The 288,358-nt window shown below is 43.0% G+C and overlaps 1 protein-coding gene and 6 non-coding genes across 8 annotated transcripts; 6 read left to right on the top strand and 1 right to left on the bottom strand.

The window, feature by feature from the left end:
* The first annotated feature begins 75,635 nt into the window (after window positions 1-75,635).
* LOC126215243 (F-box/LRR-repeat protein 7-like) lies at window positions 75,636-213,259 on the top strand. Of its 2 annotated transcripts, XM_049941909.1 has the most exons (8): window positions 75,636-75,707; window positions 126,958-127,406; window positions 139,042-139,243; window positions 149,759-150,060; window positions 164,345-164,530; window positions 189,881-190,060; window positions 201,090-201,314; window positions 207,555-213,257. In XM_049941909.1, the coding sequence occupies exons 2-8, from the start codon at window positions 126,991-126,993 to the stop codon at window positions 207,778-207,780; spliced, it is 1,737 nt and encodes a 578-aa protein (XP_049797866.1). In that variant the 5' UTR covers window positions 75,636-75,707; window positions 126,958-126,990; the 3' UTR covers window positions 207,781-213,257. The 2 variants fall into 2 exon arrangements, with proteins under 2 accessions (XP_049797866.1, XP_049797867.1); XM_049941910.1 differs by lacking the exon at window positions 201,090-201,314 and having other exon boundaries at window positions 207,555-213,259.
* Window positions 213,260-266,037: 52,778 nt separating this feature from the next.
* On the bottom strand, window positions 266,038-266,112 carry Trnat-ugu (transfer RNA threonine (anticodon UGU)). The gene has a single exon. It is a non-coding gene; the product is annotated as a tRNA-Thr (tRNA).
* Window positions 266,113-266,770: 658 nt separating this feature from the next.
* On the top strand, window positions 266,771-266,845 carry Trnat-ugu (transfer RNA threonine (anticodon UGU)). Its single transcript has one exon. It is a non-coding gene; the product is annotated as a tRNA-Thr (tRNA).
* Window positions 266,846-267,651: 806 nt separating this feature from the next.
* Window positions 267,652-267,726, top strand: Trnat-ugu (transfer RNA threonine (anticodon UGU)). Its single transcript has one exon. It is a non-coding gene; the product is annotated as a tRNA-Thr (tRNA).
* Window positions 267,727-268,092: 366 nt separating this feature from the next.
* On the top strand, window positions 268,093-268,167 carry Trnat-ugu (transfer RNA threonine (anticodon UGU)). The gene has a single exon. It is a non-coding gene; the product is annotated as a tRNA-Thr (tRNA).
* A 366-nt stretch (window positions 268,168-268,533) lies between these two features.
* On the top strand, window positions 268,534-268,608 carry Trnat-ugu (transfer RNA threonine (anticodon UGU)). Its single transcript has one exon. It is a non-coding gene; the product is annotated as a tRNA-Thr (tRNA).
* Window positions 268,609-268,974: 366 nt separating this feature from the next.
* Window positions 268,975-269,049, top strand: Trnat-ugu (transfer RNA threonine (anticodon UGU)). The gene has a single exon. It is a non-coding gene; the product is annotated as a tRNA-Thr (tRNA).
* The last annotated feature ends 19,309 nt before the right edge of the window (window positions 269,050-288,358 follow it).

Genomic DNA, 288,358 nt, shown 5'->3' with positions numbered 1-288,358 from the left:
GTACCGTTCAGTCTGAATCGCGCCTCGTCAGACCAGATGACCAACCCCGTTAACCGATCACCACTTGCAGTACTCCACCCTTCGATCTGGATCGTCCACGTTCATAGCGTGCAGCCTTCAGAATTCGTCGCTCGCTTGATCGGCTTTCCCCGCTTTCCCGTTCACCCTGCTCCTCAGATTTTTGAGGTGACTTAGTAACATGTTGCAACACGGCAGTGCTGGAAGCTGGACTTTTTGCTGATTTTGGTCAGCCAGACCTTCCCTTATGCAGATTCTGAACAGTACCGTCGACTTCGAATTTAACTAGAATACGATAAATTGTTGTGTCTGTTGGTGGCTGAGTTTCGTACACATTACGCCATTGCCGTTGTATCTCCATCATGTTTTCGTATTTCCACTACCGTTTCAATATGGCCTTGCATTGCTCAAACGACATTTCTGCACTGTCATCTGCTGGAAAAAGCGAGCCAAAATTTGTGAAGTAACAGTGGACTACGCCACTGCGCAAAACTGCAACGGTATATCATTTTGCTTCCAAAATATGAACGATGAAAGAGAGTTATACTGGACCCCTCTGTAGATAAATCGAGTGCCTCTACGTATAGGGTTCATCTTAGGAACTGAAGCGATACAATATTATTCCAGCGTTCAGATCACGTGACCTGGCCCTGCAGTGTTGTCGGCGTGAGGAAGACGAAGCAACACTGAGAGAGGGAAGCATTTACAGATAAGGACAGAGGTACATATTAGGACTTTTAATATTTTTAAAAATATCGGCAATCCAATTTATCGGTGATTAAAAAGTACCACTATCGACTCTTGATGTACCGAAAGGAAGAATCGATACATCGACGGAGAAAATATCAACTTACCAACCTGGAATAATATCGGCTGTACATTGCAAATCTACCGGCGGTTTTGGAGGTGTATATTTAAGTATTGATTTATTATTAGATATTCTGTACATCAACAAGTTAGCAGCCTGTTTATCCCCCTTAGAGTAAGAACTGAAAGCAAACCAGGCACTTTCACGCTTGGCGCTAACGATTTTGCTAACAATGGCAACGCCATGTAAGTGGCAAAATAAAAGGTGTCCCTTGGTACGCTGTTCGGTTTCGTCACACGTCGGATTTGTCCGGAGCACTTCATCTCGACTTCCCTGTTTTTTCATTTCGGCAAACGCCAGCGACCTGTCAACTGAAGCGTGGAATTTGCGTGGTGCAGTCAAATGTTACAGCCTCTGCTGGTAGCTCCTAGCGCCGATAGCGTCAGCATTTCCCCTCACACGTCTCCAACCATCGCAGCGACCAATACTGTCATTTAAATTTTTGTTCATCATTTTCAAAAACGGTTTTTGAAGAATGCCGATGTTGTTGTTGTAGTCTTCAGTCGAGAGACTAGTTTGATGCAGCTTTCCTTGCTACTCTATCCTGTGAAAGCTTCTTCATCTCCGAGTAACTACTGAAATCTCTCTGAATCTGTTTAGTGTATTTTTGCCTTGGTCTCACTCTACAATTTTTACCCTCCACGCTTCGCCCCAATGCTAAATTGATGATCCCTTGATGACTCAGGATGTGTCCTACCAACCGATCTATTCTTCTATTCGAGTTGTGATCTAGCCATTTAATATTCAGCATTCTTCTGTAGCACCACATTTCGAAAGCTTCTGTTCTCTTCTTGTCTAAGCTCTTTGTCGTCCATGTTTCACTTCCATACATGGCTACACTCCATACAAATTCTTTCAGAAAAGACTTCCTGACACTTAAATCGATATTCGATGGTACCAAACTTCAGAAACGTGTTCCTTGCCATTGACACTCTACATTTTATATCCTCTCTACTTCGACCACATCAGTTATTTTGCTCCCCAAATAGCAAATCTCATTTACTACTTTAAGCGTCTCATTTCCTAATCTAATACTCTCAGCATCACCCGATGTAATTCAACTACATTCCATTATCCTCGTTTTGCATTTGTTGTTGTTCATCTTATATCCTCCTTTTAAGACGCTGTCCATTCCGTTCAGCTGCTCTTCCAAGTCCTTTGCTCTCTCTGACAGAATTACAATGTCATCGGCTAACGTCAAAGTTTTTATTTCTTCTCCATGGACTTTAATTCCTACTTCGAATTTTTCTTTTGTTTCCTTTACTGCTTGCTCAATATACAGAGTGAATAACATTCGAGACAGGCTACAACCGTGTCTCACTCCTTTTCCAACCACTGCTTCCCTTTCGTGCTCCTCTTATAGCTGCCATCTGGTTTCTGTACAAATTGTAAATAGCCTTTCGCTCCCTGTATTTTATCCTTGCCACCTTCTGAATTTGAGAGTATTCCAGTCAACATTGTCATAAGCTTTATCTACGTTTACAAATGCTAGAAACGTAAATTTGTCTTTCCTTAATCTAGCTTCTAAGATAGGTTGTAGGGTCGGTATTACGTGTTCCAACATTTCTATGGAAATCGAACTGATCTTTCCCGAGGTCGGCTTCTACCAGTTTTTCCATTCGATTGTAAAGAATTCGTGTTAGTATTTTGCAGCCGTGATTTATTAAACTGATAGTTCGGTAATTTTCACACCTGTCAACACCTGCTTTCTTTAGGATTGGAAGTAATATATTCTTCTTGAAGTCTGAGGGTATTTCTCATGTCTCGTACTTCATGCTCACCAGATGGTAGAGTTTTGTCAGGACTGGCTCTCCCAAGGCTGTCAGTAGTTCTAATGGTGTGTTGTCTACTCCCGCGGCCTTATTTCGGCTTAGGTCATCCGGTGCTCTGTCAAAGTCTTCACGCCTTATCGTATCTCCCATCTCATCTTCATCTACGTCCTCTTCCATTTCAATAATATTGCCCTCAAGGTCATCGGCCTTGTATAGACTCTCTATATACACTCCTTCCACCTTTCTGCCTTCCATTCTTTGCTTAGAACTGGGTTTCCATCTGAGCTCTTGATATTCATACAAGTGGTTCTCTTTTCTCCAAAGGTCTCTATAACTTTCCTGTAGGCAGTATCTATCTTACCCCTAGTGAGATAAGCCTCTACATCCTTACATTTGTCCTCTAGCCATCCCTGCTTAGCCATTCTGCACTTCCTGTCGATCTCATTTTTGAGACGTTTGTATTCCTTTTTGCATGCTTCATTTACTGCATTTTTATATTTTGTCCTTTCATCAATTAAATTCAATATCACTTCTGTTACCCAAGGATTTCTATTAGACTTCGTCTTTTTTTCTACTTGATCCCCTGCTGTCTTCACTATTTCATCTCTCAAAGCTACCCATTCTTCTTCTACTGTATTTCTTTCCCTCATTCTTGTCAATCTTTCCCTAATGCTCTCCCTGAAGCTCTCTACAACCTCTGGTTCTTTCATTTTATCCAGGTCCCATCTCCTTAAATTCCCACCTTTTCGCAGTTTCTCAGTTTTAATCTACAGTTCATAACCAATAGATTGTAGTCAGAGTCCACATCTGCCCCTTGAAATGTCTTACAATTGAAAACATGGTTCCTAAATCTCTGTCTTACCATTACATAATCTATCTGAAATATTCCAGTGTCTCCAAGCCTCTCCCACGTATCCAATCTTCTTTCATAATTCTTAACCCAAGTGTTAGCTATGATTGTTATGCTCTATGCAAAATTCTACTAGGCGGCTTCCTCTTTCATTCCTTAGCCCCATTCCATACTCACCTACTTTTCCTTCTCTTCCCTTTGCTACTATCGAATTCCAGTCCCCCATGACTATAAAATTTTCATCTCTCTTCACTATCTGAATAATGTCTTTTATCTCATCATATATTTCTTCAATCTCTTCGTCATCTGCGGAGCTAGCTAGCATATTAACTTGTACTACTGTGGTAGACGTGGACTTCGTGTCTATCTTGACTACAATAATACGTTCACTATGCTGTTTGTTGTAGCATACCCTCGCTCTTATTTTTTTAGTCATTATGAAACCTAATCCTGCATTACCGCGATTTGATTTTGTATTTATAGCCCTGTATTCACGTGACCAGAAGTCTTATTCCTCCCGCCACCGAACTTCACTAATTCCCACTATATCTAGCTTTAAGCTATCCATTTCTCTCTTTAAATTTTCTACCCTACCTGACCGATTGAGGGATTTGACATTCCACGCTCCGATCCGTAGAACGCCAGTTTTGTTTCTCCTGATAACGATGTCCTCCTGAGCAGTTTTCCGCCCGGAGATTCGAATGGGTGACTATTTTACCTCCGGATGATTTTACCCAAGTGGACGCCATCATCATATAACCATACAGTAAAGCTGCATGCCTTTGGGAAAAATTACGGCTATAGTTTCCCCTTGCCTTCAGTCGTTTGCAGTCCCAGCACAGCAAGGCCGTTTTGGTTAGTGTTACAAGGTCAGATCAGTCGATCATCCAGACTGTTGCCCCTGCATCTACTGAAAAGGCTGCTGCCGATATGAAAAAATAGCACACTAGTTGCGTTAAAAATTATTTTTTATCGCAAGTGGTGTGCTACTTCTTCACACCGGAAATCTTGTTATTTCATTCACACCGCCTCTCCACCCCCCCCCCCCCTTCCCAGTTCAGTGGGACTTCTTTTGTGCCACCTATACTTGCTTCACACAGAGAGGAAGACTGGACGGGATGAAAGCTCAAAAAGTATTAAGACTCCATCTCACACCGGAAGTAAAATTATGTTCTACTACAATTAGAAAAAAAACTATTTCAAATATTTACCGAAAATTGCGAAGAAAATGAGACGTAAAATAGAAATATTGGCACCCGATATTGCCATTTTGATATCTATATGTTGGTGCGAATAATATCGCCGATATGTATCGGTATTTTTTTGGGAAATGTGTCCATATATGGATATTTTATCAACAGACCTAGTACATATTACCCGGCAATACGTAACATACTGCTCCGTTGGTGGACAACACCGGCCACACGTGAACAATACGTCGGCAGCTGCCTGAAATTGGCTGATCCATCATCAATATCGCCTGCCCATCCCAAAGAACTACCGTGTATTGCAGTTCGTGGGAGAGATGTTGATGGCAAGACTATAGCGGTCACACATTGCCGTAAAATACATTTTGGGTACACGCACCCTTAACGGTTTTGTACCACATCTTCAGTAGGTACAACTTCAGCCAGTGTTGTGTCTCTAATGATATCGCCGCCGACGCTTCGTTAAACAAGTCTTCCACGTTTCCAAATTACTCCACAGCAAACAGCGCGGAACCGTGGATTAATTGCATCGAAACTGTAAGCTAGTGTTGCCGCAAGCTCCGAACGCTTCTAGCTGCTCGCTTCCGCCCCACGACAATTCCTGCAAGTAAACACGGTAGCGCCTCTGTTACGCGATTTCCAGTCGCGGCGCTAACTAATCAAGGGACCCGGTGTTACGTCACAGCAGAAGCAGCGGGAGGAGATGAGTAATAATGGCGGTACGCTTTCTCCCACACCGCGGGCATCATTCCTCAACGTCCACAGCTGACTGACACAGAACGCTTCCATCTACAACTTCCTCCACGCTCATACGTTTGTGTTCCACATCTGTTTCCACGCCGCAAGCCACATTACGGTGTGTGGCGGAGGGTATTTCTGGTACCCCATTACGCGTGTTCCCCCTACGGGATTCCATTCACGAATGGCGCATAGGGATGGCGTTTACCGCTGAAACAACCGGTTTTCGGTTATACCGATTTTTTTCAACGCCAGTTTAACCTGACTGTTGAAACTGCTCAAAATAGCAGGTTACTGAAATAAGCCGTTTTAGGTTTTTATGTTTTTATGAAGTAGTGAACGCAGCAGAGGATCAAGTATGTAAAAAGACGAGGGTTAGTAGAAATCCTTGAGTAACAGAAGAAATATTGAATTTAATTGATGAAAGGAGAAAATACAAAAATGAAGTAATTGAAGCAGGCAAAAAGGAATACAAACGTCTCAAAAATGAGATCGACAGGAAGTGCAAAATGGCTAAGCAGGGATGGCTAGAGGACAAATGTAAGAATGTAGAGGCTTATCTCACTAGGGGTAAGATAGATACGGCCTACAGGAAAATTAAGGAGACCTTTAGAGAAAAGAGAACCACTTGTATGAATATCAAGAGCTCAGATGGAAACCCAGTTCTAAGCAAAGAAGGGAAAGCATAAAGGTGGCAGGAGTATATAGAGGGTCTATACAAGGGCGATGTACTTGAGGACAATATTATGGAAGTGGAAGAGGATGTACATGAAGATGAAATGGGAGATATGATACTGCGTGAAGAGTTTGACAGAGCGCTGAAAGACCTGAGTCGAAACAAGGCCCCGGGAGTAGACAACATTCCATTAGAACTAATGATAGCCTTGGGAGAGCCAGAACTGACAAAACTCTACCATCTGGTGAGCAAGATGTATGAGACAGGCGAAATACCCACAGACTTCAAGAAGAATATAATAATTCCAATCCCAAAGAAAGTTGGTGTTGACAGATGTCAAAATTAATGAACTGTCAGTTTAATAAGTCACGGCTGCAAAATACTAACGCGAATTCTTTATAGACGAATGGAAAAACTAGTAGAAGCCGACCTCGGGCAAGATCAGTTTGGATCCCGTAGAAATATTGGAACACATAAGGCAATACTGACCCTACGACTTATCTTAGAAGCTAGATTAAGGAAAGGCAAACCTACATTTCTAGCATTTGTAGACTTAGAGAAATCTTTTGACAATGTTGACTGGAATACTCTCTTTCAAATTCTGAAGGTGGCAGGGGTAAAATACAGGGAGCGAAAGGCTATTTACAATTTGTACAGAAACCAGATGGCAGTTATAAGAGTCGAGGGGCATGAAAGGGAAGCAGTGGTTGGGAAAGGAGCGAGACAGGGTTGTAGCCTCTCCCCGATGTTATTCAATCTGTATATTGAGCAAGCAGTGAAGGAAACAAAAGAAAAATTCGGAGTAGGTATTAAAATCCATGGAGAAGAAATAAAAACATTGAGGTTCGCCGATGACATTGTAATTCTGTCAGAGACAGCAAAGGACTTGGAAGAGCAGTTGAAGGGAATGGATAGTGTCTTGAAGGGAGGATATAAGATGAACATCAACAAAAGCAAAACGAGGATAATGGAATGTAGTCGAATTAAATCGGGTGATGCTGAGGGGATTAGATTAGGAAATGAGACACTTAAAGTAGTAAAGGAGTTTTGCTATTTGGGGAGCAAAATAACTGATGATGGTCGAAGTAGAGAGGATATAAAATGTAGACTGGCAATGGTATGGAAAGCGTTTCTGAAGAAGAGAAATTTGTTAACATCGAGTATAGATTTAAGTGTCAGGAAGTCGTTTCTGAAAGTATTAGCATGGAGTGTAGCCATGTATGGAAGTGAAACATGGACGATAACTAGTCTGGACAAGAAGAGAATAGAAGCTTTCGAAGTGTGGTGCTACAGAAGAATGCTGAAGATTAGATGGGTAGATTATATAACTAATGAGGATGTATTGAATAGGATTGGGTAGAAGAGAAGTTTGTGGCACAACTAAACTAGAAGAAGGGATCGGTTGGTAGGACATGTTCTGAGGCATCAAGGGATCACCAATATAGTATTGGAGGGCAGCGTGGAGGGTAAAAATTGTAGAGGGAGACCAAGAGATGAATACACCAAGCTGATTCAGAAGGATGTAGGCTGCAGTAGGTACTGGGAGATGAAGAAGCTTGCACAGGATAGAGTAGCATGGAGAACTGCATCAAACCATTCTCAGGACTGAAGACCACAATAACAACAACAGGTTTTTATTCCCATTATTTTCTGTAATAAACGTAGAAATTGAACTAAGATTGAAGAAATTTTGGCTCCATCAGTTTCAAGATACATAGAATCAAAATATTAAATGAAGCATGGAAATAAAAGAAAGCGTAGTCAGTTTACCGTTCACTGCTCTTCTCAATAAGCGAGACGTGGTCGAAAAAAATACTGCAAAACATCACCAGTGTTCTCCTATTGATTCTAATATTTTGCAACTGTGCTCAAGAATCGTGTTGTAATCGAGGATCATAACGCTATTTCCGCAGTGCTAAACGGTGAAAACTGAGGTCGAAGAGCTCCGTTTTTCGTGTTAATCTGATCCTTTTCAAGGATACAAACAGATAAAGGCATATTGTATACACACAGGCAGCAGGTCAGCACTGTCTATTTCTGTCGTAAACTATACTGAATTGTAACGTTTTAAGTATTCTCCTTACGTGATGACGCAAGTTCATGGCGGCGCCTCCAGTTTTCAATCTTTTAAAGCAAATAAAGCATTGTGCTTCATTGATACCGCACTTTGTAAAATACCTCCAGAGTAGGAATGGCCAATTATGTAATACAACAGATGTCCAATGACAATGACCAGAAATTACTTTATAGACCACGTGGAACAAGTCTTGCACACTGCATACACACGTGTACCATCTAATAGGCCACGCCGCATAGAAACAGGTACATTATTGTCTCAGCAACGCTGTACCAATTCTTATGTCATGTGTTTGTTGATCTGTCTGCATCGTTATTAAATTGCTCTGGTTGCTTTTTCGATTTTTCTATAATAAAGCAATATTTCAAAACAATCGAAACTTTATGAATAAAAATAGTTGTTTCGATTAAAAACCAAAAATCTTAGCATTGCTGCTGTGGCTAATTCATATTTCGTTGTTTTAATCCGGTTACTAGTACAAAATAAAACGAAACCTGTTATAGCTTAGAGCACACAACTAAACTACCGATATCGGATTTAGTCGGTCTGTTTTTCCCATCCTCGACTGTGCGCGGGAAGAATGACTGTCGGTAAAACTTTGTATCTTTTCTATTCCCTCTGATCTTCGCGTTAGTTTGCGATAGTTACGGGGAAATTGAATCTATTGTTATTTCTGCGGAGCCCAAGACACTTAGGCAATTTTTCGGTTTCACATTAACCAACTCACAAGACTTCTTAGTATGGGTGTCTGCTAACTGTGAAAAGTCGCTTCTCCCAGAACGAGCCGCAAGTTCCGCAGAAACGTCCCTCCACAGAAGCGGTCCTCTGCGCAAGTGTTCCAAACCCATTTCACGAGACGTATGAACACAATCTCTGACGTGAATAGTTCAGTTGGGACTGTGTGCATATACAAATGTTTTTGATGTTTTACACTAATGGATATTAAAATTGCTACACCAGAAGAAATGCATATGATAACGGGTATTCATTGGACAAATATATTATACTAGAACTGATATGTGATTACAGTTTCACGCAATTTGGGTGCGTAGATCCTGAGAAATCAGTACCCAGAACAACCATCTCTGGCCGTAATAACGGCCTTGATACGCCTGAGCAATGAGTCAAACAGAGCTTGGATGGCGTGTACAGGTACAGCTGCCCATGCAGCTTCAACACGATACCACAGTTCACCAAGAGTAGTGACTGGTGTATTGTGACGAGCCAGTTGCTCGGCCACCATTGACCAGTCGTTTTCAATTGGTGAGAGATCTGGAGAATGTGCTGGACAGGGCAGCAGTCGAACATTTTCTATATCCAGAAAGGCCCGTACAGGACCTGCAACATGCGGTCGTGCATTATCCTGCTGAAATGTAGGGTTTCGCAGGGATCGAATGAAGGGTAGAGCCACGGGTTATAACACATCTAAAATGTAACGTCTACTGTTCAAAGTGCCGTCAATGCGAACAAGAGGTGCCCGATACGTGGGGACTGATGACCATAGCTGTTAAGTCCCATAGTGCTCAGAGCCATTTGCCCGATACGTGTAACCAATGGCACCCCATACCGTCACGCGTGGTGATACGCCAGTATGGCAATGACGAATACACGCTTCCAATGTGCGTTCACCGCGATGTCGCCAAACACGGATGCGACCATCATGATGCTGTAAACAGAATCTGGATTCATCCGAAAAAATGACGTTTTGTCATTCGTGCACCCAGATTCGTCGTCGAGTACACCATCGCAGGCGCCCCTGTCTGTGATGCAGTGTCAAGGGTAACCGCAGCCACGGTCTGCGAGCTGATAGCCCATGCTGCTGCCAACGTCGTCCAACTGTTCGTGCAGATGGTTGTAGTATTGCAAACGTCCCCATCTGTTGACTCAGGGATCGAGACGTGGCTGCACGATCCGTTATAGCCATGTGGATAAGATGCCTGTCATCTCGACTGCTAGTGATACGAGGCCGTTGGGATCCAGCACGGCGTTCCGTATTACCCTCCTGAACCCACCGATTCCATATTCTGCTAACAGTCATTGGATCTCGACCAATGCGAGCAGCAATGTCGCGATACGATAAACCGCAATCGCGATAGGCTACAATCCGACCTTTATCAAAGTCGGAAACGTGATGGTACGCAATTCTCCTCCTTACACGAGGCACCACAACAACGCTTCGCCAAGCAACGCCGGTCAACTGCTGTTTGTGTATGAGAAATCGGTTGGAACTTTTCCTCATGTCAGCACGTTGTAGGTGTCGCCACCGGCGCCAACCTTGTGTGAATGCTGTGAAAAGCTAATCATTTGCATATCACAGCATCTTCTTCCTGTCGGTTAATTTTCGCGTCTGTAGCTCGTCATCTTCGTGGTGTAGCAATTTTAATGGCCAGTAGTGTAAGTTACGTTTACTGTACTGAAGACAGCCACGCAGTGTCTGAAACCTACAGTAGGTATACGATGAATACCGTTGTCGACTGATTGCTGTACCCTTTACCACTCGAAGGGCATACCGTCGCTGAGCGCGACTGTTTCCCTATGGCATCGGACCACATAAAAATTCTCTTGTCATCTGACACGATCTGCTTACTACTGATTAGTGAGACATAGCAACGCAACGTTGTCACAAAACAAAACTACGAGACGAAGAAACAGCTGCTGGCTTCGAGCTCTCGATGCGAACTAATCTTCCGTAACTTGAAATATTGTTGCTCAACTACAGGAATTCTTTTCTGAGCCTTACAGATCATTCGACGTGAATAAGGATTTTCCTCGAAGTAATTAGTGGACTGAAAGCATAAAATCGTTACGCTAGTTAATCTTACACTGGCAGAGTTACTAAACACAGCCTTCCGGAATTACGTCACCAAGTAAGACGAAGTAAATATTCCAGAATTCGCTTCAAGAGCGGCTCCCAACATGAGTAACTCAGAAGTAGATATCCTCGGAATAGAGAAACAACTTAAATCACTTAATAAAAGCAAGTCTTCCGGTCCAGACTGTACACCAATTAGGTTCCTTTCCGAGTATGCTGATGCAATAGATCCAGTCATATACTACCACTCGCTCGACGAAAGATCCGTGCTCAAAATTGCACAGTGCGCACCAATATTCAAAAAATGGTAGTGGGAGTAATCCACTAAATTACAGGCTTGTATCATTAACGTCGATATGCAGTAGGATTTTGGAACAAATATTGTGTTCTAAAATTATGAATTACCTCGAAGGGAACAGTCTATTGACACACGGTCAACACGGATTTAGAAAAACATCGTTCATTTGAAACACAACCAGCTCTTTACTCACACGAAATGTCGAATGCTATTGACAAGGGATTTGAAATTGATTCCGTATTTCTACATTTCCAGAAAGCTTTTGACAATGTACCACACAATCGGCTCGTAGTGAAATTCCGTGCTTATGGAATATTGTCTCATTTATGTGACTGGGTTAGTAATTTTCTGTCAGAGAGGTCAAAGTTCGTAGCAATTGACGGAAAGTCATCGAGTAAAACAGAAATGATTTCTGGCGATCCGCAAGGTAGTGTTATAGGCCCTCTGCCTAATTATATAAACGATTTAGGAGACAATATGAGCAGTCGTTTTAGCTTGTTTGCAGATGATACCGTAGTTTATTGTCTAGTACAGTAATCAGAAGATCAAAACAAATTGCAAAACGATTTAGAAGAGATATCTGTATGGTGTGAAAATTGGCAATTGACCCAAAATAATGAAAAGTCTGAGGTCATCCCCATGAGTGCTGAAAGGAAACCGTTAAACTTCGGTTACACGATAAAGCAATCAAATATAAAGGACGTAAATTCAACTAAATACCTAGGAATTACAATTTCGAACAACTTAAATTGGAAAGAACACATAGAAAATGTTGTGGGTAAGACGAACCAAAAACAGCGGTTTATTCGCAGAACAAATGGAAAATGTAACATATCTACTAAAGAGACTGCCTATATTACGCTTGTCCGTCCTCTTTTAGAGTACTGCTGCGTGGTGTGGGATTCTTACCAGATACATCGAGGAACCCCCCATGAACCATGGACCTTGCCGTTGGTGGGGAGGCTTGCGTGCCTCAGCGATACAGATGGCCGTACCGTAGGTGCAACCACAACGGAGGGGTATCCGTTGAGAGGCCAGACAAACATGTGGTTCCTGAAGAGGGGCAGCAGCCTTTTCAGTAGTTGCATGGGCAACAGTCTGGATGATCGACTGATCTGGCCTTGTAACATTAACCAAAACGGCCTTGCTGTGCTGGTACTGCGAACGGCTGAAAGCAAGGGGAAACTACAGCCGTAATTTTTCCCGAGGACATGCAGCTTTACTGTGTGATTAAATGATGATGGCGTCCTCTTGGGTAAAATATTCCGGAGGTAAAATAGTCCCCCATTCGGATCTCCGGGCGGGGACTACTCAAGAGGACGTCGTTATCAGGAGAAAGAAAACTGGCGTTCTACGGATCGGAGCGTGGAATGTCAGATCACTTAATCGGGCAGGTAGGTTAGAAAATTTAAAAAGGGAAATGGATAGGTTAAAGTTAGATATAGTGGGAATTAGTGAAGTTCGGTGGCAGGAGGAACAAGACTTTTGGTCAGGTGATTACAGGGTTATAAATACAAAATCAAATAGGGGTAATGCAGGAGTAGGTTTAATAATGAATAAAAAAATAGGAGTGCGGGTTAGCTACTACAAACAGCATAGTGAACGCATTATTGTGGCCAAGATAGACACAAAGCCCATGCCTACTACAGTAGTACAAGTTTATATGCCAACTAGCTCTGCAGATGATGAAGAAATAGATGAAATGTATGACGAGATAAAAGAAATTATTCAGGTAGTGAAGGGAGACGAAAATTTAATAGTCATGGGTGACTGGAATTCGTCAGTAGGAAAAGGGAGAGAAGGAAACATAGTAGGTGAATATGGATTGGGGGGAAGGAATGAAAGAGGAAGCCGCCTTGTAGAATTTTGCACAGAGCATAACTTAATCATAGCTAACACTTGGTTCAAGAATCATGAAAGGAGGCTGTATACATGGAAGAAGCCAGGAGATACTGACAGGTTTCAGATAGATTATATAATGGTAAGACAGAGATTTAGGAACCAGGTTTTAAATTGTAAGACATTTCCAGGGGCAGATGTGGATTCTGACCACAATCTATTGGTTATGAACTGCAGATTGAAACTGAAGAAACTGCAAAAAGGTGGGAATTTAAGGAGATGGGACCTGGATAAACTGAAAGAACCAGAGGTTGTAGAGAGTTTCAGGGAGAGCATAAGGGAACAATTGACAGGAATGGGGGAAAGAAATACAGTAGAAGAAGAATGGGTAGCTCTGAGGGATGAAGTGGTGAAGGCAGCAGACGATCAAGTAGGTAAAAAGACGAGGGCTAATAGAAATCCTTGGGTAACATAAGAAATATTGAATTTAATTGATGAAAGGAGAAAATATAAAAATGCAGTAAATGAAGCAGGCAAAAAGGAATACAAACGTCTCAAAAATGAGATCGACAGGAAGTGCAAAATGGCTAAGCAGGGATGGCTAGAGGACAAATGTAAGGATTTAGAGGCTTGTCTCACTAGGGGTAAGATAGATACTGCCTACAGGAAAATTAAAGAGACCTTTGGAGAGAAGAGAACCACTTGTATGAATATCAAGAGCTCAGATGGAAACCCAGTTCTAAGCAAAGAAGGGAAGGTAGAAAGGTGGAAGGAGTATATAGAGGGTTTATACAAAGGTGATGTACTTGAGGACAATATTATGGAAATGGAAGAGGATGTAGATGAAGACGAAATGGGAGATAAGATACTGCGTGAAGAGTTTGACAGAGCACTGAAAGACCTGAGTCGAAACAAGGCCCCGGGAGTAGACAACATTCCACTAGAACTACTGATGGCTTCGGGAGAGCCAGTCATGACAAAACTCTACCATCTGGTGAGCACGATGTATGAGACAGGCGAAATACCCTCAGACTTCAAGAAGAATATAATAATTCCAATCCCAAAGAAAGCAGGTGTTGACAGATGTGAAAATTACCGAACTATCAGTTTAATAAGTCACAGCTGCAAAATACTAACGCGAATTCTTTACAGACGAATGGAAAAACTGGTAGAAGCTGACCTCGGGGAAGAACAGTTTGGATTCCGTAGGAATGTTGGAACACGTGAGGCAATACTGACCTTACGACTTATCTTGGAAGAAAGATTAAGAAAAGGCAAACCTACATTTCTAGCATTTGTAGACTTAGAGAAAGCTTTTGACAATGTTGACTGGAATACTCTCTTTCAAATTCTGAAGGTGGCAGGGGTAAAATACAGGGAGCGAAAGGCTATTTACAATTTGTACAGAAACCAGATGGCAGTTATAAGAGTCGAGGGGCATGAAAGGGAAGCAGTGGTTGGGAAAGGAGTGAGACAGGGTTGTAGCCTCTCCCCGATGTTATTCAATCTGTATATTGAGCAAGCAGTAAAGGAAACAAAAGAAAAATTCGGAGTAGGTATTAAAATTCATGGAGAAGAAGTAAAAACTTTGAGGTTCGCCGATGACATTGTAATTCTGTCAGAGACAGCAAAGGACTTGGAAGAGCAGTTGAACGGAATGGACAGTGTCTTGAAAGGAGGATATAAGATGAACATGAACAAAAGCAAAACGAGGATAATGGAATGTAGTCAAATTAAGTCCGGTGATGCTGAGGGAATTAGACTAGGAAATGAGACACTTAAAGTAGTAAAAGCGTTTTGCTATTTAGGGAGTAAAATAACCGATGATGGTCGAAGTAGAGAGGATATAAAATGTAGACTGGCAATGGCAAGGAAAGCGTTTCTCAAGAAGAGAAATTTGTTAACATCGAGTATAGATTTAGGTGTCAGGAAGTCGTTTCTGAAAGTACTTGTATGGAGTGTAGCCATGTATGGAAGTGAGACATGGACGATAACTAGTTTGGACAAGAAGAGAATAGAAGCTTTCGAAATGTGGTGCTACAGAAGAATGCTGAAGATAAGGTGGGTAGATCACGTAACTAATGAGGAGGTATTGAATAGGATTGGAGAGAAGAGAAGTTTGTGGCACAACTTGACTAGAAGAAGGGATCGGTTGGTAGGACATGTTTTGAGGCATCAAGGGATCACAAATTTAGCATTGGAGGGCAGCGTGGAGGGTAAAAATCGTAGAGGGAGACCAAGAGATGAATACACTAAGCAGATTCAGAAGGATGTAGGTTGCAGTAGGTACTGGGAGATGAAGAAGCTTGCACAGGATAGAGTAGCATGGAGAGCTGCATCAAACCAGTCTCAGGACTGAAGACCACAACAACAACAACATCGAGGAAGTTCAAAGAAAAGCAATACGTTTCGTATTAACGCGAAACAGTGGAGAGAGTGTCACGGACATGATACAACAGTCATGATAAATCATTAAAACAATTGAGTTTTTCGTTGCGGCGGAATCTTCTCACGAAAATTTCAGTCACCAACTTTTTCCTCCAAGCGCGAAAATATTTTTTTGACTCCGACCTAGATAGGGAGAAACGATCATCATAATAAAATAAGGGAAATCAGAGCTCGCACGGAAAGATATAGATGTGTTTACTACAAATGAACCACGTAAACATGAAAGCACTAGAATGTCATTTCACGTAATGTTATTTTCGTGTGCCATTTCTACCATAGTATCTGATCGGTGTGCAGGGCAGAGGTTAGTAGCTCTTAAATTTTCGATGTTCAGGTATAGGAGATTTTAATGCGTGGTAGAGAATGTACACATCAGTGTTATGAACGTGAAAGCTTCTACTTCCTTTTCCCACTCTTAACACCTACGTACACACATTATTTTTTTCTTTGCTGACATCGATTGCAAAGTACTTTCGAATTATGTAAGGATCATTGGCATCCTTGTACAATTGATATTAAAAATCGATACTTGAACTCTTGTGTTCACGTATTGATATTATGATTAGCGATATAATAATATGTCACATAATGATTAACCCTAGCACCATTAAGCTCGGATCTGTCACATGAATGTCTAAGGGGGAGGGGGACAAAAATTGCCCTCACACTCTTTTCACTTTTTAAAATTTTGTTTGTTTCTTTTGTTTTGATTATTTAATGAACTAGGAATTTCTTTACTAGGTTGCAACACACTTTCCATAGTTATCAGGAACATTGTAACAAACACAAATACAATAAATAAGGTAATGAATATGAGAAATATTATTATATTTTTATCTTGAAGCTAACTCTTTCATATACATCAGACGTATATTACGAAATCGTAAATGAAAGTACAATAGAAAACAGCAAATAAGAAAACAGAAAATTAGAGTCAGAAATTACAATTGAGTTTTTCCTTCCTACTCACTTTCACTTTCAATTTCACAACATTTGCTTATGATTGTTTTTGCAGAATGAGTGGAACACACATACTTGGAACACCTGCAACAAACTATAGACACTTTTGTCATCTTGTGTTTTTTTATTTTTAGAGTTTTTACTCTTCAAACAGATGTGACATCTTCCTCTTGAATAAAATTCGACAGATTGAACAGTTTTAGTAATGCTGGGGAGCGTTTTACCTAGAACACTTTCCATTGCAGAGATGATAGGCTTTTGTAAACCCATTATATTCTTTGCTCTCTCTTCTACAGCTGGCCTAACGAGCTGTTGACATAATTCTAGCAGACACAGCCTTCTTACATTATGCTTCTTCTTATTCCAGTTTGGGTTGTTTATCATGAAAATTGTTCCAGCATTAAGACAGGCAATGTCTATCAAGATGAAAAAGAGAGATATGGCCACTTTCCCGTCCCTCGTTTTACTGAATGATGTCGCGTCACATGATCAATGCTATCTACGCCCTCTTTGGTTTCATTATAGTAGAGATTGATGTTTGTCTTTTTTTCTCTGTCGACTCACCCACCTCGTTATCAATGTGTTGTGTGGAAAGAAGTAAGAGATTCTTAGTAGGCTTAAGTTTGGAGATGTATGAAAACAAGGTAACTGGTGCGTTGCCTGTTTTCGGATCTGTGAATAAGAACTTAAAGGAATACAGATCTCGATCCTGCGTCTTCTTTAGCTGTTCTGGTAGTCTTCTTAACTGTTCTGGTATGTGCTTTCTGTTACTCTTCAATGTTCCCACCAAAGTTAACTTGTCATCATTGTAAAGCTCCTCAGCTAGGTCTATGTATGTATAATAACAATCTGTTTTTATATTTCTTCCAGCGGATTCACTAGGCGTCTAACAACTGCCGTTGCACTCCCTTCCTCGGCAGGTCGTTCATCCATCCCTACATAGACCTCCATTTTTAGAATACACCAGGAGTGTGCATCTGATAACATCCTAATCAATATGACGTAATTCTCAGGCTTGTCTTTCATAAAGACCTTAAAGGGACATCTTCCTCGAAATAGGGAGAGCATTTCATCGATCGTTAGATCTGCTCTTGGTATGTAGTGTTTCACAAACATTTCGTCAATTTTGTTTAAAACTTCACGAAGGGGGCAAAACTTAACCTGCTTTCATCTTTCGGTTCTTGTTTCTTTATCATCAAATCTAATCAGCGACGGAAGTTCTCCACATCGAATACGACTCGTTGTAGTTATGTAGATATTCTTTCCCAGTACTTCCCCCCATAAGACCTCAAGAGGCAATCTAGTGTCATTATTTGGGACCATGAGTATCAAAATCTCAATGAAGGCGTACAGTTTTTCTATGGTTGTAAGTTTTAAGTTCTTATTACGAGCTTCTTGGTTTGTACAGTCCACGATAATCTTCATTATTCGGGAGTTATAAACTTTTTGAAAGATTCTGACACACTAGAGGTCAAGCCTTCATAAGTCAAACCTTCATGAAAATTCACTATATTTTGTACTGACCTGCGAACTTGACTTGGAGGCGCAGTAAAATATTCCCTACAGCTTTTTGCTGTAACAATGATGCTGGAAGCAGCTGCATGCTGTTCATCAGGGGATGAACTCCGTGAACTTGACTCATTTTCAATTGCTGTGTCATTTTCGTATGTCACAACTGTATCATCTTCTTCTGGATCACTTTCATCACCTTCACTTGCTTAATTTATTATAGCTGCCACCTTTTCACCTGTGAGAAACCTCTGATACTGACGGGCAATTTTATTAGAACTGCGAGCAATGTAGAACTGCACGAACAACAAAGGAGATTTATTTCAAAACAACAATGGTAACACAATACAGCTGTACCAACAGTCAAAAACTGCATTTCTTTCTGCCATATTGAGAAAAATTTTAAAGAGAAAAGTTGTCTCACCGATGTCTATTGGGGGGGGAGGGGGGGGCGGGGCGGGGGCGGGAGTCAAAACAGCCCGCACTTAAATTAAACAATTCACGAAAATTAAATAGATAAATAAATTTAAATAATTAACAACAATTATAAAACCATGACAGCACCTACTCTAGATATTTTTCTACAATTACCTAAATTCTTGCTTCTTCACTCCAACAAATAGATATACTACACAAATAAAACAAATATTGCTGGCAATTTTTGCCCCCCTTAGTGGTGCTAGGGTTACGACGGTTAATGCCTTCATGTAAGAGTTCCCTCTCAGGTCCGAGTTATTGTCGTCAATAATTTACGAATTTAGCATGAAAAACTCTTCTTTTATAATTTAAACTATGTAGTTTCAAGGTAACAGAGCCTTGAAAATTTGTTACAAACACGTCATTATTATCATTAAATGTCACTTAATGACCCATCAACGACATAAACCTTCAAGAGAGAATATGACACCCAAGACAGGAGACAAAACATTCTATGATGAAGTTCTGGAGTAATATAACCTCGCGGTTCGTGGAGTCGAAAGTATTAGTTTTATTTTAGTGTTGTTGACACACTCTAGGACTTTCTTATGAATGTAATACAAGTATGGTCTGCAAGAAACGACGTCATTTGCTTTCCGTCTGAACTGAAGGATTTCCGAGAGCAACCTAAGAGGACAGCTTAAACTGTCGCAACTGAAACAGGCACACAATTAAATTCATATTCTCCTTTTTCATAGATATTTGGCTCTTTATTTCTGAACATGTGACGCCTTTCGAGTGTGTGGTTAGGCAGGAACTTAAGAGGACAGTTTAAATTGCTGCGACTAAAACGAGGAGCACTGACATTCGTATTCTTTCTTCTCACAAATATTTCGCTGTTTATTTACGAATGTGTGGTGATTTCCGAGTGTGTGGTTAGGCGGGAACCTGAGAATACAGCCACTAGATTACGGTGCAGCTTTAAATGCTGCTACTAAAACGAGTTGCAATAAAATTGGTATTCTTTCTTATCACAAATATTTGGCTCTTTATTTCCAATATGTGGCGACTTCCGAGTGTGAGGTTAGACAGGAACCTAAGAGAACTGCTTAATTACTGCGAGTGAATCGAGAAGCAATGAACTTCATATTCTTCCTTGTCTCAAAGTCGATATTATGTGTTATCCACTTGTATGTTTTTGTCAAGGAGATGAACTCTATCTCTTTGGTTGTTGTTACCTGCGTCTCGCAGCGTGTTTTCTTTATTTTCTTCAGTGAATAAATCAGTTAAAACTTGTTGTTTCTTGCTTCCAACATGCTCTTCTAACAGTTGGCTGCATAATTTAATGAAGCCTCGTTCAAAATCACACCATATCATACACAATCAAAACACAGCCTTAGTCCACAACTGCCCAAACACAACGTTTTGCTTTTTTTTAAAGCCGTTTAGACGTATGCGGACACCGAAACCTCGTTTCTCACTGTCCGAAGCCACTGTCGTCTCAAAGACGTCATGTAGAGAAACAAGTAGAGACAACGCAGCCGTGAATATGCGGTAGTTGATCAATGCGCACAAAAAAAATATAAAATGTATAAGCTAAAGAGACGTAATAAATAGAATATATGGTATATGGCAAATTATTATAGAAGCCTGTCTACATATACATCTACATCCATACTCCGCAAGCCAAATGACGGTGTGTGGCGAAGGTTTTTCAAAGAAATAGGAAGTAAAATACAAGATTTTTTTTGTGTGTAAAACAATGTGCACCAGTGTAAAGTCTTTGTAGGTAAATATTTTGTTTGTATGTCTTCTTTAACTATGTGAATCCTGTATGTAAATTCATGAAATGTATTTGCAGTTGCGAATATGGACAACCATCAGCTGTATAATGCAATGACGACAGTGAATATTGTGCCGGAACAGGACTCGAACCCTGATTTCATATTATTAGACTATCCGAGCACGTGTCACAGCCACACCCAAACTTCCATATGTTGTCAGTCATGTGTCTACTACCTGTATTCATACATTCATTACGTATATTTCAGTGCAGGGGAGCCATTTTAATTGAAAGTCCCTTGCCTGGTATCGGCGGCTAAGTGGGTTACTGCAGTGTGATATTGCTGGCGACTTTAAAATAAAATGTTTCCCCCCGTACGGCAGTATACATAACAGATGTACAGGTGTAGGTTCTGAACAGGTACGGAAGTATGGGTGCGGGTGTGAAATGTGCTCGAATAGCGCAATGGCAGGGGATAAGCTGCCCTCTTAGTAAAAAAAAAAAACTGAGTATATGAGTCAATGACGAACTTCAACGGGTGTCATGGGCAACCGTCCCGAAAAAACGCAACGAACAATGTTGTTGTTGTTGTTGTGGTCTTCAGTCCTGAGACTGCTTTAATGCAGCTCTCCATGCTACACTATCCTGTGCACGCTTCTTCATCTCCCACTACTTACTGCAAACTACATCCTTCTGAATCTGCTTAGTGTATCCATCTCTTGGCCTCCCTCTACGATATTTACCCTCCACGCTGCCCTCCAATGCTAAATTTGTGATCCCTTGATGCCTCAGAACATGTCCTGCGAACCGGTCCCTTCTTCGTGTCAAGTTGTGCCACAAACTCCTCTTCTCCCCAATTCTATTCAATACCTCCTCATTAGTTATGTAATCTACCCATCTAATCTTCAGCATTCTTCTGTAGCACCACATTTCGAAAGCTTCTATTCTCTTCTTCTCCAAACTATTTATCCTCCATGTTTCACTTCCATACATGGCTACACTCCATACAAATACTTTTAGAAAAGACTTCCTGACACTTAAATCTATACTCGATGTTAACCAATTTCTCTTCTTCAGAAACGCTTTCCTTGCCATTGCCAGTCTACATTTTATGTCCTCTCTACTTCGACCATCATCAGTTGTTTTGCTCCCCAAATAGCAAAACTCCTTTACTACTTTAAGTGTCTCATATCCTAATCTAATTTCCTCAGCATCACCCGATTTAATTCGACTACATTCCATTAACCTCGTTTTGCCTTTGTCTTATATCCTCCTTTCAAGACACTGTCCATTCCGTTCATCTGCTCTTCCAAGTCCTTTGCTGTCTCTGACAGAATTACAATGTCATCGGCGAACCTCAAAGTTTTTATTTCTTCTCCATGGATTTTAATACCTACTCCGAATTTTTCTTTTGTTTCCTTCACTGCTTGCTCAATATACAGATTGAATAACATCGGGGAGAGGCTACAACCCTGTCTCACTCCCTTCCGAACCACTGCTTCCCTTTCGTACCCCTCGACTCTTATAACTGCCGTCTGTTTTCTGTACAAAATAGCCTTTCGCTCCCTGTATTTTACCCCTGCCACCTTTAGAATTTGAAAGACAGTATTCCAGTCAACATTGTCAAATGCTTTGTTTAAGTCTACAAATGCTAGAAACGTCGGTTTGCCTTTCCTTAATCTTTCTTCTAAGATAAGTCGTAAGGTCAGTACTGCCTCACGTGTTCCAACATTTCTACAGAATCCAAACTGATCTTCCCCGAGGTCGGCTTCTACCAGTTTTTCCATTCGTCTGTAAAGAATTCGCGTTAGTATTTTGCAGCTGTTACTTATTAAACTGATAGTTCGGTAATTTTCACATCTGTCAACACCTGCTTTCTTTGGGATTGGAATTATTATATTCTTCTTGAAGTCTGAGGGTATTTCGCCTGTCTCATACATCTTCCTCACCAGATGGTAGAGTTTTGTCAGGACTGCCTCTCCCAAGGTCGAAAAAAAGAAGATTAAAAAAATTGTATGGTGACCGTCCCGATATGCAGGAACTCCGTGTTCGAGCCCCGGTCCGTCATAAATTTTTATTAACGTCATTCCACTCTACAGCTGATGGTTGTCCATATTCGAAAATGCGAATACATATCGTGTATTTCATAACGGCTGTAGTCGCCGCAGTGCCTGTTTCTTCGAACATGTCGGAAGGAACGTTGGATCGTAATTCTGAATAATACAGGTATCGTAACATCGTACGTACGTAAATTGTTTTGTGGTGTGTCGAATGCGAAGATTAATAACACTAATAAATCAAGGCAACTAGAAACAGTCAGGTAGACCATTCGGGGGGTCACGCTGATATTGGCTAATGCATATAACATCTTCGGAAATACTTCTACCCCGAGAGCTTAACACCAGTCTCATGAGGTGCGTGTAGTTAAGTGCTGATACACATTATTAAGCACCGCTTCCATCTAAAACTATAAGACATTAACATTTGTAGGTTATCACGATAGCCATATTCAAGGAATTTAATACACTACTGGCCATTGGAAGCGTGTATTCGTCATCGCCATACTGGCGTTTCACCCGGCGTGACGGTATAGGGTGCCATTGGTTACAAGCCTCGGTCACCTCTTGTTCGCATTGACGGCATTTTGAACAGTGGACGTTACATTTCAGATGTGTTACGACCACTGGCTCTACCCTTCATTCGATCCCTATATTTCAGCAGGATAATGCACGACCGCATGTTGCAGGTCCTGTACGGGCCTTTCTGGATACATCTACATCTACATCTACATCTATACTCCGCGAGCCACCTTACGGTGTGTGGCGGAGGGTACTTATTGTACCACTATCTGATCCCCCCTTCCCTGTTCCATTCACGAATTGTGCGTGGGAAGAACGACTGCTTGTAAGTCTCCGTATTTGCTCTAATTTCTCGGATCTTTTCGTTGTGATCATTACGCGAGATATATGTGGGCGGTAGTAATATGTTGCCCATCTCTTCCCGGAATGTGCTCTCTCGTAATTTCGATAATAAACCTCTCCGTATTGCGTAACGCCTTTCTTGAAGTGTCCGCCACTGGAGCTTGTTCAGCATCTCCGTAACGCTCTCGCGCTGACTAAATGTCCCCATGACGAATCGCGCTGCTTTTCGCTGGATCATGTCTATCTCTTCTATTAATCCAACCTGGTAAGGGTCCCATACTGATGAGCAATACTCAAGAATCGGACGAACAAGCGTTTTGTAAGCTACTTCTTTCGTCGATGAGTCACATTTTCTTAGAATTCTTCCTATGAATCTCAACCTGGCGCCTGCTTTTCCCACTATTTGTTTTATGTGATCATTCCACTTCAGATCGCTCCGGATAGTAACTCCTAAGTATTTTACGGTCGTTACCGCTTCCAATGATTTACCACCTATGGCATAATCGTACTGGAATGGATTTCTGCCCCTATGTATGCGCATTATATTACATTTATCTACGTTTAGGGAAAGCTGCCAGCTGTCGCACCATTCATTAATCCTCTGCAGGTCTTCCTGGAGTACGTACGAGTCTTCTGATGTTGCTACTTTCTTGTAGACAACCGTGTCATCTGCAAATAGCCTCACGGAGCTACCGATGTTGTCAACTAAGTCATTTATGTATATTGTAAACAATAAAGGTCCTATCACGCTTCCTTGCGGTACTCCCGAAATTACCTCTACATCTGCAGATTTTGAACCGTTAAGAATGACATGTTGTGTTCTTTCTTCTAGGAAATCCTGAATCCAATCACAAACCTGGTCCGATATTCCGTAAGCACGTATTTTTTTCACTAAACGTAAGTGCGGAACCGTATCAAATGCCTTCCTGAAGTCCAGGAATACGGCATCAATCTGCTCGCCAGTGTCTACGGCACTGTGAATTTCTTGGGCAAATAGGGCGAGCTGGGTTTCACATGATCTCTGTTTGCGGAATCCATGTTGGTTATGATGAAGGAGATTTGTATTATCTAAGAACGTCATAATACGAGAACACAAAACATGTTCCATTATTCTACAACAGATTGACGTAAGTGAAATAGGCCTATAATTATTCGCATCTGATTTATGACCCTTCTTGAAAATGGGAACGACCTGTGCTTTCTTCCAGTCGCTAGGTACTTTACGTTCTTCCAGAGATCTACGATAAATTGCTGATAGAAAGGGGGCAAGTTCTTTAGCATAATCACTGTAGAATCTTAAGGGTATCTCGTCTGGTCCGGATGCTTTTCCGCTACTAAGTGATAGCAGTTGTTTTTCAATTCCGATATCGTTTATTTCAATATTTTCCATTTTGGCGTCCGTGCGACGGCTGAAGTCAGGGACCGTGTTACGATTTTCCGCAGTGAAACAGTTTCGGAACACTGAATTCAGTATTTCTGCCTTTCTTCGGTCGTCCTCTGTTTCGGTGCCATCGTGGTCAACGAGTGACTGAATAGGGGATTTAGATCCGCTTACCGATTTTACATATGACCAAAACTTTTTAGGGTTCTTGTTTAGATTGTTTGCCAATGTTTTATGTTCGAATTCGTTGAATGCTTCTCTCATTGCTCTCTTTACGCTCTTTTTCGCTTCGTTCAGCTTTTCCTTATCAGCTATGATTCGACTACTCTTAAACCTATGGTGAAGCTTTCTTTGTTTCCGTAGTACCTTTCGTACATGATTGTTATACCACGGTGGATCTTTCCCCTCGCTTTGGACCTTAGTCGGTACGAACTTATCTAAGGCGTACTGGACGATGTTTCTGAATTTTTTCCATTTTTGTTCCACATCCTCTTCCTCAGAAATGAACGTTTGATGGTGGTCACTCAGATATTCTGCGATTTGTGCCCTATCACTCTTGTTAAGCAAATAGATTTTCCTTCCTTTCTTGGCATTTCTTATTACACTTTTAGTCATTGATGCAACCACTGACTTATGATCACTGATACCCTCTTCTACATTCACGGAGTCGAAAAGTTCCGGTCTATTTGTTGCTATGAGGTCTAAAACGTTAGCTTCACGAGTTGGTTCTCTAACTATCTGCTCGAAGTAATTCTCGGACAAGGCAGTCAGGATAATGTCACAAGAGTCTCTGTCCCTGGCTCCAGTTCTGATTGTGTGACTATCCCATTCTATACCTGGTAGATTGAAGTCTCCCCCTATTACAATAGTATGATCACGAAACTTCTTCACGACGTTCTGCAGGTTCTCTCTGAGGCGCTCAACTACTACGGTTGCTGATGCAGGTGGCCTATAGAAGCATCCGACTATCATATCTGACCCACCTTTGATACTTAACTTAACCCAGATTATTTCACATTCGCATTCGCTAATAACTTCACTGGATATTATTGAATTCTTTACTGCTATAAATACTCCTCCACCATTGGCGTTTATCCTATCCTTGCGGTATATATTCCATTCTGTGTCCAGGATTTCGTTACTGTTCACTTCCGGTTTTAACCAACTTTCCGTTCCTAATACTATATGCGCACTATTTCCTTCAATAAGAGATACTAATTCAGGAACCTTGCCCTGGATACTCCTGCAGTTTACCAATATTACGTTAACTTTTCCTGTTTTTGGTCTCTGAGGACGGACGTTCTTTATCAACGATGATAATGTTCTCTCTGGTAAGCCGTCAGGTATTTTATCGTTTCGCCCAAGGGGGGGTCCCTCTAACCTAAAAAAACCCCCGTGTGCACGCCACACGTACTCTGCTACCCTAGTAGCTGCTTCCGGTGTGTAGTGTGTACAGAAAATGTTCGACTGCTGCCCTGTCCAGCACATTCTCCAGATCTCTCACCAATTGAAAACGTCTGGTCAATGGTGGCCGAGCAACTGGCTCGTGACAATACGCCAGTCACTACTCTTGATGAAGTGTGGTATCGTGTTGAAGCTGCATGGTCAGCTGTACCTGTACACGCCATCCAAGCTCTGTTTGACTCAATGCCCAGGCGTACCAAGGCCGTTATTACGGCCAGAGGTGGTTGTTCTGGGTACTGATTTCTCAGGATCTATGCACCCATATTGGGTGAAAATGTAATCACATGTCAGTTGTAGTATAATATATTTGTCCCATGAATACCCGTTTATCATCTGCATTTCTTCTTGGTGTAGTAATTTTAATGGCCAGTAGTATAGATGTGGATGTAGATTAGGTATGTAACAAGAGGACTGATTAGGGAAGGAAATCTGTTGCGTCCTTTTCAAAGGAACTATTCCGGCAATCACATTATGTTATTTACGGAGACTGCGGAACGCTTTAATCTGGATGGCCGGATGGGGGTTTGAAGCGGCGGACCAGCTCTGCCCCACCTAGCTCGGTTGGTGGCGGGGGGGGGGGGGGGGGGGGGATGAGGAGCAGGAAGTGTAAGCTGGGAGGCTTGCCTCGGCCTTGTGGTAAGCAGACCTAGTGATTACTTTTCATTGGATCTCGTTTCGTCGCGACACGACGAACGCTGGAGGAGAAGAGGCGACGTCAAAAAGCCGGCGAAAGCGAGTCCGACTCAACGGCAGACCGCGCCCGCCTGCGCTTGCGTCATCCTCCGGCTGGATCCCCCGATAATTCTCTGGATAACTCGGCGGGCGCGTCGCCTTTCCTCTCGCGGTGAGCGACCTAGAAGCCGCAGTCGTCACAGAACACTCCGCGCATAACACGGGCCACTCCGAGTCTCGTTTTGTAGACGAGCACAACACGTCCCCCTTCGTATTCGCCACTTTCAGGATGTTGAGAATATTTTCGCTATTTTTTATACGAGACAGTCTTTAAACTGCATTCTCGTTACTTCCACATCTACACCTGTAGCCCGCAAGTGACCTTGGGGAGTGTGGTGGAGGGTAATTTGTGTTGCTTTGTTGTGGTCTTCAACCCTGAGACTGGTTTGATGCAGTTCTCCATGCTACTCTATCCTGTGCAAGCTTCTTCATCTCCCAGTACCTACTGCAACCTACATCCTTCTGAATCTGCTTAGTCTATTCATCTCTTGGTCTACCTCTACGATTTTTACCCTCCACACTGCCCTCCAATACTAAATTTGTGATCCCTTGACGCCTCAGAACTTGTCCCACCAACCGATCCCTTCTGATGGTCAAGTTGTGCCACAAATTTCTCTTCTCCCCAATCCTATTCAATACCTCCTCATTAGTTATGTGATCTACCCATCTAATCTTCAGCATTATTCTGTAGCACCACATTTCGAAAGCTTCTATTCTCTTCTTCTCCAAACTATTTATCGTCCATGTTTCACTTCCATATACGGCTACATTCCATACAAATGCTTTCAGAAACGACTTCCTGACATTTAAATCTATACTCGATGTTAACAAATTTTTCTTTTTCAGAAACGCTTTTCTTGCCATTGCCAGTCTACATTTTATATTATCTCTACTTCGACCATCATCAGTTATTTTGCTCCCCAAATAACAAAACTCCTTTACTACTTTAAATGTCTCATTTCCTAATCTAATTCCCTCAGCATCACCCGACTTAATTCGACTACCTTCCATTATCCTCCTTTTGCTTTTGATGATGTTCATCTTATACCCTCCTTTCAAGACACTGTCCATCCCGTTCAACTGCTCTTCCAAGTCCTTTGCTGTCTCTGACAGAATTACAATGTCATCGGCGAACCTCAAAGTTTTTATTTCTTCTCCATGGATTTTAATACCCTCTCCGAATTTTTCTTTAGTTTCCTTTACTGCTTGCTCAATAAACAGATTGAATAACATCGAGGATAGGCTACAACCCTGTCTCACTTCCTCCCCAACCACTGCTTCCCTTTCATACCCCTCGACTCTTATAACTGTAATTTGTGTACCAGTATCATTTCCCCCTTTTCCTGTTCCAGTCGCGATTGGTCAGCGGGAAGAACTACTGCTCGACGAATCTCTCTAACTTTATCTTCATGGTCTTTTCGCGAGATAAGAGAAGATGGGGTGAAGTGCTCGGGGCAGCAGAAGTGGCCACAGTATATTTTTTGCCCTGTATAGCGCTGCCGCCTACCGAGAAGATGTCGGACTAGTACTAACATGCACCATCACTGTTGTCAGTGAATTTGACAGGAAGTTTCTTCCGTTTCATTTTAGTAAAACGTTTTTTTGATTTTTCAGTCGTCTGATGTCATGTAAGTAAGTTATACTAATTACCTCACCTGTATTTAGAGAAATACTTTTTTTACTATGTAAGAGTTTCAACAAAGTCTTTTGGACTACGCATGTACTTCCTTGTTTGACAGTTTCATCTGTGAACTACTAATGCCGGCTTGGTGTACGGTCGTGAAAAGCGGCCATGTTGTTTACCTTGGTAAGGGTTAGTTATTTCCATATATAACGCGTAATACTTCAGGTCAGATTTACTTCCAATCCTGTTTTATGTAAAAAGCTATCGCCTGAATTAATTTATATTATTTTAAACCGCCTCGTTCTATTATATGTATTATATGTATATTCAAAAAGTGTAGGCTGTAATTTTCCATCGATAACCATAGTTTGGTGAAAATTCAATTTCTCTTCGAGTGGCCGGCCGAAGTGGCCGTGCGGTTAAAGGCGCTGCAGTCTGGAACCGCAAGACCGCTACGGTCGCAGGTTCGAATCCTGCCTCGGGCATGGATGTTTGTGATGTCCTTAGGTTAGTTAGGTTTAACTAGTTCTAAGTTCTAGGGGAGTAATGACCTCAGCAGTTGAGTCCCATAGTGCTCAGAGCCATTTGAACCATTTCTCTTCGAGTGGTCACTTCACCCCACCTTCCCCTATGCGTGCGAGGAAGCAATAAACAGGGTGGTTCCATGATGATGTTAGAAACTTTCAGGACTGACAGAGAAGTTAAATGTATTGATTTTTGGTAAGGGTCTCTGGTCCAGAAACGACCTAGTCGAAAGTCGTAAGCGAAAATCGTTGTGATACCTTTCACACCGGACCTCCCCTGCTGCAAGGACTTTGCTTTCCACGTATTGGGAGGAGGTGGTATGGACCAAAATAAGAAAGAAATGTCCAATAAACAAGGGTTGCAAAGTGCATACCATAAGATCTATGATCACTTGTTTATCTGTGGTACTGTGAAACACAACTTTCCTACTTAACTGGTGTTCATAGCGCTCAATGTATGTACAGTGTGTCTCATAAGTCTACTCCCTGTTTTTAAACAATTATAATTTCTTTATTTATGAACCAAATATCGTAGAACTATTTTTGTTTTAAATAGCACTCAATGAGTTGTGTTTAACATCATTTTCTTCTTTTGTTTCAGTTGGAAAATGCCGGCTATGTTTACTGTGGAGGGGACCTGTGGCGCGTGTACAAAGATAGTGGAGGTCTGAACGAGGGATCCATGAAATACTGGATGCAGAAACAGTTAGAAATTGCCATTCCAAATTACGAACAGTAGAGAGTGTCCCCGGTGCAAGAAGATAAGGAAGATCATCAACTTCGAGGACACCAGAGAATATTCGTGAAATATTGACGAGGAGCCCTAAGAAGTCACAGTGCCGAGGATCTTTCGCCTTTCTTAACGAAGATCTCAAATTTACGCCGTGGAAGCCACATTATGCGCAGCGATTGTTTCCTGATGACTGTGACAGAGGAATGGAGTTTGGAGAAATTTTCTTGGTTTGGAATTATGATTGGCCTGAATTTGTTGAGTACATTCTGCGGACTGATGAGGCAGTTTTGCACCATCGGAGAATTTGTAAATAGCCATAACTGCTATTACTGGGCAGCCGAAAACACACACGAATGTGCTGAAAAAGCACAGGGACGTCCGAATGTGACAGTATGGTGTGGTATCAGTTGTCCGAAGTTGTTGGACCGTTCTTTCTGCGGAACACTATGAAAGCGAAAGATAGTGGGAAATGCTGCAAAATCGTGTAAGGCCAGTGATTTCAAAATGGGACAACCCGCAGCTTCACTTCGTGCAGGACGGAGCACCTGCCCATTTTGCCGATGATGTCCGCTATATGATCATTTGCCAGGTCGTTGCCCGCAGCCCTAATTTAACGCCTTGAGATTTTTTTCTCTGGGTGTGGGCTAAGGAGGAGCTTTACAAGAGAAAACAACGGAACTTGGGTGAACTGGAAGCAGTAATATCTCATGTGTCAGCCAATGTTCCACCGAACACGTTACAGGCAGCAGTATCGCACGTACCAGTTCGTTTAAAAAATGCGTAGGGAATGCTGGAGCTTACGTAGAGGTTTAAAACGATGTTAAACACAACCTCAAGGAGTGCTGCTTCCAAGAAAAGTAGTTCTAGGAAAACAAATTATAGCTGTTTTAAAATAGGGAGTCACTTATCGGATACCTTGTATTTTAGAGCCCGTGTTTACTGGATATTTTCTACTTATTTTGTTCCATATTACCTCCCCCGAAAATAAGGAACGCAATGAGCTTGCAGTAGATGGGGTCCAATATCGATGATTCGAAGCTATCAGCTTGTTTTCGATTACAACACAGATCCCATGCAAGGGCAGGAGGATGTCTCTCTTATCATAATACTACTCCCAGCAGCCTACGTCCGTGGCGCGCTGCACGTTTCGAGCCGCCGTTCACCTCGACGACGGTGTTTGTGGAGACGACCACCGACCTAGTGCAGCAAAAATGTGATTCACTCGAAGAGCCGAGACGTTTCCAGTGATCGACGATCGAATCCCGATTGTCCCGTTCTCACTGAAATCGTGTGTGTGGTTTGCTGCGGAGCTCCACATCTTTCGACAGTGTACGATGAGCGGTGCGCTATGAAACACTCGTGCGTGCACCAGCATTGTGCTCCTGCTTCAGAGAGCAGGCAAGCCTCCCAATCCCTTGTTCTGTAAAGAGTCGTGGACGTTCAACCATTTAGCGCCTAGAGGTAGTTGCACTGTTCTTCTACATCTTTCCATAGATGCTCACGACAGTAGCACGTGAACATTCGACCAGCTTCGCCGTTTTCGAGGTACTCGTTACAGGCTCTGCGTAATAATAATCAGCCCTTTGTCAAAGTCGATTATCTCAATGGATTTCTTCATTTAAGCCCATGTTTTAGCTAGGGTGATCCCCCGTCCGTGTCTGCCCCGCGAAACGAATAGGAACCAGAAGAGGGAGAACATGGAAACAGAGCGTTCCCAGACCCATGTACAAATAACATAATTTCTTCGCCTACGTGTGAGGAATGTATCCTCCAGTTTCTGCTGCACATTTTCGTTACAGCCTGTATAGAAAGTGTGCACTTGGCAAGTGGGGGTTGGATTTATATCACTTACCCCAGTCTCTCAGGCACTAAATAAAAGAACAGCCACAACTGTTTATTACCCATGTTTACTTTCGTAGGAGGCTACACTCGAGACAAATACTTTCAGAAACACTTACATTTATATTCGACGTCAAGAAATCCCTATTTTTCAGAAGTGCTCTTCTTGGTGCTGCAAGTCTGTACTTCACATCCCATCTACTTCTGCCAGATTAGCTCCAAACAGCATAACTACAACTTAACACTGCTCTCTCTTTTTCTGTAAATGCTCTCTATCGTTTTTAACTGCCTGGATTTTATCTCTGCTACCTTCAGAATTTCTAAACATGTATTGCGGACGACACTGTCAAAAGCTTCCTCTAAATCTACAAATGCTACAAATGTACGTTCTCTTCCTTCTTCAGTCTATCTTCTAAGATCAGTCGTAGGATCAGTATTTACCAAAAAAATGAAAAAAAACGCTCTTGTGAGCAAAGGATGCCTGCAGTGAAGAAATAAAAACAGAGTAAGAGCTGAAACTGTGACTTGATTTTGTTTCCGTTGCAACATGGAGAGGGAACATTACTGAACGTAAACTATGTAAAACTTCACACAGCATCAAAGTCTCCCCCCCTCCCCTCCCCCTCCGTAAAAGCAAGAAACAAATTTTCCTTAGCCATCTAAGGGGCCTTCTTCATTTCCACAAGAGTGATGAAAGCTTTTTGGTGGGTCACGTATCTTGTTTGAACAGAGGCCGTCATCTAGCATAGGCTATCTGCCTGTCCCGTTCTCACAAAGCTTATGTCCACGGCTTCGTTGGTCGATCTATGCATCCCATTCTTTTTCGGTAGTGGCTCAGGATTTTCTTGGGTAAAAAGAGAAGAGGAAATAGAGGAATATGAGACAGCAGATCGAATACTGCGAGAAGAACCTGACAGACAACTGAAACACTTACGTTGGCCAGTGGAGTAGAAGACATTCCTCCGGAATTATTAGATCCTTTGGAGAACCAGTCGTGACAAAACTATTCCATATTGTGTGCAACATATACACACTGAAGCGCCAAAGAAACTGGTGCATCTGCCTAATATCGTGTAGGGCCACCGCGAGCACGCAGAAGTGCCGCAACACGACGTGGCATGGACTCGACTAATGTCTGAAGTAGTGCTGGAGGGAACTGACACCATGACTCTGCTGGGCTGTAGTGTGCGAGGGGTTGGAGATCTCTTCTGACCAGCACATTGCCCGGCATCCCAGATATGCTCAACAATGTTCCTGTTTGGGGAGTTTGGTGGCCAGCAGAAGAAGAGTGTTCCTGGAGCCACTCTGCAGCAGTTATGGACGTGTGGGATGTCGCATTGTCCTGCTAGAATTGACCAAGTCCCTCGGAATGCACAATGGACATGAATTGATGCAGGTGTTACCTGTCAGAGTCGTATCGAGACGTATCACGGGTCCCATATCTCTCCAACTGCACACGCCCACACCATTACAGAGCCTCCACCACCTTAAAGAGTCCCCTGCTGACAAGCAGGGTCCATTAATTCATAAGGTTGCCTCCATACCCTTACACGTCCATTCGCTAGATACAATTTGAAACGAGACTCGTTCGACCAGGCAACATGTTTCCAGTCATCAACGGTCCAGCGTGGGTATTGTCGGGCCCAGGCGGGGTGTAAAGCTTTGGTTCATACAGTCATCAAGGGTACACGAGTGGGCCTTCGGCTCCGAGCCGGCCGAAGTGGCCGAGCGGTTCTAGGCGCTACAGTCTGGAACCGCACGACCGCTACGTCGCAGGTTCGAATCCTGCCTCGGGCATGGATGTGTGTGATGTCCTTAGGTTAGTTAGGTTTAAGTAGTTCTAAGTTCTAGGGGACTGATGACTGCTGCAATTTGCGGAAGGGTTGCACTTCTGTCACGTTGATCGATTCTGTTCAATCGTCGTTGGTCCCATTCTTGCAGGATCTTTTTTCTGTTGCAGCGATGTCGGATATTTGTTGTTTTACCTGATTCCTGATATCCACGGTACACTCGTGAAATGGTCGTACGGAAAAGTCCACACTTCATCACTACCTCGGAGATGCTGTGTCCCATGGCTCGTGCGCCCACTATAACACCACGTTCGAACTCAATTAAATCTTGATAACCTGCCATTGTAGCAGTAGTAACCGATCTGACAGCTGCGCCAGACACTTGTTGCCTTATATAGGCATTGCCGACTGCAGCGCCGTATTCTGCCCGTTTACATATCTCTGTATTTGAATAGGCTTCAGTGTAATACACGTGATATACACTCAGACTTCAAGAAGAATATAATAATTCCAATTCTGAAGAAAGCAGGTGCTGACAGGTGTGAAGAGTAAGTCTTGATTGCAAAATACTGACGCATATTCTTTAGAGATGAATGGAAAAATCGACACAGGCCGATCTCAGGGAAGATCAGTTTGAATTCGGGAGAAATGTAGGATCACGCGAGGCAGTACTGACCCTAAGACTTCGCTTACAAGTTAGGTCTGGAACCAATGTACCATAGGGGACCTTAGCTATAGACCTGTACTCTCCACTATACCCCACGTCTTCCAAGCCAAAATGTTTGCAGAAGGGAAAGCCTCAAGGCCACCATAGTCTGCATGGCTCCCCCATACAACAGCCAAGGTCAGCCATGTACTGCCTCCAAAAACAGCACTAACATCACAGGTGAATTGCATTCTCAGTCCACGAAAGACATTTGAACCTCCAATAAAGGGCTGCTTATTGAATTGGCTAGCATGGTCAACCTCTATAGCTTTCAAAGACTTGTACACAGGAACAATGCGCCCCAACGGCGACGATAACCACGTCTCACAGGCATTGCAGAGGCACGTTAACGCAAGTGAACGTAGCTAGTAGCACACAGTGAACACCAGGAGCACTGCTTCCGCACTCCTCATGGCATCAGACACTTGTTGTCTTATATAGACGTTGCCGACTGCAGCCCCGTATTCTGTCTTTTAACAAATCTCTGTATTTGAATGCGCATGCGTATACCAGTTTCTTTGGCGCTTCAGAGTATATACTTGTAACTTGGAACATGTGTGGATAAAAATGCTACGACAATGTCGCAACTTTTCTTGGTCCGTAACCGAGCAACCTTCGGATCATTCTAAAATGTTGTTCAGTGTGTAACAATCATTACACGACGCCGAATTTTTTAGATCTAAGTCGCCCTAGTTACATAAAAAATAATGAAACGAAAATAGTAGTTGGTTGTGCAAACTGACAATGCTAAGCACTAATCAGATACTGTTACAGTCCCGATTTTTCCACCCCTATGCACTAACGATCGAATGCAATGATAGTTGCATCGCTTATGAGTGGGTATAAACAAGACATCATTTCTTATATTCGTAACAGGATCAAGGATGTATCTGTGTGTCAGCTGTACATATGTGTGAAAAATGGACACTGTAACAATATCTGATTAGTGATTAAAGCTGTCAATTTACATAACCAATTACGATTTTCGTTTTAGGGTTTTTTATTCAACTAGGGCGACTTAGCTCTAAAAAATACGACGATGTATAATGTGTGTGACACACTGAAAAACATTTTAGATTCGTCTGCAGATGGCTCAGTAACGAGGCCAAACCGGTAAACAGTGAAGAAAATTTGCGATCTTGGCGTAGAATTTTTATCCCCATATAGTTTAAATCAGCTGATGGTGCGTCTCCCTATTGACAATGTCAAAGAGTAGCACTTTTAGCTGTTGACACTGCACAACAAAAGTGGCGTGTAGTGAAATTGCGTGCTTGTGTAATATCGTGTCAGTTATGTGACTCGATTCGTTATTTCCTGTCAGAGAGGTCACAGTTCGTAGCAATTGACGGAAAGTGATCGAGTAAACCAGAAGTGGTTTCTGGCGTTCGCCAACGTAGTGGTACAGGCCCTTTCTGTCCCTTATCTATATAAACGATTTGGGAGACAGCCGTCTTAGGTTGTTTGCAAATGATGCTGTCGTTTATTGTCTAGTACAGTCATCAGAAATCAAAACAAACTGCAAAACGAGTTAGATAAGATATCTGAATGGTGCAAAAATTGTCAGTTGACTCTAAATAACGAAAAGTGTGAAGTCATCCACATGAGTGCTAAAAGGAATCCGTTAAACTTCGGTTACACGATAAATCAGTGAAATCTAAAGGCCGTAAATTCACCTGAATACCTAGGAATTACAATTACGAACAACTTAATTTGGAAGGAACACATAGAAAATGTTGTGGGGAAGACTAACCAAAGACTGCGTTTTATTGGGAGTACACTTAGAAAATGTAACAGATCTACTAAAGAGACTGGCTAGTCCGTCCTCTTTTAGGATACTGCTGCCTGGTGTGGGATCCTTACCAGATAGGATTAACAGAGTGCATCGAGAAAGTTCAAAGAAATACATTTTGTGTTATCGCGAAATAGGGGAGAGAGTCTGACGGGCATGATACAGGAGTTGTGGTAGATATCACTAAAACACAAGCGTTTTCCGTTGCTGCGGAATCTACTTACGAAATTTCAATCACCAACTTCCTCCTCCAAATGCGAAAATATCTTTTTGACGCCGTCCTACGTAGGGAGAAACGATCACCATAATAAAATAAGGGAAATCAGGCCTCGTACGGAAAGATATAGGTCTTCGTTTTTTCCGCACGAGAATTATAGACAATTGTGAAGGTTGTTCGATGAACCCCTCTGCCAGACACTTACGTGTGATTTGCAGAGTATCCATGGAGATGTGAGCCACACCGGCTTTGCGGCTATCGATATTTGTTCAGAGATGCTTTCGGCGCTGGTGAGTCGGTCGCAAGGTGGAGCGGCGGTGAGTTTTAGTTGGGAGGGGCAGAGAAGACGTGGAGATCGCTCAAGGAGGGGAGGGAACCCGGTCGGTGAGGAGGTGTTTTGAAAAGGCATTGTACAGGCGACAGTTGTAACGGCTGGTGGCTGTTAACCGATGACATTTTATTGGGAGATTGTAGTGGCGACCTGCTTCTCTAATGCTGTTGGACAATTATTCTGCTGGACTGATAAGGAGACGTCCTTCTATTCATGTTTTTCAATGTCCATGCACCTTCTGCCTCCCGTATTGCAAGTGTACCTCACCTGAGACAAACTATTAGCGAGCGCTGAGTTATGACAATGCTAGTAATCCGTGTGTGGTCGAACCCTACGCAATTTCTTGCACCATTTTGATGGAACTTCTGTTACTTGGGGTCTAGTAGCGTCGGCATTCTGCCTTACCATCCCAACCGTGGAGCTTATGGTGTATAATGTTTTAAAACTGAGTGTTTACTTTGTTCCAGAGAATCTGGTGGATCTTGAACTGTATGATGTACCAAGGTGGTGGGTCTGGGCTGCGCCTTAGGGTTCTCGCCTGTCTCTGAATTAACCGTTTGAGAGGGAGGAGCACCCGGGAAGTGAAGTCGGGTGCACCTACTGTACTCCGCGCTCTCGGTCGGGCCGATAAATTGGGTCCGAACGGCACAACCAGGTGTGGCCCGAGTTGGCCGCTCCGTAGGACGTTCATGTCCGCACTTGGCAGATGCCGTGAGCTGGGAACTATTTGTGTCTGATGTAGATTATTGCCTGTCTAGTTGAGAGTCCGTGTGTAAGGTTACTCTTTCTTTTAAATGAATATATTTAGGCAAGATTTTAAAACTCTTTAAGTGAACTTACGATAGCCCTTCGGGTGTGCAGTGTTTTCTATTTTCTATAAAAGGTGTTACCTTTCTCATTTGAAAAGTTGTTATACGTTTGTTAGTAACTAAAGCAAACTGATGGGCCTTATGTATAAATGTTCTCTGACTGGGAGTTTATTATTATAAATGTTCTTTCTTCACTATTTTTAATACAGAATACAGTTATTCACAGTTCATGTGTAAAGTTACCCTTTTTTAAGGTATTAGCTTTCTCATTTGAAGAGTTGTTATATTTGCTTGGGTATTGAAAGCCAACTGACGGGTTTCATGTACATATGTTCTCACTTGAAGTTTATGACAGTTGTTATTTCTGTTCACTGACTTTAGCCGGCCAGAGTTGCCGAGCGGTTCTAGGCGCTACAGTCTGGAACCACGCGACCGCTACGGTCGCAGGTTCGAATCCTGCCTCTGGCATGGATGTGTGTGACGTCCTTAGGTTAGTTAGGTTTGAGTAGTTCTAAGTTCTAGGGGACTGATGACCTCAGACGTTAAGTCCCATAGTGTTCAGAGCCATTTGAACCATTTCACTGACTTTAATAAATATTGTGAACAATAAAAGGTGAATGCTCCCCTACCCTAAGGTCCAGTCCTTCCGCTTAGTCCTTTGGGCGTTTTTTGACATGCCGAGGTAATACCGGTTTCAGATGTAGATGCGGATGAACTTACTACGGACGTTTTCATTGCTGGTTCAAACATTTTTCGTGCAGTCCGTTGATCCCACCGGAGCCTCTGCTTTCAGCTCTTGAAGTAAAATGGGATGCCATTCCTCCATAGACATTGATGCACTTCAATGAGAGGGTCCCCAGCACAATTCAAGCCGAAATAAAAGGGGAGAGGTGGACTCACCCCGTGTTATTATCCACTAATAGGTGTCCGGACACTTATGATCAAATAGTGTAGATGTACACAGTGAATCGCCGTCGTTCCAGTCGATACGTGTCTAATACTGGCGTCAAAGATTAACAAGTGGCGTGCCCGCTCTGTAGTTATTTACAGTCAAAGTTCAAAATATCTAGCAAGAAGCAACGTCACGGCAGCCGTCACCATTACGTCAGTGATCAAATCCAACGTCTTGTGTCGCAAATATTCACTGGTGCGAGAAATCAGCGCTCATGAGTTGTCTGCATCAGATATGTCTTATCTGTGTAGTCAGCAGAAGTAGCGTTGGTTATGCAGTGAGGTCACGCCGTCTGCCGGTCAGTTAATGTGTGCGCCTGCCTTGCCAGCTCATCAGGCAAACTGTTCAGAGCAGGGGTGTCCAAGCAGTGGCCACTGGGCCGCATGCGGCCCACAGCATGTCAATGCGGCCCAAGAACTGCGCATCTATCACACGACCGGAAAAATATCCATAGAAATCTGTTTATCTGAACTTAGGACACTGGATCATAACCCTAATGATGGGATGAAATACGCAGCCACACTTTTCTATCTGATGCAAGAATCTGAAAATCGATTTCAGGATTTCCGAAAAAATAATCAGTATTTTTGTATTTACGCGACATCGCTGAAAAGCAATACAGAAACGTTTCACAAGCTGCGACATGGTCGCCAATTGATCAGTGACCCGAATATAGAATAGATTTCCTTTACTTCACATCTATGGCCACAAATTTTTTGTCATCAGGCAAATGATCATCTTCAATTGCTGCTGACAAGATGACCCTTTTATGTGCTATTATTTATATAAATTTGGCGACGCTAGCGCTGATTTTGCGTTTAGCATTTGACGATGCCACTATGGCTCCAGTATATTAGGACATGTTTTTATAAAAAAGCTCTGAAGATAATCAAAATATCCACGGGTGTGCTGCCGGTCTATAGTGTCCAACGGGCACAATATTTCGGCGATCATACATGTCGCCATCATCAGGTGAACTGACGGACTGAGCTCCTGTGAACGTGCCCGCACGGAGATCCGTACGCTATGGCTGCTCAGAGGGAACTGGGTTCGGTCGCGGCGGCGGCCGATTTAAATACCCTCCGCCCGCGGCGCGCTCCCTCCGCCGTCCGCGCCCCGCGCCACGGTCGCGCGGTGGAACAGATTGCGACGGCGTCTGAGATGACGTCGGTGTGATGGCTCTGTCCGCCGTGGTCGTCACAACTATACGTTTGCTCGATTTACTCTTGAGCGATCGGGTTAATCAAGAGTAAATCGAGCAAACGTATAGTTGTGATGACCACGGCGGACAGAGCCATCACACCGACGTCATCTCAGACGCCGTCGCAATCTGTTCCACCGCGCGACCGTGGCGCGGGGCGCGGACGGCGGAGGGAGCGCGCCGCGGGCGGAGGGTATTTAAATCGGCCGCCGCCGCGACCGAACCCAGTTCCCTCTGAGCAGCCATAGCGTACGGATCTCCGTGCGGGCACGTTCACAGGAGCTCAGTCCGTCAGTTCACCTGATGATGGCGACATGTATGATCGCCGAAATATTGTGCCCGTTGGACACTATAGACCGGCAGCACACCCGTGGATATTTTGATTATCAAATACGCCGGGAGAAACTCAAGAATCACAGCTCTGAAGATGGTCATTATAGATCGAAACCGTTATTCTGATGACAGAAAATTGTGACCATTGACATGAACTAAAGGAAGTTTATAATATAAGAACGTTGCCAGAAGATTTTCAGATGGAATGCATAGACTTGCAGTCTGACATCCTACTAAAAGAAAAATTTGGTCATGTATCATACCTCACCAGAGACAAATATCCCTTGCTACACATCATGCGTTATATATGTCATCTTAGTTCGCAAGTTTGTGAATAGTTATTTTTGTGGTGTCACCGCCAGACACCACGCTTGCTAGGTGGTAGCTTAAATCGTCCGCGGTCCATTAGTACATGTCGGACCCGCGTGTCGCAGACCGAGCGCCACCACAAGGCAGGTCTCGAGAGACTGACTAGCACTCGCCCCAGTTGTACGACGACGACGTTGCTAGCGACTACACTGACGAAGCCTTTCTCTCATTTGCCGAGAGACGGTTAGAATAGCCTTCAGCTAAGTCCATGGCTACGACCAAGCAAGGCACCATTAGTTACTTCATGAATCTAAAGAGTCTCACTTGTATCATCAAGAATGCTGTATACCAAAGGACGATATAAAAGTTAAGTGTTCTAGTAGCTACGTTCTTTTCTTTATCACATTCATTACGAATCCTGTTCCAGACTTAACGCCAGACGGCGTGAGTTGACGCGTGCCCTTTCGGCTACTTCACTGTGGACTGGCTGCCTTAACAGTCCACTACAATTTTCAATAGTAAAGCACACCAAGAGTAAAAATAGAACCAACATCTCATAAGAACACCTCGAGAACTGCAGCCACTTCAATGGAGCCTGATACTGGTACATTAGTTTCCAAAATTCAAAGCCAAACGTCATATTAATTCTATAATTTGTCAATACTTATTTATAAAGTTATTAATGAGATCTCATTTACAAAATGTCAAATTAATGCCATCTTGCTTTTTTTAGAATAAAGATTCATAATTTAATAAATTCGAAGTTACATCTATACCTCGAGTCGTTTCCCTTTTCCCCCACTTTTTTTGTTTTTGTTTTTGATCAGCCATTGTTGTCAGTGTAAAGCATATTACGTGCGGCACAGAGATACGGTCTCCCAAATGTGGCCGAGGTTTAGAGCGCTGTGATTTTATTCACAACCGTTATGTTCTCAGCAATTTTAAATGTGTGGCCAAGTTCTTATGATTTATATTATCCCAAATTTTGTAGGCTTCTGGAGATGAACTATTGACCTATCGAATCTGACAATGCAAAATAAAAATAGCTGAGGATGGAGAAACCTCTCCGAAACATCTGTGGGTAGTGAAACAAGAAAAGTTGTGTTTGTTCAAGGCAGAGCCACATTTCCTTATTGCTTGCAGCGCAGGGTAGCCGCGCGGTCTTGATGGCCTTGACAAGGTTCACGCGCCTTCCCCCGTCGGAGGTTCGAGTCCTCCCTCGGGCATGGGTGTGTGTGTTGTTCTTAGCATAAGTTAGTTTAAGTTACATGAAACTGTGTGTAGGCCTAGGGTGTGATGACATCAGCAGTTTGGTCCCATAGGATCCTACTACAAATTTCCAAATTTCCTTATTGCATATTAGGAAACAAATGCGACCAAGGGAAGAGTTTCGACCACAAAATGATTATTAGTTACTCTGTAAATTACTTGTTTGGATTCCTGAAAAATAACATAGCCACCGCTTACAGGCCGATGAGAGTGTCAGGCAGTGGGTGTTGCTGCACCTGCCGGTTTTCAACAACCGAACTGATAGTGAAAATCATCAACTTAATTTCCACCTTAAGTAATTGTAGCAATACTGATTCGGACTTCGTAGTAAAAAGAGATGCTGGTTCTATTCGGAATAAAATGCTTAAACAGCAAAACGTGATACGTGATCGGTCTGAGAATCTTTGAACGATTTACGTTACCTTTCCTGAAACATCCTTTCTAGAACAGAAAATATACAACATAAAAATACACTGAAGCGTCAAAGAAAGTGGTATAGGCATGAGTATTGAAATGCAGGGATACACTATGTGATCAAAAGTATCCGGACACCCCCAAAACCATACGTCTTTCATATTAGGTGCATTGTGCTCCCACCTACTGTCAGGTACTTCATATCAGTGACCTCAGTAGTCATTACACATCGTGAGAGAGCAGAATGGGACGGGCGGCGGAACTCATGGACTTCGAACATGGTCACGTGATTGGGTGTCACTTGTGTCATACGTCTGTACGCAAGATTTCCACACTCCTAAATATCCCTAGGTCCACTGTTTCCGGTGTGATAGTGAAGTGGAAACGTGAAGGGACACGTACAGCACAAAAGTGTACAGGCCGACCTCGTCTGTTGACTGACAGAGACTGCCGACAGTTGAAGAGGGTCGTAATGTGTAATAGGCAGACCATCACACAGGAATTCCAAACTGCATCACGATCCACTGCAACTGCTATGACAGTTAGGAGGGAGGTCAGAAAACTTGGATTTCATGGCTGAGCGGTTCCTCCTAAGCCACACATTACGCCGGTAAATGCCAAACGGCCCATCGCTTGGTGTAAGGAGCGTAAACATTGGACGATTGAACAGTGGAAAAATGTTGAGTGAAGTGACGAATCACGGTACACAATATGGCGATCCGATGGCAGGGAGGGTATGGCGAATGCCCGGTGAACGTCATCTGCCAGCGTGTGTAGTGCCAACAGTAAAATTCGGAGGCGGTGGTGTTATGGTGTGGTAATGTGTTTTTCATGGAGGGGGCTTGCACCCCTTGATGTCTGGCGTGGCATTATCACGGCACAGGCCTACATTGATGTTTTAAGCACCTTCTTGCTTTCCACTGTTGAAGAGCAATTAGGGGATGGCGATTGCATCTTTCAACACGATCGAGCACCTGTTCATAATGCACGGCCTGTGGGGGAGTGGTTACACTACAATAACAACCCTGTAATGGAGAAGCCTGCACAGAGTCCTGACCTGAATCCTATGGAACATGTTTGGGATGTTTTGGAACGCCGATTTCGTGTCAGGGCCTCACCGACCGACATCAATACCTCTCCTCAGTGCAGGACTCCGTGAAGAATGGGCTGCCATTCCCCAAGAAACCTTCCAGCGCCTGATTGAACGTATGGCTGTGGGAGTGCAGGGTGTGTCATTGAGGCTATGGGTGGGCCAATACCATATTGAATTCCAGTATTACCGATGGTGGGCGCGAGGAACTTGTAAGTCATTTTCAGTAGTGTGTCCGGATACTTTTGATCACATAGTGTAGATAAACAGGCAGAATACGGCTCTGCGGGCGGCAACATCTATGCAACAGAACAAGTGTCTTCAGCAGTTGTTAGATCCGTTACTGCTGCTACAATGACAGGTTATCAAGATTTAAGTGACTTTGAACGTGGTGGTATAGTCGGCGCACGAGCGGTGGGACACAGCATCTCCGAGGTAGCGATGAAGTGACGATTTTCCCGTACGACCATTTCACTACGGTATCATGAATGTCAGGAATCCGGCAAAACATCGTCTCCGACATCGCTGGGGCCGGAAAAAGATCCCGCAAGAACGGGAAAATCGTTCAACGTGACAGAAGTGCAATCCTTCCGCGAATTGCTGCAGATTTCAAAACATCATCGATATGGGCTTTCCGAGCCGAAGGCCCACTCGTTTACCCTTGATGACTGCACGACACATAAGCTTTACGCCACGCCTGGGCCTGTCAACACCGACTTTGGGCTGTTGATGACTGAAAAATCTTGCCTGGTCGGACGAGTCTCGTTTCCAATTGTATCGAGGGGATGGACGTGCACGAGAACGTAGACAACCTCATGAATCCATGGAGCCTGCATGTCAGCAGCGGACTGTTCAAGCTGGTAATGGTGTGTGGCGCGTGCAGGTACAGTGTTATGAGACCCATTGTAAATCTAGATACGACTCCGAGAAGTGACACGTACATAAGCATGCTGTCTGATCACCTGTATCCATTCATGTCCGTTGTGCATTTAGACGGACTTGGGCAATTCCAGCAGGACAATGCGACACCGCACGTGTCCAGAATTTCTACAGAGTGGCTCCAGGAACACTCTTCTGAGTTTAAAGACTTCCACTGGCCACAGAACTCCACAGACATGAACATTATTGGGCATACCTGGAATGTCTTGCAACGTGCTGTGGTCCACCACCTCGTACTCTTACTCTTTTATGGACAGCGCTGCAGGATTCATGGTGTCAGTTCCCTCCAGCACTATTTCAAAGCTTAGTCAAGCCCATGCCACGTCGTGTTGCGGCAGTTCTGTGTGGTCGCGGGGGCCCTACACGATATTAGACAGGTGTACTAGTTGCTGTCGCTGTTCAGTGTATAAGGCTATAAATGACAGAAGAATCCAATTTTTCATCGAGAAGTTTCTGTAGTATCGTTTGAGAAACATTTTATAGTAGCCGATGTGTGCGCGCCATCGTTCTGTCAGAGTGGCGCGCCGACCACAGAGCATATGCTCTGTGGCGCCGACGCGGGAAAACAATCTAGGTGCGAGTGGGATCACACGGGCGCACAAGCAGACTACTTTCGTATGGGCCAAGCACAGTCGCACGGCGACAAGCCACAAGACGCGCAGGTGTAAAAGCTCCTTTAGAGGAGAGACGCGCCTGCATTAAATTTTGCGTGAAACTCGAGGAAACCTTTACAGACACACACCAAATGTTGCAGGAAGCCTACGGTGCTGAGTGCTTAAGCCGTACTCGCTGTTACGAATGGTTCACACTGTTTAAAAACAGCCGGCCGGAAGTTAAAGACGACCTTCGCTCAGGACGCCCCTCGACGTCTACCAGCGACGCTCGTGTCAGGAACGTCAACGAAATTGTGCGTGACAATCGAAGACCGACTGTGCGAGAGATTGCAGAAGAATGTAATATTGCAGTTGGATCGTGTAATGAAATGCTGACACAGCGTCTCGGAATGCATCGTGTTGCCGCCAAGTTCGTCTCAAGGCTTGTGAGTCAAGACCAGAAAGAGCTTCGCCTCAGAATCTGTGAAGAGCTTTTGAATCGTGCAAATGAGAAGTAGATGTTACTTAAGAGGATCATGACTGGTGATGAGACGTGGGTCTACGGTTATGATATTGAGACCGAGGTTCAGTCTCCACAATGGGCCGCAGAAGGTACTTCGAAAAAAAAAAAAAAGAAATCGGTAGGTCAGGTCAAATGTTAAACCTAACTAACCTAAGGACATCACAAACATCCGAGGCAGGATTCGAACCTGCGACCGTAGCGGTCTTGCGGTTCCAGACTGCAGCGCCTTTAACCGCACGGCCACTTCGGCCGGCTTTTGACGGCTTCCTTTGAGGGATTAGTTCATCATGAATTCGTGCCGAAGTGACAAACTGTTAGTAGATGGTACTATCGTGAAGTGTTGCGACGCCTTAGAGAAAGTGTGAACAGGAAACGGCCCGAAACGTAACGAGACAATTCGTCGCTCTTGCATCACGATTACGCACAAGCATGTTCAGCCCTGTTGGTGTGTGACTGTTGCACAAAGAACGAAATCGCTGTGCTGCCTCATCCTCCGTACTCTCCAGACCTGAGCCCTCCTGACTTTTTCTTATTTCCAAAGTTGAAAACCCCGTTAAAAGGAAGAAGATTTGCAACAATAGACGAGATTAAAGAAAATTATCAGACAGCGCTTCGCACGCTCTAGCAAAATAGTTCAAATGGCTCTGAGCACTATGGGCGTTGGGAGCGGTGTATCAATTGTGGAGAAGATTATTTCGAAGGAGACCATGCACAATAAGTAAAAAATAAGCGTAGAAAAATTTTGTGGTTAAAGTTCCGGAATATTATCAACATACCTCTTACGGACTGATATGGCAGAAGTAATGAAATACAGATATGTACATATAGAGGTGACGCTAGAACCGCGTGCACAAGATGAAAAAGGCAGTGCACTGGAGGAGCTGTCCTTTCTACTCAGGTGATTCGTGTGATTATGGACTCACGATGGCAATTAACGGATCTTGAATGCGGAATTGTAGCTGGACCTAGATGCATGGGACAAAAAAAATGGTTCAAATGGCTCTGAGCACTATGGGACTTAACATCTGTGGTCATCAGTCCCCTAGAACTTAGAACTACTTAAACCTAACCAACCTAAGGACATCAGACACATCCGTGCCCGAGGCAGGATTCGAACCTGCGACCGTAGCGGTCACGCGGTTCCAGACTGAAGCGCCTAGAACCGCACGGCCAAACCGGCCGGCAGATGCATGGGACATTCCGTTTCGGATATCGTTGAGGATTTCAGTATTCCGAGATCGACAGTGTCAAGAGTGTTGTGAGAACACCAAATTTCAGGTATTACCTCTCACCACAGACATCGCAGTGGCTGGTGGCCTTCACTTAACGACCGAAAGCAGTCGCGTTTGCGTAGAGTTGTCATTGCAAACGGACAAGTAACACCGCGAGTAAATAACCGCAGAAATCAATGTAGGACGTACGACCGACTTATGCGTTAGGACAGTGCGGCGAATTTTGGCCTTAATGTACTCTGGCAGCAGAAAACGGACGCGAGTGTCTTTGCTCAAAGCACGACAGCACCTGCAGCAACTTTCCTGGGCTCGTGACCATACCGGTTGGACCCTAGACAACTGGAAAACCGTCACCTGGTCAGATGAATCCGGATATCAGTTGGTAAGAGCTCACGGTATGGTTCAAGTGTGGCGAAGACCATTCGAAGCCGTGGACACAAGTTGTCAGTAAGGCACTGCGCGAGCTCATGATGGCTCCATAATGATGTGGGCTGTGTTCACAGGCGATGAACTGGATCCTCTGGTCGAACTGAACCGATCATTGACTGGAGATGGTAATGTTGGGCTACTTGGAGACTGTTTGCAACCATTCATGGATTTCATGTTCCCAAACAACAGTGGAAATTTTATGAGTGGCAATGTGTAATGTCACCGGGACATTTTGGATAGTTCGAGCGAAAGTTTTGGCTACCCTGGTGGTCCGACATGAATGTAATGGAACATTTGTGGGACATAATCGAGTGGTCAGTTCGCGCACAAAATCCTGCACGGACAACGTTTTCGCAATTATGGACGGCTGTAGTGGCAGCATGGCTCAGTATTTTTACGCGTCCCTCGAACGATTTGTTGACACCATGCTACATCGAGTCGCTGCATTATGTCGGGCATCTCATCACTTTTGTCGCCTCATTGTAGTTGTCCTAAGGCGTTTCTGTATTCGGAAAATACAGGGCGATCCATAAAACCCGAGCTACTTCATTGGGCCATAATTTCCCTTTGAAAGCAGGTAGAAACGTGAAGTTTTATCTCAGTAACTGTGGGAGAATCAGAAGTACCGCCCGCTGTTGGCAAGTTGACTGTTGTTTCTTTGCATGAGGTCCTTTGCCCGGTCCAATGCCGCAGATGCTCGGCTCGTGTTAGTTCCTTCGTAAGTTCAACGGTCGGCGTTTGTGACGTCTGTGAGTTTGTATTTCGGGCCACGTGACAATAAAGATCAAACTAGTGATTCGTTCGCAGACTTTAGCTAGCAGGAAGATTCTATACACACCTCTAGAGTTGATTTTTATTGTGAAAATACGGGGGACAGGCAAAATAATGTGAACACCTATACTTACTTGGGAATGGGTTATTAATACGGGGTTGGATCCCCATTTGCCCATAATACGGCTGCCATTTTTCTTGGAATATTGGGATATAATGATTGTATAGTCTCCAGTGGAATGTTATGCCACTTTTCTATCAGAACCTCTTCTAACTCCTGTAGTGACGAGGCGGAAATCTGCTCCGGAGTCTCCGCTTCAATACCGCCCACAAGGGTTCGATAATGTCCAAGTCCGGGGACTGTGCTGGCCAGGGAAGACGCTGCAGTTCAGCTGCATGCTCCTCATAACACGACTGTACTGTCCTGCCTGTGTGAGTCGATGCATTATCGTCCTGAAATATGGCATCGTTTGAATCAAGGGGTGCACCTGATCACCTAAAATGTTCACATAATCGTCAGCTGTAACACGGCCTTTGAGAGTAATGAGGGGACCACCAGAATACCATGATATGGCTGCCCACACCATCACACTTCCACCTCCATGCTTAGCCGTTGGAGCCAAGCAATCAGGATTGTAGGCTTCTTTTGGCGTTCTTCAGACGTAAACCGGCCCGATGTTGGAAATAACGAAAACATTGACTCGACGGACCGTATGAAGTGTTTCCACTGATCAGCCGTCCAGGACACCATGTTCTACGCTTCTTTTTGTTAGTTGTCGTCACTAATGGTTTAGATACAGCAGCTCTTCCACGTATATTCGTTTTATGAAGTTCTCGGCGGACAGTGTCGATAGATACGGGACCTCGAAGATGGCTGGCTATTGATAAGTCACTTTAGACACTGTTGTTTTGTGTTGTCTGGATACAATTCGTGTTAGTGTACGACGATCTCTGGCATTTAGTTTTGATTTGCGCCCACTATTACGTTTACACGATGATGTCTTTCCATGTTTTGTGTAGGCTGTCATGACTGTTGAAACAGTTGCTCTTGGACCATTCAATATGTTGGCTGTCTTGGTTACTGATGCTCCAGCTAATCGGGCCCCCACAATCTGCCCTCTTTGGAACTCTGTTAGGTCTTTCATTGCACGTCGACCTCGGCCTCTGAACACAAATACGAAATGTGCACTACTCGCAAACAACCTGCACTGACGCCTAGTCCGTACTGAACACGCACAGACCAGCGCGACACGTGCCTTACCTGCGTTGTTGACCGTCAAACACAACCATCCCGTTACTATCACTGTTCACGTAATTTCGCCTATCCCTGTATACGGGAAGAAAGAGTTAATGGTTACAGCACAACCGACATTCCGGAGAGAATTGATTGTGAGCGATGTTCCGACAGAGGCAACAGTTTTATCGATTGTAAGGAATGATTTAGATAAGATATCTGTAAGGTGCGGAAATTGGAAATTGACCCTCAAATAATGAAAAGTGTGAATCATCCACATCAGTGGCTAAAAGGATCCGTTAAACTTCGGTTTTTTGGAGTACTGTTGCGCTGTGAGGGATCCTTACCAGATAGGATCAGCGGAGTACGTCGAGAAAGTTGGAAGAAGGGCAGCACGTTTTGTACTATCGACCAATAGGGGAGAGAGTGTCACGAACAAGACACAGAATTTTGTGGTTTGGTTTGGTTGTTTGGGGAAGGAGACCAGACAGCGAGGTCATCGTTCTCATCGGATTAGGGAAGGACGGGGAAGGAAGTCGGCCGTGCCCTTTGAGAGGAACCATCCCGGCATTTCCCTGGAGCGATTTAGCGAAATCACGGAAAACCTAAATCAGGATGGCCGGACGCGGGATTGAACCGTCGTCCTCCCGAATGCGAGTCCAGTGTCTAACCACTGCGCCGCCTCGCTCGGTCTACAGAATTTTGTGGGGAAATCATAAAAAAAAGGTGTTTCCCAATGTGGCGGAATCTTCTCACTAAATTTGCATCATCAAGTTTCTCCTCCGAATGCGAAAATATTTTGTAGACGCCGACCTACGTAGCGAGAAACGATCATCATAATGAAATGAGGGCAATCAGAGCTCCCACGGAAAGATATATGTGTTCGATTTCTCCCGTTCGCTGTGCGAGAGTGGAATAATAGAGGATTAGAGGGAAAGTGGTTCGATGAACCCTGTGCCAGGCACTTAAGTGTGATTTGCAGTGTAGCCATGTAGATCCAAATGTAGAAGCTAAACAGTGACAGCACTAAACATAGGCTATCAGTGAGTGCAGAGGTTACTGGCAAGGTTCGAAGATGCTCGAAGAAGTCTCCAATCAGATCGTTGTGTTGACTGAGCCAGGAAACAGGCATCTTATATGGCACGAGTCAGAGAGCTGCAAGAAGTTGGCATTGCGGCCATACAGAATGCACGGGATACAAGCATTAAAAAAAAAAAAAAGGGACCACGAGAAGAGAATGCGTTACCGTCGATGTTTTCAGGGGTTTCTTACTCAATGCCTAGAAATTCTCTCCGTAACTTGGTTTACGGATGAGGTATGGTTCCACCTGTCAGCTTATATCGACACACTAAACAGCAGATACTGGGCTGGTGTAAACTCCCACATCATCCACGAAACTCCACCGCAAGATGAAAGGCTTGGAGTGCGGTGCACAGAGACAGCTTACAGGATTCATGGCCCCATTTTATTTGATACGACCGTAGACACTACAGTTTATACGGACATCTTTACATTATTTTGTGGAGCAGGTGGATGACGTCGACTTACATAAGGCTATCTCCAACAAGATGGAGCAACGTGCCACACCTCTGACGCCCCCACGCAACTTGTGACCGGTTTCTTTGATGACCGAATAATCTCAAAAAAATTGTGCCCCCACCCCCGATCAGCCGACCTAACCCCATCGATTTTTCCTCTTGGGTGGCTTAAAACCCCAGCGTACAAGAACAGACCGCTGACAACAGCATAGCTCCGTGACGCCATTACACACGAAACAAGCAACCTGGCGAGGATACACTTTGGTGCTGTTAACGAAATATCGATACATCGATATTTTTTCAAAGAATAACGATGTACATAGCCGATGCTACTACATCGACATCCAAAGGGCAATATCGAGTGTGATACGTTTATTGTGTACTATATTTGTTTCGCAATTTTCGTTAAACAGTCTAAACTGTTCTTCTGAAATTGTGGTAGAACATAATTTCATCTTGAACATAACTTTATTTTCCCAGTGTGAAGGAGTGTTACTATTTTCTGAGGTTTCATCACCTCCAGTCTTCCTCTTTGACAGTGCGAAGTAAGTATAGGTGGCACAAAGAACGAATCCATTGGGGGAGGGGGGAGGGGGGGAAGTGTTTGGATTCAATTCTTAACACAACTAGTGCGCTATTTCTTCACATCGGCATCATTCAAAAACAATTGCTGAAAATGCTGAACAAAAAATTAAACGACAACACTGGTCATTGCGGCGAGTGGAGACGTGTGAGGGGAAATGTTGACGTAATCAGCGCTCGACCCTACTGACAGAAGCTGCAACGTTTAATTTCGCCACGCGAATTTGACACTATAACAGCTAGGTCACTGTCCCTTGCAGAAATTTAAAAAAACAAAACGGGATGTCGACATGAAGTGTTCCGTACAAATCCGACATGTGACAAAACCGAACTACGAACCCACTGAATACCTTTTATTCTGCCACTTACACTGAAGAGACAGAGAAACTGATACACGTCCTTAATATGGTGAAGGGTCCCCGCGAGCACGCAGAAGTGCCGCAACACGACGTGGCATGAACTCGACTAATGTCCGAAGTAGTGCTGGAGGGAACTGACACCATGAGTTCTGCAGGGCTGTAGAGTACGAGGGGGTGGAGATTTTTTCTGAACAGCACGTTACAAGGCATCCCAGATATGCTCAATAATGTTCATTTCTGGGGTAGTTTGGTGTCCAGCGGAAGTGTTTAAACTCAGAAGAGTGTTCCTGAAACCATTCTGTAGCAATTCTGGACGTGTGGGGTGTCGCAACGTCCTGCTAAAATTGCTGAAGTCCGTTGGAATGCATAATGGACATGAATGGATGCAGGTGATCAGAGAGGATGCTTACGTACGTGTCACCTGTCAGAGTCGTATCTAACGTACCAGGGATCCAATATCACTCCAACTGCACACACCCCACACCATTACAGAGCCTCCAGCAGCTTGAACAGTCCCCCTGCTGATATGCAGGGTCCACGGATTCATGAGGTTGTCTCCATACCTTTACACATCCATCCACTCATCAACAGTCCGGTATTGGTGTTGACGGGCTCAGACAAGAAGTTAAGCTTTGTGTCGTGCACTCATCAGAGGTACACGAGTGCGCATTCGGCGCCGAAAGCCCATATCGGTGATCTTTCGTTGAACAGGTCGCACGCTGCCACTTGTTGATGGCCCAGCATTGAAATCTGCAGTAATTTGCGGAAAGGTTGCACTTCTGTCACGTTGAACGATTCTCTTCAGTCGTTGTTGGTCCCGTTCTTGCAGGATGTTTTTCTGGCCGCAGCGATCTCGGAGACTTGATGTTTTACCAAATTCCTGATCTTCACGGCACACTCGTGAAATGGTCGTACGGGAAAATCACCACTTCATCGCTGCCTCGGAGATGCTTTGTCCCATCAGTCGTGGGCCTACTATAACACCACGTTCAAACTTACTTAAATCCTGATAACCTGCCATTGTAGCAGCAATAACCGATATAACAAGTGCGCCAAACACTTGTCTTATACAGGCGTTTCCGACTGCAGCGCCGAATTCTGCCTATCTCTGTTATTGAATACGCATGCCTATACCAGTTTCTTTGGTGCTTCAGTGTACATGCAGTTCGACTGTTAGCGTAGTGGTTATCTCCAAGCGTGAACGTGCAACGTTTTCCTTTCAGTTCTTGCTCTGTGGGGGACTAGCACGCTACTAGCTTGTTGATGTACAGTATATCTAATAATAAATTAATACTTAAATTTACAGCTCTAAAACAGGCAGTATATTTATAATATGCAGTCGACATTTGTATGGGCATGTGTGTCGATATATATTTTTGCCGATCGATATATCGATGTACGCTATAGATGTTTTCTTAAATATCGATGTTTCGGATTCCCGACATTTTTTGAAATACCAACAGTCGTATTACACCGCAGTGAATGTCGCGGAATATGGCGAAACGAGTACAGTCGCGCGGCGATGCTGGTGGAGGGCAGTTCCAGCATTTGCTGTGAGGACTTTGTACGTACGTACATAATCTCCCTATTGCGTATTATCATCCCCCCAAATTGCAAAAGTTTCCCATAATTAGTTGATAAAGCAGTTCAGGTTTTATGGACCGCACTGTACTAGCCTTCTGAGTTGATTTTCCCCAGAAAAATGATAGCGTAACTAATTAGTGAGTGTAAGTATACAGAATAAACTAGTTAATCCACTTGTAAGGTATTCATATACAATTTCACCAGACAGATTATTAGTCACCCCAGCGGAAATCGCGTTAATATTGCGCAACACCGCCTTCTGGCTTTGATATGTTCTCGAATCGACGAGGAGGATATTGCACAAGTTTCTTCATGCCTGGCATATCAAGCTGAAACCACTCATTCATGATAACGTCCCTTAGAGTTACATAGTGTGGGGGTTAATCGCTATATTTCACTTCCTGCTCATAATAGTCTTAGATATTTTCTGTCTGATGAAATTTTATGACTGCAGAGACCTTTTCAGATCTCACACATCTATCATCTTTATTTATATAAAGGCTGAAAAAATGTACGAAAATTTGTACCAAGGCCAGGATTCGAACCCAGGTCTCCTGCTCACTAGACAGATGTGCTAACCACTACCCCACCCTGGCACGGTGCCTTTGCTCAACTGCACAGACTTCTCTAGCGTACCTCCCTCCTAAATCAAAATTTCCACTCACGCCTCAGCCCAATGGTATTCCCTGTAAACCCAAACAGCATTGCAGAGGCTCTCCAACTGTACTGAAATAGCATCCCAACATGGAATGAATCGGGGGATCCTGCCTGAAATCCATGGGTAGAGCCGGCCGATGTGGCCGAGCTTTTCTAGGCGCTTCAGTCTGGAACCGCGCGACCGCTACGGTCGCAGGTTCGAATCCTGCCTCGGGCATGGATGTGTGTGATGTACTTAGGATAGGTTTAAGTAGTTCTAAGTTCTAGGAGACTGATGACCTCAGATGTTAAATCCCATAGTGCTCAGAGCCATTTGAACCACCTGAACCAGGGGTAGATGCTTTAATGAAATGAAATCTTTTCGAGGCCTCTGGAATCATATAGTTTCATTTGAATAAAGAGCATATGCTGGGGTTTTAGGCAGGATCACCCAATTCAATCGATGCTGATGTGGTATTCCAACACAGTTGAAGAGCGTCTACAATGCTATTCGAATTTACGGGGAATACGGGAAGCTGAGACGCGAACGGGAATTTGGACTGAAGAGGGTGGTGTGCTGTGGTACTCTGTGCAGTTGCGCACAGCCTCTGTGCCAGGGTGGCGCAGTGGTCAGCTTATCTGCCTAGTGAGCAGGACACCTGGGTTCGAATTCCGGCCCTGATACAAATTTTCATTCGTCGCTTCATTCTGCCTCTATACATTATTTTCTGCCTGATTAAGATCACGTGATTTAGTGGGACAATGAAGATGTGACAGCGTGCACGAGTGTTTGCCAAACGAGGAATGTATGCGCGCAGCCCTGTGAGCACTGCTGTTGTTATCTTGGGGGAAGACAATGTCCACAGCATACTTATCACTGAGATGCAGAACACAGAGAATCACTTGGTCACAGAGAACGTTAAAACAAATGCGCTGGTTCATGTTCACGGCAACCCGACTGAGTGGGCGCAAGTCATGCTGGGAAAACCCCTCCAAAACACCACGGTATCACGTCGAGCCTGAACTACAGCCTCCAAGCACTGCTGCTTAAACGCCTGATTGGGGTGTCATTAAATTTGATGGCTTGCTTCATTTGAGAAGAGGAAAAATCAGGGTTCGTGGGACGACGCTACAAACCTCCAGTCAGCTACTGTTCAGCCTCTGTGTTGTTTGGCACACTGAAGATGTCCAGCTTGATGTGACGTTTCACAGGATACCAGACTTAGTATGGCCATTCCATACAGGTCTGTTCACTGTGACCACTCGGATACCGATAGAGATGGACCTTTAAAGACGTGCACTTCATTCACCATTCAGTACTCGCATTCGATAACGTGTTTGATGCCGTTTTTCACTGAGAAGACGTGACATTTGTCTCTTGCTATTGTCGGTTAGGATCTTTTTATGACCACCGTGTTACGTGGCTACAAGTTGTGCACAATGCCTCGTAGACACGTTCGCAAGTATGTCGCGCCCCAGATGTGTTGTCGGGGAGTGAGCGGTAGGGGCTCACTAGGAGTGAATTAGCCAGTTGGCCTATATGAGACGGAGTCTTGACCTAGCTACTCCTTCTTGCAAAATATGACAAGGACTGGAAGGTAGCTTGAAAGAAGCTCCACAAGAAACTCATTGCAATTTCTAGTACGTTTCCTAAAATGGCTTCTCTTCTGCCACTCTTTATGATTAGGCTTCATTCCCACAAAGAGATCAGATCTTTATGCAGAGACGGTGATTTAACGGCGTGGGATAGTCGATAGGTGCAGCGCTGACGGCTGCTATCGACACCACAGAGACGCTCCTCGCTATGACAGCATCGCTGGCCACACCAGTGAGACGGAAGTACCAAGACACGTCCTCGGAAGTTCTCCGCATCACCTTCGGCGGCCTATGCCGAAATAGACCGACACACAGACACGAGGTCAGCTCTACATCTGGCTACGTTCCAGTCAACGCGTAGTCCACAGCAAGCAGCGAGGAGAGTACCATAATTTCGAAGCTGTTGAAAGTGCAGGGTTTTGTGCACAAACTTACCTCTCGATTCATCCCGCAAATGTTCGATAGGATTCACGTAGGGCGACCTTGATGGCCAAATCATTCGCCCGAAATTGCAGCAGGTTGCCGGCCGGTGTGGCCGTGCGGTTCTGGGCGCTTCAGTCTGGAACCGCGTGACCGCTACGGTCGCAGGTTCGAATCCTGCCTCGGGCATGGATGTGTGTGATGTCCTTAGGTTAGTTAGGTTTAAGTAGTTGTAAGTTCTAGGGGACTGATGACCACGGAGCCATTTGAACCATTTTGCAGCAGGTTCTTCAAACCAATTGTGAACAATTGTGGCCTAGTGACAAGGGGCATCGACATCCATAAAAATTCCATCGTTGTTTCAGAACACGAAGTCCACGAATGGCAGAAAACATTCTGCAAGCAGGAACCAGTCCATTCCATGTCAACACTGCCCACATCATTATCGAGCCACCACCAGCATGCACAACACCTTGTTGACAACTTGGGTCCATAGCCTCGAGAGGTCTGCGTCACACTCAAACCCGATCATCAGCTCTCACTAACTAAAATCGGGACTCATCTGACCAGGCCGCGGTTTCCTAGTCGTCTTGGGTCCAACCCATATGGTCATGAGCCCAGGAGAGGCGCTACAATTGATGCTGTGCTGTTAGCAAAGGCACTCGCGTCAGTCGCCGGCTGCCGCAGCCAATTAACACCAAATTACACCCCACTGTCATAACGAATACATTCGTCATACGTCCCATGTCAGTATCTGCGGTTATTTCACGCAGTATTGTTTGTCTGTTATGCTGTGGCGTCTTCTGCCACCGAATGTATAAGGATGACCAAATGTAGCGGGAAGCCACCAAATGTAGTGGGTGTGTGCCAGGAGGTGCCGTATTAAAATTTGGCAAAAACTTACCAAATGATTAACTTTTTTGCACTACAGCGCTCAGTTCACTTCGATCTGTTCACAGGGGCCCCGCAATGCTGAGGAAGCACCCCAGCAGTCTTTGCAACGCAACGCTGTTGTGCCGGCCTTGTTCGCCAGCTGCAAAGTTCTGATTACGTCAGGATCACCTCGCCAGCAGCCGACTCGGAGGCCACCGTGTGCATTGACTCCTCGATGCTCCGCTAGGAGCCGTAGGCCAGCCCCCTGCTGATTCTTCCCCACTGGCATAGCTGACAAGGGAACCTCCCCATCGCACCCCCCTCAGATTTACACTCCTGGAAATTGAAATAAGAACACCGTGAATTCATTGTCCCAGGAAGGGGAAACTTTATTGACACATTCCTGGGGTCAGATACATCACATGATCACACTGACAGAACCACAGGCACATAGACACAGGCAACAGAGCATGCACAATGTCGGCACTAGTACAGTGTATATCCACCTTTCGCAGCAATGCAGGCTGCTATTCTCCCATGGAGACGATCGTAGAGATGCTGGATGTAGTCCTGTGGAACGGCTTGCCATGCCATTTCCACCTGGCGCCTCAGTTGGACCAGCGTTCGTGCTCGACGTGCAGACCGCGTGAGACGACGCTTCATCCAGTCCCAAACATGCTCAATGGGGGACAGATCCGGAGATCTTGCTGGCCAGGGTAGTTGACTTCCACCTTCTAGAGCACGTTTGGTGGCACGGGATACATGCGGACGTGCATTGTCCTGTTGGAACAGCAAGTTCCCTTGCCGATCTAGGAATGGTAGAACGATGGGTTCGATGACGGTTTTGATGTACCGTGCACTATTCAGTGTCCCCTCGACGATCACCAGTGGTGTACGGCCAGTGTAGGAGATCGCTCACCACACCATGATGCCGGGTGTTGGCCCTGTGTGCCTCGGTCGTATGCAGTCCTGATTGTGGCGCTCACCTGCACGGCGCCAAACACGCATACGACCATCATTGGCACCAAGGCAGAAGCGACTCTCATCGCTGAAGACGACACGTCTCCATTCGTCCCTCCATTCACGCCTGTCGCGACACCACTGGAGGCGGGCTGCACGATGTTGGGTCGTGAGCGGAAGACGGCCTAACGGTGTGCGGGACCGTAGCCCAGCTTCATGGAGACGGTTGCGAATGGTTCTCGCCGATACCCCAGGAGCAACACTGCCCCTAATTTGCTGGGAAGTGGCGGAGCGGTCCCCTACGGCACTGCGTAGGATCCTACGGTCTTGGCGTGCATCCGTGCGTCGCTGCGGTCCGGTCCCAGGTCGACGGGCACGTGCACCTTCCGCCGACCACTGGCGACAACATCGATGCAGTGTGGAGACCTCACGCCCCACGTGTTGAGCAATTCGGCGGTACGTCCACCCGGCCTCCCGCATGCCCACTATACGCCCTCGCTCAAAGTCCGTCAACTGCACATACGGTTCACGTCCACGCTGTCGCGGCATGCTACCAGTGTTAAAGACTGCGATGGAGCTCCGTATGCCACGGCAAACTGGCTGACACTGACGGCGGCGGTGCACAAATGCTGCGCAGCTAGCGCCATTCGACGGCCAACACCGCGGTTCCTGGTGTGTCCGCTGTGCCGTGCGTGTGATCATTGCTTGTACAGCCCTCTCGCAGTGTCCGGAGCAAGTATGGTGGGTCTGACACACTGGTGTCAATGTGTTCTTTTTTCCATTTCCAGGAGTGTAGTTATAAGTTGGCACAGTGGATAGGTCTTGAAAGACTGAACACAGATCAATCGAGAAAACAGGAAGGAGTTGTGTGGAACTATGAAAAAAATAAGCAAAATATACGAACTGAGTAGTCCATGAGCAAGATAGGCAGCATCAAGGATAATGTAAGCTCAGGAGCGCCGTGGTCCCGTGGTTAGCGTGAACACCTGCGGAACGAGAGGTGATTGGTTCAATTCTTCCCTTGAGCGAAAATTTTAATTTCTTTATTTTCGCAAAGTTATGATCTGTCCGTTTCGTTCATTGACGTCTCTGTTCTCTGTAATAAGTTTAGTGTCTGTGTATTGCGACCCCACCGCAAAACCGTGCGCTTAGTAGGCGAAAGGACGTGACTCTCCAATGGGAACCGAAAACATATAATCGCAAGGTCATAGGTCAACCGATTCCTCCACAGGAAAACACGTCTGATATATTCTATACGACACTGGTGACGGCATGTGCTTCACATGACAGGAATATGTTGTCGACCCACCGAACTTGTACACTTGGCGAATGGGTAAAAAGATTCTTCTACCTTGCCCGATTTAGATTTTCTTGTGGATGTGATAATCACTCCCAAAAAAGTGATGAAAACATAAGAGTTTGTCACAAACTGGAACAAATGAATGCAACAGTTTCACAGTCGCACAGTTTTCCCTGTGCTCTGTCAAAACATTTGTTTTTAACGTTTTCAAACTTTTCCGTGTGTAGACCGTCAAATCCTGCATATGTCCAAGCAAATCTGAACATGTCCTGGAATTTTGGAGAGCGAAGTTGATTATGTGTGAGTGCCTGAACTTTGATAATTGTCTGAAAACAAAAAATTAAACTTTTCACTTGAAGGTAGACTTGAACCAGGGACCTCTCGTTCCGCAGGTGCTCACGCTAACCACGGGACCACGGCGCTCCGGAGCTTACATTATCCTTTATATTGCTTATCCTGCGCATGGACTACTCAGTTTGTATATTTTGCTTATTTTTTTCAAAGTTCCATACAACTCCTTCCTGTTTTCTCGACTGATCTGTGTTCAGTTTTTCAAGGCCTATCCACTGTGCCAACTTATAACTAAATCTGAGGGGGGTGCGATGGGGAGGTTCTCTTGTGAGAACGTGACGGCTACGACCGTCGGCGATCCGACATCCGAACATGCGGCCCTCGCCTCGGAAGTCTCCAGCATGTGTCGGGAGCCGAGTCGACTGCCCGCGATAGTGAGCCGAATAGTGGCCCGCCACTAGCTGGCTGCAAACCCCGCGTCGGCCTCAGAGGGTCGAACCAACGACCCGTTGTGGACTGGGACGCTGGCGCCCCATCTGTTGCTACGTGTTGCCTGGTGGCATGATATGCCCCACTGTCCAGGAGAGCTGCCACACTTGAATGACTCTCATTAGAAAACAACACCTATTTCTACTCGGCTTCGCGTCACATAGGCATAACACTTAGGTTGGCCAGTGGCCTTCTTCTGCCTGTGACTTGCACCGTGGAAACTGCTGTGTGCGCCCTCTCCGGCAGTTCTATGCCCCTGTGGCCTCGCAACTGCTGGTATGCGTAACTCACTGCAATCCGGCCTGCACCTGCCTGTAACTCGTGCTCCGAATATTGCACAAAACTAACTTTCCCTATCCTAAGGGGTGGTGCCGCTACAGTTAACACTGACAACTCTAAGCAAATACCGATACTCTCAGTCGTTAAATGAAGACCGTCGGCCACTGCATTGTCTGTGATGAGAGGTAATGCCTGAAATGTGGTATTCTCGCCACACTCTTGACACTGTGGATCTCGGAATATTGAATTCCCTAACGATTTACGAAATGGAGTGTCCCATGGATCTAGCTCCAACTACCATTCCACGTTCGAAGTCTGTTAATTCACGACGGAAACCTTTTCACATGAATCCTCTGAGTACAAATGATACCTCCATCAATGCACTGTCTACGTCTGCATCACTGTCCAATGACTATCGTCACCTCGATGTATGTTTGTGAACTTTGTCATTGAACAGTGCTGCGAGAAAGATACAGTGATTCGAATTGTATTGCCAGCGACAGTCTGTTTCATCACAAGTGTTACACTGGTTCTCTCTCTCTCTCTCTCTCTCTCTATATATATATATATATATATATATATATATATATATATATATATATATAACTACGTTCTGACCCACAGTCGCAGCAAAGAAGAAGATGTATAACAAAATATAAGTGTTTATTTGTCAGTATATTGTAATTCTCATATTTTACACGTGCAATAATCACGAAATTTATCACCTGTGTAGAGCCCGTTTGATCGCTAACAACCTGTCACAACAGCTGCCACCATTCCATCTGCACTGAATATCACTGTTCACTCGTACTATATCCACTCTACGACAAACGGAGTTTCTGACTGTTATAATTAGGAATAACACAACAAATATATCACCTTTCTACAGTTTATTGACCCAACACTGATACAAATAATTCTGTTACCAAGCGCCAAATGCACATGAAAACCTTGTGGAAAATTATACACTGAAGGGCATAAGAAAGTGCTTCACCTACCTAATATCGTCTACAGCCCCCGCAAGCACGCAGAAGTGCCGCAACACGACATCGCATGGACTCCACTAATGCCTGGAGGGAACTGACACCATGAATCCTGCAGGGCTGTCCATAAATCCGCAAGAGGGGGAGGGGATGGAGATCTCTTCTGAACAGCACGTAGCAAGGCATCCCAGATATGCTCAATACTCTTCATGTCTGCGGAGTTCTGTGGCCAGCGGATGTCTTTAAACGCAGAAGAGTGTTCCTGGAGCGAATCTGTAGCAATTCTGGACGTGTGCGGTGGCGCATTGTCCTGATGGAATTGCCCACGTTCGTCGTAATGCACAGTGGACATGAATGGATGCAGGTGATCAGACAGGATGCTTACGTACGCGTCACCTATCGGAGTCGTATATAGACGTATCAGGAGTCCCATATCACTCCAACTGCACACGCCCCAAATCTTTACACACCTTCCACCAACTTGAACAGTCCCCTGTTGACGTGGTGGATCCATGGATTCATGAGGCTGTCTCCATACTCGTAAACGTCCATCCGCTCGATTCAAATTGAAACGAGACTCGTTCGACCAGACAACACGTTTCCAGTCATCGACAGTCCAATGTCGGTGTTGACGGGCCCAGGCTTGGCACAAAGCTTTCTATCGTGCTTTCATGAAGGTTACACGAGTGGGCCTTCGGCTCCGAAAGCTGATATCGATGATGTTTCGTTGAATGGTTCGCACGCTGACATTTATTGATGGTCCAGAAGTGAAATCTGTTGCAATTTGCGTTGGACGATCCTCTTCAATCGTCGTTGTATGATCTTTTTCCCGCCGCAGAGATGTCGGAGATTTGATGTTTTAGTTGATTCCTCATATTCACGGTACACTCGTGAAATGGTCCTGCGGGAAAATCCCTATTTCATCGCTATCTCGGAGATGCAGCGTCCCATCGCTCGTGCGCCAACTATAACACCACGTTCAAACTCACTTAAATCTTGATAACCTGCCATTGTAGCAGCAGTAAGTATTATATAAACGTTGCCGACCGCAGAGCCGTATTCTGTCTGTTGACATATCTCTGTATTTGAATATGCATGCCTATACCAGTTTCTTTGGCGCTTCAGCGAATAAATTGATGGCGGTTATAGCAATATCCAGGAAGTGCAAGAGAAATGCAAAATTCAGGCGTAAATCGCATTTCCGTTGCCATTCTAAGCCTAGAAGAAGAAGAATGGGTAGCTTTGAGGGATGAAGTAGTGAAGGTAGCAGAGGATCAAGTAGGTACAAAGACGAGGGGTGGTAGAAACCCTTGGGTAACAGAAGAAATAGTGAATTTAATTGATGAAAGGAGAAAATATAAAAATGCAGTAAATGAAGCAGGCAAAAAGGAATACAAACGTCTCAAAAATGAGATCGACAAGAAGTGCAAAATGGCTAAGCAGGCATGGCTAGAGGACAAATGTAAGGATGTAGAGGCTTATCTCACTAGCGGTAAAATAGATACTGCCTACAGGAAAATTAAAGAGACCTTTGGAGAAAAGAGAACCACTTGTATGAATATTAAGAGCTCAGATGGAAACCCAGTTCTAAGCAAAGAATGGAAGGCAGAAAGGTGGAAGGAGTATATAGAGGGTTTATACAAGGGCGAAGTACTTGAGGACAATATTATGGATATGGAAGAGGATGTAGATGAAGATGAAATGGGAGATACAATACTGCGTGAAGAGTTTGACAGAGTACTGAAAGACCTGAGTCGAAACAAGGCTCCGGGAGTAGAGAACATTCCATTAGAACTACTGATGGCCTAGGGAGAGCCAGTCATGACAAAACTCTACCATCTGGTGAGCAAGATGTATGAGACATGCGAGATACCCTCAGACTTCAAGAAGAATATAATAATTCCAATCCCAAAGAAAGCAGGTGTTGACAGATGTGAAAATTACCGAACTATCAGTTTAATAAGTCACAGCTGCAAAATACTAACGCGAATTCTTTATAGACGAATGGAAAAACTGGTAGAAGCCGACCTCGGGGAAGATCAGTTTGGATTCCGTAGAAATGTTGCAACACGTGAGGCAATACTAACATTACGACTTAGAAGAATAAGAAAAGGCAAACCTACATTTCTAGCATTTGTAGACTTAGAGAAAGCTTTTGACAACGTTAACTGGAATACTCTCTTTCAAATCCTGAAGGTGGCAGGGGTAAAATACAGGGAGCGAAAGGCCATTTACAATTTGTACAGAAACTAGATGGCAGTTATAAGAGTCGAGGGGCACGAAAGGGAAGCAGTGGTTCGGAAGGGAGTGAGACAGGGTTGTAGCCTCTCCCCGATGTTATTCAATCTTTATATTGAGCAAGCAGTAAAGGAAACAAAAGAAAAATTCGGAGTAGGCATTAAAATTCATGGAGAAGAAGTAAAAACTTTGAGGTTCGCCGATGACATTGTAATTCTGTCAGAGACAGCAAAGGACTTGGAAGAGCAGTTGAACGGAATGGACAGTGTCTTGAAGGGTGGATATAAGATGAACATCAACAAAAGCAAAACGAGGATAATGGAATGTAGTCGAATTAAGTCGGGTGATGCTGAGGGAATTGGATTAGGAAATGAGACACTTAAAGTAGTAAAGGAATTTTTGCTATTTGGGAGCAAAATAACTGATGATGGTGGAAGTAGAGAGGATATAAAATGTAGACTGGCAATGGCAAGGAAAGCGTTTCTGAAGAAGAGAAATTTGTTAACATCGAGTAATCATTTAAGTGTCAGGAAGTCGTTTCTGAAAGTATTTGTATGGAGTGTAGCCATGTATGGAAGCGAAACTTGGACGATAAGTAGTTTGGACAAGAAGAGAATAGAAGCTTTCGAAATGTAGTGCTACAGAAGAATGCTGAAGATTAGATGGGTAGATCACATAACTAATGAGGAGGTATTGAATAGGATTGGGGAGGAGTTTGTGACACAACTTGACTAGAGGAAGGGATCGGTTGGTAGGACATGTTCTGAGGCATCAAGGGATCACCAATTTAGTATTGGAGGGTAGCTTGGAGGGTAAAAATCGTAGAGGGAGACCAAGTGATGAATACACTAAGCAGATTCAGAAAGATGTAGGCTGCAGTACGTACTGTGAGATGAAGAAGCTTGCACAGGGTAGAGTAGCATGGAGAGCTGCATCAAACCAGTCTCAGGACTGAAGACCACAACAACAACAACTAATCTTAGTGCATGTTGAAGTCCAAGTTCCAGTATAGCATTCGGATTCTAAGTCCAGAGCGCAGCCCAATCAACATCGAACAGCAGGTCCATCGCAGCGTAGCACTTCCTTTCGAGCTGTGGAGTAGAAACAGCACGATAACTGGCTTCTAGACGTCAGTAGTGGCGTTAAATAAGGGTCCGTATATAATTTTTAGGCTGGGGTCGCTGTATATTCTGTGCTGCCGATCGCTGTTCTGGGTGGCCAGTCGCTGCGATTTGAAGCGCGCGCGCGCGTGAAGGCGCCCTGCGATGTTAGCAGCGGCCAGCGCACGGAGAAATGCGTCCAACGATGCGTTTCTCGGCCGTGCGCCATCGAACGCGCCGCTGCTCTGTGCGGAGATTTAACAGTGGTGGATACCACGCTCAGACTCTCTGATTCTCTACCTCTCTACTACCCTCAGACCCAGGTACTACCTCGAGGTGTGCCGTGGTCCCCCGTTTGATTCAGGATTCCCCTTCGTCCCTGTTGGTCTCTGACATGATTTGATGCTTTCTCATTGGCTCTAATTTGTACTCCTCCTTAGTAAACCTCCATATGTTCCGGAGAGTGAGAGAGTAGTCTGTCAATGTGTGCGTTTTTCGCCTGTAATTGTCATCGCATGACGTATACGTGGCCTTCCCACAACACCTCTCTTTACTCCTCTAGGCCAGTGATCTGCTCTGCAAGAACAGGACCAACGACGACTGAAGAGAATCGTTCAGCGTGACAGAAGTGCGACCGTTCCTCAAATTAGAGCAGATTTCAATGCTGGGCCACCAACAAGTGTCAGAATGCGAACCATTCAACGAAACATTATCGATGTGGGCCTTCGGAGCCGAAGGCCCACACGTGTACCCTTGAAGACTGCACGACACAAAGCTTTACGTCTCGCCTGGGTCTGTTAACACCGACATTGGACTGTCAATGACTAGAAACATGTGTCCTGGTCGAACGAGTCTCGTTTCAAATTGCATCTAGCGGATGGACGTGTATGGGTATGGAGACAACCTCATGAATCCATGGATCCAGCATGTCAACAGGGGACTGATCAAGTTGGTGGAGGGTGTGTAATGGTGTTGGGCGTCAGTTGGAGTGATATGACACTCCTGATACGTATAGATACGACTCTGACAGGTGACACGTACGTAAGCATCCTGTCTGATCAGTCACATCCATTCACGTCCATTGTGCATTCCGACGGAGTTGTGTAATTCCAGCAGGACAATGCGACACCGCACACGTCCGGAATAACTACAGAGTGTCTTCAGGGACACTCTTCTGAGTTTAGACACTTCCACTGGCCACGGAACTCCGCAGACATGAAGAGTATTGAGCATATCTGGGATGCTTTGCAACGTGCTGTTCAGAAGAGATCTCCACCGCCTCGCACTCTTGCGGATTTGTGGACAGCCCTGCAGGATTGATGATGTCAGTTGTCGCCAGCAGTATGTACTTCAGACATTATTCGAGTCCATGTGACGTCGTGTTGCGGCACTTCTGCGGGGGCCCTACACGATATTAGGTAGCTGTACCAGTTTCTTTGGCTCTTCAGTGTAGATTGTAGTCAGACTTGTCCGATTTTTGGCCTCGTTCTTAAGAGCTGCAGTCGATAGATCTTTTCAAGGACTAAAATTTTCCCATTTAACATTTTTCGATCGGCGCTATAGTTTTTAATCTGTTTAGGAAAAGCCGTGTTTTGCAACTCTGTGTACTTTGTTGGCCCTGTTCCGCATCCTGGATCGATTTCCACAAAAAAGATGCTTTATTTAAAATTTAATTTCCTGAACGCTCATATTTTTGTTTTGAGACAGCAATTTTGGCAATCACTTCTCCGTACTGCTTGGACTGTTAAGGAAATCCCTGACCCCTGGCAGCGCTTTTCACAGCTTTAGCTGTCTATGAAACTATGAAGAGGCGTTAGCATAGATACGGTTACTAAATTGTGTCGTAGAGAGGTGAAGGAGATGTGCCGGCCCGTCTGGCCGAGCGGGTCAGTCTGGAACCGCTCGACCCATACGGTCAAAAGTTCGAATCCTGCCTCGGGCATGGATGTGTGTGATGTCCTTAGGTTAGTTGGGTTTAAGTAGTTCTAAGTTCTAGGGTACCGATGACCTCAGATGTTAAGTCACATAGTGCTCAGAGCCATTTGAAGCATTTTTTGAAGCAGCTACATACAGAAACTCTCTGGGACACTGTACCCATACCTCTGCACATTCTGCATATTTCTTTGTACGACTGTTTCAGTCTCTTCCAAGGTGTTTTCACAAATAGAAGAAATGAAATTTTTTCGGCATTACATTACAAACACAGATATTTTTTCTTTGTTCTAATAGAAAATTGTTACAATGAATACCTGGGCAATGTTGGGTTTGTCGGCTGGTAGTAAATAATGGCTGAGGCAGGTAAAGGTAGACCATGTAAGTATAAAGGAAATGCAGTGAAATTACAGGAACGAAGAGCTGAAATGGAGTTACCATTTATTTACGGTGGAAAAATACAATGAAAGATACATTTATGAAAGATGTTGAAACTAACCCCCTGAAACATAGGTACACAGCTGTGCACTTCTAAGTATATTCAGATACACCGTGATAAATTTCGGATATCGATGGCAAAGTTCACGGCTGATGTTGTCTTTTAGTCCGTGCAATGTGTCCGGAATTGTTTCATAGACCTTGCTCTTCAAGTGTCCCCACAGGAAAAAAATCTCAAGTTGTGAGATCTGCCGTACGTGGTGGCCATAAATGTTTGCTGTCAATTCGTTCCTCAGTGAAGACATCGTGGACTTCTTCCAGGTATATCTTAGACGTGTGGAATGTTGGCCATCCTGCTGGAAGAAGCAGTATTGTCTTTCAGATTCAGTGAGTTGAGTACAAAATGTATCAGAAATTTCCATACACGTCACTGTGTTGAGGATAGTGTCAAAAAATATCGATCCAATGATGCTCGTTCCCGTAACATCGCACCAAACGCCAATTTTTTCATCATAGTAGTGATTGCTGACATACAGTGTTAGAGTTCTCCGTTGCCAAGTACCTCCTGTTCTGTGAATTCACAACAGGGACGATAAATCCATGCTTTATCACTCACGGTGTAATGGAAAGGGTCTAACAAACCGTCAGTGATGTTATTCAAAACGTTTCTGACTGTCATCCTCCCGTAATCGCTGCACAACCGGTTCACGATATGGCTTCAAATGAAGACTTTTCAATATCCACTGCCAGGCTGGCTTTGTCAGGGATTCCAGTACACCATTGTATTCGGAACTCTTTTGGCTACAAGACCTTATTTTTCAGCACAATCTCCATTGAAGTGGACCCCACGCCACCCTACTGGCAGGACCTGTGTGCCCCCACGGTATCGCTCTACTGGTGGACGTCGGAGCCAACATCCTGCTGCATCAGTAACCTCACCATCATCCACCCACCAGAGACGTCCAGTTGTGCAGTGGGGTGTTTGATTGTGATCCATCGATCGTCTCGAATGAGAGTGTCCACACGTTCCAACACTGCAGGATTCCCAGCTGTGTGTGGCCGGCCGGCAGGCGGGAGATCGGGCAGGTTCGCGCGACCTTGTTGGGATGATGAAAGACCCCTCGCCCAACGACTCGCCGTGCTTCTGTTCACCACCAGGCATGCTGCAAGCTCCTATGAATATCCGCTATGCTCTTGTTTCTCGCCAGAAGAAGCGCAATGACAGCTTTCAGCTTGGGTCGCACCTCCGTTACAGACGCCATTTTGAAGGCTACGTATAGCACCGCCACCTATCGGAACTTCATGAAAGTAGGGCTGAAGAGGGAATATTCCACGATGTTCCACAATAAATTCCCCATTTTTCAACCGAAACTGGTCGAGAAAAAATATGTTGCATTGAACGGTCCTCTCACAAAACGAGAAACAAGGATCCCAACACACTTCTTTGAGGTACGCCAGAAATTTCTTCTACACCTTTAGATGACACAGCATGCTGTCCCTTCCCTTCAGAAAACAATCAGTCCAGTCACAAATTTCACTTGATACCTACACGACAGCGCCTTCGATAATGAGCGTAAGTGTGGTACCGAGTCGTATGCTCTTCGGCAATTCAGAAATACTACGTCTACTTGGATACTTTGACCCATTGTCTTCCAGTATGTAATGTCAGAAAATCCCGAGTTGGGTATCATGTTTTCGGAATCCATACTGGCTGGCGTGGGGGAGATCATTCTGTTCGAGATACCTTATCATTTTTAATCTCAGTTAGCTGTGCGCGGTTCGTGTTCATTCCGTTTATTGTTTGTCATCTTCTCTTACCGTACTGCCGCCTCGTTTTCTTATTCCATTTACTCTCAACATGGTAAATAGTGGAGATTGACGGAGTCTGATCGTTACCAGGAGAAAATCACTTTGTTACAAAGAAAACGCAGCCCCTATTGGAGATAGATAAGCAGGAAAGTAACTCCCTACACGAAAGGAAGAACAGTAAAAGAGGATCCCTTCCTCATGTTAGGTAAATCACTGGACTACTCATCACACGGTCTGCAACTAACTACAGTCCACATGATGGGTCCCTCAGCCTCTTATAATTATTGCTCCACACTGAGGTGACAAAAGACATGGGATACCGATGTGCACATATACAGATTGTGGTAGTATCGTGTACACAAGGTACAAAAGGGCAATCCTTGGGCGGGGCAGTCATTTGTACTCAGCTGATACACGTAAAGTGTCCGTCGTGGTATAATATAATAAAAATACATAATAAATGTTTAGATATATGGATATAATGAGATTAATTTTTAGGCGCTCGAACTAGCACAATAAGTTGGGCTATGCCTGTAAATGGGTTAATATTAGCTCATATTAGTTCTGCATGGGCGAAATAGTCTTTCTCTTGCTGTAGGTTTATCCTTACCAATTAATAATACTACGTCCGATCGCCGTATCCACCTACAAAATCTTGACCGTGTCCATCATTCCTTTTGTAATCGGATCTTCGTATTAGCTCCGAAGTACACAGGTGGGTTTCTTGAAGTCTTTTATATCACAGTGCTGCTTGGAATAATAACTATATTTTTCGCTAACAACATACGAATGTATTATTTCTTGTACACACATCAAAAATACAGACTTTTTTACTTATTCTCTCAACCCAAAATGACTACCACAGATCACGCTCTAAAATAACGTGCATGTACCTTCGTTCATTAGCAGAGAGCGAGTCTTTCCTCTTACCGAGGAACAGGAAAAACATCTTATGTTTTTTCAACATTCTAAAATCAAAAATACATAACGGTAGGCGCAGGCTCTACGCTGGACTACCGCTTCACCTTTCCTCTTTGCCTTTAAACAAAACGAAAACATAAAAGCAAGAAATGCAAAAGGTACATCACAATGGCTATAGCCGCACGACGGTAATTAACAGACTTTCAACGCGAAATGGTAGTTGGAGCTAGACGCATATGAGTTCCATTTCGGAAATAGTTATGACATTCAATATTTCGAGATCCGGAGCGTCAAAAGTCTGCCGAGAATACCAAGTTTCAGGCATTACATCTCACCACGCAGAACGCAGCGGCCGACTGCCTTCATTTAACGACCGAGTCTAATATATTGATTATTCCTTGCTACTGTAGTGTTATCTTGATGCTGTGTGAAAGGAGGACAGGCGTTCCAAGGCGCGGAAGCAGAGACGATGCTGAGGGCAGACGAAACTAGGAGAGATATTGTTACATGAAGTAAACAGTAAGGGGGCAGCCTTGCGAATATCCAGACGCCCCCAGACGCGGTCCCAGGGCGCTAGTTACTCTTCAAGGAATTAACATGTAACTTCATATGTCGTCTAGACGCTGTGGTAGGTTGCCACAGTAGAACTTAGTAACCAACAGGCACGTATTAGCGTATAAAGCCAGCTTGAGACCAGCCCTGAGAACAGCAACGTCAGTAGGCTCACAGGAGTTAGAAAGAGAGCGGAAACGCCAAAAAACTGTTGACCCAGCAGTCCCTACTCCGGGGAGCCTGAGGGGCGGGGCTAAATGACGTATAACAATAATGTTGCAAGCCTTATTTGGCAGAGCAGCTACGTTTAGCTTTCAGATGAACAATGTTGGTACCAAATGCGGACTTAGTTACTGCAGCTGCATTAACATCACCGCCTTAAGAGCAGTAGAGGGGACCTAACTAAACCGTGATTGGCAGGCGCCTGCAAGAGACCTGCAGGATTGGCTGGGTGGCTTTAAGTGGGTAAAACAGTGCCCCCACGCGACTCTTTAAAACTCCTAGATTCCTCATTTTGGCGGAGTTCTCAGTCAGGCAATAGTCAGGCAATCTGGGCGCCGAATCCGCGTCCGTCGACTCCAGCCTCGGTCCAGCCCCGCGTAAGTCTGCTCTCTCACTTGTAGTGCCTCAGTGAACAGTGTCACATTCAGTACGTTTTGTTTTGCAACTAATTTGTTGCCTTAAGATGGTGCTAGTGTTTTCTATTGTGGTGAGCATCCACTCCTGAGACTTCTGCACTGGCTTCTGTTGTAACAGTGTTATTCATGCTTTTTCTAACCCTAGAACTAGCCTCCAGTATATTAGCTAGTCCTGTCTCGAATAAACAATTATTTCAAAACGCTGCTTGTCCAAGAGTCTCCACAACGAGTTCCCTACCAAACCTCACCACCTGCATTTCTAGTAAATGCCTCTACCAGTGTTGGCTCAGAAGAAAACAATCAAATACCTTCACTGCGAATTATCCTGCCTTCTGCTCTGTTGAGTGGTACTTAAGATAGGTAAACAAATTAGTGAAATCAATGTGAAGTGAAGTAGAAATTGGAAAATAAATGAAAAACGTAGTTTAGTTTAGAAGAATTACACACTGGCAAACAGCGGGCAGACAGCAGTGACAGAAGAGCCAATGACCATGAAGTCAGCACGTCAGGAGAAGCCATCGCCCTCCCCACATAAGCGGAAGCTGTCGATTCAGCCGTCAGGGCACTGCCCGACCGGCTCACGTGTTTCTCAATTGTCACATGTGATCGAAGGCCCTCGCCAACATTCCAAGAGCCAATGACCGACGTTATGAAGATTCAAGTTTTTCAACGTGCAGAAGACGTAATGACCGTGAAGTCGTTCACCTCAAGTGAAAAGTGAATAAATACGCGAGACGCAGTGGGCCTGACAGTAGTAGTTTTCAGTTCAGTTTTGGAGCTGAAGACCGTCATGCAGGAAGAGACTACATCGTACACAGAAGCACCAAGTCCGCCGCTGTGATGGAAAAGCAAGCCGCAGCCTCGCCGCCAGAAGACAGAAGTAAAAGGTATTTGAAGACTGATTTTTACGTACCCGGGTGACTCGTGAGGATGGGAAGGAGACGGCCTCACATCAGCAGTCACCTGTGAGCTGGTGATGAAGATCTAACAGCCGAAGACTGGCAAGCTGGAGTCCGTTGTTCGAGTCCGGGACACTGGCCTTCCCCCGCCGCGCCGCTCCGCTGGCAGACGCACAACACTGACACACGCGGCCGCTTAGAAAAGAGAAACATTGCGACGCCACATCCAAGGTATCATCATCCGATTCACGACTTCGTTCTCAGTAATTAAACGGGCCACCTAACGATGTGAGTCTCCAGTCAACTGGGCGAGACGGCGACACGAAATACACACCGCCACGCGTAATCAGACGCTGCCGCTCACGCAAGTAGAAGGCTTCGCAAACGACACAGCTGCTGCTCTCCCAGCCAGAACAATCCAGTAAGGAAACCATGTACAAATCTTTCAATAAAAGTTATGTAAAAATACTGTTTCATTCTACCTCATACCCTAGCCAGGGAAGAACCCACCCTGCCCACATGTGGTTAAGAGAGAAAAAGTAATTTATTTAGGGTTTTCACCCTGACGTAATGCTTTAGAATCAAATGCCCTTTGCAGTAATGCTCATCCTGACAATTGACTAGCATCAAAAGAGAAAACCCAGTTACAGCTCTGTACCGTTCGGGAGTGCAGACTGACCGGTAACCCCTTTTCTTCCTCTCCCATCTATGTCAGGACACGACACGAGAACAGCGGCGTTTGTGTAGAGTTGTCAGTGCTAACAGACAAGCAACACTGCATAACCGCGAAAGTCTACATCGCACGTACGACGAACATATCCATAAGGACAGTGCACCCAACTTTGGAGTTAATGAATGGGCTATGGCAGCAGACGACCGACGCTAGTGCCATCTCTCCTGGGCTCGTGACCATTTCGGTTGGACGCTAGACGACTGGAAAACCGAGGTCTGGTCAGGTGAGTCCCGATTTCAGTTGGTATGGGCTGATGGTAGGCTTCGAGGTTGGCACAGACACCACGAAGGCATGGACCCAAGCTGTCAGCAAGACACTTTGGAAGCTGGTGGAGGCTCCATAACAGTGTGGGCTGTGTTTACGTGGTATGGACTCGATCCTCTGTTTCAACTGAACCAATCATTGATCTGAAATGCTTATGTCCGGCTACTTGGAGACCATTTGCAGCCCTTTATCGAGTTCATGTTCCCAGACAACGATGGAATTTTTGTGGATGACAATGCGCCATGTCACTGGGCAACTGTTGTCTGCAGTTGGTTGTGAAAAATGTTCTGGAAAATTGGAGCGAATGATTTGACCACATCTACATCTACATCTACATCTACATACATACTCCGCAATCCACCATACGGTGCGTGGCGGAGGGTACCTTGTACTACAACTAGCATCTTCCTCCAAAACAGAACGATGGAAAAATGCAGCTCAATCAGAAGATATGGTGGTGATAACAAAAATCCCACAGCAGCTCAATTCAAAGCAGCCTACAAACGATTGCTTATCCATCAGCAGGTAACAGAGTCAGAATTTGGATCTACTTTGGATACTGCAGATTGTTCCATTCTCAGTGTATCTTCTGGACTGGATGTGACCCAATCTAACCCATTTACATCAGTTGTTGTTGTTGTTGTGGTCTTCAGTCCTGAGTCTGGTTTGATGCAGCTCTCCATGCTACTCTATCCTGTGCAAGCTTCTTCATCTCCCAGTACCTACTGCAACCTACATCCTTCTGAATCTGCTTAGTGTATTCATCTCTTGGTCTCCCCCTACGATTTTTACCCTCCACGCTGCCCTCCAATACTAAATTGGTGATCCCTTGATGCCTCAGAACATGTCCTACCAACCGATCCCTTCTTCTAGTCAAGTTGTGCCACAAACTCCTCTTCTCGCCAATCCTATTCAGTACCTCCTCATTAGTTATGTGATCTACCCATCTAATCTTCAGCATTCTTCTGTAGCACCACATTTCGAAAGCTTCTATTCTCTTCTTGTGCAAACTATTTACCGTCCATGTTTCACTTTCATACATGGCTGCGCTCCATACAAATACTTTCAGAAATGACTTCCTGACACTTAAACCTATACCCGATGTTAACAAATTTCTCTTCTTCAGAAACGCTTTCCTTGCCATTGCCAGTCTACATTTTATATCCTCTCTACTTCGACCATCATCAGTTATTTTGCTCCCCAAATAGCAAAAATTCCTTTACTACTTTGTCTCATTTCCTAATCTAATACCCTCAACATCACCCGACTTAATTCGACTACATTCCATTATCCTCGTTTTGCTTTTGTTGATGTTCATCTTATATCCTCCCTGCAAGACACCATCCATTCCGTTCAACTGCTCTTCCAAGTCCTTTGCTGTCTCTGACAGAGTTACAATGTCATCGGTGAACCTCAAAGTTTTTATTTCTTCTCCATGGATTTTAATACCTACTCCGAATTTTTCTTTTGTTTCCTTTACTGCTTGCTCAATATACAGATTGAATAACATCGGGGAGAGGCTACAACCCTGTTACATCAGTTATCAATTGTAATTCAGAAAAGTTAGGCCTAGATGTTGCATCGGTCTCTCATGATCACTCATACAGCATTCCTGCTGTCTCATTTGAACAGCTGTCAAATTATGTACGGAATGTTGTTGAGTACATAGCAGGATTCATTGTGAGTAAATTGACTAAGTCAGTACATTGTGCAGAATGTGCCAATTCCTTGTGTGGGGCAGTGGACAGTGACATTGGACTGATCAGAAGAAAGAATGTGGGAGGTTTAGTTACGCCTTCTGCTGACGTTATTAAAATTTGCAAAGCAGCAGAGCAAGCTTGCCCAGATTGCCCGACATGAATCCCATTGAACACTTATAGGACATAATCGAGAGGTCAGATCGTGCACAAAATACTGCTCCGACAACGCTTTCGTAATTATGGACGGCTATAAAGGCAGCATCGTTCAATCCTTCTAGATGAGACTCCCAACTTGTTGAGTCCGTGACACGTCGAGCTGCTGTACTATGCCGGCCGAAAGGGTGTCCTTCAGGGTATTGCGAGGTATGCCACGACTTTTGTCACCACGGTGAACGTACTAGAAAGATCGGCAAAATAGGTATATTACGATCCGGAAGTACACTAGTGCCCATTAAAATTGCTACACCACGAAGATGACGTGCTACAGACACGAAATTTAACCGACAGGAAGAAGAGCCTGTGATATGCAAATGATTAGCTTTCCAAAGCATTCACACAAGGTTGGCGCCAGTGGCGACACCTACATCGTGCTGACATGAGGAAAGTTTCCAACCGATTTCTCATACACAAACAGCAGTTGACCGACGTTGCCTGGTGAAACGTTGTTGTGATGCGTCGTTTAAGGAGGAGAAACGCGTACCATCACGTTTCCGACTTTGATAAAGGTCGGATTGTAGCCTATCGCGATTGCGGTTTATCGTATAGCGACATTGCTGCTCGCGTTGGTCGAGATCCAATCACTGTTAGCAGAATATGGAATGGGTGGCTTTCGGAGGGTAAGACGGAACGCCGTGCTGGATCCCAACGGCCTCGTATCACTAGCAGTCGAGATGACATGCATCTTATCCGCATGTCTGTAACGAATCGTGCAGCCACGTCTCGATCCCTGAGTCAACAGATGGGGACGTTTGCAAGACAACAACCATCTGCACGAACAGTTAGACGACGTTTGCAGCAGCACGGACTATCAGCTCGGAGACCATGGCTGCGGTTACCCTTGACTTTCATCACAGACAGGCGCCTGCGACGGTGTACTCAATAACGAACTTGGATGCACGAATGGCAAAACGTCATTTTTTTCGGATGAATCCAGGTTCCGTTTACAGCATCATGATGTTCGCATCCTTGTTTGGCGACATCGCGGTGAACGCACATTGGAAGCGTATATTCGTCATCGCCATACTGGAGTATCACCCGGCGTGATGGTATGGGGTGCCATTGGTTACACGTCTCGGTCACCTCTTATTGGCGCTGACGGCACTTTCAACAGTGGACGTTACATTTCAGATGCGTTACGACCCGTGGTTCTACCCTTCATTCGATCCCTGCGAAACCCTACATTTCAGCAGGATAATGCACGACCACATGTTGCAGGTCCAGTACGGGCGTATCTGGATACAGAAAATGTTCGACTGCTGCCCTGGCCAGCACATTCTCCAGATCTCTCACCAAATGAAAACGTCTGGTCAATGGTGGCCGAGCAACTGGCTCGTCACAATACGCCAGTCACTACTCTTGATGAACTGTGGTATCGTGTTGAAGCTGCATGGTCAGCTGTACCTGTACACGCCATCCAAGCTCTGTTAGACTCAATGCCCAGGCGTATCAAGGCCGTTATTACGGCCAGAGGTGGTTGTTCTGTGTACTGATTTCTCAGGATCTATGCACCCAAATTGCATGAAAATGTAATCACATGTCAGTTCTAGTATAACATATTTGTCCAATGAATACCCGTCTATCATCTGCATTTCTTCTCGGTGTAGCAATCTTAATGGCCAGTAGTGTAAACTAACGGTTTCTTTTGCCATTCACACATTAATTTTGAACGATACGGCTCGAGGATGAAAAGAAATGTGAACTGGCTTCTCTTGCGTCAGGTCCCCAGCAGTTTATCTGTATTCGGCACAAAACGAACTTCCGTCACTCATGGAAGATAGTGTGATAGTGCCCGAAAACGTCGGAGGGAGTCATGTGATCGACACTGGATACGGGGTATAGATGTGCGATAGAGTGTGTAGCGGGAGGGCAGGAGAATATAAAGGAACGCGATTTTTCTAGCATGTTCATACCGGCGTTGTATTGCACTACCAGCGAGTCAGACGCGGCACTATGTAAGTTATCATTATTTCACAGTTTCCGTACTGAGAGTGTAATTTTTTCACTGGTCAACGTAAGTTAACCTACAGTAGGTGACCGTATTATTAGGAGCAGTAGTCAGACTTTTGCAATTTCTAGTTTAATGGTATTTTTCTGATAAATTGTTGGTTGTAGGTCTCTTATCTATTATTTATTTGTGTCAGTATTCTGTTGGGATCAGAAAAACAACAAAATATGCAGGTAAAATTATTTTTTTACATTCTGCAGAAGTAATATTTGCACTGACAAAAATTTAATACAGTAAATTTCAAAATTTACTGATGTCACTCTTTGCTGCAATAAGAGCTTCTATGCGTCGGGGCATGCTCTCTACACATTTATTTTTTTATTTTCTTGGATTTCGGAGTTACGATGCCATTCTCTGATGAGAGTTTGAAGCAGCCGGCGGCTAATGTTTGATGAATGTGTCTCCATTTTGCTCTCATAGACTCATGAAGCAAAATCCAAAGTATGAGTGTAATGGTTGGACTATGTGAGGAAGACGAGTGATAATAGTAATGATACTTGAAAAATGATTTAGTTTTTTGACCAAAACGCAGTCGAATCCTTTTGTTTTTACCCCTCAGAAAATCACGTTTGACCCCTTAGGATATAACTACCCCAGCTTGGGAACCACTGTTCTAGCAAAGCGGGAAGTATCCTATAGGTTCTGTTGGACACGTTGAGTCTGCGTGTTTCAAAACGTGTGACATAAATTGCCGAATAATTTCATTACATTGACTTAGGAGCTTAAATTTTTTACACCGCCAAAGAACCATAGACTTTAAGTATATGACACATACTTGAAATTCATTCACCAAACTGTTCTAGAGGAAAAAGTTCTTAACAGACGAAAGGGACAGACAGAGGGATATGAAAATGAAAAAACATATCGTGTGATACAATAATAAAGCAACGATTTTTCTGATTTTTACTTTACTTGTACTGTAAAACCTTGCTTCTTGCCAAATTTCATGTTTCTAGGTCACCTGGAAGTGCACTATAGGTTTTCATGAGTGAGTTTGCCAATACCAAAATATGTGACAGAAATGGTCGTATCTCTTTATTGTATTTACTTATAAGTTAAAAATTTTTACACCGACAGACGACCATAGACCTCAGTATGTGATATAAATTTCAATTTGATATTCCAACCTGTTCCAGAAAAGAAGGATCTTAACAGACGAATAGACACACAGACGGATGAAAATGACAAAAAAAATTTTCTCGTGTTATACAATTACAAGTTAACACTTTTCGGAACTTTCCCTTTACTTCTAGTATGAAACCTTGCTTCTTGCCAAATTCGACTATTCTCAAACCACGGGAAGCAATCTATAGGTTTTGATGAGTGACTTTTTGATTTACAAAATATGTGACATAAATGGCCGTATCTTTTGACTGAAATGACTTACGAACTTAAAAGTGTTTCACCGCCAAGAGACCATAGACGTTAATGTGTGACATAAATTTGACTTTGATACGTTTACCCGATCTTGAGAAAAAGGATTCTTAACAAACGGACAGACAGACAGCCAGACGGACAATATGGCGGTCCTATAAGCGTTCCGATTTTTCGGACTGAGCCAAGGAACCCTAAAAAGTGTCGGAGGTGTACAATTACCACATTTAAGTAATTTAGAATTTATTAATTTATGATTATGTGTCCTAAAAAAAGCAAGACAGATTAATCTGACATTTTATATATGAGATTTCATTAATAATTTTATACGTAAGTAACTACAAATCATAGAATTAATGTGACATTTGACTTTAAATTTGGGAAACTAATGTATCCATCATATAAGGTTCGATCGAAGTCGTTGCAGTTCTCACGGTGTGCTCAAGGTGTTTGTCTGAGATTTAGGTTCTACTTTTACTCCTTATGTGCTTTGCTCTTGAAAACAACTTTTCACATACGTACGGGCCTCCAAACAAAGATGACATTATGTAACACATGAGTGTGCAACGAGGGATATTTGTCTCTGGGCGGGAATTATTTGTAATAGTCGATGAGAGACACTAGATCAAATTTTTCCTTTCGTTGGTTGTCAGACTGCATCTCTACGCATTCCACCTGAAAATCTTCTGACAGTGTTTCTACGTTCTCGTGTGTTGTTTGTAAAATGTCCCGCAAAAACACAAAAATATTGATTTTTTTTTCGATATCCTGAAATCAGTTTTCAACTTCTTGCATCAAATCGAAAAGTTTGGCTGCGTATTTCATCCCGTCCTCAGGATTATGTTTGGCCAACGCGTCGAAATGAAAGAAACTCTTTGTACTTGTGCTTGCCATAATTTCAGTTTTATTTAGAATGCGTTTATTGTTTGAAACTTTGAACCGATAAGGAGGTTTCTACATTGAAAAAGCCTGTTTAAGTCACCTAAATGAACTGTCGAATCTACCAAAAATACTAAATCTACCTCCCTGCTGGCATCGTCAACTTCTGGTACAGATTTTGCTTCTGATATCATGAACGATTTGATTTCATAAGTTGTGCTATAAAATCTTTTTAACACCTGGCCTCGACTGAGCCACCTTCCTCCTGCGCAATATACGATATCCCCACAGTCAGCATCCAGACTTCTGATGGGAATTGACGATTGATTCAGTCCCGCAGGAAGTTAGCCCATGGGTTGTGAATGAAAAAATTGAATTGAATTTAAGCTTACCTTTTTGTACCGATCAACTTCACACGGAAGTAAAAAGATTTCGTGAAAGTACGTTGTAGAGACGTTCATGTTAAAATATGATTCTTATTTGTAGCAAAGGATATTATATCAAATCAAATCCGTTATAAGAAAACTACGATACCGTCAGATAGCAAACATTGGCAGTAACTGCACTCCACATGAACATTTCTAACTTTACCGACTTGTAGTGATCAGAACCATGGTGAAAAACGTTCTTCATCATAACCGTACAGACATAACATGGAAAATCCTTGTATTTTCATAAATTAGTTTCATTATACGTCTCTAAATCTCTAGTTTCTCAATTGTAACCGAAGTAGCCGTAAGATAACAGACAAACGCGTCTGTCAGATCGGCCGGTTATGAGAACGAGGCTGTAGGGTTTCAAGTACCGCACGGGCGGACGCAATTTGAGAATAGTATCGTGTGGCTGGAATATCAAATTGAAAATATCCAATTTGTCTTAACTTTTTTTATACAAACGAATTTTTTTCCGATCGTATTTTAGATGCTCAGTTCTTCGGACCTCTTGCGGCTGAGACCTACCTTCTCTTGTGGGGGAACCACATTTACTGAGGAGTCTTCCCGTAAATCGCAGTCTGGCATTTGCCTTACCCGTATTTAGATTTATGTGGTCGTTCCACCTTGAATCTCTCTATGCAAATTCTCGCCATTTCCCCTATGTCGGCAATGCAGATTTTCAAGGCATTCAAGTACTATTTCTGAACAAACTATTAAAGGTAGAACACTGAAACTTGGAAATGGAATTTCCAGTAACCGTTGGTTTAATATAGTGCAGATTCAGGCACATTGAATTTGTAGAGTTCTGTTGACATTTGTTTAAAAAATTGGCTTACAATTAAAGAACAGAAACTTCTTTTTGAGCCTGGACCAAAAGCAAAACACTTGCAAAGCGAAATGTGCATCTGTTTGTTAGTTTGTTGTCTTGGAACAACTGCAGAATACTTCAAGCTTCTATGACATATAGTTCTAAATAATGGTACGTATAGGGGAAAAATATACTTTTTAGAAAACTTGGTTTAAATTCTTATAGTTTTGTTTGTGTATTATTTACAAATTCTTGCAACACTATTTATGATTAATATTTTCCTGGTCCTTATTTAACGTCATGCGAATCGTAGGCATCTTCTCATTTATATTCGTAATTCTTGTTTGCTTCTTCACCTCTTTTGTGCAATTGAGTGCAGTTATGTCCGCTTTATGAATTCATGAAAAATCGATATTTCGTAACGCCAGTCTTGTGTTTGCACATGAATAGACTCCTAGTCTCTCCAGTACTGCAATTTTTCTTGATATGCCGTCATTAAAACGTAAAACAGTATCCAATACACCAAATTTTAAAGTTTGATGGTGTACAAACACCGTCTTTGGTAGTCGACCGCAAATTCCAGAATTCGAACTTTCATTGAGCATATCATCATTGGCACGGTTACTAAATACAGGTTTTATTGCGCACGTCACTGCTAGCGGAAAAGAGTGTTTATGCTCATAATTTTCGACAGAATATAATGATCATTTATACAGGGTGTTACAAAAAGGTACGGCCAAACTTTCAGGAAACATTCCTCACACACAAAGAAAGAAAATATGTTGTGTGGACATGTGCCCGGAAACGCTTACTTCCCATGTTAGAGCTCATTTTATCACTTTTCTTCAAATCACATTAATCATGGAATGGAAACACACAGCAACAGAACGTACCAGCGTGACTTCAAACACTTTGTTGCAGGAAATGTTCAAAATGTCCTCCGTTAGCGAGGATACATGCATCCACCCTCCGTCGCATGGAATCCCTGATGCGCTGATGCAGCCCTGGAGAATGGCGTATTGTATCACAGCCGTCCACAATACGAGTACGAAGAGTCTCTACATTTGGTACCGGGGTTGCGCAGACAAGAGCTTTCAAATGCCCCCATAAATGAAAGTCAAGAGGGTTGAGGTCAGGAGAGCGTGGAGGCCATGGAATTGGTCCGCCTCTACCAATCCATCGGTCACCGAATCTGTCGTTGAGAAGCGTACGAACACTTCGACTGAAATGTGCAGGAGCTCCATCGTGCATGAACCACATGTTGTGTCGTACTTGTAAAGGCACATGTTCTAGCAGTACAGGTGGAGTATCCCGTATGAAATCATGATAACGTGCTCCATTGAGCGTAGGTGGAAGAACATGGTGCTCAATCAAGACATCACCAACAATGCCTGCCCAAACGTTCACAGAAAATCTGTGTTGATGACGTGATTGCACAATTGCGTGCGGATTCTCGTCAGCCCATACATGTTGATTGTGAAAATTTACAATTTGATCACGTTGGAATGAAGCCTCATCCGTAAAGAGAACATTTGCACTGAAATGAGGATTGACACATTGTTGGATGAACCATTCGCAGAAGTGTACCTGTGGAGGCCAATCAGCTGCTGATAGTGCCTGCACACGCTGTACATGGTACGGAAACAACTGGTTCTCCCGTAGCACTCTCCATACAGTGACGTGGTCAACGTTACCTTGTACAGCAGCAACTTCTCTGACGCTGACATTAGGGTTATCGTCAACTGCACGAAGAATTGCCTCGTCCATTGCAGGTGTCCTTGTCGTTCTAGGTCTTCCCCAGTCGCGAGTCATAGGCTGGAATGTTCCGTGCTCCCTAAGAAGCCGATCAATTGCTTCGAACGTCTTCCTGCCGGGACACCTTCGTTCTGGAAATCTGTCTCGATACAAACTACCGCACCATGGCTATTGCACCGTGCTAATCCATACATCAAATGGGCATCTGCCAACTCCACATTTTTAAACATTGCACTGACTACAAATCCACGTTCGTGATGAACACTAACCTGTTGATGCTACGTACTGATGTGCTTGATGCTAGTACTGTAGAGCAATGAGTCGCATGTCAACACAAGCACCGAAGTCAACATTACCTTCCTTCAATTGGGCCAACTGGCGGTGAATCGAGGAAGTACAGTACATACTGACGAAACTAAAATGAGCTCTAACATGGAAATTAAGAGTTTCCGGACACATAACATCTTTTCTTTATTTGTGTGTGAGGAATGTTTCCTGAAAGTTGCAGCAACGTTAACGGATGTGTTGTGGGTCTTAATCGTTCCACCTTTAATCTCTCTGTGTGTACTTACGGAAAAAAATGGCCCCTGCGGCTCTTCTCATACTTTCTAAATAATTAAAGTTCCTTCTTATGGCTAACCGATAATAAGTTTGCAGCTTGTGTATTTCAGAATTAGTGAGATGTTCCTTTCCAAGATTTTTTTCCCAAGTTTTTTTATCGACAAACGACGTTCAAATATCACCTAGGTTAGAGGCTGGGAAACTACTGAAATATAAATCAGAGATGGTTACATCACGTGGAGACAGCACGAAGCCGTATGCCTGAAAACTAACAGGAACGAGGAAATCGCCGTGGACGTGCAACGTATTGTAAATCTGTCAATATCTCGAAAATAATTATCAGATTTTCCTGAAAGAGAGTACATTTTACACAAAAAATCTGCGGAACGTCTGAAATGACAAAAAAAGCAACAAATTTCGAGTTTTTGGTTCCATGAAGAGCATGTTCCTCTTAAGAGCTGTCACTTCTTCCAGTGTTTGCTCTGCAATAGTGTATTCATGCAATAATTATTGTTTGTGTCTATTTAAGATCAATTCGGTACATTTGTTTATGTTGACGGTCACCTGACAATCCCTGTACCAAGTGTTGGCCCTCTGAGCGTATTCCTGTATTCCACTACAAGCGTCGCGGCTTTCCTGTATACAACAGCATCCTCTGTGATGAGCCTCGTAGATCTTCCGACGTTATCTGCTACGCCATTTACGAATATTGAGAAAAGTGATCGTCATATAACACTCCCTTAGGGTAAGCCCAAAGATGTTAGGTTGCTGCATAAGTTCGCAGCGTTTTGATTTTACATGTTGGTATTCCAGTTGCAACGGATTTGTTAACCGATTGTCATTTTTTATTTGTAGTTCACTGTTACTGTTTGAGTTTATACATCGTCACTTTGTCATTTGAAGATATACACTACTGCCCATTAAAATTGCTACACCAAGAAGAAATGCAGATGATAAATGGGTATTCATTGGACAAATATGTTATACTATAACTGACATATGATTACATTTTCACGCAGTTTCGGTGCATAGATACTGAGAAATCAGTACACAGAACAACCACCTCTGGCCGTAATAACGGCCTTGATACGCCTGGGCATTGAGTCTAACAGAGCTTGGATGGCGTGTACAGGTACAGCTGCCCATGCAGCTTCAACACGATACCACACTTGATAAAGAGTAGTCACTGGCGTATTGTGACGAGCCAGTTGCTCGGCCACCATTGACCAGACGTTTTCAATTGGTGAGAGATCTGGAGAATGTGCTGGCCAGAGCAGCAGTCGAACATTTTCTGTATCCAGAAAGACCCGTACAGGACCTGCAACATGCGGTCGTGCATTATCCTACTGAAATGTAGGGTTTCGCAGGGATCGAATGAAAGGTTGAGCCACGGGTCGTATCTGAAATGTAACGTCCACTGTTCAAAGTGCCGTCAATGCGAACTAGAGGTGACCGAGACGTGTAACCAATGGCACCCCATGCTATCACGCCGGGTGATACGCCAGTATGGCGATGACGAATACACGCTTCCAGTGTGCGTTCACCGCGATGTCTTCAAACATGGATGCGACCATCGTGATGCTGTAAACAGAACCTGGATTCATCCGATAAAATGACGTTTCGCCATTCGTGCACCTAGGTTCGTCGTTGAGTACACCATCGCAGGCGCTCCTGTCTGTGATGCAGCGTCATGGGTAACCGCAGCCATGGTCTCCGAGCTGATAGTCCATGCTGCTGCAAACGTCGTCGAACTGTTCATGCAGATGGTTGTTGTCTTGCAAACGTCCCCATCTGTTGACTCAGGGATCGAGACGTGGCTGCACGATCCGTTACAACCATGCGGATAAGATGCCTGTCATCTCGACTGCTAGTGATACGAGGCCGTTGGGATCCAGCACGGCGTTCCGCATTACCCTCATGAACCCACCGATTCCATATTCTGCTAACAGTGATTGGATCTCGACCAACGCGAGCAGCAATGTCGCTATACGATAAACCGCAATCGCGATAGGCTACAATCCGACCTTTATCAAAGTCGGAAACGTGATGGTACGCGTTTCTCCTCCTTACACGACGCATCACAACAACGTTTCACCAGGCAACGCCGGTCAACTGCTGTTTGTATATAAGAAATCGGTTGGAGACTTTCCTCATGTCAGCACGATGTAGGTGTCGCCACTGGCGCCAACCTTGTGTGAATGCTCTGAAAAGCTAATCATTTGCATATCACAGGCTCTTCTTCCTGTCGGTTAAATTTCGTGTCTGTAGCACGTCATCTCCGTGGTGTAGCAATTGTAATGGGCAGTAGTGTACTTCCGGATCGTAATAAAGTTATTTTGCCGATCTAGTACGTTGTAGGTGTTGCCACCGGCGCCAACCTTGTGTGAACGCTCTGAAAAGCATATCACAGCATCTTCTTGCTGTCGGTTAATTTTCGCGTCTGTAGCACGTCATCTTCGTGGTGTAGCAATTTTAATGGCCAGTAGTGTAGTAGCAAGTGGAGCTGTGAACGTGAGAAAATGGAGAGTCAATTGGAGAAATCGGAACATTCCTGACATGTTCTTCCGTTTGAGGTCAATAGAGAGGTGGCAGCAGCAGAGGCAGCCAGAAGCATTTGTGCCCTTTATGGGGAAAACGCCGATGGACAAAGCAAAGCAAAAAAAATGGTTTTCTCGTTTTAAGGGAGATCGTTCTCATATTACTGACTCTCCTTGCTCAGAAAGACGTTTGAGGTTTGACGAAGATCGTTTAAACGCATTAATCCACAATGATCCACTCATTCTACTCGCGAACTGGCAAATGTGGTGAACTGGGGTCATACCACCATCGTGCGACACTTTCACGCAATGAGAATTCAAAACTCTGGTGTACGGGTACCGCAAGTTCTATGCCAAAATCACAAACATCAGCGGCTTGCCATATGTGCATTTCTGGTTGCTCGTCATCAACTGACTCGTGAACAACGCCGACCATTCCTATCCAGTATCGTTACTGGCGACGAGAAATGGTGTTTTTATGTTAACATATCTACATCTACATCCATACTCCGCAAGCCACCTGACGGTGCGTGGCGGAGGGTACCCTGAGTACCTCTATCGGTTCTCCCTTCTATTCCAGTCTCGTATTGTTCGTGGAAAGAAGGATTGTCGCTATGCATCTGTGTGGGCTCTAATCTCTCTGATTTTATCCTCATGGTCTCTTCGCGAGATATACGTAGGAGGGAGCAACATACTGCTTGACTCTTCAGTGAAGGTATGTTCTCGAAACTTCAACAAAAGCCAGTACCGAGGTACTGAGCGTCTCTCCTGCAGAGTCTTCCACTGGAGTTTATCTATCATCTCCGTAACGCTTTCGCGATTACTAAATGATCCTGTAACGAAGCGCGCTGATCTCCGTTGGATCTTCTCTATCTGTTCTATCAACCCTATCTGGTACGGATCCCACACTGCTGAGCAGTATTCAAGCAGTGGGCGAACAAGCGTACTGTAACCTACTTCCTTTGTTTTCTGATTACACTTCCTTAGGATTCTTCCAATGAATCTCAGTCTGGCATCTGCTTTACCGACGATCAACTTTATATGATCATTCCATTTTAAATCTCTCCTAATGCGTACTCCCAGATAATTTATGGAATTAACTGCTTCCAGTTGCTGACCTGCTATTTTGTAGCCAAATGATAAGGGATCTATCTTTCTATGTATTCGCAGCACATTACACTTGTCTACATTGAGATTCAATTGCCATTCCCTGCACCCTGCGTCAATTCGCTGCAGATCCTCCTGCATTTCAGTACAATTTTCCATTGTTACAACCTCTCGATACACCACAGCATCATCTGCAAAAAGCCTCAGTGAACTTCCAATGTCATCCACCAAGTCATTTATGTATTTTGTGAATAGCAACGGTCCTACGACACTCCCCTGCGGCACACTTGAAATCACTCTTACTTCGGAAGACTTCTCTCCATTGAGAATGAGAGGAGAATATGGGGAAAAAGGTATAGTTGAGTCCAAACAGAACAGCAACTTCCCGTGCAAAGACCTGAGTACATCCACAAAAGATAACATTTTGTACATGGTGGAACACCAACTCTTTGGCGTACTATGGATTGCTTCCCGTATCACTGCTGAAACTTATTGTCAACAACTGCGACGTCTTGCTGGTGCTATTCAAGAGCAACGACCAGAGGGACTGCGTGAAGTGATGTTACTCCACAATAACGCCACCCCGCATTCTCCTACCCTGATAAAAAAACTCCATACAGAATTAGGTTGGGAAATTATTCCGCTCCCACCTTATTCATGTGGTCTTGTGCCCTCAGATTTTCACCTTTTCCACTCTCTGTCGAACAACCTTCAAGTAACTACCTCTCCAGAGGAAAATAGGCTCCGAACATGGCTAGACGAGTTCTTCTCCACAAATTCACGTGATTTCTACAGTCCCGGAATCGACAAGTTACACCCAGTATTGGCAGACTGTTGAACAGTGAAGGTGAATATACACTGAAGAGCCAAAGAAACTGTAGACCTGCCTAATATCATGCAGGGCCCCCGCAAGCACGCAGGAAATGACACAACACGACGTGGCATGGACTCGACTAACGTCTGAAGTAGAGCTGGAGGGAACTGACACCTTGAATTCTACAGGATTATCCATAAATCGGTAAGGGGGCGTGGAGATCTCTTTTGAACGGCACTTTGGAAGGCATCCCAGGTAGGCTGATTAAGGTTCATGTCTTCACTCTGTAGCAATTCTGGATGTGTGGAGTGTCGTATTGTCCCGCCGGAATTGCCCAAGTCCGTCGAAACGCACGATGGACATGAATGGATGCAGATGATCAGAGAAATGCTTACGTACGCGTCACCTGTCATAGTCGTATCTAGACGTATCAGGTTTCCCCTATCACTCCATCTGTAGACACTCGACACCATTACAGAGCCTCCACCAGCTTGAACAGTCCCCTGCTGATATGCAGAGTACACGGATTCTTGAGGTTGTCTCCATACCTGTACACGTCCATCCGCTCGATACAATTTGAAACGAGGGTCGTTCGACCAGGCAACATGTTTCTAGTCATCAACAGTCCAATGTCGGTGTTGACAGACCCAGACAAGGCGTAAAGCTTCGTGTCGTGCAGTCATCAAGGGTACACGAGTGGGCCTCCGGCTCTGTAAGCCCATATCGATGATCCTTCGTTGAGTGGTTCGCACGCTGACACTTGTTGATGGCCCAGCACTGAAATCTGCAGCAATTTGCGGAAGTGTTGCACTTCTGTCTCGTTGAACGATTCTCTTCGGTCGTCGTTGGTCCTGTTCTTGCAGGATCATTTTCCGGGCGCAGTGATGTCGGAGATTTGATGTTTTACCGGATTGTTGATATTCACGGTACACCCATGAAATGGTGGTCTGGGAAAATCCTCACTTCATCGTTATCTCGGAGATGCTGTGTCCCATCGCTCGTGCGCCGACTGTATCACCACGTTCACTTAAATCTTGATAAGCTGCCATTGTAGCAAAATAACCGACATAACACCTTCGCCAGATACTTACTGTCTTATATAGGCGTTGCCTGTTTACATATCTCTGTATTTGAATACGCACGTGTATACCAGTTTCTTTGGCGCTTCAGTGTATTATTGATGAAGAAAGTCTCCGTTACGTGTATCTGTTGCCTTTATTAAACTTGTGGAAAAATCTACGAACCGATTCACAAACCCAATACTTTTACAACTGAAGCTCTCTTTCTCTCTCTCTCTTCCTCTCCCTCTGGCTCTCTCCCTCTCCCCGATAAATCTGATAAGGACGATATTTTGCTCTCTATTTGCTACCAGCTCTTCAGTTCAGTCTCAAAGCTGCTGATATACCGTACGCTCTTATTTTGTTCATTAGGTAACAGTGTGGAAATGTATCGGATTGTTTCCAGAAGTGAAAGAACATGGCATCTACCTGGATGCCTGTATTTACCGCTTGTTGGGTCACGTGGACGAACAGTGCGAGCTGGGTTTTCGCCATGCTGATTCCTACAGAGGAGGTTTCCAGGCTCCAGAAACCTTATAATACGCGATCAGAAAACAAATCCTAAAATTCCTCAACATAATATCAGTGTCGTAGACGTTTAATTGTACTTGGCAGTTTGACGACCCTTTTTGAAAACGGGAATGGCGTGCGCGTTTTTCCGGTAGACAGATGAGCAAGCTGTTTCGCATATTCTATGTAGATCGTATAGTTGTTCCGTCAAGTCCAACGACCTTCCCTCCACTGACAGATTTATATTGCTTTTCGCTCCCGTGATCACTTAATTCGGTGTCTGTCATTCTGACGTTCGTGTTACGACTGAAAGGAGGAACGGCTGTACAATCTTCACCACTGAAACAATTTTGGAGAAAGGAATTTAGTATTTAGGTATTCTTTCTGTCATTCTCTGTTTCGATACACTGAAAAGTCAAAGAAACTGGTACACGTGCCTAATATATCCAAACGGCTAATCCAGTTCATGGTTTATTGTCCGCTATCCAAGTTGCAGGTTGCATGGCTTCCAGGGGTAACAAAAATTTCATTTTAACATTTCGTGTAATTATTGACCGAATTCAAAAACATAAAATTCTTCATAATGTTGTCATTAACGTGTTAAATCTTATGTTAAAAGTTTAACGAAGTACGACAAGCATTACAGTTAGAAAGTACGTATACGTCTAGGGCAGCCTATCTCACGATGCGCAGATACCCACAATATATTCATTCAGTATTTCAAAATGAGAGTACTTAGTGACATCCAACTGAACGTAAAAAGTTTTCCGTTTAGCCCTGACCACTGCCCATTTGAATAGCTATTCGATCATATGCCGTATTGTAACTATGTGTCACTATGTTAAGCAAGGTTTGAACCACTATCAGGACATGCTGCCCAGGCACATTGTCCGAAACGATAAAGTCCTTTTGCAAAAGATGTTAATTGGGCTGAAAATTAATGTTCAGCTACTCGCACTATTTGTATGTGCACCGTTCAGATTTTACGCGCGAATACGTGCAAAAACCACGTTTTTCTGGAAGGATTTAGAAGCGTGCCACTTATGTAATTTAAACCTGTGCGAATCGGTTCAAACTTTGCACCAAGGTAGGTAAATGAATAAACTAAAAAGTAACAAGAATCCGTTGTCGAGATACAATGGTTTAAAGTTGGGCTAAATGTAGCAAGTGAACTGAATGGGCTGAAACTGTTTAAAGAGATTCAAACATACAAAAATGCGTTCGTACATCAAATTGAAAACCCGCTTTAAAAAATCTAGCTTCATTCGGATTCTATGTGTAAAAGAACGTTTTGTGAGGTTTTTATTACTCACACCACTTCTATTTTTCAAATTAAGTGCAAAAAGCACGTTTCTCTGGGAGGTTTTTGAAAAGCAACACTTATGTACTTTAAACTTTTACGAATCGTCTCAAACATGCACTGGGGTACATAAATGCTTTAAGTCAAAATGTAATTCTGTAATCCAGTAATCTTTATCCGTTGTCGAGATGAAACGGTTTAAAGTCGAAGTAAATGTAGTGGGTCCCTCCCGTCGGAGGTTCGAGTCCTGCCTCGGGCATGGGTGTGTGTGTTGTTCTTAGCATTAAGTTAGTTTAAGTAGTGTGTAAGTCTAGGGACCGATGACCTAAGCAGTTTGGTCCATTAGGAATTCACACACATTTGAACATTTAAGTGAAGTGCGTAAACTCCACTCCTACTTGAACTACCGAGCGAGGTGGCGCAGTGGTTAGACACTGGACTCGCATTCGGGAGGACGACGGTTCAATCCCGCGTCCGGCCATCCTGATTTAGGTTTTCCGTGATTTCCCTAAATCATTCCAGGCAAATGCCGGGATGGTTCCTCTGAAAGGGCACGGCCGACTTCCTTCCCTAATCCGATGAGACCGATGACCACGCTGTCTGGTCTCCTTCCCCAAAAAACCAACCAACCTACTTGAACTGAATGTGCAGAAACGGTTTAAAATGATTCAAAGCAATAACAAATGCATTCTTACAATAAAATCGAAACCTTGTTTTCAAAAATTTAGCTTCATTTGGATTTACATGCAAGAAACACATTTTTGTAATTTTTTTTTGCGCATGCCACTTATACGATGGTTGCCCAGAAAGTAATGCACCACACTTTTTTTCTTCAACAATTATTTATTGAACATAACGAGAATAACACAAATGAAAGAATAGTGTTTTATCTACACACCCTATTTTTCCATGTAATCTCCATCCCGTACTATGGTCTTCCTCCAGCGCGAAACAAGGGCGTGTATGCCCTGTCGGTACCAATCCTTGTCCTGGTGGTGGAGCCAGTGCTTCACTGTGTGAATCACCACCTCGTCTTCCTCAGAGTGTCTTCCACGAATGGCTTCTTTTAATGGCCCAAACAAGTGGAAGTCCGAGGGGGCTAGGTCAGGGCTTTTGGGTGGATGGAGTAACGCTGTCCGGCCCTGTTTCGCGATGTGTTCAGCAGTCCTCAGACTTGTGTGGGGCCGAGTGTTATCGTGTTGCAGCAAAACATCTCCTGTGTCGCTGTGGTGCCGAAGCCGCCTGAAGCGTGTCTTGAGTTGTGTCGATGTGTTGACATATGCTTCTGAATTAATGGTACAGCCTCTTGGCATCACATCAATGAGAATCACACCTTCACAGTCCCAGAACACGGTGATAATGACCTTACCAGCGGAAGTAGTTGCTTTGAATTTTTTCATCTGTGGGGAGTGAGAATGGCGCCATTCCATCGACTATCGTTATATATCGGGCTCAAAATACTGAATATGGGTTTTGTTGTGACTTGGCACGACAGCCAAGCCACTAGGAGGAAGCCGAAAGGCACGCGTTTAAGCTCACGCAGGCTGGCGTGAGGTCTGGAACAGGTAAAGTAATTATACTAGCAAAAAAAGGTACGTAGCTTCTGGAATACTTAACTTTAATCCATAATTGGTGAACATCGGTCTGACGGTACATGCATCACAAGATAAATAGCAAATGATAATGGCGCCTTGCTAGGTCGTAGCAAATGACGTAGCTGAAGGCTATGCTAACTATCGTATCGGCAAATCAGAGCGTATTTTGTCAGTGAACCATCGCTAGCAAAGTCGGCTGTACAACTGGGGCGAGTGCTAGGAAGTGTCTCTAGACCTGCCGTGTGGCGGCGCTCGGTCTGCAATCACTGACAGTGGCGACACGCGGGTCCGACGTATACTAACGGACCGCGGCCGATTTAAAGGCTACCACCTAGCAAGTGTGGTGTCTGACGGTGACACCACAGGTTTCGTCACCTGTCACGATCTGGGACAAGAAGGGCTCCCTCTCAGGTTGAAAAAGTTGCAACAAATCAAGACAAATGCGATTTGTGATCCACCGCGGAACCGATCTTGCACACACTTAGGAATACCCAAGAGTGCGGATAATTGCGTCCACAGTTCCTTTGCCGACTGACGGATACAGCGCCGACTGGCGAGTCGTAATGCGTCTGTCCTCGTGGACGACATCAGCTCGCTGCAACATGTCAGGTGTGACAGCCGTGGATGGTCTCCCCAACCGCTGAAAATCGTGGAGCTCCGCCGAACCGCCTTCTGGTGACCTCACCCTCCGTGCCCAGCGACTAACTGAACTTCTGTCGACAGCAGATGCTCCATAGACTGTGCACAAGCGTTCGTGAATATTCCCCACAGCGTCTTTCTCGGCAGTGAGAAATTCAATGACAGCAAGGCACATGATCTACAGACGCCATTTTGAAACTGTCCTACAGCTACGCTATCTGTCGGAAGTGACGGAAACTTGGCGCGCTCACTCAGGAGACTTCAAATCATATAACATACTTAACTAAACTGTGAATTTTAACTTTCAAAATCTTTTCTTAAAGAATTTACTTTATTTACTGGCGATTCATCAAGAACATTGACACATTTAATCACACTAGGTGAGCGTGGAAGTAGTTGCCAGGAAGTAAATGATGGAAAATTACTTTTAACAAATATGAATTTATTCCTAAAAGCCTTTTCAAAACAGATTCAAAATTATAAGCAGAAAAGCACCCTCGAAATATCAAGTTACAGTTTTCTTTAGAGGCAAAGAACAATATTAACAGTAGGAGCCTTCGGGCTGAGAAGCTTGCCTCCTCCCTCTCAACATGGCCGTGGTCATGACCGCTCACAACAACCTCTGAAAGACTACGCTGGTGCAAATCTGCAGCACACCAGATTACTTTAAACAAAAATTTTTAACAACTCACACAAAAATGTAAACTATACACCCTGTAAGAGGAATGGAAATGGTACAACCCTCAAATTATTTGCCACCGAAAGTGCAATTTTTTTAAAGGACTCTTACGGTGGAAGTGTGGCAAGCTTATAACCTAAAATAATTATTTAAATAAAACTCATAAACTGCAGACCTACATAAAATGTACAACATGCTCTACATGACACATATACCACCTCGTACGATGATAAGCAAGATAGAAACACATTTCAAGAATTCGACCTTCAAGCAATAAATGCGTTAACACCGAATCCGACAAACATGACAGAGGCAGCTATTAACGTACGGCAGCCCGACAGACAGACAGACAGACAGACACTAACTGCCAAACAAATGCGGACGAGAGACAGACGAGCAAGCTGGAGACGAGAGACTGACCACGAACACAAGAAGAATTTAACAAGTAAATGAAACAACATATCACCAATCACTTAACATTTAATAAACTGCGATTTCTCAAGAAGACCTGGCGCAGCACCCCCAAATCGCTCTCCCGAACCGTCCGCTGCCAGCCGCTTCAACGGACGCAGGAAGGCGCGCCGATCTCCCGTCTCACGGCGTCGCAGCTCGCCCCGGCCAGACCGATGTCGTGGGTTGACTCCTGTTGCTCTCGTGTCGGCCGCGAAGCCACTACCCCTCGCTATACGGCGCGGCCCACTGGACTCACGTGGCGACCTCACATGCGCCGACGCTCAAGACGGACAAATCATCTTGTGTCCCAGCGCGCGACCGATCAACCGATCGGTGCAACCGCCAATGACCATTTCCTGAGCAAGCTCGCGCAGACTGGCGGCCTAACACATACTAGCTCTCTGGACGACTGCGCCACACTGGGCCGGCTGACCAACTGACTAGACTCGCCTCGACTGACCGACTCACCCCTTGGCTGACCAACTGCCTCCGACTGATTTCACGCGACTAACCGACTGCCGAGCTCATAGCGCCCCTTAAATGCACGTGAACAGGCAACCTTCCCCCTTTCCCACCAGAGGGAGACACCACAGCTGCGACTGCCACAGCGGCGCCACCGCCAGAAACGGAGGGCGACTGCTTCACGCTACGCGCTGCGGCGCGCTTTTCAAAACAGCAAATTTTACTATGGCTCAGTAACGTTTCGCATTCGTAGCATTGTTTTCGGCTGAGAAAAAAGAAAAATGCAGTGCATTACTTTCTGGGCAACCCTCGTATGTTTCAAACTTGTGCGAATCGGTTCCAGTTTTGTAAGAAGGGAAACAAATACATACACTCCTGGAAATTGAAATAAGAACACCGTGAATTCATTGTCCCAGGAAGGGGAAACTTTATTGACACATTCCTGGGGTCAGATACATCACATGATCACACTGACAGAACCACAGGCACATAGACACAGGCAACAGAGCATGCACAATGTCGGCACTAGTACAGTGTATATCCACCTTTCGCAGCAATGCAGGCTGCTATTCTCCCATGGAGACGATCGGAGAGATGCTGGATGTAGTCCTGTGGAACGGCTTGCCATGCCATTTCCACCTGGCGCCTCAGTTGAACCAGCGTTCGTGCTGGACGTGCAGACCGCGTGAGACGACGCTTCATCCAGTCCCAAACATGCTCAATGGGGGACAGATCCGAAGATCTTGCTGGCCAGGGTAGTTGACTTACACCTTCTAGAGCACGTTGGGTGGCACGAGATACATGCGGACGTGCATTGTCCTGTTGGAACAGCAAGGTCCCTTGCCGGTCTAGGAATGGTAGAACGATGGGTTCGATGACGGTTTGGATGTACCGTGCACTATTCAGTGTCCCCTCGACGATCACCAGTGGTGTACGGCCAGTGTAGGAGATCGCTCCCCACACCATGATGCCGGGTGTTGGCCCTGTGTGCCTCGGTCGTATGCAGTCCTCATTGTGGCGCTCACCTGCACGGCACCAAACACGCATACGACCATCATTGGCACCAAGGCAGAAGCGACTCTCATCGCTGAAGACGACACGTCTCCATTCGTCCCTCCATTCACGCCTGTCGCGACACCACTGGAGGCGGGCTGCACGATGTTGGGGCGTGAGCGGAAGACGGCCTAACGGTGTGCGGGACCGTAGCCCAGCTTCATGGAGACGGTTGCGAATGGTCCTCGCCGATACCCCAGGAGCAACAGTGTCCCTAATTTGCTGGGAAGTGGCGGTGCGGTCCCCTACGGCACTGCGTAGGATCCTACGGTCTTGGCGTGCATCCGTGCGTCGCTGCGGTCCGGTCCCAGATCGACGGGCGCGTGCACCTTCCGCCGACCACTGGCGACAACATCGATGTACTGTGGAGACCTCACGCCCCACGTGTTGAGCAATTCGGCGGTACGTCCACCCGGCCTCCCGCATGCCCACTATACGCCCTCGCTCAAAGTCCGTCAACTGCACATACGGTTCACGTCCACGCTGTCGCGGCATGCTACCAGTGTTAAAGACTGCGATGGAGCTCCGTATGCCACGGCAAACTGGCTGACACTGACGGCGGCGGTGCACAAATGCTGCGCAGCTAGCGCCATTCGACGGCCAACACCGCGGTTCCTGGTGTGTCCGCTGTGCCGTGCGTGTGATCATTGCTTGTACAGCCCTCTCGCAGTGTCCGGAGCAAGTATGGTGGGTCTGACACACCGGTGTCAATGAGTTCTTTTTTCCATTTCGAGTGTATATTACAGTGAAGGATCGTCCTGTTGTTTTGTGAAGGCTTTATCCGATACCAGGATGTGAGAACATGGTTCGGAAGAATATTGTTGTTGTTGTTGTGGTCTTCAGTCCTGAGACTGGTTTGATGCAGCTCTCCATGCTACTCTATCCTGTGCAAGCTTCTTCATCTCCCAGTACCTACTGCAACCTACATCCTTCTGAATCTGCTTAGTGTATTGATCTCTTGGTCTCCCTCTACGATTTTTACCCTCCACGCTGCCCTCCAATGCTAAATTTGTGATCCCTTGATGCCTCAAAACATGTCCTACCAACCGATCCCTTCTTCTAGTCAAGTTGTGCCACAAACTTCTCTTCTCTCCAATCCTATTCAATACCTCCTCATTAGTTACGTGATCTACCCACCTTATCTTCAGCATTCTTCTGTAGCACCACATTTCGAAAGGTTCTATTCTCTTCTTGTCCAAACTAGTTATCGTCCATGTCTCACTTCCATACATGGCTACACTCCATACAAATACTTTCAGAAACGACTTCCTGACACCTAAATCTATACTCGATGTTAACAAATTTCTCTTCTTGAGAAACGCTTTCCTTGCCATTGCCAGTCTACATTTTATATCCTCTCTACTTCGACCATCATCGGTTATTTTACTCCCTAAATAGCAAAACTCCTTTACTACTTTAAGTGTCTCATTTCCTAATCTAATTCCCTCAGCATCACCCGACTTAATTTGACTACATTCCATTATCCTCGTTTTGCTTTTGTTGATGTTCATCTTATATCCTCCTTTCAAGACACTGTCCATTCCGTTCAACTGCTCTTCCAAGTCCTTTGCTGTCTCTGACAGAATTACAATGTCATCGGCGAACCTCAAAGTTTTTACTTCTTCTCCATGAATTTTAATACCTACTCCGAATTTTTCTTTTGTTTCCTTTACTGCTTGCTCAATATACAGATTGAATAACATCGGGGAGAGGCTACAACCCTGTCTCACTCCTTTCCCAACCACTGCTTCCCTTTCATGCCCCTCGACTCTTATAACTGCCATCTGGTTTCTGTACAAATTGTAAATAGCCTTTCGCTCCCTGTATTTTACCCCTGCCACCTTCAGAATTTGAAAGAGAGTATTCCAGTCAACATTGTCAAAAGCTTTCTCTAAGTCTACAAATGCTAGAAACGTAGGTTTGCCTTTTCTTAATCTTTCTTCTAAGATAAGTCGTAAGGTCAGTATTGCCTCACGTGTTCCAACATTCCTACGGAATCCAAACTGATCTTCCCCGAGGTCAGCTTCTACCAGTTTTTCCATTCGTCTGTAAAGAATTCGCGTTAGTATTTTGCAGCTGTGACTTATTAAACTGATAGTTCGGTAATTTTCACATCTGCCAACACCTGCTTTCTTTGGGATTGGAATTATTATATTCTTCTTGAAATCTGAGGGTATTTCGCCTGTCTCATACATCGTGCTCACCAGATGGTAGAGTTTTGTCATGACTGGCTCTCCCGAGGCCATCAGTAGTTCTAGTGGAATGTTGTCTACTCCCGGGGCCTTGTTTCGACTCAGGTCTTTCAATGCTCTGTCAAACTCTTCACGCAGTATCTTATCTCCCATTTCGTCTTCATCTACATCCTCTTCCATTTCCATAATATTGTCCTCAAGTACATCTCCCTTGTATAAACCCTCTATATACTCCTTCCACCTTTCTACCTTCCCTTCTTTGCTTAGAACTGGGTTTCCATCTGAGCTCTTGATATTCATACAAGTGGTTCTCTTCTCTCCAAAGGTCTCTTTAATTTTCCTGTAGGCAGTATCTATCTTACCCCTAGTGAGACAAGCCTCTACATCCTTACATTTGTCCTCTAGCCATCCCTGCTTAGCCATTTTGCACTTCCTGTCGATCTCATTTTTGAGACGTTTGTATTCCTTTTTGCCTGCTTCATTTACTGCATTTTTATATTTTCTCCTTTCATCAATTAAATTCAATATTTCTTCTGTTACACAAGGATTTCTATTAGCCCTTGTCTTTTTACCTACTTGATCCTCTGCTGCCTTCACCACTTCATCCCTCAGAGCTACCCATTCTTCTTCTACTGTATTTCTTTCCCCCATTCCTGTCAATTGTTCCCTTATGCTCTCCCTGAAACTCTCTACAACCTCTGGTTCTTTCAGATTATCCAGGTCCCATCTCCTTAAATTCCCACCTTTTTGCAGTTTCTTCAGTTTCAATCTGCAGTTCATAACCAATAGATTGTGGTCAGAATCCACATCTGCCCCAGGAAATGTCTTACAATTTAAAACCTGGTTCCTAAATCTCTGTCTTACCATTATATAATCTATCTGAAACCTGTCAGTATCTCCTGGCTTCTTCCATGTATACAGCCTCCTTTCATGATTCTTGAACCAAGTGTTAGCTATGATTAAGTTATGCTCTGTGCAAAATTCTACAAGGCGGCTTCCTCTTTCATTCCTTCCCCCCAATCCATATTCACCTACTATGTTTCCTTCTCTCCCTTTTCCTACTGACGAATTCCAGTCACCCATGACTATTAAATTTTCGTCTCCCTTCACTACCTGAATAATTTCTTTTATCTCGTCATACATTTCATCTATTTCTTCATCATCTGCAGAGCTAGTTGGCATATAAACTTGTACTACTGTAGTAGGCATGGGCTTTGTGTCTATCTTGGCCACAATAACGCGTTCACTATGCTGTTTGTAGTAGCTAACCCGCACTCCTATTTTTTTATTCATTATTAAACCTACTCCTGCATTACCCCTATTTGATTTTGTATTTATAACGCTGTAATCACCTGACCAAAAGTCTTGTTCCTCCTGCCACCGAACTTCACTAATTCCCACTATATCTAACTTTAACCTATCCATTTCCCTTTTTAAATTTTCTAACCTACCTGCCCGATTAAGTGATCTGACATTCCACGCTCCGATCCGTAGAACGCCAGTTTTCTTTCTCCTGATAACGACGTCCTCTTGAGTAGTCCCCGCCCGGAGATCCGAATGGGGGACTATTTTACCTCCGGAATATTTTACCCAAGAGGACGCCATCATCATTTAATCATACAGTAGAGCTGCATGTCCTCGGGAAAAATTACGGCTGTAGTTTCCCCTTGCTTTCAGCCGTTCGCAGTACCAGCACAGCAAGGCCGTTTTGGTTAATGTTACAAGGCCAGATCAGTCAATCATCCAGACTGTTGCCCCTGCAACTACTGAAAAGGCTGCTGCCCCTCTTCAGGAACCACATGTTTGTCTGGCCTCTCAACAGATACCCCTCCGTTGTGGTTGCACCTACGGTACGGCCATCTGTATCGCTGAGGCACGCAAGCCTCCCCACCAACGGCAAGGTCCATGGTTCATGGGGGGGAGATGGACAGCTACAGATCAGGTATAGGTTCTTTTAATATTTTTGGAAGAATATTAAAAGAACCTATACCTGATCTGTAGCTGTCCATCTCAAGAAAAGTCTATACCAGTCGCCTAGCTATAACAGTCTAATGTCAAACTCATGACAGGGGAACCAGAATTAAAAATGCTTCTATCATAGTACAATAAAAGGCGAATTTGTTCTGGCCAAAGCTAGGGACGACTTACGTGGCAGCTGCAAACATCTTGATATATTCGTGCTTTTTTACGAGTTAACCCTACTTCCCCAGGGTAGTGAACTCTCTTAGTGTTAGCGCAAAGCGTTGTCACACCTGTATTTTGCAATTTATAGGCTTAAGTCCCTGATCCTGTGCCCAAAATCCAGAAGACTCTCCAGTCATAATAAACAGTATACAACATCACGTGGATGAAGATCGTACATGTAATAGCTAAAAAAGTTTTCTAGGATGATAAAATTTCTGGAGTGAATTTGTAGCTGGAAACGGATTACTTTACTTGATACGATGCAATTTATCACATGACATGGGTACCAATACCAACAAGAAACAAGCGCAAATTTGTTAAGATGTTTTGATTTAAATATCTTTGAAACTGCCAGATAAGTCGAAGACCTAGTTCCCTTCTTTCGCGTCCCTAACCCTGGTTCGAATGGTTCAAATGGCTCTAAGCACTAAGGGACTTAACATCTGAGGTCATCAGTCCCCTATACTTAGAACTACTTAAACCTAACTAACCTAAGGACATCACACACATCCATGCCCGAGGGAGGATTCGAACCTGCGACCGTAGCAGCAGCGCGGTTCCGGACTGAAGCGCCTAGGACCGCTCGGCCACAGCGGCCGGCCCCCAACCCTGTCCGGGACATATTCGCTTTTTTTGTGCTGTGGTAGGAGTCTTTTTCACCCTGGTTATTATATCACTTTACAAAACATGGTTCAGGAGATACCAACATAATAAACAATGAGGTAGTTGAAAACCTCGCGTTTGCTTAAAAGAGAATGCAAATTACACAAACTACATTCCTCGGGTGTTTGTTGGTTCGTCCGCTTGGCGACGTCCAACAAACTTTAAACATAATTTCAAACTTTGTTTTTCTCTTTTATGAATAACGTCAACTAATTCACGCAGTAGTTCATTTATAAAGTAATCACAAGTTTGAAGCAAGAATCATTGGGTTATGTGGCTCCAACTAACAATTTAGCTTTCAGTTAGTTCAACATTCACAGGGCGAGGCAGCTAACGTTGTAACAATATACTCTGAATAACTTAGATGCTATACAAATTAGACGACTAACTGCGCATATATTTTCAGTTCAAAAAAACAAACTAAGAAGCAAACCATGTCATTTTTAGTTAGTTCAATACACACAGGCGAGGCAGTTAAGACAGGCCACTTCAAATGTATGCAGAATTAATAAATATATAGAGATGTGGTTTTCGTCAAGTTGTAGCGAACTAAATACCGAATTTCTTGACGCTCGCGAGTATTTTTTTTTATCATTTATAGCAGACGAAGTACGGCACTAATCTTTTTCGTAATCGAACTACATACATTTTTCTGCGGCGTTTGAAAGAAACTTTAAAGCGAACTTCTACTACATAACACGAATCGGACTCGGTGAGGAGAAGAATTTCCATAAACGCCTGCGCTGTTATAGGAATGGTAAGCAAACATGGAACTCAGGTACGGTTCTTGTCTTTACCTGTGCGCTTGAGGCCCATCAGTCCGTGTGGTGTTTTCTTAGAAGTTTCTTTCAAATGCCACAGGAAAATTAACTAGTTCCATCACAAAAAAAGTCATTGCTGTAATTCGTCGGCTATAAACGATAAAAATTGCCCAGGTGCTAGCAGGACTCCCGTACTAAGGGTTCCACACAAACTTAACTGTATACGAGAGGAAGTCAAAAGGTAAAGGGTCTTTTCAGAAAAGGAATATTTATTCTAATGATAGAAAAATGAACGGTTGTTGACGTCGATGGCATGCCCGGTCTTTCCTCGTCGTATAGACCAGTTCTTCCCTGTTTGAAGCGCTCTTAGTAGAGCTTGCTTCGCGATAAACAGCTGTCACCATACTGCGCTTGCATTCCACGAATGATCTGCGCAGGTTTAACAGTTTTCGTCACGCGGGGTAGCCGCGTGGTCTAGACCGCCTTGCCACGGTTCGCGCGGCTCCCTCCTTCGGAGGTTCGAGTCCTCCCTCGGGTATGGATGTGTGTGTGTTGTCCTTGGCGTAAGTTCACAGTTTCCGCAAACAAAAAGCGAATCACTGCCTTCATTTCGTCCTCGGTGCAGATCGACAATGGAGCTGCCGTACTGCACGGTCTGCTACACAACGACGACCAACGCGGGAATAAGAGTGACGCGTTGTATAAAATTGTTGAAGACGACAATATTTCAGCCCTGGAAACCAGCAGTGTTACCAAGCGCTACGGCGAAAAACTGCAAAACTCCCTTTACATCTACATCTACATCTACATCCATACTCCGCAAGCCACCTGACGGTGAGTGGCGGAGGGTACCTTGAGTACCTCTATCGGTTCTCCCTTCTATTCCAGTCTCGTATAGTTCGTAGAAAGAAGGATTGTCGGTATGCCTCTGTGTGGGCTCTAATCTCTCTGATTTTATCCTCATGGTCTCTTCGCGAGATATACATAGGAGGGACCAATATACTGCTTGACTCCTCGGTGAAGGTATGTTCTCGAAACTTTAACAAAATCCTGTACCGAGCTACTAAGCGTCTCTCTTGCAGAGTCTTCCACTGGAGTATATATATCATCTCCGTAACGCTTCCGCGATTACTAAATGATCCTGTAATGAAGCGCGCTGCTCTCCGTTAGATCTTCTGTATCTCTTCTATCAACCCTATCTGGTACGGATCCCACACTGCTGAGCAGTATTCAAGCAGTGGGCGAACAAGTGTACTGTAACCTACTTCTTTTGTTTTCGGATTGCATTTCCTTAGGATTCTTCCAATGAATCTCAGTCTGACATCTGCTTTATCGACGTTCGACTTTATATGATCATTCCATTTTAAATCACTCCTAATGCGTACTCCCAGATAATTTATGGAATTAAATGCTTCCAGTTGCTGACCTGCTATTTTGTAGCTAAATGATAAGGGATCTATCTTTCTATGTATTCGCAGCACATTACACTTGTCTACATTGAGATTCAATTGCCATTCCCTGCACCATGCATCAATTCGTTGCAGATCCTCCTGCATTTCAGTACAATTTTCCATTGTTACAACCTCTCGATATACTACAGTATCATTCGCCAAAAGCCTCAGTGAACTTCCGATGTTATCCACAAGGTCATTTATACAGGGTGTCCCAGCTATCTTGTCCACCCAAAATATCTCTGGAACAATAACAGCTATTGGAAAACGACTTTCACCGGTATCAATGTAGGGCTGGGGCCCATGAATGTACATATTTGGAAACATTCTAAAACGAAAGCATATGTGTTTTTTAACATAAACTTATGTTTTTTTAAATGGACCTCCTATATTTTTTCTTCAGCAATCCATAGTATGACAAAGCACATACACAATGGCGTTGATTGCATCGCAATATTCCCATTACGTCCCGAGATATTAAGACGCGAAGTCGACGCTTGAAACACCCGACATGCGCTGCTAGCGCACGTGCTGAGGCTCAGGCGTGAACCCCATGCTGCCCGTAACCGCGATGTGATTGACATGTGTAATCACACCTCCATACTTATCAAGAGGTCCGAAACGAATAATACGGTCTGCTGCCATCAACCCTCATAAGCACATAATGGTTTCCCTCTTGCACGTTTTACGTATCTACGTATACAATATGAACCAGTACCGATCGGTGTGCACCCGTCAGGTTGTCTTATTTATCCTGCACACCCAAAATAAGGTTTATCTAATGCGTTATACGACCCATTGTGCCTGTCGCGCAGGGCCTGGCTCTACCTAGTCAAGTGTCCAACGTAGTTCCCACTACTGCCACAATTACCACTTCGCCTTGTTTATGATTTGCGACCCATGCAAACTCCTGTACTCCACCACCCTCCGAGCATCCCATTTCTTGTTGCTTTGGCGTGCAGTACACCGCTTGCCAGTGTAGTCGTGCATCAGAGTAATCTAGTGACGACACGGAGGTAGTACACATTGCGAATAAACGTTGTGTTGTGGAACTTATACTGTACAGTATAATGTACAAACATGAAGATATGATAGAAATGCTGCTGGTCTATGGAGAATGTACGTTGACGGGAAATACGTTATGAGATTGCTTGTTTGTTGATAGTACTGTTAGCGAATATTATGATTATTAAGTTAATATGTCTGTTTTCTATCCTACTCTACCCTACTGTACCCTGTTGTAGGTGGACGAAATGCTTTTCAGGCAGAACGACTGTACAGAAGACGATTCCCTGACAAGCCATCGCCTTCGCGCCGGATGTTTGGTCGTCTCACATCTCGTCTACGTGAAACGGGAAGCTTAAATCCAAGACCTCGACATCGTCCTAGAACACGCACAGATGAACGTGCTGAAGTTGCTGTGCTCGCTACCATAGCTCTTAATCCTCAAATCAGCACACGTCAAATTGAACGTGAAGTTGGTATGTCGAAATCAAGTGTACAGCGTATTCTTAAACGTCATAAATTTCATCCTTACCATGTTCATTTACACCAGGATCTTCATGAAAATGACTTCCGCAATAGGGTAACATTTTGTCGGTGAGCTCAGGAAAAACTTCTGACTAATCCAAATTTTTTTGGCAGATGTTCTCTTTGCCGACGAGGCATCATTCTCCAACAAAGGAATTGTCAATATGAGGAATATGCATTATTGGTCCGCAGACAATCCAAAATGGCTCCGTCAGGTAGAGCATCAACGTCCGTGGAAAGTTAATGTTTGGTGTGGAATTATTGGAGATACTATTATCGGACCTTTCTTTATAAATGGCATCCAAAATGGCAGACAATACTCCAGATTTATACGACACAATCTTCCTGTTCTCTTGGACACCGTACCTCTGAACCGGAGAATGGTCATGTGGTATCAGCATGACGGATGCCCTTCACATAACGCCTTACGAGCAGGACGACTTCTGAACCGTAAGTTCCCTGGTAGGTGGATTGGACGAGGTGGCCCAGTTAGGTGGCCTGCCCGGTCTCCGGACCTTACACACCGCTGGATTATTTTCTTTGGGGAGCAGTGAAGGATGATGTTTACCAATATGAACCAACAACACCAGAGGACATGAAGCAACGCATTATTGATGCTTGTACAACCATCAAAGAGGAAACAGTAGCACGAAGTAGGGCATCCTTCATTCGCAGAGTGACCCTATGTGCCCGCATCTCGTGGTCGTGCGGTAGCGTTCTCGCTTCCCACGCCCGGGTTCCCGGATTCGATTCCCGGCGGGGTCAGGGATTTTCTCTGCCTCGTGATGGCTGGGTGTTGTGTGCTGTCCTTAGGTTAGTTAGGTTTAAGTAGTTCTAAGTTCTAGGGGACTGATGACCATAGATGTTAAGTCCCATAGTGCTCAGAGCCATTTGAACCATTTTTTTGACCCTATGTATGCAAGCCAATGGGCATCACTTTGAGCATGAGATGTGAACGCTATGTTTAGTATGTAGTGCTGGTATCACAGTGGAAGTTTCTACAAAGGGCCATTTTACCCAGTGATGTTAAGAAACATTTGTTTGCAACAATTAGTCATTTAACGCATTAGATAAACATAACATTGATGATTACGTGATAATAAAACTAATTGGTTAAACATGTTTACATTCATCTTCTATGTCCTACCTGAACTTCCCAAATCAAAACATTTTTACCTAAACAACGGTAAAACTTTTAGTCCCCTTGCTCGTTTCACTAAAACCATCAACATGAATTTTACTATTACGAGTGAATGATTAACTGTCACTTGCGCTATATCTACAGTACAGTAAAGTTTTAACGTTGAACGGCATTATCTTTTTAGTAACGGATTACCGATAAGCGAAGTCAACTTTGTGATTAACGTTGCGGTACACAGATATGTTACATAACCGCATCACCCCTAGCCTATGGGATAAATACCTGCTGGAATGTACGACGTTAATGCAGGATGGCAGCAGACCGTATTATTCGTTTCGGACCTCTTGATAAGTATGGAAGTGTGATTACGCATGTCAATCACATCGCGAGTACGGGCAGCATGGGGTTCATGCCTGAGCCTCAGGACGTGCGCTAGCAGCGCATGTCGGGTGTTTCAAGCGTCAACTTCGCGTCTTAATATCTCGGGACGTAATGGGAATATTGCGATGCAATCAACGCCTTTGTGTAAGTGCTTTGTCATGCTATGGATTACTGAAGAAAAAATATAGGAGGTCCATTTAAAAAAACATAAGTTTATGTTAAAAAACACGTATGCTTTCGTTTTAGAATGTTTCCAAATATGTACATTCATGGGCCCCAGCCCTACATTGATACCGGTGAAAGTCGTTTTCCAATAGCTGTTATTGTTCCAGAGATATTTTGGGTGGACAAGATAGCTGGGACACCCTGTATATATATTATGAACCTACGACACTCCCCTGCGGCACCCCTGGAATCACTCTTACTTCGGAAGACTTCTCTCCATTGAGAATGACATGCTGCGTTCTGTTATCTAGGAACTCTTCAATCCAATCACACAATTGGTCTGATAGTCCATATGCTCTTACTTTGTTCATTAAACGACTGTGGGGAACTGTATCGTACGCCATGCGGAAGTCAAGATACACGGCATCTACCTGGGAAATCGTGTCTATGGCCCTCTGAGTCTCGTGGGCGAATAGCGTGAGTTGGGTTACACATGAGCGTCTTTTTCGAAACCCATGCTGATTCCTACAGAGTAGTCCCCAGAAAAGTCATTATACTCGAACATAATAGGTGTTCCAAAATTCTACAATTACATAGCGTTCCCCTCGTATACAGACCATTCATTCCGGAAATCGAGCTTCTCGACCATTTTTGTGGGTTATCGACCATCATACCGGCAAGATATCGGTCCCAGAGATTCCAAGATTTTCGAGAACGTTTTAATTTCATTAATATCAATGTGAAATAAAGTCATGCAAGAGGCAGGCGACCCTTATGAAAATAATCAGTATTTCTCCATTCAGACTGCCTGGGTTGCAAATGTAAAAGTGAAACATCAGGCAAGGAATGACTTTATTGCTCATATGACGCGTTTTGGAATTTGCCCATCGTTACATATCCAGGAGAGCGATTACTGCACGTAGCCGGCCGCAGTGGCCGAGCGGCTCTAGGCGTTTCAGTCCGAAACCGCGCGACTGCTACGGTCGCAGGTTCGAATCCTGCCTCGGGCATGGATGTGTGTGATGTCCTTAGGTTAGTCAGGTTTCAGTAGTTCTAAGTTCTAAGGGACTGATGACCTTAGATATTAAGTCCCATAGTGCTCAGAGCCGTATGACCGTTTTACTGCAGATAGAAGTGGCGTTTCAAGTTATGTGTGAAACAAACATACGAATAGAGTGTGGATAAATTCCAATACGCGCCCTATGAGCAGTAAAGCCATTCCTTGCCTGATGATTTACTTTTACCATTGCAACGCAGTGAGCAGGAATGCAGAGTTGCTGTGTCATAATTTCAAGTTTGACATCGGATAACAAATGACCAAGAAGTATTTCATGTGTGTAGTATAATTGCAAATTAACGATTTTCGGATTTTTTTTCCTTTGGTTGTACAGTTTTAAACGCTGCTTCTTGCCGAATTTAATGACTCTAGGCCCAAGGAAAAGACCCTGTAGATTTTGGTGGGTGAGTAGCATTATCTACGACCTAAATGGCCGAATCTTTTGGTTTAATAAACTTAGAAGCTTAAATTTATAACACCGCTAAGGGCCTATAGACCTCAGTGTATGACTTAACGTTCAAATTGATGCATCTACCCGTTCCTCAGGAAACCAGGCCTCCACAGACCGACTACAGATACACAGTCAGACAAGAAACGCCAAAAAAAATTTTTTTTCGTGTGACGTAATTACAAATTTACATTAAAACTGCATGCCCTCGGGAAATATCACGGCTGTAGTTTCCCCTTGTTTTCAGCCGTGCGCAGTACCAGCACAGCAAGGCTGTTTTGGTTGATGTTACCAGATCAGTCAATCATCCAGACTGTTGCCCCTGAAACTATTGAAAAGTCTGCTGCCCCTCTTCAGGAACCACACGTTTGTGTGGCCTCTCAACAGATACCCCTCCATTGTGGTTGCACTTGCGGCACGGCTATCTGTATCGCTCAGGCACGCAAGCCTCCCCACCAATGGCAAGGTCCATGGTTCTTGGGGGGAAGAGCAGTTGAACGGAATGGACAGTGTCTTGAAATGAGGATATAAGATGAACGTCAACAAGAGTAAAACGAGGTTAATGGAATGTAGTCGAATTAAATCAGGTGATGCTGAGGGAATTAGATTAGGAAAAAAAAAATGGCTCTGAGCACTATGGGACTCAACTGCTGAGGTCATTAGTCCCCTAGAACTTAGAACTAGTTAAACCTAACTAACCTAAGGACATCACAAACATCCATGCCCGAGGCAGGATTCGAACCTGCGACCGTAGCGGTCTTGCGGTTCCAGACTGCAGCGCCTTTAACCGCACGGCCACTTCGGCCGGCTTAGATTAGGAAATGAGACACTTAAAGTAGTAGATGAGTTTTGCTGTTTGGGGAGCAAAATAACTGATGATGGTCGGAGCAGAGAGGATATAAAATGTAGACTGGCAATGGCAAGGAAAGCGTTTCTGGAGAAGAGAAATTTGTTAACATCGAGTATTGATTTAAGTGTCAGGAAGTCGTTTCTGAAAGTATTTGTATGGAGTGTAGCCATGTATGGAAGGGAAACATGGACGATAAATGATGTAGACAAGAAGAGAATAGAAGCTTTCGAAATGTGGTGCTACAGAAGAATACTGAAGGTTAGATGGGTAGATCACGTACTTAATGAGGAAGTTTTGAACAGAATTGCGGAGAAATTTGTGGTACAACTTGACTAGAAGAAGAGATCGGTTGATAGGACACGTTCTGAGCCATCAATGGATCACCGGTATAGTACTGGAGGAAAACGTGGAGGGTACAAATCGTAGAGGGAGACCAAGAGATGACTTGGCTGTAGCAGATTCAGAAGGATGTAGGTTGCAGTAGTTACTCAGAGATGAAGAAGCTTGCATAGGATAGAGTAGCACGGAGAGCTGCATCAAACCAGTCTCTGGACTGATGACCACAGCAAGAACAACAACAACAACAACAATTACAAATTTACAGTTTTCGGATTTTTTCCTTTGGTTGTACTGTACAACCTTCCTTTTTGCCAAATTTCACGATTTTAAGCCAACGGGAAGTACTGCAGAGGTTTCGACGAGTGAGTTTGTCGAGTATTAAAATGTGCGACATAAATAGCCGAATCCTTTGATTGCATTGTCTTAGAAGCTTCAATGTTTTATTTACAACGCCAAGGGATCATAGACCTCAGTATGTGACTTAAGGTTCAACTTGATACGACTACCCGTTTCTGAGAAAAAGAGTTTTTAACAGTCGGACAGACAGACAGACAGACATACGAAAACAAAGTTATCCTTCAAGGGTTCCCTTTTTAGCGACCGACGTACGGAAGGCCAAAAGTTACTTGGCGAACGTCCGGAAATTCGCCATATTTTTCGCTATAACTTCGCGAAAATCGCACCTCGTTATATTCCATCATTTTAGATACGTTTTGGGTGGCCTGTCTCAGTTTCGTCACTATATATATTTCTGAGATTGCTCACTCGGAAAGTGATGACCATAATGAAGCAGTTATCGACATCGTCATGGACATTTAAAGGAACTAAAGCAGTTTGCCTGAGAATGAGTTGGCAGGGCAGGCAAGAGCATGCACTGACATGCTGACCGCGTCACTTCACTGTAGAGCCAACGCTACTGCTGCTGAATCCTACTCACTCAGATAATACTATTCATGTGCGCTGATTTCCCCTACTGACGGGTATTTCCGATACAAGACATTGGCTTTTATCACTGACGTAACTGTAACGGCTGCTCTGACGTCACTTCCTGTTGGTTAGTTTGAACTTGTGTCTCATGTTTTCCGTTTTAAATCTTACGAGCATTTTCATATATATTAAAAATTTTCAATCACTGATTTATAGAACTACATCTGTGGGGTTATAAATCTGTATAGGGCTAGGAGAAAGTATTGTGTGCTTTTTAGTCCATTTTAGAACTGTGTTACATTAAACAATTACTTAAGTAAATATTTTCTGTCCTTTAGTCTTCTGTGTGTGAAATTTTTCCATGGATTATAAACATTTTCATGACTTTATATCGGATACCTGTGTTACATTCAAGGTTTTATTTCATTGCCTTTTCACCTGATATTATCTGAAAGAGTTCAATGCAACACTATCCACTACTAATACATCAATATGTTTAGTTGTTATTTTCCTATAGAATATAATAAAGAAGCAAAAAGTAAAAACAGAGTAGGCCCTACTATCTGGTACATACCACACACGAAAGTGAGTTAATATTGTATTGCCATCCAGTCCTGAGCAATGTAGCAAGTTTCAGTTCTCTAACTCATCGGGAAGTTAGTTCGAAATCAACTGCAAAATATGTGCTGAACAAACAGACAGAAAAACAAAGTACCCACCGCAAAACACCAGAAAAAATGAGTTAATACGGCACTGTCATCCAGTTCTGAAATATGTAGTCTCCAGCACATCACGATGTTAGTTTAAAATCAATTGCAAAATTTGTACGAACAAACAGACAGGAAAACAAAGTACTGTCCGCCACACACTAAACATGAAAGCGAGGTAATATTGCGCTGTCATCTAATTCTGAGTTATGTACAATGTTTCAAGTCTCTAGCTCTCAACTGCAAAATTTTTGCTGATCAGATAAACAGACAAGAAAGGACCTAGTGTTAAAACAGAGAGAGAGCTAGATGATGAAACCACTGGAAATCCCATAAAAATCTATGAAGAGTTCAATAGAAACTTCATTCATTCCAACCGAGTAGAAAATGCTCCCCTCTATAAATTTAACCTGATCATACAGAACAGTTTTATTGAATTCAGACTTAAACATGTGTCATGACAAAATGGTGTTAATATACACTCCTGGAAATTGAAATAAGAACACCGTGAATTCATTGTCCCAGGAAGGGGAAACTTTATTGACACATTCCTGGGGTCAGATACATCACATGATCACACTGACAGAACCACAGGCACATAGACACAGGCAACAGAGCATGCACAATGTCGGCACTAGTACAGTGTATATCCACCTTTCGCAGCAATGCAGGCTGCTATTCTCCCATGGAGACGATCGTAGAGATGCTGGATGTAGTCCTGTGGAACGGCTTGCCATGCCATTTCCACCTGGCGCCTCAGTTGGACCAGCGTTCGTGCTGGACGTGCAGACCGCGTGAGACGACGCTTCATCCAGTCCCAAACATGCTCAATGGGGGACAGATCCGGAGATCTTGCTGGCCAGGGTAGTTGACTTACACCTTCTAGAGCACGTTGGGTAGCACGGGATACATGCGGACGTGCATTGTCCTGTTGGAACAGCAAGTTCCCTTGCCGGTCTAGGAATGGTAGAACGATGGGTTCGATGACGGTTTGGATGTACCGTGCACTATTCAGTGTCCCCTCGACGATCACCAGTGGTGTACGGCCAGTGTAGGAGATCGCTCCCCACACCATGATGCCGGGTGTTGGCCCTGTGTGCCTCGGTCGTATGCAGTCCTGATTGTGGCGCTCACCTGCACGGCGCCAAACACGCATACGACCATCATTGGCACCAAGGCAGAAGCGACTCTCATCGCTGAAGACGACACGTCGCCATTCGTCCCTCCATTCACGCCTGTCGCGACACCACTGGAGGCGGGCTGCACGATGTTGGGGCGTGAGCGGAAGACGGCCTAACGGTGTACGGGACCGTAGCCCAGCTTCATGGAGACGGTTGCGAATGGTCCTCGCCGATACCCCAGGAGCAACAGTGTCCCTAATTTGCTGGGAAGTGGCGGTGCGGTCCCCTACGGCACTGCGTAGGATCCTACGGTCTTGGCGTGCATCCGTGCGTCGCTGCGGTCCGGTCCCAGGTCGACGGGCACGTGCACCTTCCGCCGACCACTGGCGACAACATCGATGTACTGTGGAGACCTCACGCCCCACGTGTTGAGTAATTCGGCGGTACGTCCACCCGGCCTCCCGCATGCCCACTATACGCCCTCGCTCAAAGTCCGTCAACTGCACATACGGTTCACGTCCACGCTGTCGCGGCATGCTACCAGTGTTAAAGACTGCGATGGAGCTCCGTATGCCACGGCAAACTGGCTGACACTGACGGCGGCGGTGCACAAATGCTGCGCAGCTAGGGCCATTCGACGGCCAACACCGCGGTTCCTGGTGTGTCCGCTGTGCCGTGCGTGTGATCATTGCTTGTACAGCCCTCTCGCAGTGTCCGGAGCAAGTGTGGTGGGTCTGACACACCGGTGTCAATGTGTTCTTTTTTCCATTTCCAGGAGTGTAATAAATACCTCAAGCAACCTAAACTGTACCCACTCTCTCTTACCATCAGTCGGTCAATTAAAGAAGAAACCTTCCCGAATAAACTGATACGGGAGTACAACCAGTCCATAAGAGAGCAAACATGACGATGCAGGAAATTATTGACCGATTTCTCTACAGCAAACATTTTTCAAAATATTCGAAAGGACAGAATATACCAAATAGAAAACTATAATAAAACACACAAAATTATTTTGGATAACCAACATGGTTTCAGAAAAGGCCACTTTAGAATACAAGCCATTAATAAACTTATCACCAAAGTAAGTAGACGCCTGGAAAACAAGATCTACAAGTATATAAAAGGTACTTTTTGTGACCTCTGGTAAACCATGACTTTTTCCTTTGCAAAATGGCCACCTAAACCATCCACTCAAAAGGTTTCGAGGCTAATTTCATTCCTGATGGATAAGCAACATTAGTACAATAACTACGGTGGCAGCTTGAACTAACAACTGTAAACAACAGGCGTGCATTTGACCAGTGAGTTGTGAGTAAGCGGTGTTAAGCAGTGGACGCTTGGCTGTAGTGTGTCAGCGTTGTTATGTTACAAATCACAACCGAGCAATGAACTCATCATCTGGAAATCAAATATTCATGACAATCTTCAGCATTGTAGGAGTAATCAACATCAACAAAAATGAGAGTTAAAGGTAGATGGTGAAATCATTGCAAATCCATGCAAATCTCTGAAGTATTCAATAGAAACTTCATTCTTTCAAACCGCGTTGAAGAAAAGAAAAGAGAGTGCAAAGTTTGTCCCACACACCTTGAGACCCAAACAAAAACTTCACGTGGTTCCCTGCAGCGACTTGACTGAAATGAAAAACATTGACAGTTCTTTTCCGGAAAAAACCATTGCGGGTAATCATGAACGTACCACAAAACGACAAAGAACATAAAGGGTCTCTGACGGTTCCTCGAGGCCGAAGAAGGTGTGGATGTTATGTGTGAGTTGACCAACATCCCAAAGGAGGACTTTTCTGACGTTTTCATATGGTTTTACAAATGTTCTTTGCTTTGTACTCGGGTGGGGGAAGACTATGTAGAACTCCTGGAGCATCAAGACCATCATCTTAAATTTTCTCTACTTTTTTATTAATGAAGTGTCGAAACTTTTGGCGTGATGAGATATTTCTTCTGGGGAAAGTCTCTCTTGCTTAAAGTGTATAAAGTGGAGAGTAGTTCCTCAGGAAAGTGATCATCATCATTTGAGACTGATTATGCCTTTCAGCGTTCAGTCTGGAGCATAGTCCCCCTCATAAAATTCCTCCATGATCCCCTATTCAGTGCTAACATTGGTGCCTCTTCTGATGTTAAGCCTATTACTTCAAAATCATTCTTAACCGAATCCAGGTACCTTCTTGGGTCTACCCCGACTCCTCCGCCGGCCGAAGTGGCCGTGCGGTTCTAGGCGCTGCAGTCTGGAAACGCGAGACCGCTACGGTCGCAGGTTCGAATCCTGCCTCGGGCATGGATGTGTGTGATGTCCTTAGGTTAGTTAGCTTTAACTAGTTCTAAGTTCTAGGGGACTAATGACCTCAGAAGTTGAGTCCCATAGTGCTCAGAACCATTTGAACCACTTGAACCGACTCCTCCTACCCTCTACTGCTGAACCCATGAGTCTCTTGGGTAACCTTGCTTCTCCCATGCGTGTAACATGACCCCACCATCTAAGCCTGTTCGCCTGACTGCTACATCTATAGAGTTCATTCCCAGTTTTTCTTTGATTTCCTCATTGTGGACACTCTCCTGCCATTGTTCCCATCTACTAGTACCTGCAATCATCCTAGCTACTTTCATATCGGTAACCTCAACGTTACTGATAAGGTAACCTGAATCCACCCAGCTTTCGCTCCCATATAACAAACTTGGTCGAAAGATTGAACGGTACACAGATAGCTTAGTCTTAGTATTGACTTTCTTCTTGCAGAAGAGAGTAGATCGTAGCTGAGCGATCACTGCATTAGCTTTGCTACACCTCGCTTCCAGTTCTTTCAACATGTTGCCATCCTGTGAGAATATGCATCCTAAGTACTTGAAGTTCCTCCTATTTGACATTCAATCCGTTTATGTCTCTTTCCCACTGCCATTACTTTCGTTTTGGAGATGCTAATCTTCATACCATAGTCCTTACATATCTGATCTAGCTCTGAAATATTACTTTGCAAACTTTCAATCGAATCTGCCATCACAACTAAGTCATCCGCATATGCGAGACTGCTTTTTTTGTTTTCGGCGTGCCTCAGCGATACAGATAGCCGTACCGTAGGTACAACCACAACGGAGGGGTATCTGTTGAGAGGCCAGACAAACGTGTGGTTCCTGAAGAGGGGCAGCAGCCTTTTCAGTAGTTGCAAGGGCAACAGTCTGGATGATTGACTGATCTGGCCTTGTAACAATAACCAAAACGGCCTTGCTGTGCTGGTACTGCGAACGGCTGAAAGCAAGGGGAAACTACGGCCGTAATTTTTCCCGAGGGCATGCAGCTTTACTGTATGATTAAATGATGATGGCATCCTCTTGGGTAAAATATTCCGGAGGTAAAATAGTCCCCCATTCGGATCTCCGGGCGGGGACTACTCAAGAGGATGTCGTTATCAGGAGAAAGAAAACTGGCGTTCTACGGATCGGAGCGTGGAATGTCAGGTCCCTTAATCGGGCAGGTAGGTTAGAAAATTTGAAAAGGGAAATGGATAGGTTAAAGTTAGATATAGTGGGAATTAGTGAAGTTCGGTGGCAGGAGGAACAAGACTTCTGGTCAGGTGATTACAGGGTTATAAACACAAAGTCAAATAGGGGTAATGCAGGAGTAGGTTTAATAATGAATAGGAAAATAGGAACGCGGGTAAGCTACTACAAACAGCTTAGTGAACGCATTATTGTGGCCAAGATAGATACGAAGCCCACACCTACTACAGTAGTACAAGTTTATATGCCAACTAGCTCTGCAGATGACGAAGAAATTGAAGAAATGTATGATGAAATAAAAGAAATTATTCAGACAGTGAAGGGAGACGAAAATTTAATAGTCATGGGTGACTGGAATTCGAGTGTAGGGAAAGGGAGAGAAGGAAACGTAGTAGGTGAATATGGATTGGGGCTAAGAAATGAAAGAGGAAGCCGCCTGGTAGAATTTTGCACAGAGCACAACTTAATCATAGCTAATACTTGGTTTAAGAATCATGATAGAAGGTTGTATACATGGAAGAACCCTGGAGATACTAAAAGGTATCAGATAGATTATATAATGGTAAGACAGAGATTTAGGAACCAGGTTTTAAATTGTAAGACATTTCCAGGGGCAGATGTGGACTCTGACCACAATCTATTGGTTATGACCTGTAGATTAAAACTGAAGAAACTGCAAAAAGGTGGGAATTTAAGGAGATGGGACCTGGATAAACTGAAAGAACCAGAGGTTGTACAGAGTTTCAGGGAGAGCATAAGGGAACAATTGACGGGAATGGGGGAAAGAAATACAGTAGAAGAAGAATGGGTAGCTTTGAGGGATGAAGTAGTGAAGGCAGCAGAGAATCAAGTAGGTAAAAAGACGAGGGCTAGTAGAAATCCTTGGGTAACAGAAGAAATATTGAATCTAATTGATGAAAGGAGAAAATATAAAAATGCAGTAAATGAAGCAGGCAAAAAGGAATACAAACGTCTCAAAAATGAGATCGACAGGAAGTGCAAAATGGCTAAGCAGGGATGGCTAGAGGACAAATGTAAGGATGTAGAGGCTTATCTCACTAGGGGTAAGATAGATACTGCCTACAGGAAAATTAAAGAGACCTTTGGAGATAAGAGAACCACTTGTATGAACATCAAGAGCTCAGATGGAAACCCAGTTCTAAGCAAAGAAGGGAAAGCAGAAAGGTGGAAGGAGTATATAGAGGGTCTATACAAGGGCCATGTACTTGAGGACAATATTATGGAAATGGAAGAGGATGTAGATGAAGATGAAATGGGAGATACGATACTGCGTGAAGAATTTGACAGAGCACTGAAAGACCTGAGTCGAAACAAGGCCCCCGGAGTAGACAACATTCCATTGGAACTACTGACGGCTTTGGGAGAGCCAGCCCTGACGAAACTCTACCATCTGGTAAGCAAGATGTATGAAACAGGCGAAATACCCTCAGACTTCAAGAAGAATATAATAATTCCAATTCCAAAGAAAGCAGGTGTTGACAGATGTGAGAATTACCGGACAATCAGTTTAATAAGCCACAGCTGCAAAATACTAACACGAATTCTTTACAGACGAATGGAAAAACTAGTAGAAGCCGACCTCGGGGAAGATCAGTTTGGATTCCGTAGAAATACTGGAACACGTGAGACAATACTGACCTTACGACTTATCTTAGAAGAAAGATTAAGGAAAGGCAAACCTACGTTTCTAGCATTTGTAGACTTAGAGAAAGCTTTTGACAATGTTGACTGGAATACTCTCTTTCAAATTCTAAAGGTGGCAGGGGTAAAATACAGGGAGCGAAAGGCTATTTACAATTTGTACAGAAACCAGATGGCGGTTATAAGAGTCGAGGGGCATGAAAGGGAAGCAGTGGTTGGGAAGGGAGTAAGACAGGGTTGTAGCCTCTCCCCGATGTTATTCAATCTGTATATTGAGCAAGCATTAAAGGAAACAAAAGAAAAATTCGGAGTAGGTATTAAAATCCATGGAGAAGAAATAAAAACTTTGAGGTTCGCCGATGACATTGTAATTCTGTCAGAGACAGCAAAGGACTTGGAAGAGCAGTTGAACGGAATGGACAGTGTCTTGAAAGGAGGGTATAAGATGAACATCAACAAAAGCAAAACGAGGATAATGGAATGTAGTCGAATTAAGTCGGGTGATGTTGAAGGTATTAGATTAGGAAATGAGACACTTAAAGTAGTAAAGGAGTTTTGCTATTTGGGGAGCAAAATAACTGATGATGGACGAAGTAGAGAGGATATAAAATGTAGACTGGCAATGGCAAGGAAAGCGTTTCTGAAGAAGAGAAATTTGTTAACATCGAGTATAGATTTAAGTGTCAGGAAGTCTTTTCTGAAAGTATTTGTATGGAGTGTAGCCATGTATGGAAGTGAAACATGGACGATAAATAGTTTGGACAAGAAGAGAATAGAAGCTTTCGAAATGTGGTGCTACAGAAGAATGCTAAAGATTAGATGGGTAGATCACATAACTAATGAGGAGGTACTGAATAGGATTGGGGAGAAGAGGAGTTTGTGGCACAACTTGACCAGAAGAAGGGATCGGTTGGTAGGACATGTTCTGAGGCATCAAGGGATCACCAATTTAGTATTGGAGGGCAGCGTGGAGGGTAAAAATCGTAGGGGGAGACCAAGAGATGCATACACTAAGCAGATTCAGAAGGATGTAGGTTGCAGTAGGTACTGGGAGATGAAGAAGCTTGCACAGGATAGAGTAGCATGGAGAGCTGCATCAAACCAGTCTCAGGACTGAAGACCACAACAACAACATATCTTAATCTCACCCAGCCAGTCTATTGTTTTCAACATATGATCCATAAATAATATGAACAACAATGGAGACAGGTTGCAGCCTTGTCTTACCCCTGAAACTACTCTGAACCATGAACTCAATTTACCGTCAACTCTAAATGCTGCCTGAATATGTATGTAAAGACCTTTAATTTCTTGCAAAAGTTTGCCTCCTATTCCATAATCTCGTAGAACAGTCAATAACTTCCTCCTAGGAACCCAGTCATATGCCTTTTTTAGATCTATAAAGCATAGATACAATTCCCCGTTCCACTCGTAACACTTCTCTATTGTTTGCCGTAAGCTAAAGATCTGGTCCTGACAACCTCTAAGAGGCCTAAACCCACACTGATTTTCATCCAATTTGTCCTAAACTAATACTCGCACTTTCCTTTCAACAATACCTGAGAAAATTTTACCCACAACGCTGATTAAAGAGATACCTCTGTAGTTGTTACAATCTTTTCTGTTTCCATGTTTAAAGATTGGTGTGATTACTGCTTTCGTCCAGTCTGATGGAACCTGTCACGACTCTCACGCCATTTCAATTATCCTGTGTAGCCATTTAAGACCTGACATTCCACTGTATTTGATGAGTTCCGACTTAATTTCATCCACCCCAGCCGCTTTATTGCACTGCAATCTATTGACCATTTTCTCCACTTCCTCAAATGTGATCCTATTTCCATCATCATTCCTATCCAATTGTACATCGAACTCTGAAACATTACTGATCGTAGTTTCACCTACATTGAGCAACTCTTCAAAATAGTCCCTCCATCTGCCCAAGGAATCCACAGGATTCACCAGCAGTTTTCCTGACCTGTCCAAAACACTTGTCATTTCCTTCTTACCTCCCTTTCGAAGACTGCTAATTACAGTCCAGAATGGTTTTTCCACCAGCTTGACTCAAAGTCTCCAACCTGTTTCCAAAGTCTTCCCAAGATTTCTTCTTGGATGCTGCAATTATCTGTTTGGTTTTGTTTCTTTCTTCAACATAACTTTCTCTGTCTACCTGAGTTCTAGTATGTAGCCATTTTTGATACCTTGTCCATTGACTACATTCAACTAACTGGTACCTTTCTGAGATCACTGTTATGTACTTGTGCCTGATTTTCTTATCCTGAAGTTTCTCCACTCTTACCCTCCTACATATGGACCTGACCTCCTGCACTTTCGGCCTCACAATACCAATTTCACTGCAGATTAAATAGTGATCAGTGTCATCAAAGAATCCCTTGAATACTCGTGTGTCCCTCACAGCCTTCCTGAATTCCTGATCTGTTATTATATAGTCAATGACAGATCTGGTTCACCTGCCTTCCCAAGTATACCGGTGAATGTTCTTATGTTTAAAAAAGGAGTTTGAGATTACTAAGCTCATGCTGGCACACAAATCCAAGAGTTGTTTCCCGTTCCTGTTGGCCTCCATATCCCCTCCAAATTTACCCATAACCTTTTCATACCCTTCTGTTCGATTTCCAATCCTGACATTAAAGTCCCCCATGAGCAGAACACTGTCCTTGTCCTTTACTCTAACAACCACATCACTGAGTGCGTCATAAAAACTATCCATCTTATCTTGATCTGTCCCTTCACAATGCGGATATACTGACACAATCCTAATTTTCTTGCTAGACATTGTCAAATGTATCCACATCAGTCGTTCGTTTACATACCTTACTGCAACTACGCTGGGTTCCATTTCTTTCCTGATGTAAAGCCCTACACCCCATTGTGCTATTCCTGCTTTGACTCCTGACCGGTAGACCTTGTATTCTCCCACTTCTTCTTCTTTCTCACCCATTACCCGAGTGTCACTAACAGCTAAGGCGTCCAGCCCCATCTTACTTGCAGCCTCTGCCAGCTCTACCTTCTTCCCAGAGTAGCCCCCATTGATATTAATAGCTCCCCATCTCATTACCATTTGTTTGCCAAGTCGTATCTTAGGAGTCCCTGGTTTGTCAATTGGAGGTGGGGCTCCGTCCCCTCCAAAGGTCCGAGGCATTTTGCTCTGATTGTTGCCAGCATCATATTTAAAGTACCAGGGAAGCAGGTTGCTAGCCTTACTTGCCCCAGGTCCCATTGAGTTTTACTCCTAACGGTTGAGGGACTAACCGGTGGATTTGGTAGGCTTTGCCGTCTGAGCACAAAGGTGACCACGACTCAGAAAATGTCCGAGATGCCTAGCCTTACTCCAAAGTAACTGGTATCCCGACTGTCAGGACCACTTACTTGGCCACTCATACGTTGCCCGTGGTTCATGAACTAGGACATGACAACAGGAACCCAGACCATGAACCACCAGGAAAGTGATGACAGGACTTATTCAATCTGGGAAGACAAATTCAGTGGCGTTCCTCAACGGACAGCACTTGGCCTTATTACTCTTCCTATTCTACATAAATGACATGCGACGAAAGTATAGATACCATACTTTATGCAGGTGATTCGACAGCAAGTTAAAAACTATTTAATATGAATGTAAAATTTTTCATATCTGAGTCCAGATACTCATATTCTGGAAAACTGTGGAAGGAGTGTTTCATATAAGGCTCTCTTTCACTGTAGTAACGAAGATATGGAGATTTCCAGTTTCACCCCATTTGTTCCAGAATAAGAAACTTCTTTCTGAACCCAGGACAGGGACCTACAGCAAATTGGACAGTTATTTCTACTTCTAGTGTTACGGTTGATCCTAAAACACTCTCACTATTAACCACAATTACCATTAAACAGTATCTGTAAGGAATCATTACATCTTTGAAAAGAATTCTACAAGATGGTTCAAATGGCTCTGCGCACTATGGGACTTAACATCTATGGTCATCAGTCCCCTAGAACTTAGAACTACTTAAACCTAACTAACCTAAGGACATCACACAACACCCAGCCATCACGAGGCAGAGAAAATCCCTGACCCCGCCGGGAATCGAACCCGGGAACCCGGGCGTGGGAAGCGAGAACGCTACCGCACGACCACAAGATGCGGGCTCTACAAGATGTTTAGTTATAAATTTTGCACAACAGTTTTGCTGCATGCTTCTTCTTTTAACCTTGGGTATTACTCTGTAAAATTGCTCTATAAGACAGCAGTGAGAGGAAGTGCACAAAGCAGCACTCAGCTACGTTAGAGATCCAGTCTGTAGGTCAGCAGAATGGGAGATTCCTCAGTGCAAAACGGAGCTGAGCTTTCTGCTTAACGTAGCCACAGACTGGTGCTAACTCATACATCTGGATGTCCAGGTTCGGCAGATCACTGGTGTACCGACTGAGACAACACGCCAACTCAGAGCATGGCGAGTGGATACCTGGCAGAGCGAGTGGGCCAACAGCGATAAGGGCCGCCGTGTATACAACTTCTTCCCTGACATCCGGGAAAGACTAAAACTAAAACATACTGATCCCAGCCGCGGTATGGTACATTTCATCACAGGACTTGGCCCTTATCCCACGCACCTGTACTGCGTGAGTCTGCAGCAGACTAATAGATGCACATGCGGGGAAGAAGGTTCCCCTGAACATACTGTCTTCTTCTGCGGACAACGCACGAACATAAGACACACAGTACACATAAATCGCCTGAACACACAGAACGAACTATATGCCATAATACGCGACCCGGAAAGGTGGACTGCACTCAACAAACTAACGGACGAAATCTCGAAGATCCAACAAATAGAATACTTGCGCAACAGACCCTACCGAAGGCAAGTCGGTCCAAACAGACGTCACGATGCCCAGGGGGACACAGATATGATTAGCACCACGGGTGATGAAGAAGAAACAGATACAGACCAGGGCACAAACACAGATATTGAAGCGTCCAGCGCGGATGATCCATAGTGTCAACCAAGTCAAACTCAAAGAACAGAGTGGAACAACCGACAAGAGGTGCACAAGTCACACACAATCCTAAAAACAGATTGCACCGTATATGTAGTTAACAGCATCTCCATGTCTAATAAGAGCTTAAAGCTGGGTACCTATTCAAGGGACCTACGCCTTCCGTTAAGAGGCAGCGCACAGTCCGGATGGAAGGATCTTAATTGTGGTCCCTCTCTTTTGAGCCCAACCCGACGGATACCTATGGTAGATCGGCGAAAACCACCGTTCAGGCTGTGTTGCTGGCGGGGCCGGAAGGTGCTAACTGCCACACCACGTATCATTGTAAGTCTCATTGGCTCAGCGCGAACTGTTTGTACAACCAACCTACACAGCCTATACCTCAACCTCCACTACACTAATAACTTCTGATCTGAAGCTTAAAGTCAGGCACCTCTTCAAGGGACCTACACCCCCTGGTAAGAGGCGGCGCACGTCCTGGATGGATCTTAATTGTGGTTCCTCTCTTTTGAGCCCAGCCCGACGGATACCTATGGTAGATCGGGGAAAACCACCGTTCAGGTCGTGTTGTCGGCGGGGCCGGGAGGTGCTTGCGCCTGATGTACTATACCAGGAGCCTTGTAGGCTCAACACAAACCGTTAGCGTCATTACCTTATTACTTTTACCACAAGTACCCTTTCATTAGCAACTTTGAGCCAAGCACAAAATCAGTTACCTCTCTATTGTATATCGTAAACAGTTTAGCAGGCTGGACATGGAGGTCTTAGTCTTAGTTTCTAGCTTTAACGTACTCTAATCTCTTCTAGTTAATGTAGTTTTTAGGATGGTAGATGTTAAAGGCATGGTGAGCGACGGCCAGCGTCTTGAGGGTCATTCCAAGACCCGGGCCGCCGCCCACAACCAGGTGACGGGCAATATTATACCTATCGCTTCTCTATTCAGTTCTCTCCCTTCCTTCTTTCTAAATATTTAATTTCGTTTTGTATATTAATATCTTACTTGATTATGTATTAGTTATAAGTTTTTCTAATGCTGCACAAAAAAATAAGATATCAAATGGATCTAAACAAATAGAGCCCGCCTCCACGTGGCGGGACACGGGCAACGGTGCGAGTGGGGACGGGAGCCGGTGTGGTGTTACTTTCAGTCACTCCGGACCCCGGACCCAGTCACAGCGGCTAAGTGCCAACATACGACCCACCATAAGAAATTAGACGGTGGGTCATAAAATATAAGCAGCTAGTGAAAGAAAAAAAAAAAGTGAGTGTCCAGGAACCTGACGCATGGAGCCCCATTCAGTGATCGTTCTCTACTTCTGGTGTCTGTAAATCATTTTGAACTGTTTTGAATTGCATGCTACGATCCTTTGCAAGATTAATGGTTAAACTGATAGCTGTGAAACAGTTATAAGCTTCTTCCGTTATTTCCAGAGCTGTGTTTAATATGCATACGTCCGAGCCCATTATTAATATACTTGTGTCACCGGCAAACATAGGTTTTGGAGAACTCTCCAGTGGCTTACGTTAATCATTTGTGTAGTTCGAGAACAGGAGTGGATGAAATATCAAACTTTGTGGGACTCCATATTTAAAGTTTCTTCGCTCTGAATTTAGTCTTATTTCTGTGGCGTCATTTACTAATGTGCTCCTCTCTTTTATGTTGTAGAGAAAGGGCTACATCCACGCATGTGTGATTCTGTTAATTTCATAGCACTTGCATTTCCCCAGTAGAATTTTGTGAACTACTCATCTGAATTGAGTCTTATTTCTGTGGTATGATTTACTAACGTAATCCTCTGCTTCTGTTGTTGAGGTAGGACTCCACCCACGCAAGGGTGATTCCTGCTAATTTCATAACATCTCCATTTCCTCTGTAGAACTTTATGAACTAAACTGAAGGTTCTGACAAGAATACTGAAAACTGCCAACAGAGTAATAATTCCAGAAAGACAGCATTTTGTTAGGAGAGATAATATTGATCCTGTTTTATAATCTATAGGGCCCCTCAGCCCAAACCACAAAGGAGAGAAACCTCACGTTTGGAGAGGATGTTGGTCTTATACTGTTTAAGAAGAAATTTTTCGAAATTCCACCCCTAAGGTTTTTTAAAATGAAATATGACGTTATTAAGGCGTACGAAAATTGTTATTTGGTTTCTCAGTCAGAAATAAAGAAATACGTGTTTCAGCATTTCTGGAAATTTAACCTCTTTGGGATGAAATAGTAGGTGAAAGTTTTTTTAAATGAATCTTTATTAAAGAACTACTAAAGTATTTTTAAAGCTACATCTATGGAAATTGATATTTCACTCAATTTAAAAAAAACGTGTTTCAGTGTTTTTGGAAATTGAACACATAAGGGGATGAAATATGGGATAAAAGTTTTTGTAGAACCATTTCAATAGGCAAGCATTTTTGAAGCTTAATGTATGAAAATTTATTTTTTACTACCTGTTACAAATAAAAAAATACGCATTTCACTGTTTTTGAAAATTCAACTCTTAAGGGGATGAAGTAGAGGATGAAATGTTTTATGGAAATATTTCATTGTGAAAGCATTTTTAAACCTAAATGTTTGAAAATTGGTGTTTAGCTCCTCAATTAGAAAAAAAAACATGCATGTATCACTGTTTTTGGAAATTCAACAGGGAATGAAACTTTTTAAGAATATACACTCCTGGAAATTGAAATAAGAACACCGTGAATTCATTGTCCCAGGAAGGGGAAACTTTATTGACACATTCCTGGGGTCAGATACAGCACATGATCACACTGACAGAACCACAGGCACATAGACACAGGCAACAGAGCATGCACAATGTCGGCACTGGTACAGTGTATATCCACCTTTCGCAGCAATGCAGGCTGCTATTCTCCCATGGAGACGATCGTAGAGATGCTGGATGTAGTCCTGTGGAACGGCTTGCCATGCCATTTCCACCTGGCGCCTCAGTTGGACCAGCGTTCGTGCTGGACGTGCAGACCGCGTGAGACGACGCTTCATCCAGTCCCAAACATGCTCAATGGGGGACAGATCCGGAGATCTTGCTGGCCAGGGTAGTTGACTTACACCTTCTAGAGCACGTTGGGTAGCACGGGATACATGCGGACGTGCATTGTCCTGTTGGAACAGCAAGTTCCCTTGCCGGTCTAGGAATGGTAGAACGATGGGTTCGATGACGGTTTGGATGTACCGTGCACTATTCAGTGTCCCCTCGACGATCACCAGTGGTGTACGGCCAGTGTAGGAGATCGCTCCCCACACCATGATGCCGGGTGTTGGCCCTGTGTGCCTCGGTCGTATGCAGTCCTGATTGTGGCGCTCACCTGCACGGCGCCAAACACGCATACGACCATCATTGGCACCAAGGCAGAAGCGACTCTCATCGCTGAAGACGACACGTCGCCATTCGTCCCTCCATTCACGCCTGTCGCGACACCACTGGAGGCGGGCTGCACGATGTTGGGGCGTGAGCGGAAGACGGCCTAACGGTGTACGGGACCGTAGCCCAGCTTCATGGAGACGGTTGCGAATGGTCCTCGCCGATACCCCAGGAGCAACAGTGTCCCTAATTTGCTGGGAAGTGGCGGTGCGGTCCCCTACGGCACTGCGTAGGATCCTACGGTCTTGGCGTGCATCCGTGCGTCGCTGCGGTCCGGTCCCAGGTCGACGGGCACGTGCACCTTCCGCCGACCACTGGCGACAACATCGATGTACTGTGGAGACCTCACGCCCCACGTGTTGAGCAATTCGGCGGTACGTCCACCCGGCCTCCCGCATGCCCACTATACGCCCTCGCTCAAAGTCCGTCAACTGCACATACGGTTCACGTCCACGCTGTCGCGGCATGCTACCAGTGTTAAAGACTGCGATGGAGCTCCGTATGCCACGGCAAACTGGCTGACACTGACGGCGGCGGTGCACAAATGCTGCGCAGCTAGGGCCATTCGACGGCCAACACCGCGGTTCCTGGTGTGTCCGCTGTGCCGTGCGTGTGATCATTGCTTGTACAGCCCTCTCGCAGTGTCCGGAGCAAGTATGGTGGGTCTGACACACCGGTGTCAATGTGTTCTTTTTTTCCATTTCCAGGAGTGTATTTGTTATATTAAAGAAATTTTAAAGATAAGACTGTGAGAATTGGTATTTCACTTCTCGATTAGATATAAAGAAATGTGAGTCAGGTGACGAAGTTTCTATCGAAATACCACCATGAGAACGCAAAAGGCATGATTAACAAAAACATTGCACTCCAGCTACCAGAATCGATTTTTGGTCAGAAGTACACTTTTTTGTTTAATTTGATGAGAATTGAGTCTGTGAGAGTATAAATTCCCTTCACTATATAGACGCTTTAATGAAAGCCAAATGAGTTGTTCTTAAAAGTTCATTATCAAAAAAAAAAGGTTGAATGCTCTTCTTCTTATTTTGCTTGTGCCTTTGTTGCGTGGTTTCACAGGGTCGGCATGGTTAGGGCTGGATTTGGCAAGGTTATTTTAAGGGGTGGCCGGATGCTCTTCCTGTCACCACCCTGTACCCTCCCCCCCCCCCCCCCCAGGATGGATGTGGTGTACCCCAGCTGTCTGCATAAAGTGTAATCCATGGAATAGTGCGAACGTGTTCTGATGTCTGCAAGTCGTGTAACTGAGGTGGGACGTGGGGACCAGCCCGGTATTTACCTACTGGGATGTGGAAAACCGCCTAAAAACCACATCCAGGCTGGCTGGCACACTGGCCTTCGTCGGTAATCCGCCGGGCGAATTCGATCCAGGGCTGGCGCACCTACCCGAGTCCAGGAAGCAGAGCATTAGTGCTCTCGGCTAACCTGGCGGGTCACAAAAGAGGTTCAATATTGTTTATAAATTAACTTCTCAAAATTGTTTGAGAATACCGGTAGGAAGGAGATGGCTCTGTAATTAGGTGTTAGGTAGTTACACTTTTATAAAATTGGTGATATACTACAATGACGTGAAGAAAGTCATGGGATAGCAATATGCACGTATACAGGCGGCGGTAGTGTCGCTTGCACAAGATATAAAAGGGCAGTGCATTGGCGAAACTGTCATTTGTTCTGGTGATTCATGTGAAGGGCTCTCCGACGTGATTGTGGCCGCACGACAGGAGTTAACAGACTCTGTACGCGGAATGGTACTTGGAGCTAGACACATGGGACATTCCATTTCGGAAATCGTTAGGTAATTCAATATTCCGCTATCCACAGTGTCAAGAGTGCGCCGAGAATACCACATTTCAGTCATTACCTCTGACCACGGGCAACTCAGTGGCTGACCGCATTCACTTAACGTCCGAGAGCAGCGGCGTTTGCGTAGAGTTGTCAGTGCTAACAGACAAGCAACACTGCGTGGAATAACCGAAAAAATCTAAGTGGGAGGTACGACGAACGTATGTGTGAGGACAGAGCGGTGAAATTTGGCGTTGATGGGCTGTGGCAGTAACGCGAGTGCCTTGGTTAACAGCACGACATCGCCTGCAGCGCCCCACCTGCGCTCGTGATCATATCGGTTGGATACTAGAGGACTGGAAAACCGTAGCCTGGTCACATGTTTCCCGCTTTCCTTTGGTAAGAGCTTATGGGGGGTTTCCAGTATGACGCAGACTGCACAAGGAACCATAATGGTGTTGGCTTTGCTTACGTGGAGTGGAGTGGGTTCTCTGGCAATCCGACCATTGACTGGAAATGGTTATTTTTGATTATTTGAAGAGTATTTGTAACAATTCATAGAGCTCATGTTCCCAGACATGTCACCAGGCCGCAATTGTTGGTGACTGGTTTGAAGAACATTATGGACAATTAAAACTTTGAGGTTCGCCGATGACGTAATTCTGTCAGAGATGGCAAAGGACTAGGAAGAGCAGTTGAACGGAATGGACAGTGTCTTGAAAGGAGGGTATAAGATGAACATCAACAAAAGCAAAACGAGGATATGGAATGTAGTCGAGTTAACTCGGGTGATGCTGAGGGAATTAGATTAGGAAATGAGACACTTAAAGCAGTAAAGGAGTTTTGTTATTTGGGGAGCAAAATAACTGATGATGGTCGAAGTAGAGAGGATATAAAATGTAGACTGACAATGGCAAGGAAAGCGTTTCTGAAGAAGAGAAATTTGTTAACATCGAGTATAGATTTAAGTGTCAGGAAGTCGTTTCTGAAAGTATTTGTATGGAGTGTAGCCATGTATGGAAGTGAAATATGGACGATAAATAGTTTAGACAAGAAGAGAATAGAAGCTTTCGAAATGTGGTGCTACAGAAGAATGCTGAAGATTAGATGGGTAGATCACATAACTAATGATGAGGTATTGAATATAATTGGGGAGAAGAGGAGTTTGTGGCACAACTTGACAAGAAGAAGGGATCGGTTGGTAGGACATGTTCTGAGGCGTCAAGGGATCACCAATTTAGTACTGGAGGGCAGCGTGGAGGGTAAAAATCGTAGAGGGAGACCAAGAGATGAATACACTAAGCAGATTCAGAAGGATGTAGGCTGCAGTAGGTACTGGGAGATGAAGAAGCTTGCACAGGATAGAGTAGCATGGAGAGCTGCATCAAACCAGTCTCAAGACTGAAGACCACAACAACAACATGGACAATTCGAACAAATGAATTGGCTTTCCATATTGGCCGACGTGAATCGTATCGAACATTTATGGAACATAATGGAGTGATCAGTTCGTGCACAAAATCCGGCACTGGCCATACTTTCGCAGCTATGGACGGCTATAGAGGCAGTATGGCTCAGTATTTCTGCAGGGGACTTCCAACGACTTGTTCAGTCCATGCCACGTAGTCTTCCTGGACTATGCTGGGGAAAAGGAGGTTCCACAGGGTATCAGGAGGTATACCATTACCTTTGGCATCTCAGTGTATATCATCCTACAAAATCACCAAAGGAAGGAGATTGTGTAATCTACTATCCTACAACCTGTACACTGGTGATGACAGTCTGTATAGCTAGCACTGCTGTTTTTCTATGGTGCTTTGACACTGTGTTTAGAGCGACAGTATTTATGTAAGTTCTCCATTTTTTATTTCTAATATGTTTTTGTAACGTTTTCTCTCCTATTTACAGTGCCAACAAGTATCTCTAACGGAGGTCCATGTCATGGGCTCCTACCCAACACGTTGCAGCTCCCTGAGCGACGAAAGTGAGTTCAGCAGTGATACAGCTTCAGAACCTGAACAAAGTGAAGGGTGTTACGCGGCAGATGATGAAGCGTGTTCGAGTAGTACATCGAGCCAAGCATCTCTGTCAGCTGTCTGTTCCGGTCTCAGCGGTGCAGTCAAACTGCAGTCCCAACAGGAGTTGGAAGCTAGTGTTTCCGATGTGCCTGACAGCACAGCATGCAGCTTGGACGCCTGGCGTGTTAGCATTGATGACCTGCCGGACGAGATACTGATAAAAATCTTTTCTCACATGTCTTTCAGTGAGCTGGTGGACGTGATACAGAAAGTGTGCACCCGGTGGAAGAGGCTCTCACAAGATGCATATTTGTGGTCTGACAAGACGTATTTGATAACGTAAGAAATCTGTCGCTTTATAAAATGAAATTTCTTATAGCTGTATGCCAGGAGAGAATATTCAGAAATAACATTTTCTTGTAATCTGGTACAGATATGAAATGTGTAAATCCTCTCTTTTCGGGGTGGCTGTTGCGAGTATTTTTGTATTATATTCAAATGAGCTTCAGTTCTATAATTGTACGAAAAGCATTTAAACCAACCTTCTGTAGTCTTGTGAATTATATGAATGGTTTTTGTTTTATGTCTGACTGGTGTAGCGCCCGTTGCTTCGCTTGCGTAGGCTGTTGTGGTCTGTACAGAGCTTTTTTTTATCTTCAAGGGAATTTTTTCGCTGTTCACAAACTGAAACACCTTCTAAACTATTCACGATAATTAAAGGCATACAACGATGGTCCTTTGCCACTGTACTTATGATCAAAGATCGACTCTGGTAGCTGGAGACCAAGGTTTTTGTTGTGCCTTTTGCAATTTGTGGTGATATTTCCATAGAAACTATCATCCCCTTACACACACTTCTTTATATCTAACCGAGAAGTAAAAATACCACTTGAAAAGTTTTAGCTTAAAAATATTTTGCGCTACTGGCCATTAAAATTGCTGCACCGAGAAGAAATGCAGATGGCAAACGGGTATTCATTTGACTAGTATATTATACTAGATCCGATATGTGATTACATTTTCACGCAGTTTCGGTGCATAGATCCTGAGAAATAAGTACCCAGAACAACCACCTCTGGCCGTAATAACGGCCTGGATACGCCTGGGCATTGAGTCAAACAGAGCTTGGATGGCGTGTACAGGTACAGCTGGCCATGCAGCTTCAACACGATACCACAGGTCATCAAGAGTAGTGACTGGCGTATTGTAATGAGCCAGTTGCTCGGCAACCATTGAGCAGACGTTTTCAGTTGGTGAGAGATCTGAAGAATGTGCTGGACAGGGCAGCAGTCGAACATTTTCTGTATCCAGAAAGGCCCGTACAGGACCTGCAACATGCGGTCGCCCATTATCCTGCTGAAATGTAGGGTTTCGCAGAGATCGAATTAAGGGTAGAGCCACGGGTTGTAACACATCTGAATTGTAACGTCCACTCTTGAAAGTGCCGTCAATGCAAACTAGAGGTGACCGAGACGTGTAACCAATGGCACGCCATACCATCACGCCGGGTGATACGCCAGTATGGCGATGACGAATACATGCTTCAAATGTGCGTTCACCGTAATGTCGCCAAACACGTATGCGACCATCATGTTTCTGTAAACAGAACCTGGATTCATCCGAAAAAAATGACGTTTTGCCATTCGCGCACCCAGGTTCGTCGTTGAGTACACCATCGCAGGCGCTCCTGTCTGTGATGCAGCGTGAAGGGTAACCGCAGCCATGGTCTCCGAGCTGATGGTCCATCCTGCTGCAAACGTCGTCGAACTGTTCGTGCAGTTACTTGTTGTCTTGCAAACGTCCCCATCTGTTGACTCAGGGATCGAGACATGGCTGCATGATCCGTTACAGCTATGCGGATAAGATGCCTGTCATCTCGACTGCTAGTGATACGAGGCCGTTGGGATCCAGCACGGCGTTCCGTATTACTCTCCTGAACCCACCGATCCCATATTCTGCTAACAGTCATTGGATCTCGACCAACGCGAATAGCATTGTTTCGATACGATAAACCGCAATCGCGATAGGCTACAATCCGACCTTTATCAAAGTCGGAAACGTGATGGTACGCATTTCTCCTCCTTACAGGAGGCATCACTGCTACGTTTCGCCAGGCAACGCCGGTCAACTGCTGTTTGTGTATGAGGAATCGGTTGGAAACTTTCCTCATGCCAGCACGTTGTAGGTGTCGCCACCGGCGCCAACCTTGTGTGAATGCTGTGAAAAGCTAATCATTTACATATCACAGCATCTTCTTCCTGTCGGTTAATTTTCGCGTCTGTAGCACGTCATTTTCGTGGTGTAGCAATTTTAATGGGTAGTAGTGTAATATAACCAAATACTTTCTTAAAAATTTTCAACCCCTATTCCACCCTCTTAGCGGTTGGATTTCCAAAACTAGTACAACACGTACTTTTTTTGTAACTAAGAAGTCAAATACCAATTTTTATAGATGTGCCTTAAAAATACTGTAGTAGTTCTTTAATAACGACTTATTTAAAGAAACTTTCAGGCACTATTTCACGGCCATAGAGGTTAAATTTCCAAAATCAGGTGAAACATATATTTTATTATTTCCGGTAGAGAAAACAGATACACATTTTCGTGGATCTAGCTTCAAAATTACCTTAATGGCGACATATTTTCAAAAATCTTTCCTCTTGTATTTCACCCCCTTAGGAGTGAAATTTCGAATACTTTCTTCTTAAGCGACGTCTGCACTAGAAGATCAACACTCTGACCAAATTTCAAGTTTCAATTCTTAGCGTTTTTGGGATGGGCGGTGATGAGCCAGTCAAGACAGGACGCTGTCCTTCATACGCGTACGGATTATCGTAATTTACCACTGATCTCCCCTTACAATCGCATATCTGTTTAATACATGTTTCCTAACTATTTTTTTAAACCGAAAGTTTCCTGAGCACATAATTTTAGACTTGAGCATTTACTGATTTAGCTGCAATTTTGTAGTTGGCACTGAAATCCCTTTTTTTACTCCCAATAACATATGTGGAAGAATCGGGTTCTCACTTTGGTTAAAAATCAAAGTGCAAATTGTATTCTTTTCTTTTATTACATTTCACACTTCGTTGTCCGCTATCTCTACAAAATTCATTAAAGGTCTTCTAATTGTAGGATTTCATATTTTCATTTCAAATGAATTCTACAGTAACCTCTGTGCGAGCATATACAACTTCTTGCAATGAGCTCCACCTCAGAACGTATGTGCCATGAAATGTTGGCACCAAAACAACGAAAATGAATACAAATGGGTGACTTATGATAAAATTAATTATTGTAATCTGTATTATCATACTTTTGATACAATTAGTCCCAATTTATAATTTTACATCAAATATTTTTGGCTGAATTTTCTTGGACTGTAATTCATCTAACCTCAGAATTGTAATGGTCTACTTATTATTCTGAATTTCAGTAGACAAAGTCCAAAAGTTAGTTCAACGGTCTTTTGAATGCAGTTGTCAACAGCTGTTGAGAATACGTCCTTTGGTATCACTACCTGTTTTGATTAATAACCATCACCACAGTATGAAAGTGAAAGGAACCTTTCTATTACACTATCAGATCAAGCCTACGTCAACATCGCTGTTTAATGTGGAATTAACCTCTACACGTCACAAGCCACTGAGCCAGCAGTATTGAAGGAGACCTGGAGCATTGTGTTGTCAGTACAGAAGCAGTAACAAGAGCATGGGTTTGTCAGGAGAGCTTAGTGACTTTGAGCGTAGACAGGTCATTGGATGTCACCCAAGTAAAAAATTCATTCACCAGGGGCCCTGCAAATGCTGTCTAAGTCGACTGTTGGTGACAAGATAATGAACTGGAAATACAAAGGAACAATTACAGCTGAACCAAGACCAGGTAGACCTCAAATACCGATGGACAGGGATCGCTGAGAATTGTGAAGGGTGGCTGTAAAAAAATCACAGGATAACGGTGGAAGGAAACACTCGTGTGTTCCAAAGTGCTACTGGCAGTCCATCTAGCACAATAGCCGTATGTTGGGAGTTTTGGTCGAGCAGCACAAGCCTCACATTTCTGTAATTAATGGTAAGTGACCCCTGAGTTGGTTAAAGAGTGGATACTGGATGGGTGGAGCAAGTGATTTGGAGTTACGTGTCATGCTAGATACGGCAATGAGGAATAGCTCAGTAGGCAGTACAGTTGAGGAGGAATGGACATCTCTAAAAAGGACAGTCGCAGAAGTAGGAAAGAAAAGCGTAAGTACAAAGAAGGTAACTGCAAGAAATCATGGTTAGCAGAAGAAATACTTCAGTTGATCGCTGAAAGAAGGAAGTACAAAAATGTACAATGAAACTCAGGAATACAGAAATACAAGTCGCTGGGGAACAAAAAAATTGGAAGTGCAGGGAAGCTAAGACGAAATGGCTACATGAAAAATACACTATGTGATCGAAAGTATCCCGACATCTGGCTGAAAATGACTTACAAGTTCGTGGCGCCCTCCATCGCTAATGCTGGAATTCAGTGTGGCGTTAGCCCACTCTCAGCCTTGATGACAACTTCCACTCTCAAAATGTTCAAATATGTGTGAATTCTTAAGGGGCTAAACCGCTGAGGTCATCGGTCCCTAGACTTACACACTACTTATACTAAGAACAACACATACACCCATGCCCGAGGGAGGACTCGAACCTCCGGCGGGAGGGGCCTCGCAGTCTGTGGCATGGCGCCTCAAACCGCACGGTCACTCCGCGCGGCCCACTCTCACAGGCATACGTTCAATGAGGTGCTGGAAGGTTTCTTGGTGAATGGCAGCCCATTCTTCACGGAGTGCTGCACTGAGGAGAGGTATCGGTATCGGTCGGTGAGGGTTGGCCCGAAGTCGGCGTTATAAAACATCCCAAAGGTGTTCTATAGGATTCAGGTCAGGACTCTGTGCAGACCAGTCCATTACAGGGATGTTATTATCGCGTAACCACTCCGCCACAGGCCGTGCATTATGAAAAGGTGCAATCGCCATCCCCTAATTGCTCTTCAACAGTGGGAAGCAAGAAGGTGCTTAAAACATCAATGTAGGCCTGTGCTGTGATAGTGCGACGCACAACAACAAGGGGTGCAAGCCCCCTCCATGAAAAACACGACTACACCATAACACCACCGACACCGAATTTTACTGTTGCCACGACCCACGGTGGCAGATGAGGTTCACCGGGGCTTCGTCATACCCACGCCCTGCCATCGGATGGCCACATTGTGTACCGTGATTCGTCACTTCACACAACGTTTTCCCACCGTCCAATCGTCCAACGTTTACGCTCCTTACACCAAGCGAGGCGTCGTTTGGCATTTACCGGCGTGATGTGTGGCTTATGAGCAGCCGCTCGACCATGAAATCCACGTTTTCTCACCCCCCGCCCAACTGCCATAGTACTTGCAGTGGATCCTGAGGCAGTTTGGAATTTCTGTGTGATGATCTGGGTAGATGTCTGCCTATTACACATTACGACGCTCTTCGACTGTCGGCGGTTTCTGTCAGTCAACAGACGAGGTCGGCCTGTACGGTTTTGTGCTGTATGTGTCCCTTCACGTTTCCACCTCACTATCGCATAGGAAACAGTGGACCTATGGATGTTTAGGGATGTGGAAATCCCGCGTACAGACGTATGACACAAGTGGGACCCAGTCACCTGCCCACGTTCGAAGTCTGTGAGTTCCGCGGAGCGCCTCGTTCTGCTCTCTCACGATGTCTAATGACTACTGAGGTCGCTGAAATGGAGTACCTCACAGTAGGTGGCAGCACAACGCACCTAATATGAAAAACATGTACTTTTGGGGGTGTCCGGATACTTTTGATCACATAGTGTATGAATAAATCGAAAAAGAAATGATTGTCGGATGAACTGACTCAGCATACAGGAAAGTCATAATAAACTTCGGTGAAATTAAAACCTAGGTGGTAACATTAAAAGTGCAATGGAAATTCCGCTGTTAAATGCAGAGGAGAGAGCTGATAGGTGGAAAGAGTACGTTGAAGGCCTCTACGAAGGGGAATATTTGTCTGATGTGATAGAAAAAAAAACATGAGTCGATTTAGAAGGGAATCCAGTATTTTAATCAGAATTTAAGAGAGCTTTGGTTGACTTGTGATCAAATAAGGCAGAACGAATAAATAACATTCCACCAGAATTTCTAAAATCACGGTGGGAACTGGCGACAATACGACTTTTCACATTGATGTGTAGAATGTACGGGTCTGGCGACATACCATCTGACTTTCGGAAAAATATCATCCATACAATTCCGAAGACTGCAACAGCTGGCAAGTGCTAGAATTATTGCACAATCAGTTTAACGGCTCATGCATCCACGTTTCTGACAAGAATAATATATAGAAGCATGTAAAAGAAAATTGAGGACGTGTTATATGACAATCAATTTGGCTTTAGAAAAGGTAACGGCACCAGGGTGGCAATTCTGAGGTTGCGACTGATAATGGAAGCAAGACTAAAGAAAAATCTGGACACGTTCATAGGATTTGTCGATCTGGAGAGAGCGTCAACAATGTAAAATGATGCAAGCTATTCGAAATTCTGAGAAAAATAGGGGTAAGCTATAGGGAGAGACGGGTAATATACAATATGTACAAGAATCGGGAGGAAATAATAAGAATGGACGCGCGTTTTATAGGAAGCACAGCCGTAAGACATTCAGTAGGACTGGGGCCACCAAACCTTTGCAGTGTTCAAGCCAACCTATGGGTTTATGCCAGCTTACCCTCCTATTACAGAATTGTGCTAATGTCATTGAAATAAGGCTTTTAACATTTATTCCAACAAAGAGCTGTGTGCTATTTTATGCATGGCAGAAGTAAATAGACTCCTTGAATGTATGGGGAACCATGTTGTACTAAATTTGGAAGATGAAAGATATGAATTGGAAAATGAAAGTTGTTGAAATCATCCTGACTTCTATTCATTATTCTGGTGATAAATTTTTCTGGAACGAATATGAAATGGAAAGTTATGGAACTAAGGCCAAGTGCCATCAGTAATTACGCCAGTTAGATGCACGTTGTTTTTGCTTTCTACATGGGGCTTTGTGAAATGCAAAGCTGAAATAAAAGCTGGAAACATTTCATATCTTGCAACAAGGAGCCTCCTACACTGCAGCGCCAAAGAAACTGGTAGAGGCATGTGTATTCAAATACAGAGATACGTTAACAGGCATAATGGTATGGCACAGTTGTTAGATCGGTTACTGCTGCTAAAATGGCAGGTTATCCAGATTTAAGTGAGTTTGAAGGTGGTGTTTTAGTCGGCGCACGAGAGATAGGACACAGAATCTCCGAGGTAAAGTGAAAATTTTCCCCTACGACCATTTCACGGGTGTACCATGAATATCAGGAATTCGGTAAAATATTAAATCTCAGACATAGCTGCGGGCGGAAAAAGATCCTGCAAGAACGGGACCTACGACGACTGAAGAGAATCGTTCAACATGACACAAGTGCAACCCTTCCACAAATTGCTGCAGATTTCAGTGCTGGGCCATCAACAAGTATCAGCGTGCGAACCATTCAACGAAACGTCATCGATATGGGCTTTCCGATCCGAAGGCCCACTCGTGTACCCTTGATGATGTATGTGGGTATGGAGTCAACCTCCTGAATCCACGGACCCTGCAATTCAGCAGGGGACTGTTCAGGCTGGTGGAGGGTCTGTAATGGTGTGGGGAGTGTGTATATGGAATGATATTGGACCCTTGATACGTCTCGATACGACTCTGATAAGTGACTCGTATGTAAGCATCCTGTCTGATCAGCTGCATCCATTCATGTCCATTGTGCATTCCGACGGAGTTCGGCAATTCAAGGAGGAGATTGCGACACCCCACACTTCCAGAACTGCTATAGAGTGGCTCCAGGAACACTCTTCTGAGTTTAAACACTTCCGCTGGCCACCAAACTCCCAAGACATGAACATTATTGAGCATATCTGGGATGCCTGGCAACGTGCTGTTCAGAAGAGATCTCCACCCCCTCGTACTCCTACGTATTTATGGACAGTCCTGCAGGGTTCATGGTGTCAGTTCCCTCCAGCTCTACTTCAGACATTAGTCGAGTCCATGCCACGTCGTTCTGCGGCTCTTCTGCATGCTCGCGAGATGATACACCATACATTACCGGCCGGAGTGGCCGAGCGAATCTAGGCGCTACAGTCTGGAACCGCGCGATCGCTACGGTTGCAGGTTCGAATCCTGCCTCGGGCATGGATGTGTGTGATGGCCTTAGGTTAGTTAGGTTTAAGTAGTTCTAAGTTCTAGGGGACTGATGACCTCAGAAGTTAAGTCCCATAGTGCTCAGCGCCATTTGAAACATCTTTGAACCATACACCATATTAGGCAGGTGTACCAGTTTCTTTGACTCTGCAGTGTAATTTAAATATACTACAGTTGGATAAAAAGTAGTGGAAACATTACTGTAACGTGAAAGATGTGCATAGAGTGGCATGCGCGCTGTCTTTAGCTGATAACAAAAGGCCATCTGCAGTGAGCGGCGACTGCTGTGTTTGAGTTAGTTCAAATGGTTCAAATGGCTCTGAGCACTATGGGACTTAACATCAATGGTCATCAGTCCCCTAGAACTTAGAACTACTTAAACCTAATTAACCTAAGGACATCACACAACACCCAGCCATCACGAGGCAGAGAAAATCCCTGACCCCGCCGGGAATCGAACCCGGGAACCCGGGCGTGGGAAGCGAGAACGCTACCGCACGACCACGAGACGCGGGCTTGAGTTAGTTTCTGTGTGTACTGTCTGAAAGGGTGGCACTTCAGTTCGAGCTGCCTAAAAGTATGTTTAGGAAACATCAACAACATGCATGGATCTAGATTGAAGAGGCACATGGCGAGAGCACACAACAATGTTTTCTGGGAATGCGTGGTGTGTGTGGTGATGCAGCATTGTGGTGAGTGAAAGTGTTTCGGGATACGAGGGATGTCATCCGAGATGGGACGGGATGAACGTCCCATGGACATCACAACTGAACTCGCTGCCTCCCTGTTGTGTATGGGTCGCTGATGGACTGCATCCCATCATCCTTCATGACAGTGCACGATGCCGCATGGCGAATCCTGTCCAGAAGCTCCTGCATATAAGGCTGGGAGATATTGGAACAATCACCATATTGAGCCGGCTGGGGTGGCCGAGCGGTTCTAGGCGCTACAGTCCGGAACCACGGGACCGCTACGGTCACAGGTTCGAATCCTGCCTCGGGCATGGATGTGTGTGATGTCCTTAGGTTAGTTAGGTTTAAGTAGTTCTCTAAGTTCTAGGGGACTGATGACCTCAGCAGTTAAATCCCATAGTGCTCAGAGCCATTTTTGAATCACCATATTCACCTGAGTCCGTTTGGTTAGACCTATTCGCCAAAATGGAGAAAACTCTTCGTGGCGTACACTACAATACAGGAGACAACAACATCCATTCCACAGAGCGGTCCTTGCGACCTGACAGTGGAGGTGGACACGCTGGCGCTGTACAGCGCCTTCCAGCGATTATATTCTGGACAAATACATTGATCAGCCAAAACATTGTGACCTCTGTCCGTCGCGACGTTGGATACTGCCTGGTGGCATTGTGGGAACATGGCACGGTAACAAAAGTTTGTAAGCGGGGCAGACACAGGTGGGGGATGACCCTTGCGAAGATATGGGCTGCAAATAGGGAAATCCCTTTGAGGTACGCGCCTCTGTCAAAGGGCAGATTATTATTACGCAGCGCGTGTGAACGAGAAACTCGAAAACGGCGAAGCTGGCCGAATGTTCACGTGCTGCAGTCGTGAGCATCTACCGGAAGAGGTAAAAGGAAATTGGAACCACCACTAGGTGCTAAATGGCTGGACGTCCACGACTCTACACAGAACGCGGGGTTCGTAGGCTTGTCTGATCTGTAAAGTAGGATCGATAGTGATCTGTGGCACAAGTGTTTTGTAACACGCCGTTCATAGTATATTGTTGAAGATGTAGTTCCGCTACAAACCATCCTTATGTGTGCACATGTTGACCCAATGACATCGTAAGTTACGATTGCAGTGGGCACGGGACCATCGCGATTCGATGTCGATCACTGGAAAGGTGTCGGCTTTTCGGGTGAATCACATTTCTGCTACACTAGGTCGGTGGTCGTCTCCACAAACGCCGTCATGGAGATGAACGGAGGCTCGAAACGTGCAGCGCGCTACGGACGCAGGCTGGTGGGAGCAGCATTATGCTGTGGGAGACATCCTCCTGCGCTTGCGTGCGACTTGTGATAGCAATCGAAGACAGGCTGTCAGCTTCGAACCATCTGCATGCCTTCACGCTTGATGTCTCCCCCAACGGCGATGTCATCTTTCAGCAGTATAATTGTCTGTGCCTCGGAGCCAGAACCGTGCTACAGTAGTTTCAGGAACATTATAATGAACCCACATTGATGTCACGGCGACCGTATTGGCCCGACGTAAATCCTATGGAGCCCATCTGAGTCGCTATTGGGCACCATCACCGCGTACTCAAATCAGAGGCCCGTTATTTATGCGAATTCAAAATGGTTCAAATGGCTCTAAGCACTATGGGACTTAACATCTGAGGTCATCAGTCCCCTAGACATAGAACTACTTAAACCTAACTCACCTAAGGACATCACACACATCCATGCCCTAGGCAGGATTCGAACCTGTGACCGTAGCAGCAGCGCGGTTCGGACTGAAGCGCCTAGAACCGCTCGGCCACAAGGCCGGCTATGCGAATTACATGACATGTGCGTAGACATCTAATACCACTTACTAATCGTCGAATTGCCAAAAAGTTGAACTGTTCAAGTACAGTGATTGATAATGTCGCTAAACTGGGCTCAGAAAATTACCTGAGGCATCGAAAGGGCTACTTTTTCGCAAAAGGGCCACAAATCGTTGTTCCTCTCATCTTGTTACTGACGCACAGTTGCCTGTAACTACCAGACGTATGCAGCCAATTTTGTCACGTGACAAACCTCTTGCATTCAAGAACATCCAAACATAAACAGGCTACATTGGAGTTTGCTGAAAAACATATGTTATGGACTTCAGCATGCGATAAAGTGGTCTTCAGTGATGAGAAGATGTTCAATTTAGATGGAAGGGATGGATTTCAATATTATTGGCATGATCTGAGAACAGAACAGCAGTTAAGAATGAGCAGAAGTTTTGATGATGGAACTGTTATGATTCGGGCAGCCCTCTGCGCTAAGGGTAAGTCACGTATTGCTTGACTGAACACTGGTATGAACTCTAACATGAGCACTGAGATCCTAGAGACAGAACCGATTAGAATGCATGAAGACTTAGGGAACAAAACTCTAATCTTTCAACAATATATTGCGCCTGTATATATTTCTGCTACAACCAAAATGTGCTTTGAAGATAAAGATTTCGATGTCTTGCTCTGTCCTGCAAGTAGCCTCGATTTGAATCGCCTGAAGAACCTTTAAGGAATACTTGCAACGCGTGTTTATTGCAATGGAAGGCAATTTGAGGTCGTATGTGAGCTGAAAAGTGCGATACGAGAGTTTCACTTCAGGAACGACAAATCCTAACTGAATCAACGCCGAAGTGAATTTTTGAGGTAATTAAGAAGAACGGGGGTTGGACAAAGTACCAGCAGTGCAGTAACACAACAGGACAGTTGGTGCCTTTATGCCAGTTTCCATCCATGAACTGAAAACACCATATTTTGTTATTCCTGTTATGAATGATGTAATTCCATCGTGACTGTTTACGTCTAGTATGTATCTACTACTTCCACAGTAAATGCAATAAATGTATGGTTCAGACATCGTACTATTACTTTCGTGGAACCCTGCACTACTGTGTATTGTAACTAATTGCATTTTTCTTCCTCACTGACATTTCCAAAAAGAGAGGCGTTGTTCTGAAGTCATCTCATGTAAAACTGTATTATTTTGTAACAGAATGGGGTGCACTGTCATTTCTGACTGTTGGAAGGCCGACAAGACTGATCAGCAGGCAGTCCAGACTATCTGCGATTTCCCGAACCTCCGTAGTGTTTGCATGTGGCGTGGTGCCAAATCCCGTGTCTTCCGTGCACTCTACAACAGCTGCCACAGACTCTCTGAGCTGTACCTCCATCCCACACAGAAGCTCAGCTATGAGGTAAGTTTAAAATAAGTTTAGAAGTCCTTGCTGGTGCCTACTTTGGAGAATATCTCCTTTGTAACAAGTCTCTTTTGTTCTCTCTCTCTCTCTCTCTCTCTCTCTCTCTCTCTCTCTCTCTCTATAAGCTGTTGGCACTGATACGTAATCCTATGTTAAATTATCCTATCAACGGTTACACAGAGCAAGCACCTGTGTTTGCTTCCTAGCTGAAAAACAATATTTGGTAACTGCCCTTAGTCGTAAGTGCAATTGTTTGCTTAAAATTTGGTCTTCTGCTGAAGGGAATAGTGGGGAACGGCATTGAAATTCTCCAGCGTTTACTGATTTTCTGATGAAGAAAAGGTATTCAGCACGCTCCCATCTAACACAAAGCAAAAAACTGAGAATCATTGCCAGCTCAAAACCTGATTTAAAATTTACCTCATTAATAATGAAGGTAGCAGAAGATCGAGTAGGTAAAAAGACGAGGGCTAATAGAAATCCTTGGGTAACATAAGAGATATTGAATTTAATTGATGAAAGGAGAAAATATAAAAATGCCCTAAATGAAGCGGGCAAAAAGGAAAACAAACTTCTCAAAAATGAGATCGACAGAAAGTGAAAAATGGCTAAGCAGGGATGGCTAGAGGACAAAGGTAAGGATGTAGAGGCACATATCACTAGGGGTAAGATAGATACTGCTTACAGGAAAATTAAAGAGACCTTTGGAGAAAAAAGAACCACTTGCATGAATATCAAGAGCTCAGATGGAAACCCAGTTTTAAGCAAAGAAGGGAAAACAGAAAGGTGGAAAGAGTATATAGAGGGTATATACAAGGGCGATATTCTTCAGGACAATATTATAGAAATGGAAGAGAATGTAGATGAAGATGAAATAGGAGATATGATACTGCGTGAAGAGTTTGACAGAGCACTGAAAGACCTGAGTCAAAACAAGGCCCCAGGAGTAGACAACATTCCATTAGAACTACTGATAGCCTTGCGAGAGCCAGGCCTAACAAAACTCTACCATCTGGTGAGCAAGATGTATGGGACAGTCGAAATACCCTCAGACTTGAAGAAGAATATAATAATTCAAATCCCAAAGAAAGCAGGTGTTGACAGATGTGAAAATTACCGAACTATCAGTTTAATAAGCCACGGCTGCAAAATACTAGTACGAATTCTTTACAGACGAATGGAAAAACTGGTAGAAGCCGACCTCGGCGAAGATCAGTTTGGATTCCGTAGAAATGTCGGAACACGTGAGGCAGTACTGACCCTACGACTAATCTTAGAAAATAGATTACGGAAAGGCAAACCTACGTTTCTAGCATTTGTAGACTTAGAGAAAGCTTTTGACAATGTTGACTGGAATACTCTCTTTCAAATTCTGAAGGTGGCAGGGGTAAAATACAGGGAGTGACGGCTATTTACAATTTGTACAGACACCAGATGGCAGTTATAAGAGTCGAGGAGCATGAAAGGGAAACAGTGATTGGGAATGGAGTGAGACAGGGTTGTAGCCTCTCCCCGATGTTATTCAATCTGTATATTGAGCAAGCAGTAAAGGAAACAAAAGAAAAATTCGGAGTAGGAATTAAAATCCACGGAGAAGAAATAAAAACTTTGAGGTTCGCCGATGACATTGTAATTCTGTCAGAGACAGCAAAGGACTTGGAAGAGCAGCTGAACGGAATGGACAGCGTCTTGAAAGGAGGATATAAGATGAACATCAACAAAAGCAAAACGAGGATAATGGACTGTAGTCGAATTAAATCAGGTGATGCTGCGGGAATTAGATTAGGAAATGAGACACTTAAAGTAGTAAAGGAGTTTTGCTATTTGGGGAGCAAAATAACTGATGATGGTCGAAGTAGAGAGGATATAAAATATAGACGCAATGGTAAGGAAAGCGTTTCAGAAGAAGAGAATTTTGTTAACTTCGAGTATTGATTTAAGTGTCAGGAAGTCGTTTCTGAAAGTATTTGTATGGAGTATAGCCATGTATGGAAGTGAAACGTGGACGATAAATAGTTTAGACAAGAAGAGAATAGAAGCTTTCGAAATGTGGTGCTACAGAAGAATGCTGAAGATTAGATGGGTAGATCACATAACTAATGAGGAGGTATTGAACAGAATTGTGGAGAAGAGGAGTTTGTGGCACAACTTGACTAGAAGAAGGGGTCGGTTGGTAGGACATGTTCTGAGGCATCAGGGGATTACCAATTTGGTAGTGGAGGGCGGCTTGGAGGGTAAAAATCGTAAAGGGAGATCAAGAGAAGAATACACTAAGCAGATTCAGAAGGATGTAGGCTGCAGTACGCACTGGGAGATGAAGAAGCTTGCACAGGATAGAGTAGCATGGAGAGCTGCATCAAACCAGTCTCTGTACTGAGGACCACAACAACAACAACAACAACCATTCCTACAAATTATCCTATTGTGTAGATTCAAGGGTTGAAAAACTTACGAAAAATATTTATTTTAAATAATTAAGTTTATAATTTGAAATGTTCCGAAATGTCTAAAATCTTAAGAGTTCACTATGTTTGAATAAATACATCTTTAACAAAATAAAATATTTGCTGACAAGATGATAGCACTCTTATATTTTGGTATGTAATGATTGTTACATTTTTTCTGTTGAAATAGAATGTATGTAGGATATCTTGTTTACTTTTTGCTTTCTCTTCTTACAGCTGAAATAATTTATTTTTAGTGAAGTAAACTGGTCACTTTAGTCAGCACAGCGAAAACTAAGTCTTAAATAACGAATTTCCACATATAAGTGTTTAAATTCCACATTTTTCAAATTTGCATTGTAGCATGTTGCAAAACATTATGACCAGAATGTTTGAAAAAATTGATTATTAATTTCCTATACAATACAATCTTACTGTTATCTGTCTCAAATGAATTAATAGGACGATTAATCTTGAAGAATGCTATGTTTAAGTATTATATGAGCCCCAAGCTAAAAACCACTTCTACATTAATTATAGAACAAAATTTTAATTATTGTTATCTGTCTCAAATGAATTAATAGGACGATTAACCTTGAAGAATGCTATGTTTAAGTATATGTAAAGCAACGTCCTTCAAGCCAGCAACTTTCCTTTTGATTTACAACACTATATTTAGCTGATATACTCACAAATAGCAGTAAGCAGTAAACTAATCTGATTTAGTTTCTAAAGGAAAGTTACTTCACTTGACTCGTTTCACTTCCCTGAATACCCTCCTTCTTAATGTACACTACATTACATGATGAATGAGTGCATTAACTAGTTAGGAATAAATGAATACTTCACTTTTTCTACCAGTAAAGAGTTCATGCTATTCGATTTTCAAAATGGTGACTAAGGCAGAATTGTAACACCAGTGTTGGTAGTCTCTGATTACTTTCCACATGTCAGGAGATCAAATAGTAGGAACAGAATTATCTTTAGAACTGTTCCTCAAAGATGACAGTGGCCATGTGTGTGTGGGTAGCGACTGTGTGGCTACATCTGATAAATGTTTTTCTGATAACTCAGTACTCATATGGGATTCCCTGGAGGAAAGGTGGCGTTATTTTCAAGGAACACTATTGAGAAAATTTGGAGAACCAGCATTTGAAGGAGACCGCAGAACTTTTTTACTGACGCCAATATATATTGCACATAAGGACCACAAAGGTAAGATGAGAGAAATTAGGGCTCGTATGGAAGCATATGGATATTCGTTTTTCCCTCCCTCCAGTTATGAGTGGAATGGGAGAAGAAGTAACTAGCAGTGGTACAGGGTACCTTCCGCCATGCACAATACTGTGGTCTGTGGCGTATGTGTGTAGATCAGTATTTGACAATCTACTTTTAAACATGCCTGTCTGTTGCTCAATGCCCCCTCTATATTGTGAGTAGCAATCTAAATTAAGTCATACCAGATTTCCCATTGTTTTAGAAAAGATTTGATAATTTACTCAGAGAATAGAGCTTTGGTGTTTGGTTCGTATGAAAACAGGGTATGAAAATACACAGAATAAGCAGACGATCAGGTCACTCCATCAACACCTGTGGTGTGCGTATTCTAAGACCTTCGGTACACACACCATCAGGTTATTTCACTTGTCGCTCTAGCGAAGTAGGCGAGTGTCAGCAATATGTCTCGTGGTCTTATCGTGGCGTGTTTATCTTCTGCCGTTAGGTCAGACGATAGAAATGCCACTTGCACGCTTAGAGTAGCAGATTGACGGTGACCATCTTTAAACAGAACTTGATTATTTTTCACACACATTATTTTGAGCATGTTTAATTTGTCACAAGCTTTCTGTAGGCCAACATGAACCTGTATTGATTTTTCCTGTCTTGCTTCCATTATTAAGAGCAATGCCAGGACCGCCTCTCTCATGTCTTCTCCTTTCCTAAAGTCAAACTGATGCACAACCAACAGATCTTCAGTTTTCTTTTTGATTCCTCCATATATTGTCCTTGTCAGTAATCTGTGAGCATGAGCTGTTATGCTGACTAATAGTTTTTGCATACATCATCAGCCACTCTTTGTACCAATTGTCTGAATATCGAGACTGAGGGTTTTAAAATTTCTGTCAGTTATTTGGCAGGTACCAGTGTTTGTTATAAAGTTGTATGACAATAACATATTATAAATATGATCATTATTTATAGCTGTAAAATATTTCTTTTAAAACATACCATTGTAATCAGTTAAGTGTTATGCAATGTAGTGATAGTTTCTTGTTAACTACTGTTGCCCATAGCATTGTTATGATGAGTGATGTAGAGTAAGTAAGCTACAGCACATGTCTGCCTGTTCAGGTAAACATGGCTCATGATGTGCAAATGCACCCCACCCTCTCTCCTCCTCTTCCTACTATTGAAGTAGTTATACATTATACAACATGTACATATGCAGAAAATTTTTTGAGATGGTTTATGTTGTAATCACCTTCAGATTGAGGCTATAAAAATATGATCCATGTTCTTCCTCAGGGTTCAAGCTATCTCATTATCAAATTTCATTGAAATTGGTTCAGCAGTTTAACTGTGAAAACATAACACACAGAGTTACTTTCATATTTAATAATAGAAGTAGGGAGGTACGAATTAAACACATTGAAGATTGTATAAGCATTATATTCAGTATATTTAATCATATCATGTAATGCATATCAACCAGTTAAAGCATTTTCACAAATATGGTGTAGTTCAAAAGTCATAAAGTAAGTACCTCTTTCAAAGAGTAAATATTTATCTCGAACTCACATAATACTGTTCCAGTCAATGAATATCTTTGTCTACACACTTTCTAAAGTAGCCTGTGTTCCTCCTCAGACTTCAAGTTCTCTCCACACCAAATTTCATCAAAATCGATTCAACAGTTTAGTCGTGGAAATGTGACAGACAGAGATATTTTCCAATGATAATTTTAGTATGGACAAAACTCTAAATAACGAAATCTATTTTCTTCCGTCATCTGAGATTGATAATATAAAGCCTGTGTGTTGCAGCAAACTATGTTCAAGTTAACTGTGAAAACCACATGAAAATTCCTCAAGCAGTTTTGGAGACTAGCATGTTCAAGTAGATGAACAGACAAATATGACAGTTTTAGGTAAAACTTTCAATCACAATATCTTTTTTTGTTGTCCTTTTCGTGACCCAGTTTCGATGAAATATAGCCCGTACAGTGCCCCGATCAAAATACTTCTAAACACTATGTAACTTGTGAATTTTAAAATTTTCCCGGCGAATTGACTGTTCAAACAAATTTCGGGCTTGCAGCCAGTCGTCGTTCAATACTTCGCACGATATTTCAACTGGACACCTGCCAGTCATGTTCAGTTGAGCCGTCGCAGACTGGCGAAAACGTCGTCCGTTCCGCAATATATAGCGTACTGTAACTATTCTGCGCATGCGTCGAAAACTTGATAGTTGAACCACACACTGCCCGCCGGCAGCGCCCTCGCTGGTGGAATAGCGGAACTCAGTCGCCCTCTGCATTGCTGTTTGCCACGGCGGTCGACGCAATCTGTCGTCTTCGATTTGAGCAAATCGTGGAGATGATGGGATTCCATGCACTGTACAGCTGGTAGCCGCTGTCACGGTTTAACGGCTTTCCCCAATCTACACTCAAATTATAAGTAAAAATTCCATGAAAATCTGTCTAGTAGTTTTGAAGTTTCATTTGTTCAAACAGACAAATACACAGAAACGAAAGTTTTGCACATTTATTATTAGTATGGATATAGTTTACAGATTGCGTTTGTATGATATCTCACATTAATGTATATATTGGCTATTGACACATCCCAAAAAGGTTCTCTTTATTAATGGGCTCTACTGAGCACACTGAATGAATCAATGAATGCCTTTGCTAGCTTTCGGATGGTGTGGATTATACTCTTCCAAAAATCCAAAGATGAATCCCAGACTAACAGGGTTTACACGCTGACTTGAATAATGATTTGGTGGCCGCTTCCCCCAGAGAGTTCAAGAATTCCACTGGAATGTTATCTGTCCCTTCTTTCTTGTGTGATTGGATGTCTTCAAATGTTCAGTCAAAATCTTGTGCTAATTCTGAATCTTGTATGTCTTCCAAATAGGTACTCATTTCTTTTTGTATCACAAGCAGATCTTCTCCCTCCTACAAGTGTACTATGTACTCTTTACACCTATTATTTCTTGCACTTTTAATGAAAGATATTTTGATTTTTCTGTGGATTTAATTTGTTTTCCCTGTTACCATTTGCTTCTCGATTTTTAAAAATCTTTCCTGCAGCCATTTTGTTTTAGTTTCCTTGCACTTCATATTGACTTCATTGCTGAGTGTCTTGTATTGCTCTGTTGCCTCCTTTTCCTGAGTATTTTTCGCTTTTCCTTCTTTTAACTGTTAGTTGAAGTATTTCTTCTGGCACCTAAAGTTCCTTTACAGTTACATACTATCATGAACCCCTTCTCTGTTAATATCAAAAATTTTCTATCGTTCTCGTGCACTTTATTATGTATAACAGCTCAAAGAATTTTAAGTGAGAAGGAAGTCGGAAATAACAGTTAAAAATTTTAAGGAAATGTTCTCATTTGACTCTCATACATCTTCGTCAAAAACAGATCTCGCTGTAATATTCACTGTGATCTGTTAGGTATGATCAGGTTAGTAGTAAACAAATAAGGAAAATGGTGTAGGATGAAGTTTTATCACTTCTTTTAACTTCTTTCTTTCAAATTTAAGTGAAATGCCACAAATCTGGGTTCTATGCTTTGACATCACAATTTCACAACAGATAGTGTACATCTCACATTATAATGCACCACATTGTAATTTACTCCATTTCAGACTTACCACTTCTATCATATACCATAACTCACTAATACACAAAAATCAACAACTGCAAAGATGCAACAGGTTGCGTTTCAGAGATCATAAAATACATTAATCTTTATCATCCAAAGTGTTTCTATTACAGTTAAATACTCCATTTGTACATTATACAAATAGGAATAATGACAACAATTTTAAATTATTATTGCAATTTAAAATTAATTGGAGATAAATATTGTGTTATTTGTGTATATATTAGCTCTATTTACGAAAAAATGTAAGGATAATTTAGGTTTTAAGACTTAGGATTTTGATTTCATTGGAATTTAACATGGGTATTGTATTCTGTGATATGTAAGTGAGATAGGTTCACTGACCAGTGCCATTACAGTACCTTGCTTGGATAGAATCTACTCAGTTTCCAAGCTGTGTCAATTCTAATAAAACAGTCGAGCTTTCTGTAACTATCTTCACCATCATCATCAGGAGTACATATCACTGACTGCCGAGTCTGGCACGGTTTTTCGCTTGTGTGGGCTCGGTGGTTTGATGCAGCTTCTACACTACTCTATTTAGCAACTCAATAGCGTTTTCCTTCACAACAGGATAACATATTTCTTTCTTTGATTTCTTGATGTGATGTCTTACTATCTAAAACAATACCAAGTGGCTCAGCAGACCATTTTGAATTGGATGCTTGTACTAAGCCAAATATAATGGAACAGAGAAGTTCTAAATATAATCAGTTAATTAATTAATTCAAAACTGTCACAGAGGGATAGAATCACAGGTGATATATTTGTGTACAGAATTGTTTAGAAGTCAGTCTGTAGTATTATAAATGATATATGGAAGTAACTAAGTCTCACTAGGAAGATCGTTTTTGTTGTTGTAGTCTTCACTCCAAAGAGATTTCATGCATCTTCCATGCTACTCTATTCTGTGTAAGCCTCTTCATCTCTGAATAACTACTTCTGAATCTGATTCCTGTATTCATCTCTTGGTATCCCTCTACAATTCCTCCCCCACCCCCTTCCCACTTCCCTCCATTACTAAATTGGTCATTCTTGATATCTCAGACAGTATCCTATCAACCAATCCTTTCTTTTAGTCAAGTTGTGTCACAAATTTCTTCTCTCATTCTTTTCCATACCTCCTCATTTGTTACATGATCACCCATCTAATCTTCAGCGTTCTTCTGCAGCAGCACATTTCAAAAACTTCTGTTCCCTTCTTGTCTAAACTGTTTATCATCCACGTTTCACATACATGTAGGGCTAATACCTTCAAGAAAAGACTTCCTATCACTCAAATCTATATTCGCTGTTAACAAATTTCTCTTCTTCAGAAATGCTTTTCTTTCCATTGTCTACATTTTATATCCTCCCTACTTTTGCCACCATCTGTTATTTTACTGTCCTCATACCAAAAATCTATGACTTTCAGTGTCTCATTTCTTAATCTAATTCCTTCAGCATCATCTGATTTAATTTTACTACATTCCGCTACTTTTGTTGATATTCGTCTTATATCCTACTTTCAAGATACTGTCTATTCCGTTCAACTACTCTTCCAAGTCCCTTGCTGTCTCTGACAGAATTACATTGTCATTCAGCACACCTTGAAGTTTTTACATTTTCTCCCTGAACTTTAATTCCTTCGCCAAAGTTTTCTTTCGATTCCTTTGCTGCTTGCTCATTGTACAGACTGAATACCACAGGGGATAAGTTACAATGCTATTTCATTCTCCTCTTCACCATTGCTTCCGTTGCATGCCACTTGACTCTTATAACTGCTGTCTGGTTTCTGTACAAGTTGTAAATAACCCTCAACTCCTTATATTATTCCTGCTACCTTAAGAATTTCAAAGTGTCTATTCCAGTCTATATTGCCAAAAGTTTTCTCCAAGTCTACAAAACTTTATAAACACAGGTTTGCCTCTCCTGAAGCTATCGTGTAAGATAAGTTATAGGGTCATTATTGCTTCACCTGTTCCTACATTTCTCTAAACTCCAAACTGATATTCCCTGAGGTCAGGTTCTAGCAGTTTTTCCATTGTTCTGTAAATACTTCATCTATATTGAAAACACTATTTATTAAAGTGGTAGTACAGTAATATTTACGCCTGATTTAGTGAAATGGAATTATTATAATCTTCTTGAAGGCTCAGGTATTTCGCTATCTTCTACATCTTGCACACCAAATGGATTGCTTTTCTTATGGTTAGCTCCTCCAGAAATATCAGTATTTTCGAGGGAACATCGTCTACCCTGGGGGCCTAGGTATGTCTTTCAGTGCTCTGTCAAATTCTTCTTGAAGTATTATATCTACTATCTCGTTTTCATCCTCTTCTCTCTCTGTAATACTGACTTCAAGTTCATTTCCATTGTACAGACCTCCACATACTCCCTTCACCTTTTTAGATTTTCATTCTTTGCTTAGTAATGGTTTTCCATCGGAGCTCTTGATATTCATACAGTTGCTCTTCTTTTCTCCAAATATTTCTTTAATTTTCCTGTAGATAGTAATCTATAGTTTCCTTCGTTATATATTCCTCTATATCATTACATTTGTGCTCTAGTTTTCCTACTTGGGATCAACAGTTTGAAAATAAACTGTTGGAAGAAGTAGTCATCCTTCTTGTCATGAAGCGCGGTCACTGTTTTCGATCGTATGACACGTCGTAATTAGTGCTCCAGAGATGAAACTATCAAATCGAAAGAAACAACACTGAACAACGTCTGTAATCCAAAACGCGTTATTTAAACACTGATGTTGTAAATACGTATTGCCCTCTGTATAAGTTAGCTAATAAGAATAATATAAGTGACTTACTTTATATCAGAAGGCTGAATATCAGAAAAGTTTTGATTAAACAATGACAGAACAAGCATCCTCTGTCAGATTCACTAACAACAGTGACTGTGTATATCAGATATAATGTGACCATTTCTTGGCTGACAGCACCACCATTCAGAGGAAAAAAAATGCGATGTCCACTTTCCCATCCAGGCCATTTTACCCCACTTTCCCCTTTTTGTAAATACATACAATTTTAATTTTGACGCATTCCACATCCATGGCGAACTCATCGCTGTATGGACCCACTGAATACAGAATAAATAAATCGGTAACAGAAAGTGAAGTCTGAAGTTCTATAGGTTCCACATTTAGGTAATTTTAATAAGGGAGGAAGTTGTTGTTTGGTTACAGGTGCTGAAGAACTTAGTGGAGAAGTGCCCCAAAATACACACACTGAGGATATCCAGAGAACTTCTGAAGTTGCAGAAGTTTGCAGAAGCAGTGTCGCAGTTTCAGCACCTCCGTGTGCTGGAACTGCAAGACCACTTTATGGGGAACCGTCTTCAGCTGCGACCGTTGGGTGATGGATGCCCACAGTTAACTGTGGTGCACTTTGGATTCATGACTGTTGATTTGGATGATCTGAGATATTTTCTGAATGCCAAAAGCAACAGCCTTAAATCCATATGCATAAACTGGACAATGGAAAGAAGGTGAGTGCTACCACCTGTCCTCCAGTGATAGTACAGCTGTACATCAAGTTAATTTTTGGTTGATTAGTTCTCTTGGCAGTCATTCATTCGTTTCAGACTATGTGATATCTTAGAGCTTCGTGTTGCAAGCTCTATACCTTCAGCTTATTCACATTTTCATGAGGACAACTGTATAATTAAGCTTGTCTTTCACTCTGACAAAATCTTTGATTGTGTTTGTTGCAGAATTACTTCAACTCCAACTGACTGTGGTATTGTTTGCACTGTTTTTAACAGTAGTACATAGTTTAGTTCTGTGTAGTGCAACAGTACCCCTCAACCCCCTTTCTCGCCTGCAGAGATTAGATTCCAGAGCTGTTCTAGAATTTGAGACTGTAGGAACTGAGATGTAGTGTCTGATGAAATCAAAAAATGCTCACTTTTAAGATGTTAAACTGAAATATTCTCGTATTCAATCTGACTCTCTTAAACTACCCTGTAGTGTAATACTATATATACTATAAGTGTCAGACTTATGTCCCAAAGAGCCTAGTTTTTAACTTTGCAGGCCATGTAAATATGTAAGACATTAAAAATTTTACAAAAATGATTTCAGCTGGTGATTAACTTGCCTCAATAACCACATCTCGTCTATATGTCAGCGACAGAGTTGGCAAAGATAAAAAATGAAATAAATATTTTAAAGTTATAATTAATCCTCATCGTTGGTATAGGATCAACTGGTACTGAGGTTTTAGTTCAAAACAACTCAACATCATCCACATCAAACTTTTTTTCATTTTCTTTGGGTGCAAGACAGAGTCCTTGATGAAACTGAAAGTCAAATATACAGTAGCAGCAGCCTTGGATTTCTACATCTTGATAAATAACTTGCAGATTTTGCCCCAGGATGGAATGAAGATAACATGTAGTTATGACAGTTACATATACATGTACTTTATTCCATAATTGGCACACAGTCACTAGCCACAGAGTTTCCACTCTGACAGCCACTGTCGCTGCTGGAGTCCCAACAGAAACCTCCTCCTCCCCCCTCCCCCGCCACCAGTAGAGCTGAGCACTGTGGGAGGAGACAGCCAGGGAGCTTCACTACTGCAATCATTTTGATGCCTGTCTACATGGCGAAATGACCAACCAGGCCGTGGCTGACTGAAAAGCAGAGTGCGTTTGGACTGTTTCTTAGCGAACATGGGGGGAAGGGAGCAATGATGTCGATCCTGTAGTGTAACATATAGATGGTATTCACTGAGATGAGATGGAGGGCAGTGAGTTCGGCCATAATGAGAATAATGAGGGTGATCGATAATGATTGTCAACAGTGTGGAACTACAACATGGACATAGCAAAGCATTGGGGAGGGGGGGAGGAGGGAGATGTTATGTCAGAATCCAAAAAATGAGTTGCAGGCCATCATAATGTCCTGGGGACCATGATGGCGAGGGAGTGCTCAGGTGAGAGTCATGATATGATTGTAGCTATGTCCACATCCCTTGGGATATTTTAACTATGAGAGAAATGTTGGTGCGAAAAATATTCTCGACTTGACTGATCCATTCCCTCAGCCACAATGAAATCATCGACTACTTTGATCTGAATTTGGTCCAGTTGAAAGTGCTGCATGTCCAGTTGGAACATGAATGTACTGTCAGTGCTGCACCTGGACGACTTGTCACAAGCTGTGAAGGGATTGGAAGAACTTAATTGGTCAGGGTGACTTGTACATAGTAGGTATGGGTAACGTTGTGGGAGGTCCAAGCTGATTTTAAGTGGTTGACTGTCACATTGGTAGGCACAACGTGAAGGAATGTTTTGAAAGTGTTAGTGCCTCACCTGATGACTTTGTGAGACCCAGTGTAAGGAAGGCAGATGTAGTGACAATCTGGAGTCACAGTCTGCTACTGCCTTATGGACGAAGATTTTCAGAGAAGTGTGCAGCTGTGGTGATGGTATCCTGAATGATGTGATGTTTGACTCATGTGACGAGAGTGGCGAGTTCTGAGGTCTCTGTTGGGTACTTGTAGCATAAAGTCTGCAGGCAGAATGAGCGACTCATTGCAGAGGACTTCTGTGAGGGAGGCACCAAGGTTGTTTTTGTGAGCAGTGTGAACACCTAAGGCACCCAACCTAATACTTCCATCTGGCGACCACTGTGACACATAATGTCAGTTTTAAAAGTATGGTGCCATTGTTCTTTGAGGCCATTGCTTTGTGGATGGTAGGCCATTATGCTGTAACATCGTACACTGCATAGTTTGTTAAATAGGACCGATTCAATCTGCCGTCCTTGGTGAGTGTTTACAGAGATCGAGCAGCCAAAATGTGAAATCCGTATGTCGACAAATGCTCTTGCTTTCGTCTCTGCTGTAAAATCCTTGAGAGGAATGGCGTCCTTACAACACATCACGTAATCGGAGGGTATATAACGGCAGCCTTCAATATTGGGAAGAGGCCTCACCAGATCTATGTGGACATGCAGAAATCGAACTTTTGGAATCTCAAAACGACCGAGTGGCAGCTGCACCTAACCACCAACATGCTGTGCTGTGTAGTGATCCAGCTACTCACGGCTACCAAAATTAAGACCTAACCTGCTATGCTACCTAGTTCAGTTATGAATCAAGCCATATGCAGTGATCGTGGCTCTGCCCTGCCCCTAAATTATCGCCAAACTACCTTAAAACTCTGGGTCAACCCCGCTCGTTGCAAATATGATGCGGCCTGGAAAAAAAACACTCTCTGATTTCTACTAACAAAAGTTTTACCACTTTGCCTATTATTTATCTCTGCATACAGAGTTAAGTACGGTAGAACTGCATGCACATACAGTTGTAACGATGTGGCAACAGGACATCTATTCCTAAGTGAATACACAGTGCTCAGTGTGACACTAGTTACTATGTTTACTCACATCTGTGTATATTGCACCAATCGGGTGTAAGCAGCTATGCTGCCATTGGCTGTTGGATTCAGCTCAATGGCTGACGTCACAATTCGAACAAATACAATGCCTAAATAATTGCACATTGAATTCATTCACAGAAATTAAAGTGCACACATGAAACTTTCTGGCAGATTAAAACTGTGTGCCGGACCGAAGCTCGAACTCGGGACCTTAGCCCTTCACGGGCAAGTGCTCTACCAACTGAGCTACCGAAGCACGACTCGCGCCCCGTCCTCACAGCTTCAATTCCGCCAGTACCTCGTCTCCTACCTTTCAAATTTCACAGAAGCTCTCCTGCGAACCTTGCAGAACTAGCTACTCTTGGAAGAAAGGATATTGCGGAGACATGGCTTACCCACAGCCTGGGGGTTGTTTCTAGAATGAAATTTTCACTCTACAGCGGAGTGTGCGCTGATATGAAACTTCGTGGCTGATTAAAACTGTGTGCCGGACCGAGACTCAAACTCGGGACCTTCTTCAAAGTGCACACGTTTCACACTCATCCAAAAGGTACTTAAACTAGCAGGCAAGGACAGCAACGCTAAAATTATGAATGAAAGAATAGGTATAGGAGTAGAAACAACTAGGCAACGCCTTGCTGCAGTGGATACACAAGTTCCTGCGAGATCACTGAAGTTAAGTGCTGTCAGGGGTGGCCGGCACTTGGATGGGTGACCATCCAGGCTGTCACGTGCTGTTGACATTTTTTCGGGGTGCACTCAGCCTTGTGATGCCAATTAAGGAGCTACTCGACCGAATAGTAGCGGCTCCGGTCAAAGAAAACCATTATAACGACCAGGAGAGCAGTGTGCTGACCACACTCACCTCCTATCCGTATCCTGATCTGAGGATGATACGGCGGTCGGATGGTCCAAATGGGCCATTTGTGGCCTGAAGACAGAGTGTTGCTGCTGCTGCTGCTTGGAAACAACTACACTAATGGAAGTGAAAAAGATCTATATTAATAACAAAATTTCGCCGACATTTGTTTACAATAACGATCAAAGCAGAAGAAATGAAATAAAATTTGTGCCGCGGCCGGGACTCGAACCTAGGTCTTCCTGCTTGCTGGGCCGAAATGCTAACAATTGCACCACCACAGCACAATGGCCACCACCATTTCTGCACAAACTATCCACGTTGAGTGCCCTCCCCAACACGAATTCATATCTTCTGCTTATTTTCCCTTACATCGTCACTACTGCCAGGGCTCTCCGACACTGGAATAGCACCCCAGCGTTGGATGTAATGGGAAAGTCCTGTACCATAGGAGATCTTATAGATCTCATAAGTAAATGTTTCGGTGAGACATTTAAGTCTCTTCATTATCTATGATAATGATCAAAGAAATGAATTAAAATTTGTGGTGCCACCAGGCATCGAACCTGGGTTGTCTTCCTTACTAGGCAGAAATGCTAACCACTGCACCACCACAGCATAATGGGAATCGTTCCTACACAAACTACCCAAGTTACGCGCCCTTTCCAACAAAAACTTCAATTCATGTCTTCTGCTTATTTTCCCTTACATCATCATAGATAATGAAGAGACTTAAATGTCTTAGGGAAACATGTAATGAAAAGATCTATAAGATTTCCTATGGTACAGGACTGTCCCATTACGTGCAACGCAGGGGTGCTATTCCAATGTCAGAGAGCCCTGGCGGTAGTGATGATGTAAGAGAAAATAAGCAGAAGATCTGAATAGAAGTTTGTCTTGAGGAGGATACTCAATTTGGGTAATTTGTGCAGAAATGCTGACCATTGTGCTGTGGTGGTGCAATAGTTAGCATTTCGGCCTAGCAAGCAAGAAGAACCGGTTCGAGTCCCGGCTGTAGCTCATAGTTCATTTCTTCTCCATCGAATATTATCGTAGATAATGAAGAGACTTAAATGTCTTAGGGAAACATTTAATTATATAACATTTATTTTGAAGAAGGAGCAAATTAAAGATTAGTTTCTTTGAACAAGTTCCAAATAGAAAGTTTACAATTTTAATAGTTGTTTTAGTCTTTGACGCGAGCTGAAGCAGCTATCCTTATCTGTTACGATGCAGGCGGTGAGGTGCAACGTCGTCGGCAGCTTATTGTTGCAGTTGGACTTTGTTACAGTTGCTGCCAACATTCAGCTTTGCACGTGCGATTTATTTTGTCTCTCATGCACAACGCTGAAGTAACACAGTTCAGAAGAGCGTTTTAAAGTTATTTCGATCGTGGTTTACCAGGCGAATAATGCAACCGCAAACTCTCCACTGTTGGCACTAACATGCACACTCATAGTAAACAGTTTCTATACGCCTGTGGCAAATTAACAGTTCATGCACACGGTAGTCAGTGACGGTCCGAATATGCCTTGATATTATAAAGTATTTAAAATGCACATGGCGCAGTCACAGCAAACACTATAACTTCAACGTCATTTGTCCATAGCTATAGTGTCGTAGTTACACGACACATTTCGTTTAGCAGTTTTACACAGTCCAACTTCTCTGTACACTTTAAACATTCTTACCTGCCATTACATGAAAGAGCAAATATTTATCTCATCCTTAATCAGTTGCGTTGGTACCGATTGTTCCACGACACTACACAGCACACTTTTAACCTCCTTCCTCCTTGGTACGAACATGAGTGCAACATCACACTGTTCGACCGTCACAATCGATATTCTGATGGCTCTCGCTCTCTCACTCTTCTTGTACAATATCTCAGCATACATTTAACTTCACAATGTCATTCCAATCACACTTAATGCAATAAATGATAAACGAAGAATCAAAATATTTCATATAATCAATAAACAAGAAAACCTAATTACTAATGTCCAATAAGGAAATGATATACGCTCCTTGAAATTGAAATAAGAACACCGTGAATTCATTGTCCCAGGAAGGGGAAACTTTATTGACACATTCCTGGGGTCAGATACATCACATGATCACACTGACAGAACCACAGGCACATAGACACAGGCAACAGAGCATGCACAATGTCGGCACTAGTACAGTGTATATCCATCTTTCGCAGCAATGCAGGCTGCTATTCTCCCATGGAGACGATCGTAGAGATGCTGGATGTAGTCCTGTGGAACGGCTTGCATGCCATTTCCACCTGGCGCCTCAGTTGGACCAGCGTTCGTGCTGGACGTGCAGACCGCGTGAGACGACGCTTCATCCAGTCCAAAACATGCTCAATGGGGGACAGATCCGGAGATCTTGCTGGCCAGGGTAGTTGACTTACACCTTCTAGAGCACGTTGGGTGGCACGGGATACATGCGGACGTGCATTGTCCTGTTGGAACAGCAAGTTCCCTTGCCGGTCTAGGAATGGTAGAACGATGGGTTCGATGACGGTTTGGATGTACCGTGCACTATTCAGTGTCCCCTCGACGATCACCAGTGGTGTACGGCCAGTGTAGGAGATCGCTCCCCACACCATGATGCCGGGTGTTGGCCCTGTGTGCCTCGGTCGTATGCAGTCCTGATTGTGGCGCTCACCTGCACGGCGCCAAACACGCACACGACCATCATTGGCACCAAGGCAGAAGCGACTCTCATCGCTGAAGACGACACGTCTCCATTCGTCCCTCCATTCACGCCTGTCGCGACACCACTGTAGGCGGGCTGCACGATGTTGGGGCGTGAGCGGAAGACGGCCTAACGGTGTGCGGGACCGTAGCCCAGCTTCATGGAGACGGTTGTGAATGGTCCTCGCCGATACCCCAGGAGCAACAGTGTCCGTAATGTGCTGGGAAGTGGCGGTGCGGTCCCCTACGGCACTGCGTAGGATCCTACGGTCTTGGCGTGCATCCGTGCGTCGCTGCGGTCCGGTCCCAGGTCGACGGGCACGTGCACCTTCCGCCGACTACTGGCGACAACATCGATGTACTGTGGAGACCTCACGCCCCACGTGTTGAGCAATTCGGCGGTACGTCCACCCGGCCTCCCGCATGCCCACTATACGCCCTCGCTCAAAGTCCGTCAACTGCACATACGGTTCACGTCCACGCTGTCGCGGCATGCTACCAGTGTTAAAGACTGCGATGGAGCTCCGTATGCCACGGCAAACTGGCCGACACTGACGGCGGCGGTGCACAAATGCTGCGCAGCTAGCGCCATTCGACGGCCAACACCGCGGTTCCTGGTGTGTCCGCTGTGCCGTGCGTGTGATCATTGCTTGTACAGCCCTCTCGCAGTGTCCGGAGCAAGTATGGTGGGTCTGACACACCGGTGTCAATGTGTTCTTTTTTCCATTTCCAGTAGTGTAATTTGCATTTTATTATTTTCAACAAACAGTACTTATCAAATTATTGAACAAAATGAGCACTATGAAATATCGCCAGAAATTCATGTATAACTACGAAAAAAGAAAGAAAGCAAGAAAGAAAACAGAAATAACTCGTGTATAGGTCGCAACTAGCGATGTCTTCACATATGCCCCCCTTTTATCATGAGATGTTTCCATGAACCTCTCAAGACAAAATGTCTTTGACACATGTGAGACTATAGGCCTTATAAAATTATTTAGTATTCTAACATGTATCTACCTGAAAAATTCGAATTTATTACTCACAACTTTTTGCATCAATACTTAAATCTGCCATGGAATACTGTGAAACCTGTCTAGCAGCAGTGACCACAGAACTTCAAAAAAATTATTTACAATATGACACTAATTAAGCAAAATATTTAAACACTGATTATTCTCTATATTTTGAACATCCATCCCTCAGAAATGTATGAATAGTATCAAAAAAAGAGAATTGCTACTTAAACAATAGTTACAACAATCTTGTACAGAAGCACTGGACTCTAACCACATTAGTCTCTTGTCTACAGGAAAGACTTACTTTTTTTTAAATTAGACACTCTTGGGTGTCCAATAAACTAATCGCAATAATTTCACACAATATCCCTAGAGACTAATTTTATACACATCAGATCACACTCTTAACACACTTTGAAATGTCCTTGTAACCATTTAACTTTGTGTCTCTGTATCATTGAGTCTAGTTCAGTCTCTAGCATACCTGTTAAATTCTTCTCTTCCCAATGGACTTTGCCTGAATTTTTCTTCTCTGTTCTTATGTCTTTTAGAAGTCACTCATTAACTGAGTTCTGAAGCAACTGATTAAAATTATCGTCATATTACCAAACATCTCACAACACAAGTCATCTTACTGTTCACTGCAAATCAGTGTCTCGATTCAGTAGATTACAAAATTCTTCTACACAGAATTTTTCCTTAAATACGTCACTTAATTGTGTAAATTATGTTCTCAAAGTGCCTTAAACATTATGCATCAATTCCTTCCTTCTACTCCCAGTTGGTGGACAAATACATCTACCTATGGACAAGCCCCACAAAACTGTAGTACCGAGCGGGGTGGCGCAGTGGTTAGACACTGGACTCGCATTCGGGAGGACGACGGTTCAATCCCGCGTCCGGCCATCCTGATTTAGGTTTTCCGTGATTTCCCTAAATCACTCCAGGCAAATGCCGGGATGGTTCCTCTGAAAGGGCACGGCCGACTTCCTTCACAATCCTTCCCTAATCCGATGAGACCGATGACCACACTGTCCGGTCTCCTTCCCCAAACCAACCAACCAACAAAACTGTACCTCATTTGATTTCACCAGGTATTATCCTCCTGACAATTTACCTCTTTTCATTGATTTCCCAACCACTCTTCTATCTTCAACTCATATCCTGTCATAATTAGTAAATTGTCACCTTTATATAAAATAGTAAATCTGATTATCTCTACTTACTCCACAGTCTGGATAGCATGATAGTCGAAGAGTAATTAAGACAGACAACAGGATAGTAAAAGAGTAGGTAGGAGCACAGAAAACTAAAGAAGAAATAGCACTGCTACAGCTCTGGGCCCTATGCACACTATGACACATATTCACTAAAGAATAGTGAATCCCCTGGGGTTTCTCATCACTGACACATATCAACGTCATTTAGTTTACCTGTAGCACCCATTATTTTCAATCGTAACACTGGTGCATGCATCACCTCATTACCATGTTTTATACAATATTAAAACTCTTCAGCTACTGCACTAATTTCACTATCAATATCCAAAAGAGCTTTATCTTCCCTACCATAGACTCTTATTTTTACAAAAGGTTGGCCAGCTTTCCTATCATCAACATCCTCTTTTTCGTGTAATAAATCACTTTCAAGATGTACATTACTAACCTGGGTTGTGTTATTGTGTGTACTGTGATGGTAAGTGTCCCCGTCGTATGGCATTTCGGCTGGGATATTGTGTTGGAATCGGTGGGATGAGATTGTTACGTCAAAGTAGAGGTTCGTTGGCATCGTGTGGAACCGTATTCATCCAATGCCGAACAAATGGTTCATCATACGGTTTCACTTTAGTCCCACAGATTTGACAGCTCAAACCTTGTGTCAACCTAAAATTGTTGGAGTTGTTGCAGTTGGGACAGTGATGTGGCGTTTTGAGAGAGGTGGTTGAAGCCTGCTGTGTTGGTGTGGCCCATAACCAATGACACGATGAATGAAGTGACCACCATCTTCATAATGCAGTGTGCCACGTGCTAAATCCAGCAATAGAGGCAAGTGTCAGAGAGAGTCAGCTCCTAGTACCAGTTTAGTGGCATCTGTAATGAGAAAGTTCCAAAGCCGAGACCTAAGGTATGAGATGGAGATCTATAGACGGTAATAGGGGAGTCATTTGGCACATGGAGCTGGATGATGGGTATGTTGTTTTTCGCTGGAAAATGTACAGGAGGCGAGGTCCTCACGACCGAACCCAAGTTGATAACAAAATACTGTCTATGTATGCAGTCGAAGACACAGAGTCTGCCATTCTGCTGAAAAAGTGGTGTGTGAGACGTTTCACCGATGCATTGCAAGGTGAGGCGACTTCAGTTGTCGCCATGATCCACTGCACCCACTGTGGATTGCACTTCTCGTTTGTGAAATCACATGGTGGCCGGCAGTTGCACACTGCACCACTGAACTGTGTGTGGAACTAGCAGAAGCCACTCCAGGAATGTCAGAGAAGGAGGCAGGGTTGTCAGGTGTGTGAGTTTCCAGGTGGTTAGCTGCTGTGACTTGTACGCTGTGGAGGAGTTGTGTCACGCTCAGTGTCGGTGGGTTGTGGTTGGTATGGTTCAGCTGCATCTAACTGGTTGCCATGGTGTAGCTGTAGTGAATCATGGTTGGGGACATTGTTGTTTTTAGTGTTTATACATTGTTGGCGTTGCAAAAGTGTACAAATCCTTTCTGCCTTTCTTTACAGTGATTAGCATGTGTGTGAAATTATCGCCAGTTGTGTATTGGGTGGGAGCCTGACGCTCCACAGAGTCCAAAGTGCGTGGTACGGCTAGCGATGAGAAAAACCGATCAGTTAAAACTGATGCCGGCATTTTAGTTCCGAATAACCGGTTTTTTCGATATTTGTTTGGTCTCGATTGTAACAGGAGTTTTTTTATTTTTTGCTAATAACCGAATAAAAAACTGAAATATCAGTTCGCCATAGCAGCAATGCTACCATTTTTCGTTTTTAAATAAACCTTTTTAAAAATAGGAGTAATTTTTAGTCGTAAATTTGCATTGGTTTAAATATTGCGTTATTACAGAAAATGGTGAAAGCGACCAGGGCTATTTTAATAATTATGCCGAACTGTCGTGCAAGAATTGCATAGCATAAAAATTGGTACATCACTGCTGAGACTATGACGTCCCTGTTGCCATGTGTTGTGGCTTAAGGTATGCATGTATTAAACGCGCAAACTAAGTTGACACTCGACGTGCTTGCTGATGCGAGCGGCTGTATATGGGAAATGACTTTGCAGTCGCTCCCATCAGCCGCCGCGCCGAGTGTCAACTTTGCTTGCGCTTTTAATATGTGTAGTATGCAAGAGTTGCCCCCACCTGGTCCATACGGTAATTTCTCGCTGTCGTCACCAGACATCCGTTGTGTTGCAGAATGCCATCAGCCATAGCCTGGGAATATCTTTACAAACTGTCGTAACAATGAAGTACAATGCTTCATTTGTCATGAATGACTAAATATTTCTCTGCTATTTCTATGAAATAACAAAAGAGGAAGGAAATTATGATTACAGTAATAAATTAAAAACTTAACAAGAATTCATTAATAGTATACAAAGAAAATAGAAAATAACTGATCTGTTGGCTGCGTCTTCATAATATGCCTCTGTCTTCTAGTAGCCCTTGAAAACGAACAGATTAACACGAAAAATAGAGTCCTTTACCTCAGTTTTAAACTTTTAGCACTGGCTATTCGTAATACCCAAATAGTGGTATGATCTCCGATTACAACAGGATATTTGAGCAGAGTTTTAAAAAATTAGAATCAGTGTGAGAATACCAGGATTTTTTGTAGTATTCAACCATTAGTCACTTTTCGAGAAAAGTAGGTAATCGTGAATAGACTACGTTTTCTTTTATTTTTCCATTTTAATTCAATATTTTGACTCTAGTGATCCGGAAACTGAGTCAAAGTTTTCAATCTTTGTTCGATTCCTACGTTTATTACAGAGAATAATAGGAATAATAAACGTAAAATCGGTTATTTCAGAAACCGGTTATTTTAAGCGGTTTTAACAGTCAGGTTAAAGTGACATGGGAAAAAACTGATATAACAGAAAACTGGTTGTATCAGTGATAGCTGTCATCCATAGATCTAGCGTAAGATTAGTACCTGCCAATGTAGGTAACTGGCGCCAAAGCTGTGAAATGCATTGTAGAAGACCTGTTTTAATTACTGCTCCAATGTCTGTGAAATGCATTGGAGTAGTGCACACTTTGTGGCGCAATCTGGGTGAACCAGAAAAACATCACTGATTATGTTAGCGTTTTCACTGAGGTGGCTGAGCAAAGCGACGAATTTCGCATTGTTGTCCAAGAGACTGTGGGTGACCAGAATGCACTCAGCAATTGCCAATCACATTTTAGGTTGGTCTGGGCTGAATGGAGGCAGCATAAGTGCTGAACCAAACTGAATGGTGGAGTCGGTGCACGATAGTGCTGATGGCTAGGACAATGTCTGGACTAGGTAAGCAGTGTGAATGGGGTGTTCAAGATCGGATGGATGTGTCACGGGAGGCATGGCATTAGTGAACCTTCGAGAATTTACATGTCCAAGAAGCTAGTGCACAGTATCGGAATGATATGCATGCAAAGTAAAGTCTAGAATGATGTAACCCAGCAGATTATCTGTAGTGTTCCTTGTGCGGCACCATAGGTATCATTGTAAGAATAGGTGACATGGGTCTGAGAGTGATCATTTTTCTACTTGACAGGATCAGTTTCTGAGTATTTCACTGCGAAGCACTGAACACACCTGTGTGAAAGTCAGTCTTTTCATAGGAATTTTGGTAACTGACAGTTGCAAGATGACTCCATCGTCGACATAATATCTGAACTGGAAACATAGAAGTGTTCAGATGGGGCATATGTGGTCGTCATGGGCCACCAATGTAAATTTTACCCCAGAATGGGATAAATACTTTTATCCCATGACACATTTAGGTGTAACTTGCACTTTATTTGTAACTGACACAGGATGAATTCACATCGAGGTTCATGGCTAGAATAAAGCACACTGAATCATAGCTCCTTAGATATTCCACACCAGGTTGCTATCGCTAATCAGAGAGTTTTCTCTCTATGACGGCCATTGTCAGTGGTGGAGTTCCAACAAACGTAACATGTTACATTGTTGTTTAGATCAAATGCAATTAATTTTGGTGCATTACAATATTTGATATTTTTTGTTACATTGTATGTCATTTGAGTACTAATTTTATTGAGAAATCAAGTTTCATCCAATGAAATGGTTGTAATTTCGCCAAAATTCAATTTTAGACATTCAATTTGAATAATATTTACGTAATTGAATTGATGTGAGTAATATTCGCTTTCAACACTTACCCAAATGAGGCCACTAATGTACCACGCAATTAAATTCGTAAACAATCTGGTTTTACTTATAAAGAAGCAAAACAAATATTGTCAATTTTTATAGAACATTAACAGTTAAGTATCTAAGTGTTTGAAAACAACCACAAGTTGCACTTTGTATTTTTTATTTACTAGTTTCGCTCTCCAAACGAACAAGATCATCATCAGTATATCCAATGTAAAATGCAAATTGAGATAATATGGAAAACTTAAACTGACATTATGTGCAGTAAGTATTCTATTTCCAATATGGTGACTTATGTTTATAGTTGGCTCACAGTACTTAAGATCGCATTTAAAGTTGTCTGATAGCTCTAGAGGTTAAACTATCTGTTCTCTAATACTTAGATTTTATTATAGTTTAAAGTACATTAATAAATTTTGACACTGACAGCGCCAAAGATTAAATTGACTGGACAACAGTAGTTGTAACGTCTCTAAAGATAAATTTACAACTGAAGAAAACAAAATTTACATTTTAATCACCTCTCATATGAGTGTGTATGTAGACACCTCATATCCATACATATCTGCTTATCTTTTTTAAAAAAACGAGTTCATCTGTAAAAATTAAAATATCTTTCAAAATATGTTATAAAAATATATATATTTAAAAATGTCTTTAACAAAAACGCTTTCTAAACAAACGTTTTTAGAAATATTTCTATTAGGATAACATGGCCTTTATTGTATTTTGGTTGCTTATCTGTAACACTTCATCAGATAACTGGAAGACCCACATAAGTTAATTCGTTCTGTTCATTTATAGAGTTTTGTGGGTTTTTATTCTTTCCTACTACATTTTAAACGTAGTTTAAATGGAAGTTCTAGTACAGGCAGTTTAATGTTTAGACCTATCAGGCAACTGTAAACGCAATCTTTAATGCTGTCAGTCAACTTTTAAAAATAAGTCATGATGCTGGAAATAGAATACGTACTTTACATAACGTCAGTGCAAGCTTTCAGTATTGTCGCAATTTGTATCCGTTACAGTATATACTCTGATGATGCTCTTGTTGATTTGAAGAGTGCAACCGGTAAGGTCGCTTTTCGGCTGTTTTCAAAAAGTTATTTTTAACAGTCACTCCCTCTACTCCTTCTGCAGACAATGGTTGCTCCAGTTAAAGTTACGTATCTCATACTTGCTGTTTTTAACCAGTGTTACTAAATTATTGCCTCTTATTATTGTTATTAGTAAATTCAGTATACATGAAAAAACAATTTCAAAGAACATGCGTACTAAACAGCCTGAAAAGACACGCTTTAAAATGGGAAAAGAAATATGCACACTAATAAAGGTATCGACCAATTGACCTGTTTCCAGCTGGAGCAGTTACAATATTATTCTTCCATCCCAAATTTCTGTTGTTATACAGGTGCGTCCTTCCATTACTGTCAGTCTGTGCTGACAGCTTGGAACGTTTGGAACTTTCAGAGTACAACATACACGAGGAAGAATCAGTGGAAGCATTCACTGCCCTGGGAACCTTGAAGAACTTGCAGGAGCTCAAGATGTTAATCTTCTATCGAGCACCACCTGGCGCAGCTCCTCTGGCATTCGAGTAAGCTATGCGGTGAACCCACACAGTTTTTTTACGAATGTATACACTAATAGGAATAGGATCTATTGAAATTCCTCAAGCTTCCAGCAAATCCAGGTGGTCTGAATGCCACACACTTTCAGCTGCTTGTGAATGTGAGTGTGTGTGTGAGTCTGTGTGTGTGTGTGTGAGAGAGAGAGAGAGAGAGAAGGGGAGAACGAGAGAGAGAGATTGAGAGAATGAAGAGAGAATGAATGTGTAAGTAAGGATGAGTGTGTGACAGGGTGTGTATGTAAGAGAAAGAGAGAGGGAGAGGGACAGAGGGGGGAAGCATGAGGGAGGGAGGGAGGGAGAGGGATTGTGAGTGTGTGTGTGTGTGTGTTTTGCCATTGAATTACAGCACTGGGGATAAAAGAATGCTGCCCCAGACAGAAAATAAATTGGAAGTTAATCGTCTTCCTGAAGAATAAGCGTATGAATGAAATATAAGAATTGATGTGAGAATTTATATAAGAATGAAGCAGAATATGAGAATTTAAAACGAGTGTAACCCCTCAACATACCATAGCACATGTATTACGTAATAATACGCTTACTGTGAAATCTAGTTGTAATTTTACAATTAATGTAACATCCTTATATCTCCGAATTTGATAAGGATCGTTCGTGAGGTGTCCTTCTGCAGTCATGGGTACATAAATGAAAACAGTTATTTGAAACAAAATAAAAGCAATCATTGGGTTTCGAACATGGGACGCAGAAGTACGAAGTCGCGATGCTTAGCATTTTACCACCATTTCATCCGAGAGTATGGCACTGTAAAATACATGTAACGTACCTAGAAAAAACATAGGACGCTTGACCATTGTTTTTTCAGAAACAGTGGAGTATCTAAGGATCGGCAGAGACACACGTTTGTTTAATTTGACTCCTCTTTCAATGAGCGATGATGGCACTTGCTGTGTCCTCCCCATAAGCAAATAAAGGCAAAATGTCCCGTTTTCATTATGTCCAGATGCTTCAAATAAGGGCATTAAAAACATTACTGAACAGTTGTAGCAAGCTTCTTCAAAGACAAGGGAAAATGTAACAGGTTCTTGATTTCTATGAACATATGAACGATCTGTGAAGCCATTTCAAATAAACTAAAATCTATCTTAATTGAATCAACTGTGGGTTCCTGGTGAAACACTGTAAATTAACTACGCAAACACTGTCTTTTGCCTTGTTTAACAATGTTATTATTAATGTTACTGCATAACCTAAGTTTCAGGCTATAAGCCCATTTTCAAGTACATTACTGATTCCCAAAGATGATAATGCACAGATAAACATGATGTCGAGGCAAAGATAATCATCTCAACATATCGATCGATAGCTTAAAGTAAAATTACGTCAATGAGATTTATTAATAAATTGCTGAATTGTGTAATAATGTGTTTAATTTGTTAAAAAATTGTCATCGACATAGTTTTACATTAAGCTATGGATCGATAGGTTAAGATGTTTAGATGTTATCTTTGCCCTGCCATCATGTTTACCTGTGCATTATCATCTTTGGGAATCAGTTTGTAGTTGAAAATGGGTTGATTACCCGGAAACTAGGTTGTGCAGTAACATTAACAATAAAATTCTGAAACAAGACAAAAAACAGTGTTTGTTTAGCTAAAATCTATCTTACTGGAAAATGGGTTAACACTAAACATTCCAGATTTTTATTCAGCCGACAATGCTTCAGTTAATTTCGATAAGTGTGAGTCTGTCTTTGCAAGATTAAAAGAAGAAAACGGAAAATTAATCGAAATGCATCGTTGTATAAAATTATACCATTGTGCTAATTATGGATTCAAGTTTCTAAAACATCGTGTAAAAGGTCTAGATCTTAAAAAACGTTCAGAATTTTCTTCGTCATCAATAAATTTTGAGGAACTAAAAACATTTAGCGAGATTGCTCAATATGACTACACTGAAATATTGTTACACAATTTTGTGCTGGGGTTGTCTTTGGAGTCAGCTGCAGGGCCTCTTGTAAGATGTGACGAGTTTTAAAGTTGTGTTACATATCACAGCGCAAATAAAAAACACGGCCCCTAATTTCGATCAAGACGAAATAAACGATTATTCAATAACACTAACAACGTTCTCTGTAATTTTTGAAAGAAACTTTACCTGTATTTTCTAAAGCAACTAGACTTTTGGAAAAAGAGGACTCACTTTCCACAGATGTTCACGAGAAATCTCAATTTTGTACACCCTTGTTCAGTTAAATTTAATAAACTATCTCTTATTACGATAATTAAGAACGTAACAAACAAAGTTATAATTTCATTGCTAACTAGCGACGTAGCTGTATTATCTCTGCGATACCATTAACTCTCTAACAATATGTAAACGTTATTTCTTACTGTCCCTTTTCCTTATTTCTTTTTTTTTAATATTAAGTGAATAATGAAGTTAATACCTTTGCCATTCCTTAAATGAAATCTAATTAAATCCTTTTTCACTAATTACTGATTTTAAATTGTAGTAAAATCTCTATAATACATTGATTCTTCGATTCTAGTTCTTTGACCTGGAATAACGGACTTATCTCCGCAAGACTGACTTTTGACTACTTTGCATCAATCTAGTTCTTTATTATTTACGCCACTTGTATATCTTTCAGTGGGGATTCAATCCTTTCTACTGTCCAAACTCAGAAATTAGGTTTGGTTTTTCTTTGTTTGAAGCAGATTAGTATCTCACATACAACTTTCGTGTGAACGAGTGACATTCAAAATCTAAGTGCCACACAATTCGGAATAGGACAGACAAAACAAAAACACCAACAAAAAATCCTACGTGAAACCACCACACTTGTACTAAGTTTAATACAGCAATCAAGGCTCATCCACTTAAGGTGTTGGCAATTGCGTTCCCTCTAACAGTCCCTAAATTAAATTTGCCACTTGTCACCCTACCCAACATAGGAACTGAGTATCGTCGAATAATATTAATTGGTTCTGCTAGGGTACTAAGTCTATCTTCAAAGATTAGGTTCACACAATTTATGGGCAACAATAACTGTGACCTCTTTTACATATGTTGTGTAGATCATATCTGCCCACTCGTCTAATTTAGGGTGCCTAGGAAGCTGTTTTCTCAGATCGCTAGACAATTCAAGCGAATTACATTACTGGCGTTAATTGCAGTAAGTTAAAATGACAATAATTAACTTTGCGTATTCACAAAGGTGTGTCGCAAGGAAATGACGACATGCAAATAATCAATGTCCTCTGGTACATACAATTTCAATGCAACCAAACCAATACAGTTCATAAGTCACTGCTGTAGCGTTTGTATTGACAGCTCGTATTCCACTCCGGCCTCGGGTAGGCGGAGAGGCGCTTATACACTACCGGCATTAAAATTGCTACACCATGAGGATGACGTGCTACAGACGTGAAATTTAACCGACAGGAAGAAGATGCTGTGATATGTAAATGATTAGGTTTTCACAGCATTCACACAAGGTTGGCGCCGTTGGCGACACCTACAACGTGCTGACATGAGGAAAGTTTCCAACCGAAACGCTGTTGTGATGTCTCATGTAAGGAGGAGAAATGCCTATCATCACGTTTCCGACTTTGATAAAGGTCGGATTGTACCCTATCGCGATTGCGGTTTATCGTATCGCGACATTGCTGCTCGCGTCGGTCGAGATCCTATGACTGTTAGCAGAATATGGAATCGGCTGTAACGGATCGTGCAGCCACGTCTCGATCCCTGAGTCAACAGATGGGGACGTTTGCAAGACAACAACCATCTGCACGAACAGTTCGACGACGTTTGCAGCAGCATGGACTATCAGCCTGGAGACCGTGGCTGCGGCTACCCTTGACGCTGCATCACAGACAGGAGCGCCTGCGATGGTGTACTCGACGACGAACCTGGGCGCACGAATGTCAAAACGTCTTTTTTCGGATGAGTCCAGGTTCTGTTTACAGCATCATGATGGTCGCATCCGTGTTTGGCGCCATCGCGGTGAACGCACATTGGAAGCGTGTATTCGTCATCGCCATACTGGCGTATCACCCGGCGTGATGGTATGGGGTGCCATTGGTTACACGTTTCGGTCACCTCTTGTTCGCATTGACGGCACTTTGAACAGCGGACGTTACATTTCAGATGTGTTACGACCCGTGGCTCTACCCTTCATTCGATCCCTGCGAAACCCTACATTTCAGCAGGATAATGCACGACCGCATGTTGCAGGTCCTGTACGGGCCTTTCTGGATACAGAAAATGTTCGACTGCTGCCCTGGCCACCACATTCTCCAGATCTCTCACCAATTGAAAATGTTTGATCAATGGTGGCCGAGTAACTGGCTCGTCACAAGATGCCAGTCACTCTTCTTGATGAACTGTGGTATCGTGTTGAAGCTGCATGGGCAGCTGTACCTGTACACGCCATCCAAACTCTGTTCGACTCAATGCCCAGGCGTATCAAGGCCGCTATTACGGCCAGAGGTGGTTGTTCTGGGTACTGATTTCTCAGGATCTATGCACCCAAATTTCGTGAAAATGTAATCATATGTCAGTTCTAGTATAAAATATTTGTCCAATGAATACCCGTTTATCATCTGCATTTCTTCTTGGTGCCGGCCGCGGTGGTCTCGCGGTTCCAGGCGCGCAGTCCGGAACCGTGCGACTGCTACGGTCGCAGGTTCGAATCCTGCCTCGGGCATGGATGTGTGTGATGTCCTTAGGTTAGTTAGGTTTAAGTAGTTCTAAGTTCTAGGGGACTGATGACCATAGCAGTTGAGTCCCTTAGTGCTCAGAGCCATTTGAACCAATTATTCTTGGTGTAGCAATTTTAATGACCAGTAGGGTACTCTCTTCGTGTAGAGGCCGCTCCTGTCTCGGTGTCGTCCTAGAGAGGGGTCCGTCAGCGTGCTATTGGCTGACGCCGTCTCACAGCCCTCTCTGCTCTTCTGTTCTTGATCGTCGTGCCAGCGCTTGTCGTTACGCCGACAGTGTAGATCTTGTTTCCTGGCTTTATAAAAAGCCAACTGAGACTTAAACTCAATGGTACACAAAATCACAATTATTACTCCACTAACCCTGTAGTGCGTACTCAAAGTATACACCAACATAAAGCGCTCAACACTCAACTACCTTAGAGTGGGCGTCTACATTCACACAGATACCGCAAACGCTAAATTACCCTTAGAGTGAGCGTGAATACAAAATCCAACAACTTAAATCATAACGACTTCTATAGTCTTGTGCGCACCGAGAATACCACGAACCGCACTCTAAGTCCAGTCCAGTGACTGACTAATACCTTCAAACACCAACTTCTCCAAATACGGAACCTAATTTCACCGACATTAGAGCGTAACTTTACAACAGCACACTAGCACGTTACTTCCCACACAACGTGATTACTAATAAACTTTATCCACGCTACTGTAGCGTCAGTTAACCAGTACCTCCACCTATACAATCGTAGCAAAAATCTTTCCAGCACTACGACCCAAAATAAACTCAAATCAATTAGTTTAACATACCGTACTTTCTCTCGCGGAACAATATAAATCGAAGCACATACACTGCTAAACACGTCTAACAACTCGCTCACACTAAGTTCTGATCGACAACACCGACCGAATACTAACTCCATACTTCAATAAAACTTCTTGACGGTATTCTCACAAAAATTGACCCATCGCTATTCCATCTACACTCCTGAAATGGAAAAAAGAACACATTGACACCGGTGTGTCAGACCCACCATACTTGCTCCGGACACTGCGAGAGGGCTGTACAAGCAATGATCACACGCACGGCACAGCGGACACACCAGGAACCGCGGTGTTGGCCGTCGAATGGCGCTAGCTGCGCAGCATTTGTGCACCGCCGCCGTCAGTGTCAGCCAGTTTGCCGTGGCATACGGAGCTCCATCGCAGTCTTTAACACTGGTAGCATGCCGCGACAGCGTGGACGTGAACCGTATGTGCAGTTGACGGACTTTGAGCGAGGGCGTATAGTGGGCATGCGGGAGGCCGGATGGACGTACCGCCGAATTTCTCAACACGTGGGGCGTGAGGTCTCCACAGTACATCGATGTTGTCGCCAGTGGTCGGCGGAAGGTGCACGTGCCCGTCGACCTGGGACCGGACCGCAGCGACGCACGGATGCACGCCAAGACCGTAGGATCCTACGCAGTGCCGTAGGGGACCGCACCGCCACTTCCCAGCAAATTAGGGACACTGTTGCTCCTGGGGTATCGGCGAGGACCATTCGCAACCGTCTCCATGAAGCTGGGCTACGGTCCCGCACACCGTTAGGCCGTCTTCCGCTCACGCCCCAACATCGTGCAGCCCGCCTCCAGTGGTGTCGCGACAGGCGTGAATGGAGGGACGAATGGAGACGTGTCGTCTTCAGCGATGAGAGTCGCTTCTGCCTTGGTGCCAATGATGGCCGTATGCGTGTTTGGCGCCGTGCAGGTGAGCGCCACAATCAGGACTGCATACGACCGAGGCACACAGGGCCAACACCCGGCATCATGGTGTGGGGAGCGATCTCCTACACTGGCCGTACACCACTGGTGATCGTCGAGGGGACACTGAATAGTGCACGGTACATCCAAACCGTCATCGAACCCATCGTTCTACCATTCCTAGACCGGCAAGGGAACTTGCTGTTCCAACAGGACAATGCACGTCCGCATGTATCCCGTGCCACCCAACGTGCTCTAGAAGGTGTAAGTCAACTACCCTGGCCAGCAAGATCTCCGGATCTGTCCCCCATTGAGCATGTTTGGGACTGGATGAAGCGTCGTCTCACGCGGTCTGCACGTCCAGCACGAACGCTGGTCCAACTGAGGCGCCAGGTGGAAATGGCATGGCAAGCCGTTCCACAGGACTACATCCAGCATCTCTACGATCGTCTCCATGGGAGAATAGCAGCCTGCATTGCTGCGAAAGGTGGATATACACTGTACTAGTGCCGACATTGTGCATGCTCTGTTGCCTGTGTCTATGTGCCTGTGGTTCTGTCAGTGTGATCATGTGATGTATCTGACCCCAAGAATGTGTCAATAAAGTTTCCCCTTCCTGGGACAATGAATTCACGGTGTTCTTATTTCAATTTCCAGGAGTTGTGTGATGTAACCGCCAGACACCACACTTGCTAGGTGGTAGCCTTTAAATCGGCCGCAGTCCTTTAGTATACGTCGGACCCGCGTGTCGCCACTATCAGTGATTGCAGACCGAGCGCCGCCACACTGCAGGTCTATTCTAGAGAGACTCCCTAGCACTCGCCCCAGATGTACAGCCGACTTTGCTAGCGATGGTTCACAATCTACATACGCTCTCCTTTGACGAGACGACATTTTAGCATAGCCTTCATCTACGTCATTTGCTACGACCTAGCAAGGCGCGATATTCAGTTACTACGAATGTATTCTGAACAGATAATATTGTGAATCGTGTCTCGTCAAGAGCGACGTTCATCATTAATGGATTAAAGTTAAGTATCAAACTAATTACGTCCGCTTTATGAATTCTAATTCCTTTTCATATTCCAGACCTCACGTCAGTATAGTCCTTCCCTCCTCACGCCAGCCTGCGTGAGCTGAAGCGCGTGCATTTCGGCCACCACGAGTAACACGGTGTTGGCTCTTCTGCCAACACAATATGTTGTCTTCCCGGTGACTGTTAGATACGATAATTAATTAGAGCTTGCACCTATCAGCTCGAGCGTAGGCGTCCCTAGCAAGACTCAAATCAGAAATGAACTTCTATATCCTAAGAACCGTAGGGGAACCAATTTAGACAATTGCTTTTAACAATTAATAATAAGTTCTTCGGCGGCCTTCGTCTCGCTGAATGGCAGCCAGCTCGATGTGATGAATTACATCTACAGCTACACAGATACACCGCAGGCCACCGTAAGGTACTTGGCGGGGGGTACTCTGTACCACATTCATCACTTCACCTTCCGTGCCACTCGCAAAACCGAGCGAGGGGAAAACGACTGTCTGTACGCCTCTGTACGAGCGCAAATTTCTCGTATCTTATCTTCGTTGTCCTTACGCGCTATATATGTTGGCGGCAGAAGAATCGTTAGGCAGTCAGCTTCAAACGCTGGTTCTGTAAATTTTCTCAGTAGCGTTTCCCGAAAAGAACGCCGCTTTCGTTCCATGGATTCCCACTCGAGTTCCCGAAGCATCTCCGTAACACTTGCGTTTTGTTCGAACCTGTTGGTAACAAATCTAGCAGCACTCCTCTGAATTCTTTCAATCTGACCCGGTACTGATCCCAAACACCCGAGCAGCACTCAAGAATACGTCACACCCGTGTCCTATATGCCGTCTCCTTTACCGGTGAACCACTCTTTCCTAAAATTCTCCCAATAAACTGAAGTCGACCATTCTCCTTCCATCCACAGTTCTCACTTCCTCGTTCCACCTCGTATCGCTTTGCAGCGTTACGCCCAGATACACTCCTGGAAATGGAAAAAAGAACACATTGACACCGGTGTGTCAGACCCACCATACTTGCTCCGGACACTGCGAGAGGGCTGTACAAGCAATGATCACACGCACGGCACAGCGGACACACCAGGAACCGCGGTGTTCGCCGTCGAATGGCGCTAGCTGCGCAGCATTTGTGCACCGCCGCCGTCAGTGTCAGCCAGTTTGCCGTGGCATACGGAGCTCCATCGCAGTCTTTAACACTGGTAGCATGCCGCGACAGCGTGGACGTGAACCGTATGTGCAGTTGACGGACTTTGAGCGAGGGCGTATAGTGGGCATGCGGGAGGCCGGGTGGACGTACCGCCGAATTGCTCAACACGTGGGGCGTGAGGTCTCCACAGTACATCGATGTTGTCGCCAGTGGTCGGCGGAAGGTGCACGTGCCCGTCGACCTGGGACCGGACCGCAGCGACGCACGGATGCACGCCAAGACCGTAGGATCCTACGCAGTGCCGTAGGGGACCGCACCGCCACTTCCCAGCAAATTAGGGACACTGTTGCTCCAGGGGTATCGGCGAGGACCATTCGCAACCGTCTCCATGAAGCTGGTCTACGGTCCCGCACACCGTTAGGCCGTCTTCCGCTCACGCCCCAACATCGTGCAGCCCGCCTCCAGTGGTGTCGCGACAGGCGTGAATGGAGGGACGAATGGAGACGCGTCGTCTTCAGCGATGAGAGTCGCTTCTGCCTTGGTGCCAATGATGGTCGTATGCGTGTTTGGCGCCGTGCAGGTGAGCGCCACAATCAGGACTGCATACGATCGAGGCACACAGGGCCAACACCCGGCATCATGGTGTGGGGAGCGATCTCCTACACTGGCCGTACACCACTGGTGATCGTCGAGGGGACACTGAATAGTGCACGGTACATCCAAACCGTCATCGAACCCATCGTTCTACCATTCCTAGACCGGCAAGGGAACTTGCTGTTCCAACAGGACAATGCACGACCGCATGTATCCCGTGCCACCCAACGTGCTCTAGAAGGTGTAAGTCAACTACCCTGGCCAGCAAGATCTCCGGATCTGTCCCCCATTGAGCATGTTTGGGACTGGATGAAGCGTCGTCTCACGCGGTCTGCACGTCCAGCACGAACGCTGGTCCAACTGAGGCTCCAGGTGGAAATGGCATGGCAAGCCGTTCCACAGGACTACATCCAGCATCTCTACGATCGTCTCCATGGGAGAATAGCAGCCTGCATTGCTGCGAAAGGTGGATATACACTGTACTAGTGGCGACATTGTGCATGCTCTGTTGCCTGTGTCTATGTGCCTGTGGTTCTGTCAGTGTGATCATGTGATGTATCTGACCCCAGGAATGTGTCAATAAAGTTTCCCCTTCCTGGGACAATGAATTCACGGTGTTCTTATTTCAATTTCCAGGAGTGTATTTAAACGACTTGACTGTGGCAAGCTGGACACTAGTAATGCTGTATACGAACATACAGGCTTGTTTTTCCTATTCATTTGCATTAACTTACATTTTTCGTCATTTAGAGCTAGCTGCCATTCATCAAACGAACTGGAAATTCTGTCGAAGTCGTCTTGTATCTCTCTACAGTCACTCAACTTCATCACCTTACCGTACACCACGACACTATCAGCAAACAACCACAGAAAGCTTCCCACTGTGTCCGCCAGGTCATTTGTGTACATAGACAACAACAGCGGTCCTTTAACACTTCCCTGAGGCACTCCTGACGGTACCCTTGTCTCCGATGAACACTCGATGTCGAGGACAACATACTGGATTCTGTTATTTAGGAAGTTTTCGACCCACTCACATATCTGTGAACTTATTTCATATGTTCGTACCTTCGCTAACAGCCTGCAGTGGGGCACTGCGTCAAATGTTTTCCGGAAATATAGAATCTGCCTGTTGCAGAAAAAAAATTACTATTAATAGTTACACTAATCATAAGGCAAAATTTTCACAAAATTTCTTCAGTCATTAAAACAAAGGTGCTTTTCGTTGTGGCAGAATCCTCTCAAGAAATTTCAATCAGCAACTTTCTCCTCCGAATGCAAAAACATTTTGTTGGCGCCAACCTACATAGGGAGAAATCATCATTATAATAAAATAAGGGAAATGAGAGCTTACACAGAGAGATATAGGTGTTCGTTTCTTCCGCGTGCTGTTCAATATTGGAATAATAGAGAATTATTGTGAAGCTGATTCGATGAACCCTTGCCAGGCACTTAAGTGTGATTTGCAGAGTATCCAGGTAGATGTAAATTCAGATGTGGGCTTTCCGAAGTCGAAACGTAGAATATCGAAATCGAATATATCAAATTTCGATCATCAATATAAGTAGCATCTTGTGCATTTTCATCAACCACATTTTGAGTAAAATCAAGAGAGAATCAAAGACAAAATACCAAGAAGTAAATTGTAAATGTTGAAGTGATAAAGCGATTTCGAAAAAAAAATTTAAATATTCCAACAGAAAATTGAATTCGAGGAAAATATTGTGTACTTCTGTGCTTTGTATTGAATTGTTTTCTTAACATTTTTATTGAGTATAGAACTTTTTTTACTTTTCTTATTTACTGCTAATGACTTACTTTTATGCGCTATACACACAGTTGTCTGATATATATATACAGGGTGAGTCACCTAACATTACCGCTGGATATATTTCGTAAACCACATCAAATACTGACGAATCGATTCCACAGACCGAACGTGAGGAGAGGGGCTAGTGTAATTGGTTAATACAAACCATAAAAAAATGCACGGAAGTATGTTTTTTAACATAAACCTACGTTATTTAATGGAACCCCGTTAGTTTTGTTAACACATCTGAACATATAAACAAATACGTAATCAGTGCCGTTTGTTGCATTGAAAAATGTTAATTACATCCGGAGATATTGTAACCTAAAGTTGACACTTGAGTACCACTCCTCCGCTGTTCGATCGTGTGTATCGGAGAGCACCGAATTACGTAGGGATCCAAAGGGAATGGTGATGGACCTTAGGTACAGAAGAGACTGGAACAGCACATTACGTCCACATGCTAACACCTTTTTATTGGTCTTTTTCACTGTCGCACATGTACATTACCATGAGGGGTGAGGTACACGTTCGACGGGCGTTTCATAGGACGTGGAGGACGAATAAATTGGCCAGCCCGTTCTCCTGATCTTACACCTCTGGACTTCTTTCTGTGGGGTACGTTAAAGGAGAATGTGTACCGTGATGTGCCTACAACCCCAGAGGATATGAAACAACGTATTGTGGCAGCCTGCGGCGACATTACACCAGATGTACTGCGGCGTGTACGACATTCATTACGCCAGAGATTGCAATTGTGTGCAGCAAATGATGGCCACCACATTGAACATCTATTGGCCTGACATGTCGGGACACACTCTATTCCACTCCGTAATTGAAAACGGAAACCACGTGTGTACGTGTACCTCACCCCTCATGGTAATGTACATGTGCGTCAGTGAAAAAGACCAATAAAAAGGTGTTAGCATGTGGACGTAATGTGCTGTTCCAGTTTCTTCTGTACCTAAGGTCCACCACCGTTCCCTTTGGATCCCTACGTAATTCGGTGCCCTCCGATACACACGATCGAACAGCGGAGGAGTGGTACCCAAGCGTCAACTTTAGGTTACAATATCTCCGGATGTAATTAACATTTTACAATGCAACAAACGGCACTGATTACGTATTTGTTTATATGTTCAGATGTGCTAACAAAACTAACGGGGTTCCATTTAAAAAAACGTAGGTTTGTGTTAAAAAACATACTACCGTGCATTTTTTTATGGTTTGTATTAACCAATTACACTAGCCCCTCTCCTCACGTTCGGTCTGTGGAATCGATTCGTCAGTATTTGATGTGGTTTACGAAATATATCCAGCGGTAACGTTAGGTGACTCACCCTGTATATATAGCAGAAGTGCAATGTCATCGATAGGCACACAAACAAAAGGCACAGAGCTTGGCTAGCTTTCGGAATGTTCTTCCTTTTTCTAGCTGTAGCACACACACACACACACACACACACACACACGCACACACACACTCACATGCACACATCTGTCTCTCTACATTGTGCTGAGTCGACTGCCAGCTTTTTACTGGCTCATGGTGAGTGTACTGGGCGTGGTAGGGGTGTGGAGTGGGGTGGTGTGGGGTGAGGAATGGAGTGGGGCAGATGGCAGGGAAGGGGCTGGGGGGGGGGGGGGCGACTAGTGGCTTGTGTGACGGTGGGGAGCCCTCTGTGGTCTAGCTAGGGGGGCAGGAAGAGGAGGCAGGTGACAGGTGGCCCTAGTCTATGAAATCGCTTACTCAGCCACTGATCACGTGCTACCTTTTTCATAGTTGTTGTTACAGGTACAATGTCAAAGTGTAATATAGTGTTCACACAGTATTATGTGAATTCACAAAGACGAAAAGCGGCACTTAGAAATGAAACAGATTCAGGGTCAAAGAAAATTTACATGTCAATCGATACCATGACTGATGAAAATGAAACTGTAAATTTTCCTACTATTTTTTTAAATTAGTTGAATGTTCTAGGAATGCTGTTACACTGCTTCAGATTGAAGGTCAGTTCACTAGTCTGGAAACTGAATTTGCCAGAACTGTGTATTGGTACAAGACTCTGCAGCAAACAACTGTAGAATAACATCATCGAAACCAGTATAATGACTACCAAAGAAAAAGGGCAGGTGATACTTGTGCAGTCCTAAAGTATCGACTGGACATCGATCAGCGCAGTGCCGCAAAACGGCATCGAGAAGGCGCTGACGCGTGCGCCAGTAGGAAGAGAAGGCAGCGCCACACCTCTGAGAAGACAGAGTTCAGCGCCCCCTGTCAACGCTGACTTAACCAGCCGCCCATCGCTGGTTGGCCCCAGTTCGGTTGCAGACTTTGACACCATCAGAACTGACTACTATGAAGACGATACACAGCCTGCGTTCCACAACTAGTAATTATGTATAAAACTAATTGCATGCAGGAGGCACTAGAACCACATGAAGCCACTTCATAACAAGAAGTTAAGTTATGTTTCTTTCCTTTTTAGAAATATAGAATTCTATTAATCTGCAAGCGTAGGTAGGCCTACATATCATTTTGGATTCCTACCACCAGCCATTGCAACTTCCCTGAGTCCCACAGCAGCCGACAAAACAATATTTGCACTGTGGATACCATTAATATCATCTGAATTGCCCTTCAGTTTAATGCGACTGCAATTTCCAGTTAAGCTGGTTTACAGCACGACAACCAACAAATCACAGAGCCAAACATTCCGCAGTGTGTAGTGTGGTGTTAACCTAAAAGAACCATGCTTTTCAGAATGTGAATTGTATGTCGTGTGCTCAGGAGATGGATCACCTCAAAATTTGTCCAACTATAATCCGAACAACAAAACTAAAAATAAATCGGATAAGCAAGCGTTGTGAAATAATAAAAATAGAAATATTCATATATAATAAAAAATAAATTTCTTATTAAAGTAAGTACCTTTTTGATTCTGGCCTGTGTCATTTAAATAATAATATATTACTGAATCCTTGATTACTTAATTTAGTGTACCCTACGTACATCGTGTGTTTAATGGAATATACGATTGTATATATCTGATAGGGAGAATAGTCCTCATGCTAACAATAGTGCGATATATTCCGACCTGGGCAATGCCACGTATTGTAGCTAGTCACCTAATGAAGGCAAAGCTGCTGTTCCAAACTGTATACCAGTTGAGTTCCTATCTGATTATGGTGATGCAACAGCTCTATACTCAGCAATCACATACAGCCACTCTTTGGTCGAAAGATCCGTACCTAAAGACTGTAAAGTTGTACAGGTCACGCTGTCTAAGGCGCTGCAGTCATGCACTGTGAGGCTGGTCCTGGCGGAGGTTCGAGTCCTCTCTCGGGCATGGGTGCGTGTGTTTGTCCTTAGGATAATTTAAGTTAAGTAGTGTGTAAGCTTAGGGACTGATGACCTTAGCAGTTGTCCCATAAGATTTCACACACATCTGAACATTTGTACAGGTCACGTCAATATTCAAGAAAGGAAATAGGAGTAATCCGCTGAATTACAGATTTATATCACTACCGTCAATCTGCAGTAGGATTTTGGAACATATACTGTGCTCAATCATTATGAATTACCTCGAAGAAAACCATTTATTGACAAACGGCCAACATGGATTCAGAAAATACCGTTTATGTGAAGCACAACTAGCTCTTTATTCTCATGAAGCATTTAGTGCCATCGACAGAGGATTTCAAATTGATTCCAAATTTTTAGATTTACAGACTCCTTTTTGTGCCGTTCCGCACATGCTACTTTAATCAAGCTGCAAGCCTATGGACTATCGTCTTCAGTTGTGCGGCTGGATTCATGACTTTTTGTCAGAAAGGTCACAATTTGTAGTAGCTGATGGAAAGTCATCGAGAAAAACATAAGCAATGCCAGGTGTTCCCAAGGATGTTTGATAGGCCCCCTGCCGTTCCTGCTCTATATTAACGATTTAATAGACGGTTTGAGCAAGCCTTATAGATTGTTTCCAAATGATGCTGCCATTTACCGTCTTGTAAAGTCATGTTGTTGTTGTTGTGGTCTTCAGACCTGAGACTGGTTTGATGCAGCTCTCCATGCTACTCTATCCTGTGCAAGCTTCTTCATCTCCCAGTACCTACTGCAACCTACATCCTTCTGAATCTGCTTAGTGTATTCATCTCTTGGTCTCCCTCTACGATTTTTACCCTCCACGCTGCCCTCCAATGCTAAATTTGTGATCCCTTGATGCCTCAAAACATGTCCTACCAACCGATCCCTTCTTCTAGTCAAGTTGTGCCACAAACTTCTCTTCTCCCCAATCCTATTCAATACCTCCTCATTAGTTACGTGATCTACCCACCTTATCTTCAGCGTTCTTCTGTAGCGCCACATTTCGAAAGCTTCTATTCTCTTCTTGTCCAAACTGGTTATCGTCCATGTTTCACTTCCATACATGGCTACACTCCATACAAATACTTTCAGAAACGCCTTCCTGACACTTAAATCTATACTCGATGTTAACAAATTTCTCTTCTTCAGAAACGATTTCCTTGCCATTGCCAGTCTACATTTTATATCCTCTCTACTTCGACCATCATCAGTTATTTTACTCCCTAAATAGCAAAACTCCTTTACTACTTTAAGTGTCTCATTTCCTAATCTAATCCCCTCAGCATCACCCGATTTAATTTGACTACATTCCATTATCCTCGTTTTGCTTCTGTTGATGTTCATCTTATATCCTCCTTTCAAGACACTGTCCATTCCGTTCAACTGCTCTTCCAAGTCCTTTGCTGTCTCTGACAGAATTACAATGTCATCGGCGAACCTCAAAGTTTTTACTTCTTCTCCATGAATTTTAATACCTACTCCGAATTTTTCTTTTGTTTCCTTTACTGCTTACTCAGTATACAGATTGAATACCATCAGGGAGAGGCTACAACCCTGTCTCACTCCTTTCCCAACCACTGCTTCCCTTTCATGCCCCTCGACTCTTATAACTGCCATCTGGTTTCTGTACAAATTGTAAATAGCCTTTCGCTCCCTGTATTTTACCCCTGCCACCTTCAGAATTTGAAAGAGAGTATTCCAGTTAACGTTGTCAAAAGCTTTCTCTAAGTCTACAAATGCTAGAAACGTAGGTTTGCCTTTCCTTAATCTTTCTTCTAAGATAAGTCGTAAGGTTAGTATTGCCTCACGTGTTCCAACATTTCTACGGAATCCAAACTGATCTTCCCCGAGATCCGCTTCTACCAGTTTTTCCATTCGTCTGTAAAGAATTCGCGTTAGTATTTTGCAGCTGTGACTTATTAAACTGATAGTTCGGTAATTTTCACATCTGTCAACACCTGCTTTCTTTGGGATTGGAATTATTATATTCTTCTTGAAGTCTGAGGGTATTTCGCCTGTCTCATACATCTTGCTCACCAGATGGTAGAGTTTTGTCATGACTGGTTCTCCTAAGGCCATCAGTAGTTCTAATGGAATGTTGTCTACTCCTGGGGCCTTGTTTCGACTCAGGTCTTTCAGTGCTCTGTCAAACTCGTCACGCAGTATCTTATCTCCCATTTCATCTTCATCTACATCCTCTTCCATTTCCATAATATTGTCCTCAAGTACATCGCCCTTGTATAAACCCTCTATATACTCCTTCCACCTTTCTGCCTTCCCTTCTTTGCTTAGAACTGGGTTGCCATCTGAGCTCTTGATATTCATACAAGTCGTTCTCTTTTCTCCAAAGGTCTCTTTAATTTTCCTGTAGGCAGTATCTGTCTTACCCCTAGTGAGACAAGCCTCTACATCCTTACATTTGTCCTCTAGCCATCCCTGCTTAGCCATTTTGCACTTCCTGTCGATCTCATTTTTGAGACGTTTGTATTACTTTTTGCCTGCTTCATTTACTGCATTTTTATATTTTCTCCTTTCATCAATTAAATTCAATATTTCTTCTGTTACCCAAAGATTTCTATTAGCCCTCGCCTTTTTACCTTCTTGATCGTCTGCTGCCTTCACTACTTCATCCCTCAGAGCTACCCATTCTTCTTCTACTGTATTTCTTTCCCCCATTCCTGTCAATTGTTCCCTTATGCTCTTCCTGAAACTCTCTACAACCTCTGGTTTTTTCAGTTTATCCAGGTCCCATCTCCTTAAATTCCCACCTTTTTGCAGTTTCTTCAGTTTCAATCTGCAGTTCATAACCAATAGATTGTGGTCAGAATCCACATCTGCCCCTGGAAATGTCTTACAATTTAAAACCTGGTTCCTAAATCTCTGTCTTACCATTATATAATCTATCTGATACCTTTTAGTATCTACAGGGTTCTTCCATGTATACAACCTTCTTTGATTGATTCTTGAACCAAGTGTTAGCTATGATTAAGTTATGCTCTGTGCAAAATTCTACAAGGCAGCTTCCTGTTTCATTTCTTCCCCCCAATCCATATTCACCTACTATGTTTCCTTCTCTCCCTTTTCCTACTGACGAATTCCAGTCACCCATGACTATTAAATTTTCGTCTCCCTTCACTACCTGAATAATTTCTTTTATCTCGTCATACATTTCATCAATTTCTTCATCATCTGCAGAGCTAGTTGACATATAAACTTTTACTACTGTAGTAGGCGTGGGCTTCGTGTGTATCTTGGCCACAATAATGCGTTCACTATGCTGTTTGTAGTAGCTAACCCGCACTCCTATTTTTTTATTCATTATTAAACCTACTCCTGCATTACCCCTATTTGATTTTGTATTTATAACCCTGTAATCACCTGACCAAAAGTCTTGTTCCTCCTGCCACCGAACTTCACTAATTCCCACTATATCTAACTTTAACCTATCCATTTCCCTTTTTAAATTTTCTAACCTACCTGCCCGCTTAAGGGATCTGACATTACACGCTCCGATCCGTAGAACGCCAGTTTTCTTTCTCCTGATAACGACGTCCTCTTGAGTAGTCCCCGCCCGGAGATCCGAATGGGGGACTATTTTACTTCCGGAATATTTTACCCAAGAGGACGCCATCATCATTTAATCATACAGTAAAGCTGCATGTCCTCGGGAAAATTTACGGCTGTAGTTTCCCCTTGCTTTCAGCCGTTCGCAGTCCCAGCACAGCAAGGCCGTTTTGGTTAATGTTACAATGCCAGAACAGTCAATCATCCAGACTGTTGCCCCTGCAACTACTGAAAAGGCTGCTGCCCCTCTTCAGGAACCACATGTTTGTCTGGCCTCTCAACAGATACCCCTCCGTTGTGGTTGCACCTACGGTACGGCCATCTGTTTCGCTGAGGCACGCAAGCCTCCCCACCAACGGCAAGGTCCATGGTTCATGGGGGGTGTAAAGTCATCAGATGATCAAAACCAATTGCAAAATGATTTAGAAAGGATATCTGTATGGTGCGCAAAACTCCGCTAAATTGCCGTTACAAGATAAATCATACAAACCTAAAGGCTGTGAATTCAACTATTGGCTTAGGGATTACAATTACGAATAACTTAAACTCGAACAATTACGTATACATTGTATAATGTCGTGGGGATGGCAAACCAAAGACTGAAATTTATTGACAGAACACTTAGAAAATGCAGCAGGTCCACTAAAGAGAGTGTCTACACCACGCTTGTCCGCCCAGTTCTCGAGTACTGCTGTGTGGTCTGGGAACAACATCAGATGGGACTGACGGAGGACATCGGAAACTTCCAAAGAAGGGCGGCTCGTTTTGTATTTTCGCGGAAAAAGGAGTCATTACCGCGAACATGATACGTGAGCTGGAGTGGCAGCTCTGAAAAGGAAGGCGTTTATCATTACGAAATCTCTGTTGAAATTGAAAATAGTACATTTCTCCTCCAGGAGCGAAAATATTTCGTATGTGTCAAGTTGCATAGGGAGAAATGATCATCATAATGCAAAAGAGTGATCAGATCTCGCACGGAAAGATTTAAACGTTTGCATTTTCCTCGCGGCTGTTCGTGACTGGACCGGTAGAGAAGTAGCTTGAAGGTGCTTCGACGAATCCTCTGCCAGGCACTTAGTTGTGAAATGCAGAGTGATCACGGAGACGTAGATGTAGAATAGGTACCTTGTTGTTCTTAAGTAACCACATTAAAGGTGGTGTTCTCTCGACAAATCGCAACACCAAGAAGGAGTTGTGCAGCATAAACGTAAGTTGGCAGGTGCGTTTCTGTATCTGAAAGATGATGTCGGTGAAAATTTTGGCGCCAGTCGTGTGAGAGTGGCGCCAGTAGCGCCACTACTGGGATGCAAATCAGGTTTTATATTATATAGACGTCGTAACGGTGGTGAACGTTAGTTACCTTTGAGATGGATGTGATGAGTTAATGTTAGTCAAGAAGGTCTTTAAGGCGCAAGGACGCAATTATCAACACACCACTGAGTTTGAACGATATCGTGTAATAGGGCTTCGGGACTCTGGATGTTCCTTCTGCGATACTGAAGAAAGACTTTGTAGGGATGTAGCCACTGTATACGGTTACTGAAGAAAGGCTTTGTAGGGATCTAGCCACTGTATACGGTTACTGGCAGCGGTGGTCCAGTTTTCAAGAAGGGTCGTCGAGCAGATGCGCCAAACTATAGGCCTATATCTCTGACATCGATTTGTTGTAGAATTTTAGAACATGTTTTCTGCTCGTGTATCATGTCATTTCTGGAAACCCAGAATCTACTCTGTAGGAATCAACATAGATTCCGGAAACAGCGATCGTGTGAGACCCAAGTCGCTTTATTTGCACATGAGACCTAGAAGATATTAGATACAGGCTCCCGGGTAGATGCCATTTTACTTGATTTCCGGAAGGCGTTTAATAGAGTTCCGCACTGTCGCTTGATAAACAAAGTAAGAGCCTAAGGAATATCAGACCAGCTGTGTGGCTGGATTGAAGAGTTACTAGCAAACAGAACACAGCATGTTGTTCTCAATGGAGAGACGTCTACAGACGTTAAAGTAACCTCTGGCGTGCCACAGGGGAGTGTTATGAGACCATTGCTTTTCACAATATATATAAATGACCTAGTAGATAGTGTCGGAACTTCCATGCGGCTTTTCGCGGATGATGCTGTAGTATACAGAGAAGTTGCAGCATTACAAAATTGCAGCGAAATGCAAGAAGATCTGCAGCGGATAGGCACTTGGTGCAGGGAGTGGCAACTGACCCTTAACATAGACAAATGTAATGTATTGCGAATACATAGAAAGAAGGATCCTTTATTGTATGATTATATGATAGCGGAACAAACACTGGTAGCAGTTACTTCTATAAAATATCTGGGAGTATGCGTGCGGAACGATTTGAAGTGGAATGATCACATAAAATTAATTGTTGGTAAGGCGGGTACCAGGTTGAGATTCATTGGGAGAGTCCTTAGAAAATGTAGTCCATCACAAAGGAGGTGGCTTACAAAACACTAGTTCGACCTATACTTGAGTATTGCTCATCAGTGTGAGATCCGTACCAGATCGGGTTGATGGAGGAGATAGAGAAGATCCAAAGAAGAGCGGCGCGTTTCGTCACAGGGTTATTTGGTAAGCGTGATAGCGTTACGGAGATGTTTAGCAAACTCAAGTGGCAGACTCTGCAAGAGAGGCGCTCTGCATCGCGGTGTAGCTTGCTCGCCAGGTTTCGAGAGGGTGCGTTTCTGGATGATGTATCGAAATATTGCTTCCCCCTACTTATACCTCCCGAGGAGATCACGAATGTAAAATTAGAGCGCGCACGGAGGCTTTCTGACAGTCGTTCTTCCCGCGAACCATACGCGACTGGAACAGGAGAGGGAGGTAATGACATTGGCACGTAAAGTGCCCTCCGCCACACACCGTTGGGTGGCTTGCGGAGTATAAAGATGTAGAAGTAGATGTAGAATGTACGGTCAGAAGAAGGACCGGGTTCCCGACAGCCGCGTGGCTCTGTCTCTCGGGGAAGACCATCGTGTTTGGCGTACGGCTTTGGCGCAGCGTACTGCATCTGCAGCAGCAATTTGAGCAGCAGTTGGCACTACAATGACACAACGAAATGTTGCAAACTGGTTACTTCAAGGATATCTCCGAGTCAGACGCCCTGGAGCGTGCACTCCACTGACACTAAACCACCGCAAATTGCGACTTCAGTTGTGTCAAGCGAGAGCTCATTGGAGCGCAGGGTGGAGGTCCGTTGTGTTTTCTGATGAAGGCTGGTTCTGTCTCGGTGCTAGAGATGGCCGTGTGTTGGTTATAAGGAGGCCAGTGGAGGGTCTGCAACAATCTGTCTGAATGCTAGACACACTGGACCTACACCTGGAGTCATGGCGTAGAATGCGATTCCGTATGGCAGGAGGAGCAATCTCGCGGTTATCCCACGCACCCTGACTGCAAGTTTCTGTGTCAGTCTGGTGATCCGACCTATTGTGCTGCCATTCATGAACAGTGTTAGAGTGTTTCCAACAGGATAACGCTCGTCCACACACCGCTGTCATAATCCTAGATGGTCTATAACGTGTCGACAAGTTGCCTTGGCCTGCTCGATCACCAGATCTGTAGCCAATCGAGCACATGAGGGACAACTCCATTGTAATCCATGTCCAGGATTAACCGTACACGTACTGATCAACCAAGTGCGACTGGCACAAAACTCCAGCCGTGAAATCGATATCTGGGACCTATACAACACGATGCATGTACATCTACATCTACAGCTACGTGATTACTCTGCTATTCGCAATGAAGTGCCTGGCAGAGGGATCAACGAATCACCTTCAAGCTGTCTCTCTACCGTTCCACTCTCGAACGGCGTGCGGGAAAAAACGATAACTTAAATTTTTCAGTACGAGCCCTGATTTCTTTTATTTTATCGTGATGATCATTTCTCCCTATGTAGGTGGGTGCCAACAGAATGTTTTCGCAATCGGAGGACACAACTGGTGATTGAAATTTCATAAGAAGGTCCCGTCGCAACGAAGAACGCCTTTGTTTTAATGATTGCCACTCCAGTTCAAGTATCATGTCTGTGGCACTATTTCCCTTATTTCGCGATAATACAAAACGAACTGCCCTTCTTTGAACTTTTTCAATATCATCCGTCAGTCCCATCTGATACGGATCCCACACCGAACAGCAATACTCCAGAATAGGACGGACAAGCGCGGTGTAAGCAGTCTCTTTAATAGATCTTTTGCACCTTCTCAGTATCCGTCCCGATAGCTGAGTGATCCTACGGGCTCGGGTTCGATTCCCGGCTGGGCCAGAGATTTTCTCCGCTCAGGGACTGGGTGTTGTGTTGTCTTCATCGTCATTTCATCCCCATCCGGCGCGCAGGTCGCCCAATGTGGCGTCGAATGTAATAAGACCTGCACCGAGGCGGCCGGACCTGCCCCGTAAGGGGCCTCCCGGCCAATGGCGCCAAACGCTTATTTCATTTGTAAACCTTCTAAGTATTCTGCCAATGAATCGCAGTCTCTACCCACAACATTATCTATGTGATCGTTCCAATTTAGGTTATGTGTAATTGTAATCTCCAAGTATTTAGTTGAATTTACGGCCTTCAGATTTTTGTGACTTACCGCCTAATCGAAATTTAGCGGATTTCTTTTAGTACTCATGTGAATAACTTCGCACTTTTCTTTATTCAGGGCCAATTGCCACTTTTCGCACCACACAGGTATCTCATCTAAATCATTTTGCAATTCATTTTGGTCATCTGATGACTTTACAAGACGGTAAATAACAGCATCATCTGTAAACAGTCTAAGACGGCTACTCAGATTGTCTCCTATGTCGTTAATGTAGATCAGGAACAAAAGAGGGCCTATAACACTTCGTTGGGGAACGCCGGATATTACTTCTGTTTTACTCGATGACTTTCCGTCTATTACTACGAACTGTCACCTTTCTGGCAGGAAATCACGAGTCCAGTCGCACAACTGAGGCGATATTCCATACGCACACAGTTTGGGCAGAAGACGCTTGTAAGGAACGGTGTCGAAAACTTTCAGAAAATCTAAAAATATGGAGTCAATTTGGTATCCCCTGTCGATAGCACTCATTACTTCACGAGTATAAAGAGCTAGTTGTGTTCCGCAAGAACGATATTTTCTGAATCCGTGTTGACTATGTGTCAGAAAACGTTTTCTTCTAGGTACTTCATAGTGTTCGAATACAGTATGTGTTCCAAAACCCTACCGCAAATCGTCGTTAGTGATATGGGCCTGTAATTCAGCGGATTACTCCTATTTCCCATTTTGGGTATTGCTGTGACTTGAGCAACTTTCCAGTCTTTAGGTACGCAACTTTCTGCGAGCGAGCGGTTTTATATAACTGCTAAATATGGAGCTATTGTATCTGCATACTCTGAAAGGAACCTGACTGGCATAGCATCCGGACCGGAAGCCTTGCCTTTATCACATACGTGATTTAAGCTGCTTTGCTACACCGAGGATATGTTTCTCATCTTCGCCGTTGTTCTTGATTGGAATTCGGGAATAATTACTTCGTCTTCTTTGGTGAAGCAGTTTCAGAAAACCGTGTTTAATAACTCTGCTTTGGTGGCACTGTCATCAGTGACTTCACCGTTTTTATCACTCAGTGAAGGTATTGATTGCGTCTTGCCACTGGTGTGCTTTATGTATGACCAGAATCTCTTTGGGTTTTCTGCCAGATTCCGAGAGATCTCGCATTGAAGCACGCGCTATATTTCTAACGTCTTCAAAACTGCCAATCTTCGGGATTTTGCGTTCTTTTAAATTTGGCATAATTTTTTCGTTGCTTCTGCAACAGCGATCTGACCCGTTCTGTGTACCATGGGGGATCAGTACCATGACTTATTAATTTATATGGTATATATCTCTCAATTGCCGTCGATACTATCTCTTTGAAATCATTCCACATCTTTTCTACGCTTACGTGATCAGATCGGAAGGAGTGGAGACTGTCTCTTAAAAAGGCCTTAAGAGCATTTTTATCAGCTTTTTTAAACAGATGTACTTTACGTTTCTTTTTGATGGTTGTGAGTGTTACGGTATTCAGCCTTGCAGCAACTGCCTTGTGGTCGCTAATCCTTGTATTCGTCATGATACTCCCTATTTATCGAGGATTATCTGTTGCTAAGAGGTCAAGTATGCTTTCGCAAACATTTACGCTTCGAGTACGCTCATGAATTAATTGTTCAAAATAATTTTCTGAGAAAGCATTCAGTACAATTTCGGATGACGTTTTATGCCAGCCGCCGGTTTTAAACGTACAATTTTTCCAGTATATCGAGGGTAGACTGAAGTCGTTACCGACTATAATTGTATGAGTGGGGTACTTGTCTGAAATGAGACTCAAGTTTCCTTTGAACTGTTCAGCAACTATATCTTCTGAGTCGGGGGGTCGGTAAAACGAGCCAATTAATAGTTTAGTCCGATTGTCAAGTATAGCCTCTACCCATACTATTTCGCAGGAATTATCTACTTCAATTTCGCTACAAGGCAAACTACCTCTGACAGCAATAAATACTCCACCACCAACTGTATTTAATCTATTCTTTGTGAACACTGTTAGATCGTTTGAAAAAATTTCGGCTGAACTTATTTCCGGCTTTAGCCAACTTTCTGTAACTATATTTGAGCTTCAGTGCTTTCTATTAGGGCTTGGAGCTCTGGTTCTTTCCCAACACAGTTACGACAATTTACAACTACAATACCGATCGTTTGTACAATTAGCTTACTGTGTTTTACCTGCCCCCTTTTGGACGGACGCCCTTTTTGTGGTTTCCTGAGACCCGCTTACCTGAAAAAAAAAAAAAAAAAACGCCTAGTCCCTTGCACACGGCCCCCGCTACCCGTGTAGCCGTTTCCTGTATACTTTTGCATGCTACCATTCAACATTCTGCCGCTTACACCGGTTATTAATGTACCAACATTTCACATTTGCAATACCTTATCTTTCGCCGGCCGTTGTGGCCGAGCGGTTCTAGGCACTTCAGTCTGGAACCGCGCGACCGCTACAGTCGCAGGTTCGAATCTTGCCTCGGGCATGAATGTGTGTGATGTCCTTAGGTTCGTTAGGTTTAAGTAGTTCTAAGTTCTAGGGGACTGATGACCTAAGATGTTAAGTTCCATAGTGCTCAGAGCCATTTGAACCATTTTTGAAACGGATCTTTCGCTTATATTAACGTGTGAAGTTTCATTGATAATTTTAAATATATTACGTAAACAAATGTATTCCCAAAATTTCAGTGTTCTACGTTAATTATTTTTTGATGTTGTAATTTCAGTAGATCAATAGAGACAGCTGCGCTCGTAACTTCTGCAGCAACAATAAAGCTGCCACTTACTTTTGTGTTTAAGGACTGGAGGGCTGCCAAAACTGAGAGTGCTGGATCTGCGAAATGGGTTCGGGCTGGACGATGAGACAGTGATTGCCGTTTGCCGTGGGTGCCCCGCTTTGCGGGATCTTAATGTCGGAAACGCCGAGCTGCTGTCTGACGCTGCCTTCTCTGAGATCTATCGCCTGCAACATCTTGAAATGTAAGCAGTTTTGTCGACTTCTTACCGTAGTGCAGTCGCAGTAACTAACTGATTAATAACTGGAAAAGAATGATGGGTGAAGCAGCAAGCTCCAAAGACACGGTTGATAGTGGTGATTCAACTTCTTTTGAAAAGTGGTTAAGTCATTATCTTTAATAAAAACTAGGGAACCCATGCGAAACCTTCACACCTGTACACACTGAGATGACATAGGATACCTCGTAATACCGTGTCGATCCTCCTTTTGCCCGGAGTAGTGCAGTAACTCGATGTGGCATGGACCCAACAAGTTGTTGCAAGTCCCCTGCAGAAATATTGAGCCAAGCTGCCTCTTCAGCGGTCCATAGCCGCGAAAGTGTTGCGGGAGCAAGGTTTTGTGCACGGACTGACCTCTCCATTATGTCCCACAAATGTTCGATGGGACACATGTCGGGGCGGGATTAGCCGAGCGGTCTAGGGCGCTACAGTCATGGACTGTGCGGCTGGTCCCGGCGGAGGTTCGAGACCTCCCTCGGGCATGGGTGTGTGTGTTTGTCCTTAGGATAGTTTAGGTTAAGTAGTGTGTAAGCTTAGGGACTGATGACCTTAGCAGTTAAGTCCCATAAGATTTGACACACATTTGAACATTTTGAACACATGTCGGGCGATTTGGGTAGCCAAAACTTTCGCTCGAACTGTCCAGAATTTTCTTGAAATCAGTCATTAACAATTGTCGCAAAGTGACATGCACTTTGCCATTGGAACTTGAAGGCCATTAATGGCTGCAATCCGGCCGCTGTGACCGAGCGGTTCTAGGCGCTTCAGTACGGAACCGCGCGACCGCTACGGTCGCAGGTTCGAATCGTGTCTCGGGCATGGATGTGTGTCATGTCCTTAGGTTAGTTAGGTTTAAGTAGTTCTAAGTCTATGGGACTGATTACCTCAGATGTTAAGTCCCATAGTGCTTAGAGCCATTTGAATGGCTGCAAATAGTCACCAAGTAGCCGGACATAACCATTTCCAGTCAATGATCGATTCAGATGGATAACACGACCCTATGCTTTCCATGTTAACACAGCCCACACCATTACGGAGCCGCCACCACCTCACACAGTGCCTTGTTAATAACTTGGGTCCACGGCTTCATGGGGTCTGCGCCATACTCGAACCGTACTGTCAGCTCTTACCAACTCAAATCGAGACTCATCCGACCAGGCCACGGTTTTCCAGTCGTCTACGGTCCAAACTGTACGGTCCCGAGCCCAGGAGAGGCGCTGCAGGTGATGTACTGCTGTTAGCAAAGGCCCTCGCGCCAGTCGTCTGCTGCCATGTCCTATTAACGCCAGACTTCGCCTCACAGCCCTAACGGATACGTTCTTCATATGTCCCACATTGATTTCTGCAGTTATTTCACGCAGTGTTGCGTATCTGTTACCAGTTACGACTCTACGCAAGTGCGGTTGCTCTCGGTCGTTAAGTGAAGGCCGCCGGCCACTGGGTTGTCCGTGGGGAGAGGTAATTTCTGAAATTTGGTATTCTCGGCACACTCTTGGTACTTGAATTCGCTAACGATTTCCATCCCATAGCTCTAACTCCAACTACCAATCCACGCTCAAAGTCTGTTAATTCCCGTCGTGCAGACATCATCACGTCGGAAGCCTTCTCACATCACTCACCTGTATACAAATGGGAGCGGCACCAGTGCACTGATTTTTTATACAAGAGTCACTCCAAAAGAAATGCACATTATTTTTCTTAAATCCTTCTATTTTCTACATATTTGAAAGTTTTACAGTGTGTAAATACATCCTTTAGAAACAATATTTTCTTTTCTCTACATAATTTCCACCACTCTCAACTGCCTTACGCCATCTTGGAACCAGCGCCTGTTTACCCGTACGGTAAAATTCTGGACCAACCTGTTGGAGCCACTGTTTGACAGCGTGCACAAGGGAGTCATCATCTTCAAACCTTGTTCCACAAAGAGAGTCTTTCAGTTTCCCAAGGAAATGACAGTCACACGGAGCCAGGTCAGGACTGTAAGGCGGGTGTTTCAGTGTTGTCCATCCAAGTTTTGTAATCGCTTCCATGCTTTTTTGAATGACATGTGGCCGCGCATTGTCGTGCAACAGCAAAACATCCTGCTTTTGCCGATGTGGTCGAACACGACTTAGTCGAACTTGAAGTTTCTTCAGTGTCGTCACATATGCATCAGAATTTATGGTGGTTCCACTTGGCATGATGTCCACAAGCAAGAGTCCTTCGGAATCAAAAAACACTGTAGCCATAACTTTTCCAGCAGAAGGTGTGGGTTTGAATTTATTTTCTTGGGTGAATTTGCATGATGCCACTCCATTGATTGCCTCTTCGTCTCTGGTGACAAATGATGGAGCCATGTTTCATCACCTGTCACAATTCTTCCAAAAAATTCATCTCCACTATTCTCGTACTGTTCCAAAAGTTCGCTGCAAACCGTTTTTCTTGTTTCTTTGTGAGCCACTGTCAACATCCTGGGAACCCAACCCGCACAAACCTTTTTTAACGTCAACACTTTCAGTATTCTGCAAACACTTCCTTCCCCTGTCCCTACGTAGCAAGACAATTCGTTCACTGTGATGCGTCTGTCAGCAGTCACCAATTCGTTAACTTTCTGCACATTTTCTGGAGTGTGTGCAGTACGAGGCCTGCCGCTGCGAGGACAATCCTCAATATTGCCGTGCCTGCTTTCATCACGTAACCTGCTTGCCCACCGACTAACTGTACTGCGATCGACAGCAGCATCTCCATACACCTTTTTCAACCTCTTGTGGACGTTTCCCACTGTCTCGTTTTCACAGCACAGGAATTCTATGACAGCACGTTGCTTCTGACAAACATCAAGTGTAGCAGCCATCTTGAAAACATGCTGTGACGGCGCCACTTGCGGGGACAGGTTGAACTAAGTTTGAAAACAAGCGGGAAGGATGTGTCTACACACTGTAAAACTTCCACACATGCAGAATGAAAACTTTTTTTACAAAAATAGAGTGCATTTCTTTTGGAGTGACCCTCATACCTTGTGTAAGCGATATTACCGCATGTGCAGATCGCTATCCCATGACTTTTTTCACCACAGTGTAGTTTTAAATAATAAAAGTACTTGGGATAAGTGTAGTCGTTGGGATAAAGGTAGTTGTAGGTATGGAGAGGAAATATCTCTAAAAATCAACCAAGCGACATGAAATTATAACCATGAATTTATTATACATCCTTGAATATACATTTTTATGTCTCTAAAATGTGTTTTGCATTCGGAATGTTTATCCTTGCTTGTACAATGGGCAAAGATCGGAGACTGTCAGTAGGTCCACATTAAATTATAACTTTAATTTGACAAACATTTTCAGTTATAGTAAGCACAGGCTATAGTAGTATCATTAGGTAAATCAGAATGCAACGCAGCAATGACAAACATGTTTCTCGTTTTGGAAAGCACATTCGTTTATAAGAATCAACTTGTACGAGAGACAGAGATAATGGACTTCTGGGGTGGTCACGCTTGTATCTAAGACAATGCTGTATGTAAACTGTCAACTTAATAAGTGTTTTAAAACAAATAAAATTGTATTTGTAATAAAGTAATATGGAAAGGGCATCTCTTATTCGTGATTAAAAAGTGAGCTTCGTAAAATACAGGTATGGAGCTGGGCATCCATGATACCCTTTTGCGTATGATAGTTAAACGTCTTTTGTACGTTAAAATTTTCCACAAATCGTAAGTTTTAGCGCAAAATTGGTATGTAATGTCAGAAGCCAGCTTTAATCTGTCACACTATGTGGTATATACACTGAAGCGCCAAAGGAACTAGCATAGGCATGCGTATTCAAATACAGAAATACGTAAACAGGCAGAATACGGCGCTGCGGTCGACAACGCCCGTATAAAACAAGAAGTGTCTGGCGCAGTTGCTATACTGGTTACTGCTGCTTCAATGGCAGGTTATAAAGACCTAAGTGAGTTTGAACGTAGTGTTATAGTCGGCGCAGGAGCGATAGAACACAGCGTCTCCGAGGCAGCGATGAACTGGGGATTTTCCCGTACGACCATTTCACGAGTGCACCGTGAATATCAGGAATCCGGTAAAACAAATCTCCGACATAACTGCGGCCGGAAAAAGATTCTGCAATAACGGGACCAACGACGACTGAAGAGAACCGTTCAACGTGACAGAAGTGCAGCCCTTAGGCAAACTGCCGCAGATTTCAATGCTGGGCCATCAACAAGTGTCAGCGTGCGAACCATTTAACGAAACATCATCGATATGGGCTTTCGGAGCCGAAGACCCACTCGTGTATCCTTGACGACTGCACGACACGAAGCTTTGCACCTTGCCTGGGCCCATCAACACCGACATTGGACTGTCGATGACTGGAAACATGTTGCCAGGTCGGACGAGCCTCGTTTCAATTTGAATCGAGCGGATGGACGTGTACAGGTATGGAGACAGCCTCATGAATCCATGGATCCAGCACGCCAACAGGGGACTGTTCATGTTGGTGGAAGGTGTGTAATGATTTGGGGCGTGTGCATTTGGAGTGATATGGGACCCCTGACACATCTAGATACGACTCTGATAGGTGACGCGTACGTAAGCATCCTGTCTGATCACCTGCATCCATTCATGTCCATTATGCATTACGACGGACTTGGGCAATTCCATCAGGACAATGCGACACCCCACACGTCCAGAATTGCTACAGAGTGGCTCCAGGAACACTATGTTTGAGTTTACACACTTTCGCCGGCCGCTGTGACCGAGCGGTTCTAGGCGCTTCACTCCGGAACCGCGCTGCTGCTACGGTCGCAGGTTCGAATCCTGCCTCGGGCATGGATGTGTGTGGTGTCCTTAGGTTAGTTAGGTTTAAGTAGTTCTAAGTCTAGGGGACTGATGACCTCACATGTTAAGTCCCATAGTGCTTAGAGCCATTTTTTTAAACACTTCCGCTGGCCACCAAACTCTCCAGACGTGAATATTATTGAGGATATCTGGGATGGCTTGCAACGTACTGTTCAGAAGAGATCTCCACCCCTCGTACTCTTACGGATTTATGGGCAGCCCAGCAGGATTCATGGTGTCAGTTTTTTCCAGCACTACTTCAGACATTAGTCGAGTCCATGCCACGTCGTGTTGTGGCACTTCCGCCAGCTCGTGGGGTCCCTACACGATATTAGGCACGTTTACCAGTTTCTTTGGCTCTGCAGTGTATTATAGGCTGCGAAACCAAAGTATGAACAAGATGTTCCTCACGCAGCTCATCCACTACATACATACTTTGTGACTTGCATCTACGACAGTAAAATTGTGACGTATGGGTCACACATGCTTACATATCAAATGAAAATACCTTGTTCGAGTTGTAGGTGGTTCCCCATAATAGACCATAAATTTCATCGTTATTCCTTTCGTAAAAATAAACAAACCAATACACAGCACAACACAACAGTAACTATGTAATGGCTACAAAGCTGTTGTAGGACCTACACTGTATTAATAAAAATAATAATAATGATGATAGTGGCAGTGATGACGCTCAGAGCATCACCGCTTGATGTCTTCCAGTTTCTGCCAGTTTGCAATCAAGTGATGTATGACGGCAAGCTCAAGTGTAGTGCACACATTTTACTTCAGCTGCTTTTAAATGAGAATACAGAGAATGGGTCACGCAAGTGTCGCTAGGAAGGGGAGTGGTGCAGAGGAAGCATGTTTTGTAACAGCTGTCAGTCCTCAATGTGGATAGTTAGCTTTCTTTTCTGAAAAAGAGTTAAAGGTAGCACTCGTGATGGACTGAAAATTGCTCCATCATTCTTCAAAAAATGTTCATAGAAATAAACAGCAACAATTGTCACACTTAATCACTAATACTTGGTTTAATGAAGCACCTATGAAAACTAAATATAATTTATCATCTGACATTTTAAAAGTGAAAGTGTTCAAAGAAAATATTTTTTCATTCTCACTCCTGTACTCCATAGAGAAGAGCTCTGACCGTTGACGCAGCCCTGGTGCACGTGCTTCGCGTATCCACGACAGCCAATTAGACTGTGAGCTTTTGTTTACATTACCATGGCAACGCCCCAGGGTAAATTGCGTGGACAGAAGTGCAGTCCCGAACAGCAACATCGCCAAGTTCTCCACTGCCTTGTTATTTTTGTCAGTTCCAGCCTTCTAAACGCATCCTTACGGAGTTCAAGATCTTCCTTTATAACAGACACCAGCAGTTTGCCGTCATATATCTGCTGCACTACTGATTTATTTTTCATGAGTGACTTGCAGGTGTCATACCACAGAATGTTCCTGAATGCCATAGGTATGGCCTAGGCATTGTGGTGTGGACAGGTTGAAGGTAATGTGTAAAACTTGAGCTCGTGTCCCACAAGTGTCAAGTTGGTATCTGAGAAATGTGTAAAACTTATTTTGACATCGAAATGTGTAAATTTTGGTGCAGGGCTACAGAACTACATGAAAATTTAATTTCGAATGCAAATGTATGGAGCTCACGCTACACGATGCGGAATCCAGACCAGTCTGTACATCAAACAATTCGTCTGCGTGAAAGCAGTCCGTTTTGAATTAAATTTATATACGCCATCTGACTGAAGACCAAATGATTCAGTTTAAAATGTCGACCCCGAATATTGCTAATCTTTATCTTTAGTCTTGCAATCAGTCACTGTACCAGAACTGTCATTGTAATTATTTAGCAGATAAACATAAAAATTGACGCATCTGACTTTTATCGTAAAACTGCTTGGAAACTCACAAAGTAGCACTTTACTGAAATCTTTTACTGGTATTAAGTCTCCGAACTGATACGGATACTTAGAAAAACACAATGAAAATCACTGTGCCTTACAATGGATATGAACTTTGACTGTAATTAATTTTCTTGGCCTACATGTGCGCACGGAATGTTGGTCTGATCTGAAACCTGTCACTGTTAGGAATAATGATGAGACTGTCAAAAATCAACTTTTCTTTGCTGTATCTGCGAGGGCAATGCAAGATGATATCTTACAAAATGATAGAAATATGCTTGTCAGTAGACAACTTGCGATGTGCAAAACGAGTGTGCAAACAAGTCATGAAAGTAAATAAAAAGAGGGAACTAATCTTAATGAGTGATAAGAGAGAACAAAAACTCTTAAGTTTAACTATGCATCATTAAGCTATGACAACAACATACGTTTTGATAAAGTTCTCACATCTAGACAAATCAGCAAATTTTTTCTTAACAACTTTCCTGTGTACGGTTGCCTTCCTTGGCGTGTTTTAATTACAAGACAAGACCATATGTTGCAGTATAAAATTTCTACAGCAAACTTCAACCCTACGCAATGCTGTAAGAATAAGAAACAGTCACGAGTGTGTTGTAGTATAGTCTTTGGCGCCACAGATGTTTGTACTTTCATCAAAGTATTGAGAAAACAAGATGGCTGGAGTGCGCTTGACATTCTAGCAACGAAAATGTTTTGTGAGGTGGTTTGTCAAGTTTGATAATAGCGTAGAGCCGCCGACCCGCCTAACCAATTAAACACATCATTGACAAGTTTGAATTGCGTGGAACGATTTATGATATTCACAAAGGAAGATCAGGAAGACAGCGTACAGCTGCAAGTCCTACTTCTTCGGCTCTCGTGTTGGAAACGTTTTTTAATTCTCCACAGAAGTCTTCTACGCAATGTGCACTTGAAGTGGGGGTTACTAGTACAAGTGAATGAAGAATTCTTAAAGCTGCAAAGTGGAAAGTTTACATTCCACGCTTACTGCATGTAATTAATGATGACGATCCTAATCGCCGAATGCAATTTTGCGAATGGTATCAGCAAATGGTAACTAATGACGAACAGTTTGTGACGAAGGTAGTGTGGAGTGACGAGGCACAATTTAAACTTAATGGCACCGTGAATCAGCGTAACAGTGTATACTGGGCACCGGAAAAACCGCATGTTTATGTGGATAAAGCGGTCAATCTACCAGGGGTTCATGTGTCGTGTGGACTATCATCTAGAGGCTTAGTAGGACCTTTCTTCTTCGATGCTACTGTCACTTGAGAAGTGTACCTGGAAATGTAAGGCACATCAGCTTTGTCAGGTATACGTGCACTTTATGGAGCTGATGAAGTGGTCTACCAACAGGATGGGGTACCACCACTCTACCATCTAGCCATACAAGCTTTACTGGATAACAGTTATCCAGGGCATTAGATTGAACGAAGAGGGCCCATTGAGTTTCCTCCATGGTCGCCAGATGTAACACCTATGGACTTTTATTTGTGGGGAACTGTGAAAGATAACATCTATCGACGTAAGCCTCGCAGGCTGGAGGAACTTCGCCAGGGCATTACAGCGAAGTGTGCAGCAATCTCCATTGTAACATTGACTGACATAGTTGCGGCGACCGCTCGTCGTTCTGTTATGTGTATAGCCGCCAATGGTGAACATTTTGAATATTTAAAGTAACCATGTGCTAAACTGAAGGTCGTACAAAATGTGTGATCAATTATTAAGTGCAAAATAAACAGATAAGTAATACTTTTTGTTCCTTAAAGTGTGTATACATTTTTCTGGCAGACTCTGTATAAAAAGACATTACCTTAGAAATTGGCTTTTGTCATTCTTCCATTCATATCATTTCATTTGCTCACTATTTTTCCTCAAAACATATTATTACAAAATCCTTCTTAAATAGTGCTATCATCACTACACGCAACGCTAGCTTTCATCCTTTTCAAACCGAGTACATTGCTAGACTGTCCAATACACACTGCTTGCTACTCTCTGACTTAGACCAACATCTCTCGTCTCAAACACCGACTTACAAAGAATATGGTTATATTGATACTACAGAGGTTGAGCACGTTTTAAAATACTCAACTTCATTCACTTTTATGGAAAAAGGCATTTCAAGTCATTATGCACAATAGCCAAACACAGCTGTATATCTTTGCACGAGGTACAATTGCAGTATTGTAGGGAGATGATTCTAGATCATATCTGTCTGTTTAGGGACGTGGTAGGTCCTGACTTCCTGTTTATGGATGACAATGCCCAGCCACACAGGACCACTGAGGTGTCCGACACACTGGAAAGTGAAGATACCGAGCATATGGAGTGGCCTCTTTACTCACTGGACCTAAGCTCTATAGAGCATGCCTGGAATGCTCTTGGCAGACGTGTTCCTCAACGAAGAACCGTTTCCCATACCCATGAAAAAACTGAAAACTGGCTTGAGAGAGGAGCGGCAGATAATTCCCAAGGCCTCCTCAATAGTTTGGATACTAGCATGAATAAAAAGCGCAAAATGTGCATTAGTGCCCGATGAGGGCATATTCGTTACTTAAAGTCTCATATTCGGAGTCTGACATATGGCAAATGTGAACGTTATTTATATCTGTTTTCCTGCCTCCTATGTAGTGAAAGCTGTACCATTTTTAAATACGAGGGTCGTTTCAAAAGTTCTAGGAACGGAATAGAAAAAAAGTACTTAAATCACTGAAACTTTTTTTTATTTTTCAATGTAGTCTCCTTGTAGATAAATGCACTTGGTCCAATGATGTTCCAGTGCCTTGATCGCATATCGAAAATGAGTTTCCTCCAGGCCTGCAAATTAGTTGTCAACTCCAACTATTAGTTCTTTGTTCGAAGAGAATCTTCGTCCACCAAGAAAAATTTTCAGTTTTGGGACGAAATGGGAGTCTAACGGAGCCATATCAGATGAATAAGGCGGGCTTGGCAACAATTCATACCTTAGTTCATGTAATTTTGCCATGCCGACGGCACATGTGTGGGAATGTGCGTTGTCTTGATGGAAGATGACTTTCTTCCTTGGTAAACCTGGCCTTTTTCGCGTATCTTTTGTTGCAACTTGTCCAGGAGGTTAGCATACTATTCCCATAACACTGATGCCATGACCTTTCCCACAGAAGGAACCGTCTATGCTTTCTTTTGTGGAGGAGAATCATAGAATCATCATGTTTTCACTGCTTTGACTATTGTTTTGCCTCTGGGGTACTGAAGCGCACCCAAGTTTCACCTGTGGTCACAAACCGGCGCAAAAAATCTTGTTCGTTTCTCTTAAAATGGGCCAAATATTTTTCGGATATGTCCACTCTCATTCGTTTTTGATCCAGCGTCAAGAGTCACGGCACCCATCTCACAGATATTTTTTTCATTTCTAATTCTTCAGTTAAAATGTGATATACCCTTTCAGATGACATCTGGCAAGTATGAACAAGTTCATACACTTTTAATCGGCGATCCTCCACGACCATTTTGCGTACTTTTACAATGATTTTTGGAGTAGTCTTGGCCGACCACTGCGCAGATCATCATCTAAGCTCTCCCGACAACATTTAAATTCATTTGTCCACTTGGCAACAGTTGAATATGAAGGAGCAGAGTCCCCCAGTGTATTCTGGAAATAGGCATGAATGTCCTTTGCTTTCATACCTTTCTTTACGAAGTACTTAACCACTGCTCGAATCTGGATTTTTTTCCACCTTCGCAATCACTACACAGGAACAGCAACAGAGACACATCACTGCCACAGCTCTCTTCCAAGAGCACTGACGTGCCACGTGTTTACAGGCAACAGTCCAAGGAATATCACGTGAACAACTCGTTGCGCTAGCGCTGACTTCTCGTGGTAATACCGAGAACTTTTCAAACCACCCTCGTATACCATTCCACCTCTATTACATATGCACTGTGTTTGAGGCGTCCAACATTGCCTGTGTTTACTGTCCAATAATGTTTCTGTTCCTTAGCAAATGCTGAGCACAGTATGTGTCTATAGGCAGTTTTATAGTTTTATCAGGAGAACTTTCCTTTTGATACAGTTAGACTTTAGTGTAATTTAGGTGATCGTTATCTATAGAGAACTATCTTTTTTTGTCGTCTTTCACGTAAGAAGCTCTGTTTCACAGATGATCTCTAGGATTAAAATTCATTAGATTTTTCTCTGCCAGGTTATTCCCAAACGAACGATACGACGCTTGTGGTTTGTTCCAGACTGGATGTGTCAGGTTGCGAAGGTCTCGGTGGAGCTCTGATACCCTGCCTTGCCAGGCTTCCACGACTTCACACGTTGGTGATGGAATACATGGAGTTTCCAATGTTGCAGCCAGGTCTGAGCAGTATCCTCCAGTTGTCTAGTATCCGCTGCCTGACGCTCAATGATTCGATTCTTACTGGAATGCCGTTTGATAAGTTTGCGGGCAAGCTAGTGAATCTCAGGTAAGAAAAGTTCTATGCATGTAGCAGACAATCAGAACATATTTATACTGTGAATAGATACGTACTCTCTTTTCCTGTTTAGCAAGTACCACTTGAAGGGGGATCGTGAATTGATTTCCTCATAGGCCTAAGTGTATTCTGCCTTTTTCTGGGAGACAGCAGCCATGATTTTTAAAATTAACGATTTCATTTCTTTTTTTACAAGTTTCCACCAGCTGCCCGAATGTGGTTAGATATTCCCTATCTGCAGGGTTACTCTAAATTATTATTCCTACGAGTAATACACTACTGGCCATTAAAATTGCTACACCAATAAGAAATGCAGATGATAAACGGGTATTCATTGGAAAAATATATTATGCTAGAACTGACATGTGATTACATTTTCACCCAATTTGGCTGTATAGATCCTGAGAAATCAGTACCCAGAACAACCACCTCTGACCGTAACAACGTCCATGATACGCCTGGGCATTGAGTCAAGCAGAGCTTGGATGGTGTGTACAGGTACAGCTGCACATGCCGCTTCAACACGATACCACAGTTCATCAAGAGTAGTGAATGGCGTATTGTGACGAGCCAGTTACCCGGCCACCATTGACCAGACGTTTTCAGTTGGTGAGAGATCTGGAGAATGTGCTGGCCAGGGCAGCAGTCTAACATTTTCTGTATCCAGAATAGACGGTACAGGACCTGCAACATGCGGTCGTGCATTATCCTGCTGAAATGTAGCGTTTCGCAGGGATCGAATGAAGGGTAGAGCCACGTCCACGACAATGCGAACAAGATGTGACCAAGACGTGTAACCAATGGCACCCCATACCATCACGCTGGGTGATAAGCCAGTACGGCGACGACGAATACACGCTTCCAATGTGCGTTCTCTGCGATGTCGCCAAACATGGATGCGACCACCATGATGCTGTAAACAGAACCTGGATTCATCCGAAAAAATGACGTTTTGCCATTCGTGCACCCAGGTTCGTCGTTGAGTACACCATCGCAGGCGCTCCTGTCTGTGATGCTGCGTCAAGGGTAACCGCAGCCATGGGCTCCGAGCTGATAGTCCATGCTGCTGCAAACGTCGTCGAACTGTTCGTGCAGATGGTTGTTGTCTTGCAAACGTCCGCATCTGTTGACTCAGGGATCGAGACGTGGCTGCACGATCCGTTACAGTCATGCGGATAAGATGCCTGTCATCTCGACTGCTAGTGATACGAGGCTGTTGGGATCCAGCACGGCGTTCTGTATTACCATCCTGGACCCACCGATTCCATATTCTGCCAACAGCCATTGGATCTGGATCAACGCGAGCAGCAATGTCGCGATACGATAAACCACTATCGCGATAGGCTACAATCCGACCTTTATCAAAGTCGGAAACGTGATGGTATGCATTTCTCCTCCTTACACGAGGAATCACAACAACGTTTCACCAGGCAACGCCGGTCAACTGCTGTTTGTGTATGAGAAATCGGTTGGAAGCTTTCCCCATATCAGCACGTTGTAGGTGTCGCCACCGGCGCCAACCTTCTGTGAATGCTGTGAAAAGCTAATCATTTGCATATCACAGCATCTTCTTCCTCTCGGTTAAATTTCACGTCTGTAGCACGTCATCTTCGTGGTGTAGCAATTTTAATGGCCAGTAGTGTAGTAAATACAGTGACGGAAAAAGTTCGCTTGGTTGGTTTGGTTGTTTGGGGGAAGAGACCAAACTGAGAGGTCATCAATCTCATCGGATTAGCGAAGGACGGGGAAGTCGGCCGTTCCGTTTCAAAGGAACCATCCCAGCATTTGCCTGGAGCGATTTAGGGAAATGACGGAAAATCTAAACCAGGATGGCCGGACGCGGGATTGAACCGTCGTGCTCCCAAATGCGAGTCCAGTGTGCTAACCACTGCGCCACCTTGCTCGGTGAAAAAGTTCGCAACACCGTAAAGGAAGTTGGCAGGCGTTTCTCTACATCTGAAAGAAGATGACAATTCAAAATTCGCGCCAATTGTAGAAGAGATGTGCTAGTAGCGCCACCATGACGATGCAAATCAGGTTTGCTTCAAATACACGCTGTAACGGTCGTGTGCATTAGTTGCCTTTGAGATTGGATGTGGTAAGTTGATGTTAGTCAAGAATGCCTGTAAGGCGACAAAGACGCCATTATCAACACCTCACTGAATTTGAATGACTACACTCTAACTAACAAGAATTTGTTGAACTTTCCTGCTATTTTATTCTCAACTTTAATTCAAAACTTTTATTTCTAGCAACTTTTTCTTCGTTTTCCCTCCCACTTGTGTTACTACTCAATAAAGAACATTCCTCTACCTCGATCATTTCAATGCATAAGGTAATAACCATCTTTTTTTATCCTCCATCTTCAATTTATTGCTATATGAGAAGCAAAAGTCTCTATCACAGCATAACATTTAAATTCAAACAATACTGCCTCAGATAAATGGAGCACACAAATTACACTATGAATTGCACTTAGCAGCTACACAATGCTATGACATATTGTGACCTTCAGTCAGTTATGTGTGACACACTGTCTCACTGTGGTTCTCTCTGCCGAGTGCTAAAGATACAATGTGCTGCACATGAACATTCTTCTACTATTCTTCTTTGGATTAATCAAAATGTGATGACACACTTCACATATATGCACAATCATTGTATGTCGCTAGTATTTGTTACTCATTGTTATCAAACAATGGTCACTGTTGATTTTTCTCATCCTTGTCACGAATCACTTCTTCACCAAAATTCAAACATTACACCTGTCATGTTGTGCCAAATGTGATCTGCTCCTTGGTTACTTTTTCCACCAAGGTGACAAAAGCCGTGGGATAGCAATATGCACATATACAGATTGTGGTAGTAGCATGTACACAAGATATAAAAGGACATTGCATAGGCGGAGTTGCCATTTGTACTTAGACGATTCATGTGAAAATGCATCCGACGTGATTATGGCCGCACTATGGGAATTAACAAACTTTTATGCGGTAATAGTGGGTGCCCAGAATGCCAAATTTTAGGCATTACTTTACTACGGACAACGCAGCGACTGCCGGCCTTCATTTAACGACCATGAGCAGTGGTTTGTGTGGAGGTGTCAGCATTCACTGACAAACAACACTGCATGAAGTAACTGCAGAAATAAACGTGGGATGTACGACGAACGTATCCGTTACGACAGTTAGTGGGCTATGGTAGCAGGCGGCCAGTGCGAGTACCATGCTAATAGCGTGGCATCGCCAGCAGCGCCTCTCCTGAGCTCGTGGTCATATTGGTTGGACCCTACACTGGAAAACTGTGGCCTGGTCAGATGAGTCCCGATTTCAGTTGGGACCCCATGAAGCCATGGACCCAAGTTATCAACAAAGCACTATGCAAACTGGTGGTTGCTCCATAATGGTGTACACTGTGTTTACATGGAACAGACCAGGTCCTCTGATCAAACTGAACCAATAATTGACACTTAAATGGTTATGATTGGCTACATAAAGACCATTTGCAGCCATTCATGGGTCTCTCATGAATGAAATACGCCATGTCACCAGACCACAGCTGATCTCGATTGTTCCAAAGAACATTCTGGACAGTTGGGGCGAATGATTAGGCCCCCCAGGTCGCCCGACATGAATCCCATCGAACGTTTTTGGGACATAATTGTGAGGTCACTTCGTGCCCAAAATCCTATGCCAGCAACACCTTCGGAATTATGGATGCCTGTAGAGACACCATGGCTCAATATTTCTGCAGGGGACTTCTAACGATTTGTAGAGTCCATGCCACATCGAGTTGCTGCACTATGCTGGAAAAACGAAGTCCAACACGATATCCCATTAATTCTGTCACCTCAGTGTAAAGTAATTTCATATGGTAGCTACATCCTAGTGCCAGCATGTCACATATGTCTTATCTATTGATTGTAACATGTAATGTTCACATTATTCAGTTTCCAACTTTACACAGCATTCTTACTGCATGCTTCTGTAGAATAAATACTATTTATCATCTTAGCTACAAATCTCCATAAGAGTGTGCCAAACAACGGAGCTGAGTGGAAATATGCTAGTTATCTTGTCTGTAGACCAACACAGTGAGAGAGATTTCTGAATGCGGAGCAGGCAGAACCGAATTCCCTGGTTAATGTACCTACATATTCAGCAATGCTGTTTTGTTGCGTGGGCACCAGTTCTACTGCATAGCTCAGCAGTGAGATAGCTCCATAACTCAGGGAACAATCCACTTGGCTGAACTGTCACAGGGACTGTTTAGGGAACTAGGGATACTAACTACTGCTTCCCAAAAGATTTATTCCTTAGTGAAATTTGTCATTAAAAATATATCACTTTTTCAAACCAACAGATCAATTCATGGAATCAATACTAGAAATAAGAATAATCTTCACAAGGATTTAAAGTCACTTAGTCTTTTACAAAAAGGTGTGCATTATTCAGGAACACACATTTTCAATAACTTGCCAGCAGCCTTAAAAAGCTTAACAACCAATGAAATTCAGTTTAAAAGAAGCCTAAAGGATTTATTGGTGGCCAACTCCTTCTACTCCATTGATGAATTTCTCAGTGGAACCAACTGATAAATAAATTTAAAAAATTATTTTAAATTCAGTGCATTAGTATTTCCAAAATGATTCTTTCATATAGCGTTCATTAAAAAATGACGACCATGCCACTTGGGACCTGTGGAATGGTTCATTAGCTTATTTGTTTGAGTTGTAAATATTTGTCATGTATTGTTGTTTTTCTGACATGTTCTACATCCTGGACGACTTCCTCACTATGGATCAATTGGAATGAAAGCAAATCTAATCTAATCCAAAAGATAAATTACAATCTGAAAGCAGCTCGATTATGGTTTCTCTAAAGCTACACAGTCCAGTCACATAAATGTCACCACTGTCTATGTTCGATGTCAAATTGCAACAGCCACTCACAGATGGCAGGTGGTAGCACTAGGACTATAAAAATATGTCAGAGGATGTGGAAAACATTGTAGTCATAATCACAATGTGGAAACGGTGTGCTTTATCTGATGTCCAAAAGGAAATGATTGTTGGCTTTCAGGTCAAGGCTGGAAGCATTTCAGAAACCACTAAGCTTGTAAACTGTTCACGTGTCATTGTGGTTCAACTGGATGGCAACATGGTGCTATCCACAACTGGTGTCAAGGCCAATGTGGTGCTCCACAGAAGATAGATGGCAGGAGTGAACAATGGCTGCAGAGATGCGTATGGAGGAATAGATGTGCAGCTGTTGAACAAGTGAGTGACCAGATGAACTGAGGTACTACCAATAGTATCTCCTCAATGGCAGATTGGTGAACTTTGCTGCATGTGGACCTCCAAAGCAATCATGTGGTCTGTCCACCCATGCTGATTGCTGTTCATCAGCGATGAAGGCTGGAATTTGGTCGCTAATACCGCAAGTGGGCATACACCGAGTTGTGACAGGAGACCTTTTCAAATGATCACCTTTTTGCTCCATTGGACAGATGGACATTGGCGTGTACAGAGTAAAATGTCAGGGCAAACACTGCAACAATCGTTGGAAGGGGAATGTTTTCTTGGCGTTCTCTGAATGATCTCATCATTCGGGAAGGCACAGTGTATCATTATAAGTATGCATCTATCCATGGGAACCGTTTCACCCCCACATGCAATTTGTCTTTCCTTGCCACCATGGCATCTACCAGCAGCACAATGCTCACAGTGTATGTGCGTGGTTTGAAGACTACTGGAATGAGTTTATCACACTCATCAGGCCACCACACTCTCCAGATTTAAATCCAATCGACAGTATGTGGGACCACCTCGATAGGGCTCTCTGCGGCATGATCCCTGAGCTGAGAGAACTGGTACAGTGGGCTGTGGCACTGCAGTTGGCATGGCTCCAAATTCCCGTCAGTACCTTCCAGAGTCTCAATGACTTTCTCTGTGCATGTCTCAAACCAGTCTGTGCTAGAAATGGTGGTTATTCAGTTTTTGATAGATGGTCACATTAATGTGGCTGGACAGTGTACACAAGTCATTTCCTAGAATAGTTCCTTAAACCATACCGTGGTCCAGTGTCTCCCAAATACTGGCCTGTTAGGAGCATGTACTCTGTGTATAATTATGTTGAAGGCGCATTGCACTCTAACTTTCTTACATCCTGATAGCTACAGTGTGTTCTTGACTGTATTTTATAAGTTGAAGATGTTCTCTCCATGTCACAGGGAGCTGTATGTCCACTCATGCGTAGGGGACAGTGAAGCGCTGCATATACTGAAAGAGCAGATGCCCAGCCTGAAAATCTACGGCACCTTTGAAGAGCACGAACCATCTGAGATTGAGGATGAACTGGAGGGCGATATAGATCATGTGGAAGCAGAATATGACGAAGATGACTCGGATCGAGCATACTATGACAGTTCAGAGAGTGAGGAAGACAGTGTTGGCTAAATGTCAATGTGACATATTTGTTGCCTTTTCAGAAGAAAAAAATTGGTGAAATAGTATCTATAGGGAACTATAACAGTCGCTGCTTGTCAAATCTTAGTTGGAACTGAAAATGAATCAAAATTTAACATTTTTCAAGTTCTGTTACTGACGTATGTAATGTCCTGACCAACAGTATGGTATGCAGATAAAAGTTGTATAGTTTTATAACATTATTTTTACATTTGCTTTTGCTGTAATTGTTTGATGTGACAAAAGCCAAAAACTTTTCAATAAGGTAACTGCAAGGTACTCTGGAAATGCATGGAAGGAAGTGATGTCTGCAAACCCTTGTTGTTATGTCAAGGGTTCACAGTTCCTCTTCCCCCAACAATAAAAGGAAAGGGAGACGGAACGGAAAAACACTCTTCATGTAGATCAGGCTGTTCAATATTAAGTGCCTGCTCACAGACACAGGTAGACAAATGGCTGAAGTGTGGCAGTCAGGGAACTGGGCCGCAGCTTCCATAATCAAATGCATTGGTTGAACACCCACCATAGGGGTGGGTAAATGTCTTGTGTGTGCAGCAGAATGAGGCATGAATGCAGTACATTAGGGCAATGTGTCAGGTAGCCCATCAGTTGTGCTGGCCCAGCAGGCAAGATCTGGGCACTCACAAGTGTTCACGCCTCGTGGGATTAAGTGGGAACAGGCTGGTGTAAGTGTGTGTGTGAAATCTTATGGGACTTAACTGCTAAGGTCATCAGTCCCTCAGCTTACACACTACTTAACCTAAATTATCCTAAGGACAAACACACACACCCATGCCCAAGGTAGGACTCGAAGCTCCGCCGGGACCAGCCGCACAGTCCATGACTGCAGCGCCCCAGACCGCTCGGCTAATTCCGCGCGGCCGGCTGGTGTAAGGGTTTCTTGAGGGACAAATTGAGGATAACAGCCCATGCTCAGAAACATCATGCAACAAAACCACAGGGCGTCAATGTTCTGACGGGAAATTATTGACCTTGTATCACCCAATCGGCAGCAAAAATAAGTTGTAACGTTAACGCCTCAGCACTAACTGTGTCTAATGTATTGTTGTAAAAAATGCAGGTGCATTAGAAGCATCTGACATCCTAGGTATTGTCAAGTCCATTAAGAGGATTTTGGTCTGTAGTGTGTATGTGCAAACTCAAGTTTACTGACAAATGGTTGACCTAATGGCAGGTGTATTGCACTTTAAGTGTCGTTTCTTTGTGTTGGATGTGGACGTGGATTGATTTCCTGAATTTATTCTCCTAGAAACGAACCACACGGACAGTTTCCTTGCACCAAAACAGGAAAAAAAGTCTTGCGAACATGGGCTCCAAAATGCATATCTTAAGAGTTAAGAAACATATGTGTTCTACTGTAAGAACTTTGCTCTTAATATTTTGGGAGGAAGTAATATGGAGCAAACCAAGAAAAAAATTCCAGTAAACATGTTGGTCTCAGATGCATTTTTTAAGAGCTATGTGCACTTGTTCATCTTTGTAAGTGTGCAACACATCACTTCTCCTGAACAAGGAAAAGAGATATGTTTCACATTTCCAAAGAAGCTCGTAAGGTATTCGTTTTAGAGCCCATATTTATCAGATTTTTTCTTGTTTTTGTGTAAGAAATCTGTACCTGTGGCTTGTCAGTGGTTTTCTAGGACATTGTATGCATATACTGTATAGCTTGAAAAGAATGTTAAGAACCTAGAAGGGAAGGAGGAAACAAAATGAAACTTCAGTGGTTGAGAGGGTTTGTGATGATATTTCAGTGATTCCAATATAAAATGAAATTTACAAATAACTTGGCAGTCATTGTACCTCCTCTGGCCTGAACATATGCACCAATTCATTTTGGAAAGATGTTTGCAAAACTGTTGTTTTGTATCCCGAGACAAACTGGCTCACAGCTGTTAAAACTGGTCTTCAGTATTCTGGATACTGGCACTGGGTTGGAGCACCACAGGGTGAACATCTGTGTGAGGGAACTGCTGCATTTCATCATTCCACAGAGGCAGAAGTCACATGCAGAAGTAACTAACATAGCTTATACATTGTTCATAAACTAAACTGAAATTCTCTTACATATTGACACCTTTAACTCATGCAATACGAAGGGGGTGGGGGTGGGGGTGGGGGTGAGGGAAGGTACTTGATGCTCAGCTTTTGAATATATTGTAATCTGGTTACTTATTTTATATTTTAAAATTTTGAAAAGAAATATTATTGATTTTAATAAATTCTTCTGCCAGAGTCCACATATATATTTTAAATTTTTCAGATAAACTTACCCCTAAGACTCAATAGTCGATGTCACTTTCCCCAACGAACATCGCATTCAATATTTACAGGTTCAGGGCCTTACTTACACATCATTAGAAAGTACGTTGTTAGTAAATGTCACAACAATTAACAAAATCAGCATTTTTTAAATTTATTTTGTGGTGCACTATAGCATCGACCCCCTTTGGTAGTACACATTGTTTACACGGGAGCCTATGGCTGGGGAAAGGGGGTGCCCTAGCCCTCAGGTAAAGGAAAAAGTATAGTGTAGTCAGTTGTTTTTCTATCAAAAAATATTTAAAAATCGATATCAGGGAAATTTTTAATAGGGTCAGAACTGGAACATTTTTATGAATACTTACAAGCCACCATTCATCTTCCAGACTACTAAAAATACTAAGTACCACCAGGTCTACACCCAACCCCCTCCCCCTCTAGAAACTATTGTATGGTCACTGTAGCTTGCTGAATGTGCGTTGGTACTGCTAAGAGCTTTGCTGAACGACATTTTCTGGTTGTGGACCTTATTTACACATCAGTACCTCTTTGAAAATTATGTTGTTAATTCAAGTGAACAAAAATTAAGTAATTTTTTTCCCAAATTGTTTAGGCAGAATATACGTACCCTTCTCCTCCTCAGTAATGCGCTGTGTTCAAAATGTATTGGTATTACTAGGACTGATGAAGATCATAACTGCAGCAGTTACACACACTTACTCCATGGAAAGGAAACAATGTGAAATACAGTGAAGTACAATGCAGAAGACGACAATGGCTGCCTCAAACAGTACTGTCAGCCAGCTAATTTTCATTGCAGGCAGAAACAAATGGCTGCCAGCCAAAGCCTGTCTTTTACCAACTTCTAGCAACTTTGAACTAGGGAACACATCTGCCATCTTAAAGTTAAGACACTTTGTCAAAATAGGAGACAGTCACACTATTATTTATCAGCATCTGGGTTAAACAAGTGATTTCAAAAGAAATCGAAACACCAGAGGTCATGTTTGAAGCCCATATAAATTAAGATCAGAAGAGGATGTGTTGGAGACATTTGACACACATACACACACATATGCACACGCGCGCACACACACACACACACACACACATCCATAAGCACGTGAAGTGTGGGACATGGCTTTCAAATCAGCTTCACGGATGTCTCACAGATGTCTGTTGATGTGACTCTGTAACTTATCCACATGATTCGCCTGACCACAGCATGCTTCACTTTTATCTGTGTGGTCGTCTCAAGAATGTGACGTATGCCCTCGGCACAGTCATCTGAGGATTTAGTTGCAGCAATGAGTGAGAATATCAGTCAGTGGTATGCAGATATCAGGTGTCATGTAGTGCTGGAGGCAGGAATTTTGAACACCTCCTCTGTCTTGTTTACTTTCTTGTAAAAATGGAGTAAATAGTAATATTTACTCCTTGAAACTCGTCCTGGGTAATGAACCACAATGGATACTCCAGTGTTTCCTTTTCTTTTATTTGTTTTTAAACCTCGTATTTTAAATCTAAATAAAAAGTTATGAATTCTGGGTTGCTTACGCTGTTAGTCATTGAACAATGAGGAAATGGCAGTTGCTGGCTGTTGTAACATTCGTTCCCAGAATAGCTAGACATGTCATAGCATTCCTCTATATTTTAATATATTTTTCCTTAATTGTTATAACCATAAAATTGAACATTATTATAACTGCACTTTTGGCAAAATAAGAAACTATTATCGCACTATATAGTTATAAATGGGATGAAATATTTATGTATGCTAAACGTATCTCTTATATATCATTTGCAGCTCATTTCCATTTCATTGACTGTGTGGATGGGTTTGTGATTGGAATCATTGAGACACTTTTCACCACCTAATTTCTTGACTTTTATTCTCTTCCATCCCGTTTCTAAAGCATGTCATATTTCAAAATTGACAATGAGATGTTCACATAACAAAAGACTTCCTAATGGAGGAATGAATGACTAACTGAATTCATCACTGACAATATACAGACTCAGCCAAAAATCTGAAACTGAATACATCAAAAACAAGAGAGTGACAGAACATGGAACTGGTGCGCTTTGCACCTATTTATAAGTTAGTGTTTGGCAAAAGAATGTTTGCAATAAATACACTTTTCAATTAGGTACTGGTTTCTAATTAGAACCTGGATTTTAAGGAAAGTATGTATTTTTGAGAACTAATATTTTTGTATTAGGAAATTGTGCTCTTTGCTATTTAAGTTATTTTCATATTTATAATCAAAGGTTCTGCAATTGAAACTTTCGTCTTTCTTTAACAATTAAAAGAACTTAAACAAAACTTCATACTGCCCAATAACTTGAGAACTGAATGATGCAACTGATTAAAATCAATATTAATGGCTTTTGTCTATATAGAAATTCAATGCAGTCTCTATTTTGTTACATTATAATATTGTTTTTTGTAAATAAGCTACGTTGTTACGTACAGGATGTTTATGACTAAATACTGAATAATAAAGTCCAGTCCAAAACATTTTAAACATTTCTTTCCGATTTTGAAAATTTTTCTATTTCTCATTCCAGCTGTAACAGATTAACTAGGCGATTAACCATGTGTTTATTGTTTTGTTAAACAACTTGTAAGAAATAATTTTCTGTAAAAATCTTGCATTTCATGACATAGAAAATAATGTACTAGTTTGTAGATGCATTTGTAATCAACTAATGAATGTAAAGGAAAAAAATGTCAGTACTGATAGTCCTAAATTAGCTTAGTAAATGGAATCAATATATTTTAGCTTTGTCAGTTGTTGATATTTTTGAAAGGCAGAGCTGCAGAGGCAGTCATGGTTGTTGTACATGCATCAAAATTTGGTCAACGTACATGTCACTAAAACTCGTATTTTTATCAAGTCTTTTAAAATTTCTGTGAATCTAAAATCTATTCTGTGCAAAGCAGTGATTGTAACAAACGCCAGAAAATTTTAATTGAAACCTGTTGTCATATACATTAATAACAGAACATATTCACACTATTAATTATCCAGGCCAGCGATTTGCAGACAGATGCCCCAGATCTTGCTGGAGGAGAACGCTAAAAATCAAATGAGCATCTATGATTTCAATTTAAATGTGTATTACCTTTTGTTAAAATTAACTAAAACGTGACATACAACCATAAAAAAGGTTCATCACTTGAGTAACAAACTCAAATTTTGAATTAATTATTATTCCTGAACATGTGAAATATGACAAGATACATTTTTCACTTCAAGGTTTCCTGAATGCATATACAAAAAAAATTTTCTGTGTTTTTCCATCAGTTCTAGAAATTAGTGTTGCAGGGTGGAGTTTCTGTGCAGCTTGGAAATTGACTGTCACTGTTTTTCAGAATTTATTCTATGTACAGTTAGTTCTGGGCCATTGTGTTAAATTTCATATTATGACTCCAGCTGTTTATTGTAGGTTATCTTCATCACATGTACCATCTGCAAAAAATACTGTGTTCCCATTAGTTATCTTTTCTTCTAGATCTTTAACATAAAGAATGGTGGCAATCAACTCAAGAACTGAGCCTTGACAGACTCCACATCTGATTTTTTTGTTTAGAATAACAGTAAGAAATCTTGTGTGTTTCTTTATATTTGTATTTTACTTGAGTAATTTAGTAATGATCATAGAGATAAGAACAGATCCATCTGTTTGGTAGGCCTTGAATTCCTTAATTATTTCACACTGGACTCGCATTCCGGAGGATGACGGTTCAATCCCGTCTCCAGCCATCCTCTTTTAGGTTTTCCATGATTTCCCTAAATCGTTTCAGGCAAATGCCAGGATGGTTCCTTTGAAAGGGCACGGCCGATTTCCTTCCCAATCCTTCCCTAACCCGAGCTTGCGATCCGTCTCTAATGACATCGTTGTCGATGGGACGTTAAACACTAACCTAACCTAACCTTAATTATTTGATTTCTGCAACAGAATATCATCATCAGTTATATCAAAAGCTTTGCTTAGGTAAAAGAATATGCCATAAACAGGTAATTCATTAAGTTTCCTTTACTTTACATCTATGGTCACAAACTTTTTGTTAACATATTACCGGTTTCGGTCTATAATGACCATCATCAGATCTGTTTCATTAACCAAGTCCTAATGTACTGCAGCCATAGTGGCATCGTCAAATGTACTCGCAGAATTGAAGCTGGGAGGGTGAGTCATGGACCGTGCCTGGGTAGCAGAGTGTGCACTGATATGAAACTTCCCGGCAAATTAAAATTGTGTGCTGAACCGAGACTCGAACTCGGGACCTTTGCCTTTTGCGGGCAAGTGCTCTACCATCTGAGCCACCCAAGCACGACTCATGAACCGCCCTCACAGCTTCAATTCCGCCAGTACCTCGTCTCCTACCTTCCAAACTTCACAGAAGCTCTCCTGCGAACCTTCCAGAACTAGCACTTGGAAGAAACGATATTGCGGAGACGTGACTTAGCCACAGTCTGTGGGATGTTTCCATAATGAGATTTTTCACTCTGCAGTGGAGTGTGTGCTGATATGAAACTTCCTGGCAGATTGAAACTGTGTGCCGGAGCGAGACTCGGATTCGGAACCTTTGCCTTTTGCGGGCAAGTGCTCTACCATCTGAGCTACCCAAGCACGACCCACAATCCACCCTCACAGCTTCAGTTCTGCGAGTATCTCGTCTTCTACCTTCCGAGCTTCACAGAAAGTAGGACGTTTGGAAGGCGGGAGACAAAGTACTGACAGAATTGAAGCTCTGAGGGGGGAGAGGAGGGTTCTGAGTCGTGATTGGGTAGCTCAGATGGTAGGGCACTTGCCTGCGAAAGACAAAAGTCCAGAGTTCGAGTCTCGGTTCGGCACACAGTTTTAATTTGCCGGGAAGTTTCATATCAGTGCACACTCTGCTGCAGAGTGAAAATCTCATTCTGGAATGTTATTTCAGATCCAGTACTGGTTTTTCCGGATTTCGAGAAAGAGTTTATCCTTTCGAGTGATGCTTCAAATGAGGTAATCGGTTCTGTTTTGGGACAGATGGTAGATGGTCAGGAACGTCCAGTAGCTTGTGCTTCAAGGGAGTTAAGCAAGTTGGAGCGTAGCTACACAACTTCGGAGAAAGAGATATTGGCGGTTATATATGGTGTTACATATTTTCGGTGCTGTCTGTGTGGTAGGAAGATTAAAGTCATCACTGATCATGCCTAATTGAAGTGGTTGCTTGGTTTGAAAGATCCATCTAGTGGATTAACACTTTGAGCAATTTAGCTTAGTGAATTCGAATATGAGGTAATCCATAAGCGAGGGAGATTAAACGCAAATGCAGATTGGTTAAGTCGCAGGGTAGCAATGTTAAGTACGCTAGGGAGGAGCATTGAAGAGTGGCAGCAGGCACAGGCAAGGGATAAGGAGTGCCAGGCATTTAAGTCACAGTCACATTTCAGTATGCACGACGGTTTGTCGTGTACAATGACGAGGTGTGGACTACATGTGGTGGTTCAAGACGGTTTTCGGAAGGAAGTTTGGCAGCTAGCTCAATACCACACGTTGTCAGGTCATGGTGGGCGACGGGAAGTCGTGTAGCAGAGCAGTTTTGGTGGAGGAACAGGAAGCTGTATGTGAAGGACTCTGTGCCATGCGCGCAGAGGGCCGATGTTGGAGTTGGATGTCCTCGGGTCATTTAATAAAACACCTGCAGGAAATAGATGTGTTCTCAAGATCATCGATCATTTTTCTCGATTTTTGGCAATGATACCGACACCAGACGCACAGGCTAGTACTGTAGCGCAGGCGTTAGTAAACAACTGGATGTTAAAGTTTGGGGTGCATGAGACCATAATTACAGACCAAGATACGACTTTTGTCTCGGATTTAACGAAGCAGCTATACCCTGCGTTGTGTACAAGGAAGTTACGGCGAATCCGTTTCATCCTCAGACTAATGGGAGAATGGAAATGTGCACAAGACACTTGAAAAGATGTTGAGCTATTACGTAGGTTCCATAAATGACGAGTGAGGTACCTATTTACCATATGTACTGTGTGCTTATAATTCGAAGGTGCATTCCGCAACAGGCTTGTCATCATTTGTGGCGGTGTACCGCAGGAAAATGCCATCTCCTTTTGACATTTTGATTCCTAAATAAGGACCAGATGATGAGTCGATGAGGAAGTTTGTCAGGAGAATTGGGGAAGTTTGGAGGAATGTGCAAACACGACGTCCCTGGAATGGCAGGTACAACTAAACACACGCTTGGGCAAATTGCCGCAATATCGCTTGGGGTAAGGGGTAATGGTCACTAGTTCCTATACGTCAAAGTGGAAAACGAAGAAATTTTTAGCAAAATACCAGGGACCATACTGTGTCGTGGAAATGACCTCACCAGTCAGTCAACATTAAGATACAGTACCCCACATAAACGTCTGTTATACACGTCAGTTGCATAAAACCGTTTAAAGGAATGGTATAGGGGATACCAAAGCTAGCGGCAGCCAATCAGGAGGTGAAAGTTACAAAGGGTAAAGGGAAGAAACCTGGAACTGGTGAACAACATAAGGTGCTTGATATGCTGTATAGGTTAAGGTCGTGTAAGTAAGTTGGATACTTGTAATTTGTTGTTTTTCTATTTTGCTTTTGTATAGCAGGGAGTATGTACTTTTTGCCATAGGGATATTTGTTGTTTTACTTTTTTGGGGGGGGGGGGGAGTTGTTTGTTTTTCATGTCATTATTACTGATATTGTCTACCTATGGACTGTACGTTCTTGGAAAGAGGAAAGGAGTGATAGAGTAGTTTGTAATCTGTCCAAGTTGCAAATGGTTCAAATGGCTCAAAGCACTATGGGACTTAACATCTGAGGTCATCAGTTCCCTAGACTTAGAACTACTTAAACCTAACTAACCTAAGGACATTACACGCATCCATGCCCAAGGCAGGATTCGAACCTGCGACTGTAGCAGCAGCGCGGTTCCGGACTGAAGCTCCTAGAACCGCTCGGCCACTGCGGCCGGCGTCCAGGTAGTCAAGTACGGACTGATATGCAGACATGTAATCAAGTTTGTTTCTGGGGGGAAGTCAATGGGATGAGTTGTGGGAAGGAGCTTCTGCCAGCCCGAACGTAGTTCCAGAGGGTAGGTACTCATTGGTTACATTCCGTATTCACGGTGGAAAATGTATGGTTGTATTGTTACGGAGGAGGCAGACTGGTACGGCTGAAAAAACTCGAGCTTCGGGAAAGCATAATGATTATGAACGACATGACTTGTTTTGAGGCAGTCGGGAAGGGATTTCATCTTCTGGCTACGCTCGCAGGCGTGACAGTGTCACGGAATAAGTTGTATTGGTCAGAAGGTTCTCTGTGGGTTTTACCCGTCCAGAATTGAAAGTATTTAAATAACACACTCAATCCAGAGGTATTTCCGCAATTGGACAATTTAATACAGTCCCAGCAAGGGGGAATTTCGATGAAATAAATGTGGCTGCATGTACACAATTTCGGGGAAGAATAGGAACACGAAGTATTACTGGTGAGCATATCGGACACCAGTTCTGGCTTGTTGCTAGCACGTTTTTTCATACTGTATGTCTGGGTGAGAAGCATGAGGGCACCGGCTGTGGACGTGCCAACACACCAACTACCAGTGGAATGGTTGATCAGGACTGGTAGGGAAAGCAATTAGTTTTAAGATCTTAATTAGTGTGTAAAGGTATGATATGGAATACACGGTAGTAGTAAAGTGTGAGTGGAAGTCCTGTATGGTGAATCTGGAAGATCGTCCACAATATGTAAATTATTAGAACTGAGGTAGTTGAGTGGGAGGACGATGTTAAAGGTTCGGGACGAATCTTCTCAGATGGCAGGAGGTATGCCGCGCCACGAATATGTACAGGCGTGGATACGGGAAATTCTAGTAAATTTCGCGCAGCTATGGCTGGAAGGTAAGTAGTTAAGGGAATGATTGACACATCAGGTGATAGACGCAGGCAATGTTGATATTCTGCAAATGAGTGAGTGAGGCAGGTTATGACACCAATCGCAGGGCAGAAGGCACGGCCCGGCAGACACTACACAAATGTGAAGTAATCAGGGCACCACGGGACACCAACATGCTGTGAAGAACGCATACGTTGCAGTTACAACAGCGCATACTGACCTGTGTGTAGGGCCGAAGTGGGCTGAGGAAAGCTGACATTCTAATTTAGTAATTACAAGTGCAGTGCTACTTAATGTCCCCTCCAGAGAAACTACGTCACAGGCGTAGGAAAAAGACGTATAAATAAGCGAGCCAGGAGGCTCAAAGCGGGCAGTCCTGCCGGCATCCAAAAGGATGGGCGACCAGACGCCTACGCTGTAGATTCCGTCATTGGCGCGGTGTGCGGCGCCATTGCCCAGTTCAGCAGAAGGTCCACTGTGTTCCTTCGATGTAATGAAGTCAACAACACACTAGCCTGTGTTTCTCTGCGCGCTTCGGCGTGAGTCATCCCTCTCTCCTAAACCATACCTCTCAATTGTTCTGACATATTAGAATCCCTAAGCTCGGGGGTGGGGTGGGGTGGGGGGGGGGTTGCAACGGTAGGGTATAGCTGGACCATGTTGGGGGAGAAGGCTTCTTCTTCTTTAGTGCCCCTCTAATAGTGCAAACTGTCAGCAGTTCTACAAATACAGCAGGCGATTGTGGTATGTAGAGAGAATTTCTTTAATTTCCCTTTTTAGTCACTGGGTAGTACTGCTCCTTTATTGGGCCTGTGCACCTTTTTGGAAGTTGTTTTCAAATTATTCCATTTAACTATCCTTTAAATCATTTTAAGATGGTGTGCCAAGCTCTTTATTTCCTTCAGATCAACACCTAGGAGTAATTTATCCATTTAAAAAGGTGAACTCATAGGATGACAATACACTACCTTGCAGGGTGAATGCTCTGTTCGCTCGTGGATTCCGCTATCAGACAGAATGTACAGGTAATAATGAACCCAGTCATTATGTGCCTTATTCACTTAACAGGATAACATTTGAACAATTGTCTTCTGAATGTATATTACATGGCCATTAGCTTGTGGAAGCAGCTTATTCTCCATTTTTTAGTTCCTTACAGTTTGAGCACTTTTACAAATAATGTGGACATAATATTTGCACTCTGGTCCGTCAATACACCGTCAGGGCTACGAAAAGGTAGTACCAAGAGATTCACAAATGCTTTTGCCACAGTCTTTGCCATCATATTGGCACTAGCACTACGTGCTGGGAAAAGTGATTGATAATCAACAAAATATATTTGTTTTCCTGCTGTGTCTGAGCAAAGGGTGTTATTATACAGTATATAAAGCCATGGTTTCAAAAGGCCTAGAAGCTGCTGGAATTCGTTGCCACATTTGTCACGCCTGCCTGTGCCCATGGGAGGCACATGCTTTATTACTCAAGTCGCAAGAGAAGTCTTGCAATATACAGTAAAACATCGTTAATACGAATCAGAAGGGACCGAAAAATCAAGAGCTCGTGTTAAAAAAATTCGTATTAAGCAAAAAACACAGATTTTAATAAGTATACATGTACAGCAGCACACCAATGTGTAATACACTACACTATCAATCACGTTATTGTAGACTTATAACACTATAAAGTGATTGTAAAACCCAAGTATTCACAAATTATGTACGTTACTTTCTCGGAAAAAATTAGATCATGGCTGGCTGACGTTCATGGGAACGATAATATTTTGTAATTTCTCAACCAATTGTAATGATAGCGTCTGTAAACCAAGTAGTAACGTCGATTGTTGAAGCGAACCGTTCTAAACAGTCCAAGGCTGTAAACATCTCCTGATGGGTAAGTGGAATGGTATCTGTATTCTCTTCCTCTTCACTTTCTTCTGTTGGTCCTTCTTGCACCTCCTTCACAGCTTTTGGCACATCCGATTCCACAGAAGCACATACGGCAACATCATCGTCTACACTAATGAATTCTTTGAAACTAATCCCAGGGTTCACAACGTCCTGCAGAACTGTCCATTCATCAGGTGAAGTGGCATCTTCTAACTCGTGGACATCTTCAGTGTTGCTGTGTCTCCAAGCTCTGTTAAAGCACTTCCTTATATGATGCGGCGATACTGAGTTCCAGGCTGCTGCGATGGCTTTTATTGCGTCAAGCAGATTCCAATTTCAGGTTGCACTGTTGTCTTCAGCAGCACGAACTGCAGCTCTTACAAGTCGCTTACGATAAACTCTCTTTATGAGCGCGATTATGCCTTGGTCCAAAGGCTGAAGGCGGCTTGTGCCGTTGGGTGGAAAAAACTGAATCTTTATGGTGGATAGGTTCAGATCATGAACGTTATGGGCAGTAGTACATCTGTCCAATGTAAGAAGAACATGTCTATTTTGAGCAACCATTCGACTGTTGAAACGAAGAAGCCACTTGCGAAATGATGAGCCATCGATCCAAGCTTTCTTGTGGTGAGAGTAGATCCGAGGTAAAGTGTCCATATCTACACTCCTGGAAATGGAAAAAAGAACACATTGACACCGGTGTGTCAGACCCACCATACTTGCTCCGGACACTGCGAGAGGGCTGTACAAGCAATGATCACACGCACGGCACAGCGGACACACCAGGAACCGCGGTGTTGGCCGTCGAATGGCGCTAGCTGCGCAGCATTTGTGCACCGCCGCCGTCAGTGTCAGCCAGTTTGCCGTGGCATACGGAGCTCCATCGCAGTCTTTAACACTGGTAGCATGCCGCGACAGCGTGGACGTGAACCGTATGTGCAGTTGACGGACTTTGAGCGAGGGCGTATAGTGGGCATGCGGGAGGCCGGGTGGACGTACCGCCGAATTGCTCAACACGTGGGGCGTGAGGTCTCCACAGTACATCGATGTTGTCGCCAGTGGTCGGCGGAAGGTGCACGTGCCCGTCGACCTGGGACCGGACCGCAGCGACGCATGGATGCACGCCAAGACCGTAGGATCCTACGCAGTGCCGTAGGGGACCGCACCGCCACTTCCCAGCAAATTAGGGACACTGTTGCTCCTGGGGTATCGGCGAGGACCATTCGCAACCGTCTCCATGAAGCTGGGCTACGGTCCCGCACACCGTTAGGCCATCTTCCGCTCACGCCCCAACATCGTGCAGCCCGCCTCCAGTGGTGTCGCGACAGGCGTGAATGGAGGGACGAATGGAGACGTGTCGTCTTCAGCGATGAGAGTCGCTTCTGCCTTGGTGCCAATGATGGTCGTATGCGTGTTTGGCGCCGTGCAGGTGAGCGCCACAATCAGGACTGCATACGACCGAGGCACACAGGGCCAACACCCGGCATCATGGTGTGGGGAGCGATCTCCTACACTGGCCGTACACCACTGGTGATCGTCGAGGGGACACTGAATAGTGCACGGTACATCCAAACCGTCATCGAACCCATCGTTCTACCATTCCTAGACCAGCAAGGGAACTTGCTGTTCCAACAGGACAATGCACGTCCGCATGTATCCCGTGCCACCCAACGTGCTCTAGAAGGTGTAAGTCAACTACCCTGGCCAGCAAGATCTCCGGATCTGTCCCCCATTGAGCATGTTTGGGACTGGGTGAAGCGTCGTCTCACGCGGTCTGTACGTCCAGCACGAACGCTGGTCCAACTGAGGCGCCAGGTGGAAATGGCATGGCAAGCCGTTCCACAGGACTACATCCAGCATCTCTACGATCGTCTCCATGGGAGAATAGCAGCCTGCATTGCTGCGAAAGGTGGATATACACTGTACTAGTGCCGACATTGTGCATGGTCTGTTGCCTGTGTCTATGTGCCTGTGGTTCTGTCAGTGTGATCATGTGATGTATCTGACCCCAGGAATGTGTCAATAAAGTTTCCCCTTCCTGGGACAATGAATTCACGGTGTTCTTATTTCAATTTCCAGGAGTGTATGTTTTTAAAACAACGTGGTTTCTCGAATTTATCGATAACCCAGGACGAAACTTCTCACTGCCGTCAGCATTACAGCACAGTACAACAGTCACACGTTGTTTGCTTCGTGCTCCACCGTGACACTTATCACCTTTTATCCCCAGGGTGTAATTTGGAAAAAGATTGTAGAAAAATCCAGTTTCATCCATGTTAAACACATCACATTCTAGCAATAAAGTCTCGATGTCTTCATACTTGGCGGTACGAAGTCGTTTAGATTTGTTTCCAGAACCTGATGCCGCAGCATTAATAATTTTTTCTCGATTCTTAATAATCGTAGATAAAGTACATTTAGGTATTCCAAACTGCTCTGCAATTGCTGTTTTCGTGGTACCACAGTCCACTTCATCTAGAATTTTAAGCTTTAACTGTACATTTAGAGCTGTCTGTGTCCTCTTTGCCATTTTCGCGTGCTACGGTACCGGTTGTAACCGTAGTTTGTATTCAGTATTCCAACTCGATACGGCTACGACTAACAGAACACTTGTCAAATCTGGCACTGAGTACATTCCTAAATGTTGCTGCAAACATTATTGAATGTATTACAATGTACAGCATACGCTGATTGTTGAGGTGATAATCGTGGCTACCGACCTACAATACGTTAAAAACAAGTCAACAATAATTAGCTTTGTAGATACATTACCTACATTCATTTCGAAAAAAAATTACGCTTTAGAATACTCTAAGCTCGGAAGTTTGTGTTACAGTGAAATTTAATTACGCTAGGAACTGAAACAGAGTTCGTAGTTCGCCTTAACCGAAATTCGTGTTAACTGATAAAACATACCATAACAACTAATGTATTCCAGTCGGGACCAATATTTTTTTCGCGTTAACCGCGGGTTCGTCTTATGCGAGTTCGCGCTAACGAGGTTATACTGTAGTATACTGACTCGCATACAAAATCCGTGAGTGTGGTATACTGTTTACAATCAGCATTTTCCCTCTGTGCTTCCTTCAACTCTGCAATAAATATTTCATCCATCTGTATTACATGAACCTTTTTATTCAAGACATCTCCATTTTGATTAAATCTGCCTTGCTTGTTTATAATGTATGTTTGTAATATATTCACTCAACTTCAATGCCCAATGCATTAACCAGCTTCTGGGGTCCTTCAAATTTAGAAGCCATAAAACTGCAGCATTGTCAGGCACCATGGTGAACTTTCAGCCATAAAAAGCGTTTAAAATAGATGACACCAAATACCAAAGCTGACAATTTCTTTTCTATGGTACTATAATTAATTTCAGCCTTATTGAGTTGGGGAGAAGGATAGCCAATTGGTTTTGGTTTGTCATCATGTTTCTGGATCAAAATGCAACCTATGGCAAAATCTGAGGTATCACACAACAATATGAACAGCTTTTCAGAGTCAGGGTATACCAGCAAGGGCGAACTTGTTAACATGTCTTTAGCTTCTTTCATTGAAATTTCACAGTCTGTGAACCATTCAAAGACTACTCCCCTCTTCAAAAGCCTTGTTATTGTTAGTTACTGTAGCACAATCTTCTACAAAATGACAATAACAATTCACCAGTCCTAGGAAGCTCTGTAACTCTTTTACATTAGTAGAGGTAGGAAAACTGTCTACCGCTTCCACCAGTCATTGATCCAGCTTTACACAAACACAGTTACCGATATGCCCCAGGAAATGAACTTGTGACTCTACAAAACAACATTTCTGTAACTTCAAATTCAAGTCTTTCTAATTTTGATAACATATTTCTCAGTCGACCAGAGTGCTCCTGAATGGTTCTGGAAAACGCTACACTGTCTTATATGTAAAACAAACACGTTGTGGACTTAAATTCCTGTAACAATAAGGCTGAAAATCTCTGATATGTGGACGGTGCATTACTCAGACTAACGAGCACTCTTAAAAACGTAGTCAATCTAGAACATAGTATGACAGCAGTCTTTCGCCTGTCTTGAGAGGCTATCAAAAATTTGCGGTAGCCTCATTTCGCATCTAAAGTAGTGAAGAATTTATATAGTTTCCCCAATCTGTCCGAGGCGTCATCAATGCACGGTAAGTGTCAGGGGCAGTGACTTTGTTTACCACCCTCATATCCACACACAGGCAATAGTTTGTTTCTGGCAGACAGTTGGGTAACTCCTGCATCAAGTTGTTTCTGGATAGTTTCAGTCACAGCAACCACACATAATCCTCTAAGACTGGATGTAAGAGATGATATTCTGACTCATTTAAATGTGATAGTGTTCCCTACAACACTATTCATGGGGCGGCATGATTGTGCATACTCCTTCAACAGACAAAAACATTTGTTTATTTTTCTTCAGAAATTGTTATCCTCTCCTGGAGTATAACTCCTCACTAACTGGTTGCTGCATACATGCCAGTACTGTTCCAAAGGGTATACTGCAGCTCTCATTCTAAAATCATCCACACATATGGGGACACTACCTCTCCAATTTTTAAATTCTGGATTGTATGGATCTGAAGTTTGTCCAAAACTTCATTCTGGATGAGGAGGTCGGCCATGAAGTTCAATTACGGCCTAGGCCTTTGGTTGTCATTCAGAGAATTTTTCCCCTGCTGCCATTTATTGCCACAGTGATAGTTGCCCTTAATACCAAGATATGCAGTTTACCAGAATTTCACGAAATGGTATCCTCCCCTGGAGTTCATTGTGTTTGTAAGGTACTGTTGCCAACAAATCAGTGAATTGCTTCACCAAATGTGACAGCTAGTGGCCGGTAGACAATCACACTGGTACAGAAAACCATTTTTTGAAATGACACCTACATCGTGACCTCACTTCCTCAAAACTTATATGCAATATCCAATTTTTTTCTCATTGAACACCAGTTCAACATAACAGGTTCCCAGTGGTTTAATTATTTCGGCCCCAAAGCCGCTAATATAACAGTGTGATGGCTTCAGCACCTCATTATTAGCAGGAGGTAGGTAAACTAATCTTATCTATGTGCCAGTGTCCCCCAAAATTCTGACTGGCCTACCTGGCATACTGAGATGGCCAGACAAAGCGTCATAACAGTTTTCTAAACTAGGTCAAGAGAACTTGGAACAGCTAGGCAATGTTCAGGGAGCACATCTTTCACCCTTTAGTTTATACACTTTATTTGAACAAGACCCATTTTTTTAAATAAGGAAACATTCCTAGTATTTTAAGAAATACAATTTAAATAAAAACATATAGCGTAAAATACAGTCTGACTCAAGAGCTTGAGAAAGATTCACAATTGCCCAATTCTTAAAAGAAGTATTAACCACACAAGAGGAAAAAACAATTTAAGAGACTCCCCCAAAAAAGGTTGCTTTTCTCTCAGCTTAGCAAACGTGTATCAAATCCTTAAGATTTTAAACTCACAATGAGTCCACAATGTTTATCAAAACTTATATTTTTCTCCCAGTTAGAAAGCAACAGGATTTTTTTAAAAAGAAGGTATTAACTATTTAAGAAAACAACCATTTAAGAGACACACCCAACACATACTTTCAGTGCAAGCTTCCAATGATGTACAACTGTTTGAAAATATTAAGGTGTCACTGATCTCATCATATCTAACAGACTCTTACAGTTTCTATAAGATAAAAAACAACTGCAAATTTTTTAAGGTACTATCCTTTTAATAAAAAAACAACCACTTGAAAAATACCCCCAGAATATACTTTCAAGGCAATCTTTCAGTTACGTGTAATTGCTTTATGTAACTCTTGATTCGGTGAGGAGCCTTTTGCAGAGCCAACATCCCACAGTTGCCGCAGATCCGGGTGTCCTGTCAGCCATCAGACCAGCGTCATCTTCTGTAAGGCATGGCCCTTGCCCTGGCAAAACTAGAACACAATAAGGCATATGTTAACGGCCAGTTCCATACCACTTGTTGTGGAGTAGTTTCAACAAACACACATAGGAGGAGAATATAAGTCCGGTGGGAAATAGCACAGTGCCTTTGTGAAATCACAGCCAATATGGAAGCACTGAGCTACTAGGGGCTCAAAAGGCAACAGGTAGAAACCAAGGTCTGCAACCTCACATGGATGTATCAAACCAAAACATAAGAGAGACATTATGGAGACCCAGAACAATTAAAGTGGTAGCCAACAGGCACCAAGGTTAAACCAAACAGCCACCCATCTCAGGTCAACTCCAGAGAAGAAAGCAAGAGTACAAGGGTAGGTTAATGGCACAAACCCGTTACCTCGAAGATGTCAGAAAAGTCTAGAATAGAACACCAGATGGGCTCCCAGATTAATCAAATAAATAGGAAGCAACTGCCACCGAGGCGGCACTATCCAGGCTCATTCTTTCAGGAATTTGCGTTAAGCAAATAGCTAAGCCATCAGACAGTTACTAACCAGGGTCAAAATTCGTGTCCATGATTGCAGCACTACAGCCACTCCACCTAATAACAGAAATTAAATTACGTCACTAAGTAGCGGAAAAACGAGCAGGGTGGACAATGATCCCCTTCAACCAAACACAATGCCTGTGGGCCTCTCGTTCTGAAAAACAATGGGGCCTCCTCCTGTCCATTCCAGTGGTTGCATCCTAACTCACACTGCCACTTCCATTTGGCCAGACCCACTCCACAAGTCTGCCCTGCCTCAATCACTCCGTCTGCCTTACTGCTGGTCACCCCCCCTCGCAGCCACAAGCGCTGAAATTGAGCTGCAGCCTCAAGGTGAGTGCCTCCACCAGAAAAAGATCTCAGAAGTGAACAAAGGACAGACAGATCCTGGGAAGTTGAAGGGAGCTGAACCGCACAGCTGACATAGTGCTAGTCACAATCACATTTGCCACCTCTTGTACTCCACAAAAATTGACAGGCTTTACAGTTTTCAGTGTGGTGGGTTGGGATGGGTGCACCTGCCCTTGGCATTTCCAAAACCCTGAAATTCTCCCTGGGGGGGAGGGGGGCAGTTGGCTTCCTAATGACCTATTTCCTTATAGTAAAGGCAGCAGGTTGCCTGATATTTATCTGCGGTGTAGCACCATTGCTTGCAGCACCTGGTATTGATTTCGGTGGCAGGTATGTGGCTGGGGTCACCCCCATAAGAAGAGAAGGAAGTGAAACGGATTGCTTCCTCTTAAAACCACTAAACACGCCACCTCCTGTAAGGTTGAGGGTGGGGACACAGTGATTTCTCACCCAACTTGTGGATTTATTCCTTTAATAAATGTATCCACAGCTTACCTCTCGGTCTCTTGTAATAAAATTGCATTTCGTGCTGTGTCTCTGCACTGAATGTACCTTCAACTCGAAATGGTATTTAATTGGTTCATGCGTGCTTCGAATTCCTCTCCTTTCTAAGGCTGGAAAGTCAACTGCAATAATAATTGACATCACATTTATCTGAAAACCTCTCCAGTAATCATTTCATTAACGTCTTAAAACTGTGAACATTTTTTTAACTTTTCCACTAAATTTACATAGGTGCGTGTATTCCCCAGTAGTGTCACATATAACAGAAGGCCATCAGGCCATGAGCGCATCTGACCAATGTTACGAGGTTTCATAGAAAGACATGTGCATTCTCTGATGGTTTTCCGATAAAAAGGGAGAGGATTAAGTTAACTGTTGTAAAACTACACTCCTGGAAATTGAAATAAGAACACCGTGAATTCATTGTCCCAGGAAGGGGAAACTTTATTGACACATTCCTGGGGTCAGATTCATCACATGATCACACTGACAGAACCACAGGCACATAGACACAGGCAACAGACCATGCACAATGTCGGCACTAGTACAGTGTATATCCACCTTTCGCAGCAATGCAGGCTGCTATTCTCCCATGGAGACGATCGTAGAGATGCTGGATGTAGTCCTGTGGAACGGCTTGCCATGCCATTTCCACCTGGCGCCTCAGTTGGACCAGCGTTCGTGCTGGACGTGCAGACCGCGTGAGACGACGCTTCATCCAGTCCCAAACATGCTCAATGGGGGACAGATCCGGAGATCTTGCTGGCCAGGGTAGTTGACTTACACCTTCTAGAGCACGTTGGGTGGCACGGGATACATGCGGACGTGCATTGTCCTGTTGGAACAGCAAGTTCCCTTGCCGGTCTAGGAATGGTAGAATGATGGGTTCGATGACGGTTTGGATGTACCGTGCACTATTCAGTGTCCCCTCGACGATCACCAGTGGTGTACGGCCAGTGTAGGAGATCGCTCCCCACACCATGATGCCGGGTGTTGGCCCTGTGTACCTCGGTCGTATGCAGTCCTGATTGTGGCGCTCACCTGCACGGCGCCAAACACGCATACGACCATCATTGGCACCAAGGCAGAAGCGACTCTCATCGCTGAAGACGACACGTCTCCATTCGTCCCTCCATTCACGCCTGTCGCGACACCACTGGAGGCGGGCTGCACGATGTTGGGGCGTGAGCGGAAGACGGCCTAACGGTGTGCGGGACCGTAGCCCAGCTTCATGGAGACGGTTGCGAATGGTCCTCGCCGATACCCCAGGAGCAACAGTGTCCCTAATTTGCTGGGAAGTGGCGGTGCGGTCCCCTACGGCACTGCGTAGGATCCTACGGTCTTGGCGTGCATCCGTGCGTCGCTGCGGTCCGGTCCCAGGTCGACGGGCACGTGCACCTTCCGCCGACCACTGGCGACAACATCGATGTACTGTGGAGACCTCACGCCCCACGTGTTGAGCAATTCGGCGGTACGTCCACCCGGCCTCCCGCATGCCCACTATACGCCCTCGCTCAAAGTCCGTCAACTGCACATACGGTTCACGTCCACGCTGTCGCGGCATGCTACCAGTGTTAAAGACTGCGATGGAGCTCCGTATGCCACGGCAAACTGGCTGACACTGACGGCGGCGGTGCACAAATGCTGCGCAGCTAGCGCCATTCGACGGCCAACACCGCGGTTCCTGGTGTGTCCGCTGTGCCGTGCGTGTGATCATTGCTTGTACAGCCCTCTCGCAGTGTCCGGAGCAAGTATGGTGGGTCTGACACACCGGTGTCAATGTGTTCTTTTTTCCATTTCCAGGAGTGTATCAGTCAAACGAGGACGCAGCGCATTCTCATCTGCTTGATAGTCGTTGGCTCTTGTTTTACCCTTAACTCTGCCATATTTCTGGCCACTAGATATTCTATTTGCCCCAGCAGAATCTGCACTATCAGCTGCTACTCGTTTCACTAACTGCATCTTCAATATAGAATTTTACCTCCTCCTTTCTCATACTGAAATTATTGGAGAGATGCCCCAACTGCATCTCACTGCTTGACCTTTTATTGGAAACTTTCGTCCACTGTGCAGTCATCAACAGCAACCGAAATCTACACTCAGCATAGCTGCCCACATTCGCCATTGGTCAAACTGTTCCTCCAACTCCATATTCTTAATCATAAGCACGCATGTTTGCTCTTCCAAAACCGCCACAAGATCTACATCTACATATACGTGATTACTCTGCAATTCACAATTAAGTGCCTTGCAGAGGCTTCTTCAAAAACCTTTACGCCATTTGTCTATCGTTCCACTCTCAAACGGAGCGCGGAAAAAACGAGCACTTAAATCTTTCTGTGCAAGGTCCAGTTTATCTTATGATCATTTCTCCCTATGTAGGTGGGCGCCAACAGAATATTTTCGTAATCGGAGGAGAAAGCCGGTGATTGAAATTTCATGAGAAGACCCTGCCGCAACGAAAAACGCCTTTGATTTAATGATGGGCACCCCAATTCACGTAACATGTCTGTGGCACTCTCTCCCTTATTACAAGATATTACAAAACGAACAGGCCTTCCTTTTAACTTTTTCGATATCCTCCGGTAGTCCTATCTGACGTAGATCCCACACCACACATAAATACTCCAGAACAGCACAGTAAAGCATAGTTTATGCAGTCTCTTTAGTAGACCTGTTGGATGTTCAGTCTTCTACTTATAAATCGTTGTCTTTGGTTCGCTTTCCTCACAAAATTATCTATGTGATCATTCCAAGTTAAGTTATTCGTAATTGTAATGGCTAAGTATTTAGTTGAATTTACAACCTTCGGATTTGTGTGATTTATCGTACCCGAAATTTAACGGATTTCTTTCAGTATTCATTGGATGACTTTACATTTTTTCATTATTTAGAGTCAATTGCCACTTTTTGCGCCATACAGATATCTTCGTCTAAATCATTTTGCAATAGCTTTCCATCATCTGTTGACTTTCCAAGAAGGTAAATGACTGCATCGTCTGCAAACAATCTAACAGGGCTGCTCAGATTGTCTCCCATGTCGTTTATGTAAATCGGAAGCAGCAGTACACTTTCTTGGAGAACGTGAGGTATTACTTCTGATTTACTCGATAACTTTGCTCAGTTATTGCGAACTGTGACCTTTCTGACTGGAAATCACGTATTCAGTCAGACAGCTGAGGTGATACGCCATAGGCATGCAATTTGATTAGTAGGCACTTGTGAGGAACAGTGTCAAAAGTTTTCTGGAAGTCTCAAAATATAGAATCAATTCGACATCTCCTGTCGATAGCACTCATTACTTCGTGCGAATAAAGAGCTAGCTGTGTTTCACAAGAACAATATTTTTTTAACCTGAGGTGACTGTTTGTCAGTAAATTCTTTTCTTCGAGGTAATTTATAGTGTTAGAACCCAGTGTATGTTCCAAGATCCTACTGCAAATCGACGTTGGTGATAAGGGTCTGTAATTGAGTGGATTACTTTTATTTTCTTTCTTGGATATTTCTGTGACTTGTGCGACTTCCCACTCTTTATGTACAGTTGTATATGATTACTAAGTATGGAGCTATCACATCACTATACACTGAAAGAAACCTAACTAGTATACAATCTCGACTGGAGGCCTTATCTTTAGTAAGCAATTTAAGCTGCTATTTCTAGATTATTCATGTTGACAGTTCTTCTAGATTCGAATTCTAGAATATTTACTTCATCTTCTTTGGTGAAGGAATTTCGAAAAATCGAGTTTATTGTCTCTGTTCTAGTGACACTGTCAGCAGTGACATCACCATTATTATCACACAGTGAAGGTATTAACTGCGTCTTGTACTTTACATATGACCAGAATCTCTCTGGGTTTTCTGCCAACTTTTGAGACAGAGTTTTGTTGTGGAAACTATTAAAAGCTTTTTGCATAATTTCGAGCGACACATTCTTGCTGGGAATGCTTCTTTGGAGACATGGCTATAAACTAAAACTTGGTCTAGCCGTTAACAGTAAAAACAGTGCATGAGTTATATGATAAATCTTCTGGGGAGATAATCTCTAATATTTTCTTTTTGTTGTCACACAGGCACAAACATTTTCTAGCAGATCGGTGACAGGGAGCAAAAGACAGAGGTGAGCGACACTCACATTAGCAATATTAACTCATGACACATCAGCAATCCAAACCCATATTAATTCTTGAAAGAAACTGCAGAGAAAGTTGGCCTCCAGATAATTTTTTAAAAGTGAAGTATTGTTCATAATTGTGATGAGTAAGTATTTACCAATGGTACAAAGGTAGTAAATGTCTAAACAGCATATATCTAAAGTGCCTATCCACAAAAAGTGTGCACTCAACATATGTCATAGTAATTATGCTTAAACAAACATTTAAATTTTAAATCATCCTATAAACTAAGATTCAATACTGAATAACAGGCAGAATTTACATCTGTACCATGTAGTTCTAAGTATTGAGGGGAAGGGGTGTGGGAGTATACGAACAAATGACAACACACGGGAAGCATAAAACCGCAGCCTTATAGCGCAACAATACTAGTTTCACAGCACTTACAGTAGATGTGGTGGAACATAAATTCATTGCAACTCAGCGTGTACACAGTGCTGGGCATTACTAAATTGTGTTCTGAGTCTATATCTGCTACTGGTTATGTCTTACAATGCAATATCTGATTTCGGAATCTCTGTCTGCGATGTAAACCTGTTGGAATCTTCCCATGTCTCCTGGCCTTTTCCAAGTATAGCTCTTGCTCTTGTGATTCTGGAATGATCATCCGCTATTACTAGTTGAAATTTATTGCACAACTCAATTAGTAATTCTCTTCTCTAATTTCTCCTACCTAATACCTCTCCTGTCAGCCTTCCTTCTATTTCTTCCCCTTCTGGGTTCCAGTCCCCCGTGATTATCAGATTTTTATCTCCTTTAACATACTGAACTGCCCATTCAGTATCCTTATATATTTTTTCTGTCTCTTCCTCTTCTGCTTGTGGCATCACAATGTATATATGAAACATTATTGTCAACATTGGTTTGCTAGTGAATCTGAGAGCAACACTATCACTGAATGACCACAGTAAGTCACCCAATGCCCAACCTTCCTATTCATAACAAATCCTACTCCCCTTATGCCATTTCATGTTGCTATTTGATGGAATTAAAAACAAGTGTGGCAACATTAAGAGTGCAGTGGGAATTCCACTGTTAAACACATAATGCATAGGACAGAGCAGATAGGTGGAAAGAGTACACCACCTATGAGGGGCAGGACTTGTCTGACGAAATGATAGAAGAATGAATTGGAACTAATATGGAAAACATAGGGTATTCAGCATTAGTGTCTGACTTAAAAAAAGAGCGGTGGAAGACCTCAGATCAAACAATGCAGAAGGAATAGAAACACTCCATCAGATTACCTAAAATCATTGAAACATATGACAACCAACGAGTATTCAAGTTGGTGTTATAATGCACCTCCCTTAATTAGTCCAAAATTTGACATGACAGAATAACATTGCTAAGTATTGTTCATCATTATATAAGCAACTATTCCCTAGATTAGAAGTTGGCTACATTCCATATTAGTACAAAAATTGTAATTAGCTTTTCAAGATGGCTTCAGCATCTACAGGAACATTACGACCTAATGCTCTCTTTTACAGTCCAGGGTTCTTCAAAATGACAAGGCAGAGAGTTTAACAGCTTTGTGATAAAAGTCGCTGTTTATTAATCGTTTCATATAAAATTTCACATATAAAAACGAAACATAATATTTCCAAACTCATCAACAATTCCAAAGACGTTTTCTTGACGTGGATCTATGCAAGTCAGACCTAAATCAACTCTGGATACAGTCTGATAATGATCCAATGAACTCCAATATAACTCTAAATAAGGCTAAACTAACTCAATAGTGCTTGGTGCCAGAACAGTGTAATATGGAATCTACTGTAAGTCAAAATGAGATAATGGTAACTACTGTTATTGAAACTATTTATTAGTTTCAATAAATATATTATTCTCTGGAGATATTTATTTAGATGAAGTTTATTAGATGTAATTGATGATAATGAAGTTTTCAAATTTTGCAGATACAAAAATCATAAACTTCCTGTTACTTGACAACATCAATTACATATCGATAGTAAAATAAATAAAAATACAAATAGAAACAAATATTATGTTTTTATTAAAACTGAATATCAGAAATACTGTAAATGTAAATTTGTTTTCAGAGCAATTTATGGTAATAATGCAGCCAGTAATAGTCATGGTGTATAGTCGATACCTGATAACATGCCCATACATACATAATAAAAGTATATTTGTGGAAAAACTGTATATGACAACCAGAAAACTCTATAAACATCCACAGTTAAGAAATACACAATTTAAGTAATAAAATCAACTCAAGTCTAGCTAAAATTTAGGTGGTATCGTACAGTTCATTAACTGGGCAGAAGTTCCCATGAGGCTACACTCATTACAGTGTAGACCCTATCAGACTGGCAATATACCATTAGACTTTCAGAAAAATAACATCCATAGCATTCTGAACATAGTAAAAGCAGATAAATGTGAGAACCATCACACAATGAGCTTCACAGTTGGAAAAAATTAGAGTAATTTATTGGGATAGATGGGTAATATAGAACACGTACACGAACCATGAGAAAACCATAAGACTTGAAGACAAAAACGAAGTGCTTGGATTAAAAAGAGACTAAGACAAGTAATGCCATCTTTCATCCCTACTTTTCAGTCTACACATTGTAGAAGAAATGATCGAAATAAAGGAAAGGCTCAAGAGTGGTATTAAAATACGGGATGAAAGGTATCAATTATAAGATTTGCTGATGACATTGCTATCCTCAGTGCATGTGGAGAATTACAGGACCTTTTAAATGGAATGAACACTATAATGAGTACAGAATATGCATTGAGAGAAAACTGAAGAAAGGTGAAAGTAATGAGAAATAATAGAAATGAGAATCGCAAGAAGCTTAATATGAAAACTGGTGATCACGAAGTAGGTGAAGATAAGGAATACTGCTATCTTGGAAGTTAAATAATCCATGACAGATAAAGTAAGGATGATATAAAAAGCAGACTATTACAGATGTCGACTGATTTTCTGGCCAAGAGAAGTCTACTGGTATCAAACATAGGTCTAAATTTGAGGAAGAAATTTCTGAGAATGTACATTTGGAGCACAACATAGTATGATAGAGAATCATGGACTGAGGGGAAACTGGAACAGAAGAGAAGTGAAACATTTGAGAAGAAGAAAACAACAAAGAAGAAAACAATGTGTACAAAATCTAATACAAACAGAAATAACAGCTCAAAGGACTTTATTCTGTTTGTTGGGGTGGAGACTTAGAAGTGGACAGTAATAGGTTTTTGGGAATAGAAGTGGATAAATAGTTAAGTGAGAAAACCACACTGGCAAAATATGTTCAAAAATAAGTACAAGTGTATTCTTAATTAACAATGCAGGGGGCACAGAAATCTTGCTAAAAATATAATATGGCCTTATTTTTCCACACACATTGTACTGTGTTATCAATATGGAGAGGAGTGACAGGTGTAGCCTACTCACTATATTATTATGAATGCTGCATATAAATATGTGTAGTGACAACATCCAAATAAAGAAATTTGTCTATGGATGAATCATTGAATAAATAAATAAATAAAATTTCAGAGAATTTTAAAACTTTAAAAGAAATCCATCAGATGCATAGTAAAACTATCACCATAGGAATCCTGAGACAACAAATAAAAGGAATAGACAATACTTATTTTAATGGTAAATCGTACAGTACCTCTACACAGAGATTTTCATGACTATAACACGAGAACTAGAGAAATTACCATATCTGCAGCAAAAGGTTGAAAGTGACAGTAGGAACACGACATTTGTAGGAAGCTTACTTTATTACTTTATAATAGACTGAGAGTTAGCATAAGAAGCATAAATGAACTGAGTATCTTATAAGAAAACTGAAGGAACATCTCATCTCTTGATGTTGGTATAAGGTGACACAAACCATCGGACTTAGGCAAATGTAAATTTGGAAATGGAGTAAAACACTTCCTTTTTATGTGGAAACAAATTTACTGAAATAAAAAGCGTGATGATGGAAATACAGAAGAAAACATATAGATTAAGTGTAATTGGTGCAAATCTGATTCAAATGAGTTTTTACTACGTATAAATATCTAATTTTTTGCAGTTTGGGTAACTGTACATGATCTCAAAAAGTAATTTTCGGTTTACATAAATGTATTTTTGTATTTTCAGCAATATGGCAAAACCAAACACATTAACTTTGTTTACTTTCGTTATTTGTAGAATACTTTTGCGTAAATTAATGTAGGCTATTAGCAGGTATCGTCATACTGTATTCCCATTGATTACCTGTTAAAATTATATTACAAAATTGTTTTTATGTATCAATGACAAATAAAAAAGATGGCAAAATGATATGTCTCATATTATTGTGAAATATGAACTCTGAAGAAAAAATGAATTGTATTAATCAATTTATTTATTTATTCCATGCGATCTGATAGTACACAGTGTGTTGCAGAAGTCGGAAAGTATCAGTTAACATTGTTAGCAGATATTAACATATAGTATCCTAATGGATTATATTGCAAAGATTGATTAAGTTTACTTCAGTTCAATTGCTCAATGTTTTAAATTTAACATAAATAGCAAGATTACTGTTCTAAGTATTCATTTATAGAGTAAAAGCAGTGACACAACAAATATGACTTCACAGCTAAGCTAAATTTTATATTGTCTTCGATGGACTTAATACTAATGGGAAGATTGTTGAACAGTTGGAGGCCCATGTCGAAAGCTCCCTTTTTACACAAGTTGAGTGTTTATACGTAAAACATGCAGATTTGAGTTTTTCCTGGTGTTGTGTTTATGTATTTCATTATTTTTTTCGACTCTGGAGTCAGTTGGCACTATGTGATTTCTGAAAAATTTTAGAGCCTCGAGAATGTATAGGCAAGGCAGTGTAAGGATTTCCAACTTTCTGAAGATGGGTTTGCAGGAGTCTCTGGGTTTTCTCCAAGTAATAATCCTCAATGCTCTCTTCTGGGTTTTGAATGTGCTCAGGCCACTTGGAGAATTTTCCCAGAACATCACACCACATTTTAGGTGGGCTTGTATGTAAGCGTAGTATGCGCTGGTTAATGTTTTCAGGCTAGCACATAATTTCAGTACACTCCATGCATAACAGCCAGTACTAATTCTGGTATTTACCTTTCCTGTATGTGAATTCCATTTCATGTTATCGTGAACCCACAGACCCAGGAATTTGAAAACAGTATCAGTATCTATTGGTTGGTTATTTACAGTGACAAGTGGCTGAGAGGAATTTGCATTTTGTGTTGTGTGAAAGTTCATGGAAGCTGTCTTTTTGGTGTTGATAGCTAATCTGTTGAGTTTAGCCCAGTTGCTGAGTTGTTCAGTGGCCAATTTCACAGCTTCTTGCACAGCCTCTGTGTTCTCCCCCTTGAGGAGTACAGTTGTGTCATCAGCAAATATTATTGTTTTGTGTGCATCTACACTCAGGCTCAAGTCATTAATATACAGGAGCAAAAGTAGAGGCCCCAATACTGAGCCCTGTGGTACACCTTACTTTATGGTTTTATTACTCGATAGGATTTGGTTATTGAGTTGGTTTGTCTATTAGTGTATTTCATGCTGACTCCCTGCATCCGACTGGTTAGGAATGAAGCAATCCAATTGTTTGCAATTCCTCTGATATCACAGTGTTCTATTTTTTCCAGCAATATTTTGTGGTCAACAATGTCAAAAGCCTTTGACAGATCCAGAAATATGCCTGCTATGTTTTTTTATCTAGCAGATATAACAGCATATTTATGCAATCATATACTGCAGTTTCAGTAGATTTTTTGCTTCTGAACCCATGTTGAGCTAAACTTAGTAAATCTTTTTTTTCAATGAAGTCTATCAGTTTTTTGTACATTATTTTTTCAAAAACTTTAGAAAAGCAGGATGAGATTGAGATAGGCCTGTAGTTATTCATATCTTTACCACCTTTTTTGAAGACAGGAATTACTTTAGAAAGTTTCAGAGCTTCAGGGAAAGATCCTGCCTGGAAAGAACAGTCACAGAGGTGAGTTAATTGTTTAGCAATTGTGTGTACACAATTTTTAATTACAGCTGCTGGGATACCATCAATTCCATATGAATGTGAATTTTTTAACTCTCTGAGGGCTTTGGCAACATCATTTTCAGTGACTTTGGTAACGAAAATTGACTCTGCACATGTGTGATATTTTTGGTTTGCTGGTTGGTAGTTTATGTTAGGATTATTTTTGACCAATTTTTCAGCTATGCTCGTAAAGAAATTGTTTAAACAGTTCACCACAACTTAGGGATTAGATATAGATTCATTGTTGAGTTTGATTTCTATGTTCATGTGTGTAGCTTTCATTTTCCCTCTTTCCCTTTTTAATGATATTCCACATTGCTTTTACTTTATTGCTGGATTCGTCAATACACACATCATTTTTTATCCTTTTTGCCTCTCTTATCACACTTCTTAGGATACATGTGTAGTTCTTATAGTATTCTGTTAGTTGGGGGGGGGTCACTGCTTTGTTTACGTACCATGTGGAGTATTCTTTTATGTTTGCAAGCGATTTTTATAGCTGGTGTAATCCAGAGACTTGTTTCTCTTATTATAATTTATTCTTACTGGTTTTTGTGGAAAAGCCTCTTCAAAGTGGTGGATCGTTTTGTCAAGAAATGTGTTGAATTACATGTTGACATCATTGGTGCATACATCTCTGTCCACTTTTCTTTACTAAGGAGGGCATTTAGCTTGCTCAACTTATCTTGAGTGAAAAACCTTCGTAAAGCTTTAGGTGGGACTGGGTTTGAGCTATCTTTGCTAACATCGACCTTTAGAATTACAGTTTGGTGGTCGCTGAATCCTGCACTGTATACTTCTAGTGTTGGGTTAAGTTTATTTCTATTTGAAAAAAATTGGACTAGAGCTGTCTCGGATGTGGGTGTTATTTTAGGCCATGCAGATTATAAGTTTTTGCATTGTTAATCAATGTCTCCTTGTTTCACGCAAACAAAATTGACACTTGGCGCGTTGGCTTATGGGAGTGACTGTAATTGGGAAATGCCGTTACGGTCGCTTCCATCAGCCACAGCACCGAGTGTCATCTTTGTTTGCGCATGTAGTAGTCACAACTATGTGGTGCTACAGAATGTGGAAACTTAAGTGGACTGTTAAGAGTAGTAATGAGGGTGTTCTGAGCAGAATTGGCGAACATTTGGAAAACACTGACAAGAAGACCGGACGGGATGATAGGTCATATGTTTAATGAGGCGTCAGGGAATATTTCCATGGTACTAGAAGAAGCTATAGAGGGTAAAAATTGTAGGGGAAGACAGAGATTGGAGTACATCCAACAAACAACGAAGGATGTCGGTTGCGGATGCTGCTCTGTGACTAAGAAGTTGGCTCGGGAGAGGTATTCACGGCAAGCTGCTTCAAACCAGTCAGAAGACGAATGCCCACGAAAAAGTCCTCATCTTCTCCACTAGATTTCGTGACAGTCAGCCACAATCATTGTGCAACAAAGAACAAAGCTCCATTACAGGAAATTCCGCATGCAACTCATCAGGATACAAACTCACGTTTCTTAACTTGATAGATGTCCGTTAAATTTTCCACACTTCTTAGAGGTGTGGAAGAATAGGAGAAGAGATGAAACTTCCTGGCACATTAAAACAGTGTGCCGAACCGGGAATCGATACTTGGACCTTTACATTTTTGCGGGTAGATGCTCTACGGACAGGGCTATCCAAGCACGACTCATCTCTCGTCCTCACAGCTTTCCGCCAGTAACCAACATCCTGCCTTCAAAAGTTCTCCTGCATACCTTACAGGACTAGCACTCCTGGAAGAAATTCCTTGGTAATTTGTGTTATGTGTTAGCTACAGAAACGCGTATCATGCACACAACTTAAAAGAAGAAAAACCTACAAATAATTTCGAACGCCCACCAAAATCTTTTACTGCCAACTATTTGACATGCAGAATGACACCAAACAAAGAATACCAAAATTTGAAACAACATATGGCATTTCTTTCTTCTTGAACACATTCTGTAACACATGTCAACTATAGATATATCAACTAAATTATTCAACCGTCAAGTGCATTTTTACCGTGAGGTACATTGCTTTTGCGTTCGTTTATGTTGGCTCTTCTAGTGCGGTACTCAGGTGTTTTGTCGCTGTGCGATGTCAGGATGAGTTCCGCGATTTAAGTTGTTCGATGTGTGGTTCGTGCAAATGACGGAAATGTCTCGCTATAGCACTTGGCTGTTTTGATGCTTGTTGCCTATAACCTAATATCACGAGTCTGTGGCAACACCTTGACATTCTTTGCCACGTGAGTTTAGCATGATCGTATCGCTGACGTATTAGGGCACAATCTTTGCCGCTGTTGGCATAGTGACTTAGAGTTGTTTAAGTTTATCGTTTGCCTTTCGAGTGTTAAAGTAATAAAAGTTATTATGAACAACTGCTTTATTATTCTATAGTTCGGGCATACTAGAAAGTCGCTACAAGAGCAATCGTCATGTTACTAGAAAGAGTGTTTATTTCGCTGCGTAAAAATACGTTCCATATCTTGCTAGAAGACCGTAGTGGGAGTGATTTGCCACTGTGGTTATGATCTTCAGCTTTCTTCTTTGAATTGTAGGACAAAATGCAGATCGGTCAGTCGAGTTCACGGAAAGGTGTGTTTATCGGGAAGACCTCGATGGGAGTGGTGTCAGTATGCCGAAAGTTGCGCAGCTGTGATTAGTGAGGAGTACCGGAAGAACATAAGAGAAAACACCGTAGTAGTAGCAGTGAGGCGGATGTAACTGGATGTGAGTTACTTTTATCGTAATTGCATGATTATTTGATTTCATACGTAACACATGTTTATCGATCAGTTCAGGAGTTTGAGAGGACACTGTTTACGAATGAAAGTAACGTATAAGATAATCTTTGGGTCTATGTGGAGATGTTAAAACAATGTACTAAAAGCGCAATAATTCCACACAGTGACCGCATTCCAGTCTTGTCCTGAAGCAATCGCATACACTCTTTAAAATAATGCTGTCCATACTTGTGAATGCTGCTTTGATAGCAGTGCATAGAGATGCGACATTAGCGTGCCTCATATTATAGGTATCTCTTTCGACTACACTCCAAACATAGTTTTCTAGAGGGTTCAAATCTGGGCAATTCGGGGGCCAAAATTCCTTTGACCAGTACATTTCAATGTTATCAGAGAGCCAGTTTTGGACTAAATGGCTCGTGACATTCAGTACTGATGCCAGTTTCCTCAACGATTGCCCCGGGTTTTCCGAATTCAGCATCTGAGCCTTTTTGATGACTTCCGCAGTTCTTGACATGCATTTCCTTGAATGAGATTTCCTCGCTTGGTTGGTGGGACCTTCCCCAGACTTCTCCAAAGCATTATACTTGGCCACAATATCATAAACAGTTGATCTTGGGTACCCGAAGTATCAAACTATTTCAATCGGCGAACACCCAGCACGAAGACTAGATAATCACAGCTCTTCGGTTGTACTCTGCACTTGTGTGTAACATCTCAGCCATTTTGAGGTTCTGACTGTTTACTAGATGCCTATGGCTTTCAAGAAGGCCAATCACGACCCCTGGCAGAAATACGATATGGTGGAAAATTCAAATTGATCTAAGCACCACACCCTGTAGTTACTTTTTATAGACTATCAATGGTAAATGGAAATGAGCGTTTTGCGTCATTGGCAGGGAGGCCCCTTGCGGGGCAGGTCCAGCCGCCTTGGTACGGCTCTTATTACATTTGATGCCACATTGGGCAACCTGTGCGCTGCATGGGGATGAAATGATGATGAAGACAACACAACACCCAGTCCCTGAGCGGAGAAAATCTCCGACCCATGCCCGCATCTCGTGGTCGTGCGGTAGCGTTCTCGCTTCCCACGCCCGGGTTCCCGGGTTCGATTCCCGGCGGGGTCAGGGATTTTCTCTGCCTCGTGATGGCTGGGTGTTGTGTGATGTCCTTAGGTTAGTTAGGTTTAAGTAGTTCTAAGTTCTAGGGGACTGATGACCATAGATGTTAAGTCCCATAGTGCTCAGAGCCATTTGAACCATTTTTTTCTCCGACCCAGCCAGGAATTGAACCCGGGCCCATAGGATGGCAATCAATCATGCTGACCACTCAGCTATCAGGATGGACACTACCAATGGTGAGAAACTTGCACTTGAAAAAATACACTATTTTAAAAAAGGATTTTTTGAATTTTTTCATTCTTTCTCGTGTGATATCATCGTTAGGGGACCACATAAAAATCTTAAAATTAAACATTCAATAGATCTATGTGATATCAAACTTCAGTATATATTTCAACTGTGAGATTAAAGCAGAAGTTATGAACAAAAATTACCAATATGAGTCGTATTGTCTTAGTATCTGCAATATTTGGACTAATGGATAGTGTGTATAAGTTACATAATTTATACATCTCTATGGTCACTTTTTTTAATAAAAATTAGCCAACTACTTACATTATCGTGTTCACACCTTATTTGTTTTTGCTACGCTCTTCACTGAACAGAGTTCACACAGTTTGGGCATTAGATTAAAAATTTGCCCAGTTGCAGTTATAAATTTGATAGGAGACAGCTTCTTCAGTACAGTCTTAACAGGCGTCCTGATTATACCCATTTCAACTTTTTTTAAACGGGTCCCTTGGCCCTGGTGAGTATGTAAAATGTAGCATGCGCATCTTGGTTTTGACGATCAATATTATTGGCTTCGGCAGTCCACCACCATTTGCCTTAAACATGAGCCACTATATCCTTATTTTAAAGTGTCGATGGTAAAAGTTTACCACATTGATGAAGTTCACTATCGGGGGATGTTGATGTGAACTTACACTTGAGAAAGTTGTGTAATTCAGGTATAAAACAAAGAAAACATATCGGGGGCCTTTAATCTTCTGACAAGTGTTGAATCTTTCCTCCAAGACATTGGCATAGAGTTCTTGTATTTCCTCACATTTTACAAAAACACAGGTAATCCCTTTACCCATTCTTTACAGAATTTAAACATTTCTTGAGGTGTCAAGATCTGGTTCTCATAGGTCCGCTGCAGACTAGCTTTTGTGACAACTCGCTCTGTTGTACCCTCGAGCCCATCACACACATTTTTCCTCATAGCATGATGCAAAAAGTGCCATTCTGCATAAAGTCCATGGTATTCTTTGAGGAAGGAGATGTTAATACGTTTTTGTTTCTATATTGCCTTGCAGCACCATCAGAAAAGTAGATCAGTTTGTTTATTTAAGGGTGGTGCTGTTTTATGTAGTTTGTTTGTGGTGTCACTGCCAGACACCACACTTGCTAGGTGGTAGCTTAAATCGGCCGTGGTTTTGTAATTGTTGCCATTTCCATTCTGCCCTGTGTCACCCATTGTTTGTATTCTGTATTATCAGATATCAAACCACCTTCTTCTCATTCTTCAACTATGCCAAGTAAAGCTTGCTTGCCTGGACAGTTGTGAAGTTATCTCATTATCATACAATTTTAACTGTCCAAATGGTCTTTATAGTCAACTCTAAGACTGGCCCCATCCATCATCAACTTTACATTCTTTCACTTTACATTCTGATGATCAAAACAAACAAAACTGCATGGGTGACAGATACTCCTGCAACAATACACCATTTTGGTCTCAACTCACAAAATTTCAACCTTCCAATTTTGATGTCAGGGTTTACTTTTTTGAATTCAGTGAATAATTCATTTAAATTACACAATGTTATCCTTTCATGTCTCTGAACATTAGTACCATTTTCTTTCACAGAAACAGAATATTTTTTGGCAGGCATCAAACAACAGTTATTGACATCTTCATAAAAGCTGATAACCTTTTCAAATGTGTTTTCAATGAAATTAGGTTCATTTTTCTTTTGTAGTGCAAGTAGAATTCTCTGCTCTTTCACTAACTGCCTTGTTAATTTAACCAAATGTTCTGACACATTAAATTCATCATTAACTTTTTCTTGTCTTCAAGAATTTGGTAGTAAACTGATAATCTTAACTTTATCCTCTTTTTTTGAAATATGTCATTTAGTTTTTAGCTTTTCTCTCAAGTCGTCATATTGGGTCAGAGAATTTTCAGACTTCCATCTGGTTTAGTGCAAATTTTCTTTTGAAATGGAACTTCGAAATTCTTTTTTACAGTAGTTGCCACTTTCTTAATTGTTGCATTCAATGCAAAAGATCTTTTTTCTTTGCTTATTTTTCTAATTTTACTAGCAGGTGATACAGCTAAGATTTCACAAGTTAAATCCACTTTTTTTATATTTTCTGATGAGTCACAAATTTGTTTACCTGAATTATCACTCTCTCTTTCTTTGTTAATGACAAATATTGTAGAATAACATGTTGGTCACAATGAATTTCCTGGCATTATATTGAGAAAAGGGCTTTCATTTTTAGAGTAATAATCTAACATTATTTCTCTCAGACCTTTTTTTTTATAGGCTTCTTAAGTTTCTTAACTGTGTCCAAGAAAGACTGGCCAGAAAAGTGATGAAATTTCTTTAAGTATTTAATTTCATGGTACTTGGAAGGTGAGTTAACCCCTGAGCCAACTTGTAAGTTAAACAACACTTTCCTTCAGTGTAATCTTCAATTAAAGTATATCTTTAGGAAACACTCCATACACACTCTTATGGTATGCTTCACTAATAAGAACATGAATAGAACACAGAGACTCCATTGTTAAACTGCCCACTTCAAGAGTTCATTGTTAACTGAGCCGAGTGAACAGACGCCGGTGGAAGAGGAAAGACAACACACAGATTTGTACAGGCTTGTCTGTGAGCCTGTACAGACTTGCAGACACTATCTCCTAGCCTGCTGAAACTTTCTGCAGAGGATTGTTTCAACAAATAATCATATATTACTTTAATTCATGTGTTTTTTGTATGTTTAAATTATATAATTAATTCTGTTTCAGATATTAAAAAAAAGTATTTTTTTACTCATATTTGTAATTTTTTTCATAACTTTCCTTTATACTGAAGTTTGATACCATAAAGGTCTATTAAGTGTGTAATTTTCAGATTTTATCTGGTCCCCTAATAAAAATACTGCAGGCATAGGATAAAAAACTACAAAAAAATTTGTTTTTTTAAGTAGTGTATGTTTTTAAGTGCTAGCTTGTCACCATTGGTACTGTATAAAAAGTAACTATACTGAGTAATTTAAGAGCACAAAAGACATTAAGGCTGAGAAATTGCTCCTTCTTTCGAAAAGTACTGTTCAAAAATGGAGTTTTTTTAGTTTGCGACCAATAACTTTGAGCCATTAAAACATACTAAGAAATACATTCAGCTAGGCGATCATGGTTTTAATTTGTAGTCCAGTGTGTGCTGCACTAAATCCTTCTTATTTCAAAGGTCTGGGACAACCCATTACTGAATAATTTAAAAAACTGTAGAAGCTTGTAAGTGCAAAAAACCGTTTGCAGCCTGAAACAAAAATGGCCGCTGTTTCTGAGTGATAAACAATAAAAATTTTTAAAAAAATGTTTTTGAGCCCACTAAACATTACGGAATTTACCCAGTGAATATCAAATTTTTCTGAGGTGGTCACACTACCAAATTCCCCCCCCCCCCCCCCCCCCCTTGAGCACTGGATTTGGAATGACCCATCTTCAGAGACTTGTTTTTCCATGTGTTCCATGATTATTGGCATGCAATGGTAATCACCACTTTGACCGTCTTTCCTCATGGTCCTTCCATTTAGCTCTATATTCATGCATTGCACCATTTATTGACTCAACCTTCATCTCTGCATTTTTGTTTTATATCATTTTGCACATCCCTTCTGCACTCTTTCAAACACTTAAATCTTGTTTATCTGTCATTGGATAATTCCATTCCGTATTTCCGTTTCTTGGGTGTTCTTTTTAACAACAAGCATGCTTGGTTGCCCCGTATCAATCATCTGAAGGTTGGCTGTTCCCATAAACTCAGTGTCCTTTACTTCCTTGCCCACATCTGTTGGGGCGCAGATGGTTTGACCCTTTTCTGCCTTTACCGACTATTAGTTCTGTCTCGTGTGAACTGTGGTTGTCAAGTTTATGGATCAGCTGCCTCGTCCACACTGCTCCTCTTGGACCTGGTTCACCAATGTGGTATCCATTTAGCCACTGGTGCCTTTCGCACTAGTCCTGTCAGTAGTCTTCCGGTTGAAGTTGGGATCCCTCCCCTTTTGATTTGGCGGTCCCAGCTCCTAGTTTCCTGTGTCATCACTATCCCCTCTTCCCATGCTCACCATTTCCTATTGCATTCTTTTTGTGGCTTCGGGCTGTCACTCATCCACTGTCCTCCTTCGAGTGGGTTTAATAGTTGGGCTCTGCCCACTTCTCTCTGCCATGATTTCCATCTCCCCTCCTTGGCCTCTTCCTCACATTCTTTCCCAACCAGCCTTCCTTGGTTAGATCCTTAGCCCCGGATTCTTCTGGAACCTTGAAGCCTCCATGGTGTTCCACTGTTCATTCCAAATGCTCTCGTGATAGTTTCAGGTTGTTGTTGTTGGTGTTGTGGTCTTCAGTCCTGAGACTGGTTTGATGCAGCTCTCCATGCTACTCTATCCTGTGCAAGCTTCTTCATCTCCCAGTACCTACTGCAACCTACATCCTTCTGAATCTGCTTAGTGTATTCATCTCTTGGTCTCCTTCTACGATTTTTACCCTCCACGCTGCCCTCCAATGCCAAATTTGTGATCCCTTGATGCCTCAAAACATGTCCTACCAACCGATCCCTTCTTCTAGTCAAGTTGTGCCACAAACTTCTCTTCTCCCCAATCCTATTCAATACCTCCTCATTAGTTACGTGATCTACCCACCTTATCTTCAGCATTCTTCTGTAGCACCACATTTCGAAAGCTTCTATTCTCTTCTTGTCCAAACTGGTTATCGTCCATGTTTCACTTCCATACATGGCTACACTCCATACAAATACTTTCAGAAACGCCTTCCTGACACTTAAATCTATACTCGATGTTAACAAATTTCTCTTCTTCAGAAACGATTTCCTTGCCATTGCCAGTGTAAATTTTATATCCTCTCTACTTCGACCATCATCAGTTATTTTACTCCCTAAATAACAAAACTCCTTTACTACTTTAAGTGTCTCATTTCCTAATCTAATCCCCTCAGCATCACCCGATTTAATTTGACTACATTCCATTATCCTCGTTTTGCTTTTGTTGATGTTCATCTTATATCCTCCTTTCAAGACACTGTCCATTCCGTTCAACTGCTCTCAACTGCTCTTCCAAGTTTCAGGTTGCGATTGTTTTTTTATACCAAGGGCTCCAAATTTGCCAATCATGTGGGATATACCTACACGTCTTCTGTTGGCACGGAACACTCTCTCTTGCCTATCACATGTGGGGTGTTTGCTGTGGAATGGATGGCCCCCTATTGGTCCCTCTGCTTCATTAAACAGTCCTCTCTCACCAGAGTTTTGATGTGCATGGATGCAGTGAGTGGGCTTCAGGCTAACACCTGGAGTTTTTCCCACCACTCCTTGGTCTCTGCCATCCACGACCTTCTCACTCATCTTTGTGATGCTGTTTGTTTGGTTGATTTCCTTTGGGTTCCCGGCCATGTAGGGATCCTGGGTAATAAGTTTGCTGATTGTTTGGCTGGTAATGGCATCTTAACCCCTCCCATTCTCTGTCACTCCTCTGGCGATTGATTTGTGGCTTTATATTAAATCCCTTTTTGCTCAATTGTGGGCTGCTTCTTGGGAGTGTACCTCCTGTCAAATAAATTTTGTGCAATTGAGGATACTCCCACCATGTGGCCTTCTGCCCTTCGCCTCTCCTGGTGGGACTCTCTATCCTCTGCCATCTTCCTATTGGCCATATTAGGTTGACCCCTTCCTTTGCAGGACTCCCCTCATGGTGATGCATTTTTTGCTGGACTGCCACTGCCATTTGGCTCTTCATGCTAAATATACCTTTCCATCTTCCTTCTTTCGGATGTTAGTGGACGCTCCTTGCATGCTTACATCTGTCCTCAGTTTTCTTCATGAAAGTGGTTTGTCCTCTCAGGTTTAGAATTTGAGTCCATCAGTTAGCTTAAGCATTGGTTATGGAGGCCTTCACGTTGCCTCCGCAACAGGCAAGTTCTCCTCAGTTTTTTCCCTACATTTTGGCTGATCTGTTGTGCTGTCCTGTTTCCCCTTGTTTTGTGTCTTCCTGTGCTTTCCCTGTTCTATCGTGATAACGGTATAGTGTGGGTATCGGGACTGGTCAGTGGTATTGCTGGTGCCCCACAACATGTAGTGTTTCTGGGGCACACCTGCTCTTCCTCCTGCCATGACATTCCTTTTTTCCTCTTTGTTCGCCCGTTATCCCCTTGGTCGACTGTAGTGTTTGTGTTGTTCCTCCCTTGATTTCTGCCATCTTAAATCATGGGACCAATGACCTCGATGTTCGGTAACCTCCCCCTCCAGTCAACCAACCAACCAACCAACCGACCATTATTACCCACTATCATACTGAAGTAGAGCAACTTAACCACATCTTCAGCCTTTTTTTTTCAGGTACAGGATGATTATAATTAAAGCTAAACTTTCAGAATGCTGTAGAAATAACACCACTGGCCAGAATGACATCAAATTGTAACGGAATATTATCGGAGAAGGGGGAAAACATATGGAAGAAGGGAAAAAAAAGTGTGAAAATTGATCAATAGATTGTGCTGTGTCAGAATACGTAAATGAAAACACCTGTCATGCACACAACCCACTGAAGTTGGTAAAAACACTCTGGGTACATGGCTTTTCTTCCTTTCAAGTCTGCGACATTCACCGTGACTGTCTCAATGCAGGATCATGTTCTGCTTGTAAAGCTGTATTACAAGAAAGATGACTGTGCACATGTCGCTCTGCAGAGGTTCTGGACACTGAAGGGTTTAAAAAAAGGTGTTGGTCCGATGACTGCCGTGGGTCTGGAGTAAATGATTCAGAAATTTGAAAAGATGGGTTCTTTTGGTGTGCAACCTGGTAGAGGGAGATAAAGAATTGATTTGATGTCAGTGGAAGCAGTGGCCACAGCAATACAGGAGGAGACAAGTGGTGGTGTGCAAAAGTGTAGTGCACGGAGAATTGCCAGAACACTGGACATACCCTTGAGCATGGTGTGTAAAATCCTACAAAATATCCTTCTTTGTGATCCATTCAAAATTACCCATGTGCACGAGTTGCTTCCTGTTGACCTGCCAGCAAGAGAGACCTTTCATTTAGAATATCTTGCTCGCGTGGAAGTGGACAATGATTGGTCGTGGAACACTTTGTGGACAGATGAAGCTCACTTCCATCTGACAGGATATGTCAATACACAGAATTGTTGAATATGGGCAACGGGAAATTCACACGCAAATCAACCAGTATCACTTCATCCTGAAAAGGTCACTGTGTGGTGCGGGTTTACGGCATCATTTATCATAGGGCCATATTTTATCGAAGAGAAAGGTGCTTCTGATCATGTACCATCATTAGTAAGCGCTATGAGTGTCTTTTGTGCAACCACAACATTCCAGCTTTCCAACAGCGGGGATGTGTGGATGGGATCATTTTTATGCAAGATGGCACACCTCCACACATTGCAATTCCAGCTAAGCAGCTGCTGAAGCACCACTTCGGAAATGCTAGACTTATCAGACACCATTTCCCTACAGCCTGGCCATTCGGATTGTGTGATCTTAATCCGTGTGACTTCTGGCTGTGGGGCTATCTGAATGATGTTGTGTTCAGTGTTCCGATTGCAGACTTAGCTGCATTGAAGACACGCATTGCGCAACACATTCTGAACGTGACCCCGGAATGTTTTATGCCAGTCACATGGAAATTAATAATCTGATGTGATTTTTATGGATGCTTTTTATGTAGTTTTCAGCCTCAGGAAAATTAAAAACTGATGTGAGTGATGCTTTTTATGCCGTTTTTGGCCTCAGGACAATTAAAAACCTATTTTTCCCATCTGATGTGATACGACCTTTCTGTGGTGTATGGGCTTACATAACTAACAGTATCACACCTGTACACCCATGCACACTGAGCAGTACAGTTTGTTTAACATCAAATGTACACCTTAGGCATTGTCATATGATTCATTTGTCATTTGGAGTTGACCACTATTAAAATATGATGCTTACATCTCCATCTGCTGCTACATTTTGTAACTGTTTATTTTTATTTTGCCATAAGTTTTCTCCCTTTTCTGAAAATATTCCATTGCAATTTGACATCATTCTGAACAGTGGTGTTACTTTTACATCAGTTTGAAACTTTAACTTTAATTATAATTGCCCTGTATATTCCATTGCTGTGGACACGTGATGGTTGGTTGCTACTTAGAAATTGTGAATGTATTAGCTCTGTGGCAGTTCATTCTTGTTAGATCTTCAGCTAGGTTATTGAAATAGACATTGAAAGCATTTACTATTTTTTCAGGATCTGAGGTCATCACATCATTTAAATTTTTTTAGTGTATTGTTCTTTGTTGCATGTTTGCAATGTTACAGATGTCTTTCACTGTCTTATTACATTCCTTAATAAGTATTTGTAAAAACAAAGATGATGTGACTTACCGTACGAAAGCGCTGGCAGGTCGATAGACACACAAACATATACACAAAATTCAAGCTTTTGCAACCAACGGTTGCTTCATCAGGAAAGAAGAAAGGAGAGGGAAAGACGAAAGGATGTGGGTCTTAAGGAAGAGGGTAAGGAGTCATTCCAATCCCAGGAGCGGAAAGACTTACCTTAGGAGGAAAAATGGACAGGTATACACTCGCACACACACCCATATCCAACCGCACATACACAGACTCAAGCAGACATTTGTAAAGGCAAAGAGTTTCGGCAGAGATGTCAGTCGAGGCAGAAGTACAGAGGCAAAGATGTTGTTGAAAGACAGGTGAGGTATGAGCGGCAGCAACTTGAAATTAGTGGAAGTTGAGGCCTGGCGGATAACAAGAAGAGCGGATATACTGAAGGGCAAGTTGGTGTTACTGGGAAGTATCCAGATAACCCGGACGGTGTAACACTGTGCCAAGATGTGCTAGCCGTGCACCAAGGCATGTTTAGCCACAGGGTGATCCTCATTACCAACAAACACTGTCTGCCTGTGTCCATTCATGCGAATGGACAGTTTGTTGCTGGTCATTCCCACATAGAAAGCTTCACAGTGTAGGCAGGTCAGTTGGTAAATCACGTGGGTGCTTTCACACGTGGCTCTGCCTTTGATCGTGTACACCTTCCGGGTTACAGGATTGGAGTAGGTGGTGGTGGGAGGGTGCATGGGACAGGTTTTACACCAGGGGCGGTTACAAGGATAGGAGCCAGAGGGTAGGGAAGGTGGTTTGGGGATTTCATAGGGATGAACTAAGAGGTTACGAAGGTTAGGTGGACGGCGGAAAGACACTCTTGGTGGAGTGGGGAGGATTTCACGAAGGATGGATCTCATTTCAGGGCAGGATTTGAGGAAGTCGTATCCCTGCTGGAGAGCCACATTCAGAGTCTGATCCAGTCCCGGAAAGTATCCTGTCACAAGTGGGGCACTTTTGTGGTTCTTCTATGGGAGATTCTGGGTTTGAGGGGATGAGGAAGTGGCTCTGGTTATTTGCTTCTGTACCAGGTCGGGAGGGTAGTTTCAGGATGCAAAAGCTGCTTTCAGGTTGTTGGTATAATGGTTCAGGGATTCCGGACTGGAGCAGATTCGTTTGCCACGAAGACCTAGGCTGTAGGCAAGGGACCGTTTGATGTGGAATGGGTGGCAGCTGTCATAATGGAGGTACTGTTGCTTGTTGGTGGGTCTGATGTGGACGGACGTGTGAAGCTGGCCATTGGACAGATGGAGGTCAACGTCAAGGAAAGTGGCATGGGATTTGGAGTAGGACCAGGTGAATCTGATGGAACCAAAGGAGTTGAGGTTGGAGAGGAAATTCTGGAGTTCTTCACTGTGAGTACAGATCATGAAGATGTCATCAATAAATCTGTACCAGACCTTGGGTTGGCAGGCCTGGGCAACCAAGAAGGCTTCCTCTAAGCGACCCATGAATAGGTTGGCAGGAAATTTGAATGGACGTCATCTTTCAGATGTAGAAACGTGCGTACCAACTTGCATTTATGTTGCACAACTCCTTTTTGGTGCTGCAATTTTTTTTCTGTCAATGTATGACTCCCATGTACATAATTAAAATATCTCAGCAGTACTGTTGTACAAACCTGTATCTTCCAGAGGTATCTCAGTTGGGTTTTCACATTGTAACAATAACAGCAGTGTTTTCATTCTTATCACAGGGAGCTGAGAATCCAGTGGTGTAGAGGTGACCCTAATGTCATAAATCTGCTGACTGAGCAGATGCCTAGCCTTGAAATACACAGCAGCTTTGAAGAGGAGGTACCAGCTTACAACACAGAGGGTCAGGAGAGTGACGCACAAGTTGCAGAGGAAGAAGATGAAGAGAATGCAGGGCCTGGCGATGCAGATGAATCACAGGATGGCAATTGGGAGAATGACAAAGATAGTAACGATGATAGCAGCAGTAGCAATGATAGTGAAAGTAATAACATTATTTGGGATGAAAGTAGTATATCTGTTCTCTTTTTAGAGGATATATAAAAGTGGTGTGATTTTTACACAGAAATACAAATCTCAGTACTGATTGTATTTCATCTGGAGCGGTATAACTGGATCAAAATAACTGTCATTATTGGATTGAGCATAGTATCATAATGGACAGCTAAATGCTGTCAGACTAAAACTAGTGGTCTTTGTAACATTATCATTAAATTGACTTTTCTGTAATGTCATGTTAACAATGGCAAAAAGTGTTTTGAAGTAAGATAATTATAAATTAGTCTAGAGATGCATAGCTGCCAATCTTGGGAAAAGACTGTCTGTTATCACATTGGGAAAAATGAGGGAGGGGGGGGGGGGGCAGAAAATTTTAAACATTGGAAGTGTGATTTAGGCCTTTAACTCTTTCACTGCTGCATGCGCCATAACAGTGCGCGCATCGGTGTGCATTGCACTCGGGACGCTCAATGCAGTGGTGCTTGCCGTGCTGGGCATGATGTGGCATTGAGCACTGCAACACTTACTGCACCGAGTTGTTGTCTTCTGTATTTATTCTCTCCAATGTCTAAATTGCTGCTTGAATATTCTGCATTTTTGAAGTTCCTGGAATTAGATAACATTAGAGGAAAGTACATTTCAGAAAGTTTTTTCGTATGATTTATAGGGTGGGTGGGAAGTAACTAGGTACCATTAAATGGCTGTTAAGCTCGAAATTTTTTGGAATAATATTGGAAATAGTGTAAGCATACCGAAAATTAAATAGGATAGTGATTTTTTAATGCTGTGTAGTACCAACAGTGGCTATGAGGGGCAATATACTTCACAACAACAAAGATGGCTGATTGCCCGACAGTTAGAGAATGAACACAGAGCACTTTATACTGTGGGGTGTGGAATTTGACCATTCTTGTGCAGAGATGGTGGCGTATGATGAGGGGAAGGAATGCCACAGTTTGCCTGGAGACAATAAAGAAATTGTCACGCAAAGCTAATGACCACAGGTACGGTGAGGGATGCGACAAAATCAGATCGTCCATCTACATCTCGGTGACCTGAGAATGTGGCGATTGTGCAGAACGTGTTCAATCGTAGCCTGGGGAAATTGACATGTCCGGTAGCTCGTGAGAGCAGACTTACAAGGCATGTGGTGTGTTGGGTGTGCCATAAAGAATTAAACTTTCTACCATGGAAACCCCATTATGTGAGCAGCTGACACCAGAAGATGTGGTCTCGGAATGGAATAGGGGGAGGTAGTGGCAGAAAATTGCACTCAATTTTCCTCAATATCACACTTCTTAAAGTCATTGCTTGTAACTTTTGTTTATTTTGATTTGCATTTTGCTCAGTGAATGTGTAACTGTTACTTCCCTGGTAGTGTGGCACCATCTTTATTGCTGCAGGTCTGTCAGTTAAAAGAAAAGGGAAAAAAGGCACAATATTGAGCCTCATGTGTTTTGAGGGCGTATATGCCACAGGACAACCTGCAGATCTGGAAATAACCAGGAATTTTTTTCATCCTTGAAAAATCCAGAAAAAAGGTGCCAATTTCATAGTATTCCTGCAGTTTTTTAAAATTCCAATAATCAATAAAGAAGTTCTTGTGATCGTTGATAAAGAGAATAATCTATGGTTTAAAGCTAAAGATGTTGCAGAAAAGAAGGAACATGAAAATCCTCAAACGACAATTGGTGACCACGTAAATTATGAAGACAAGAAAACTTACAGTGTGTTAATTGACTTAAAGTGTGTCTAAAAATATATAACGTCACACTGTATGCATCAACAAAAATGTAATTACTCTGCTGGTGTATAAACACAGGACAACAGCAAAAAATATGACAGAAAATCTTACTAATAAGTTTGATTTGAATCTTAATTTAGTCACAAAGACAAAGGAACAAGAATTTAGCAGAATCATAATCATTTGCTTCAAGAATTAAAAGTGTGAAACATAGATCTCTATTGGTAAATATAGAATTGATCTATACTTCCCAAAATATAGAACTGCAGTTGAGTGTGATGAAAATTGTCATAATGATCAAAATATAACAGAAGAAATTAAAAGACAAAAATTAATAGAAAAGCAATTGAAGTGTAAATTTATCACTTTAATCTTGATGAAGAAAAGTTAAATATTTATGATGTTAACCGAATGCATAAAGATATTTTAAAACAAATGAAGAAGAATAACTGAGAAATAGATGGGAAAAACACCACTGGAATATTAATGAAAAAATTTTAGATTCAGTAAAACACCAGGTTTAACTTGTAATGAAAAATTAATAATATTTATCAATGAATCTGGTCTAAACATAGAGAAACTTCAAGGAGAACATATCATCTCTCTCCCAACCCCCCCCCCCCCCAATTAACATTGCCTACAAAGACAAAATTAATAGAAAATAATTTTAGGCCCAGTGATTCACTGTATGTAAGTTATAATGAAAATAAAAAAGCAATTTATGTTAATGAATCTGTGACAGTTAAAGCAGTCTTTAGACTATGTCTGGACTATACTCTTTAATTCTAAAATAAAAAATTATAAAAATGACATTGTCCTTACTTACTCAACTACCTATTATGTGAATTATCATATCACAACCACTTAACAATACTTTATCTCCTTTCATTCTTAAAACTCTCTAAAGAAGATATACATCTGGATATTTTAAGTTCTGTATTTCACACTCATAAAAATTTGCTTTTACCTTTTCTCCATCTCAAGTCATTAATTTATATTTGGTTGGATTAGAATGGATAACATCCTCAATTTCAAAATTTTCTGCTTAGAAATTAGCTGTACAACTTTTTTTCAGAAATTCCTTAAATTTTATTAATTCTAACTTTATCACTGACTTTATATTTAGGTTTAGCATTAGATACACTGACATCTGATTTATAATTTTTGTCATTAACTTTTACTTGCTCCATTTTTATTGTTCAATGTTTGTGTTATTGTGTTCATCAACCTATTTTTCAACTAGTTCAATCCATTTATGATTTCCTTTTAAGCCAAATTTTTTCCACATCTTTTCTTTAAGCATTCTATTAAATTTTTCTACGACAGATGCTTCTAATTCAGTAAAAGTTGAATAATGATTAATATTATATTTCTACATAAATTCTAGAAATTCTTAATTATAGAATTCTTTAGCATTATCGGTTTGTAAATTTTCATGGGGTTCTCTCTCTCTAAATATTTTTTCAAAGGCATCTACTACATTTCTACCTGTTTTATCTTTAACTGAAATATACCAAGCAAATTTTGAAAAAACCATTGACTGCAGTTATTAAATATTTATGTTTATTTATTTTTTAAATTCCTTTCAAATTAACTGAATCCATTTCTATTAAGTTCTTTAGTCCAAAAGAAACAACATTTCTTTTTCTAATTTTTTTCTCATTCGTTTATGTAACTCATTAATAATTCTGGTCTGGATGAATCACTCACCCCTATACCTATAAACAAATTTTAACCAATGTACTTTTTTTAGTTTTACAAACCGTACAGAGTTCTTCAATCATTTGACTTCCATTTTTAGTTGTTAGTCTTTGAGGATTCTGTGTTTCAGTAAATTTTCTACACTTAAAGCACCATATGTGATTGTCCATTCATATAGATAAAAAATTTAAAATGATTTAAATTTATTGCTCTATTATATTATCATTATTTGATTCTAAAAACAGTTCAACAAGAGTAATTCGCCTGAAACAGTTACAGATTTAACAGTTTGATTTAAAGGTATATATATTTTTTCTTTCATTTTCATTTCAAGTGATGGTTTATTGAATTGTGGTGGATATAAGATTTGTAGTTCATCATCATTATATATTTTTATCTCTACTTGAAAATTAGTAGGTGCCAGGTCACCATTTACAATTGCTCCAAATAAAATAATTCTCTTGATTTTCACATCATACCTAAATGTGTATTTTCATACTTTGACACCGGTAGCAAACTTATGTTTCAGTTTGTTTGTCACACATTCTTGCTTGAAGATTATTTAACTGGTTTAAGTATGGTGTTATATCTGAGTTTGAGAAATAATCTATAAAAGCTTTTTCTACTTCCTTTTTTGTAAAGTAATTTATTATAGCGTTATAACTACGAAGTTGGTTAATTTTTTCAATAAGATGTGTTGTAGTGACACAGTTATTAAGTTGTTGTAGAATATGTGTATATTCAGGTTTCGTAACATATTTTTTTCTGAGTATTGTTTGGTAACTGCGCCATAACCACCTATTGGATCTTTTAAATCTACTAACCTCCATTCTTTAAAATCAATATCACCATTAGTTGCTTTAAAAAAACTTTACATAATTCTTTCTGAAATTATCTATTTTTGGATCAATGTTACCAAATTCATTAAGTTTTTTTTATTTCCAAAAGTGTCCATTTACTATATTTATAATTTCATTAAAATTGTAATTATCTGACTCAGTTTTTAAACAATTATACACAAATAGCCAAAAATTACTTCATTAAATTTTTCTATTTGTTGCCTGTGCAATGATATTTAACCACTTCTTTAGAAATATTTCCTCCAAATGAATCAAACACAGATTTGTATATGTTTATTTTTCCAATGTGAGCCAGTGTGATAAGACTTATATAAATTAACTATTGCAGATTCATATTCTCTAGGATGGCTAGATAATTCATCACTCATAAAAACACCACAAAAGTATTTGATTTTTAATTGTGTAGCAAGTCTTTGTATGTCAAAATTACTTAATGCATTAGGATACATATGAATTACTTTGGGCAGTTTTCTTATTCCAGTCCCAGCTTTCTTCCCCACTGCTAAATTATGTCTTTTTTGATCTTTTAATACTGTATCACCTTTTTCTTGTCCATTACTGCTTTTGCAATACCAGCTGCTCTACCAGCTAGTGAACCAACAGTTCCTGCCAAGAAAGGAAGAATTCTTCCCAGTGTTGTAATCTCTCTCTCTCTCTCTCTCTCTCTCTCTCTCTCTCTCTCTTTCTCTGTTAAGCCTCAGTTAAAAAAAGTTGTCAGTACTGTTTAGTTGTTGATTATTGAGTTTAATTGTAACTGATTTTGGTTTAGTTTTGCCACTAGGTTGCACAGTATGATCAATGCTGAAATTATTCATTTATATACATTAAAGAGCCAAAGAAACTGGTACAATTGCCTTATATCGTGCAGCACCCCAGCGAGCCACAGAAGTGCTGCAACATGGTGTGTCACGGACTCAACTAATGTCTGAAGTAGTACTGGAGGGAACCAACACCATGAATCCTGCAGGGCTATCCATAAATCCGTATGAGTATGAGGGGGCAGAGATATCATCTGAACAGCACATTACAAGGCATTTTTCATGACTGGGGACTTTGATGACCAGTGGATGTGTTTAAACTCATTACAGAACCTCCACCAGCTTGAACAGTCCTCTTCTGACATGCAGGGTCCATGGATTCATTAGGCTGTCTCCATACCCATACACGTCCACCCACTCAATACAATTTGAGACAAGACTTGTCTGATCAGGCAACATGTTTCCAGTCATCAACAGTCCAATGTTGGTGTCGATGAGGCCCAGGCGGAGCGTAAAGCTTTGCGTTGTATAGTCATAAATGGTACATGAGTGGCCTTCGGCTCAAAAGTCCATATCGATGATGTTTCGTTGAATGGTTCACACGCTGGCACTTGTTGATGGCCAACCATTGAAATGTGCAGAAATTTGCGGAAGGGTTCCACTTCTGTCATGTTGAACGATTCTCTTCAGGCATCATTGGCGACATTCTTGCAGGGCCTTTTTCCGGCCACAGTGAGTTGGAGATTTGATGTTTTACCAGATTCCTGATATTCACGGTACACTCCTGAAATGGTCGTACGGGAAAATCCATGCTTCATAGCTATCCCGGAAATGCTGTGTCCCATCGCTCATGCACTGACTATAACACCACGTTCAAACTCATTTAAATTTTGATAACCTGCCATTATAGCAGCAGAAACCGATATAATAACTGCACCAGACACTTGTTGTCTTATATAGGCACTGCCAACTGCAGAGCTGTATTCTGTCTGTTTACATATCTCTGTATTTGAATGCTCATGCCTGTACCAATTTCTTTGGCGCTTCAGTGTAATTAAAAATTTTATAAGAGTGAATACTTTTTATAGACTTCAACCATTATCATAAAGTTCAATCCTCATTCCTAATTTTCTCTTTCCAGACATTATTCCTCCAACTGCTCTAGTGGCTAACTATCCACTTGCTGCATCAGAAGCATACATTCTTTCTTTTGCAGCCAACAGAAGTTGTTTATCTGCTTCATGTCTTTTCTCTAAATCTTTATTGTTGCTCTATGCAATATCGTGTTTTTTCAAAGCTTCATCTAGTGATTTTGTTCCTTGATCTCCTCTATCTAATCTTTTATGTAGCCAGCTAGAAGCATTTCAAAAGGTAATTATTAAGTTTTGTGTTAACTAATTCTCTTCCATAATTTTCAATTTGCCGGAATGTGTGTGGCAAGTTATTAAAAAAATCTGATCAAATAATATGGAATTGCTTTTTGATTGTTGATATTAAAATCACAAAATGTATTTGTTTGCATTTCTGTTATTACGACTTATTTCTTGTGATAAGTTTTATCTCCAGTTAATTCTTCTCCATGAATAACTGCTAACTATAGATTAAATCTCTAATATCATTCATCCAAATATATTCAGTTGGGTTTTCCTGTATATTTCTCTATTAAGCCTTCACCTTTTATGCATCTGAAAAATCTGAACTTGAAAGTGGTTGTCTTATTTTTTGGAAAATCATCGGCAATTTATTTTCTCGAACTTTTATATTTTTGACCTTTACTTGATCTTATTTTGTTTGGATTATTATCAGAATATAATGTTTCTGAGTTGAATAATAATAATTCTGCATAATTTGACAAATCAATAGCATCAAATTTTCCGTCCATATAATCCATAGAAATATGTTGAATTAAGTGGATAGATAGAAAATCTACTTGCCAAGTCACAGTAGAACACACACATAAAAGGTGGTTGTAATTTGCAAGCTTTCGGAACCAATGGCTCCTTCTTCAGGTAGAAGGGTTGAAGGGGAAGGAAGAGGGATGAAAGAAAGGTACTGGAGAGGCCTAGGAAAAGGGTGTGGCGCCGATGAGGTCGACCCCAGCATCGATCTGAGTATCGTCTTTGAACTAAACTAAGATTATCTTTGGACAAAACCTCCATGCCAGTTCTTTGTAAGCCTTGCTTGTGTAAAGAGGTGAATAAATGAACGATTGCAAAATGGGAGTATTGTTTGGTGTAACTGACCCGAACTTCTCCCTCACTGGTGACCACGACAACCATTACAAACTCGACGAGTCAACCAGGTTTCTGTGCCTCATCACCCACCTGAACGACCAGGACGACTTGATTGCTGACCTGGTCGACGCTCCGGACTCATCTACCTGGTACACTCTAGCCAAAGAGACAGTTCTACGTCGGCTTGCACATTCAACTGAGGCAGCAATACGGCAAGTGCTCCACGTCGAGCAACTAGGCAATGACAAACCTTCACAGCTCTGGACATGGCTACGTGCCCTGGTCAGCGCTGATCTACTCTGACACAACTCTCCTCACCATCTGGTCAGATAAACTATCTCCTCACATCCGCTTTGCTCTGGCTCAGAGGTCTCCCGAACCTGTCGAGCAAACAGTGACAATTGCTGATGAGCTAGACGATGCATCACTGCTCTATTTCGCCAGCCACTGCCTACCTGACAAGTCTCAGGTTCAGGCTCATCGTCCTGTGGCCGGACGTGGCTGGGGCCACACTGTGCCGACCGTTCCGCTCGCTCTGGGAAGCAGTAAACAAGCTACTGGGACGTCACCGGCTCCGCACACGGTCACGCCCCCTCCTGCAACTGAGCCTGTGGCGGCCACCGAACCTCAGCCACCACCACTGACAAAGAACGTTCCGCAGGAAATGCAACCGCACTGTTACTTCCACACACAGTTTGGTGAGGCGGCACGGAACTGCAGACCTCCATGCTACTTCCCAAACGCCTCCTGTGCACAACATGACAGGCACTCCCCAGTGCTACATTCTGTCCGGGAACGACTGGATAATTGTGGATGACTTCACATTAAAGACATTTTGTCGGGATACCTTTTCCTAGTGAACACAGGCGCCGATGTTTCACTGCTGCCCACGTCCTTAGCGTCGTCGAACATACGCCCTCATCATACTTCACTGCAAGCCGTGAATTGAACTAAACTACAATGCTCGGGTTCAACTTCACACGTCATCTCACTCTCCGCAAACTGCAAACTTGAGTGGATTTTTTTTAGTGTGCGAAGTTGACGAAACTATACTATGCATTGACTTCTTGCGACACCACAAACTTTCACCGGACCTAGTGCAAAACACTGTGTTTCATCACCCGTCCAAGACTCGCTTCCCCTGTGCTCCTTCGAGCAAACACCCCCCTTCCCCCCCCCCCCCCTCCCCCCGTGACAAATCGATCTCGGCTCGTCTCATCTGTACATGCTCGTTTCTCTCGACGATGTTACAAGAAACCATACATAAGTGCCTTGTTGAGCTCGAACACGTCGCTTGCCTACGCAAGGAAAACTTCGAGCTCTCCCTCCGGCTCCACGAAACACAGCTCCAGCTCTCCAATGCAGCAAAGGAATTACAGACACTACAGCAAGGACAAAGCAAGGTCAGTAAGTGCGCCGAATCTGGTTGCAATCCCAGCAATCAAGCCTCCATGTGTTTACCTCCCGCTACCCCTCGCAACTGTGTTATCAAGACTGCCATAACGTGTACTGATGGTTCCGCAGGGCCACACCCTCCTAACACGACAGCATTTGGCACTTGGCCGGACACAAGTGTGCGTGCACGACGAGTGTCACGTGTTCCCAAACTGACAGCTCCTACCCCACCCCTCGCGGACCGCACCTCAAACAATGCAACTTCGGCTCCTGCGTGCCACCATGCGACCGCCACTGACAACACAAACAGTGCACTCGCGCCAAGCGTTTCGCCCACGACTGTGCTGCCACAGGCCACGCCCTCGGCCGGCCGAAGTGGCCGTGCGGTTAAAGGCGCTGCAGTCTGGAACCGCAAGACCGCTACGGTCGCAGGTTCGAATCCTGCCTCGGGCATGGATGTTTGTGATGTCCTTAGGTTAGTTAGGTTTAACTAGTTCTAAGTTCTAGGGGACTAATGACCTCAGCAGTTGAGTCCCATAGTGCTCAGAGCCATTTGAACCATTTGAGCCACGCCCTCGGACAATGGACTCACTATCGCTTCATGAGCTCTACCGAGCTCACCCAACCACAGTGCCACTGCTTCGGGCTGGCGGCCATCTTGTCATGTTGACTCCTGGTACACTTCGCTGCCTTGGCTCCCGTTGGATCCGCCGAGTGGCTCTGAACACCATGACCACACTTCGCCTGCCCCTCCTGCCACACATTGTAAACAAACCGCCTCCCGTGCCGCAGGCAACATTTCCATCATCACCAACGGCATGGTTCACAAGCTTCACCTCATGCCAGGCCCCCTGATCTCCAGTAAACCATGTCGACTTTGTCCCGAGCGCCTCTCCGACCTTAAAAAACAGATTTCTGAACTACTAAGCTCCAGCGTCATTGAACCCTCTGCCAGTAGCTGGTCTACGCCCATACACATGACACCCAAGAAAAGACCGGTCATGGCGCATGTGCGGAGACTACCGTCGACTAAACGCACGAACAATCATGGACACCTACCCCATACCCAACATTGCCGACTTTACCAGTTCCCTCGCAGGTGCAACCACGTTCTCTGTCATTGATTGCAAACGGGCCTACCCCCAGATCCCCATGGCACCTGAAGACATCGAGAAGACAGCAATCACCACCCCGACTGGGTTATTTCAGGTTTGATTCATGCCCTTTGGTCTGAAAAACACAACCCAGACCTGGCAACGCTTCACCAACGAAGTGCTATTCGAACTAAAATTCTGCTTTGCATATCTTGATGACATTCTTGTGTTCAGCTCCTCCGTCGAGGACAACATTCGACATGTGCAAACTGTTATGAACACTCTCACGGCAGCAGGCATCGAAACCAACCAGGATAAATTGCAGCTACATCAACCTGCTGTCACTTTTCTTGGTTTTCGGGTCTCTGCCGACTGCATTTCACCGCCCCCTGAGAAAGTACAAACAATACTACACTTACCACTTCGTCATTCAAAGAGCTCCAGTGCTTTCTTGGGATGGTTAATTATTATCGCCGACATCTACCTCGGGCTGTGGAGATTCAGGCTCCACTGACGGATGCCTTGGCAGGCACCAACATTACTAGATATCGGCGCATTCCATGGACCCCTACTATGACTGCCTCTTTCAGTGCCCTCAAAAATCTTCTTGCCAAGGCCTGCACCATCGCGCATCCTCATCCCAATGAGCAACTTTTCATCACCACAGACGCGAGCAATACTGCCATCGGCACTGACCTTAGCCAGACAGTCGACAGGCAAACTTCGCCTCTGCAGTTCTCCTCGCGCAAGCTCACCAATGCACAACAGAAATATTCCACGTTTGACAGGGAGTTGCTCACGGTCTATGAAGCAATCAAGCATTTTAAGACTGACGTTGAGGGACGCCCTTTCTATGTTTTAACACACCACAAACCCCTGGCTGCGGCCATTACAAACCCGCCAGCTGACCCACCTCCTCGCCGCTTCAGATACATGGACGTCGTATCTCAGTTCACCACTGATGTCAGACACATAAAGGCTGCTGACAATATAGTTGCTGATTTCCTTTCACGAGTCGACGCCGTTCACTTGCTGTTGGACCTCTCTGAACTGCCTAACCTCCAACCTGCCGACGAGGACACACAAAACCTGATTTCAGACTCTACCTCTTTACTGAACTTCATCCGCACCACCTTCCCTGGCATTTCTGGTGAGATCTGGTGCGACGACAGTACGGGCACGTTACGCCCCTTCATCCCAACCACGCTCCATCAAGCTGTCTTCAACGCACTGCATAATTTAGCCGACCCCGGTGTTCGTGCATCCGCCCGCCTCATAGCGGAGCACTTTGTGTGGAGAAATGTCAACAAGGACTGCCGGCACTCTCCTGCGTCGCGTGCCAACGCTGCAAAGTACACAAGCACACTTCACCCCCCCCCCCCCCCCACTTGGCACCTTTTCGACCCCTCCTGGGCGTTTCCAGCATATTCATATTGACAATCTCGGCCCTCTGCCCCTCCCCCCCCCCCTCTAATGGCTTTCATTATGTTCTCTCGTCTATCGACCGAACAACTCGCTGGGTCCAGGCTCTCCCCCCTCCCCAATATTACGGCAGAAACTGTTGCTCGAGCTTTTGTCAAGCCATGGGTATCGCGTTTCGGATGTCCAACTATCATCACGACTGACGAGGGCAGACAATTTGAGTCGGCCCTGTTCTACGAGATTTGTAACATTTGTGGCATCCGGCACATCCATACCACAGCATATCACCCGCAAAGTAACGGGCTAGTTCAGCGTTGGCACCACACTTCCAAGGCGGCTCTTCGATGCCACGACTCTCTATGGACGGAGACTCTTCCCCTTATGCAACTCGGCATTCGTGCTATCTATAAGGAAGACCTCAAAGGCACAATAGCCGAGTTCGTATACGGCCAGAACATTGTTCTCCCTGGCGAACTAGTGAACCCTTCCGCTTCTCTCCCTCAGTCTGACTTACCTTCCTTCGTGGACAGTGTCAGACGCCACTTCACCAACCTCCATATCCCTCTGCCTGCCAGCCACTCCCGCCCTAAGGTTCACGTCCCAAAATCTCTGGACAATTGTGAATATGGCATGCTCCGAGATGACACTGTCCGTGCTCCCCTCCAACCTCCATATACCGGCCCGTACCGAGTTCTCCGGCTCTCAGTCAACACCTATGACATCCAGATAAAAGGTTCAGCTGTTGCAGTCTCTCTCAACAGACTTAAGCCTGCTCATGTCTAGCCCGCTTCTGACCCCCTTCAGGCCATGACCACGCCACTCACTGTCGTGGCTCATGACGCTCCGACCATGCCCTCGTCGGACTTACACACTCGGTTGAGTGAGTTCCAGCTCCACTCGTCAAGCTCTTCTCCAAGCTCGCCCTCTACTCTGGTCTCACGCACTCCGTCGAGTGATCACATGCTCCCCACGTCGAGCTTACCCGCGATCACACCCTCGCCGCCAGGCCCTTCGCCAGTACCTTTGACCTCTCCCCCGTCGCCTGCCTTGCCCTGTCGAGGTTTCTCACCCTCCCCCATCTTGAACGTGCCCTCGCTCGAGGTGTTTGTGCCTGTCTCCCCTGGACATAATCCACGACACCTCTATAATACTACGTGATGACACACTGTTCGTCGTGTGTTTCCCTTCATCTGGTGCTCATGACACAACCTCCACCATTCCCTGCCACCTGGTGAATGTGTTCCCCTCTCGCCCGACGTTGACTTGGACATGTTTTGTGTGTTTGCCACGCCCACCGGAGACATCATCGTCGTCGCTCCGTTCCACCCTCAAACCGCCAGCGTCCCTGTCGCCGCACAACCAGCATGCCCAGTACAACGCCCGGTGCGCTTCAACGACTTCCAGGTTCGGTGGCCGAACATTCCTTCATGACATCTACCGTCACAGCTCCCCGACGACACTGTCGAGCTGACCCCTGTCGACGCCATAGTCACCCCCCCCCCCCCCCGCCCTCGGCCTCTCAATAGTACTCCGTAGTGAGGGGGAGGGGGGGGGGCTATGTGGCGCCGATGAGGTTGACCCCAGACTAAACTAAGATTATTTTTGAACGAAACCGCCATGCCAGTTCTTTGTAAGCCTTGCTTGTGTAAAGAGGTGAATAAATGAACTATTGCAAAATGGGAGTATTGTTTGGTGTAACTGATCCGAACTTTTCCCTCAAGGGGTTGGTTTCGGGAAAGTCACCCAGAACTGCGGATCAGGAGAGATTTACTCTACCAGATGAGAGGGAAAGTCTTTCTTTCCTTCTGATCCTGTACGTTAAGTCTCCCCTGACCCATCATTCTGAGTGACTTTTTTAAAATCTACCCCTTTTCCTAGAACTCCCCACTCCTTTTCCTTTGACCCTACTGACTGAAGAAGGAGCCACTGGCTCCAAAAGATTGCCAAATACAACCATCTTTTATGTGTGTGTTCTGCCGCTGCTTGGTGAGTAGGTTTTTTATCTGTGAAATTAAATAATTTTGTCAATAATTGATTGTTTTCGTTTTACAGTAATATGTGTTTTAGTTAACATATTCATTAATCCATCTGCACCTTCATATTCTTTACCACTAACAGTTACTTTATCTACGTTAAATTTTGCTGGTAAATTGCCAGCGTATTTAAGCATACCAATAGGTTTCAATCCATAAACTTTATCTTCACTATGATTAATATACTTTAACAGTCTTTCACTTATATTTATTTTTCTATGCTTGAGCTATCTTTTTTCTGTTTTTAATCTCTTCTTCAGTGCCTCTTGTATTTCTGATTGACTTAAAGTATAGTCATACTTATGAGGATGATCGTCAGAGGATTCATATTTTGGACTTACATATCTTGGTACATCTACAAATTCTTCTAAATGTGTATGATATGGAACCCTTTGTTTGCAACTTCTTTATTATCTTCAATGACTTTCAGTACATTATTACCTGAATGACAGATTCCTTCTTCAACTTTTTCATTTGCATCAATAGCAGGTTGATCTTTTATTTATAATTTCCATGTTTTTTATGTATGGATGTATAAAAATTAATAAGATAATGCATTCTGCATTTACACTTATAAATAAAATAGCAACCACTTGTATCTGGCTTACATTTAGCATTTCCCTAGCCCATGAACAGTTAATACGATGTTGACCTATATTTTCTGACTTTTCATGTTCTTTTATATATTTAACTATATATGACTGTAGTATCTGCTCCCGAAAGAACAGTTACCGTCGATGACCATGCAGCTTTGCTCAAAATGAAATGATAATTAAATAGACACCCTAGCTGCAAGCAGGCGTTGATACACTTCATTGGGGACATATTGAAAATGTGTGCCCCGACCGGGACTCGAACCCGGGATCTCCTGCTTACATGGCAGACGCTCTATCCATCTGAGCCACCGCGGGCACAGAGGATAGTGCGTCTGCAGGGACTTATCCCTTGCACGCTCCCCGTGAGATCCACATTCCCAACATGTCCACAACACTACATTCGTAGTGCGCCTAATAGATGTTTGCCCATCATACTCATTACTCGTGGCAGATTAATCTACCAAGTCCCGTACGAGTTCAGGCATAGCGTGTGCGTTCGCACAAGAAGGTCAAAGGCCGGGAACCCATATTTTTAACTATATATGACTGTAGTATCTGTTCCCGAAAGAACAGTTACCGTCGATGACCATGCAGCTTTGCTCGAAATGAAATGATAATTAAATAGACACCCTAGCTGCAGGCAGGCGTTGATACACTTCATTGGGGACATGTTGAAAATGTGTGCCCCGATCGGGACTCGAACCCGGGATCTCCTGCTTACATGGCAGACGCTCTATCCATCTGAGCCACCGCGGGCACAGAGGATAGTGCGTCTGCAGGGACTTATCCCTTGCACGCTCCCCGTGAGATCCACATTCCCAACATGTCCACTACACTACATTCATAGTGCGCCTAATAGATGTAAAGAAGATCTATTAGGCGCACTACGAATGTAGTGTTGTGGACATGTTGGGAATGTGGATCTCACGGGGAGCGTGCAAGGGATAAGTCCCTGCAGACGCACTATCCTCTGTGCCCGCGGTGGCTCAGATGGATAGAGCGTCTGCCATGTAAGCAGGAGATCCCGGGTTCGAGTCCCGGTCGGGGCACACATTTTCAACATGTCCCCAATGAAGTGTATCAACGCCTGCTTGCAGCTAGGGTGTCTATTTAATTATCATTTCATTTCGAGCAAAGCTGCATGGTCATCGACGGTAACTGTTTTTCGGGAACAGATACTACAGTCATATATAGTTAAAAATATGGGTTCCCGGCCTTTGACCTTCTTGTGCGAACGCACACGCTATGCCTGAACTCGTACGGGACTTGGTAGATTAATCTGCCACGAGTAATGAGTATGATGGGCAAACATCTATTAGGCGCACTACGAATGTAGTGTTGTGGACATGTTGGGAATGTGGATCTCACGGGGAGCGTGCAAGGGATAAGTCCCTGCAGACGCACTATCCTCTGTGCCCGCGGTGGCTCAGATGGATAGAGCGTCTGCCATGTAAGCAGGAGATCCCGGGTTCGAGTCCCAGTCGGGGCACACATTTTCAACATGTCCCCAATGAAGTGTATCAACGCCTGCTTGCAGCTAGGGTGTCTATTTAATTATCATTTCATTTCGAGCAAAGCTGCATGGTCATCGACGGTAACTGTTCTTTCAGGAACAGATACTACAGTCATATATAGTTAAAAATATGGGTTCCCGGCCTTTGACCTTCTTGTGCGAACGCACACGCTATGCCCGAACTCGTACGGGACTTGGTAGATTAATCTGCCACGAGTAATGAGTATGATGGGCAAACATCTATTAGGCGCACTACGAATGTAGTATTGTGGACATGTTGGGAATGTGGATCTCACGGGGAGCGTGCAAGGGATAAGTCCCTGCAGACGCACTATCCTCTGTGCCCGCGGTGGCTCAGATGGATAGAGCGTCTGCCATGTAAGCAGGAGATCCCGGGTTCGAGTCCCGGTCGGGGCACACATTTTCAACATGTCCCCAATGAAGTGTATCAACGCCTGCTTGCAGCTAGGGTGTCTATTTAATTATCATTTCATTTCGAGCAAAGCTGCATGGTCATCGACGGTAACTGTTCTTTCGGGAACAGATACTACAGTCATATATAGTTAAAAATATGGGTTCCCGGCCTTTGACCTTCTTGTGCGAACGCACACGCTATGCCCGAACTCGTACGGGACTTGGTAGATTAATCTGCCACGAGTAATGAGTATGATGGGCAAACATCTATTAGGCGCACTACGAATGTAGTGTTGTGGACGTGTTGGGAATGTGGATCTCACGGGGAGCGTGCAAGGGATAAGTCCCTGCAGACACACTATCCTCTGTGCCCGCGGTGGCTCAGATGGATAGAGCGTCTGCCATGTAAGCAGGAGATCCCGGGTTCGAGTCCCGGTCGGGGCACACATTTTCAACATGTCCCCAATGAAGTGTATCAACGCCTGCTTGCAGCTAGGGTGTCTATTTAATTATCATTTCATTTCGAGCAAAGCTGCATGGTCATCGACGGTAACTGTTCTTTCGGGAACAGATACTACAGTCATATATAGTTAAAAATATGGGTTCCCGGCCTTTGACCTTCTTGTGCGAACGCACACGCTATGCCCGAACTCGTACGGGACTTGGTAGATTAATCTGCCACGAGTAATGAGTATGATGGGCAAACATCTATTAGGCGCACTACGAATGTAGTGTTGTGGACATGTTGGGAATGTGGATCTCACGGGGAGCGTGTAAGGGATAAGTCCCTGCAGACGCACTATCCTCTGTGCCCGCGGTGGCTCAGATGGATAGAGCGTCTGCCATGTAAGCAGGAGATCCCGGGTTCGAGTCCCGGTCGGGGCACACATTTTCAACATGTCCCCAATGAAGTGTATCAACGCCTGCTTGCAGCTAGGGTGTCTATTTAATTATCATTTCATTTCGAGCAAAGCTGCATGGTCATCGACGGTAACTGTTCTTTCGGGAACAGATACTACAGTCATATATAGTTAAAAATATGGGTTCCCGGCCTTTGACCTTCTTGTGCGAATGCACACGCTATGCCCGAACTCGTACGGGACTTGGTAGATTAATCTGCCACGAGTAATGAGTATGATGGGCAAACATCTATTAGGCGCACTACGAATGTAGTGTTGTGGACATGTTGGGAATGTGGATCTCACGGGGAACGTGCAAGGGATAAGTCCCTGCAGACGCACTATCCTCTGTGCCCGCGGTGGCTCAGATGGATAGAGCGTCTGCCATGTAAGCAGGAGATCCCGGGTTCGAGTCCCGGTCGGGGCACACATTTTCAACATGTCCCCAATGAAGTGTATCAACGCCTGCTTGCAGCTAGGGTGTCTATTTAATTATCATTTCATTCTTTTATATATTCAAGATCTTCTTTAAATTCATTTATATGTTCAAGTAAAATACCATCATCATGGTCTAACAGATATGCAATATTATCTTTTAAAGAACTCATTTAACAAGGAAATATATTATACAATATCTGTGTTTCCCTTTATTAGGTTTTTCTAGTCATATATATTGTAAAAAATCCAAACTGAGCATTCCAACATTTACTAAATGTCTTTAAAATCATCAAATTTTAAATCACCACCAACAAACTTATGGTAGATATGATTTAAATTTGTATTATCTTATCTAAAAATATTTTAAAAATTGTTTTGGTATTTTTGAATATGTCTGGGCTAAATAAAGACCATATATTCCTTTATGTCTTCCTCTAGTAAAATATCTTCTAACTGCATCTTGATTTCAAGACTGAAATCATCGAATACCAGAAGCGAGTTATCTTTGCATTGATCTAATGGTGTAATTTCATCTTTGTTTTCAATAAACGTAGTAATCTTCTCATTATTTTTGTCTTCAACTTGTTTACTGATTTTTATAAATTCCTGATATTTCAGTTGGTCTAAACTTTTTGAATAAACTTACAAGTGATTTATCTTAATCCAGTTTGATCATCCTAGAGCTAGAATATAACTGTCAATCATTAATGTTGTTTCTCCACAACTACTTGGATCTATTATGTAGAGCTCATCAAATAGAATTTGGTAAAAGCTTACCTTGTTTATGTTTTGATCTCTTCTCCGGAATTTTTATCCGTATCAATTTTCATTTAATTACATAAATTTTTATTAATATGAAATGTCACCTATTTCATTTGAGTGGTAAGTCACCTGTTCTCAAAAAAAGATTGATTGTACCTGTACGAGAAAGTTATAGCAATGTTGCACTAGTTGGTCTTTAGACAACATTAGTAACTCCAAACATTGCACAAAACAATAATAAATTGTATTGTGATGAAGAAACAATAGAAATTCCTGTTCGCCAATGTAGTTTGAAAAGCTTGGAAATATCTATTCATTCCAAAAAGCCTAATGTACGCATTAAAGCAGATGAAATTTTAAATATACTTGTTATTGAGAGTGATGTTAAATAGTACAGATATAAAAGATAGTATTGGAAGTGTGTTTGGATTTAGTGGTCAGACTTTTGAAGCTAATGAAAAGGCAATTGTTAATGATGTTCCTAAATGTATTCCATTTGAATTAATTTTAATGTTGCTGTTGGAATGTTTGTGAAACATAATGATCATTTTCATCGAGATACGAATATTATAGCTTCATCTGAGCCTAATGTTAGATTTGGTGGACCAATAATTCATGAACCACATTAGCCTGTATATATTCCAATTTTTGATACTATACAGGAATTAGAAATAACTTTAACTCATTAAAATGAGTATTTGTTGACATCAATGGTGCTGCTGTAACAGTTATTTTAGAAATGGCTTGATAAATTTTTATCTTTAATAAACAATGAACAAAATAGAGAGCTGTCAGTTCCACTTATTCCCTGTGTATGGGAACTCAAAAGATAATCTAAATATTCCTGACAAGGATACAGAAATTAATATAAGTATAGGAGATGGATGGCTTCATCCTAATCATACTCAGTTGTACATGAACTTCAGTATTATTGTAGCTGATGGTACAGATTATCCAACTTATGATGGAAAAATGTAATAAAAAATTATTTGATAATTATGTGGCAAAGCTATTTGATATTATAACAATAAAGAAAGGAAATAATGTTATGTCGAGAATAGAGCTTAGTGATAAAATAAGTGTGGAAGGACATACACTTAATAATGGTAAAATAAAGAGAAAGAAAAACGAAGTGCTTTATCCACTGAATATGCTTGTTGGTTTCATTAGGAACTATAACGAAATTTTGTGGGAAGAGGATCTTACTGTAATTTTTACTTGGAGTCCCAGTGCTGAGCCGGCCAGGGTGGCCGAGCGGTTCTAAGCGCTACAGTCTGGAACTGCGCGACTGCTACGGTCGCAAGTTCGAATCCTGCCTCGGGCATGGGTGTGTGTGATGTCCTTAGGTTAGTTAGGTTTAAGTAGTTCTAAGTTCTAGGGGACTAATGACCTTAGAAGTTAAGTCCCATAGTGCTCAGAGCCATTTGAACCAACCCAGTGCTGAAGATGGCCTGACTACAGTGAAGCTGGAGTTGAAATAAAAGACACACTTCCAAAAGAAGGTAAAATTGTAGTAGAATCTATGGAAACACGTATACCCATTGTTAAATATGAATGAAATTGTGGGCTTGAATAACAAGAAAATATACTGAAAACTACTACAATTCGCATTTATTTCTAATAACTACAAACTGTGGAAGTTGCTGGTTTAAGGAACAAGAAGAATTTAGAGCTAGATCTCATGAACTGGTATGGTTCAATAAAATTTGATATGTCTTTTTTACTTTGTTGTGTTCCAAACTAATCAAAAAAATAACCAATTGCCTGATTCATCACTATAAGATCACATAAAGCTGCATAATCTATATTTGAACAATGGAAGAAATGAAGTATTTCCTGAAGAAGCATGGAATTTAGAACCATCAGATAATTGTTTGAAAACTTATGACACTTTTCTCAATTTTAAATGAGTTACCCAACTGAAAGGAGATGTTGACATAAATCTGTATGATTTCATAACAAATTGTCCTTTATATGTTAATAATATCACACATAGAAAAAATATTGTTACAAGTCAAAAGACAAAGATAAAATTGGTGGGAACATTTAACAATAAGGTACCTTCTCTAAATACCATGGGATTATCGACACAGAATATTAAATGAGAATTTTTAAACTTAAGAGTTATGTATCTAATGATATCCAATTTCATTTTCTGAATAGTCATTTCCATGTAGATTACCTTAGCATTTTGAATTTTAAAAATTGTGTAATGTTTGGGTGAGAAATTAATGAAAGTCAATCTAGCCAGCAGGCTGGCTGGTGGGGGATATTGTGTAGCTGCTGCCTCTGGAGTGGCTCGCAACTGACATGAGTTTTTATCGCTACCCGGCGTGATCAGAAGGTCATGCCATGTCATCAAGCCACAGTTTCCTGAACAGTTTTAGCAGCTGGGGCTGGTTCAGAAAACCGCCAACAGATGTCTCATTTTTGTTCTCGAATGAACTTGATTTCTCAGATACCAACTATATATGTGATTTATGAACATTATTTTCTTGCCATGTGGGGCACAGCTGAATAGCTATGTATTGGTTCGGCCAGTCTTATACTATTGTTGTTTGCTATCATTGTTCACTGCTTGAGCCCATTTGAAGAAGACAAGGTCATCTGTCATCAGCAGCTCCACCCTCTACACAAGTTGCCCCAAGACGCTGCTAGAAGAAGATGATGATGATGATGATGATGATGATGATGATGATGATGATGATGATGATGATGAGGAGGAGGAGGAGGAGGAGGAGGAGGAGGAGGAGGAAGAGATGATGATGATATAGTGGTGGTGGTGATATGATGGATGGATGGACAACAATTTGCATCCAAGTCATAGTCGTACAGTGACATTCGACAAAAAAAGGGGGGTTGGGAAATGAAATGAAGAGAGTATCATCAGAAAAAAACCCTGCCAAATTTCCTTTTGAAAGGTGCCAAAAGATATTGCTGAAATTTTGTTGACCGGTGCAATGAATTTTTGAAATCACAGAGTGTTTGTATCTCGTTCAAAACTTTGAGGACCAGCCACTTAGAAAAATTTTGGGCCCAGAACGCCAGCCATTTATGACAGCATTTAAAAGTATAATGGCACACCTCTGATGTATGTTAAAGGGTAACACACACTAAAAAAGGCTAAGCTCCAAGGTTAGTTTTTCATATTTATCTTATTTCTTTCATATATTACAAATTATGGAATAATGATGACAAAAAGCATAATTATACTTGAAAAAAAGTCTGAGGTGAATTCTTGAGGAATTTCACATGTAATTGGCTTTTCTATGGAAAAGTTGCAGAGCTCGATTGAACATTTATTCAGCCAGGTAACCTAAGAAATGTTTGGTATACAGCAGTGAAATTAATAATCATGCATTTTGGAAATATTCAGCTGCTACGATTTAAGCTTTGCTCTTAGGATTCTGTCTAACTATGCCATTGGAAATGGGGGAAAAATTTTTTTGACAACCAGTATTACAAGTGAAAGCTTAGCTTTCCTTGTAGCTACAGTGTATGTGTATTAATTTAAACCATTAACTTTTTCTATTTGTGTGTTTGCGCTACTTGGTAGCGATGTTACTATTGGGCTAACTACATCAAATGTTCTGTGCTTTGAATATATGCTGTCATTGGTTGGTAAGATCAAATGACATGCGCTATGATTGTCCAACAAAAGTGCATCGCAATCTGGATTTCAGTGGTTCGGAAGCTGCCGTTCTGTATTTGGTGGAATTTGGTTTTTATACTGTTCTAGTACGAAAATATGCGGTGTAGATGTTGCCACACATCAAAGCACTTTCTCAAACATGTTTTTTGCTGGCTGGATTTTTAACCAGAAAATCTGTTGTGTGGGATTTTTTTTTTCCCCCCCTACTGCTGTTTCTTTTGTGAAGTAATGTGTTCGTGATTGTTATTTTTTTCTTGCTTTGACTTAATGCAGCATGCTACAGAGGAATAACAAATGCTCATTGCATTTTCTTCAGCCTAAACATTCTATTCAAATCCTGGTTGATGTCACTAAAAAACAAGATTCGACTGTACATGACTTTAGTACGGCCGGTACTTTTATACGACTGTGAAATCTGGGCAACTTCAGAACAACTGAAGAAGCAATTTGTGCATTGGAGAGGAAGGTACTTCAAAACATATATGGACCTGTCCACAATACCATGGAAGGTAAATGGGAATGAAGAATAAAAGAAGACCTTTACTAGTGGTATGTAAAGCCACACATTGGCCAAATATTGGGGCAGGAGAGGCTACGTCTTCTGAGCCAGTGGATCACCCCCTAACCACATTCTCCATTCCACCTGCTGGGAGTTACCCAAAGAGACAACCGAGGATGTGATGGAAGGACTGGGTACTGGCAATACTCAAAACAAGTGGAGCCGACAACGATAGATGATGAGGCTGGGGACCGACAGCGATGGACCGCCAACTGCAATAAATGTGTCCTATACTGAGATTGTGACTGTCTGCCTTTTTTTTCTTTTTTGTTTTTTGTAGTGTGTAACTTTGCAAATCTTTATAGTATGCAGTTTGTTATATTCTTTTTATATTGTGGTTTGTGTCCTTTTTATTCTGCTGTAGGCCTTAAAGGCCTGTAAATGCAATAAATAATGCTAAAATAATGCTACAGATAAAGGAATATTAAGTACAAAGTGGTGAGCTTAATTTACTTTGAAACTCCTTGTCAGATCTCCACTGTACAATGAAAATTCACTGTGGAAAGTTAATTTACTTTTTTGCATAAAATGTTGCAACTCATAAATTTGACAGCTGTTATCCTGTTGTGTGATGTGTATTTAGAAGTCATTTGCATATTTCATAATACTAGTGGGACTTCAGTATCCAGGTGATGCTGCGATGGGGCTAATTTATGTAGAATGAGGTTATTTATTCAGTTAGCCAGTGTTGCCCCAGTATTCACCATCATGTCATGTTGATAGTGTCTGTCCAGGAAAAGCTGAAGCTATCATTAAAAACGAAATTTAGTTGTTAGCTGTGAAGTGTCTAGTAAAAATTATGTATGCATGCAGACTGGAGTGATGAATGAAAATTTATACCTAGGCTGGGATTCAAACCCAGGTCTCCTGCTCACTGGGCAGATGGACGAACTGGATTGAGGAGGGAGGTGGGCTAGGGTAATCTGTGCAGTTGTGCAAAGCTACTGTGCCGAGTTGGATTTGCAATTAGCACATCTGCCTACTGAGTAGGAGATCCGCATTCAAATCCCAGTCTTGATACAAGTTTTAATGCATTACTTCAGTCTGCATGAATACGTCACAGAGGTTAGCAACATGAAAAGGGCTCTGAACCCGTATAGTTGTCGCTTGTTAATAGTAAAAATGTTTCGAGTCAAACTAAACGGTGCATGTATGTCCAGACGACAGCGTCTGTAGCATGCATGGGTGTTGGACATTCACACCCATTTTGTTTATTTACTTATTTATCACAAAATATGTGGCAATCACTTTTATATGTTGCTACTGCAGTGGGGAAGGGTTTATGAAAGCTACAAATTGTTGTTGTGTGTCCCATAACTGGTCTCTGTTAGCAGTAACATGTAATGTTCACCCCAGTGTTATAACTGAAGCTTCATATTGTCTGTGATTATTGTTATCATGTTAATGTATATTTTTGTGAAGCCAGTGAGTGGAAGCATTTTCATAAAACTGAAATGTATAGATTTCTTAAACTTAATTGCACTGAATTACTTTTATAAGTGCCAGCCAGAAAATGGCACATCTCCCACAGTTAACCCTCCGATCTTCCCTACTAACTAATCTCTGGGGCAGTCTCGTCTTCCATTTTCCCACTCAGTTTAATACGTAAAATTTATTACTCTGTCAGGGATGCAATTTCAAGTTATGCTCAAAATGAGATCATCTCATCTGTTACCTTCCCCACAACACACACATACTCCAGTACACTAAAGGCAGAGCAACTTCTAGAGTCAGAGATCTTTGTTAATCCAGCCTTTTTAGTTCTTGTCATGATATTTCCACAGAAATTGTCATCTGCTAACACACATTTACTTAGAAGTTAAAACAAATTTTCATAGATGTAGCTTTAAAAAATGTTTTATTAGAACTTTAGTAATGACTATTTCCAAAAAAAAGTTGTTACTCACCATTGTTCCCATTAGTGGTTGAACTTCCAAAGATGCTGAAGCATATACTTTAATTTCTGAAAGAGAACTTGAATACCAATTTTTGTACTTCTCACTTCAAAATTGCCTTAATAGTGAATATTTTCAAAATACCTTCCATCCCATTCTTCACATCCTTATGGGTGGAATTCCAAACAAGCCCTTACTAAATGATGGCTATAGTATAAGATCAACACCCTCTGCCCATCCATCCTGGTCAAGTACTTGAGTGGTCACAGAGGAAACTACCTGCTTTGGGTACACAGTTGCTGAACATGATCATCAGCTTGATTCAATAGACTTAATTATCTGTTACACCACATGAATGAGTTGAATCTTTCATCTAAGCTCTGAACTCTGGAGTCATAAAAATTCCCAACAACATATCCTTCCTGACTTTAACCTTCCTGGACTTAATCTCCATTAACCCACCGTCTGTACCCCCCTGTCCTACATGGTATATGTTAGAAATTTTGGTTTAGTGGTGTGATCATATTTATTCCTCTCTGAGAAGGCAACCCATTTCCCCCTATTCTTTCTTTTCTGTGTTCACTTTGTTCATTCCACTTTGCATTTTCTTAAACTCATACATTCCCTTGTTTCTCAACATGTCCTATCTACCACCTTTTAAACTCAATCTGACATAGTGCTGCTGTATTAGCTTTGCTCCTTCTGCTCTCCTGCTCATGACAAGCAGTGACCCATTTAGCCTCCTGGTTTCTGAGTTAACCTCCCACCGCACTTTCCACCCCACACTCCAAATAGTTATTCTAATCTACTACAACAAGAAACTCATACCTCCCATCTCATAAGAATGTGATATTTCACAAGTTGTAGAAAGGCTCTTATGAAAAAAGAGCAACATATCACAGGCAGAGTAACATTAGAGATGTACATCAGTGAGTCAGTAAATGCTGACTTATGTGGGGACTGAAACTATTACACCTTCATTGCAACATATGTTTGATATTTTAAGATTTAAATTGTGATTAACTCATTAGTTAATTCAGTGTAGAGTATCACTGTGTAATGTTAGTAAACTATGTGAATATATTTTTTATTTATTGAATAACATTTTTGTATTATTGAATTGTATTGTTATGGAATACTCACTTTTTACAACATATATTTTGTTGAAAAGATTAATTTATCTGCTCTGTTTTTGTCATTCTTCACTCCTCTTCCACCCTCTGATTCCTTCTGTCCCACCCACAGTGGTCACTTTCATTGCTCCCTATTTTGAGATACACTTTCACTCTCTAGATGAAACTGATTGGTATTTAATCCATTAGTAACAAATGTCTTATAAAACAGATAAACTGCGATCTACAATTATAGACCCTATATTGTCAGTTCTGAGACGAGAGCTTATAATGGTATTCAACCACCTTTCTGATAACAACCTTTTATAGCAGCTAGTTGAGCTTCTGTAAGACACTTGCTACAAAGAAAGCAATGTTTAATCTCATAAATTCAATTCTAGTAGAATTAAGCAAGATAAATAATTCTGTTTGCCTTGTTCCAGCGTTCCCAAGGCATTTTGTTATGAAGACTATAACATCCTGATAGAGAAATGACAACGCTGATGTTATTGGCATTTCCCTACTATGGATGGAGTCTTATTTTAACAACACAAGAAAGTGACTCGTTAACAAATAACACAGTGAAAGTAAATATGGAGTTCAGCAAGGATAGTACTAAAAGTAATTGTTGTATAAGCACCAAATCGTGATAAAAAAAAAGTGAATTACATTATATGGAAACCTGCTCCTGTGGACAGAGAATTCAGTATCTCATGAAAATAAAATAATTGATCTGTGCTGTAAATACTGCAGAATATATCATTGTTTACTAAAGATATGCATCTCTTAATCAATGTTATTCTGTATACATGAACATTTCACTTTGGCTTACATTAAGATCACATATGATCAAGAGAGAGTGGACGACAGCCTTTTCTTAATTCCATCAGGAAATAAGATTCTTTCCTCCAGAATATTCTTTTTACCACAATACAACTAATATCGACAGCTATTGTCCACCTTCCATTGAACATTGTACACACACCGTATCTATTCTTTGCTGTCGTAAGAGTAAAGAAAGTGCTTTCCCTCATTGCATGTTCACATAACGTTAATACTAGGAAGTAGTATTTTCCAGCAGCCGAGAAGGAGAAGATAGAACCAGAGAAATAAAGTAAGAACAAACTATGTTATAGAACCTACTCATTGAACACAAGTGACCTGAGTTTTCAGAGACTAAGAATTCATAAATAGTTCTTACTCGTGTTCATACAACACACACAGTACAAAGTGTGTTAGGCTCTCTTAATGTAATACACTGATGGAAAAAAAATTGCAACTAAACATAATTAATGTATAGGAATTTAATTTCAGGAATTATTTGTCTGTGTAACATATTTAAGTGATTAACATTGCAACATCACAGACTAATGTAAGTCCGAGATAAGCCACTGCAAGTGTGAAATGACAGTATATTAATAATCAGTGTAATGGCCAGAATGTTGAATGCAAACATGCATGCAAGTGTTGTTCAGGTGTCAGATGCTAGTTTGTGGGATGGCATCGTTCCATCCATGCTTGTTGAACTTGGTCAATCAATATAGGTACAGTTAATGCTGTTTCCAGGGCTCTCGGGTGTCCAGCCGGATGTGATCATTGAAGTCCCATGATATTTCAGCGAATAATCTTTTCGCCATCATCAGGTGGTTCTGATGGAATGGTCTGTCTGATCATTGTCAGTGTTATTTATGTCCGTCAGCCAGGCTTCGATTCCCTGCACCGACAGTCCGATTGCGGCCGCCGAACTTCCGGTTGCAGCCACCGACATTCCGTTTGCGAGCGCCGACGCTTCGATTGTGGCCGTCGACAATCCATTTTCGGGTGCCGACCCAGGTTCGCGCCCATCTGGCGTTGCACCGGGTGGTGGAAGATGCAGAATCCCGTGGAGTGTCCTCTGCGGCCGTCACAGAATGGTCTTGTGTCTTCTTGTGGCGTGACTCCTTGATGGAGTTAAGTTATGGTTTCCATGCCTTGCTTAGTTGAAAACCTGTGTCTCAGTTTATGAGATTGTCCATTACGCGAATTTCAATGGCTTCCTTGAAGGTGCTGTCCCAGTAAAAACTGGTAGGAGCCAGAATCTTGGTCTCTTCATACGAGGGCGGTTCAGAAAGTAACCTCCGATTGGTCACAATGCGGGTTGTGGGGGGAGTAGCGACGCCATCTGTGCGTTCACGCACTCAACAGGTCAGTCGGCATCAAGCCGTGGTCGAGTGAACGTCGTACCTGCGCTAGTTTAGTTTTTGTGGCAGTTTGAAATGTGTGCTGCAATAGAAAACCCCGCCAAATGTGAAGTGCGTGCTGTCATAAGGTTTTTTACAGCCAAAGGATATTCTGCAGCAGCTATTCATCGTGAGCTTTGTGCTGTGTACGGACCAAGAGTTATGAGTGAAGGAGTTGTCCATGAATGGGTACGTTTATTTAAAAGTGGACGAGAAAACGTTCATGATGAAGAGAGGAGTGGTAGACCATCATTGGTGACTGACGAACTCGTTCAGACAGTTGATGCAAAAGTTCGTGAAAATCGACGTTTCTCAATGTCTGAGTTGTCTACTGGTTTTCCACAGATTTCTAAGACTCTCTTGTACGAGATAGTGACAGCAAGATTGGGTTACCGTAAGTTCTGTGCACGATGGGTGCCCAAAATTCTTACTGACCACCACAAAACTCAAAGAATGGCCTCTGCATTAGACTTTCTGTCACGTTATGAGGACGAAGGAGAACCATTGTTAAACAGAATCGTGACCGGTGATGAAACCTGAATTAAGTACGTGAACCCTGAGACAAAATAACAATCAAAGATGTGGGCACATTCAAATTCGCCTACCAAACCAAGAAAAGCCTCGCAAGATTTTTCTGCCAGAAAACTGACGGCAACGGTGTTTTGGGATGCCAAAGGGGTGTTGTTGGTTGAATTCATGGAACGTGGTACGACCATTAATCAAGACGTGTACTGTGAAACAATAAAAAAGTTACGACGGGCTATACAGAACAAACGCCGTGGTATGCTGACTTCCGGTATCGTTTTTTTGCACGATAACGCCCGTCCTCACTCTGCTCGCAGAACAACGGCCCTTCTTGAGTCCTTCAAGTGGGACGTTATCAACCATCCACCTTACAGCCCAGACCTGGCGCCAAGTGATTATCACCTCTTCATGCATTTGAAGAAATGGCTCGGGTCACAGCAGTTTGATGACGACGAAGAGCTCAAAGATGCGGTCACAGGCTGGCTCCAGGCACAAGCGGGTGATTTTTATGCAGAAGGAATTTCAAAGCTTGTGAAGAGATACGATAAGTGCCTCAATCGCTATGGAGACTATGTAGAAAAATAGTGCAAAGATGTAGTTGTAAGATGTATATATTAAAATATTTTTATTTAACTTGGTGTATTTTTTTAAATCAACCGGAGGTTACTTTCTGAACGGCCCTCGTATTTTGCGTTGTGTACAGTTTCCAAGCAGTGTTCTGCCAGTGCCAATTTGGTGGGCTGGCCTAGGCATGTGTGGCGTTGGTGTTCTTTGCAGCGGTCTTCAACTGTTCGGATTGTTTGACCAATATAGGATTTGCCACAATCACATGGAATATTATATACACCCGCTTTCTTGAGGCCAAATCCGTCTTTCACTGTCCCCAGTAGGGTCCGTATCTCGGATGGTGGTCAGAAGACCGTGTCAGTTTTGTGTTGTTTTAGCAGTCTCCCAATTTTTGATGTCGCGTTGCCTGCATACGGTACAAAGTCAAAGCTTGTTTCCTCATCTTTAGACAGTTCTTCACCTGGGTTTCTGCAGTGTTCCTGTCGTCTGAGGGCTGTCTGAATCTGTCGTTTGCTGTATCCATTCTTGTGAAACACATTTTCTAGGTGTTTTGAGCTCTTTGTGCAGACTTTGTTCGTCTGATATCGAGTATGCCCTATGAACCAGTGTGTTGAGCATCCCGTTGCGTTGTGCAGGATGGTGGCAACTCGAGGCATGTAGATATAGGTCCGTATGTGTAGGCTTGCGGTACACGCTATGACCCAGTGTGACATTTGATCTCCGCTCTACGAGTACATCAAGAAAGGGTAATTTCCCTTCCTTCTAGATCATGGTGAACCGTATGCTGTCGTGGACGGAATTTAGATGTTCTAAAAACGTGTATTGCTGATCAGGTCTGTGGGGCCAGATGACAAACGTGTCGTCCACGTATCGGTAAAAACACCTGGGTTTCCGTTTGGCCGAAACTCTCCATAAATAAGTTGGCTACCACTGGTGAGAGAGGGCTCCCCATAGCCACACATCGGTTTGCTCATAGTATTGGCCGTTGAAGACGAAGTAGGTGGATGTAAGTACTTGCCTGAACAGTTGTATCTCGCTGATAAGGTGAATCGAATCGTCTACTTCCCGCTTCCCAAGCACAGGGTCACGGGTTCGATCCCCAGTGGGGTTAGAGATTTTCACCTTCCTTGAGATGACTGGGTGTTTGTGTTGTCCTCATCATTTCATCATCATTCCTGAAAGTGGCAAGACTGGACTGAGCAAGGGTTGGGAATTTGTACAGGCACTGATAACCATGCAGTTGAGCACCCCACAAACCAAACATCATCATCATCATCATCATCATCATCATCATCGGGCATCAGTGTATTTGTCATTCTTAGTGGACGGTGGTTTATGTTTTATTAGTTTTGTGTAAGTCCAGGGACCGATGTCCGCAGCAGTTTGGTCCCATAGGAAATTAACACAAATTTCCAAATTTCGAAACTTACGGGTATACACCTCTGTACATAAGACTGTTGGATGAATAAAATATGTTTTCAATACATATTGTCAGCAATTGCCTGTCTTTATGTGGAACAGCTGATCAACAAGTGTACATTGGGTGGGTTTTGCTTTGGAATCACACCCGCTGGATTGACTAGTGTTACTAAGACAAGTTCACAACCGCCTAAAGATGGTTTTAAAACCAGATGATACTAGTGCGGGGTTAACACACTGAGGTTGTTCACAGGAAATATATCATGTGCAAATATTGCGGGAACAATGCTTATTACTTAAGAATATGTGATAATGTACAATATTGTCGCAAGTTGTGTGTGTTGTACTAGCAATACCGTTATTGTGTTCTTGTCGGCAATGAGAATAAGATACGAGCGACGTATAATTCTGTTCAACACTTTATTTAGACAATAAGTTTATTTTAACCTCACATAACAGCAGGAAAAACATTATGAAACATTTCCAGTGCAACCAATATTACCAGTTTTGGTAACTAAGTGAGGGAAACAGTAACAGTAATACTAATTAAATTCATAGAGCGCGTGCTGCAGCAATGAGAAAGCTTCTCACAGCACACCTGGCGGTCAGTGCGCAAACCCTGTTGACATGCACCGGCTGATCAGCTTATTACTGACACCTGTTTCGGCCGACACCGTTGCTACACTAGCCCCCTTTGGCAAAGCGGAGTGCTGTCCTTGGATGAAGCCGGAAGTGACGTCACTGAAGCGTGCCGGGAAGTGTACCAGCACCATCTATAGAGGGGTTGCTGAGTGTACCTGTCGACCGGAACGCACTTGCCGTTCAATCGGAGCCGGTGATGGTGCCGGTGGAGGTTGCTTGGTGGCAGGTAGAGGTTTCAACTGATTGCATTGCAGATGTGAATGTGAAGAGTCAAGAAAGACGAACACTTGTTTCGCTCTATCAATGGAAACAGTATTCATCTTGCCGTTAATGATGATATCAAATGTTTTGTCTCCTCTAATGACAACACGTTGCGGACCACCTATATGGCGGTATGAGTGGCGGTTTGATGCCTTCTACTCGCAACATTATGTGTATGCAGGATCGTAACTCTCGGGGTATGAATGTTTGCGATGTACCACGGCGCGATGCTTGTTGCCGTCGGATCTGCATAAGCCTTTCTCTGAGGTGGGCAACAAATACTAGTGCATTAACGTCATCCAACAAAATCGCGTGTGGGTCCACAAACTCACCGGGAAGCCGCAGGACTTCTCCATATACCAGTTATGCCGGTGAGGTGTGTAGATCCGCTTTATACATGTTACGTAGGCTGAGCAAAACTAGTGGTAAGGTGTAAGTCCATTGTGATTCATTGCACATTAAGTGATCAGTGCCAGTGTTCAATCATGCCATTACTGGCAGGATGATAACTTGTTGGGTGATGCAATGCACAGCAAAATTTACTTAGTTGGGCAAATAGGTCAGATTCGAACTGCCGTCCTCTGCTCATGGTTATACGAAGCGTACAACCGAAATGGACGATCCAGTGTGACATAAATGCAGTGGCTAGCGTCTCAATAGAAATGTTATCTACCGGAATGGCTAATGGTCAGTGCGAGAATCGGTCTATTACTGTCAGCAGGTAACATTGTCCTTCTGAAGGGGGCAGCAGACCTGCTACATCAATATCAACATGGGCAAACCATGCTGTTGCGTCTGGAATTTTGCCCTCCGGCGCAGAGACATGGCAAGAAATCTTGTTTTGCTGGCTTTGCACGCATGCGCGAGACCATGTGCGGCATCTACTTTTTTTTATTCCAGGCAACACAAAATGGCTAGCTTTTAGTCTAATTGTTGCCTTCACGCCGGGGTGACATAAATTATGTAGACTTTCGTAGGCTTGCTTGCGTAGCGCCGTAGGAACGAACGGACGAGTTTTCCCAGTTGAAACCTCATGATATAGCTTTGCGTTTGTTGCTGGAATGACGACTGGCTGAGCTTGAAGGGCATACATGACATCTTGTAAACAATCTCGAAGTTCCAGGTCAGACTCCTGTGCTTGGGCTAGCTGTGCAAAATCTACAGTCTTCGTGATTCTGCTCACCCAGGATAGACAGTAGTGAAACGATATTGTCGATTCCCGATATTGATTACATTGTCTCGGAGATCATTTGTCATTATTCTGCCGAAAGGCATAGGTGAGGGGTTTGTGGTCTGTAAAAATGACAAAAATTCTAGCTTCCAAGAGTGTACGGAAATATTTTGTGGGCTCATAAATCGCCAACAATTCGCGGTCGTCGGCGCTCCATTGTTGCTGCGCAGGAGATAGCTTTCGTCGAAAGAATGCGAGAGGCTGCCAGGCTCTGTCTACATACTGTTGCAAGGCAGTGCCGATTGCCGTCTGGCTAGCGTCTACTTCCAGTGTGAGAGGTGCTCCCGAAGTCTGCTATGCTTTTCTCGGCCGCTTCGAACGCGTTTTTCATCGACTTTGTCCACAATACCGACGTTTTGCCTTTAACCTAAGGACCAGCTAAAGCTGCGGTAAGAGGCTCTTGGAGTTCTGCCACACGCGGTAGGTGATGTCGGTAGAAATTAAGGACTCCCAAGAATCGTCGCAGTCCTTTAGCAGTTTCTGTCCATGAAATACTCAATATAGTCTCTACTTTCTCCGGTAATGGCAGTGAACCCCTTGATGAAATCCCGTGGACTAAAAAGGTAACCGCTGTCTGGCCAAAAACACACTTTGGGGTGTTCAACACTACTCCATATTCGTCAAGGCATTTAAATACCTCAATCAGGATTCTGTTTGTGTTCTTCTGGGGCCGCTGAAAAGATGAGTGTATCATCAAGATATGCAAAACAACACTGCAAGTTTTGCAAAAAGTAATTTATAAATCTTTGCCATGTCTGGGCAGCATTTCTCAATCCGAACGTCATAAACAGGCTTTCGAACAGCCCAAACGGCGTTATAATGGCCGTTTTCGGAAGGTCTCTTTCGCCAACAGGAATCTGTGAATATGCCTTTGCGCAATCTAATACGCAAACATCTTTTTCCCACATAACGTGTAATTATAATCTTTCAAGAAAGGAACAGGGTACCGATCCGGTATTGTCCTAGTATTCAGGGCTTGTTTTGCGTCCGTCGGTCGTCGTAATTTAATATATTATTTATTGGTAATGTTGATTGTTGGCGACTTACGTGGTGGGCCTTAATCAAAATGATATTTCATTCAATTTTGATTTACAATTAAATACTTTTGTGAAGTTCTCTTTTTTTTTAACAATATTAAACTTGAGTGGAAATTATTTTTTACGTTAATGAACGTTAGACTCACTGAATCTTAAAACATGAACATATAAGTTGAACAATGGAATAAACTTTTCATATTAATTTCCTCGGCTAGTCAGTTCACTTAAAAAGCAAAAATCTTTAGTTATTAATTACAATTGCGACCCACACACGCGCGAGAGTATTTCTTCTTACCTCCGTTAACCATTGCATTGTAGTCGAAATGGCTCTGAGCACTATGGGACTCAACTGCTGAGCTCATTAGTCCGCTAGAACTTAGAACTAGTTAAACCTAACTAACCTAAGGAATCACAAACATCCATGCCCGAGGCAGGATTCGAACCTGCGACCGTAGCGGTCTTGCGGTTCCAGACTGCAGCGCCTTTAACCGCACGGCCACTTCGGCCGGCCCATTGTAGTCGGAGGCCTGGCTCTGGCTCTCGCCTGTGGTACTGAAAATAAGAATCTTAAAGCTACGTATTTTCTACGTCGGGCGGCTGTGGAGAAAAATGTGTATTATGTTAATAGCGGGCGAGTTTTTCGCTTCCGCTAATTTTTGTAAGTTAATATCGCCACGTAATGGCGTCGTTGGCTGCATCGGCTGCTGCGATTGTTGCACTGTAAATTGCTCGAATGTAGGTTAATTCAAGGAAGGCGGACATGAAATCGGGATCACCTCTTACAAATTATAAGTGAACAATAATGTTAAATCAATATATTATCTGCTTAATTAGTACATTTGCCAGCACTCGCAAGATGTCCGTCTACACGCAACCAAGACAAGAGAAGAAGTGAGGACAACTAAAAAATTAACAAAAGAGCGTATCTTGTCGTCTATTTAGATCATTTTGTTATATTTCTTTGCCCTCGAAACTTACACGGAGAAATTATTATAATACGGATACATGAGATAAATGTATATTATTCAATTTTTAAGTGTCTCTTCTTTATAAATACTGTTTTTTTAAGTCTTTTCTTATTATTTCACTGGGGACGCTATACTCGGTAATAATTACAAGGACGCCAGGCACCGTTCTTTTTTGTCACTAATTGGAGGGGTGACTACCAAAGCCCACCAGACGCGTGAATGAGACCTTCATTCAACATTGTTTTAAATTCCTCCTTGGCAACAGAGTATCGATCAGGAGCAAGACGCCTGGGTCTACACGAAATCGGAGGGCCTGTGGTAGTATTGATATAACGTACAGTGTTGTGACATACCTTTTATGGGGCCCCAGGATGCCTTGTGATAGCCGGGAATTATTGTAGAAGTACCGTATACTCGTCGCTCTTCGACTGGATCAATTTGGCGTCGTATACTACCGCGCTATGTCGGAATCCATAGGCAGATGGTCGCCTGACGTGTATTAGGCGGACGTTGGCAGCAGTCGATAATGCGCTAAGAATTCGGTTCCGATTATAGGCTCGATTACGTCCGCCACGGTGAAATTCGACTTCAAGGCGCGACATAATCCCAGGTCCAACTCGGTATGCTGCATTCCATACGTTGGGATGGTTGAATTGTTAGCCGCGGAAAGGCAAAACAAGGTGTCTAGCCGATACTTGTCTACCTGGGTCCGTGGCAAAATACTTAAGTTGGAACCCGTGTCCACCAAAAACTTGCGCCCTGTCTTGTGATCTGTCATAAAGAGACGCAAGGACGGCGACCGGCAGTCCGGAACGATTACTTCTGCCTGTCGCTTACAACTGAGAAACGTACACGACGAAGTACACTTGTACGCCTGATCTCCGAATTTCCTGTGGTACCAACACATATCTGCCCGGGTTGAATCTTCAGCCGCGGCCGAGTTCGCCGAGGAACGACTTCTAGATCCTCTGCAGAATCGTCCTCTATTGTACCTGTCGGAAAGCAGTTCGTCCATCTGCTTACTCAGCGCGCCGACCTTGCTCGCGAGACTGTTGTAATCCGCTCGCGTTATCACCGACGTGGTATTACACGCCGTCGTAATTTCAGGGCAGGAGGTCGGTACGATGGCGTCTCGAATTCGATCCGCCAGGTCCACAACAGCACCAAGTGACATGTCCGTTTGCGATGCTATAATGGCCTTCGCCAGTTCCGGCAGACGGCTGCTCCACAACGTGTGTAGTAATGTATCAGGCACCGTGCGTGCATCAACCTTGCTTCTGAAATGAAAGGAATTACTGTGATGGTTTTCTGTCACAGACATCCTCTTGTGTGAGAACCTGCCTGTCAAGCAGGCACACTTCGTATTAATTCAGTCTTTAATTTCGCCTATGATTCCGTGTTCGGAGGTGAAGTTATAACATCGTGAGCCTCAACTGCGTAGCGGTGGTCCAGCTGACTGTCCATCAGTGCGAACTTAGTGGAGTCGGCGGTCACTCTAGCGTAGAGGAAACTCGCTTCCACCTGTGCAAACTATAATGCTGGGTTGTGGGACCAAAACGGCGGTAGCCGCACGACCACTCTTGATATGGTTGGTGGGTCCGTCCCCGCACCAGTTTCTAATTCGTGAAGTTCGCTGCTAGCCTTTTGTGCTGCTGATGTATTGCCTCTCTAGCTGTGATCACGTAGGGGTCACCACTGTCACAATTTGTGTGTGTTATGCTAGCGATATCGTTAATGTGTTCTTGTCGGCAGCGAGAATAAGATACGCGGCGAAAATTCTGTTCAACACTATTTAGACGAGAAGTGTATTTTAAGCTCACATAACAGCAGGAGAAACATTATGAAACATTTCCAGCGCAACCAATATTACCAGATTTTGCTATCTAAGTGAGGGAAACAGTAACACGAATACTAAAGAAGTCCAAGGAAATTATTAAATTCATTGAGCGCGCGCTGCAACACAGAGAAGGCGTCTCACAGCGCTCCTAGCGGTCAGCGCGCGAACCCTATTGACATGCGCCTTCCGATCAGCTGATTATCTGACATCGGCTCACACCCTACGTCGCTACAACGTTAATATCAAAGAGATGTTGCAGAAATTGTGATGGAAAAATATTAGCATGTTGCTCCATCAAAGAAACAGCGCTGCATATTTACTATAAAATCACACTCTGACTAATATTGTTAATGTAAACAACAAAACAATGACGCTATCATAAATGCAATCTTCATATTGTACTACTGGTTTTCTGCAGCAATTTTTCTTTTGATGTTTGTTCTGACTTATAGTGCAATTACGTCTTAATCAACTTTTCTAATAATACAAGGTTAAGGAAGAAATTAACCCCGACTGGGAGATCCGATGTCACCGTACTTTGAACGTAATAAATACAAAACATTATTGTTATCCAATTTCGCTTGAGTAACGTGTGTTAGTTACACAAATCGG

The sequence above is a fragment of the Schistocerca nitens genome, chromosome 12 (assembly GCF_023898315.1).
Source record: "Schistocerca nitens isolate TAMUIC-IGC-003100 chromosome 12, iqSchNite1.1, whole genome shotgun sequence".
Lineage (NCBI taxonomy): Eukaryota > Metazoa > Arthropoda > Insecta > Orthoptera > Acrididae > Schistocerca > Schistocerca nitens.
The sequence above is the reverse complement of the archived record's forward strand: the minus strand, read 5'-3'. Positions and strand labels throughout refer to the sequence as shown.

Bases quoted from the DNA above. Each gene is read 5' to 3' on its own strand.
- LOC126215243 (XM_049941909.1), top strand. From the start codon at position 126,991: ATGGGCTCCTACCCAACACGTTGCAGCTCCCTGAGCGACGAAAGTGAG. The intron at 127,407-139,041 runs GTAAGAAATCTG...ATTTTGTAACAG, and splicing joins GACAAGACGTATTTGATAAC to AATGGGGTGCACTGTCATTT. The intron at 164,531-189,880 runs GTAAGCTATGCG...TTTGTGTTTAAG, and splicing joins GCAGCTCCTCTGGCATTCGA to GACTGGAGGGCTGCCAAAAC.